General features: G+C 44.8%; 2 protein-coding genes and 1 long non-coding RNA gene across 11 annotated transcripts; 2 read left to right on the top strand and 1 right to left on the bottom strand.

The window, feature by feature from the left end:
- Positions 1 to 26641: 26641 nt before the first annotated feature.
- LOC132324116 (uncharacterized) lies at positions 26642 to 31800 on the top strand. The gene is made up of 3 exons (XR_009485520.1): positions 26642 to 26798; positions 27342 to 27466; positions 28675 to 31800. It is a non-coding gene; the product is annotated as an uncharacterized LOC132324116 (long non-coding RNA).
- A 1013-nt stretch (positions 31801 to 32813) lies between these two features.
- On the top strand, positions 32814 to 175389 carry ERG (ETS transcription factor ERG). Of its 3 annotated transcripts, XM_059840124.1 has the most exons (11): positions 32814 to 32863; positions 72726 to 72813; positions 142040 to 142257; positions 154811 to 154962; positions 157759 to 157962; positions 158862 to 158942; positions 160833 to 160904; positions 166719 to 166787; positions 167124 to 167180; positions 168760 to 168807; positions 172212 to 175389. In XM_059840124.1, exons 2-11 carry the CDS (start codon positions 72775 to 72777, stop codon positions 172730 to 172732), a joined length of 1461 nt encoding a protein of 486 aa, XP_059696107.1. In that variant the 5' UTR covers positions 32814 to 32863; positions 72726 to 72774; the 3' UTR covers positions 172733 to 175389. The 3 variants fall into 3 exon arrangements, with proteins under 3 accessions (XP_059696107.1, XP_059696109.1, XP_059696108.1); XM_059840126.1 differs by lacking the exon at positions 158862 to 158942; XM_059840125.1 differs by lacking the exons at positions 32814 to 32863; positions 72726 to 72813 and adding an exon at positions 111598 to 111755.
- A 38544-nt stretch (positions 175390 to 213933) lies between these two features.
- On the bottom strand, positions 213934 to 248364 carry KCNJ15 (potassium inwardly rectifying channel subfamily J member 15). Of its 7 annotated transcripts, none has more exons than XM_059840130.1 (2): positions 248086 to 248364; positions 213934 to 216085 (listed from the first exon to the last, which is right to left on the bottom strand). In XM_059840130.1, the coding sequence occupies exons 1-2, from the start codon at positions 248097 to 248099 to the stop codon at positions 214939 to 214941; spliced, it is 1161 nt and encodes a 386-aa protein (XP_059696113.1). In that variant the 5' UTR covers positions 248100 to 248364; the 3' UTR covers positions 213934 to 214938. The 7 variants fall into 7 exon arrangements, with proteins under 7 accessions (XP_059696113.1, XP_059696114.1, XP_059696115.1 ...); XM_059840131.1 differs by lacking the exon at positions 248086 to 248364 and adding an exon at positions 236442 to 236646; XM_059840132.1 differs by lacking the exon at positions 248086 to 248364 and adding an exon at positions 236368 to 236423.
- Positions 248365 to 288358: the final 39994 nt, after the last annotated feature.

Here is a 288358-nt window from a genome sequence, read left to right on the forward strand (position 1 = left end):
GCTGGGGTGATGGTGGGACTGGATGATCTTGCAGATCTTTTCCACCCTTGATGATTCTGTGATCCAAAATTCTTCTGTGTGTATTTAGCCACTCCAAAAATGCCCTATTTTCCCCTGTTCTTCACTGATTCAGTTGAGCAGGGCAATGAAATTACTGCAGCTGGTTTTTTAAATTTGATTTTTGACTTTCCAGTCTGATTCTGCAGGTGTAAAAACCACATTAATGATGATGATGATGGGACCAAGCCTGTAAAATAAGAAAATGGTGTTTGTGACACCTTTCAGTCAGATGGGTCTGACAGAGCAGGGAAGCTCTGTGACAGATGATTTGGGAGCAGGTAGCCCTCTTAGCAAGTGAGTGTCCAAACAGGCTGGGCTGCTGTGTAATTCCATTTATTTTTTGGACATGTTTTCCATCCTGTGGGTACCACAACCATGATACAAGGGGTAAAGCCAGGTCTGTGCCTGCATGCTGGAATCCACCTGCTGCCAGCAGGGATTTTCCAGTGCTCAGCTGGCCTGGGCTTTCAGTCTCACACTGGATTTGAGGATTTCCCTGCCTCCATTCCATCCTCACCAGATTCCTGCAGTCACCCAGAGCCCCTCCAGCAGCAGGGGGTGGTTGCTCCATAATGCTCAGGGAAGTTGTGGGGGTACAAAAGTGATTTAAACCCACCTTTGTCCTGTGGCCAAGAGGCAAAACACTGCCTGCTGCTTTCTTGGGCTCTGCCCTCACCTTTGGAGAGCCTCAAGGAGAAGACAAATGCACGAGCAGGTGCTTGCACAACCTGCAGTCCATTTCTTAACCCCCTTTTCTTTGGGAATCATTTCCTTGTAGGGTCCTGCTGGACAACTTGGCTCTCCCATGGGATGGGTTGGCAATGTTCTGCTGCTTCTCCTACAGCTGGGAAAAGCATTTAAGGGGTTGCTTGAACCTTGTGTTTTTTGCACAGAGCACAGGCCTGTGAGGTGGTCACTGGAGGACACAAAGCCAGGGATGTGACCTGAATTCCTTCATGGGTTCCTTCTCAACAGCTACGTTGTGCAGGTGCCACAAGCAATTACCCATTTTATCGGATACTTGAGTGAAACGTTTTCAGAGGGGGAGATGTGGGTAATCTCTGGGCCCTGAGGAGTTGTTCCATTTTTAATTGTGTGTTTTAGGGTCTGTGGGGCTCTGATATTTTAAGTTCAATGCAAACAGCAACACACTGCCATCATTGTGCTCCCCAGCTCGGGGCTTGTGGCTGAATTACCTCATGATAGGCGTTTTAAGTCTTTTGGCCTCCTTCTTGGCCTCATATTTCAACACAGCACGTGAAAGGGATGAAGAATGAGCTAAAACTCCCTCCTGATTGTTGCAGAGTTATGAGCTCTTTTATTTTTCATCCCATGTGTTTTGCTGTAACCTCTGGCTTTGCTGCAGCAATCCAGGCCAGGTGAAGACGGCGCAGAGGGAGAGAGCTTCCCCTCTGATGTCAGCACATTTACCTTCCCCTAAAAAGGTGGAAGTTTGCTTCTGTTTGCTGCAAACAAAGCCAAGGTCCCTTCCCCGGGGTCCCTCTCTGCTCGGCAGGATCTGTTTGCAAAGTGCGGCCCACACGTTCCCCTGGAAAGAAAATTCCTCCTGACATTTCCCTGGCTGCACAAAAGGCTTTGCACTGCTCAATGCCAGGCAGTTCTTCACCCCAGAAATGCTTTCCCCAAGCTGAAGTTCCTGGGCTGTGTCCGTGCTGGCGTCTCCTCTTCAGCCAAGAGATGCCAAGGGCTGGGAATCGCCACTCACAGCACTCAAAACCTGCCAGAGCTGGTGCCACCAAGGGTTACAGTGGATCAGCCACGGCCTTTTCAGATTTTAAGGAGATTTTGGGCTGCCTGGGATTCCCTGGTTGTGATTGTTCAGGAAAGAAAAGGGAAATGGAGCTCCGGAGCACGGCTGGGCCTGCCCCAGGCAGGGTTTACAAATGGTGGCAGAGGAGGGTGACTGGTGGGGAGTGGTGCCACATCCAACTGGAGGACAGTCACCGGGGGGATTCCCCTGGGTTCAGTACCTCTACTGATGATCTGGATGAGGAGATCAGCTACAGCCTCAGTAAAGTCTCGGATAACACTGATGTGAGGATCTGCTGGAGGGCAGGGAGGCTCTGCAGGGACATCTGGGCACTCTGGATCCGTGGGCTGAGGCCAACGCTGTGAGGATCAACAGGGCCAAGTGCCAGGTCCTGGTGTCCTGGGTGGACACCAGGAGGAATTTGCCCATGGAAAAGGTGCTCAGGCCTTGGCAGGGGCTGCCCAGGGAGCTCTGCAGTGCCCATCCCTGCAGGTGTCCCCTGGAGGTGGCACTGAGTGCTCTGGGCTGGGGACAAGGTGGCCATGGGGCACAGCTGGCACTCCCTGGGCTGGGAGGGCTTTTCCAGCCTCAGGGATCCTGGGATTCCATGATTCTGAGCAGAGCAGAAGGTGGGTGTCTCCCTGGGTTTCCCAGTGCTCCCCACAGGTAGGAGCAGTGCTGGTGCCAGCAGGGATGCAGGGGGGTGGCAGGGCAGGGCTCAGGGGAGGACAGAAGGCAGCTCCAGGCTCAGCCCCTTCCCAGCTCCCTCAGCCCCTCCTGGCAGGGACTTGTGCAGAGCCACAAGGGCCCCCTGAGCCTCCTTTGCTCCAGGCTCAGCCCCTTCCCAGCTCCCTCAGCCCCTGCTGGGGCTCCAGCCCCTTCCCAGCCCCGTTCCCTGCCCTGGACACGCTCCAGCCCCTCCAGGGCTCTGCAGGAGCAGAACTGGACCCAGCCCTGGAGGGACCCCAGCACAGAGGGACAATCCCTGCCCTGCTCCTGCTGGACACACAATTCCTCATCCAGCCCAGCTGCCAGGGGCCTCCTGCCCACCTGGGCACCCCTGGGCTCGTGTCCAGCCCCTGTCAGCAGCACCCCCAGGGCCTTTTCCAGCTCTCCAGCCCCTCTGCCCCAGTGGGAATGAACAGATGAGATCTGAGACCTCACTCCATAGTTAAGGTCTGGAAGGGCTGGGGTCTTCACAGAATCTGTGAAGAGCTAATTTAATATGGAGAAAAGAATAATTCTGTAAGAAGCTCTTGCAGCAGAAGAGATTTCTACTGGGTGGTCAGTACAAACTCTGTAGCCCATTCTGTGTAGCCCAGGTCAGTCCAAATACAAAAGAGAAGGTGGCTACATGGAGCTGAGAAATTTTGTTCCATTTGTTTCAACCACTTCCATCTGGAAGTGGTTGAAAGCAAAGTACATAAAGATGAGGAGAGGATGAGAGACTTTGCTTCTGTTGGGTAATTAAAGGGGGAAAAAGCCTCACCACCATAAAAAAGAATGAGATAAATCCTGTCACAACGAAGTTTGTTGCTGTGGTTATAAAAGTGTTCCCCTTTCACAGAAAGAAGCTCATATGTCTAGGATCAAGTATGATCAGAGCTTAACTCCACAAAGAAAATAAAAATACAAAACTTACAGCAATCATAGAGGAAGAGTGGAGGAAGAGATAAAGGAGAACAGAGGAATGAGATGTGGGTAATTTGTAACTTGGTATCGCTTTCAGAAAAAGATTTAGAGAGCCTGTGTCCTCCCAAAGGGCCTTTGGCATCTCATTAAAACCTTTAACATTGTCCTGACAACTCCTCTATTGCTTATGTGGAGCTGACTGATAAGGCAATATTCTTAACTTCAGCACTGCTGCCTTTAAAATTCCTTAAGACTCCTTAAATGTAGTTGATCTTGAGATGGATGGGGGAAAAAATTCCTGGACCTCCTGAAATGCTTATTTTTTAAACACTGGAGCTAGGAATTCTTAAAAAAAAAACATTAGAAGAGCCTGCAGCTTTTCTCCCTTTCCAAAATTTGCTGGTGGAAAGCATTTAATCAGATTTTTTTTTTTCTTTTTTTTCTTTTTTTTTTCTGCAAGACCTGCAGGGAAAAAGCTGAGTGAGAGCGAGAGAGCCTCGCTGGTGACTTGGGGTCTGGCTGTGCTGCCTTTTCAGCATGAGTAATGGTGTCACTGGGAGCCCATAAATTCTGGGCCATTTGTAAAGTGCCTGTCACAACGTTATCTAAAGAGCAGTGGCACTCTGGAGGCTGTTCTGGGCTGCTGAGGAGGGCAGGCTCCTCAGCCTGCCTTTGCAATCAGCTCTGCTCTAGCACACTGTGCTCCTTTACAGTGTCACATTATCCTCATCTCAGGAGGGATTTCTGCATGGAAAGAGTTGTTAAACATTGGAGGGAGCTGCCCAGGGAGGTTTGGAGTCACCATCCCTGGAGGTGTCCCAGGAAGGCCTGGAGGTGGCACTCAGAGCTCTGGGCTGGGGACAAGGCACAGCTGGGACTCAACAACTTTGGAGGACTTCCCCAACCTCAATGATTCTGTGACTGTTGTGCCCGTGATGTCCCTGGTTGTACAAACTCAGGAGAAAAGGCTTCATTTACCACTTCCCAGTTTCTCTTTCCCATGAGAAGATTCATGGCAGGAAAGCTCCCCCAGCCTGGTGAGCACATGTGGGGAGTTACCTGAGCAATTAAATGAAGGCACTCGGGTGAGAGGTGCACGTGGGATATTCTTTGAAGATGTTCTGTGATCAAAGCAGAGAAAGGAAATAAAAATGAGTATGTTTGCTAAATATTGAATAAATTAAATGTGAAGGTATTGCAAGGAAAAGGTAGAACATGTGTTTGTGGGGAAAGGCTCCATCCACTTCATATCCATGATTAAATATTTTCTGTTGTCAGTTCACATTCCTTCCTGTTGTTCCTGGTGGGGGAACTAGAGGATGAAGGAGGCTGAGACATAAGGAGCTTTGTGGGCAACTCTATGATTCATTGTGTGATTTATGGGCCAGTGTCAGATTTCTTTTATCTCCCCCAGGAAGAGCAGAACTCAGAGGGCTGACAGGGCAGTATTGTTCAGGGATGCAGGCACCAAGGTGGAAGTGTTCTGGGCAGGTGGCAAGAACTGAAAGGATAAACCTCTTCTCTCTGAAGTACCAGGATGGCAGTAAAAGAATCACACAATGGTTTGGGTTGTAAGGGACCTCAGAGCCCACCCAGTGCCACTCCTGCCATGGCAGGGACACCTCCCACTGTCCCAGGCTGCTCCAGCCTCAGTGTCCAACCTGGCCTTGGGCACTGCCAGGGATCCAGGGGCAGTCCAAGCTGCTCTGGGAATTCTATTCCAGGGCCTGCCCACCCTCACAGGGAACAAGTTAAAAGGGAGAAGTAAAAATCAAGATAGGTTAAGTTGGAAATTAACAGTTTAACCTTTCACTACATTAATCATCAGTTTGTAAGCCCTTATAATTTACTTAATAAGCTTTCTGTGGTTTGGAAATTAGGCTTTCATCTCTGTCCACCAGTTATAGACTTAGCAGTAGTTTAGTTCCTAATGTTCAGTCCATACATATTGTGGAGTGAAATACACTGTGGAATAAACACACACAGCCCTCAGGTCACAGTTTCCATCTGTTGTGAAGAAACTCCCTTAAGGAGGTGGGAAAAGAGTTTTCCCAGGTTATAACTGGGAATACAGCAGCACAAAACCCAGTAAACTGCAGATCAGATATTTAATGTCAGGAAAGGGAAAAAACCCAGCCTGGGTCTTTTGACTCACTCCAGTGTTCTGTCTAACTGTGATAAGGTGCTAGTCTTGTTTTAACTACTACTGGGCAGCCAGCAGCTCTTCACAGGAAGAACAATATTATTTGACATTTCTTAAAATATGCAATGGCAAGTTTAGAGAAAAATATGATACTTGACTGTACATGGATATGAAGTTGTGGTCTTGCTCAAATATGTGATTCGAAGATGTCACAGTGAATCTGAGTGTGTGTGTGTAAGAGAAATTCAGTAGTTAATTTTCCAAAGTCGTTCCTTCTGGTTTCTTTTAATTAAATCTAAATTACCTTCAGAATTAGAAGGTCATTCTGTAAAATTCTGAATTAGGCTGTCTACTAGGCCACCCTAAATAAGTACAAAAAGGCTAAACTTTTGAGTACATCTTATAATCATAACAATAACTGCCTGATTGCTGTGACTGTTACTCATGAAAGATGCAAAGGTGTGCTTCTGCTCCTCAGGAATAATAAGGTGATGAATGTGTTGATCAGATTTTCAGATGTGCAACATGCAGTGAAAGAAAAAAAACCCAACTTTGTTTCTTTTTTCATCACTACTTTCTGGATAGGAGGGGCTTCCCACTTTCTAACGTGACCCTGTTTGGTTTCGCTCCATCAGATTTCTCAGTATGTGACAGAGGCAAGGCCTCCAGAATTCTCCTGAACATGAATGTCTGTTGCCTCTTCTGACTAATCAAGGACTTTTCAGATTTACTAATAATTTCTCTTTTAGGTTGCCCCGTTGATTTCAAACAAGTTTCCCCTAAAGGCGTGTCGCAACAGAGAAAAGCAAGGCACAATTCTTCCCAAGAATATTTCTGGGATTCACATTCTCTGAACTTCAGAAAAAGGAAAAACAATTCTTATCTCATTTGCTGTGCCTGTGTTGTGCCAAAGTAGAATGCAATATGGAGATTACTTACCCAAAGTGATGGTGGTTTGTTTCCTTGGCCTGTCAGGGCCAGGTGTGTGTGTCAGGACTGTTGGGTGACAGTCACAAGATTCTGTGCAGTTGTGTTCAGAGTTGAGTGCTTGGCAGATTCAGTTTAGATGTAATGTAATATAGTGTAATATAATAGAGAATAATATAGTATAATAAAGTAATTAATTAGCCTTCTGATAAGATGGAGTCAGATGCATCATTCTCTCCCCTCATCGGGGGTCCTTGCAAATTCCATGAAAGTGTGCTTGATTTCTAGGTTGTTTCTCCTTCTCCTTCTCCTTCTCCTTCTCCTTCTCCTTCTCCTTCTCCTTCTCCTTCTCCTTCTCCTTCTCCTTGTTCTTTTTTCTTCTTCTTCTTCTTCTTCTTCTTCTTCTTCTCCTTCTTCTCCTCCTTCTCCTTCTTCTTTCTTCTTCTTCTTCTTTTTTCTTCTTCTTCTTCTTCTTCTTCTTCTTCTTCTTCTTCTTCTTCTTCTTCTTCTTCTTCTTCTTCTCCTTCTCCTTCTTCTTTCTTCTTCTTCTTCTTTCTTCTTCTTCTTCTTCTTCTTCTTCTTCTTCTCCTTCTCCTTCTTCTCCTTCTCCTTCTTCTTTTTTTTTTTTTTTTTTTTAATTCTGGACACTCAGACCTGGGATCCTAATCCATGAGAGATTGTGAGGGGTTTGAGAGAAGCACTGGCTGTCCAGCCAAGCTTTGCTTCCATCTATACCACCACAGCAGTACAGACTCAAAGCACCTCAATAAAGTTTTAAGTTATTAAGCTATAATCTTCCTAAATACAAAGTGATGTCTCCAGTGATGCCATCTAAAGCTCATTATCAAAAATGAATGTGATTTCCAACTCACCTGTTTTGTTGGTTTTTTGTTTGTTTTTTTTTTAATAACTAAATAAGCTTTGATTACTGGGGTTAAACTTCACAGCTCTGAGAAATCCATCAGCTGTTTTTTTCAGAAGCTGCTCAGGATGCCCTGAAATCTGCTCATTGTGGTCTTTCAAAACCATTGTGCTTTGTTCTGTGTTAATTTCCTCATTCATTTGCAGAATTATGTAAGAAATATGAAGGATGAGATCTTTGTCTCCCTTCATGTGCGTTCCCACAGATGGCAGAAATTGTCCTGTATTCTATTAATAAATTTTGTATTACCTGCAGGCCCTGTGATGTCTGCACAATTGCTCTTAACTCTATTCAAGAAACTTCAAAGAATGAAAGCAACACTTCCTGATAGATTACATTGAGCAGAGATTTATTAACACCTCTTAACTGTAAATCCTGTATTTCTTGGAAGAAATGGATCCCTCCACTGGCTTGTGGAGGGACAAGTTGCTCTGGAAAACAATACTTTGAATATTGTTTTGATGTGAATATTGTTTTGATTTGAATGGTTTGAATACTGTTTTGATTGACTCAAATGCCTGTGAGAACATTTATTCTTTCAATGACAGGTTAACACACAGGAAATATTTAATCATAAATACATGTTGTGTCTTTGAAGCCCAAAACCTCAGTGTAATCTCAAACATTTATTAAACAGTGGATTACAAGTTACACACCATCTTCTAATTTAAATCAATGTTATGCCTATCATACCATTTTAAAAGTTGCTCTAAATAGGGGAACAAAGCTGTTCTTTGGGCCCCTGGGATGGGTAAGGGTTTGGAGCATCTGACAGGAGAGGCTGGGAGAGCTGGAGCCTGGAGAAGGGAAAGCCCAGGGGGATCTTATCCATGTGTGCAAATTCCTGGTGGAGGATGACCCCAAAAGATGGAGTTCAGTATTCCTCAGTGGCACTCAGCAAAAGGATAAGAGGGCGAAGGGAATGATCTGAAATAAAAGGAATTCAACCTGAACATAAAAAAACTTTTACTGTTGTGGGGAAGAACTCTGGGAAGAGGTTGCCCTGAGGGATTTTGGACTTCCCCTCCTTGGAGATGCTCCAAATCTGACCAGGAACTCACTTTCCTCCAACAGCTTCACTTGGGGAGGGGAGGAGCTTTGGGTTTTGAGTTGTGTTTTCCATATTCTGTCCCTGTAAGCAGATTCCTGGCACACACCTGGCAACACTGCACTGGGGCACACTCTGCACTTTGTGTGCTTTCTTCAGACTCCAGGCATCCTTTGCTTGCTTTCTAGATGACATTCCTCTGTGCTTGATATTTTCTGGTCCAGAATTTCCAGTCCCAGAGCAGCTGCATTAAGCAGTTAATTCCCTTTCCCTTGCTACCTCCATCTATGAATAATCTCAGCCTCAAGAATGGGAACATTCAGTATTTTCCCTAATGCAACCCTCTCATTCAATCCAGATTAGAGTCCACTCCTCCACTGCTTATTTTAAGGTGTAGCAGAGGGGAAAAAAACCCCATCTAGAAAATAAGAGAGTGTTTGTTTAAGCATGTGGCATATTTTGTGCAGAGATTCTAATTCATGCAGAAGAATTCTTAAAGACCTCTTTGTTATTAAGGTAGAGCCTGAACAGTTTCCATGTCCTCAGTCTTGTTCCCTGAGCCTCTCTCCTCTCCTCAGTTACTTACTGGGAGTACAAGATCTTTTCACTGACAGAACTGGAATTTTTTCTTCCCACCCCACCTGCCAGGAGCAGCCTTAGCCCATGCCACAGGGTCTTGCTTTTTTTGATGCCATGCTTTGACTTCAGCAAAATAAACGCTCAAAAGATTTGGGGCTCTCCAGTCTGCCCTTCAGAATTTTTATTTTTTCTTTCTCTTTCTATTTGCCTGATTGTGTGAAAAAGAGCCCAAAGAGACTGTCTGAGTCACCAGGTTTTGCCTGATGGTGCAGAAAGATTGAGAGCCACCTAAAAACTCCATTTCCAGCTCAGCTTCCATCCCAGAGCTGAATAAGAACTTCACTCTGATGGTTGACAATCTCATTCCCCGGTTAAATTTACTTGTGGCTAGTTTGTGTTTGTTTTCTCTTTTGACAATTCTATTCTTTGCTTCAGGAGCTCAAATACCTCCCTAATTTCCTTTTAGAAGGCACTTTACTCCCTAGATCTAATTTTGGTGGAGTAAACAAACCAAACTCTTCCAATTTCTTGGGTGAAAATCTTTTTTTTTAGCATCTTCGTGGCCATTCTCCACATCTGCTCACATTTGGATGTTTTACAGCAACATTTACAATATCAAGATCTTAATACAAACATGGGGGCATTAATATTCACTCCATACTGGCAGGACCTTCTGTTTGGATTTGTCTGTTTCTGAGCTGTATCACAACGTAGGGTTTGGGGAATTTAATTTTCTTTCTTCCCTCTCATTTTCAGCTGGGAACTGCTCCACATTCATGCCAGTTCTGTAGATATTTCTTGGATATTTGAGAGGACTGGGAAAATGTGTGACTTCTGGTTCCCTATATTGTGATCTTTTTTGGAGCCAAGCTGAGTTTGGAGAGACCCTTATATTTAACATAAGAAAAGCCAAGTAGGATCAAGTTTGAAGCCAGTTTGTGAATCCTTAGCTCTTCATAATCCTCTGCAGACATGGATTCAGTTGGATATTTCAAAATAGCTCAGCAACTATGGGCATAATTTTTATGAACTATCTTTTAAACACAGTCATTCAAGTGACAGAGCTCAGAACTGTTATTTTAAAAGGCCTTTTAGGCATTCTTGGCCACTTTATTTGTCATGACTGTTGTTGGAATGCTTATCCTTAGCAGTCCAGAGCTTTGGCCTTTAACTAATGCTGAAATAGTCATGGTTCTGCCCCAAAAGATCTGCTCTGAGCTCAGCTCCTGTTGCTGCTGAAGGCTGAAATAAATCAGGTGGAGCCTAGATTGGGTGTGACATAGGAGTGGAGAGTGCAGGAGCAATGGTGGCAAAAGAAAATCTTACCTATCCCCAGTGGAAATTGAGAGGAAAATTTATCAGGGAGAAATGTAAGCAAAATAAATCAGCTTCAGCACAAAAGAAAAAAAAAAAAAAGAGGCAGAATAAAATGCTTATAATCTTCTTGTAAATGTGAGAGAGGAGAACTTCAGACACAGAGTCACTGCTGATGTCCTGCACTTCTGACGGGGGAATAATCCCACCGATAAGGGACTCCTCAGCAGTTTCATGCTGCAAGCACAGCAAAGAAAACAAATGAACTGAAACAAGAAACAGCATGGCATAGATGTCTAAGCCTGGAAAGGCTGGAAGTCTCCAAGCACTGCCAAGATTTCTGGTTAGCCAGGCTGGGATGTAAACTTGGTGTCACACGAGTGACCGCGTGGTGACCGCGGGACGGAGCGCACGGGGGGCAGATGCTGCACGGCAGCACAGCCAGTTTCCATGGAATTCTCCTCAATCCATGGCTGTGTCTTGCCTGCAGCAGCTCTGCAAGAATCATTCAGGGATCCCCAGGGGTCTGGAATGGCAGTTCTGGGAAGTAGGGCAGTGATGAGTTATGCAGCGTTTCTGTGACAACAACGGGGCAAAAAAATCCTTCCTGGCAGGGCACGGGGGGAAAGAGGTGCTTTCTGCAGTTTGGTTCTAGGTTTCATTCTCTCTCTGCCCTGGCTACTTGTGATCTGATCAATCTACAGAACAGGAGCTGGAGGTTTGCCCTCCTTGGTTTCTTCAGTGTGTTGAATATTTTCAGCAACAGAATACTCCCCCAGAAGCTGGGCTAAGGATGTGGCATCATTCCTGAGGGCTAGAATTGAAGAGCAAACACTGATCTCTTCATTTTGTCTCTGTGTTTTTATATAAGAGGTTGTAACAGACTGATTTTCATTTTTATGTTACTATCTATCAAATGATTTTATGGGAATACTCTGCAGTGGGATAGAGTTTTGCCATTTAAAATTCAGGAACCTAGTAAAGGCCCCATACAACTTCCCAGTGGAGTCATCAGCACAAGCAAGAGAAGATAATCCTGTATATGCTGTCTATGTAGGATTCATTTTCACTTTTGGACACATTAAAATATTTATTCACAGCTCTGCCTCATGAATCTGAACAATGTAACAAAGAAATTAGAAAACATCCTCTCTTTATGCAAATTGTGATAGGTTGGCTTTAAATTTCTATTTTTAAAGTAACCTCCCAGCAGTGTGTGTGTAAAATACTGAAAATGGAATTAGGAAATGAGAAATGAAAAGGAAATTTTCTGGTTTTGGCAGGTACATTTCACCTGAAGAGCTGTCAATTGGATAAATGTTCTGAGTATCATGAAACTGAAGCACAATGGAGTAAATGATACTCAGATGTGACAAATGATAAATTATATTCTCAACATCTTTGTAAAATGTGTTAAAGACTCAGTTAGTTAAAAGAAAAAAAGAAAAATTGTCAGTGAACAAAAGACTATAAAGAATAAGGAAGGAAAATACTTAATCCCAAACAATACTTGTCTGAGGAGGAGAAATAGAAATGAAGTGATAACCATGGAATCATAAAAAGGTTTGGGTTGGAAAGGATCTTAAAGATCATCTCATTTCACCCTCTGTCATGGGCAGGGAACCTTCCTCTAGACCAGGTTTCTCAAAGCCCTATCCAGCCTGGCCTTGAACATTCCAGGGATGGGGAGTTTCCCAGCTTGGTGGGAAATTTTCACTTTTTAAAAATATGAGCCAATTTCAAAATATTACCAAATTATAAAATGAGTTTCTGGCTCCTGGTCTGCTCACATTTTGTGGATATGCACCCTGGTAAATCTGCAGAACTTCTGATCAATAAAGAGAAAGTGGATGTGTCTGATAGGACAAGGTGGAAGTTTCAGCAGTTCTCACCATCACTGAGCCCATGAACATTTTTGTGACAGTACTGAATTTGGTCAAGACATGATGAAAAGTTCTCCCACCATCCTGTTGCAAGTCCATGGATGGTCCCTGTGTAGGGGACACAGCAGATACGTGGTGTTTGGTGTGTGAGACAGGCCAGTGCCACACCAGGGACTCAGCAAAGCCCCTGGAATGGTGCCAAAGCTGCACCTGGCCCTTTAGCAGCCCAGGGAACTAAAAAAAAGGGCAAGAATTCTTCAAGGAATCACAACTTTTAAAGGCTGAGTTCCACTTGGTTTGCCTTTAAAACTCCTACTCCAACTCTTCCCTGTCTTGAGGATGTGTGGGAAGGATCTTTCCAAGCCAACAACATTCTGCCTGTTAAAAAAACAGCCAACAAACCCCAACCTTTGCTGTGGATGAGTTCCCATCCTGTTCTGTGAGCCTCTCCTGCAGCAGAGCCCTCTGGTACCTGCTGAAATCCATCCCTGGTGACTCCAAAATGTGCTTTGAGGAGCAAGGGACCAGCCCTGCCTGCACTTTTGGGATGCTCGGGCTCCCCATCCACAAGGCCAGGGAGAGAGGACAGTGGGAGGGACAGAGGTTCCCTGCTGGAGGACTCACCTCAGCAGCCACCCTTGGTTTTGTTCCAAATCCCCACCAACACAGAGCAAAAGGAGGAGGTGGAGGCTGCCCTGGCAGGTGCTGGTTCACAGAACTCACAGAATCACCAGGTTGGAAGAGACCTTCAAGATCATCGAGTCCAACCCAGACCCAACATCTCAACTAAACCCTGGCACCCAGGGCCACCTCAAGGCTTTTTTTTTAATCCAGTCTTTTCATGGATGGAGAGGCAGCCTCCAGCCTCAGAGTCACTGCAGATCCAGGCTGGGAGATGTGTCACACTCCAGTCTGTGCAACTTGGCTCCACAGGAGCTGTGGCACCCAGCTTTTCCACCACCCCTCAGATCCCTGGCTGCCACACGAATCCCTTTTAAATCCAACCTGTGATCAACTCCTACATGTTTTTTTCCCCTCTTTTGGAGCAGCCAAGCAGCATCCTGCTCAGCTGAAAGCTATCCAGCTCCCTCCACAGTGTGAGGGAAGCTCGTGGCCTTTCTTGCTGGTGGTGGCCAAATATGTGTGTAATGTGCTCAGTCTTCTGCAGCCCACACAGAGAGAGACCCTGCTCCTCTCCTGAACTTGGGTGTAACACGTTCCCTCCACCAGGCCAGCTCCAGACTCATATTTTCTGTTCACTTCATTACCACAGGACAAGTGCTGTACCCCTGTGGAAATCTGCCACTTGAAAAACTGCCTAAAAATATATCCTGCAGTAAATGTTTCTCTGCGGGATGGAGCGTGCGCGCGGCCTGTGCTGAGCAGAGGGTTTCCCAAAAACAAATGTCTCCCCCAGCCTCTTGGCAAGGCCTCGCTGCTTTTTTAACAATTTATCAGCTTGTGTGTTATTTACTAAGGGCAGGAGATACTCCAGAGTTCCCTTTGAAACGGAAAGTTCCCAAAGGCTGCAAGGATGAGGGGCCATAAAGGTGAAAAGAGGAGGATGAGGTGAGGCAAAGAGTTTCGTTCTCGAGGGGAGTGATGTTCCAGGGGTTAGGAAATGTTGCTTGGGCTATGAAAATTGGGGTCAGCTCCTCCTTTTGCCTCAGCTTTCATGAACTCTGTGGGTTCCTCACTGCTGGAGTGTGATCACCTCTGTGCCAGGGGAGCTGGTGCACTGACCACAAGGAATGAGAGGATTTTGGAGCAAAGGCAATGTGAGACCATCCCAGGCTGTCACCACTGAGCAGAAGGTCACACTACTGCCATGAATCAGAGAATTAGGGAATTACAGAATCATAGAATGGCTTCAGTTGAAAGGGACGTTAAAGATCAGCTGATTTCACCCTCCTGCCATGGCAGGGACACCTCCCACTGTGCCAGGCTGCTCCAGCCCCAGTGTCCAACCTGGCCTTGGGCACTGCCAGGGATCCAGGGGCAGCCCCAGCTGCTCTGGGCACCTGTGCCAGGGCCTCCCCACCCTCATAGTAAAGAATTTTTTCCCAATATTTCATCTAATCCTCCTCTCTTTCCCTTTCTCTCATCCACCCTTGTCCTTTCCCTCCATCCCTTGTAAATATTGTCAGCTCCTTCAGGCCCTGCAAGGCCACCCTGAGCTCAGCCCAAAGCTTCTCCTGTGCAGGTGAGCAATGCCAGCTGTGCCAGCCTTTCCTCCCAGCAGAGCTGCTCCAGCCCTCTGCCCATCCTGGAGCCTCCTCTGGGCTCTCTGCAGCAGCTCCAGCTCCTCCCTGGGCTGGGCCAGGGCTGGGGCAGCTCTGCAGGTGGGAAATCACCTGAGGGGGCACAGAGACACAATCTCAATCCCTCTCCTGCTGCCCAGGCTGTGGGACCATCCCAGGGCAGGGTTGTTTCTGGGCTCCAGCACACTCCAGTCCTGCTTTAAAGACAAAAAGAATCTCACTCTCCAAAGCAGCGCTGAGGCCCCATTCCAGAGCAGGTCTGGGAGTGGGATCACACCTTTTGGCAGCCTCAAGCTGCTGGATTCATCTGAGCCTCGTGCTAACCTGCCCTGCAGGAACTCTGTGTGTGTGCAGCACTGCAGAGGGGGTCCCAACCCCTCTGGGGAGGGGGTCCAAACCCCACTGGGGAGGGGATCCAAACCCCACTGGGGAGGGGATCCAAACCCCACTGGGGAGGGGATCCAAACCCCACTGGGGAGGGGGTCCCACCAAAAGCACAGCTCAGCTCCCAGCAAACTCTGCCTGCTGCACTTGATGGCTTGCAGATTTCTCTGAGAGAATATTGTGTAGCTGGCAAAAGAAAACACAAGAAAGGAAGGAAGCAGCGTGGATTTCAGCCCTTTTACTGTTTGCTGTGATTTTTCCCAAACAGGCAAAGACATCTCGCCGTGCCAAAGACCCGGCGTGGCGTAAGGACGAAACACCGCTTGGATCACTTGATCACAGAGCAAATTTCAGTGTAGTCCTTTCTGTTTCCTCTTCAGACAGTCTTGTGCAGATTGAAGGGCATAAGAGCAGCTGTGTGAAAGCAAGAGCACCCCCCTGTAGAAGCAGGTTCCCATAAAAACCCTCCTGGCATGCACAGTCTCCGAGCTGGATTCCTCTGAAGACAAGAAAGGACCATTGCAATGGCATCCTCTGAGACAAATTAACACAATTCCACCCTGTGCTCGTACAAGACTCTCAGTTCTGTGATCTGCCAGGGCTGCAATGCAGTTAACCTCGGGAGCAGGCTTTTATAAAGGTGCTAACTGGTGTTTCACAGTGCCCCTGCGGTGTTTGGTTTTCATACGAGGCCCTGTTTGGAGGAATGCTGTGTGAGCTTTTACTGCAGTTCCAGGGGCTGTTTGATCAGCCAGAATGGCTCCTCTGGGCAGCATTTTGGAAAAATAATATTTAAGAATTGCACTTTATAAAAATTCCAAGGATGTGTATCCTGAATTGTTGAATGTCAGCACAATGCTGGTTTGAGAAACATTCTTGTCCTCACTTTAAATTGTGACAAAAGAACACAGAAATTAGAAGGAAACCCAACTGCACAACTTAATACAGTGACACTTTTTAACAGGGTTCCCACAGTTTTCTCTATACCATGGAACTAGGATTTTGAGGTAGGCTGTTTTTATTTTATTTAACCCAAAGACACCTTTTTTCCAGAACTAAATGTATCAGACTTTTATAAGTAGCCACTGCCAGGGAGAAATTGTGTGCTCCAGCAGGGCAAATCCATATGGAGATTTTGGAGAGGATTCATGAGGAAGACCCTGTTTGTGTTGAACCCCCAGCCTGCCTCAGAGCTCAGTGCTGTCACCTCTCATGGGGGATGCACAAATGGAACCCAGCAGGAGTTTGGGCAGTCTGGATCGTGTTCCACAGCAATTCAGAAGTCCCCACTTTCTTTTCATTGGCTGTGGAGTTGCCACAGGACAGGGGGAAAGGAGAAACTGAGTGTGTCCATGACGCCCAACTGCATTCAGTGAAGATCTTGAAGGTTTGGCTGTTTTCCCCTCAGGTTTTAAAGGTTTGGGGTTTTCCCCCTCAGGTTTTAAAGGTCTTCCTCTGGTGTCCTGGCTGTATTCCAGGTTGTGTGATCTTTCCTCCTGACATACAGCCCTTCTTCAGTTTCAGCTAAATAAGCTATTCCTCATTTTCTGTCTGTTTACCTTTGCTGCATCCTGTTAGGGACTCCATCTGTGAGGTGTGGAGCCCTCCTGGGATATCCCAAATGCAAAAAAGGCAGCAAAAGCCTTTGGTTCCAGTACACATTAACAAAAAATTTTCCTTGTTTTGGAGCTGGAAGAACAGTGGGACAAGAATTTGAGTAGGGGTGTCCTCTGCTCACTGTGAACCTGTGCTCCTCTGGGTGGGTGGGAAATTTTATCCCAAACTGCAGAGGTGGCATTAGTAAAAAGAGGATTTTCTTACAAGAAATGTTGGTGGAAACAGGCTGCAAAGAGTTAAGTGGGGTTTTCTGTCATTCCAAAATTGCCAGTGACCTCAGGCACTGACCTTTCCTTGGACTTTGCTGGTAGCAGGCAGCTTTCCCAGCCAAGGGGATTTAGGTCCTGAGCCTGCTGCTGCTCTCCCTTTGGCTGATGATCTGCTCCCTCACTCTGGTGGCTCCATGCCATGAGCAGTGTGGATCCCTCTGCTCTGGGCTGTCACCCTTTGGCCTTTGCAAGGGCCACTGTTCCTTCCTAACCCTCAGGTCTCCTGAACAAACTTTTAGGTAGAGATTAAACCAGTTTTCCTGCTGAAATGCTCACCACTTTTCCCTTCTGCCTCATGCTTGAAGCTCTGAATGGTGCTATTTCTTCTGGCATTTTTGTTTGTTTGATTGGTTTTTTATCATTTTTTGTCCTCCAGCCTGCAGTTAGGTCAGTGTCAGCACCTTGTCAGCAGAGAGGCCTCAGTTGCCCAGAACATCCTCACTGGCCAGGAGCTCCATTTAAGCTCAGCCCGGGCTTCAGATCATCTGGATTCAAGAATTTCCTTGTTCTTTGGATGGGTCTCTCCCAGCAGATGTTGGTCCTCTTACCATTAAATGCATCTCAGATTTTGGGAAAGTCTTCATACAGGAGCTACTTATTTTAAGACCTCCAGGATTTCCTTCAGGATTAATCTAGGTGCTAACCTCAGATCCAAGGTCTTGCAGTCTGCAGGCACAATTCCAAGGAATCACTGATCCCCAGTGCAGGACAGATCCCTGTTTGCTGCTGTCACAGGTTTTGGAGCAACCTTCTGGAAGAGGTGACCCTGAGGATGTGACCTGAAAGCAACAAGGATGATAATTAAGCTTAATATCCTAAAAAAACCCCAAACAACCAGCTTTGTTATCTCTTGTAGTCACTGTAAATTGCAAACATCTCTGAGAGAGGAATAACCTGTTTCACATTGAGGAACAAATCTCCTGGAATGATCTGTAGGAAAGGAAACCAATGGAAAAAACATTCTGGATAAAATACATGGTTGAATATCTAAGGTGACTTCATCCTCTGATCCCTAAAATAAAAATAAATGAGCCCTAACCAGTAAAAGGCCCACGACCTGTTATTCCCACAGGGAGGGAAATATGGGACATCTTCTACTTTAGATTTGTAACCCAGGGCTGAAAATGTTCAGGTGTCATGGTGAGATTTCTGAGGTACTTCAGAGATATAAGAGCAAGGTGTTCTAAATGTTTTCAGTATCAAGAGATTGAAGCCATTCTATTATCTAATAAAATATTTATAAATAAATACATTTATTATTACAGTGATATTTGTCTAAAATCTCACAAAATATCTGGTTGACCACATTCATTTCAGGGTTAACAGGAGGAACACATCGAGATAGATGCTGGTGGATCTCAAAGAATCCAGAACCTTTTGGTTTTGATTATATTGTACAATAATTGTATCTGATCCAGATCAGTAATAGATGTGCTTGTTAGCACTTTTTTGGAAGCCTATACAAAATGAGTAGGGCAAGTACTTAACCCACCATCATGATGAACATCATTGCTCTTATTGGTAGTGATAAGACATAACAGATGGAATAGAAAATTTCCTGCCCCTTCTCCCAAACCTTTAATGAGATTCCTCCAAGGCAAACTCACCAAAGTGTGCTTTCACAAATGGAGACAAAAATTTTGTGGGTGGGGACACCAAATTCAAAAGAAGATCCCCTTTCTTGTGCCAAGGATGTCATGGTAAAGAGCAATACCTGTGATAATGTGACCTTGAAGTTTCATTTCTGATTCAGGAAGGCTTCAGCAAGCTCTTCTGGCACCTAAACTCTGTTGAAATAATTTCAAGTCAGGCATGTAAATATTTGGAATAGTCAGAGCCCAAATTTACATCTGTTTGCAGCTTTGATGTCTTCTGCATTTATACAAAATCTCTGAGTACAAAATTCAGTCTTTGCAAGTGAGGAGTGGCTGGTAAGGAATGGTCCCATGCAGTGAGGGTGAGACACCTGAGTGAACAGACAGCTGACACTGATATTAAGATTATCTAATTATCAGCCTCACCTCTTGCCACCAGACACAGCTGCAGACAAAGCAATTTTTCACATTTCCTCCTAAGAATTTCAAATTTATTAATAATCTCTAGATGGTAACCCACTAGAGACCAGGAATCTTGAAAGTAATTTGTAAGAAGAATTTCCCTCAATCAAAATCTTGTCCCAGCTGACCCTGACCTAGGAAATGCCCAAATCTGGAGGGTCTGTTTTCAGTTTCAGCCCCTTCTGCTAAGCAGACACCCATGGGTTGGACGATATTTTTGGAAAAGACGCCGTTTAAAGCTGGCTGCAGCAAGAAATTAAACAAATAACTCTGATAATGGGAATAACCTCCCAAGACAGTGTATTTTGTGGTGACCAGAACACTTAGAATAATTTACTATTGCATGAAGTGATGCAGCTGGTAAAATATTCCTCTCTTCCACATGGAGAGAGAGGGATGGCCGCAGGAAGCAGCTCTAGAAAGCCGCTCGCGTTCCCCTGTGGCTTGTTTTGCTAAATCAGTTGCAGCAAAAGGAGCCGCTCCAAATGGTGCATTTTTCCTGTCTCGGTTTGTTTTGTACTTGTTCAATGAAAAAGATTCCAGAAAACACAGGGTTGTATAATTTTTAATAAGATTTGTTAAAAATAGCGTGGCTGTGGCGAGAGGAATGACCAGAGGAAGCGATTTGTTTCCTGCCATCATTCCTCCCCCCTTCACCAGCGAGCACAAAATATTCGCTTGATTTAAAATTCATCACAAGCAGCCAGAGGGTAGCAGGGCTACCACAACCCTCATAAATTACACCCAAGGCTGACCCTTCTGGAAGAGGAGGCCTTGCTGTGCTGAAGGACTCTCAGAGTTTGGTGCTGCTGCCTCCGACCGCAGCGGGACACAAAATACACCATGGGGAAATACCCAGAGGAGCAGGGGCCAGGCTGGGTCTGTCCATCCATCCACTCCAAACCTCTGCAGAGGCTTAACCTGGGAAGGAAGCCCTTGCCCACAGTGGTTCCTGCCTGTTCTAAAGGAGAACAGCCTTAATGTGGTCGTGGCTCCCACTTGTACCCACATCCCAGCTCCTCCATGGCAAACCTGGCTCCCTGGAGGGTCTGGCAGAGCCCCCATCCTTCCCTCCTGCAGGAGAGCTGCCCCTGGCCAGAGCAGAGTGGTTTCCAACCCAAATTCTGCCCCATCTACTTCTCATATGACTGATACTTCTCATGCAGGACTCCAGCAGGCTCAGGCTGTGCAAATAGCAAAGCACCTTTTGTTTTTTTCCCAGCCGTAAAAAGGAGAACCCGAGGAAGGTCCTGCAGAACACAGTGATGAAATAACCAGCACAAAACCCCATATTGCAACTGGGAGTAGCTGGATTAGTGCAGTTCTTCCCCCTGACCTTGGGAAGCTTAGTCCCATATCCAGAAAAGATCATTTTTTTTCTTCTGAAAGACTTTTCTGCAGGTCACTTTTGCCAGATAGCTTGGCCAGTTGCTCCGTGCTTAGTCCGTTTTAACAATAACAACAGCAACAAAACTTTACAAGATGTTCTTTCCTCTTTGTCTGGAAGGATTAACAGTTCAGCCAAGGTCTGACTGGCCGCTGGCTCCAGGAGGGAAGGACTCAAAGGCACTCTGAGGGAGTAGTCACATGGAGAGCCTGGCTACCAGAGAGGGCTTTGGGGATTGTTTTTTATTCTGTGCTCACCCAGACTGGCACTGAGGGCAGGATTGGGCGCTTCTGTTCTTGGAGGAGCTTGCTCTGATCAGCCTTCTAGGAAAAGTAAAGTCTGGGAGGCAGATGGACATATCGATGTTTCCCCCTGGAAAATCCACTTCCATGGGTCTTGTTAGCTGGATTGAAACAGCAAATCTTTGGAAACAGCTTGGAAAATTGTTTTCTCCCTTGGAACAGTCACAAAATCACAGAACCACAGAACCACAGTCACAGAGTATCTAGAGTTGAAGGGACCTCTGGAGATGATCTAGTCCAAGCCCTATTTGTATCCTGTCTTTGAGCATTTGTGTTTAAGCTAAAAAGAAGAGCAGATGCCATCCAAACACATGGAAACAAAAGCATAACTCCATCAAACTTATCTCTGGATTCTTTTAACCCATCCCTGGCAGGAGCATGGCAGGAGTGGGACACAACAGGAGCCATCAGCCCTGAACCACGAGGTCAGGAGGAGGCGATGACAGGAGAGCTCCATGCTCAAACAGCACAACAAATGAGATTATTTTTTCCCCTCTCCTTTGTCCATGGGAAAGGAGAAACTTCTCTTTTAAACATTTCCTGGGCAGGATATAAACACACAACCTCAGGGCCATAGGTGCTGGAAATATCCAGGCATCTGCTTGTCTTTGCTCCCATGGGATGCTCCCATTGGAGGTCTAAACCCCAGAGCATTTGCTCCCAGCACACAAGCAGATGAGCCTGTGGATCAACCCAAACTTCCAAGGAAAGCTGGCTGAAGTGGTTCATGAGGAGTCAGGATTAGGCCCTCATTCCTCCTGCTTACATGCTGGATTTTCACCTTTCATGCTCCTGCAGCACAACCGCCTGCTAAATTTAGAAAGCCTTTTCTAGAAGTTGTTTTATGAACACACACACACACACACACACACACACACACACACACACAATAATGACATTGTAAAAAAAACACACCAAAAAAAACCAAAACCCCAAAAACCTGCAGGCTTTAGAAATGCCATTTGTGAGGCGTTCCAAGTATGTACGACTGGCTCAGTTACTGGCTCGCAGTTGCCATCTGAACATCTATTTTTCCAAGCATTTAAGAAAAGTGATGTGTACATTTTTCATGTGTAATTAGGCAGCGTAATGTGATCTCTTTCTGCAGTCAAGCTGCCATGTGCCGTAGCCTCACTGAATAGCTTCCAGATTTCAACCCAATCTCTTCTGTCTAGACTCTACGTTGCTATTTTTTTTCCTTCTTTCTTTTTTTTTTTTTTTTTTTTCCCCTCTTGCCTAGCTTAGAGCAGGCTCCAATATAAAATGCCAAAACCAGAAGGTTTTGTCCCTCTTTCTCATAAAGACGTGGGACAGATCTGGGAGGCCCTGCTGCGAGCTGAGTCCCAGACTTTTTCATAAGACATGTGTCGTCTGAATCTGACATTAAAGATTGTGCAGGCATTTCAACAGGTCATGCACACAAGGGGGGGAAAAAATGCCCAAAAATATGGTTTTCATTAAGAAAGTGAGTATTTTTAGAGAGGTGTGGTTCAGTTCAGATGAAAAGGGAAGAAAGAAAAATGAAAGCAGCACAAGAGATCCCCAACTGCAACATTATTTATATTGCTGTTGAAATGCAGTGTGTTCTCTTTATAAAGCTGCTTTTGGGAGCGAAATAATAGAGACCGTGCCAGAACCAGGTGCATATCATGGAGTTTGTTTATAATCCAAGTTAAAGGAGAGCAGATTTATACCAGAAAGAACTCTCCAAGGGGACTTTGGAGTTTAAGTGTCCTGTCTTAATCTATACATTACCTCCTCAACAAAGCAGTTGTCTTGAAGCAAAACATAAAATACAGTTTCAATGAATTCACAGATAATTCCAGGGAATTTTATCTGGTGTGATATAGTTTCAGACTGCTTATTCTGTTCCCAGCTTTTTATTTGACTCTTAAGTTGTTTTATTTCTGCGTCAAGAGAATGAAAAAGATCAGAGAGGGCTCGTTTCCACAGAAAGATGCTTTTGTGCAATATAAGCAAAAAAAAAAAAAAAAAAAAAGCAAGGCTTTCCCAGGCTTGCAATTCCACCACCTTGTCCTGGGATTTGCTGCAGTTTGCACACACTTTTTCTACAGAAAAAGTTCTTGTTTTAGTCCAGAAACAGCTGTGCAAATTTCCCTCCATTTTTCTTTTTTCTTTCTTTCTTTTTTCTAAATCTTATCTTTTCATCTCTCCTGTTCTAACACCACACTTTATGTTTTCCTTTTGCTCTCCAGAAAATGGCTATTGTCCCATTGAGAACATGTCCTTCTGCCTGCTTTTGTGTGAATGGCAGATTGGTTGGAAAAACAGGAACACTTTCACTCCTTTCTGAAAGGAAGCATGCAGTGCTTGCTAAAAATTCCCATGCTTCTGCAGAACCAACTGTTCTTTCCATTAAAAAAAAAATCCACCTACTTGAGCAAACTTCTCAATATATTAGCCCAATTTTTCATTATGGTAAACTTTGAAATGGTTGAAATGTTTGCAACAATGGTGCAAATATTTTCTCAAATTTAGAAAAGGGAAACGGAACAAAAAGCTTCCTGATCAAAATGGGGCTCTCATTGAAATTCCAAATGATGACAGCAGACAGCGCAATAATTTGATCACAGAATCACAGAATGGTTTGGGGTGGAAGGGACCTTAAAGATCATCTTGTTCCTGCTCCCCTGCCATGGGCAGGGACACCTTCCACTGTCCCAGGTTGCTCAGAGCCCCATTCAACCTTCTCTTGGTGATTGTGAAATGCTTGTAATTACATTTTAAATAAAATTAAAAGATTTTTTTTTTAAATTTAAGTAAAATTTTAAAAAATTCTCTTGTGCTGATATCTAAACTGATCACAGGAAGTGGTTTTTCTCCTTCTGCTTCACAGAACCACACGATCAGTTAGGTTGGAAAAGACCTCTGAGATCACTGAGTCCATCCTAACAGTGAGGACTCATTTCACTAAAATAGGGATTTTCTGAGCTGTAAATCAGGTCAGAATTTGGACATGGCAGCTGAGGTGAGTGTTTGCAAACTTCACATCCCCATTAACAGCTATTTCACAGAGTGTCTATCCAAGAATGTATTGATCTCCTAAATCTTTAAGCCAGATGGGACCAATCATCATAATCTATTCTGCTGAACGGTAGCAAAGATTTCTTACAGTTGTTTTGTGTTGCTGTCTTAGCATTATCTGCTGCCCTTTTCTTGACATTCCTCTTGGTATCTTCCAGAATGTGGAAGGCCTTGCCATCATGAGTGTCACCAAAAATGTCTGAGAAAGATCACCTCCAAGTCTTTCTTCAGCCTTCCTGCAAAACCATTGTGGCCTTGGGAATTCACCATCCTTCAGGAGCCACATCCCAGCAGATCCCCATGGCCAGCCCTGCTACGTGTGTAGTTTGACAAAATAAATCAGATCTTGGGTTGTGGGGGTACCAGTTGTGGGTTTCTCTGGGTCTGGATTGAAGGCACTTGAGATGGTGTTTCATGTTTGCACTCAGGTGTTTATTATTTCTTATCAGTAAAACAGTCTCAGAGCCATGATTTCTGCAGCTTTTCATTAGAAGGCACAAAATGGCCAACAATCTCTCATTCCAAGGTCTTTTAAGACTGAACTATCCACTGAAGAACTGACACCTGGATTATTTTCCCTTTTACCCCAATAACTGATCCCAAAGAGCTGCATTGGGGACTTTCCTGCCCAATTACAAAATGCCACCCAAACCCATGGAGAAGGAGGAAGAAGAAGGTGAAGAAGGAACCCAGGACCACACCCTGTGCCCTCCATCTTGCTTCCATCCACAGCATACTAAAAACCCCAAAATCTCAATTTCTCACCCAGTGACACACCTGCACTGCTCTCTATAATCTATTGCACACTTCTGTGGATTCCAGTCTGTCTTGAAGTCTGGGAAACTTTCTCCATGGATGAGGGTCAGAGTCAGTGCTGCCCTGGGGGTCAGAGCAGAGAAATATTCCCAGAGCAGACAGAGAAATAAATATTCCCAGTGCCCTGGGTTTCCACATTGGTTTGAATAACTTATTCTCATGTTTTGAATGCCGTGGAAATGTTGGGGCAAGTCCAGAGGGGGCCATGAGGTGGATAAGGGGTTGATAAGGAGCAGCTCCCCTGTGGAGAAAGGATGGTAAAGTTGGGGCTCCTCATCTTGGAGAAGAGAAGGATGTGTGGAGACCTCAAAACAACATCCAGGGTCTGAAGGGGCCATGGGGAAGCTGGAGAGGGACAATTCATCAGGAATGGGAGTGACAGGACAAGGGGAAATGACTTCAGACTGAAAGAGGGGAATTTTGGATTAGATATTGGAAGGAATTCCTCCCTGGGAGAGTGGGGAGAGCAGCTGGGGCTGCCCCTGGATCCCTGGCAGTGCCCAAGGCCAGGTTGGACACTGGGGCTTGGAGCAGCCTGGGACAGTGGGAGGTGTCCCTGCCATGCCAGGGGTAGCACTGGATGAGCTTTAATGTCCCCTCCAACAAAAACCTTTCTGTGATTTTATTTTTGCTCTAAACCACGGTGTCAGAAGCAGATTTCAGGGTGAGATATGTTTTGGAATACTTTTTTTTTTTTTTTGCAATAAATGGTGCATGTGAGGCTGGTCCTGTTTTGACCTACAAGCATAGATACAAAATCAAGGAAACCACATTTCTTTGTGTGATAATCCAAAGTTTTCTGGGGCTTTGAATCAAAAACCAGCAGGGTTCAACACGTAATTTTTTAATCCGTGACAGAACAAACAGACTTCACTTAATCCACTCCAAAGGGCTGCCCTGAATGAAACATCTTCATTTATCATCATCTCTGAAAGAAACATGAAGCAGAGAATGATTAAGGCTAGAAAAGCCCTCCAAGATTTTGAGTGCCAGCTGTGTGTGATGCCCACCTTGTCAGCCAGCCCAGAGCACTGAGTGCCAGTGTTAAAACTGTTAAAACAATTAAAACTGTTAAAACTACCCATGGCTGAGCCTGGGGACATGCAGGACATGTGCCACCAGCCACATGGGGACATCCAGGATCAGCCACCGCACCTGTGTCCCCTCACCCCTCCACCTGCTGCCCCTCCAGAGCTGCCACCCTCTGCTCCAGGGTGTTGATTTAGCAGCTGGGAGCAGGGGTGGCTCCTCCAGAGGGTGACTCAGTGTCACAGCTCCAGCTGAGTCACCCTCTGCAGCCGCCTCTCCCTTCCTGCACAGAGCTCTCTGTGCTGAGGCACCTGCACAGCCCAGCACAGCCAGCTCTGCCCTGCCTGCAGAGACACCAAAATGGCATTTTTGGGGCATCTCTGGGACTTGTTTGCACCACTGCCACAAGGTAGGTGGGGAAACAAACGTGTGTTTGTGTGTCTGGGACTGCTTTGGTGTGTGCAGAGTGGCAGCTGTGGAAAACCAAGTTTTTCCCATTCGTGTATCATGGTGTTTTTTGGAGCTTCAGGTCCTGGGGGAGGCTGGTTTTCTGCCTCTGACTATCATTTCAGGCGTTTCTCTGAAATTATTATTATTGTTTCTCTGGTGCATGACACAGGCAATGAAGAAATGCTGTGGAAAACTTGTGAGAATTAGCCAAATAAAAGAGAAAATGGTGTGATTATATATGGGAATAGCTGAAAATTATTAATATAGAGATATATCACCTTTCCTAGAGCTGTGTGTTCATGAAGATTTGTTAACAAAGCTGGATTTACAGCACTACAGGCACTTGTGTGTGAACAACACCAATTCCATAGAGCTGAAGGCAAAATTTAAGTTTTTTTTCCAGGCACCATGACAAACAGAGAAAGCAGAGAAGCAGACTAATATAAGGAAGAGAGAGATGACAGTTCACAAGTTTCAATCCCATAAAAATGAGGCTTATCTGGATATTAATTCTCCATTGGATTACATTTTCATTGAGCTATGGCCTCCTCAGGGATCACCATGCACCAAGGAATCCAAGGGAAAAATGTAAATATACAAGAAAATAATGAGCAAGTAACTTTATGTATGTACACTTATTAATTGCTTTCTGTTGAAGTGTCAACATTTTATTTTTGGTCAGGCTTGTCTTCATCCATTATTCATCAGCTATTTTTTGTTCTGACACCAGAATTTTATTTTTTATTCCGGTTAGATTATTCACCAGTAAATATTTTTAAAATTATGACATTTTGCCATCTACCCTAACTAGCTTTCTTATTTTTCATTTTCACCATGTGGCTGGAGAATTTTGCAGTTCTGACAAAGATGCTCCACCCAGCCTTTCTGCATTGATTCACTGGGTGAGTTATTCCTTGAATCTCAGCAGTGATGCCAAGAAATGCCCCTTTGGAGAGAGGAAGGGAAATGCTTTGGTTAAAATAGGAAAAAGCACAAATTCTTCTCCCCAAGCCCAAACTGAGAATGAGTGAGGAGTTCAGTTTTGGTCACAGAAATTTGCACAGAGAGTTTATTTCACTGTTATTCCAATTTGCTTTTGGACAATTATTCAGATACTCAGCTTTGTCTCTTTTGGGATTTATTTGCCAAAATGCAGGGAAAAAAGTGAAGAGTTTCACCTTATTTTGGAAATTTAAGATATTTAGGAGCTATTCAGGCAAGTATCCCATCTCTCCAATCACTCAGATCAGACCTTTGGCATTTTAAAATTTTTTTCCATCATTTCTTGTAGCTTCACAAAACCCCTCCTGAATTCATGGGAGTTTCAAGTGTTCCCTGGACCCTTCCTGCCAACATATTGTTTTTTGAACTCAGCTATCAGTGTAAGCAGAAAAAAAAATCAACCCAAAAATGAAAATAAACAAATTATCTCACTTTCCTTTTAGCCCTTTGCTTGGGAAAGAATTATTTCAAATTGACACAGCAGTCCTGAATAATCACTGATGCTGAATATCCTGGTGATCAATATCCCCTTCACCCAACCACATTATCTAACCAGATACTTACACAGGTAAGTTCCAAATTAAATCCTTTCTCTTGCCACTTCAGAGCTTTTAAATAGAAAAGATCTTTCCTTCCATAATTAAAAGTCTTTCTCTCATAGGAGGGACACCAGAGTCTTTCCAGAGATTGGCAAAATGATATTGAGGTGCCCAGTCTGGGACTAAAACAAATCCATGAGTGCTGTAAAAAGCTGTAATTTCTGCTCCTTGAAAAAGAGTTTCCTGTTCATATCCAGGCAACAGGAGGTGTCTCTAGAACTGCCTGTCTCTCCTGAATTAAATGTCATTTTTACATAAGGGAACCTTCATTAGTGAATGTCACCCACACCTGTGAGAGGTAATATTTAGAAAGGTGTCCCCCCTTTGTTGCCTGACTTGTTCATCCTAAATGGTATTTTCATAGGTAAAATGTTAATCCTTTCTGATTCTAATGAGAAAATCAGGTGCTGGAATTGCATTTTGCCAGTGGGAAAAAAAAAAAAAAAATCTGTGCTCTACTCCTGTTGTTTCATATAAAAAGAAATTATATCTATTTATTCATATATCCCATTTCATTGATAATAACTACAATGATTAATGCTAAGAAGTTGGCATTATTATCCTTCTTTTTTGAGTTTTTTTGAATGAATTGGTTGTTTAACCTGGGGAAAAGGAGGCTCAGGGAGGACCATATTGCCCTCTACAACCACCTGAAAGGTTGTAGCCAGGTGGGGCTTGGTCTTTTCTCCCAGGTGACAAGTGACAGGACAAGAGGAAACAGCCTCAGGCTGCACCTCGGGAGGCTTAGGCTGATATTAGGGACAAATTCTTCACTGAAAGGGTGAAGCAAGCACTGGAACAGGCTGTGCAGGCCTGTGGTGGAATTGCTGTCCATGGAAATCTGCAAAAAACACCTGGATGTGGCACTTGGGGATGTGGTTCAGTGCTGAACACAGCAGCAGCCTAAAACCATAGCAAGTTTTGCATCCTTTAAGTGCTTCAGTCTCTAGTCCTGCCATTAAGACTCAAAATTATCTGAGGCTGTGCCACTTCCTAAATTTGTTTCTTCCACTGCTCTGGAAGAAATATGGAAAAACACTGGTTATGGAATTTTTTCTTGATCCAGATGTGACAATTTGTTATTTTTATCGCTTGTTTCGAAATTGCATTTTGAAAATTGTGTTTAAAGAGATGGAAAATGATGTGATCACTTTCTTTCTTTCCCAACACTCCTAAGCAAGAGGCAGCACTTGAAGACCCACCTGCTCTGAAATTTCCTCCTTCCTCCTGAGAGAAAGCTCCAGGAATGAGCCTTTGGGATGGATCTTGTCCCTGCACCGACACCAGGGTCAGCTCTGGGGACAACTGCTGTGACAGAGCTACTGAGCTGCAGGGCCATGGGAGCTGGGGCTGGTGGCAGGAAGGTGGCATAGCAAGGGATGCTCCAGCCTCACAGAATTCACAGAATGACCACGTTGGAAGAGACCTTCAAGATCATCGAGTCCAAGCCAGCCCCAAAAGTTCAACTAAACCCTGGCACCACATCCAATCTTTTTTTTTAAACACACCCAGGGATGGGGACTCCACCACTCCCTGGGCAGCCATGCCAGAACTTTCTCCCCCTTGCTGGAAAAACCTTTTCCCTGCTCTCCAACCTGTATTTCCCTTGGTGCAGCTTGAGGCTGTGTGCTCTGGTTGTGTCAGTGCTGCTGGAGACAGAGCCCAGCCCCAGCTGGCTACAACCCTTTCCTACCTCGTGTTCCCACTGCTTGCATTCTGCAGGAGCACTGGCTGAATATTCTAGTCATACAGGTAGGGCTTGAAAGGACAGAGGATTGGAGTTTTTTTGACAATGTGGAGCAGCTTTCCACGTGGAAGCCCAGCAGCTCAGCTCTGCGCTGGTCACTGGTGGGGCTGCCAGCCTGTCCCCTGCCCCTGGGAGTGCCTGAACTCTGAAGGTGATGCAGGACATGGAGCCATGGGGACTCACTGAGAGCTGGACATGACCCCACTGGCTTTGCTGCAAACACAGCATTTTGGGGGCCCTGCCATGGGTACCATTCCTGCAGCCACCTCTGGGTGCAGCACAAAGCTGTCAGCACACTCAGTGTCCCTCTCTCTGCTGTTTTATCTCATTTAACAGGAATTATGCATCACACTTCAGACAATTTGTGGCCATCGTGTTACCCAGAGCTGCTCTGTGCAGTGTGCAAAGATTTGGGGTGCAGGATTTCCCCCCCAGCCCTCCTGTTCCCATCCTGCCAGGCATTTTCTGGCTCCAGGAACATCCTTGCTGTAGTCTGTAAGGGCCACACTCCTCTGGACCAGGAGTTTCTAACCACAGCTCCACTGGGCAAGCCTGGTGCCACCAGCACCTCGTAAGGATGAAACTGCTGCTGGCTGCAGTTTGTTTTGGGGATCAACTGCTTTGGGGCTGTCTCCTGCTGGATTTATGTTCTCTGAAGAGTTAAGTACATTAGTGTGGGTAATCTCACTCCATTACCTTCTATAAAACTGAATCTATGATTTCCTCCCTGGTGAGCATTTACCATAGTGAAATAGGCTACTATTTTCATATTTAACTCATTGGTAACTCATAAAACCAGCTCAAGTTGTCTGCCCCAAGGAGCAGAAGCTGTGGGACGGGCTGGAGGGTCAGAGCTTCTACAAGACCTGCAGTGTCAGGGCAGTGCTCTCAGCATGGCCCTCACATCCCTCTCCCATCCCTCCCCCTGCCCCTTTGAAATCCACAAAAATCAGAAATTTATAAGGCTTCTTAAAAATCCGAGATGAAGCAATTAAACCTCCAGACTGGAGGATGTGAACCTTTAAAGGCCCTTTGCAGAATATCAAAAGAATGAGAGGATTATATTTAGCAGGTGTGACAGCCCACGCAGGACATTTCATTGTGAAAGGGGCTGACATGAACCAGGAACCGATACTTAAATTAATATAAAACATCTTGGGGGAAAGGTGTTTTCTTTTCTTTTTTAGGCATTGGGAAATCATAATGCTTTCTGGCTTCTTCAAAAGCGAGAGGTCCAAATATACAGGAGTCATCTGGCATGTAAAAATAAAAAAGTCTGGGGAGGGGACACACACATAAAAATACTTTGGATGAGGTTGGGAGGCAAATGTTGAGGGCCAGGGGGCCAAGAAACACCGTTGTGAATTTTCCTGCCCTGCCTCACCTGAAGATTGCAAATCCAAGGATTTTCCCTCCCAGGGCAGAGGGGCAGGACTGGGACAGGGTGCCCTGTCTGGCTCCTGGCACTGCATCAGCATCCCCTGTCCTGCCATCTCTCTTCATCCCTTCCCTGGAGACACAACCCTTCATTACAGGAGTGCTTTATTCTGAACACTCCTCTTTCTATTCCTATCACACCCTCCCAAGCCTTGGAGTGGAAAACTTGACTCGGGAGTTTTTGTGGGGAGGCGTCCACGACTTTCGTGCTTCATTCACTACTGAGTGCTCCTAATTTTAGCCCAGCTGCTCCGTTTTGATTTTTCCAAAGCTGCGGATCTAACGTCCAGCAGCTCGGGTTGTTTTCACGCCCACTCACTGAGGGCCACACGAGTGATGCTGCCCATCGAGGGGAAGGTGGGGAGGGTGACAACACTGTCCCCAACACTGTCCCCAACACTGAAAAGTGACTCCAGATCTCCATAGGTGGGTGCTGCAGTAGCAGAGGGCACTCAGCGCCACTTTTGGAGTATTTCATCTCTTCACTCTGCTCATTCAAGCACTAGGTGGTCACCTGGGATCTCTGGGTTCTTAGTCACCCAAAAAACACACTTTGGGGTGGAAAGCTTATCTTTCTGCTGGGGCTGCCCCAAGGGAGGGAGGCATGTGGTTGCCTGGATGTGTGCTATCAGGTACTCTTTGGCACCGAGAGAGTTAAAGGTCCTCAGCACCCACCAGCCCTGGTCTAGGCAGTGTCTAAAATCAGTCCTAGACCCGCTTTATTTTTTCCTTAAAAACAGGAAATGGAGCCCTGAAGGCTTTTTAACTGGAGAGGGAGAGTGAGGAGGGGGTATACTCGCTCTGCCCATACCCAGCCCTGAGCCTGACCCAGACTTGGGGGTCTCTGTGTGTGTTTTTTTTATTCCTTCTCCCTTTTTTTCTCCCCCCCTCCTCCCCTATTATTTTGGCAGACTTTTTGGAATGTCTGGGAGCTAAGGGCTTTGCTTCATGGAGCAGAATTCTGAAGCAAGAAAAAGAGAAAGTTATAGACTAAACCACAGAAATGTAAACATGTCTGCAGCTAAAATAACTCCACTTTCATTGAAAACACTCCTCGCTTACAATCAGACTTCTGTGTGCTATGCTCAATAAAACTGCATGCTAATAGCAACCAATTAATACATTATGTAGTTCTGCTTTAAAAACTGAGACGCTTTTAATTATTTTTTTAATATTTTTTTAAATTATTATTTTAAATTAAGGGACTACTGGGTTTTCTGCTGCGGACGCCGGGGCCGGGCGCTGACCGCTGGCGGAGAGCGGCGGGCGATGCCCGGCGGTGCGGCGGGGGCCAAGGCGTGCCCGGGGAAGGTCGGGGCGAGGCGGCGGCGGGGACGAGCGGAGCCCCGGTAAGGAGCCCCGGGGCCGCCAGCGGGAGGGACGGGGACAAGGGACAGAGGCAAGGGACAGGGGACAGGACGGGGCGCACCGCCCGCTTCTCCCCTGGGTTTCCTCCATGCGAGGTGAGTGCGGATGGCACCGCCGGGACGCGTCCCGTCTCCATCACCCCTGGGAGATGGGGTTGCAGTCTCTGCCGGACCAGCCTCCTTTGCTTCGCCCCCCCCGCGCCTCGCTCCCCTTTTATTCCCGAGCATCCCGTTATTCCTCCGGCTGCCCTCCTCGCCCGCGCTGCCACCTGGTTTAGGGGCCAGGCTGCGATTCACGTCGGGTCCCCGCCACAACCGCGCGCTTGTTCTCGCCCCTTCAAACGCGCTCCTGTTCCCCGCGCCGGGGGGCGAAGCGGCCCCGCCGGGCCGAGCCTGGCCGGGCTCAGCCGCGTCCTCCCCCCGCGGGTCCCGCTCACCTCCAGCTCCGCCCGGCCCCTCCCGCCCCCCCCGAGCGCGGCCGGGGGAGGACGCGGGCACCGGGGGCGGGGGTCCCGCAGCGCCCCGGGCGCGGGGCCGCCCCGACGGCGGCGGGGGAGCCGGGCAGCGCCGGGAGCGGCGGCGGCGGCCGCGCTCGGCGATTGGAGAGAGGAAGAGGCGCCCGGAGCCGGGGGCCAGCGCGATGGGCTGAGCCCGTCCCGACTGAAGTGACTCACCGCAGTCGGCAACGCCGCCGTCCCCTGCCCGCTGCCTCACTCCCTGCCGAGCTCCCGCCGCTGGCGGCCGCTGCCTTCCCCCGTCCCGTCCCGCCCCGTCCCCCCTCCCCGGGAGCCCGGAGTGACCCCGGCCCCAGCCCGGTAAGTGCTTTCCCTTCGGGGCTGCCATGGGGCGGGGGCGGCCAGCGGAGCGCCGGCCGTCGGGGCGGGAGCGGCGGGGAGATGGGCGAGGGACCGGCTGGGAGAGGGACCGGCCGGGGACGGGAACAGGGACCGGGCGGGGCTCGGTGACCCCGAGGGCGGCACAGGGACCGGCCGGGTGTCCCCTGGCTGGAGCGGGGCAGCCCCGAGGGCTCGGCAGCTGCAGCCGCGCATCCTCTGAGCGAAGCGTGCCCGAGTTGCTCTAAGTTTTGAAGGATTAATTTGCTGTTTGGCTTCGGGCTGGCCGCTGGCTTTTCGGGCAGAAATGATATCGCCTTCCCCCTCGCCATCACTTTTCCCCCCTCTGGATCGTAATAGCGGCGTTGGTGCCTTCGTAATTCTTTCAGCAATTCATCATTCAATTAACTAATAGCTCTATGGCTTTTCAAAAGCTGGGCAGCTCTTGCACGTAGGAAAACCTTCAATTACCTACGTGGCTGCGGGGAGTCGTGGTTGGGTTTGGTGCTTTTCAGAGTAAGGGATACGCGGGCTCTGTTTTGGTGTCCAGGTGACTTCGCTGAGGAGTTTGGAGTGCACGTAATTGTATTTACAAAAGCTGGAGTTGCAAGTTCTGGCTAACATAAACTTCCATTCATTGCTGCCTTTGCTGAGAGCCCACGGTGCGAGGAAATGGCTCGTTCTTTAATGAAGTTTTTTTATTTGTATTCTAAGTGTCGTTCTGTGAATTAACTCTGTTCTGAAGTAAGAGTTTGGAAATTACATTCTGCCCCGTTCTCCCCATGTAATTTTGAGTCCATTAGGAAAACCAGGATAGGTCTATGAACTGCACATGGAGAAATGTCACATTCCTTTGGTTTAACCCTTTGAGCACTTCCCTGGTTTCTCTGAAACAAGTGAAGCAGGCAAAGACAGCTTCTCACTGGGGTATGAAATGTAAACTTTTGTCAGGATACATATATCAGGTGTGTGATTACAGGCACACCTGAACTGACCGGAAAATCAAAGAAGAGAAATAGGTTATTTGATAGTTTCCCAATTAGAAATAAATAAGTAAAAGCATAAACAAACCAAGCCATACCTCATACGGGACAAATATATTTTTATGTTGATTTCCTGATCTATTTCTTAAAGGGGATTTATAAAAAACAAAGACATGGTATATTGGAATAGCAACATCAGTCCTTATTTTCTCTTTCGTATGCTTTTGTGGGCAAACAATGGCAAATTCTTTGAAAAAGTTTGCAAGAAAAGAAATCTACCAGCTCCAAAAACATTTCATGTTTGAGCTTTGAACAGCATCTGTCCCCACCTCCCACAGTTTAGTCCCAAAGTTAAACAAATCATATAGTACTGGATAGAGTTACACGTTACAGGAATTTTACAAATGATCTGTCAGGGTAAGTCCTAGGTGTGATTAGTTGGACTTTTTGCTCCTGAGGTGTTGCTCCCTTTGGATTGTCATTTCTGTAGCATTTGGTTCTTAGAGATAGATTCTAATAGACATGTTTGTAATGCATGTTCTGCTTCTGATGGTTTTTAAGTAGTGGCGCCTGTGAGGTTCTCTCTGTTCCTTTTAAATGAATTTGAGCTCTTTGTAAGGCACTTAAGAAATCTGGGTGTGAGTCCAATGAGGACTCACAATGATGGCAACCACGAGCTTAAATCCCAGATTGTTGCAGGCCTGGGAGCTGTGTCTCTCATCACAAGGATGCTGGTTTTGTTTGTCCTTTTCTGTCTGGAGCACCAGTTTGGACCCCGCTGTTGTCAGTGTTCAAAGGACAATTCTGCACAAGATCCTGCCCCGTGAAAGTGTCTCTGCTACCTGCTCTGCTGTGGGAAGTTTATTTTCTGTGCATGCACAGGGCTGTGTAAACAAACAGAAAACCCTGGGACGAGTGTGGCAGTCCCGTTGGTTTGAACAAGACCCCGTGAACAGAATACCTGGCTGCTGATGAGGCAAATCCTTCCCCACTGCTCTTTCTGCCCAGTGCTTTGCTATCACAGCGTGAGGCTCATGGCACTGCTCTCCCTCTGCAGAGGGTTGAATTTTGATGGCTTTGCTGTGATCCCTGAATACAGCAGTTCCTCCTCCCGTAAGGATCAAAAAACTTCTCAAAATGGGAGAAGCTTTTGAGGTGCTGATTGCATCTGGTAGCCCCAAAACATTACATGTTACATTTCCTTTCCTCACCTGTCCTTTACTAAATACTCCAGGAGTTACAAGCAGGTAACAACAAAATAATTTAAAATAGTTGGGTCAAAAAAACCCTTTTCCCTTGAATATCCATTGCACTGGGGTTTTGTTCCACTATCAGGAAGCTTGTCATTTTCTTTTGAGTGAATAGTTATTTATTTTTTTTCAGGAAAAGGCAGCTATAAGGGTAAAACTGTACTTCTTTGAATCATGTGAGCAGCTCTGTGGAAATCTGTGTCCCAAACTTGAGGTGGAAGTTGTTGACAGGGGGTAAGGTTGGAAAGGGCCCTTTGGGCCTGATCCATATCATCTGAGGTCAGCAGGGCAGGCTTAGCCCTGAGTGCCTAAAGCTGCCCGCTGGTTTTCTGTGCAGCTGGGAAGGGATGCCAGGGATTAGAGTATGCTTTGTGTGGCACTTTTCCTATACTGTTGATTTAAAATGCTTCTGTTAAAAAAAAAAAAAAAAAGAAAAAAGTTCACACAGGGTAAAGATATTTTCAGCCTGAATTGTAATGTTGTTTGTCTTGGGTTGGAAGAATTACCTTTTGTGCGATAACACCACACTGGTTCTCATTATACCCACAACTGGCTGCTCTCACAGCCACTGGAATATTTTTTACTTCCCAGGGTGGTTCTGGCCGTGCCCTTTTTGACACTCAAGTTTCCCAGGAAAATCAAGCATTTTGTCTTTTTTGGCTGAAGGTTTGAGTCCAAAAAAGTTGTATCGATTTGTCATTTTGGAAGATAGGAATATATTAGATTAGATACCACTTTCACAAGTAGTTAACTAGTGTAGGTAGAAAAGTGGCAGTCTAAAATTACTTTGCTAAATTTAAATGTAAGTAAAAAGCAGGCAATAGGAAAAAAATGAAAGGGTATATCTAAATATGGAGTTGCGGCCGTATCTGTTATATTTAAACTGTATTTTAACCTCTTCTATTTATATTCAGTGGTCTGTGTGTAATCTGGAGGGGTTAATTGAATTCAAAAAACAGCAATTTCACAATGAAACCCAAAGAGTTTATTCTGCTGTGGACAGAGTGCACATCCTCGTTAATCAGTGATTTATCAAAAGTAAAAAAAGTGTGCAGCGAGGTATTTTTGTGTAAAAATGAGACTTGATCTAAAGTAAGCGTGAATGGATTTGCAACACGCCTGCTTCTCCCGCACTGCTGTGGCAGGAGGATCTCCTGCTGCCCTGGGTGGCACTTTTCCTCGTGTGGAGTGTGAGATTCCACCACAGCAATTATTTTCCTCAACTCACCCTGGCTCAGAAATGTCCCTTTTTCCTTCAGAAAGCTGCCCTGGTAAGTGGATTGTCCTTGCACGCTGCTTGCATCAGCTGCAATCCCTCCTTGGCACAGCTTCATTCCAACAAGAAAAAAACCATTATTCCAGGAACAAAATACATAGTTATTTTTGTTTGATAATGCATCACATAAATATTAATCGTCTGCCCAAAGAAAAAACAATAAACACATGTTTTCATTTTAGCTGCAGATACAACCAGCTTTGAGAGGGGATGGTTGAAACCCCAGGGCCTCGAGCTGTAGCCACACAACTCTGGCTGACCGCAGTGGGTTGGGGAGTGGTTGCTGTGCACAGGTGAGGGTTTGGTTTTGCTTTGAGGCCTTCTGTGTTGATTCATTTTAATATTTAATACATGATACAACACCCAGGTGCTCATTAAAGGGTCTTGGCAGCAGCGTTGCTTCCAGCCTTCAGGAACATGCCGTGCTCCTGCTCGGGCACTCGGCAGCATTGGTGGGATGTTCCAAAGCTGGTGCCTCTTCCAGGTGCTTCCCCTGCCAACAAATATCACCTTCAGTTGTGTTTCAGGCCTCCTGAATTCGCCTTTAGCTGGGAACCCCCCACAGCTGATCAGTGCTGATTGGGGAGATCCAGGCCGGCTGTGGGCGATGATGAGCACGGCGGCCGCCGCGCCAGGCCGGGTCAGCAAAAACCAGCTCGAATCAAATGTGGTTTCAATCAGCTCCCTCAGACACCCAGGTTCCTCCAGGGGGTCCCTAATGAAACAGCCTGAAACAGCCCGGCTTGCTTTTGCTTTTCACCTCGCAAAGGCAAAGCCACGGCAGCGGGGAAAGCCCTGATGGAGCTGGCACCGCGGCGGCGGCGGCAGCGGCAGCACAGACTCTGGGCTGCGGGGCTGGATGGGGAGCACGGAGCGATGGGGCTGCAGGGGCTGGGAACTGGGAATGCTGGAGGGAACTGGGAATGCTGGAGGGAACTGGGAATGATGTAGGAGCTGGGAACTGGGAATGCTGCAGGGGCTGGGAGTTGGGAATGCTGGAGGGTCGAGGAATGAGGGATTCTGCACAGGCTGGGAGTTGGGAATGCTGCAGGGACTGGGAATTGGGAATGCTGCAGGGACTGGGAATTGGGAATGCTGCAGGGACTGGGAATTGGGAATGCTGCAGGGACTGGGAATTGGGAATGCTGCAGGGACTGGGAGTTGGGAATGCTGCAGGGACTGGGAGTTGGGAATGCTGCAGGGACTGGGAGTTGGGAATGCTGCAGGGACTGGGAGTTGGGAATGCTGCAGGGACTGGGAGTTGGGAATGCTGCAGGGACTGGGAGTTGGGAATGCTGCAGGGTCTGGGAGTTGGGAATGCTGCAGGGTCTGGGAGTTGGGAATGCTGCAGGGGCTGAGAACTGGGAATGCTGCAGGGGCTGAGAACTGGGAATGCTGCAGGGGCTGAGAACTGGGAATGCTGCAGGGGCTGAGAACTGGGAATGCTGCAGGGGCTGAGAACTGGGAATGCTGCAGGGGCTGAGAACTGGGAATGCTGCAGGGGCTGAGAACTGGGAATGCTGCAGGGGCTGAGAACTGGGAATGCTGCAGGGGCTGAGAACTGGGAATGCTGCAGGGGCTGAGAACTGGGAATGCTGCAGGGGCTGAGAACTGGGAATGCTGCAGGGGCTGAGAACTGGGAATGCTGCAGGGGCTGAGAACTGGGAATGCTGCAGGGGCTGAGAACTGGGAATGCTGCCTGTGGCCAGCACTCAGCTCCTGCCCCAAGGAGAGCAGAGCAGGTCACAGCCCTGGCCAGGCCCAGGCACCTGGCGAGGCTGTGCAGGTGTGAGTGGGTCGGGAAAGTTTCTCTCCCACCATTTCAAATGCACTGCCTGCTGAGTTAGCATCTTTTCCCCCTGCTTTTTACTGTCTGCTACAAGTGGTTGGTAAAGGTTTGTTTTCTTTTTTTTTCTTTTTTTTCTTTTTTTTCTTTTTTTTTTTTTTTTTTTTGCTACTATTGTGCTGTTAAAACATGCATTGATTTATCAGGTTTTCAGGTTGTTTCATTTTTCTGGTTCTGGGAGCATTGGTGTAGGAGGAGCAGCTTTTCTGCCCTGTGGACTTAAAACAAAAATGTTTTGTGAAATCTGATTGATTTCTTCTAATTTTTAAGGCATGTAGGCTTCCCACTTCCATAATTTTTGCATTGAGTTGATTACATTTTTTTTAGCTTCTCAAGTGTGGATATACATGGTATATTTGACCTGGTTTGACTGAAAAAAACCTTTCAACAAATCACTTGTATTTTTCATACTTGATAGTGGTAATGCATGCAGTGTGTGATTTTAATGCAATTAAATGTACATGTAAAAATCAGGGATTTAGAAAACTGCACAATGTATCTCTTTCTGTAAATTAAACAAGAAAAAATGGCAATCAAACAATTGTATGGTTTATATTTTTCTGTGTAAGTAGAAAAGGGTTTATACAGAAGGAAGTCTTGTAGTTATGCAGAAGGAAAGGCTTCTTAGCAAAATTCCGTTTTCTAAGGAGGCTTTGTCAGTTCTGAATAAACCCTGCAATAAATTTAAACCTGGTGGTTTAAAATTCTGTTTATAAAACGGACTGCTCTCTATAGAGTTCACAAATTATACACAAAGGATTAACTACTAAAGTAACAGAAAGATGTTGCATTCAGCGTGCACTGAGGCTAAGCTGAAAAATCTGCTTGGAAAAGCAGCTGATCTGCAGGACTTGCAAGGCAGACATGGGAATAGTTTTCTCCATCATTTCTCTAAAGAACTGCTGTTGCTGTTCCATTGATTGTAGTTGGCTCTTCCAACACTTATAGAAAGGGTTTTGGTTTTTTTTTTTTTACGAAAGCTTGTGCAAAAATTTGCATTAAAAACAGGTTTGGTAAAGGAAAAAAATAAAGGTTTTATTACCACATGAAGATAAGATAAAGGATTTAATATCAAATCAAGATCTAGTTTAGTCCTGGTTGATATCTTGTGCCTTTTCTTAAATTTCATTACATTTGCCCAGAATGTGAAGCTGGGAATTGGGGCTGGTGCTCTTTTGCTGCATTTATAAGTCTTCTGGTATTTTTATGTATTTGTAGCAAACAGTCTGTAGCAGCCTCTGTATCTCTTGCAAGCAAGACCAGCCAAATCATCTGTCACCAATATGTGTGTCAACATCCTGACACCACCGAGTGCACTGTCTTTTGTAGGCACCTCCAAGGCTTCATTTCAGCAGAGCAATTCATCACCCTCTTGAAATGAAGAGCTTGAAGAAACCTGAACCTGGCCTCTTCCTTCTTCCATGCAGAGAAGTCAGTTCTAAGTGATGAGACTGAAAAATGGCTTTAGGAGGGTAGGATTCACCTCAGCTTGCTGTAGCCATCCAAAAATCCAAGATCTGGCTGGCAGCAGTTGTGTAAATACAGCCTGGCCAGAGGACAGGGTAATCTTGCCAGTCTGAGACAGTGATGCTGGTTTGGGAGAGGCACTGAAGGTGCAGAAGATGGTCCAGCAGCTTGGGAAGGATGGGGTTGTAGGACTGGGTATTTTGGTTTTTACGTGGCTGGCAGGGAGTGCCCTGAATTCTGCATCCAGAGACAAATCCAGGCCTTCCAGCAGCTGATCTTAGGGAGAGTGAAGGAAAAAATGTAAGTAAAATATAGCAGAGAAACCAGACAAATAATACAGTCCAAGTGGAAATTATTATTATTGCTTATTTATAATTTTAAAGTTTAATTTGAAGTAAACAGAACATTAATTTTTACTGTCAAGCTTCCTTTTTGTTTAGAAATAGAAACATTAGAAATAGCAACAGAAAACCCTTTTATGCTTTCTGCACTTCTCTCTTAACTTCCTTGAAAAACTGAGTAACAAAACATTAGCCATCATTTCAGCTTCAGAATAAGACAGGAATGGATTAATGCTGCTGCCTTTCTCTTAGGAGTGTGTTCTGCTTGTGAAGGAAATAGTAACAACCATTTAAAGTGATTTTTTTTTTTTTAGGCCGGTCCAACTGTATAAATGACAGCCTTGGGGCTACACTTTACTTAAATCTCTCGAAGCACAACTTTGGAAGGCTCATTTTGGACAGGCCATGAGGTTTTTACCTTGTCAGGGGCAGTTTTTGATCCCCTTGCTGACAGTGGTCCCTGCAAGGAGCGCAGCTGAGCTGCAGAGCTTCAGCCGGAGCAGCTCTGCATGGAGCCACTGGGGAAGGAGGGGCGAGCTCCGTGTTTGTTATTTGCTTGTGATTCCCATGACAGTTTACAGGAGACAGAGTTGTAACCAAATGTGAGCCCAGGGAGCTCGGCCTGTGGTCTGTCTGCAGAGCAGGAATGTGGGATGGGGGGTCAGCATCAGGTTGTTGGAGGATGCAGGAGCCGAGGTGGAGGGAATTTTGGCTGTCCTCCACTCCTGTCCCTCTGGGCTAACACCTCCCTGTGTGATGTGCCATTTGTGGCACTGGGGTGGGGCACTGCCCCCTCAGCCACCCACAGGGGCACATCCAGCCCTCCCTTCTGCCCCTTGAGCTCATCATGACAGTTTTTGGTCCAAGATAGGATTTAAATAACTCCCTCTTTGCTGTGTTGGTTCCGCAGGACTAGAGAGGAGTGAGAAGTACTAAAAATCTATTTTGGTCACTAAAGTAAGCAGACATGACTCAGAATACTCACTGGGAACAGATCTGCTGGATGAAAAGGTGCCATTTTTACATAGTCACTTTTCTGAGTGTGCCCTTTAAACTCTCACAAAAATAGAATCCTTTCTCTGGCGCTTCTTTTGGAAGGCAGGACCGGCAGCGAGAGCGAGGCTGTTCGCTGTGCTCCAACCCCTGCTTCAGAACCAGACAAACCGTGCAGGTTTTGTGAGGCAAATGGAACATGTGTTCAACACCGGGAGGAGCAGAAAGAAGGCATTTGAAATTCATGGGGAGGGGATTTGGGCTTGGATAGTTTTACCACTTGCTGTGGAAAAGCGCGATCCCTGGTTCCTGCCTGTCACGCTTGGATGAATTCCGCCGCTTTCTGACATCCTCATGGCCCTGCAGGAGCAGGTTGGGATCAGTGGGCTCGTCTGGAGCACGGAGAGGCTCTGTTTGACCACTGCCTCTAATTCCTCTTGGACTGAGTGGCCTCAGCTAAAAATGAGCCTGAAACCACACTGACGTAATCGGCGTTTATGGACCTGCGAGGAAACAAATCATCGCTGGCAGCCGGAGCCCCAGTCTGGTTGTCCCTCACATGAGGGGTGACTTTCCCCCACACTGGTGAGCCCAGGGCCCCTCCAGCTCCTGGGGAGGCTGATGGAGCCCAGTCCAACCAGATCCCTCATCTGCATTCCTTGGAAAGGATTAGCAAGGCAAGTCATTTCACAAAAAGTCACTCCTGGCTAAGTAGGTGATACTGAATTTTTGAACTCTTCTCGTCTCTTTCTCGTTTTTGATGGTTTGGTAGGAAGCCGGAGCCTGGCTGGTGCAGGGAAACTCAAAACCAGTGGTGTAAGCACACTGCATGTGCTCCTGGGTGTTTGACAGTCCTGCTGTTCTCCTTTGCAGCATTGCTGTCTTGAAAAGTAAAACAACAAACCCTTTTTAACGTATTTACCACTTTCACTTGGTTTTACATGGAAAAAGAACAGCAACCCATACATTCCTCTTCCTCCTCTGTTCCAGAATAACCCATGAAAGAGTTTGAAGACTCTAAATTTCTGTTCAGTAGATGAAATCTTGTCCTTGCTGAAGTGTCTGAAGTGTCTCTGCTGGCTTTCACAGGGGCAAAGCTCTTCAGCTGAAGTGTTTCTTCCTCATGATTCTGCTGGGGCTGGAAAGCCCTGGAAGTGTTCTCACTGCTGATTTCCTAAAGCCTTAATTCCCCCAAGTCACTACAGCATTTAAAGGCACCGTCTTTTTCGCACAGGAAACAACCACTGCTTTTTCTCTTGATAAAATTTCCCTTGTATGAGCTCAGAGAATTTTCACTTTCTCTGTGTGGGCTCATCTTTCATAGAGGAGGAGACATGGGTCATATGCCTGCAGATCTCACAACTCCCTCCTGCTCCATCTCTGGCCTCCTCCCAGTCCCTTGGCAGGCAGGAGTCAGTGAAGATTTTCTGTCAAGGCCTCCTGTCTTAATTCCTCACTGGACCCAGTAGCTTCCTCTTGCTGGGGAATCCTACATTTTTCTGGTTTAAATTTGAAAGGTGTTTGGGATATGATGACATTTACAGCCAAAGCACATCACCTCTGATATTGTCTCCTTCTCTTGATGCATGTCTGGTGATCTCAACAGGCAGGAAAAGGGAGGAAAAGCCTAGCAGGCTTGTGGGACACACAGGATTGTCACCAACCCTGCACTGAACAGCCCTGGGGATGCTCCTCCCTGCTCAGCCCCACTTGTGTTGTCTGAAGTTAAATTTTCAACTCCAGTGTTTGAGTAGATCTGGTTTAGACATTTTCTGTGCTACAGAAACACAGAATCATTAAGGTTGGAAACCTCCAAAATCATCAAGTCCAAACTGACCGATGCCCACCTTGTGCCCAGCCCAGAGCACTCAGTGCCACCTCCAGGGGACACCTGCAGGGATGGGCACTGCAGAGCTCCCTGGGCAGCCCCTGCCAAGGCCTGAGCACCCTTTCCATGGGCAAATTCCTGCTGCTGGCCAAGCTGAGCCTGCCCTGGCCCAGCCTGAGGCTGTTCCCTCTGCTCCTGTCCCTGTGCCCTGGGAGCAGATCCCGACCCCCCCGGCTGTCCCCTCCTGGCAGGGACTTGTGCAGAGCCACAAGGGCCCCCTGAGCCTCCTTTGCTCCAGGCTCAGCCCCTTCCCAGCTCTGTTCCCTGCCCTGGACACGCTCCAGCCCCTCCAGGGCTCTCCTGCAGGAGCAGAACTGGTCCCAGCCCTGGAGGGACCCCAGCACAGAGGGACAATCCCTGCCCTGCTCCTGCTGGACACACAATTCCTCATCCAGGGACAGAGGGAATGAATGAGGCACTTGGTTTCTAGGTGAACTAAATGTTACTATTGTAGTGCTGTAATTACAAGGGTTTTAAATTGACAGCAGTTGAGAGCTGGTTCTCCACTGTGCTGCTGGCAAGCACTGAGATGTGTACCAGCTCCTAAGGGGAGCAGGCTGTGAGAATAACTCATTAACCAGTTACTCCACGGTGCTCTCACTCCACATATGGTGTGAGGGCTGCTGGGGGTCTGGAAGACATTAAGACGTGGTCTGAGAAAGGGCTGCACAGGAAAGGCAACAAATAACCCAGAGAGCCAGATCCCCATTCCCACACCGCTGCCAGGTACGTGCCCGTGTCACCCTGAGCCAGAGAGCTGGGCTGGGATCCAATTCCCTCTCCCTCCTGGGGTGAGCCCAGGCAGGTGAACTGTGAGTAATTGAACGTGAGGGGAACCTTTGCTTGGCTCTTGTATTTGAGGGGTTCCCAGACGAAGGAAGGAATGATGAATCTGACTCCATGTTCTTGGAAGGCTCATGTCACCCTTAGGCTGGATGTGACATACACACGTGATCAGGGTCTAAGAAGAAAAACTTTTTTTATTCTGTGTTCTCCAGCTTATAAACTCTTAACAAAGCGTGATCTTAAGTCATTATCTACATCACAATAACTTCTTATATTCATTGGTGTAAAGCAATTAACGTCAATATAATTGATAAAAGTTTTACAGAAATTTAATAAGGCAAATATACACATCTACTTAGGCACACAGTTTAGCTTACAGAAATTTTCATGTATCCTTTCTAATCTGTTTCCATGCTGACAGCCGTGTCTTCTTCCTTGCTATGGATACACTCGAAAATCATCAATTGTTATTTCTTCTATCAACTCAGCTTTGCTTGCAGGCCAGCTGTCATGCCCATTGATAGGCTAATTTATTATTTTAAGATACCATATTATATTAAAGAATACTATACTATACTAAAGAATACAGAAAGGATACAGACAGAAGGCTAAAAAGATAATAATGAAAGCTCGTGACTCTTTCCAGAGTCCCGACACAACTTGACCGTGATTGGTCGTTAAGTCAAAACAATTCACATGAAACCAATGAAACAATCACCTGCTGGATAAACAATCTCCAGACACATTCCACATGTGAGCACAACACAGGAGAAGCAAATGAGATAAGAATTGTTTTCTTTCTCTGAGGCTTCTCAGCTTCCCAGGAGAAAAATCCTGGACCAAGGGATTTTTCAGAAAATACGACTGCCACACTTGGCCACATCTACATGGATCCACTAAGTCCTTTAGTGTTCAGGAGGATGAATATTTGCCTGTTCTCCCATGTGCTTTTGCTGCATGGGATGGGCTGTGGGATGCTGTTACACATCCGTGTTTCCAGAGGTAATGAATGCTACAGGGAAGCGGACGGCGGTGAGCCCATTTCCTTCACAGTGGGAGGAAAGCAGTAATTCAGGAGACCATTAAACATTCAAAATACCTCTGCAAGGTCCCTACAAAGACACACTCCATTTAGATTAAAGTCCCGTAGGGCCAATTACCTGGGAAGAACATAAGAACTTCAACAAAAGCTGAGTTAGGTATGCTGCCCACCAATGGCTTCGAGCAAGAATGGATGCCGTGAGGAAACACTCGTGTGTGTTGTGAAAGTGAGAACACTGGGAGTAGGGCTGTGTAATAACCCACTTTTACTGTTCCCCCAGGATCAGCGTGCGCAGGAAATATCTGTGGCATGCTTGCTTTTCCTGGAGATGACAGCAACCCTTTGGCAACCACTTTTGTTTGATACTTTTCAAAACGTTGGGCTGTTGTTTTATGAATGTGCTCTGATTTTTTGGCTGCCAGAGCCTTTGTGCTTGGCTTTCTACCCTTCCTAAAGTTGCCCGTTCTCATTCCAGCCCTGGATACTTCTCCATGAGTGCCCTTAGGCAGCTGTGATGATGCCTCTGTTTTTCTCCATGTTGGGATGGGGCTTGAAAAAAAAACAGGGAAGCCAACAAAAGTCCCTTATGATCCTTGTGTGGAAATAACCTCTATCTGTGTGGGTGGCTCTGGACTCCTGGAGATGGAGGGTTAAGGCAAATAAATTTGAAATCTCACTTCGTTTCTGTGAATGTTTTCTAAGAGTTGGCTGAGTATTTTGCATAAGGTTACAAGGCAGAGTTTTATCCCAACACAGGGGTTAAAACCTGCCTTTGCTTCGGCTGCTAGACCCCGATATTGTGTGACCATTTAGCTATTTACAGTTAGACCTGAGCACCACAGTGCACTGATCCTTCAGGCAAGGGATTTTGAAACTGAGTCAGTTTTAAGACACTGGAGCAAGATGTTCCTTAAAGTGTTTACTGATGCAAATTGCTGCCTGGTCTTGAAATGGCCTCCTCCCTTTAACATCATAAAAGAACTCTCTTAAGAGAAGACACAATAAACAGTCTCAGGTCTAATAAGTGAACAAGCAAGGCTGAAAGATTTTAAAATACTGCTTGCTTAAATAAGAGTCATTAACATTGTAACTGATAATGAGAAAAATGCTCATGCCATTAGTGGTTTACCACTTTGGTTCTGAGAGGATAAAAACAGCTTCGTAAAAGAGACCGCAGACTGTCCATTTTCAGCCTCAGCGCAGGGCAAACGCTTCAGGAAAAATACAAACCCCATAATTTAAAACAATAATTCAGTATTTGTGTTTGGGAAGCGTGCTCAAAATGCCTTTTGAACGCAGGAGAGTGTGGTGATGTGTGAGCCCCAGCACTGGGTGTCCTTGCCTAGGTGCCACGGTGGGACATTGGCTCATCCACCTGCTGGGAGCAGTGCAGGAGCAGTCTCTCCCTTGCTTTGGTATCCCCCTCTGATGGGGAAAGCTGAATTTGCATTTTACATGTAGCTGCCCTGGGCTCAGTGGGTACTTGAGGCCATGCTGGGATCCTTCCTGCAGTGGCCTTGCTGTTTCCTGCTGCAGGACTAGGGAATTTTTTGGCAAATGGTGAAATTTCAGCATCCCAGCTGGGAATAAAAGGTGCTGGGTGTGGGAGGCAGTCTGTGCCTCAGGGCAGTGCTGGGACTTGGTGGCTGAGGAGCAGTGACAGTGGGACCTTGTTTACCTTGGCCACGGGACAGGTGATCTCTTCTTTAAGGATGGTTCCTTCTTCTTCTTCTGCACCTCTTCCTCCTCTGGGCCCTGTCTCCTGTCAGTGAGTGGGGCCTTGTGATGATCTCAGCCAGGACTTTGACAATCACAGAATGAATGAGTTGAGTTGGAAGGGACCTTAAAGATCATCTTGTTCCAACCCCCAAGAAAACCTGGTGTTTGGTGTGGGCAGAGCAAAGTTTGGGACTCGGCGTGCTGCACTCCTTGTCTTTAGCAAGGAACTAGAAAGGAGGCCAGGAGGAGGCTGAAATGTGTTCTCAGACTATCTCTGGTTGTAAATCCAACTGCCCTGGGTTTTACTGCTGCCTCCTGCAGCCCTCTGCATCCACCACAGGCTTTGCTCTTACGGAAGGATGGAAAGTTGCCCCAGCTCCCCCCATGGAAATGACTGCTGTGCCTTATTCAAAATGAGAACTCAATCAAGGCAGGAACACAGCTGGGTGAATGACAAGAGAAACAGAGCTGTGCCAGGGTGAATTTTTATGGAAATGCTCTCTGAATAGTATTTCCATGAAAAGGCAACTCACTTGCGGATGGAGGCTGCATTGCATGAAGGAGAGTGTGTTGTACCACACCCTGAATCTGTCAAGGTCTATAAACTTTTCACATATTTTAAGTTCAGGCAACAGAGAGGCAATATTTAAGACACAAAGGTTTTCTTCTTTATGTCAATGTAATTATGTTATCCCCAAAGGAAGAAAATGTAAGCCAGGGGAAAATAAAAAGGGAAGTTTGTAGAAGAACATTTCAAATATAAAGTAAAGGTCAAATATAATTTGAACTAGAAAGTAAATTGATCCATGAGAAAGGACACTTTTCAGGATCATGGAAAGATCCTAATTTGACATTTCAACAGCATCCTAGAGATAGCAATGATAGGTCTTTGTCAGGGGGTGTGGGGGTCCTTTTAGTGGAGGAGCACGAGTGGCTTAAAAACTGCAAAAACTTTTCCCTCTTGATGGCAATGGCACTTTTCTTATTCACATCACCAGAAAAAAAAGATGAGAGGAACTGTATGAAAAGCAAGAAGTAAAGGATGGTTGATATTCAAAAAGTGGAAGAGGGGAAAAAACCTGAGCCCAATCTTGAAACTGCCACACTTGGATTTACTTAAACACCTTCTTTTTTGAGTTGTTGTAGCCTTCTCAGTGGGTTGGTTTCCAAACTGCCTGACTGATTTCACTGCAGATTTAGTGGCTATCAGCAGAGCTTCTCCAAAAGGTGATTTTTGAAATGAGTTCATTTTCCGTTGTTTCTGGGACTTTTTCATGTCATACCAATCAAGTTTGAAATGTGCTGAGAGAGAAGTTCTTGAGGCAGCCTTGAATTTTTTTCCAGCCTTTTCCTGAGTGTAACTTTCTGAAATAAATGGGAATGCATTTTTTAATTTATGATAGCTTATAACTTGATGTCAGGGCTGCTGTAAGAATAATAATCAGGGGTTGTTATACTGACTTGATTGTTTACATTTCCTTTTGGCACTGCCAGTGATGTGCCAGAGGTAATAACACTAAACATTCTCCTCTGTCATCCTCTCAAACTTGTCACCACGGATGAGAGGATGACTGTGCATGTGCTTTAAAGCTGCAGGCATTTGTCAAATCCCATAATGGCCTCATAAAGGTCTGCAGTGGAAGTGCCATTACAAGGAAAACTTTGGAAAGGGTAGGCCTTGACTCTGGGAGTTGGGAATAGAGATGAGTGACAGCCTTTCTTAAACTGCTGGCTTTGAGAAATGGGGAAAACAAAGAAAGAAGGAATTTCAGCAGGGGATTGTGAGTTTGTGGCTGGATTTGGTGGTGGCATTGCAGAGTCAGGAGATGGGCTGTGTAAGGGGTTGCTGGGGCTGTTGCTCCAACATTCTGATGTCAGTCGTCATCCCAGTCAGATATGGAGTTGGGCATCCACAGTTTTTGAGGAATTGACAGTGAAATGACCAGGATCACCTGCCAGCAGTGCCTGGGATCACATCCCCCTAACTCAGTGACAGTGGGACGTGTCCTTGCTGCTCTCCATGAACCCCCCAAACCCATCCAATAAATGCAGCAAGCCAGGCAAAGGCATCAGTAGCAAGTGCTGATCCCCCTGGGGATGGAGCAGGGGATCCTGTTACCCCTGTCCAGCTGCACAGAAGGGATGTTAACCCTTTCAAAGCCCTCCTGGTGAGCAGAGAAGGGCAGGAAAGTGCTGCTGACCTCCCCAAGGTTTGGCTTTAAAAGGTTTGTGTCAGCACAGAGGGACCACAGGGGCTCAGCAGATCTTGGGGATGGCCAGGGGTGGTGAGGACAGGGCTGGGTTCAATCTGCCACAGGCAGAAAGTGTTGGGGCTGTGCTTTCATGCCCTTACAGCCTCGATTTCCAGCCTGCTCTTTATCTGGGGCTCTTCATCATCTCTCATGTCCTTACAGGCACATCTCGCTGCAAGAAGCAACTCAGTCCTTCTCCTAAAAAGAGGAAAAAATCAGTTTGCATCAGTGCAGGACTGCCTTCTGTCTCTGCTGAACCCCACACACCCCTCAAACGTTGTCATGCACCACTTGCTTTGCAGGAGAAAAGGGGATATTACATCTCCAGGTTGTTTCCCCAGTACTTTTATTGTTCAGCCCACTACAGGAAGGGTTCAGGGAGTATATCCAGAAAGATGTTTTTGTTCCCCCACCATGGGTTTCAGTCCCAAGACTGCCAATTAAATTATCCCATAAATCCTCCATTATAGGTAGTAAAACCTAATTTTAGATTTCCTGCCTGCTCTAGTGTCGTGCCTGATTGCTACCAGTTGGAGAGAGGCTCAACTTGTTAAGCAGACAATTGCAGTGAATTGGCTGTTTCTTTCTGTGCCACATGTGGAGAACTTTTTAATATCTGGCATTTGGTCATAATTCTCCCTGGTTATTTTCTACCTTTTAGTAGCTTGAACATTGGAGGGTTTTTTTGTTGGGTTGGTTTTTTTGCTTTTTAGGGGGATTTTTTGGGGTTAAAAAATAGACATCTGCAGTTTATTCTTTGGTCAAAATGTTTGTGAGAGAAAAGCTTGCTATGCTGTAGATAAGGAACAATGTTATTTTGACTTCACTACGAAGATATTAATAGTTTAAAATAATTTTTTATATAATTCTGTCTAAGAGCACTATGTTAATAGAGCTAACACTTCTGTGTGAGCTGGTAATGTCTCAGATTATCTGAATATTTTTTCATTCTTGTTCAAATACAAATCCATTATTTAGCTGTGATGCTGATTCTCTTGAGGGCAACTTCTGCTAATCAAATTCTTATGAAAGAGCATTCATTTTAAATACAGTCTTACTAAAAATTCCTATTTTACTCTGAGTCTTAATGACCTCTTCTCTTGGTATTTTTCTTCCTAAGATTTACTGAGGCAACTAATAGATTAATTTGTCACAAAAGGTGGATTTATCATGTGAAGAGGGTGTAGGTGCCTTGGTCTTTGGACAGAGAGGTATTTGTGTTTGAAATCCCTTTGTCACTGAGATTGGAATAGAATCTGTGAGGAAAACTGCAGCCTAAAACACTATGAGAAATGAATAATTTTTTTTGTTTTGTTTCTTTGCTAGACTTCTTGTTGTTAACTTAGCAAAATTCCTGGCCAAATCAGTTTTGGGTACTGTGGAGGCACCTGTGGATATCTTGTACCTCTGCAAAGTGCTGCCTGTATTTCCTGCTTGGATAAACTGGTGATGTTTTAACAATTCTGTCTGAATTGTTAAATTCCTGTCACACCAGGAAGGTGTGTGACAGTCAGGAAGGGACTTTTCCATCTCCAGAGTACAGTGGCAGGAAGATTAATTCAAGATACCGGGTGTGTATAATCTTAGAGGTATTTGCAAAAGGGAAAAGTACTGCTCAGAGACATCATAGAAGGAGCAAATGCTGCTTCTCACGGAATCATGGAATGGTTTGGGTTGGAAGGGACCTTAAAAATCATCCAGTTCCACCCTCTGCCATGGCAGGGACACCTCCCACTGTCCCAGGCTGCTCCAAGCCCCAGTGTCCAACCTGGACTGGGGCACTTTCAGGGATCCAGGGGCAGCCCCAGCTGCTCTGGGAACCCTGTGCCAGGGCCTGCCCACCCTCACAGGGAAAAATTTTTTCTTAATATCCCATCTAACCCTACTCTGTCAGCTTGAAGCCATTCATATCATCTCATGCTAAAGTAACACAGAGGCTGGACCAGGAATTCACTTGGGATCCAGCTTTATTGATCCATCAGCCTTAGAATCATAGGATAATTAAGGCTGGAAAAGGTTGGTTCTTTCCAACCTTAATTATCCTATGATTCTAAAGACCTCCAAGATCAAGTCCAGCTGCTAACCCAGCACCACAAAGCCAAGTGCCACCTCCACTACCTTGCTGAACACTTCCAGGGATGGTTGTTCCACCATCCTGTTCCCATGCCTGATCACCTTTGCAGTGAATAATTTTATTTCCTAATATCCAATCTAAACTTTTGCTGGTGCAACTTGAGGCCTTTTCCTCTTGCCCTCTTTAAGTCCTTGCCTTGCCCAGGTAAATTTCAGCTGAACCTTCTGGTGACAGCCCCAGCACGTGGTGGTGGTGTCACCTTGTTCTTCTAACTACTTCTAAGCCTTCTGATGTTTACATTCTTGTAATGGAGTTTCTCACACACTTTTATGTTAATAATTTTTGTTTTTACATTCCTCTCTGGAGGAGGAGAAATTTAATGGACTGTTGGTTTGTCCAGTGTCATTACAGAGGTAGCACTTTCATCCTCCAATCCACTGTCACTTTTGAAAGTCCATAAATGTTAGAGTCAAAAAATAAACTTTTCTTCTTCTTACCTTGCAGTTCCAGTGTCCTCATCATTTCACTTCGTGTCCTACTGCAACAGTGGTGATGCTCAGAGGGTGGCAGGAACTTGTCACTTAGGAAGTGCCTGTCCTTGCTGATGGCCAGGACTGTGGGCACAGAAAGGGATTTGTTCAGATGTTTTGTGATTTGTGAGCTGCAAAAGGAATCAGCCCCTTTCAGCAGTGCTGCCCTGTGTGGATTCTCTGATGTGCTGCTGCTTTTCAGCTTTCCCCTCAGAAGGGCACCAACTCTATTTCCTTACCTCACCCAGCTTTTTGCTCCCCTCAGTCTTGATGGAATATAATCTTTTAATGTCCATTAAACCCTGTTAAATTTGGGCAAAAGCAGGCAATGATTCCTAAGCTGATGGAAAAAAGGTCAAGGAACACTGCTTTGTGCACAGTGTGGTATCTCAAGTCCCATTCCTTGAAGAATGAGGCTAAAAATGGAACCCTTGTGCTTCTCCTTCTAAAGGGATCTTCTCCACCTCTCTTTGTTTACTGTGCTGTGCCTCAGTGTGGGGAGATTATCCTTTCTTGAGTGGTGCCTGAAGCACTGTATAAAAAATAAAACAGACACAAAACCAGCAAAGAAAGGAAGAAAGGAATTTAGGCCTCCCAGTCCCAGCACTGTGCCTTTAATGGTTGATGAAATATTACATGCATGTTTTCAGTTGTGTTTTTTGTCCAGTTTAGGAACCTGGAAATAAGAGGAATGATCACATCAGTGCTCAGGATGGAGACCAGTCAGAAAGTAGGAAATAATCTGTTTTCTGTACAAGTTAAGTGCAAGAGTGGCAGGCAGGGCCTTTTGGGGGGCAGAGGTCTGGGAATTGCTGCTGAGTTGGATGTATTTGATTTTAGGGATCAGCAGAATTGTGCTGAATAATCAAAATTTCAGATCCCCAAAGACAGTGCCTATAAAAGAAGCCTTGAAATGTAATGCCAGTGACTTCAATGCATGTTTGTTGTACTCTAAAATTCCAATTTAGACACAGCAAGAACTCTAGGATCATAGAATGGTTTGGGATGGAAGGAACCCATCAGACCATCTCATCCCATCCCACTTCCATGGCAGGGGCACCTCCCACTGTGCCAGGCTGCTCCAAGCCCAGTGTCCAACCTGGCCTTGGGCACTGCCAGGGATCCAGGGGCAGCCCCAGCTGCTCTGGGAATTCCATCCCAGCCCCTGCCCACCCTGCCAGGGAGGAATATCTGACCCAAATTTCCCCTCTTTCAGTTTGAAGTCATTTCCCCTTGTCCTGTCACTGCAGTTCCCGATGAATTGTCCCTCTCCAGCTTCCCTGTAGCCCCTTCAGACCCTGGAAGTTCCTAGGTCTCTGCACAACCTTCTCTCCTCCAGGCTGAGCAATCCAAACTTTCCCATCCTTTCTCCGTAGGGAAGGTGCTCCTTATCAACCCCTTATCAACCTCATGGCCCTTTTTGGGACTTGTGCCAACAGTTCCATGTCCTTTTGAAGGACACAAGAATGACCCTTCTTATGAAAGACCTGGAAAAAGCACAATTTGATACCCGTCCCTGTAAGGCTGAGAGTTCTCCGCTGATTGATTGCACTGGGCACTTTCGTACTTATCTCATTTAAAAATATTTGCTTTTTACACCGAGCTGAGAATTTTGCTGAATATCCAATATCTTGCACGGGAATGCTCTTAATTCCAGGTATCCGGCTTCAGAATTTGAACAAGGCTTGTGTCAAGCCTGTGCTGTCTTGAATATGCTTCTGTTACCAGAAAAAAGTCTCTCTGGTATGCTAAGAACAGGGGACGTGCTGGGGTTTGCAATTTTAGCATTACAGATTCTTTATTATTAATAGATTAGCGGGGATTTTTCCAAAGACTCCTATGAGTCAGAAGAGTTCCTGTTACTAAATTTCATATATTCATTTATTTATACAACTATACATGAGGTCTTATGGTCTTTTCAGCCCCGAAAGAGCCAATGTACTGTAAGTGTAAATGCAGTTTATTGAGCCCTGGAAATCATAAATATCTCCTTTAACATCTGATTTATCTTGAACTATGTGCATTGAAAGAAGTGTCTCAGCATTAGCAAAGAAGGGGCATTTGCTGCTCTTTTGGACAACCTGTGTATTCATACCCTGAGCAAAACTTTGGCAGAGAGTGGTTAGAATTAAGCTGTCACCACCAGGCCAATTTTACTTTATATTCTGTGAGGTTATATGAGTTTTATAGGTTCATTTATTTTTCTGATTAACAGTCCAGTCCTGCTCCTGACAACGTCTCCCATTTTTTTTTTTTTTTTCATTCCTGTGGCTTCCCCAAGACGAGCAGAAGAGATAAAGTCTTGGGCAGAGGAAACGTGAGGAGAGGAATTTCAAGGGAGGAAATTCGCTCTCCCAACATAAATTTGTCTGGACTTTGTGACAACGTTCTGGGTTTGTACCATGGAGAAGTTGTCCAGACAGGTCTCAGCAATCCAAGACCTCAGTGTACAAGGGAGCCAGCTCCAGACTGTGCATCGTGGAGCCTGTGCCATGCTGGTAAATCATGGAATTATGGAGAGGTTTGGGTTGGAAGAACCTTAAAGATCCTCCAGTTCCACCCCCCTGCCAAGGCCAGAGACACCTTCACTAGACCAGGCTGCTCAGAGCCTCATGCAACCAGTATTATACTGAAAAAATCAGTGTCATACTGATATTTTCTTTGCCTTTCCTTGCTGTCTCACCACTACTGAAGTAGAATTACTGGTAGATATTGTTTTCTTGGAAAGGAAAGCTGATATGAGAATGCCTCTATTTTATTTCCTTCAGCAATAATAAAATAGAGAGAATTGAGAACATTCTCAATAATTGAATGGCTGTAATTGTGTGTTCTCAACAAAATTATATTTTCCAGAAATGAGGGTGGTACATCCAGACATGCAGGTGATGGTGATAAAGTTGAGGAGAATTGTACCATAAAAGTGCAAAATGCAATGACAATATAAAAAAAAAAAAATCAGATGAAAAAATATTTTGGGTTAAAATGATCAACTAATCTGGGCCTGCCAGAAATTATTCCAAGATCAGAGAGGATTTAAAAGGTCATAGTGGTCATAATGACCTTTGGTCAACCTGGGCATCCCAGACTGTGTGGGCTGCTGTTACTTTATTCCCAAGGCTGCAGTAAACTGAAGAGTGGCACAAAGCAGGATATTAGTTACACTCCTTGATTTTCTGACAAAACATAATGTTTTATTCTGCTTCTCTTTTTTTGCCATTTTCTCTTCTTTCCTGTAGAAAGCAACATTCAGAAAAAAGCTTTGTCCTTGCCTGTGCATTCCTTCATATATGTACTTATATATTTATATAAAAATATATAATATATTATTTATATTTATATTTATAGTTTCCTTCTGTTTGCCTTTTACCTGGTGACTGTGTTAGAGGCAGCCTGTGTCCTGAGGGAATGTTAGATGAGCAGGGAATCTGAAATTACTTCCAGAATGATTTTTTTCCCCCCCAGTGATTATGGAAAATAACATCTCTGCATGCTGGTTGCACTGATTACCTGTTAATTTGTATGAGTGTGTGCAGGAAGAGCTTTTTTGGCTGGTGGGGCATCACCTGTGCTGGTTTCCAACAAGTTTATGGTAGCCCAGGTCTTGCTTTAAACCTGTAGTTCTGAATACTTTGACACTCAGTCACCACAAGTGTCCCATTTTTCCATAGCTGAGATGAGAAAAGGGAGTATTTACAAGTGTAAGGAATTCTTTGTAAAGAGTTCTTGCTCCTAAGCCCAAATTATTATTTTTAAATCCCTTTCATTCATTTCACAGCTACTTTGGGTATCAACACTTGTGCTTTAAAACACTTACAGTAGTAGGTTTTTTGGAGTTTTTTTTTTTTGTTTGGTTTGGGGTTTTTTTTTATTTTTTATTTTTGGGGGGGTTGTTTTTGTTTGTTTTGTGTGTTTGGTTTTGGGGTTTTTTTGTTTTGTTTTCTTTGTTTTTTAATAAAGACTTTAATCATAAGTTGGAAAAGTCTGTAGCTCCATGGTGGAAATACCTGGGAAACAGGATGCATCCATTCTATCTCTGCTAGGATTTTAACATCATCTACTTCCATCTTGTTCACTTTTGATGTCAGAGGATGGGAGTGTGCTTGTATTCCTTAGGTAAATATCTTTGGTTGGATTGTCCTGCCTGAAAGCCAAACTGCAGAAAGAATTCCTTGGACCCTACAGCAGTGATCCCACAGTTTGCAATGGAAGATTTGCTGTTTATCCCCATGAAAGGGGTTTTAAGCTAAGGCAATGCAAACTAAGCTGCAGAACAGTTGCAGCTCCCAAGAAACTTTTCTGTCGAGGCCAGTGCCCATTTTCAGCCCGTGTGAGGAACAGAAGGCATCAATTAAATTCATTTTACTTAGGGCTGAAAGTTCATGTGCAGACCCTTCCTCTAGTTAACAGCACAACTGGAGAGAAGAGAGTGTACTTTGTAGCTATACATTAAATATTTATCTCCTTAAATGCCACTTCATTTTTTCTTTATATTCCGTGGCAAGAATTCCACGGGGAGAGAGGTTTCTAGATTAGGGAGAGAAGCTGCCCAAATGCAGCTCTGAAGTTGCCTGATCCAAGCTGGGGATTTGGTTACTGTTTTAAAATTCTTTTTCTCCCCCATTTAGTAGCTGTGATCCTGGCAGGGCCGTGGGGTTTTGTGGCAGATGGTTGTTATACACACTGGAAGGACTCTATACTTCCAATATGCTCCATAAGCCATTAAATGCTGTAAAAGCCTGGCAGATTTTATAGTTTGCATCCTGCCATTAGAGTTCCCTCTGAAGTCTGTCAGAGGGATGTAATTCCACTCTAATCAAAGCTATTCCCCTTTTTCCAAATGTGAAGCCGGCCTAATTAATGACTAATTGTTTCACAAATATAAATGAAGCTAATTGTTCCTTAGCCCCTGACTACATGCCCTGCTTGCTCCCAGAGCTGCTGTGAAGGGTTTTATCTCCATCAAACCCCCTCTGTGGCCAGTGCAAGAGGGAAGATACTTGGAGCATGTTATTTTTCTGTGGATGGGGAGCGTGCTGTCCCTAAGGGGGGATTTTTGTGGGTGCCCTGCAGGCCTCAGAAATGGGATGAAGATTGTCAAATCCTTGTGCTTTGTGCAATTCTGGAAACACCAGCTCGTCTCCTCCTGCCTTTCTGCGAGGAGAGGGGGGAAAGGGATGTTGGGAGCAGCGAGATGGAATTAATGGAGGTTCTCTAATACCTGAGTCAGGTGCCTGCTCAAGCAGTTCTGTCAGGTGTGAGCTGCTTGAAGAGGAAGCACATGAATTATACACAACCCACTGTGGAAACACTCTTAAAAGTGAACTTCCAAGTTGCTTTGTAACAAAATTATGCCACATTGCAACTGCAATCATCAGGCAGTGAGTGGAAGTGACAGTACTGATTTGTTCTTATCATCCCTACTCTATTTCATTAGCACAAGGGTAAGTCAAAGCTTGGAGTGGTGAGGACAGTAATTTACCTTTTTATTTCTACTGGAAAAGGTAGTCAGTGCTGTTACACATTGGGGATCGACTTTTATACACACCTGGAACATTAAAAAGTGGAAGAAATTTGATCTGCATTTAAAGGAAATATTTTGCATCACTGAGTTAAAATCTTTGAACTTGGAGCTTGCTTTATTTCTTCTTTCAGGAGTACATTTGTTTAAGGGACAGCAAGACTGATGTTACAGAAAACATAAACCTTTATCTACATGCCAACATGCCTAATAAAAGGTCTTTAATACTGACATACCTGAGTTTTTCTAATAATTAATAACTTCAGGGAAGCCCAAAATGAAGTTTCAGAATTGCACCAGGGCTTTGAATCCTGATAAAAAGCTGTGATCATACATTAGCTCTGACATTTCAAGCCAGTGGTGTGAAGAATTCATGAGGCCACTGTTACCACATGCCAACTTTTTTAATGTACTGGTGGATGGCAAAAAGATATTTTAAAATGTAGTCAGTGCAAGATAGCTACAATGCCTGTTTGGCCCTCAGAAATGGAACGCAGCCTAATGACCTATTTTAATGGTTCATATGCACTTGAAATAATGCCTTCACTTGTAACACCCCCCACACATGCAGATGCACCCACAGAGAGGGACATTCAGTCTCTTTTTTAGCTGTACTCAATTGCTACACCAGTCAGGTTGTAGCACTGAGGAAAAAGGTCAAAAGCATAAATGAAAAAAAAGTTCAAAGTTTGCAGAATAGACCAAAAAAAATTACTATTATTACCATCCCTGGCTATGTAATGGGGAGGTGCAGAGAAGACAGAGGTACACTTCTCTCAGAGGAGTGCAGCTAAGTCCAAAGGTTTGCAGTTTAACTTACAACAGTGAAACTGTGACTTGGAATAAGAATAAAAACCAGATTGATCTAAGGGTGGCCACAAGTGGAACAGGTGGCCAGAGCAGTGGTGTAATTCATGGAATCATCACGGAATCATGGAGTGGTTTGGGTTGGAAGGGACCTCAAAGCCCACCCAGTGCCACCCCTGCCATGGCAGGGACACCTCCCACTGTCCCAGGCTGCTCCAAACCTCAATGTCCAACCTGGCCTTGGAATTCTATTCCAGGGTCTCCCCACCCTCCCAGGGAGGAATTTCTTCCTAATGACCCATCTAAGCCCCCTGTCTGTCAGCTTGAAGCCATTCCCCCTTTTTCTGTCACTACCATTTTGGAATGAGCACAGAAGGTGTGGGTTTGTAGGAGCTTCCATTCCAACAGGAAGGGTTTTGAAATAAAAAAATGCTGAATCATTTTTGGGTGAAACATTCCAGTTTGAGTGAATCATTCCAGTGAGACCTGGAAATTGAGACTGTTTTAGACATCAAAAGTGGGGGGAAAAAAAAAAAGTGAGCTGTTCCTAGGGAATAATGGGAACTGGGGAAATGTCCTTCCTAGGTATAGTGGGAGCTGGGGAAATAGCCAAGTGAGGGCACCAGGAAAAAAGAATGAGAATTACTTGTAGTATTAAAGCATACTGATTGATCTTGCTTACAATTGCATCTTTGGGGAAGAGGGGCTGAAACACAACCAAAAAATGCATGGAAGTACATAAAAATTTATTCTAAACTCAGACTCTGCAGTCAGGTTTAGAACCACCATAAAATCTCAACATTATTATGTGTCTATGTCTCATATATTTTTTTAGCAGGAGAATTTGAGATGGGATCTGTTGCTTTGGAGGGAGAGAACAAAGGAAGCATGTTGATTATGAAAGTACTGGAAGAATCTAAACAATTTCAGGTTGGGTCTGTTGTGACAAGGAATCTGGTATATGGCTGAACCAAAAGAAAGGGTGGATGACCAGCTTGGGGTGCAGTGTCTTACACTCCTGTGGCAAAATTCCCTCAGTGTCACAGCCCAAATACACCAGTTTCAGGGGGCAAGGCATTCTTTAGGTTTCCCTGAAGAATTGGAATTATTCCTGCCAAACTGGAATTATTCCTGCCTCTAAAACACCCTCTATTTCTGCAGGTCCTGGGAATTAGTGATTTTCTGCAGCAGAACTCCTGGCTGGAAGAACTGCTGCTTCCTTCCAGGCATGACCCCCTTCAGAAGTGGGTGAGACACATGTGTGTGCCCATGCAATGGTTGGAGTTTGAGCCTCAGTGGCTGAAATCTGTGCTAGTTTTGCTCTTTGACAGCAGTGGGATGGAGCCCTGTGCTTGTTGGGTGTTTTTGTGAGCCCTCGTGGAAAGCATTTATTGTCATAAATGGAGCAAGATCATAAACTCTGGCCCTGTTTCTGCAGCAATGGATCAGCCCATCTGTAGGCCGTATGTCAATAAAAACAACTAATTACTGAATAACTAAATATAAAAGGCCCCACTGCTTAAGAAAACCCTCCTGTATCCCATTCCTGAGCTCCCTATTACATCTATGGAAAGTCTGGATAGCATTTGTTCCATGAAACCCTGATTTTGAATGCAAGCTAAGCAAGAAGGAAACTGCAGCTTTTTCCTTGAAGTTCTATTCATTCTTGCACAGAAAAGTTGGAGAAGCTGTGGATATTCCATCCCTGGCAGTGCCCAAGGCCAGGCTGGATGCTGGGGCTTGGAGCAGCCTGGGACAGTGGAAGGTGTCCCTGCCATGGCAGGGGGTGGAATGGGATGAACTTAAAGGGTCCTTCCATCCCAAACCATTCTGGGATTCTGTGATGATTCCATGTCTTTAGACAAAACAACTATTCCCATTTTCTGGGGGGGAACTGCTTCCAAAGTGGTTGCATATTGTATTTGAGGGGTTCCCGGATGAAGGGAGGGATGATGAATCTGACTCCATGTTCTCAGAAGGCTAATTTATTATTTTATGATACTATATTATATTAAAGACTACTATACTATACTAAAGAATAGAGGAAGGATACTTACAGAAGGCTGAAAAGATAATAATGAAAACTTGTGACTCTCTCCAGAGTCCTGACACAGCTTGGCCCTGATTGGCCAAAGAGTGAAAACAATTCACATGAAACTAATGAAACAATCACCTGTGGGTGAACAATCTCCAAACACATTCCAAAGCAGCAAAACACAGGAGAAGCAAATGAGATCATTATTGTTTTCCTTTTTGTCTGAGGCTTCTCAGCTTCCCAGGAGCAAAATGCTGGGTGAAGGGATTTTTCCAGAAAATATGACTGTGACAGTTGCATCTCTATCTCTTTTCCATGCTGGGACCTTCCCAGGTTCTGCTGGAAAAGGGGGACTGAAACCTGCCTTAACCCTGGAATCACTTTTCTCCTCCAGCTGGAAATAAACCACATAGGAATTATAGTTAATAAAATAGTTAATATTTCTCTTTCACTTATCCACATGCTGTTTTTGCTGCCATTTTTTTGCTGCAGTTTTTTTGTCTGCTGTCAGTTCAGGTTGGGTGAACTCAATATATTCCTCTTCCTTCTGTTTTTAGTGTCTGAGGAGGAGCACAGGCATTTCCCTTGCCATATATATAGAAATAATGAGGTTTTTTTCCATGTGAAATTTGTTTCTTTGAATTTCTAAGTCGAACTTGCATTTTTGCTTAAAAATTTGCTTTTCTGATTCAGTAATGTATTATAAATTTAATACTACTGCTTTACACTCACTATTAGCAAATACATTTAGATTCTTAAAATATTATTTTTCTAAACACTGGACTTTACAGTTTCACAGATCACAGGCCCATGCTTCATCTAGCAAAGTACTTCAAAATCCAGATGCTGAAAAAATGAGCCTAAAATTATGCATTCAGTCAGTATAAGCTATTTATAGACATTCTTCAAATGCATTTGAAATTAAAAAAATAAGCCAACAAATCTGTGAAGGTCACAAATCAGAGCATTATTTGGGATGACTTACATCCTTCCAAGGTACTTTCTTGCTAAGGATGTGGCATATTTCTGTTTTTGTAATGCATTAACATTTTTATTGTTAAAGTGAGAATCAAGCTGCAGTGGAGCTGCCAGTCTTTCTGATCTGTGTATTTCAACAGTTTTTGCAGTGCAGGTCAACACTTAATGGAAGTCACTCATTTCTTAAATACCTTGTGTTTATACAGCTGTTCTGGTTTTTTTTCCTGCTGCTTTCCAACATCAGAACTGAAAGTGCCACAAGTAGAAAGATAAATGAAAAAGAAAATTGTGCCAAAGATGTACAAAAGGAGTAAAAAAGCATTTAGTAACAGAAAGAGGATTAGTCTGAAGAACTTCAGAGGGTGTTTAGTTTTGTTCTGTGGTTAGATGATTATTTCCACTGGAAGCTGGCTGTATTTACTAATATTCTGAAGAAGGATCACCACAAGTATTTACACTTTGTCTTAAGAATACTTTAAGGGAAAAAAATGGTGTTGCCAGTCATGTTGTTCGTGTTAATGTTCCCTGTGAAGGGTGGAGCTTCAAAACAACAGAAGAACCCTGCAGAGGGGTTGTGAAGGACCTTCCAGGCTTCTGTCTTGTTAATCCTTCCACAGAGGGCTTTTCATCCCTCCTGATACCCCACAAACCATCCCTGTCCTTCTGCCAGTGCAGGGGACACCCAGACCTGCCTGAGGAGGGAGGCAGGTGCCACAAATGTCCTTGGAAACAAAGCTGTGCTGGAGGACACCTCAGCCCAGTGGTGTTCCACCGAGTGTCCTCAGCTGTGCTGATGCCTCAGGTTTGAGCTTTTCTATTTTTCAGACTCTCTGCTGCTTTAGTCTGTGGGTCTGGGCTTCATATTATGGGATGGTGAGCTCTGTGCACAGAGCAGGGAGACAAAACAATTCCTGCTCCAGCTGGGCACCAAGGACAAATGAGCCAAATCTCAGCCCAGGAGCACAAACCCCGTGGGCTGGAGAGAGAAAAACAAGCAGGGTGGGAGTGCCTGGGCTAAAGCTGGGCTGGGACAATGAACTGCAAGGTGCAAATGGAGCAGAGCTGATCCCAGGGAGAGACCCCGTGCCCGGCCGTGCATTTTGGGGCCATTTTGGGGCATCTTGGGTGCAGCCCTGGCTGGGCTCTGGTGCTGCCCAAGGTGGGTCCATGGAGGAGATCCTTGGAATAAATCCCTGCTTTATTCTTTAACTCTGTCTAGTCTCTGCTCTAGGGCAACCTTCCTAAAGCATCAGTGCCAGGATTCTTTTTGGGAAAGTTTTCCTCATATGGTACAATTTTCACACTCCCTGGAGCACCTTAGGTCCAGATTAATTTCTTTTCTTTTAGGTCATGGCTGGGGTGTGCAGGTTGAGGCTGGGCAACTACATCAGTTTATCCTGGAACCTTGGAAAGATGTTGGTTGGAAGGGACCTTAAAGATCACCCTGTTCCAGCCCCTTGCCATGGGCAGGGACATTTTCTATAGACCAGACTTCTCCAAGCCCCTGGCCTTGAACACTTCCAGAAATTGACTTTTCTTGGGATAGATTCCAAGGTGTTCACTGGAGCTGCCTCATGGGTAACTCCCCCAGGACAGGCTCTGCTCTTTGCAGCTCCTGGACCAACAAAAGTGACTCCATAAGCACAGGGAAAAAAATTTTTTTTTTTTTTTTTTTCATTAAAACAGTGATTTTCCTCATCAGACTGAGAAGCATCCCCAGAAACTGAGGGGGAGAAAAAGGAGGATAACTTTCCAGGGCAGATTACAGAAACATTTGTTGCATCCCTAAAAGTGAGTGCTTGCATGCAACAGATTCAGTGCCAGTACATTCTGTTCCTGAACAACATATACGTTTCTAGAATATGACAACTGAAGAAATTTATTGAAAGCAGAGAAAATGTTAACTATTTTTTTTTCTTGCCCATGTATTTCTAAACTGTCATTTTTCTTTAGATTTCCCTAAAATGAATTGAAGATTCTCCAGGTTTAGATATTGTTTTTCATTGTAACAGTTCAGGACTTTTCTGGGTTTGACAGAACTGTTGGATGATCTGCAGTAAATAATAAACAGGTCTAATGTACTCAGCAATTACTGAAAGTGCATGGTGTATGTAATTTCTGATTATGCAGATTTAGTCAAGTAATTATCCTTGAAAAAGCTGTGAGGTGTTCACACAGTTATTCATGACTTTTTATAATTACTACTGTTTGTTTATAAAGTCTGTGCCATCAATTTGTACTCCATGCTTAAATGTGGTTGAAAATATGAATTGCTGTGTGTGCTGAGAAAGTTGTCCTGATTCTGTACTCCCATTTTCCATGGGATTATTAGAAACAGATCTTCTGTGAAAAAAATTAAAACTAGAGGCAGAGGTATCTGACAGCTAGAGAGCCCCTAGAGGATCCAGTCCAGTCTTCTGTACATCAGCTGTGTTTCAGGTTCACAGAGAAACCTTCTTGGTCTGGAAAATTCAGGAATCAGAAGTGAGTGCACAATGCCTGTGTTGGCCAATCCAGCAATCTTTCTTTAAAAAATGGTCCTAAAGTCCAAGGAGCACAAGCCAAGGAAGGTTGAAGGAGCTGATAACACCCAGCATAGGATGGAGATAAGAGACCTCACCTGCAGAGCTGTCCCAGCCCTGGAGGAGCTGGAGCTGCTGCAGAGAGCCCAGAGGAGGCTCCAGGATGAGCAGAGGGCTGGAGCAGCTCTGCTGGGAGGAAAGGCTGGCACAGCTGGCATTGCTCACCTGCACAGGAGAAGCTTTGGGCTGAGCTCAGGGTGGCCTTGCAGGGCCTGAAGGAGCCCCAGGAAAGCTGGAGAGAGACAATTCCCAGGGGATGCAGGGACAGCACCCAGGGAATGGCTCCCAGTGCCAGAGGGCAGGGCTGGGTGGGATCTTGGCAATGAGGAATTGTTCCCTGGCAGGGTGGGCAGGGGCTGGGATGGAATTCCCAGAGCAGTTGGGGCTGCCCTTGGATCCCTGGCAGTGCCCAAGGCCAGGTTGGACACTGGGGCTGGAGCACCTGGCACAGTGGGAGGTGTCCCTGCCATGGCAGGGGTGGGAGTTGGAACTGGATGATTTTTCAGATCCCTTCTAACCCCAACCATTCTGTGATTCCATGAGTCTATATGTAATTTGTTATTATTGAATTGGATCTTCTTGTTTCAGTTTCTAAACCACGTTTATTTGCTTTTATCTTTCAAAAGGAAGTATGAGTTTTCCTTACCTCGAGGTAATTAGTCATTCATTGTTTTGCAAACAGTTTGTGCATCTTTCCTCAGATGTGATTTTAAGTGCAGCACCATTTAAAATGTTTGAAACAGGCTTGGGCTGTAACCAGTGGAATGAATGTAAATTAGAAACTGCTCTTTGTCACTATATATTTCTCCTGATGTCATCCTGCTTCTCCACAATGCAATATTTTTCTTTGGATAGTCATATTTCTGTAGAGAACCAAGGTCCATAATTACAACCTGCAGTCAGGAATAACGTGGTAGTTACTCCATGGCCTGACTGGTGCACACCTTCAGCTAAGCTGGGACTTGAGCTGAGTCTGAATAATTAAACACTGAAATCTGCCAGGGACAGAAAGGGAAATTTGACTGGATCTCAGAACTTTGCTGGTGACCTCTGTGATTTTGCACGTGGAAGGGCACAAAGTCTTGAATTCCTGTCTTAGCTCTCCCCTCGGCATCCCATGTGTGTGTCCAAGTATCCTGCAACAGGATAAGCATCAGGGAGTAATCATTATCAAACATCCCTGCCTGGAATTAAGACACAAAGTCAAAACCTTGAGCTGTGGAAAGTGCATGGCGCAGTTAAATGTGTCAGACGTGACTCAAAAGTCTCCTTCCTTTCTGAAGATATTACTTCATTCATGTTAACCACATTTGTAAGTGGCCTGGGCTGAAGAGATAGTGTTTGGGGAATTCCAGCCTCTTTTATATGCAGTTGGGAGTTTCAGGAATGGCTTCTCTGCATTCCACATTGATATATAATCCTCATTATGGCTTTGAATAAGAACATGGTAATTCGCCAGAAAAATAAATAAAACAAGTTATTGGTCAGAGGCATACTATATAGGGAGTACTAATAAAACCAGAGATTTTTGGCTGTAGTTTAAAGTTCCTACTGTAAATGAGCTAATTTAGGGCCATATCCTCCCCTGAGATCATGGGCTGGAATGTGAGATAAGCAGTAGCTGCACAGACACTTTTGGGTGGCAGCACAGAAATGTGCCTTCTCCATCCTTCAAACGGGAGGAGAGGGAATTTCTGTAGGAGAACTGACCCTTCCAAGGAAAATGTACTCAGAAGAAAATCCATGTACAGTGTTGATGAACTCCAGGAGGGCCAGACACAGACACAGCTGGCAGAGACATGTTCTGAAATTGCTGCATCCCTTTGTCCCCACAGATTTAGGGATGTGAAGTAGTGCTGTGAGTCCAGAGCCAGCTAAACCCTGGAAAAACACCCTCTGTGCTTTTCCAGCAGGTGCTGACAGTCCCCCCTCAGTTACTGACTTGCTTTGGGTGACATTCCAGTTGTGGTGTCATGGTCACATGAACCCACAGCTGCTTTAACAGGGGCAGGTCTTACCTGCAGCTCTGAGCTGGGGCTGCTCCCCCCTGCCTTGTCCTGAGGTCTCCAGGGCCACCAGGAATCTCTGCATTCCAGCTGGAAGGGAATCCCATCAGAAAGGAGCTTTGCTGCCAGTTAGACCAGCAATGGTGACCTGAGTGACAGAAATAATATTAACTTTGTGTGAGGGAGAGAACCTGTCAGCATGGCCACGAAACCAAATCCTTGGGAGGCTTTTCAGGAGGAGGCCTGGGTGGGGGAGTTGTCCTTATTTCCAGAAAAAAATCTTTAAAAAAAAAAAAAATAGAAAAGGAAAACGAAAGAAGAAGGAGATTTAGAATCTCTCCTATGAAGGCACACTGAGGGAGTTGGGGATGTTCAGCCTGGAGAAGGGAAAACTCTTGGGCAACCCTAAGAGCACCTAAAGGTGCCTAAAGGAGCTCAAGGAGCTCCAGGAGAGCTGCAGAGGGACTTCTCACAAAGGCACTGTGGGACAGGACACAGGGAATGGCCTCCCACTGCCAGAGAGCAGGGTTAGATGGGATATCAGGAAAAAATCCTTCCCTGGCAGGGTTGGCAGGGGCTGGGATGGAATTCCCAGAGCAGCTGGGGCTGCCCCTGGATCCCTGGCAGTGCCCAAGGCCAGGTTGGACACTGGGGCTGGAGCAGCCTGGGACAGTGGGAGGTGTCCCTGCCATGGCAGGGGTGGCACTGGATGCTTTTAAGGTTCCTTCCAACTGGAAGTGTTTCTTGAAAGTGAAAAATCCGGCAATTTTTTTCTGCTGCCAGAATTGAGACCAGCCCCACTCAGCTTTTATTTCTCCCACTGTATTTTTTTAAACAAATAATGCCTTATGAAAAAAAAAATCACTCATCCAAACTATCAGGAGATGTCATTAGAAAATTGTCAATGAGTTATACTTCTGTTTAAATTGCTCTTAAAGAACTAAATACATCAGACAGTGCCCAGCACAATCAGTGGGTTCTGTCCTGTGAGGTCAGGGTGAGTACAAAAAGTTATGGAAGAATTGTGGAAAGTCAAAGAAACTTCCTGGCTTGGCACATCTTTTTGTATCTTTGTTTTCTTGTCCTTTACTGTTTTATTTGTGGCATTCACCTGCAATCAAATCTTACCCTAACAGCAAATACTGACTGCACCTGAACAACCTTGGCAGTAGCATTTCTTGAGGGTGAATTTCTTTCCTCAAGGTTTTATTGTTGAGGCTGTTGAAACGCTGAGAGGTTACAGAGAAACAAGAAATAAAAAAAAAAAACAAAACAAACCCAGAAATTGAAGTGATTATACCCAAGCACAAGTTAAACATAAAAGCTTTGAGCTCCTGTCATGCAGCTCTGCTGTATCATAGCTCCCTGCTAGTGGAAGAGTTGTGGTGTTTCACACTTACCTGCTTTACAAATGTCAATTATAAACATTTCTCTGGCTTTTCTTCACTGGACACTGCTGGAGTTTGCACTTGGAGCCATTTTCTCCAGAAATCCATGGAATCCTGCAGGCACCCAGGGGCTGGGGCTGCCTCAGCCCCTCCTGGGGCACCCCTTGGCTTCTTGGTGAGCCCCAGGTGCCAGCAGGAGCTGCAGCACCTTCTTCTAAACCTGGAAATATTAGAGAAGGGAAGGCACAAACTTACAGAACCATGCTGAGCAGGAAAGAGATTTTGTTTGCTTAGCAGTTCCCAAATTGCAGGCTTGTAAGGATTTTCTGCTCCTGAGTTTTGCCCACATCAAGAAAGGCAGGGTGGGTGAGTTTCTGGGCTGGTTCAAACAGTTTATTTCAGTAGATGAGGATTTCACCTCTTATTTCTTACTCATGTTAAAGGACTTCATTAAAAAAAATTAATAACAATGTAATAAATTTCAGTAAAGCCCCGTGGTATGAATAAAGCAGCAGCACAAGGGATAAGTGCACTCTGGTTTTCTCTCAGTGCATCCTTGGATGTGTAGGCTGCTTCTAAAGTGCACCAAGCCTAAATTTGGCTTAAATTCACAACCTGAGGGCTCCCATCACAGCTGGAATTATTTTAGGGGTCCAGAAAGGCTGAAAATCACATGTAGCATATTTGTCTGCCTAAGAAGTGCAGCTCTAACCTGCAGCAACAGGAGCTTGAGCAGGTTTATAGTGCTCTGCCTTTGGAGTATCCCAGCCTGTCCCTCTGGTACACACTGTTTGACCAGTGCTGGTGGGACCTAGGCACATAAAAAGAGATTTCCTGATAAAACAATCCAGCAAGGGACATCTCAAAAGTTTTCCAACAGCTGAAAAACATCAGTTCTTTAAAAATATGTGACCAGTCCAGTTGCATGACAGTGTGAGGGGGTCTGAAAGTCCTGCTGGCACTGACTTGGGATATTCTGCATAGCTGCTCAGGGATTCACCTCCTGTGAGTAATGGTAAACATCCTGAGTCATGCTGGTAGAAATTTGGTGTGATGCCAGGGTGGTTATTCACCCTGTGTGTGTGTGCCAGTGCTGGGTGCCTGGCACAGGAAAGGGGGCTTAGGTGTTTGATTATTCTGTCAGTGCCATTCAGAGCTGTTCTCCTGTGTGATATCCACACCTCAGGCAGCAGGGACACAGGATTCCTTGGAGAGAGCCTGCAGGCAGAGCTGTGTCTCCTGGGCAGCCTGTGCTTGGATCACCATTTCATATTGTCCTTGCTTTCAGAGCACCAGGAGTCAGGCCCAGCCACTCTGGCACCTTGCTTGCTGTTGATTAAACATCAGCCAGAATTGTTCATCAGCCAGAATTGGCCACAACTGTGGCTGTATTCTGAATATTATTTCCTGTTGTCTTGGTTTGTAAAGCCAGGTGTTTGCTAAGGAAGGCAGGAGCCTCCCATGAAATGGAAAATGGAAACCCCCTCCCTCTGAATTGTTTTAATTTTCAAATTAAGGGGCTCTCAGGCAAAGATATGGGAGTAGGAGTAACAGTTCTTTACTAGGGAAAATTGAAAATAAAAATGCAATAGTACAAACAAAAGAATCTAAAACCTTGACAGAGTCAGACTGGGCCCTAGGCCCCCTGTGGGTCAGGGTGGTGGCACAGTCCCATCCCAGGGGGGCTCAGGGTGGTGGCACAGTCCCATCCCAGGGGGCTCAGGGTGGTGGCACAGTCCCATCCCAGGGGGGTTCAGGGTGGTGGCACAGTCCCATCCCAGGGGGGCTCAGCCCTCCTGCAGTGCCAGCTGTGGTTCTGCTGGAGCAGGGATCCTGCACAAGGGGGGAGTTTTCCTCTGCAGCTCCAGGGCTGCTGGAGATGGGCCTGCTCTCCCTCTGGGAATGCAGGGCAGCAGAAAGCTGCTCCTCTGGGAATGCAGTGGGCAAAGGCTGCTGGGCTGTTCCCAGGGCAGATTGGATCCAGGTAGGAATGCTTGGCTCCTCCCCTGGGCGGAGCATCTCCCCATGGGATGGTGGAATTTGATCAGCCCTGCAGGGACACTCAGTGGCCATGGACAGCAGAGATCTCCTGCAGGGAGGATGGGCTGTGGGAGAGATAAAGAACAAACTGCCCCATGAGCAGCAGAGAACTGCCCCAGCTCTGACAGATGGGGACAGAACACACAGCCCAAGGCACATCTTGCAACCAGGACACCTGTGCATACAAGTACTTTTAGCCTGGAGAAAAAAAGGCTAAAGAGGGTAAAAAGAGGATTCTGGGAGCTTCTACAACTCCCTGCCAGGAGGGTGCAGCCAGAGCAGGGTCGGGCTCTGCTCCCAGGGCACAGGGACAGGAGCAGAGGGAATGGCCTCAGGCTGGGCCAGGGCAGGCTCAGCTTGGCCAGCAGCAGGAATTTGCCCATGGAAAGGGTGCTCAGGCCTTGGCAGGGGCTGCCCAGGGAGCTCTGCAGTGCCCATCCCTGCAGGTGTCCCCTGGAGGTGGCACTGAGTGCTCTGGGCTGGGCACAAGGTGGCCATGGGGCACAGCTGGCACTCCATGGGCTGGGAGGGCTTTTCCAGCCTCAGTGACCCTGTTAATTGGGATTTGGGCCCCATTCATTCCTGGCACAGAGCAGCACAGGCCGTGGTTCTGTTTGCTGCAGCCCCCTCTGCTCCCCGTGGGCATCGCGCTGCCGAGTCCAGCCTGGAGCCCTTTTGTGCCAGCCTCACTCACTGCAGGTCGTGCTGCTCTGCAGCCCTTTGCTCCAGGGTCTAGGACACATCAGGAGGAACCTGCTGGGTTTTTAGGTGTGCACAGCATGCCAAGTTACTGAAAATGCACCTAAGGTAAGAAAAGGTAGGAGAGAGGTTGGTGTGTTCAGCTCCTGTATAAAGGGGATGTTCAGGCTCAGTAAGTTGGCAATGTGTGTCCATTAAAAGTTTGATTTTGATACATCTATAGAAAAGAAAGAACAATGCAATCACACCTGGTGAGCTCTAGATGTGTAAATGATTCTCCACCCTTTGATGTATTTACATAACTCCCCAAATGTCTGCACAGAAAGGCAACAGGTTCCAGAGCTTATCTGTCTCCTCCTGCATGGGGTAGCACTGGCACACCCAGCTCTGGCTGGTTTTGTACAAGAACTTGTTTCTGTCTTGATATTTTAATCTGTCCTGAGCATCAGAAGGGAATTCTCATCTCCTGCCTCAAGTATTGCTGCTTCTCACTAGTGGCATCCTTCTGTGTGACACTTTGGATGTGACAGAGGATGGAAATGGGTCCCAAAAACTTGTGCTGCTAAAGCTGGATTAGTAAATGCTAGTCTTGACTCCGGATGCCAGGAAGAAAACCTGCTCCGTGGCTACAGATTTGTCCTTTTATAGAATCACAGAATGGTTTGGAAGGGATCAACTCATCAACCCTGTCATGTGCAGGGACACCTTCTACTATCCCAGGTTGCTCAGAGGGTTATCCAGGATAACCAGAATATTCTTCCAGGATGACCCTAAATCAGGAAGGCTGTTAAGCAAGTGTTTAACTTTCAGTTTGTGTTGTAATAGCCTTGTTTCAGTTTTCTGGAAAGAGATGACTTGCTAAACCAGGTTTTAGTGTCAGTTTTGGCTCTTTCCTTAGAGTGCTGATTATTCAGGGGATGCAGGGCAAACCCTATGGCCACAAGCAGAGTCTGTCACAGACTATCAAGCACAGACATGACCAGCATGAAATTTGGGGTGGGGGTGGAGGAGGGTCTGGCAATAGATACCATCTGCTTCAGCAAGTTAATACCAAATGTCTGGAAGCTTCCAATTCCAGCCTGTAAAGGTGGAGCTGAAATAATGAAAATTGTATTTCTCTTTGGAACAAGCAAGGAAAGCTGCCACAGCTTTTTTTTTTTTTTTTTTTCTCCTAGCCATGATTTCCTGAGGTGAAAAGATAAAAATTGTTTATTTTGCAGACAAGGACTTGTCCCACTTTAGAATAGCAAGACTGGAATATCCAGGTGACAAAGAAGAATACACTGCCAAAGGCTGAGTTTAAAGCAGAATTCCCACTTTTAAGTTCATAACAATACAGAGAAAAGTCAAATGTCCAGAACAATTGTATACTCATTTTTCCAACTCATATTGGACAACATTTGCTTGTCTTTGATTCCCATTCCTTGTGGTGCAGAGTTGCCAACTGGTTTGCAAATGTTCTCTGTCATCTCCTTTTCCATAAAGGATCCATCTTTTTGGGGGAAAAAATGTGAAATGAGTGGCCTGGAATAGCTCAAACACCTTCTCTTTAACCCTGAGATCTTTAAGAATGAGCTCTGAGAGGAAGATCTGGCTTGAGGGACACAGGGCATTTTTGGGGATGGAGCTCAGGATCTATTTCCTAAGCTTAGGTGCTGTTGGAAGTAGAGCAAAGGCTTTAGAGAGACCAAAATAAATCTGGGTGTGGCACAAATCCCCTTTCCTGGGTGGGCTTCTGTAACTGGGGGCGAGGTGCAGTGCTGGGAGTATGAAAACACTGAGAACATGATCTAACACTGCATTCAAAATACTTTTCTGTCCACTTTATGTGAAACTTCGCTGTTTCCAGATCCTGTGTGTGATGCTTCAAAAGCTTAAAATATGAATCCCATAAATCCAGTGAGGATGTGGCAGGCATGGATTTACTGGGGAAGGGAGGGGGGGAGGGAATTAAAAGCACATCAGTGCTGTTGGTGTTTCTGTCTGACTTCAATCTGAACGAAGCTGCCGGTGAAATTTTGCTTTTACTGAAAAAGCATCTCTTGCTTTTGAAGTTCTGTGGAAAGAAAAATCTTCTTTTAAAACCATTACATCAGTATGCCATTTGATCATCCCCAGATAGCTGGGAAAAGTGGACAAAATGGGAATTTGGCTTGTTTAGGGATTTCTTTCATAGGCCTTCAAATGAATTACTTTATTTTCATGGATTTGAAGGGGGAAAGTTGGCTGGTTTAAGTAGTAAGGGGGAGGTGTGCAAAGATCTAAATGGTGATATCTTTAATTGCTCTGTTTAGTGCAATTTATGCAAATTCAGCTTAAATAGTTCTTAGATGGTCCCCTCACTTCACTGTCTCTGGGGCAAGCTGCAGCTCAGTGTTAGCCAGGCAGTCTTTACGTAAATCAATAGGTAAAAATACAATTTGATTTTCAAGTTACTGTAAATGTGAGAGCAGATAATGAAATTTTAAAAAAAGCTGATGCTGAGGAAAATGACTGTTTCCCTGACAGTGCCTTGCTACTTTAAAAGTTGAGTTCAAGATCATGGGCAGAAGGAAACCTCTAGTGTGAAAAATGGGAATGTCCAGTTTTTTAAGGGAGAATGGAGAAAAAGACAAGATTACTTTAAATCATGTCTATGTTCCCACATTTTTCCACATTTTCTAATTTTTTGTTTTATTTATCCCAATTTATTAGCAGTTATTTGGTGTTCAAGTTACTGAGTAGTACTCCACATTATTTACATTAAAAGCTGTTGTTATTTTAAAGAGCTTTAATGGTTTTCCACCCCCTACACATGCAGACAAATGCAGCCCACCTGCCCCAGCCCCTCTGCACTCCATTACTGGACATGGATAAGGGATTCCAGAACATCCCTGCTCTGAAGTGCTCTTAATTGAGGGTCTGGACCAGATTTGCAGCTCTTGTAAATGGGCACAGCTTCAGTGAAATGGTGTTTTTTTTTTCTGTCAGCTGCAGATCTGTCCCAGTCCTGCTGTGTGCCTCTAAATTGGGAAGAGTGGCTTGTGGAAATCTCTGATATCTTGGGTGAATAATGGGGCTGGGCAGGGCAGAGCATGTCCCAAGTTCTTATTTTGGGAAAACTGTACATTGCAAATAAAGACCATTTTTTTCCATGAAAAATTTCAGGGCTGAGTGTTTTCTCCTGCATGAAATAAATCCTCAACAGACCCTATGGAGGCAGAAGTGTCTTAGAGCTTCAGCTGTGCTGAGCCTCGAGGAGGTCTGGGGAAGGAAAGATGCTTATCAGTCTATAAAAAGAGATTTCTATTGAAAATAAACATTTAAAGTATAATGATATGCCTTTTGTTTCTCTGATTTTGCAGCTGCCTTGGGATCTGAGCTCCTGGTAAACACGTTGGCCTGGTAAAGGACATGATTCAGACTGTCCCCGATCCAGCAGCTCACATCAAGGTTAGTTTCCTGTTTATTGTGAGTCCTCAGATGTTTGGAGAGCCATAAAATTAGAGAATATGTACACATACCACAGCTTTTCTTGCATGTTTATAAATTGTGCTACTGCCCAACATGGGCTCTTTTATTCCTCAATATTTACGTGCTGTTGTCTGAGTCAGCCCTGCAGTCTTTGTTGCTGACACCTGCGTGATCTGCTCTGAAGCACGTGGATATTTTAAAGATAACTTTTTCTAAAATTAACCCTCCTTGATCATCCTTTAATATTTGGTGTGTGTGATGAAATGTACCTCCTTGAAAACCACTGGATTTCTGTGTCTCTGATTCTGCTCCACGACATCCAGTGGCAAACATTGAATTCAACTGTGGAAGGAAAATGAGCATCATGCAAAAAATTCAGATCCAAGCAAGCATCTCTTCCATATTTTCATTGCAACATTTAAAACACCTTAAAACCAGCATTGGTTTGCTGTGTTTCAGAAGGAAGTGTTTGTGTTTACTGGATTGTGACTATTATTATCAATATTATTACTGTGGGTTTCTTATCCTTCTTTGTGGGACCTGGCAGATGCAGCTGTTGCAGAGAACAAGGAATTTTGGGGTATTGCACACAAATTTCACCAGGAACTGGAGTGATAGGACAAGTAGCAATTAATTCAGACTGAAAGAGAGGAAATTTAGGTTGGACACAGGGAAGAAATTCCTCCCTGTGAGGGTGGGCAGGCCCTGGCACAGGGTGCCCAGAGCAGCTGGGGCTGCCCCTGGATCCATGGCAGTGCCCAAGGCCAGGTTGGACACTGGGACAGTAGAAGGTGTCCCTGTCATTGCAGGTTGTGGCACTGGATGACTTTTAAGGACTCTTTCATTCTTTCTGACTGCTTTTCTGTCTGTTTTTTTTTTTTTTTTAATTATATTTTCTGCAACTTCTTTCATGGAGTTTCTGCTCAGCTGGCTGCCATCTACCAGTCAGCAGCTCTCTCTAGAAAAAGCTCCACTGTACAACTTATTTTTAACTGAAGCATAGAATAAAACTGAAATATTATTTTAAACAACTCCCTTTTTCTGTAAAACTCAGTGAATGAAAGAATCTCTCTCTCTATCCCTCTGAGTTGTTTTTGGGCTGTGTTTAGTTACTAGGATGAGTTGCAGTAGTGGGTGTGCTCGTTCTTTTCCCCCTCTCCAGGTTTTCCAGACCCAACACTTCCACAGCCTTCTGGTCCTCAGCTGTTTTTATGGAAAGAGCAGAAAAACAAATCCTCCTCCCTCAAAAAAGTGAATTTTTGCCTCAATATGGGTTACAACCAGTAAGGCTTGGAAACACTGAAGGGGATTTAGTACCTCTTCATGCTGTTTAAATGCTCACAGCAGCAGAAATAACATAAAGAATAACTCAGTTCCATGCTTTCTGCCAAAACTGGTGCCCAAAGAAGGTTTTTTTAACCACAGGAGTTAGTGGGAGAGGGCAAGGCTGGGTATGAAAGTATCTTATTACAGCAAGAGAGCTGCAGAAAAATCTCTGTAATGGTGTGTTCAAGGGAATGGTAGGAGCCTGTTCTCAGCAGAGCATCACCCCAAAGTTGCTGTTTTATTGAAAAAGGGTGTGAGGAAGGCAATTACTTTAATGCTGTGTTTGGGGTAGGAAAGCTGGCCAGCTCCACTTCAAATCCTTCTGATTTCTGTTTATGTCATTAGGGCCTGCTGTGATCTAAACACATTCTTTGGAAAGCAGCCATGGATGCTCGGGTCATTCTGGCTTTAAAAGTGGACATGGCTGCATTCTTTAAAATAAAAAAAGGGATTAAAGTGGTGCAGGGGATGTGGGAAAGCCTCTTTGGTGTGCTGGGCTGTGCTGCCTGCACTGGTCACAGCTCTGGTGCCCCCAGCTTGAGAAGGACATGGAGACAAGTCCAGAGAAGGTCACAGAGTTGATAAGAGAGACTGGAGCACCTATGGAGACAGGATGAGAGGGTTGGGATTTTTCAGCCTGGGGAAGAAAAGGTTTTGTGGAGCCTTCACAGCACCCTCCAGGTGTCTGAAGGGGCTACAGGAATCCAGAGAGGGACAATTCATCAGGAGCTGGCGTGACAGGACAAGGGGAACAGCTCCAAACTGGACCAGAGGAAATTTAGGTGAAGATATTAGGAAAAAATCCATCCCTGGCAGGGTGGGCAGGCCCTGGCCCAGGGTGCCCAGAGCAGCTGTGGCTGCCCCTGGATCCCTGGCAGTGCCCAAGGCCAGGTTGGACACTGGGGCTGGAGCAGCCTGGGACAGTGGGAGGTGTCCCTGCCATGGCAGGGGTGGCACTGGGTGGGCTTTGAGGTCCCTTCCAACCCAAACCATTCCATGATTTCATGATTCTGTGATCTGTCATTGCTGTTGTGATGCAGAAGAGAGAAACTGGGCTCATTACAATCATCCTTGATAAGGTTTTGTTTAATTAACTGTGTTCTGTCACATGGTGGTGTTTCTTTCTATCCTTCAACGAGCAGACACAGCCTCAACCATGCACATTTAGAGCTGGAACTTTGAAAATTCACCTTCTGGGAAGTGTCTGGATTCTTAAGATTTGGCAGATTGCAAGATTGCAGTTTTCTGTCTGAACATGTGCAGAAAAATAATGCAAAATATACAAGAATATGGCAAGATGAATACTCAGAAATTTCTTTTTTTTTTTTCCTTCAGAAATGGGGATCTCGTGTGCATTGTGTGAGTTTTGTGTGTTCTGGTTTGAAGTCAGCCTTTTCTGGTACCAGAAGGAAAATGTAACAAATCTCAATGTTCTTGTGCTCCATCCCTGAATGGGATGAGAGCTGGATTCTTACCCAGGATTCCCCATTCTGCACCCAGGCAGATCCTGTCCAATTTTGGGAATGTTTGGAAAGCCTCAAAGTGTGTGTCCTCCTTCTGTTTGGGCAGCTTCATTCCAGAGATACTAAAGATTAAGCTTTACATTTTTCAGCTTAAATGAGGCATCTGACATTGATCTGGTGACCCTGTGGCTCCCTAATGTGTAATTTCACCTGAGTCATGACCTCGTGTTTGGTCTGGGCACAAAGGAAAGAAACATTTGATGTGGACAAAAAAAAGGAATGGATGTTTTTGGATTTTCATTTCCAGTTCAGCAAAATATGGGGAATTCTGACCCTGATCTTTGAGCAGCTTCAGACATTGAGTGCCTGTAAGAGAAGTTAAATAAACAAAACCTCCTCACACTGATAAAATTGTGGCTTTGTATAGGCAAGACTGTCATTTACACACACTTTATTGGGATATTTTTATTGTTTTGTTATCATTACACTCCAGTTCTTACAACCACAGTCACAGAAAAACTCCAAAATGCTAACCAACATTTGCATATTTTGTTTTTAGGGATTTATACTTTGTAAATACTGATCTTTAAATAAAACTTGTATTTTTTAAGGGTTAAATTCTGCTTTCAAGAGGTCATACGTTTGTTTGACTTGTTAGCTTGTGCCATCACTGTGAGGGGATTTTGTGGAACCAATTCTTAAAAAAACCAAGTTACTGCTGTTCCTTTGGGCCTCGCTGGGAGAGGAGAATCCAAGGCATGGTGTGGGTAAAAAAAGAGATTGTATTTATCAGTAATGTGTATCCTGGGGAAATGGGTGTGATTTGCATTGGATCAAGGCTACTGGAAGATTTGGCCAGTTCACATTTAGCTGGTCTGACTTTTCTGTTGGCTGGTGATGATTTTGAGATGTGGGGTGAAGAGGTGGGTGAAGGGCAGCAGCTTGTGGGTGGCACACTCTGGTTTTTCATTGCAGAAGGTGAAGAGTGGGAACACTTTACACCCCAAACAGCTTAATTAAAGAAGACATTCTTGATAAAAATTACTCCAAGGGTATCAAACATTTCAAGCCAAGCTCAGCTGGTCTGTGTCTGTACAACCTCATTTGTTCTGTGGATGTAACTGAGGTTGTTGCCTCTGAATCTGTCAGTTTTGGGTTATCAGATCTGGAAGCTGTTCCTGATACTACAATGAATGAAAACCTGGTTTCTTAGAAGGAATAAAATAATTATTTTGTAGCAGTTTCTGAAAACCACTCCTGAATTTAGCACTTCTCTGCTGGGGTTGTGGTGGCAAATCCACATTTCCATGCACAGCATCCCATATTGTTGCTGGAGGTATCACAAAACCTGACCTCAGAATTCCTTTTTTGGGCAAGGAATAGTGGATTTCAGATTGTGGCAGTGTAGAGATGCTGCTGGATGTGCCTAATCTGTTGTGTTATGATTAAATCTGATTTTATTATTTGTTAGGGAGTATATTCTGGGTCTGATATAATCTTATTTTTCCTGGAATTGTAGAGTCTCTAAATAGGATCCAAGACTTTGTTATGCTGGGAGTTTTGTATGCACAATACAGTCTGCCTGAGCAGGCAGGGGGATAAGAAGGGAAGGACAACAGAATTATTATTATTATTGTTATTATTGTCATCCTCCAGGATAAGGAGGATAAAGTCTGGCTTTTACCCCCACCTCTTTTGGGGGTCTTGCCTGAGCCAGAAGCCTGGTCCTTGTGGATTCTTTACATGGCTAAAGCACTTCTTTCACTGCTGATGAAGTGATATTTGGGCAGCTCAGCTGGGAGTGAGAGCATGGAAATCCAAGCCAAGGATACAAAGAGCTTGGCCCAAAGCCCCGCAAGAGGTACTGAGACCCACTGCAGCCTGGATGGGGAGGTGATCCATGAGGAGCATGGAGTTCTGCTGGATCACAGCCTGCCACCAGGTGATGACATACTCCTATCCCTTCCAGAAAACATGGAATATCTGCTCCTGACCCATGAGCCAGCCCTCCTCCAGGTGTGAATCAGTGATGAGCCCATGGGCAGAAGTCCTGCAGTGGCCTCTCAGTGGGAGAAGGTGCCTTTAGCCCCGGGGCACAGGGGTGAACAAGGTCCTGGACATTTCCTGGGCTGCAGACTGGTGCCTGGGAGCTCAGGGATAACTGCTGCCTGCATCATGAGAGATGTGAAAAGGTTTTAGTACCCCCAGAGCTGAGCAGTTGTAGCTGCATCCCCTTTTCTTGCCTCTCACTCTGGCCTTCATTCATTATTCTGGTGAAACTTCAAAAGCTCTTCCCTTGTTTTAGTACTGACAGGGTAAAGCCACAGTTTGAGTTTCACTGTTCTTCTTTCTCCTTGTGCTGGATTAGAGCCCCTAAATCTTGCTTGAATGATCATCACAGCTTACTCTGTGTCCTCAGAAAATAAAGTTTGCCATGGATGAGTTTATAAGCAGAGTTTACTGTGGATGTGGGTGGCACTCCTCCCTCCCCTCCCGTGCTCATTCGGAGCTCCCACACTGCCAGGATTCAGGTTTGCTCTTCCATTTCCCTCCTGTGTCAGCACACATCAGTTACCTGTAATAATGCCAGAATCACTACTGGATTTGAACTCTAGAATCCCCTCCTAGGCAGAAATTGTGATTCACTTCTCAGCAGCTTAAAATTCTGGATGGTGACCAAATGATTGCTATAGAGTTCCAGTGAGTAAATTCTTCCTGCTTTTTATTTTCTTTTTTTCTTTGCTCTTGAACCTCTACCTCTTCTGTCTGCCTGTGCAAATACCTCCTTGCTAAAGGAAAAGAGAGATAATGGCTTCTGTGTGCTATAATTGATGAACTTTCAGCAATTCGGAGCAAATCCAAGATTGCTGCCAACAGCCAGATGGAAAACAGTGTTAATGACATGTTCAAAGAGGAGTGTGTTATTTTGATAGGGATGGTCTAGAGACTTTAATCTCTATTGTTATAGGGACTAATGGCATGGATAATTCCTTAAGTGGGGCCATTTTTAAACAAAAATTATCTTCTTCATAAGCAGGAAAGAGCAAACGAAAGAGTACCAAATGCATTTTCAGAGCTCTGGCTGATAGATGTGCTTTACATGAACCCTTTGTTACATGGAGTCAGACGTGTTTAAATCTCATTTCTGCAGTCTGCCAGACACTTCAAAGTCTGGACATTTCCACTGGTGGTGGGTAGAAATCATAAAATGGATGGTCTTGGAAAGCAGAGCCAGGGTGGGAAGCTGAGGGTGCAGAGAAGCTACGAGGACAAGTTGGGACAGATGGACAAGACAAACTGGAACAGGAACAAAACCAGTTCTACTTTGGGGACCCTGAGAATGAAGATCCTCCTGTTCCTGTTGCTCTGCTCTGGAGTGGGACTGAGGGCTCCCAAATCTCAGCCTGTAAAGGTTTCTCAAGCCCACTTATCCCCTCTTCCTTAGGTCCTGCCCACCCTGGCAGGTGAGGTCAGCAATTCCACAAACCCAAGTGTCCAATGCTGTTTTGTGCCTCCAAGGCTGTCATTTTTGTGTGTGGCTTCGTTAAGATCACTGAAGGGAAGGGGTGCAAGGAATTCTGGCTCTGGAGCAGCCTTGGGACTCTAAAGGACTGTGTCCTTCTTCCTTGGAAACTGCTTACAGGAACCACCTGCCCTGGACTATCCTCACACGGATCTGCAGAGCAAATGCTAAAGATGTGTGGGGATTATCTGTGAGCAAGCCAGAGATTACTTACTTACTTACAGAGATGACATACTTACTGTATGTTTCATATACATTGCATTTGTATTTTGCCTTCATCTGGCCACAAATATCCCAAGCAATGGGTCATTTTTCATCTTTTCTGAGGGATGATTCCCCGTGACTCGTTACTGGGAAGCATTTGCTCACACTCAGCTACTCTGTAGGGATTCAAACCCCTAAATTTCACACTGACTTTGCTCTTCCTCACCTTCCTAAAGAGGGGGAGCTGAGGGGAGGTTGCCAAGCACATCAGTTCTGCTCAGGGTCCGTTTTGGGTGGTGGGGGTCAGGCAGCTTCCCCCCTCACCTCTGCATCCAGCCCTTCTTTCAGCTGTCCTGCTTGTTTGGTCACAAATGGGGTCATAAATGACCACTTTGTTACACTTCTGGTAATGCCTTGTGGGGCTGAAAGGCATTTTCCAGGAGCTGCTGCTCCAGCAGCCCTGACAGGGATAAATGATTCTCTTGGACTTGGTGATGTGCTTCATCTGTTCCAAAATTAATTTCTTCTCTCTCTCACTCTCCCTGTTCCTCCTCTCTCTCTTCCCTCCCTTTTTAGAAAATCTCATATTTCAACTTGTTCTAAGCCCTATCCTCTTTAAATCTGAATTTTTACTTCATTTTTTCCTACCCTTGTTCTTACCTCCTCAAGACCCTTTTGGATTATTTCCCCAATCCTGCTGGTGTCCCAAAGTTGACTTTGGGGTGCAATATCTTTGGCTGATGTGTTGTTTTATCCTCTTCTTTAGATTGTTAATACAGACATTACCTCATAAACAGTTATGGGCATTTGATTAGATACCTTTCACCAACTTGCTCTTTTATCATTTGCCATAAGTCTTTCCCTGTTGTTCTGTAGGATATTTTCAGACTCCCAGTGTTCTTTCCCAAGACAATTCAAATTCCTGTTGTGGAAAATCTTCCTTGGCTCAAGTCAGTAGGAAATATTTGGATGTTTCCATGCATGTTTAATTAGAAAGAGAAACTGATTCTGTGCAATATGTGTTTTTCTTGTGTTATTTTGTTTATTTATCAGAAAAGTGTATCTTGTCCTCACCTAGAAGAGCAGGAGGGGTAACTGCTGTGCCCATAAATCCCATGTTTGTGTGGCCAGTGAGTTCTGTTCCCCAGAGGCTCTATAGTGCTTTCTTCACTACCACCTCCTCCTCAGAAATTCAGTTTTTTTACTGCCTAATCACCTATAAACCCCAAATGCTGCCCTCCAGATTTCCAGCAATATTTAAATTCAACTAATATGGGTGACTTTTACTGTGAGATATAAAATCCCAGAATGTTTTGGGTTGGAAAGGACCTTAAAGCCCATCCAGTGCCACCCCTGCCATGGCAGGAACACCTCCCACTGTCCCAGGCTGCTCCAGCCCCAGTGTCCAACCTGGCCTTGGGCACTGCCAGGGATCCAGGGGCAGCCCCAGCTGCTCTGGGCACCTGTGCCAGGGCCTGCCCACCCTCACAGGGAAGAATTTTTTCCTAATATCCCATCTAACCCTACTCTTCTGCATCTCTAGGCCCATGCTTCTATTGCTTCCAGTGTTTTGGGTTTTGTTTTTTTTTGGTTTTTTGTGACACGGAAGGGATCAATTTCTTCTGCTGCTGAGGCTTAAAAGAGTGTTTGGCATGTGTGTTGTATATTCCATATCATCTGTGATTGCCTTGGATCAAAGAGATAAACTTGCTGGCAGTCATTATCACCTCCTTGAACAGCAGTAAATGTTTGGTAGGACACTGTAACCTGCTATTGCAAATTCAAATTACACTGGGAAGGAGGGAGGTAAATCTGAGGTGTGCTGGGAGTCTTCCAGGGTGGGCTGACACAGGTTTCTCTCTCTTGGTCACACAGAGAAATTTTCCAAGATCCCAGAAAGCTGGCATGTCAAGAGTGTGAATGATATGGCAGAAACCCTGGCATGGGTTGGCCAGAGAAGCTGTGGCTGCTCAGTTCTTGGAAATGTTCAAGGCCAGGTTGGATGGGGCTTGGAGCACCTGGGACAGTATAAAGTGTGGTTGGAACTGGATGAGCTTCAAGGTCCCTCCTTCCCAAATAATTCAATTTCTTTAAGCAGTATCTGGGTCCCTTTTTAAAGAAAGGGGGAGACCTGTATTAGGAAGGGGTTAATTTTAAGAGGGAAGCACCTTTGTCCTTCCCCTCTTTCCATGGGGACTTGGTGTAGTTGCATTAAGCACAGGGGGACTTGTGTTGAGCTCTTTGTTAAATTGAGTGTTCAGCCTGGAGAGGAGCCCCAGCTGAGGGGAGCCTCAGCTCTGGCTGTCCCTGGCTGTCCCTGTCTGTCCCTGTGTCTGTCCCTGTGTCTGTCCCTGTGTGCAGAGGTCAGAGCAGCCCAGGCTCTGCTCCAGGCCCAGCCATGGCCCCAGAGCCACGGGCAGGGGCTGAGCCCAGCAATTCCCCTGCCCAGCAGGCACAACTTCTGCCCTGGGCAGTGCCCAGCCCTGAGCAGGGACCAGAGGGGCTCTGGGGGCTCCTCCCTGGGACATTCCAGAGCCACCTGGACCCAGCCCTGTGCCCTGTGCTCTGGGATGGCCCTGCTGGAGCAGGGAGGTGGCACCAGGGACCCTCTGTGGTCCCTTCCAGCCTGACCATCCTGTGTGACACAGCTGGCACACGTGTTCAGGTCTGGGACAGCAGAGCTTCCCTGCCCAACAGTTGAACTAAAAGCCCCTCAAAATGAACTCAGAAAGAACAAAAACATTGTTTAAAAACCCAAGTGGAGGCCAGCTGAGGATTGAGTTAAGGGGAGCCACTGACTCCTAAGTTAAAGCTTCAGAAAATTTCTCCAGTTCCCCCAGAGCTGTCCCAGAAGTGCAGGCAGCCAGCTCACAGCACCTCAGCCATGGCAGAGATGTTATTAACTGAGACAGAGGAAAATATACTTTCAGTTATTACATGCTAATAAAGCACTAACTAAACAAATTTAGGCAACAGGAGCAATTATGCCATTAAACATTTAACAGCAAGATTGATTTTTAAATGACTAATAATCTAAACCAAAGTGTGCACACACTCAAAGAGGAGGGGGGAGGGAGGGAGGGAGGGGGAGGAAGGTAATTTCACCAATTGAATCTAATCAGGGCCTCAGTTCAAATGCATGGCTATAAATGTCAAAATACGTAAGATCTGATGCAAGAGCAGAAGTGGAACCAGGATGGATGAGCTTTCCTCACTTGACCAGATTCTTCTGGCTGGGAGGAAGTTAAACACATGGGGTGGGGAAACTTGGGGAGCTGGGTTATCTCCAGAGCTCCCTTTGGATACTGGTCTGTGTTCCTTTGGAGTGGGCAGGGAGCAGAGAACTGAGGCACAAACTGTGGGCTCAGCCTCGGGTTTGCCTGAGCCCTTCCACATTCTGCTGCTGTCACCCTCAGAGGAGGATGAGCTGGATTACTCCTGAACTGGATCACTCCTGAACTGGGAGGGAATGGAAAAATTCCCATCTTCACCTGAAAAAAACTGTTTTCTGTTCCTGGGCTGCAGCAGAAGGTGGGTTTGGAGATCAGGGTGGGACACTCTCACAGCTCCAGGGTTGTATTTGTTTTCAGAGTTTATGGCAGGGCTGCTCCCTTCGAAAAAGTATAAATCTTAATCGAATAAAACTGATGTGCTGCCATATTTACCCAGTCTCACTGGTTGTCCTACATCATGTTTTAGCATATAAGTTACATGACAGAGTTATCCAGGGGTTGCCAGCTGACACAGAAACAAACCCTCATGTTAAATTGCCTGCAGATGTCCTCTTCCAACTCCTGTAAGGAACTTCTACCAGTTCTCTCTCTCTCCCCCCCCCCCTTTTTTTTTTTTTTGTGTTAAATAAAAGCAGCAGAAGAAGGGGAAAACAATCTCAGTAGAATCTCTGTGCTGGTGCCTCTGTTTGCAGGACAGGAAGCCTTTAGAAGACAATGCAATTTGTAGGCAGGCACAACAAAAATCCCTGTAAGGATTTCCATGAGCCTTAGTGGACCAAACGAGTCGTGGCTCTTTTGAAGGCTGGAGCTGAGTGAATAATGCCAAGTCTAAGGCTGCCAAGGTGGGCTTTTCAGAAGATTCAGACCTGAGGAGGTGAGAAGATCTTTATGTTCTGTTGGCTGTAATTTATCTGATACTAGAATTTATGGTTAGAATTTCAACCAGGCATGCTTTTTGTTTGGATATTAATCTAAAGAAATCAGGATTTTATCTGAGGGATTTAAATTCTTGCTCCGTTTGGCAGAAATCCCCACGTAAGGTTGTGACATTCTTGAAAACATTCACTGTTTTCATTTGCATAATTAGGAATCTTTGTTTTGTTTTCATTGTATGAATTTAGTGGAGTTGGTGAACTTTTTGCCTGGCTGTCTCCCTTAGTCGGGGAAATCACAGAATGTTGTTTCTTTTCCCTGGCTGGAGGAGTGTGGGCTATTTATGCTTAGTTTTAAAATAGACTTTTCTGTGAGTGCTTGCACTGCTCTTTGGGATATTTCTGGAGGATCAGCCTGGCCAAAAGCAATTGTGAAAGGTTAGTGGAGAGCAGGGCTCCCATTTAAACACCTACGTGGAGGAGCAGCCCTTCAAAAGCTGGGAGTGCCAAACAACTCTCACTTGGAACAATGGGAGCTGCTGAGTGCCCACAGCTTCTGAAAATATGCCTTCACGTGGCTTCAAAAGGAGATTAATTAGCAAGTCCAGCAATTTTTTAATTTTTTTCCAGGTCTTGCTTAATTCTGCATGGTGAATATTGCACTTGAAGTGTGCTCAGCAGTGGCAGGTGGTGGGAAGGTGGAGTTCCAGGTGGGTTGGGAGGCAGGCAGAGAGCTGGGCAGGTGTTTCCAGAGATTTTTCAGGAGAACTTTGGCCAGGAGTGTTGAACTCTGCTAGGCAGGTAGAAGGAAAGCCCTGCGGAGCTCCCTCTGTAACAACCCCACATGGATTGGGGTTTTTTTCCGTAGTTTTCCCGTTTGTCTTAAACTGCTTCGGAAGTGAAATAAATGAAACCAGAAAAGGCCTCTCTGGCATTACTGAAATAGGGATGTCCAGATGGGAAATTACAGTAATATCACTTGTGCATTCAGACTTCACGTCCTGTGCAGCTTCCATGTGTGGGCAAAGGAGATAAATCTGCTCTCTGGAGCTACACGTGTGCTTCTCTCTTTTGATTAAGCCTGAAACACATTTCTCTTCCCTTTCTGTGATCATGGAGTGAGGTCTGCAGGAAAAATAGGATTAGAAATTAATGTTTTGGGGGCTGTATTTCCAAACTAAGTTATCCTTGTGGCTTTCTGTAACGTCTTTTTTTTTTTTTTTTTTTTTTTAATTCTATTTATCACAAATCGCCAGCCATTTTTTTCATTAATGCAGACCAAGAGCAGTAATAGTTTGCTAAAATGAAGGAAGATTACTTCTGAAAATCAAATAAGGAGTTGTGGTTATTGTTGCTTTTCAAACATGGCAAGCAGGTTGGCGACCAATATGTTTGCAAACGACCTAAGTCTTCCCTTCCAGTGGTAATCCGTATTCTTTTGAAAAGCTAATAAAAGTGGTGTATGAAAGAAATTCCTGGGGCACTGCAGAACTCACCCTCCTAGGGAGAGAGCCAGATGTGCTGGTTAATAACCTTGCAGGCATTCAAAGCCAGGGCAGTAACTTGGTATCACCTAAGCCAGACGTTGGGTGTTGGTGCAAGGCAATATCACATCCTGGTCACAATCGCAGCAGAGAGCTGTGAGACATGTGGAGCCTTATTAAAGGAAGGGTGAAAAAAAATAAAAATGAAGAAAAGAAAAGGAGGGGACAGACAGAAGGAGAGGGAGACAATGTGTCTGTCCTGAGAAGCAGCAAAGGAGCGAACGCACTGCTCCACATGTGCATTAGTCTGTTGGCCTGGATTCTGCTCTCCAGATGTTGGGGTGGATCCTACGGCAGGACTACGGAGGAAAAAAGGATTTAAAAAGAAATCACATTTCAGGGGTGAAATTAACCTCTCCAGGTTTTGCAAAATGCAGCCTCTCTGTGTGATTTTTCAGAATGCTTTAGTGGAATAACAAATTCTAGATTTAATGGTTTTTACAGGCTTGCTTGGCAGCGCCTCCTCCAAACATAAATGTTTGTGTGCGAAACTTGTCAGTGGCTTTTAGAACCAACATGCCTCAGAGTAAAAAGCACATTAAAGTTGTTCTCAGACCAGTACTACTGAACTGAAAATTGTTTGTGGCGGGGGTCCCAAAATCTGATGGATCTTTCTCAATGCTCAATCTCTCCGTATCCAACCCTCTGAGAGCTTTGGCCATCACATCAAAACGGTGCTTGTGCATAACAAAAACATCTATATTTGCAGTGGCAATCAGAATACATCAGCGTCAAGTTAAGTTTTTTTTTTTAAAAATGCCAAATTTGCTTTCCCAGGCGCGGGAGAAAAATAAATCACTTATGGCATTTATGGTATATTTGTAATCTGAAACTGGCGGCTTCGTGTTACCGGGCACGACGTGTGCGGCAGATAAACAAACACTGCACAAAAAAAAAGACAAGTCCCAGCTTTGTCTGCCTGACACTTCACCTCTGTGACCAGCATCCCACAACCAGGGCCACATGTGCCTTTCTGCTGAGCTCATATTTAGGTTGAGCCAGGCTCAACCCTGGGCTGGTCCTTGTGGCAGGACTGGGGTGTTCCGTGGGACGCCGGGGACGAGGTTTGTGCCTGGCCAGCCCTTGCCATTGTGAAGGGAAAGGGAGAATATCTGTGGATAAATATTTATGTGACTGCGGTGAACAATGTGATTGTTCTTGTCTGAAGATCTTTCATGAGGCCCAGGAATGCAACACTGATGAGAAAAGATGGTGATACACAAATATTACCAAATGGTGATACACAAATATTACCAAATTTCACATTCATGACTGATCTGGAGTCACTGCTTTCAGCTGTTGCAGGAGTGTGCATACATGGAAACTCCAATCATGGATTTGCAATCACGTTGCAAATAGAAATGAGGCAATTTTATGTCAATATTAGGACAGAGCACTCTGGAAGCAGTCTGGATGTTTTCATACATAATCATGGCTTCAGTAAAATCGTACATTTACAGAGACAGCTGGTGTGCCTTTTCTTGAGCTGGAATAGGATCAGCTGAGTAGAGCTTGTGAGAAATCTCAGTTTGTAGTTTTGGTAAAAGCCAGAATCACAGATAGAGATTTCTTAGTGGTATTTTGCTGTTGGATACAATCTTGACTCTCCTGGAAATCCCAAAAATGAGTGGACTCTGCAGTCCTTTCTTCCATCCACCACACAAAGTGCATGGGGAGGTGCAGCACCATTTAACCAGGGCAAAAATAATATTTTCCTTCCTGATACAGCCAGGTGGCACCTCCAAGTGCACCCCACACACCTCAGACAGGGTGAGGGCTGCTGGGGCTCCGTGGGTGAGAGCTTTCCAGGCTGAGCTTTCCATCATCACACACTGGAGTTTGTCAGAGGGAGAGCCTTGGAGCCGGCCGGGTGTGATTCATCCCTCCCAGCAAGGCCTCTGAGGCAATCTGACATTATTCGGACTGATATCATTAATTAATGAGGGCTGGATGTTATTCTTAGACACTGGATTGAGTATTGGGTAGGGAAGCCTATGAAAGGGCTCTTTGATTTAGGAAAATTCCTACAGCACTGTCAAATTTGCTAACAAAATTAAATCATCTGCCAACTTTCCAAGTTGAGGGGGACATCCCTTCTGAAATCTTGACTGAGTCTATACTCAGTGCCTTCTTGGGATCAAGGGATTTTTTGGATTTATATTCATGCCAAACAAAAATGATAGATAGCCTCCAAAAACCAGTCGAAGTAAATCTACCAGGCAAGCTTTGGAGAAAGCATTTCTGTTGGTTTGCTGTAGCACAGATTTGATCCTCCCCCACCTTTGTTTTTGGCTGTGCTTGGTTTAATGTGCTCAAGGCAGAGAGGAGCCAAATCCCAGAGTTTTTGTGGAACCTGGGAGTTGGTCACTGCTTCACACCTGGACAGTGTGACCTGCAGCCTCCCCACCGTGGCATGTGCTCATACAGCTCAAACAAAACCCAAATTTAATGGGGTTTTTGTTTGGAATCAAAAAACATGCTCCAAAGCAAATGTAGGGAGCAGCTCTCCTTGCTCCCAGCGCTCCCGTCTTTGGGGCTGGTGCTGCTCTTCTTCCTGGTGCTTTTCCTGCTTCTTTTCCCAACTGGCTGCTCCCTGAATGGACCCTGCAGGTGTCCAGAATTAGCCCAGCCTTTGCAGGCCTCTGGCAGCAGATTTATAAATAAAATGCTGTCATTTCAGCCCAGCCCCGGCAGGGCTGGGAGCGCAGGAAGCGCCGTGCACATGTGGGGCGGTCACACATGGATCCCATTGCTGCCCTAATAACGCTGGGATGGGAGGAGAGGGCTGAGGGGCTGCTGCCAGGTCACCTCCCTCCCTGGTTCATCGGTCTCCAGGCTGCTTTTTGTCAACAGAGGTGTCCAAGCCTGGCCAGCTCCTCAGCTTGTTCTTACTGCCACAGTTTTGGGGCAGGGAAGTGGCAGATGTGGCCAGCAGTGCTGAGCCTGCTCGTTGGGGTTGAGTTAAGGCTGAGTGAAGGTTGAATAGGTGCTTTTGGGGTGATACCCCCTGAGTGATGGTGATTGTGTCCCCAAGAGTCTTTCTGGAACATGGTTTGGACCTGGGGGTGCTGGTGACAGGGGCTGGACACGAGCCCAGGGGTGCCCAGGTGGGCAAGAGGCCCCTGGCAGCTGGGCTGGATGAGGAATTGTGTGTCCAGCAGGAGCAGGGCAGGGATTGTCCCTCTGTGCTGGGGTCCCTCAGGGCTGGGTCCAGTTCTGCTCCTGCAGGAGAGCCCTGGAGGGGCTGGAGCGTGTCCAGGGCAGGGAACAGAGCTGGGAAGGGGCTGGAGCCCCAGCAGGGGCTGAGGGAGCTGGGAAGGGGCTGAGCCTGGAGCAAAGGAGGCTCAGGGGGCCCTTGTGGCTCTGCACAAGTCCCTGCCAGGAGGGGACAGCCGGGGGGGTCGGGCTCTGCTCCCAGGGCACAGGGACAGGAGCAGAGGGAACGGCCTCAGGCTGGGCCAGGGCAGGCTCAGCTTGGCCAGCAGCAGGAATTTGCCCATGGAAAGGGTGCTCAGGCCTTGGCAGGGGCTGCCCAGGGAGCTTTGGAGACCCAAGGAACACCTGGACATGGCACCCAGTTCTCTATTTGCCAAGCTGGGGATGGTCACAGGTTGGGCTTGATGATTTTGGAGGTGTTTCCCACCATGAATGATTCTGTGATTCCACGCTGTGGATCAGGTTTGTCTCTCAGCCTTAGCACTTTGTGCTCAGCCTCGGGGATACGTGTGCCTGCACACACACACAGCTGGGAGCAGAGCAGCAGCCACCTCAGCTGAATAAAGCATGAGAATGTTTACTACTTGGGAGAAAAAACAAATCTGTTATGAATTGTGCTAATTATAAAGAGCCTTGACGTGGTACCGTGCATTCGGCAGCAGAAAGACCCAAATTGTTTGGATCCCCCTTTTGGTTTGGTGTGGCTCACATCCATGAACCAGGCTCTAATCTCCAATTCTGGCTGCTGGAGGGAGGAGTTTTTTTAGGGATGTGTGTGTGTGACTTTCTTTAGATATCTGCTCTGGAGGCACCCTTAAAGCATTTTGCTTCTGTTGCCAGGATCAACAGACGAGGTGCTGGAACACACTGATAAATTAAATAGCAACAAGTTACCCAGACCTAATGGTATTAATTCAGGAGTTTTGAAAGGCCTGAAGAATGAAGTGCCTGAGCTGCTCACAACACAAATGTAAGGACTCAGGGGAAGTGGGGAACTTAAGAGTGACAGTCTTTGTACTTACTTCTAAAAACAAACATGAGAGCAGAGCTGGGAAGCACCTCCAAGCCTTACTGCAGGGCAAAAATAACACCTAACCAGTCTCAATAATAAACAATGGCAAAGTTATAAATACACCTCCTCCATCAACCATATGAAGTGGGATGTATTTTCTGAAGGAAAATGGGAAGTCTTTGTCGTAGCAAATTTTTTAGGTCGCACAAAAAAAAAAAAAAAAGCAGATTTGAAAGAACAGGTTTATTTAAAAAAAAAAAATCAGCTCAAAAAGCTTTCTTGTCAAAAGAAAAAGTGGCATTTGGTCAGCCATTAAAAAGGGATAGGAAAGGAACAAGAAAAATTAACAAGGAAAAATCATGAAAAAAAAAGGGTCAAAACTAATTTTTAATCAGGCTGGCACTCAGGATCAGTAGCAGGGTGCCTCAAATCACATCCTAAATCTGGTTGTTTAATCCATTTGGTAATGAGCTGGAAGACAGGAAGCGAGACCCCAGTCAGATTGGAGATGAGGAGATGATATCCATGTATTTTTTATGTTATTCAGGACAAACTGAAGGAAATTCAGAATGTTTCACCAAGCCAAGCAGAAAGCGCTGTGCTCTGACAAATCCATCTGAGAAAGTAAAAAAATCCGTGCCATTGAATAACTATCACTGCAATTAAAAATCACTGAAAAGCACTTTTGAGACACTGCATTAATCTTCTCCCATGCTGAAAACTGATCTCTGGCTCTCTGCTTATCAGGTTCTAATTTATAGTGAAATATGAACCTGCATCCTATGACAACCATTCCTCTTTGATAACCTTCTTAAAAGTTTTTCTGCACAAAGTCCTAAGCTTGTGGTACACTTGTATTCTGTCTGGGCCAGGCAGTGATCCATGTGCTGCAGTGGCTGACAAATGGCAGGGATGGTAATTAATACCATAATCAGCTTTTGGAGCTGCTCTGATGGAGAAAAAATGCTTGGGGGGTTTGATTTGTATTAGAATCACACAGAATGGGTCAAGGGATCACAGAGGGTCCCTGGTGCCACCTCCCTGCTCCAGCAGGGCCATCCCAGAGCACAGGGCACAGGGCTGGGTCCAGGTGGCTCTGGAATGTCCCAGGGAAGAGCCCCCAGAGCCCCTCTGGTCCCTGCTCAGGGCTGGGCACTGCCCAGGGCAGAAGTTGTGCCTGCTGGGCAGGGGAATTGCTGGGCTCAGCCCCTGCCCGTGGTTCTTGTCCCATTGCTTGGCACCACTAAGAAGAGCCTGGTGCATCCTCTTGACACCCTGTTGGATGCCCAGTGCTAGAGATCAAAGCTTCCTGACATCAAATCAAGTTAATAATTTTCCTTTGTGAAAGTTTCTGAAAGGAATTTCATTTTTCATGCCCCTCTTAAAATCGATGGGATGTTCAAGTCAGAGCTGTAGGGTCAGGCCTGGCATCCTTTGCCCTTCACAGCAGAGGGAAATCTCAAACTGAAGAAATGAACCAACGTGTCACAGACATATTTTCTGAATAATCCTTTCATTAGGATCTTTTCTCCTGTGAAGTTGAGAAGCTTCACCTTCTCCATGTTTTGCTGCTTTGGAATGTGATTTGGAGATATTTTGACCCAGCATGTGAAATTGTTTTTACTTGATGACCAATGACAGCCAGCTATGTCGAGGCTGTGAGCAGTCACAAGATTTTATCTTTTCCTTTCCCTTTCCTTTCCTTTCCTTTCCTTTCCTTTCCTTTCCTTTCCTTTCCTTTCCTTTCCTTTCCTTTCCTTTCCTTTCCTTTCCTTTCCTTTCCTTTCCTTTCCTTTCCTTTCCTTTCCTTTCCTTTCCTTTCCTTTCCTTTCCTTTCCTTTCCTTTCCTTTCCTTTCCTTTCCTTTCCTTTCCCTTTCCCTTTCCTTTCCTTTCCCTTTCCCTTTCCTTTCCCTTTCCCTTTCCCTTTCCCTTTCCCTTTCCCTTTCCCTTTCCCTTTCCCTTTCCCTTTCCCTTTCCCTTTCCCTTTCCCTTTCCCTTTCCCTTTCCCTTTCCCTTTCCCTTTCCCTTTCCTTTCCTGCCTTCTGATGAAATCCTTTTCTTCTATTCTTTAGTATAGTTTTAATATATAATTTTCTTTTAATATAATATAAATCATAAAATAATAAATCAGCCATCTGAAACATGGAGCCAAGGCTCTCATCTCTTCCCTTGTCCTGGGCCCCTGAGAACACCACCACACCAGCAGCTCCAAAATGATGGATTTTGCCTTTAAAGGGTGCAAATTCTCCTGATCCTATAAATACATGCCTTAAGTAGAGGCTCTCCAGGACAGGTTTAATGGGAACACTGGGATCTGGTAGTGCAGGACTTCCCACAGCGTCAGCTGGGCTTTTCTGAAAAAATATGATAAAAATGAGGGCTGTGAGAGCCTGGGTGGAGCTGTGTGAGACAGAGTGTGTGGCTGACAGCATTTTTTCCAGGAAACTGGACAGGGCCTGTGATTTCAGATGCTTTACTAGTTCCTGATGGGCAAAGCAGGCTGGGTGAGGCTCAGATAATGCCTGTCCCCACTGTTACAGACTTTCATGTGGTTTAGATATAGAGCATTTAAATTGTTTTGGATGAGAGACTTTAATGAGATGGCAGTTTTGGAGGTACTGGCTGTAATAGCAGCACTGTTAATATTACTGTTTTTGGCATGGCAGACATGAGAAAAGTATTTTTAGAGCCAGACATCTGAGAGGCTTGCCAGGGGGTAGCATCTCTTCTCTCTGTCTTGCTCTGCATGTGGCTTTAACTTGAAACCATTATTCCCTCTGAGCCAGCAAACAATTTTGGCTAAAAATTGCCTTGGATGTGGGAGACAAGGATCAGCTTCACACATGTGGGCAGAACCCACACATCTCTTTCCTCCCTCTTCCAGAGATAAGCTGTGAGGGAGTTTCCTGAAATATTTCACTTGATGGAGCAGAGGAAAGGTTTTTTTGAAGGGAGAGAGGTGCTTTAAAGAAAGGAAGGAATCTGTAATTACATAACTTTCGTTGCTGTCAGCCTGCATTTTAATGACTTTGATTTTCAGGTAGAAAATCAGTAGAAATCCATCCTCAAATAGTCTGTTGGCTGCTTTACTCCAAAGCATAAACGTATTTTCTTATCCATTCTGTATATTTATATTTGAGAGCAAAACTCTCCAAGAAGTATCTTTAAAGTTTTGGTTTTGTTTATTTCCTAATAAGCAAAAAATTATAAATCCCACAAAAAGACTGAGGATATGAAATTGCTGTTTCAAAGGTAGACATTAATGAACCCACTGTCAGGAAAGCAATGCAAGATATTAAACTTCTCTGCTTTGAAGAGTTCTGCTCTCTGAAGGGAATAAAATTGAAATAATGTAGGAGAATTACCTTGAAAGCTGGGAGTGGATGATACTGAAAGGCTCTTCCCACCCTAATGATGATGGTGATGATGATGATGATGATGGATGATTCAGCATCCATGGGTACCAGGTCTCAAAGGTGAAATTTTGCAGCACTTTCCTGATGGACAGAGCCACAGACCTTGTGAATGTGGCTTCTGATTCAGGACTTTGCAATAAAGGTTTACCAACAAGAAATGAGGAAAAAGCATAGATTTTTTAGAGCTGTGTGAGACCTCCTTTTTTCTGCATTAAACTGATATATAGACACATGAATAGAAATAACTTCATTTTCTGAGTGAAGGTTGGTAGCCCCTTTTGAAATCTGGGCTAGCCTGAACTTCACATGTGAGTATGTGGCTCCAGAAGGAACCAGTCTGACCAGCTTGGAGCTTTCAGATAACCAGCACAAGCAGAGATATTTCCCCTAAACTCAGCTTTACTCAGCTTTAGCCTGGTAGGCCAAAGTATCTCCAAACTGACAGAAGCAGTTTAGTTTCGCCACTGAGGCTGTTTTGCAATCTTCCCCTCCTCACACACACGTGCAGTTTGGCTGCTATTTATCACTTTAAATTGTCCCCTCTCAAATGTGAAAAGTGTTATGAGTAGCTGGGATGAAGTGCAGGCTCTGAGGAAGACAGTGATAGAAGTCCCCTGGCTTTAACAGAGACAGGATTTAACCCTCACTCTGGTTTTTTTAGCTCTCTGTATATATTTCTGTTGGTGATGAACTGTATCACTCCTTGCTATTTTATTTTGGCAGGCTTCAATGCAAGATAATAGAATGTATTTTTAAAAGTCAAGTTGCTAGCTTTGTAAAAGGAAATTAAATACTTACTTCTGAGCATAATTAGTCTATTAAAGAAAAAAAAAAAGAGAGATAACAGAGTCATCCAGAGGAGATGACAAGATAAACTGGTGAGTAGAGCTCTTAAGGCCAAGTGTTTGAGTATATTTTAACAAACTGTTTAACTTCTAAATACTGTTTTTTTTCTTCCATAGTTATCCATGGACATGGAGTTATTTTCTGCATATTTGTACTGATATGCACAGATATTATTTTGAAATAATTCACACATTGCATCAGTCCGTTCATAGCTTGAGCAAGCCCCAGCCTGAATTCACTAAATTGATTTAAAAACCTGTACTCAGACTGTGGGACTGGTGAGCTCCCTGCCTTTCCTGTAGAAGATTTTATTAATGGATGATTGAAATTGTCCAAGCTATGGGCCAAAAACAAACCCAGCAGGGCTCATTTTGGAATCATCCTGCACAGAACTCCCACAAATAAATACTCAGTGAAAAGTCACTTGTATCCTCAGCCTCCAAAACATCCCAGCCCTGCCATAATTTCACATCAGTCACTTCAAAATGTGCCACATCAAAAACTAAAAATATTTACAACAGTAGAATGTATGGATTGGCTGTACTTATTTTGGAAGGTTGAGGTAGCACACAGGCTGGTAATTCCTTTTCTGTGTGGAGTTATAAACACAGTCACCAATTGTGCCACATTTTAAGGGAGTTTCTAGAAAATTCTCCTGAATTTTTACTAGCAGTGTTTATTTACTCTTGTAGATAAGTGATTAAAAATGAGCTTGTGACGTGTCAGAAATGCCAAACAGTAAATATTTTTTTTCAGTATGCAAATACTTGCCTGCATTGATTACTGTATTTTGACACATAAATGTGATGGTGTTCACAGGGGTCCCAGGACAAGGGAAGAGATGAGAGCCTTGACTCCATGTTTCAGAAGGCTGATTTATTATTTTATGATATATATTATATTAAAAGAAAATGATATATTAACACTATACTAAAAGAATAGAAGAAAGGATTTCATCAGAAGGCTTGAAAGGAATAGAAAGGAAGGATAATAAAATCTTGTGACTGACCAGAGAGCCTGAGACAGCTGGACTGTGATTGGCCATTAATTAAAAACAACCAAATAACACCAATCACAGATGCACCTGTTGCATTGCACAGCAGCAGATAATTATTGGTTACATTTCATTTTTGAGGCCTCTCAGCTTCTCAGGAGAAAAATCCTGGCAGAAGGATTTTTCATCAGATATGTCCGTGACACATAATGATAAAGCATTAATGTAAGAAATACATTATACAAAACCCTGATAATCACCAAGGTCTTTATGGCCTTCCAAAATCCAGCACGTGTAAACTTTGTTAAATCAGTAGTGATGCAGTTTGACATATGGGAGGCTTGGGAGATTTGGATGAAGAGCATTAACCCTGGCACTTGAGGTTTTTTCTGTTTGTTTGTTTTTGAGGGTTTTTTGTTTGCTTTTTTGAAGAAAATGTGTACACAAATTAATAGATGTTAGGCTTTTTTTGTTAGTTTTCATTTCACCTGCCTTCAGACATCTATAATGTCTGCATTTAAACTATTTATCTGAAGTTCTTTTTGGAGAATCATAGAATCATTGGGGTGGGAAGAGCATTCCAGTGCCACCCCAGCCCCACCAGCATCACCCCAAACCCTGTCCCCAAGGCCACATCAAGACTCCTCTGGGACAATTCCAGTGACTCCAAACCTCCCTGGGCAGCTCAGCCCAAGGCCTGACCCCTCTGCCAGGGACATTTTCTTTCCCAATCTCCAACCTGTGCAATTTGAGGCCATTTCCTCTCATTTTTTCCCTGCCCCTCCTTTCAGGAGCTGTGCAGAGCAATGAGGTCCCCCCTGAGCCTCCATTTCTCCACGCTCAGCCCCTTCCCAGCTCCCTCAGCCATTCCTCATAACTCACATATTCCAGCCCCTTTCTCTGGTCATACTCCAACATCTCAATGTCCTTTTTTTTTTTTTTTTTTTTTGAAGTGAGGGATTCACTGTCCTTTATTTTGAAGTGAGGGACTTTCCTCCTCCAGCGGGAGGGAACCTGGCATTTATATGGGCAGAAATAACCTCAGCTGAAAGCAGTTGCTGCAGACAACCCAGGAAACACAATTCCTGCAGCACACCCCCTCCTGATCCCTGCACAGATGCTCTGGCCCTGCTTTTTCCCTGTTTTTTTTCCCACCTGCAGGGCTGGGAGGCTTTTGGGAGGAGGGCAAGGTTGTCCCGGGGCAGTGGCCCTGGAGAAGCGGAGCTGTCCAGCACCTCCAGCTCCTCAGGGCCGGGCTGCTGCTCCAAGAGGGGACAGGAGAAACAGGAGAAACCTTCACCATTCTCCCAGCAAACACTTCCCTGCTCCACAGCTGCTCCCAGCATCGCTTTTGAAGCCTCCCTGTTGCGGGGGCTCGGGGGGCACCGCGCGTGGCTGACATCATCCACAAATGTTCAGCACAAGTGGGGCTGGGCCGGAGGAAGCTCTGCTTTGGAAGATGCTCTTGGAAAGGCTGCAGCCTTCAAAGCTGGCTCCTGAGCCCTGCCCTGTGATGCACGGCCTTTGTTTTGCATAAATGTTTGTTTTAATGAGGTAGCGCCATGCAGATCGTCCAAATCAAAAACATGTGATGCACCCTAGGCAAGAGAAAGGCAATAACTACACAGATTTTTGAGGGGGGCTAGTCATACCACAGGCTACCATTATAACTGAAAAAACAACAAGAATTTTAATATAGCTGTCTGGCCAAATATATTAATTTAAACTGAATGGCTTTTTCTGATATTATAGCTGTGAGGCACAATGTTCTACTGGCAGGCATCTTCAAAACCTTTTTTAGAAGATTTGCTTCAAATTATTTCTGTGCACCAGATCTTGATGGTATGTGCATTTGGGAGTCTGACCAAAGGGGAAAAAAAAAGCTTTTGATTAAATCAATGACCTTTCCTGGAGGTTGAAAGAAATTGAGATTGTAATACAAAAAGCTGCCTCCTCCAACAGTGTTTTCTTCAAAACATTTACTCTGAGCTCTCCTCCATTAACCTTGCCCTAAGTTTTTCACAAATGTTTGTATCCTTGTGCCAGCACAGAAATATTCTTTCCCACCAGCAAATCCTTTAAAATAAATTTCAGCCATTTCTGTGATTATTTCCCCAAATAATTTCCTGACTACCAATTTCCATTCTTTGCCAGAGAATCCTGATGTGTTTCTCCAAAACCTGGCAAAACTGGTTTCCCTCAGCTAACTGGATGTCTTGGCAAACTAAAGACATTTTCCTGCTTGCTTGGAGATGAAAAGTGTGATCATTTCTTAATTATTTTCCAGATTGATTTCACTTGATAAAAAATAGCATTGACTTATCCTGGCAAATATCTTTGCACTTTGTAATTATTCCCTGAAGCAAAGCTCTGGCAAGCCACCAAAGCTGAGAAGAAGGTGGACCATCCTTCCCCAGAGGTTGATGTTCATGAGAGTTGAGTCTCACAAGGAGAACAACACCTTGTAGAATATTAGATTAGACAACAAAACCATCACAAATTTCACCAAAAGACAGAGGTTCGATAACATCTCCTGTGTGGAGCTGCTGGAGGATAAACTTTGTTTTTGTGCTCACCTGGGTGGCTTCATTTTCACTTGGGTTGGGACAACCCACAGACAGCTTGGAGGAGCCTCTCAGTGTTTCTTCTCACACTGTCAGGGGTGGATTTTGGTTCTCTGCAGCCCAAGTTGTCTTCGAGAGCAAAAGAAATCTGAAGTGACCCTTTTTAGGAAACACACTTCTGGTTTAGTTTTTTGGGGTTTTTTTTTTTAGGCTTGTGGATGTTTGATATACCATAAATCATAGAATCCCAGGATGGTTTGGGTTGGAAGGGACATTAAAGCCCACCCAGTGCCACCCCTGCCATGGCAGGGACACCTCCCACTGTCCCAGGCTGCTCCCAGCCCCAGTGTCCAACCTGGCCTTGGGCTCTGCCAGGGATCCAGGGGCAGCCCCAGCTGCTCTGGGCACCCTGTGCCAGGGGACAATTTCCCCCTTCCCAGGGAACAATTCCCAATATCCCATCTAGCCCTGCCCTCCTTCATCTTAAGGCTGTTCTCTAATTACTAATTCCCTAATGACCATATCCTGTTTTCATATCCAATTTTTTATGAATTTGTCTACTTACCTGAATGTTTGGCTGAATTTCCAACTTTACCATTGGAGTGTTTGAAGTTTTTCTTCTAAATACATACACTTGATTACTTGAAGTTCAGAGTTTTGGAGGACTCAGTGCTATGGCTCAACTGACAAGGTGGTGTTCAATCAAAGTTTGGACTTTATCATGGAGATTTTTCCCAGCCTTAATGATTCTTTGATTCCACGTACAAGCCTGCATTAAATTTGGGCATTTCCCAGAAAAAAAGTTCTAATTTATAAGCCTGGCTCTTAGGAAACAGAGATGGACTTTTGTTTAATCTGTGCCCCCAGCTGTAATTCTCCCAGGACTGGACCTGGGGAGGTGCTGGTCCTGCAGAACTTTGGGTGGGAGACTGCTTTTCTGCTAGTCCTGATCATCATTTTCTGGAAACTTTCTGCATAATATTTAACATTTGATTAGCTCCCCATCTGAGATTTTTGTTTCTTCCACCGATTCCTGCAGTTCCATGTATTTCTACCTGTATTTACCTACCAATCGTGGATTCAGGAAGCATCCAAAGCACATGCTTGACTTTGAGGATAAGCTTAAAATTCACCAAGTGGTTTGAAAAGCCAGGTGTCTGCTAAGGAAGGCAGGAGCCTCCCTTGGAATGGAAAATGCAAAACCCCTCCCTCTGAATTATTATAATTTTGAAATTAAGGGGCTCTCAGGCAAAGATATGGGAGTAGGAATAACAGTTCTTTATTAGGGAAAAAATAAAAATAAAAATGCAATAGTACAAAAAAAGAAAAAAGCCACTGCCAGAGTCAGAGCATGCCCTGGCCCCTGTGTGTCAGGGTGGTGGCACAGTCCCATCCCAGTGGGGCTCAAGGGTGGTGGCACAGTCCCATCCCAGGGGGGCTCAGGGTGGTGGCACAGTCCCATCCCAGGGGGGCTCAGGGTGGTGGCACAGTCCCATCCCAGGGGGGCTCAGCCCTCCTGCAGTGCCAGCTGTGGTTCTGCTGGAGCAGGGATCCTGCACAAGGGGGGAGTTTTCCTCTGCAGCTCCAGGGCTGCTGGAGATGGGCCTGCTCTCCCTCTGGGAATGCAGGGCAGCAGAAAGCTGCTCCTCTGGGAATGCAGTGGGCAAAGGCTGCTGGGCTGTTCCCAGCTCAGATTGGATCCAGGTAGGAATGCTTGGCTCCTCCCCTGGGCGGAGCATCTCCCCATGGGATGGTGGAATTTGATCAGCCCTGCAGGGACACTCAGTGGCCATGGACAGCAGAGATCTCCTGGAGGGAGGATGGGCTGTGGGAGAGATAAAGAACAAACTGCCCCATGGACAGCAGAGAGCTGCCCCAGCTCTGAGGGATGGTGACAGAACACACAGCCCCATTTCCAACCTAAGACACCAGGTATAATGGGGTTTGAGCATCTGCTTAGAGTGACATCTAAAATTAAATGTCCTTCCTGAATAAGGATGTTCTCCTGAGTCAGCCCCTGCTTGCAGTGCCTCAGCCTGGGCCCTGGCTGTCCCCTGAGTGTGTCAGACACGCCGGATGCTCTCAGAAGTGGTTAATCTGATGAAAGAATTCATCTCCGAGTCATAAAGAAACCACAAGTTTCCTTCACTTTCAGTCTGCTGCTTTGATATCCTTGGTCAGCAGTTTTCCTCAATATCCATCCCCCAGTGAAGTCCCATCCCTAATGATCTGGTTTATGCAGCCTGATTTACCCACAATATGAAGATGTTTGTCACCCTGCTGTATCCTCTGCATTCTCTTCCTTGGATATTCTGAATATTTGGGGAAGGAGGCTCTTCTCATGTCTTGCCCAGGGAATCTCCATGTGATTGAAGCCTGAAATAACACAGTGATTAGAGCATGAATTTATGTGTATCATTTCCATAAGGTACTTTAATGTGTGAGATTAATTTTAATCTGGTGTTCCAATTGAAAACCAGTTGAACAACTTTAAATAAATAAATAAATAAATAAACAGAATTTTTAAAAGTGCAGGAAAAAAGGCACCCTACTCAATAAAAAAATTAACCTGAGGGAAAAAATCCTTCACCTGTAGCAGCTGTACATTTTGTCAAGAGCTGAACACACGAAAAACACCTTTGTAATTGAAGAGTCAATTGTTTTGAGTTCTTTTGTGCAGCATTTATATTAATAACATAAATCAACACATAAGATTTTGGATATTCATGGTGCACAAAGTTCTGTGGTGATCCAATTTAAAAATGGTTGAGTGACTTAAATAAATAAATAAAATTTTTAAGTGTAGGAAAAAATGCTTCCCACTCAATGAGAAAATTACCCTGAAGGAGAAAATCCCTCCAAATGAACCTTCACCTGTAGCAGCTGAACATTTTATTAAGAGCTGAACACACGAAAATCATCTTTGTAATTGAAGAGTCAATTGTTTTGAGTTCTTTTGGACAGTATTTAGATTAATAACATAAATCACCACATATGATTTTAGATATTCATTCTGCACAAAGTTCTGTGGTATTCCAATTTAAAAATGGTTGAATCACTTAAAATAAATAAATTAATTAATTAATAAATAAAAAAATTTTAAAAAGTGTGGGGAAAAAGGCACCCTGATCAATAAGAATATCAACCTGAGGGAAAAAATCCTTCCAAATGAACCTTCACCTGCAGCAGATGAACATTTTATTAAGAGCTGAACACACGAAAATCATCTTTGTAATTGAAGAGTCAATTGTTTTGATTTCTTTTGGACAGCATTTAGATTAATAACATAAATCACCACATAAGATTTTGGATATTCATGGTCGACAAAGTTCTGTGGTTTGGTATAGGAAGCTTGAAAAAAGCAATGTTTACCAACCTTACTTGAACTAACTCATATAATCTTATTTGTTATCCCCTGCAATTCTTTTTTTTAAAGGACAATTTCTGGAATGGCAGCTGAGTAACATCAGCCTTGCTGTAACTTCTTTGCATTTTTTTGTATTCCTATTAGAAGCTCAAGCCAGAAAAAATACCCCAGTTTTTGGCAGTTGATTAGAACCACTGACTCTGATTTTTGACTCTGCAGTTATATGGTTCTGTGTCAAATAAGGCATTCCAAATCCTTTCCTGGTGGAGAGAGCTGTGGGGCTGGCAGTGTCTCCATGGGCTTGCTTGGATCCTGCCTGTGATGTTGGCAGATGCTTTGGTTCTGCACGTGCTTGGCTTGAACAAAGCCTGCACAAGCACAGCTTGCAGAGAAATGCACTCCTTGACTTGATCCCCGTGTGCTGTTGGTATTCCAGGGGCAAACAAAGCTTCCCTGACTCCCAGACTGCTGATGTGCATGACCCAGGGGAAGTTTGGGATTGAGGGTTCTGATTCAGGAAAGTGTCTGAGAAAGTGTCAAATTGTCCTTGTGGTGTTTGCAATTCCTTCTGTCCCACCTCTCACAGGAGAATTGAGGAGCAAGTGGGAGGTTGAGCTCTGGAGGGAGGTACTGAGTGGTGAATCCTCTCCTGGCACTGCTGTGTTGGGAATTCAGGGATGCTGATGATCCCAGTGCTGACCCTGAGCATGTCCTGGGCTACTGTGGGCAAAGGACTGGGGGTTATCTCCTTGAAAACTTTGAGAATCATCCTCTTTCCTTCCCTTGCTTTCACAAGTGAAAACCAAGTGTGGAAACCACTTAAAAATACCAGCTCAAGGGAATGCTTGGTGTTTTCAAAGCCTGTGTTATTTTTGTCAGACCCAGCAAGTCTGTCCTGAGCTAACAAATGTCTTCAGCTGTCCCCAAAACCACATTCTTTGGCAAATCACTGCATTGCCCATAAATAAATATGGTTTCACTGAGCTGTGATGGATGAGATGCAGAGTGGTGAGAGGTCCTGGAAAGTCTGGAACCTTGGAGGGGAAGGAGCTCTGTGTTTGAGTGTTCAGGTGTTAAACCACCTGGCCCCCCTAAATACCTGTGTTTATTTGGCAAAATAGACTGATCTGCTGAGAATCTCCTGAGGCTGCCCTGGCTCTATCAGTAGTGTCAGCAGCTCAGGGTGGAAGGATATTCCACATCAGGAAGGAAAGTCCAGGTTTTCTGAAATTTTTCTGCATTTTTTCACCTGCTGTTCCAATCACCTGAAGCTCTTATGACAATGGTGAATCCCACAGGTGACTGACTCACACTGGACATGCAAACCAGTGGCTTCAATCATTTGTGCATGTGAGGTGTGAAGGAACCTAACCAGGCTTAATAACAGCTACAATGAAACATCTCATAAAAAGGGAAAATTTAAAAAAAATAACTCCCCAAACCTGTGAAACCACATCCATAAATTTGTGCCTTACATTTTATGTAGTCTTCACTGAACTCAGTGAGAACGAAGCGTTGTGTAAAGATAAGCCAGCTGTGAGTCTTTGCAGGACTGGAGTTCATGTCTGTGGTGTTATTTTCAAACCCAAAATGAGATCATTGAGAAGAAATCCAGCAGTTCCAGTCACCAAGTGACACATCACAGGTACCAGCAGTGTCCTTTGTTGAACCTAGGAACTGAAAAGCTATGATATATTACCACTCAACTAAAACATAAATCTTAGTTACTTTAAAGTCTAAGGAAAATTTTTCTACTTTTTCTTTCCTGTTCTCTTTTTCCTTTTTTAAAATGCCAGATCATAAAAATAAAATTATGATGGCATGAATAGCATTTTTTTGGCCCTCCTACCATAACCTATTTGCCACTTACAAAGCAAAATGGGTTGGATTGGAAGGGACCTTAAAGCCCATCCAATGTGATCAGTATTTTTAATTTAATTTTGTAACTGCTATAAAACCATGTAGCCATGGCAGGGACACCTTCCACTGTGCCAGGCTGCTCCAGCCCCAGTGTCCAACCTGGCCTTGGGCACTGCCAGGGATCCAGGGACAGCCCCAGCTGCTTTGGGAAACCTCTGCCAGTTCTTCACCAAACTCACAGCCAAGAATTCCTTCCCAATATCCCATCTATCCCCACCATTCCCTGGGTGCTGTCCCTCCATCCCCTGGGAATTGTCTCTCTCCAGCTTTCCTGGAGCTCCTTCAGTCCCTGCAAGGCCACCCTGAGCTCAGCCCAAAGCTTCTCCTCTCCAGGCTGAGCAATCCAAATTCTCCCAGCTTTTCCTCGTGTCTTGGTTGTTAAAATGGAATTGTGTAGGATTCTGGTTACAATTTGATGGGGGGAAAAGAGGATCACCCCTCCATCAAGGTCCTCAAATCTTGCTGGAGGGACAGTCTGGGACAGACCTTTCTCAAGGACATCCTGTCCAGATTTCCACTGCCCCTCTTGGGGAATTGCAGTAGGAATTTAGACCCAAATGTTTTAACCAGTCTCTTCTGTAGATCAGTCACCATCCTGCAGTGTGAGAAGATCTGAGAATTCAGAAGTGGTTCAAAGTCAGATGCAAACAGGATCATTTGAAAATCCACCTTTCAGTTGGAACTAGAGATGCAGGCACAGCACGCAGGTGACTGCCATGAAAATTTGGCATTTCCTAGGGCCAGGCCCAAAACACAGATCCTGTCAAAGTAAGTGCCCCATTCCATGGAATAATGCTGCATACAGAATTTAATTCCTTTTCCACTGGATCCCAGCTAATTGAGAGTGGTTGTTGGGAAAGTCACAGGCTACCAAGGTAATTCAGCACACATGTTGTAGCAAGCTTTTCACATGTCTGGCAAGCCTCTCACAGTAGGAGAAGGCTCTAGGGATTCTTTGCCCAGCCTTAAATCGTGCATTAAATCCTATTAATTATTGGTTCCCCTCCCTGTTTGCAGTTCTGCTCATTTTTTTGTAATTGGGCAGCATTTTTTTGTGCCTTGTAACATGATTAACTTGGAGCCCTCTGAAACTCAGAATTTCCAGTTTGTAGAAAACTGTCATATTGTGTCACTTGGTTGAATTCCCAGTGGGTTGAAACTTTACTCCCATTGGAGCAAAAGAAGGTTTGCCATTCATGTTGGTGGAAGCAGGACATTGTCTTTATTTTCATTTATATGTATTTATTTCTTGATACTATATTATTTTTCTATATTTATTTCTTAAAGCACTGTGTGACTTACAAAGTGCTTTAGATATGGGTGAAAAGGTTGTGATGATCATGACAAATCCCAGGTCTGTAAAAGCTCTGAGTTAGATTTAACTTGGCAATTAACTATATTCAGTGTTCTTTTTCTAAATGCCCACAATTTTTATCCATTAAAGTAAATGAATAGTCCCCAGGAGAAAATATTTTGGTTTATCGTTGCCAAGTCCTTTGATTTCACTGTAGTACTTTAAAGATAATAATCTCATTTCCTTATATTCTGTTGGAAATGTCTTTCTCTAGATGTATTGAGGTTTGAGAACACAGAAATCAGATCAGGTAGGACTTAAAGTGGAATTTCTTGTGTGTTTGGAATAGTTGGTATTTGACACCAGGCCTTACAGATCCAATGTGATCAGTATTTTTAATTTAATTTTGTAACTGCTATAAAACTATGTAGCTAAGCAGTGTTAGTTAAAAGTGAATTTTTAACTTTTTTTTACCTCACAGGTATTAGTGGGTCTTAGCAAGAGACAGAAATATCAGATAGTTACAGAAATGTGTGAATTTTATCCTTCTTGGATCACACAGCCTGGTCTTGGGAATATTCCTAGAAGATGTAACATCACACTTCCCAAATGCTTAATTTCTAATGAGTTTATTGAATCTTATGGCAAAACAGAGAATTTCCCTTTCTTAGAGAGCAGCTGTCTAAGTGGAAAAAGGCTGATTGACACTGAAGAAAAAGATTTATGGGAAATCCTTTTTTTTTTTTTCTGTTTTTCAAATATTTAAACTACACCTGAATTCATCATTAGTATTTCACAGTCCTGAGGGTTCCTGTTTGTGCCTGCTGGAGTGGGGGTGGGCTTATCCCTGAGTGTGGGCATGGACCTCAAGGTGCTCCAAGAGTGGCAGATTTCAGTTTTTAAGAATGATCTGGATTAGCCCTGGTCTGTCGGGGTCACTGAGTTTCAAACACAGATATTCCACATCTGTTTCTTGTTCACAGCCACTAACAAAGAAGTACAATATCAAGAGAGTCCCAAACAGCAGAGTGTGAGAGACACTTTAATAGGTTCCATTCTTGATGAAAATCTTGGACTGGCCTCCCTAATACGGGGTAGAAATCCAATATTCCAGACATATTTGCTGTGTGAAGTGGCCATCAATCCAAGGATGGGAGGACTCTGAAGGACACTGACAAATAACCACTTCAAACCATTGTGTAGTTCAGTTAAAATTACCTAAAGCATTTGGAAGAAAGTGAGGAAAAATGTTGGCCTTTGCCCTAGAGGTTGCTTATTTTTTCCATGCAGAGAAGTTGCTTTTTTAAAAAGTATTTTGGTTTGGTGTTTTGTCTTGTTTAGGGGTTTTTTTTGTGTGTCCTGCATTATCATTGTCACTTAACCAGCTTTAAATTAGCATCAAATGTAAAGGTTTTCAAATAGATTTCATATTTCATAAGGGTTTACATCAAATGGAAAGGTTTTCATATCAGTGGCAACTTTGAGCTGAACATTTCAGTACACTTTAATTAATCAATTAATTAATCAATCCACACAGCACCCCTTTGGCATTTGGTGGTACAACCTGATACTTCAGAGATGGAAAATTAAGGAAGAAAGGAAGGAAAGTTTAGGTGAGATTCATCTCATATAAGCAGAGTTATCCAAAAGCTGGGAATAGCAGATGTTCCCTTTGTAGGGAAGAAAAGACAAGAGAAATACTTTAAAGGTGCAATTCATCTCATCTTTTTCAAGGAGCAGTTGTAGGTGAGCTTGAACAAAATTATGAAGGTGGTTGTGTTGGGAATTGCAGAAATCTTGGAGAACAAGGGTAGTTCTGACACCTGCACTTAAAATCCTTCAAGTCTGATGAAGTGAATCCCACTTCAGCAGAGGAGAATTCAATTCTCTATCTGCAGTGAGTGTCAGCACTTCCCTGTTATGAAGGACATTAATTGGCTGTTGAAAATAATTCCAGTGTCATCTAAACAGAGCTTCTGTTTATTTTTTATTATTTATTGACAAAATATTTCTCATTTATTAATTACTTACTTATTATTAAAATTATTTTTATTATTATTAAAAATGTTATTTAATAATTATTTATTATTTCCCAGCTCTGTGGTATTTGTTTGTTTCATGTAGCCACTAAAGCTGGTCTCCAGAAAAGGTGGGCAAACAGTGCTGCAGCCACCAAAAATATTTTGTAAAATCTTAGGTAGCTTGGGTCCCAGATAGAGTTGGTAAATGAAGTACTTTGATTTTCACTCTGAAAACTTCCAGGGTTTCTTTTCTGTAAAGTTTTTTCCATGGGAAAACAACCCGTTCTTGACTGCTGTTATTTCATGAAGTAATGTTAAATAAAAAAGGTGTCCCCAAATCAGGTTCTGGCTCATGTTTTCAGTTCTGCCAGAGAGTGAATTCATTGTGAGAGGAAGGAAGGTGGGGATGGGGGAAAAGTCATGAAGGGGTTGATGGTCCACATGGTTTGGAGCAGCTGAAGGGAAGCAAAAGTGGGAAGGAGTAAGGACAACCAGCCCTGAGTGCAGGGTGCAGAGTGATAGGGGGTGCCAGGGCAGTAGGAAAAATCCTTTTTTAAATTATTCTCTTTACTGAAAGGCATCAGTGCTGACTTGGGAAAGAGCTGTTCGTTGCCTGGAGTGGAGGAAGTTCCTTCCAGGGGCAGGGAGCACCATCTAGTGACCGCAGGGCTGCCCACAGGGCAGGGATCAGGGAAAGGCATGGGGACATTCCCTGCTCCTCCTCTGTGCTGGCAGGGAGGGAATTGAGAGGCACAAAAGCTTGGAAGCAGTGCTGGAGGAGAGGATGCAAGTTGTGTCACCCCTGTGATCAGGTAGTGATAATTATTTTAATTACGTGCCTTTATGGGCTGCTGGTGTCCATGTGGTGTTTGGATTTTGGGGAATGCAAGTGCCTGGCTCCTGGAGCTGACCTCCACATTTCCAGCCATGGGTCACTGGGTGTGAGCCCATCCCAGAGCTGTGTCACAGACATATTTTCTGAAAAATACTTTTGCTAGGATTTCTCTCCTGAGAAGCTGAGAGGCCTCAGAAATGAAATGTAAACAATAATTATCTGCTGCTGTGGAATGCAACAGGTGCATCTGTGATTGGTCTCATGTGGTTGTTTTTAATTAATGGCCAATCCCAGTCCAGCTGTCTCAGACTCTCTGGTCAGTCACAAGATTTTATTATCCTTCCTTTCCTTTTCTTTCAAGCCTCCTGATGAAATCCTTTCTTCTATTCTTTTAGTATAGTGTTAATATATCATTTTCTTTTAATATAATATATTTCATAAAATAATAAATCAGCCTTCTGAAACATGGATTTAAGGCTCTCATCTCTTCCCTCATCCTGAGACCCCTGTGAGCACCACCAGAGAGCTGGATCCCATCTTTCCCAGGATGGAGTTTGTCCTGGTCCCTCAGACCTGGTGCTGAATCAAAGCCACTTAGGCATGGAAGGAAGAGATCCCTGCAGCAGCCCCAAGGGCACAACATTCCCAGGGTCAGGGGACCAGGGGTCTGGGGAGCAGAGCCCATCACCCCATAGCTGCTGGTCCTGCAGCCCCATACTGGAATTCCTTTCTTTCCTGGGCACTTGTTTGTTTCACTGTTAAAACCCTGATTATGAGACCCTTTGTTGTGTTGAGAGGAGATTTTACCCCTCTGTGAGCAGATTCACTGATATTTTCATCAGAGCTCATGGAAAACTGGGAATTAAAGGGAGACAATCCAGCTGAAGGGCTTGGTAAGAGTGTACTTGACCCTCACACACCAAACTGGGCATGGCCAAACTGATGTTGGGAGCTGCATTTTGGCAAAAGGCTGAATTCTTTTGAGAGGATTGAGACCTTTACAAATGTGTCTTCATGTGTCATGAAGCAGCAGTAATTTTCTTGGACTTCTTAAAACCTGCTTCCAAAAACTGCAGCGCAGATTCTTTTATTGTGCTCCAGTTTTTTGATTTGTAGCCTGGTTGTGCCCAGAGGAGAGTCTCCTTTTTATCTGGAAGTGGTGAGAAGAGCAAAACTCCTTTCTTTTCTCTGCTGTCTTTTCTTTTAATACCCACATCTGCAGACACTGTATGTACTCATACCAAGCACAACAGAAGGGAGAATGGATCTCCAGTTTTCCAACGATAGACCCAGAGATTCTTGTACAGTTCAAGGGATGAAGGTCACCTTATTACCATTGCAGAGTGTGTCTCTAATCTCTTGGTCAGCCCAGAGCAGAGTTCTTGCTTTACCTCCCACACAGCAAGAAGGATTGCAGTTCTATTTACACAGGGAATATTGCAATGTATTTCCTTCATATTTCATAGAATCCTGGAATGGTTTGGATTGGAAGGGATCTTAAAGATCTTCTAATTCCAACCCCCTGCTGTGGGCAGGGACACCTCCCACTGCCCCAGGCTGCTCCAGCCCCAGTGTCCAACCTGGCCTTGGGCACTGCCAGGGATCCAGGGGCGGCCCCAGCTGATCTGGGAATTCCATCCCAGCTCCTGCCTACCCTGCCAGGGAACAATTCCTAATCCCCAATATCTAATTCCTAATACCTCAATTCCTAATTCCCAATATCCCATCAAAACCTGCTCTCAGTTTGAAGCCATTCCCCCTTGTCCTGTCACCCCATGCCCGTGTGACAAGTCACTCTCAGCTGAACCCATGTAAAATGCATTTGAGGTGTTCAGGTGAGTACACACATTCTGAGCATATTTCTAGTACATCCTAGAAAGGATACAACATGCAAAACAACTTTTCTATTTGGAACTTCATCTTTTTCATTTAGGACTCAGTCTGATAAATTTTTTTTGCATGATCAAACCAAATCTTCAGGTCTGTCCAGGGCCCTGTTGGTTTAAGCAGACTTAGATCAGCATAGGTTGGATCCTTCATCTCCAGTTTGGAAAGATCTTCTCTAAAGAGGGAACTCTTGAGTCCTAAAGGTAGAAAGCACACCAAGCACATTTTAAGGGTGTTCAGGAAAGAGTTTAAGCACAGCTGTAAGTCGAAAGCATGTGCAAGTGCCCTGCTTTGATCAAGACACTTCAGCACATGTTCAGTGTTAACACATGCTGGGGAGTTTTGCTGCTCCATAGTTCCCAGATGCAGGCTGAAGGTAGGAGAATATTCCAGCTGAAAGGAGCCAGGACAAATTGGGCTGACAAGCTTCAGAGAGAAATTAGAGGGGAGCATTAGGTGACTTGTGTGGATTGTTTTTCCTGTTTTTATTCTGTTTGTTGACCACATTTTTCAAACTCACAGACCGTTGTTTCAGACAGTAACACAGAGTTGCCTAACATAACAAAAACAATTTTTCTTTCTATTTAACCTTAAAAAAAAAAATCAGAAAAGAGAAAAATTACAGAAGTGTTTGTACTCTTTTTCTTTTGCAACTGGAAGATGGTGATTTGATAACCCAATATTTTCCTTGCCTCACAGTACCAAAGCTCTGCTTGCAATTGGATCGGCCTCAGCGTAAGCACTCAGAAATCTGCCTGTGGGTATTAGTTTGAAAGTCAAATAAACTGCACTGGATTCTTTGGCACAGAATGTGTGCCAGCTTCAAATGGCAAAATCCTTACTGGGCTGTGGGCTCTGTAAAACTTATATAATAATAATAGAGCTCAGCAGTGCTCCTTATGCTTCCAAAATCCTTGTGTAAACCTAGAGGAGGTTTGTGTATATGGAGGTAGGATGGAGAAGAATCATTACTAAAAACTGCTTGTGAATGAATTTGTTAGATCCTCTCCACTGGGGAGCTGGAACTGATCCTTACAACCTCTCGATATATTGGAAGAAAAACCAAAATATCAGGGGCTTAACTGGAGTGGAAGTCACCCAACTGAAACATTATACAATGCTTTGAAATTTCAAGAGAAAGGTTCTAATCTTTTGGCTGTCTTGCTCATTGTTTGGAGATGAAAAGGGAGGAAATCAACATCCCCATGAAATACAATTACTATAAATTGCTTTCTTTTCATACAGTTCATAATGGAAATAGGAAGGTTACCTACTCTGCAGGAGCACTGTAATTTGGTGGATGCAGGCTGCAAGAGCACATTCAGCACATGCAACACTGCATTTCTACATGAACCAACCAATGGAGAATATTAAACATTGTATAGCAGTGCTGATTCCAGATTGCTCTGAAGCCACAAAAAATAATCTTTACAGTGGAAGAATCCAGAGCTCCTTAAAGTGAACTCTAAAACCGAGCTGATCTTGTGCAGGGAGTTGATCCTGAGTCCCAAAGATGGGATTTGACCATCTTGGAGCTCTTTCCCACCTCTGTTTGTCACTGCTGCATCCAGGGATTCCCAGCTCTGAGGCCCCCATGGGACACCTGGAAATGAGAATTTCCTGGATCTGGCAGGGCCATTCCCACGAGCAGGGGAGGGTGGATGAGCCTTTGCTCTGTCCTGCTCTGGGGGAGATGGAGCAGCACCTGCAGGACAAACCAGTGAGGGACTCTGTGTGCACCTCTGGAAAAATGCATTTCGCCTTTCTTGGGTCGGGATAGGAGGGGAGAAATGAACTGGGACTTTCTTTTGTCTTTGTGTGGAAAAACTGTGTGTTGAATGCCAGCAGTCATCACCAGCTACAGAACAAACCTCCCATTTCCTTTTTTTTTTTCCTAAGGTTGGGAGAAGGCGGCATTGGGAGAGGGTGAGGTCATCTGCTTCCACTAAATAATGCTGCAATGAGCCATTCACTATTTCTTGTTCTTTTTATTGTACCAGAGTCCCTGGTCAGAGGGCAGGAACTTACTACAGCTGGAATTATCTTCCAGGCAACCTGTGCATGGTTGGGTGTTGTCATAGGGAGCAATGAGAAATTATAAACCTGTTGCAGCAGGACCAGCTTTTTAATTTTTTTTTGTTTTTTAAATAAATGAATTCTGACTTGTTCTAATTTTTCCTTCCATTTTTATGGGTTGTATTTTCAAGCTTTTCTCTTCAGGCTGAAAGTTCAGAATCTCTTGACACCAGGAATTGTATCTTTTATGAAAATACAGAAAACTGTGAGGGTCCTAAGTGTGAAAGGGTTGTGCCAGCACTGGATCCTGACTGGAATACCCTGGCTGGTACTGTGGAAGCACTTTGCCTTTCTTGCATATTTTTTTTCTTAAAGTTCAGGTCTCTTATACAAAGGCCTGGGACAGGGACAGTGTTTTGTTTGCACAGCTGGGAATTCTGGGGTGCCCCATGACTGCCAAGTGCTCTGAAAGGACAAATAAAAATATAACACTGAATAAAAAATGGCCATCACACTCCAAGCAGGAAGGGACCTGCCAGTGAAACCATCTCATTTCCATTCATGGATAGAGCTGTGAATTAAGGGAAGAACGTGGAAGATTTAAGACTGTTTATGGCATTCAGGCATCTGCTTTTGAAGTTTTATGTCATTTTGTGACTTCCTCTCCCCAGTAAGAAAGAGACATCAAAAAGAAATGATTGTCCCCAACCTATCTGCTTGTTCTCTAAGGAAAAAAATGTGCTCAATCAGATAGGCTGGAAAGTGTCAATAGCTCAGGAATGCAGGAATGAGGTTCATGGACAAATATAGACGTGGTGTAAGCAGGGCCAGACCTCATTAACATATTTGGAGTTACACCCATTTATACCCAGCCTGGCTTTGGCCCTGGATCAGCAATTCCCCAGTGACCAGCCTGCACCAAACCACTGCTGAATTTGGCCCATTTCATCTGACATCTGCATCCTGCCTCGAAGTGGCCTGTCACACTTACTGCACATCACATCACACCTGCCCAGGCAGCCACGGGCAATTGACTTTTTTGTTTAAAAAAAACAACAACAACAAAAAAAAAACAACAAAAAATTTTTTTAAAAAAATTCAAGTCACATATCATCAAGAAAAACAACATTGTTTTAGGACTCTTATCTCTTCACTCCCAAATATCCTGTTTCTTCGAGCTGCGGTGGCCAGGACCAATAGAAACCTCTTCCTGCCATTGGCTGACTTCATTTCCCAGAGTTAGCACAATCTCATCCGCTCTAAACAACCTCATCAAAACTTCTTTCTGGTCAGAGCGAAGCAATAATTATTATTAGCAATTATTAGCGATCAATAAGCTTGATCACATTATGGCAAGCACTATTAAGGTAAGGAGGGGGTACCTTTTTTTGGTTGGAATTTTTTGCTCACTGGCGTGTTCTTTGGTTTCCTTTATCAACCTAGATAAGTTAGAATTGGGCAACACCCCCACTGCCACAATAGAGGACAACAAGATTTCCTTTGTACTGCCTAGTAAATTTCCTTTTTCCTACTCCAACCATCCGCAAGGCTTAAAAACTTCAAACTCGGAAAAAAAATTGGGTTTTTTAAATTCACTGTTCAGTGGTGTGGATTGCATAGACGAAGCCCTTTTGTGAGAGCTTCTGAAATTTCTTGTAGGTATCCCTCGGACAACTTGGATGTGTTTGTGGACTGCCATGAGGGGAGAGGGTGTGCACTGGAAGGAAAAACCGGGCTCCTAAGGGCGCTAAACTTTTGGATACTTTGAAATGTTTCTCTTGCGGATGGGGACACAAATGGGAAGGAGAGGCACCAGCTCTTTTCTCTCTCTCATGCAGGTGTTAATTACGTGCTTTTCTAGAAACTCTTAACTTTAAACTCGGGACCTTTCTGAATGTTATTTTAATGGTGGTAGGAAGATCTCACGGGCGTGTTCTTTTTTATTGTTTTAATTTTTTGGACAATAAAAATCTCCTCTTGGTGCATAATTTGATCTCGGTGCTTGGTTTGTTGGCTTTGGGGTTTTTTTTATAAGAATGGCTTTGCTGAGTTTTTTTGGGCTGTGTCACTTAGAAAGTTGAATAAATCTCTCTGTCTCTCTAGTTTTTGTTTCTCGGGACAGCAGTTGCCAATAGAGCAATTGCTGTTATTAATTGCAGAATGTAACGGTAATTAATTGCAGAATGTAATGGTAATTAAGCGATTTGTGATAGTGAAACTAATTTTAAATTAGTAACTAAAAATTGTAACTAATTTTACATAAAGAGCACGGACAGGGAGGACTCTGCTGTGTTGTTTTATCAGGTTTGTGATCAAGGTATTGTCGGATTCAGGACGGAGGTATTTGTTTTCTTCGTGGCATTGTCTGTTTCTGTACTTTTCTAATTATGTCAGAGATTTAATGAGGGGTATGGAATAGCCTGGCTGTTGGATAAGTAGGGCTGCACTTGGATTTTTCAGTAAATTCTGCTCCAGTGTTTACATTTCAGAGATCATTTGATGCTTTTTGTTACGGTTTTGGGAAGCTGACAGTAGTGCCCGAGGGCAGTGTGATTAAAAAGTCGAATGAACCTTTTGTTTTTGTAATCACTGATGTTTTCATGGGGCTATCAATAGAGACATAGATCTGACTCTGCTCTGCACTGCTGGCCAGCATCTGCTAAATGCTAAGCAGCTCCTGAAACTGAATTCCCTTTGGTTTTGCCGTGCATTTCAGAGCATGCAGGACATGGCAGGCACTTAATGAAAATCCTGAATTTCAGGGAGTCAAGTTTTGGCTGAAAGAAGGGCTGTGAATTGAGGTTTTAATGATGGGTTTGCTTCTGTTAATGAGAATATTGATGCAAAATTTATTTTCAAAAATAATGGCTCCAATGAGATCGGATGCCGTTTGCATTTTAGGTAACTCCTATTATTTATTTCCTTTATGTTTCATATTGACTGAATTCTAATAGGCTAGAAGATTCAATGATACCTAATTGTTATTATTTAACCTCCACCTTACACTTAGAGAACTGTTTTATACAGCCTGGTAATGCAATGTACTCAGCAAAATGGAAAAATGTACAATTCTCTCTCCTCGTCTGGAGTGTGAATCTTGCAGGAGGTCTCAGGCAACCCAAAATGTTGAGGATTTTGCTGTCCAGGCTGCTGGGAAGGCCTTACATGCTGTAGCAAGAATTAAAATTTTATTTATGCGAGTGCAAAATGTGAAATGACTGGAAAGAAATGACAGGTGCTTTGTATTTGAGGTGTAGGAAATGTGCTCTGACATGAGGCTGAGATGGTCCAAAGATTTTCAATTCCTCTTCTATGGGGAGTGGATAAAGAAACCTTTTAACTGAAGGGTTTCTGAAATAAAGACATTCCCTTTGAAGGCCAGGCAGGTGTTTGTTTAGCTTTTGCTAAACTGCTGCACACATATATATATTTAATTCTATAAATATTGAATATAATGGCTTGTGTTGTCTGCTGGCAGCAGGTAGCCCAGCTCTCCCAGTGTGCTTGAGGAAGGTGGAGAGCCTCATCTGGGAATTCTCTGACTTCTTTGGGGAAGCTGTGGAGCCACTAAATTTCAGAATTAGGATGTGAATAGTTCTGTATTTGTTCACAGCAGGGCAGAGACTTCTCGGAACCTGCAAAGGTGACCTTCCAGTCAGGGTGTCTGATTCATCCTTTCCCTCTCACCACCCTGCAGACAGAGCCGTGGGATGCTGGGGCTCAGCAGGAACCCTGCTGGTTTCACTGGGCTCACTGGACTCCGGGCAGGCAAACCCTGCTGGGAGATTTCGGGGGCTGTGAGATTTTGGGGGCTGTGAGGTTTTGGGGGCTGGGAGGTTTTGGGGGCTGGGAGTTTTTGGGTGCTGGGTTTGACATCCTGAGTGTGGTTTTCCCAGGGGATCACTCTCTCCTCACCCCATGCCCTCCTCCTGCTGCCCCCTGTTCCTTTTTCCCTTGGAAGGGGAAAGCACTGTGGTGGGAGGTTTGTCCTGAAGAGGAGGAGGAGGAGGATGAAGCAGCAGCTTTTCCCCAAGCTCTGACAAGGATAAATAATATTAATCCTGACTTCCCCACTGGACCATCCTTGCCCAGGCTAGGGGTCTTTCCCTTGGATGGGGAGAGATCAGTGCAAGAAGCTGTGGAGAGGAAGGTGGTGTAAGAAGGTGCCTGTCCAGCCAGGATTTTGGGTTGGTATTTTATATCCCAATACCTGGAGCACACTCAGCTGAGCTCTCTGTTATGTTTTTCTGGCATTTTCAAGGATGAAATGTGGTTTTCCAAGTGGAAAAAGTCTCCTTAGAGTGAAGATTTCAGTGCTGACAGGTTTCCCTCTGGCTCAGGTGGTGTCAGACAGCTCTGCCGTGGCACAACAGTGCATAGCACTGAAGCTGAACATTATCAAATAAAGGCAATTATTTATATTTATTAGTCACACTAATTACTGTAAATACAATTTTAGATCATATCTGAATTGGGCATCAGTCTTTTGTTTGTGTTTTGCCTTTTATTAATAGAATGGAGCAAAAATTATTTAAGAGTTACCTTGGGGTGCAGTAAAAATAGTTATCCTGGAGGTCATTTTGGTGGTTTTTCCCATTAAATAGAAAAGTCAACTAGAATTCTAATTCCTTGCCATGTTCAAGCCTTGCCCTGTTTCTCTCTTCTGCTGCCAGTGCCATTGTGCTTATTCTTAGAAAAAATCTTCAGTAAGTTGACTTTGTAATAATCTGTTGGTTATACTTGTGAATATTTCTTTAACTTACACCTAAATATGTTCACTTCCACTCTTCATTATTATTTGCTGCAGTGATGTTCATATGGAATCTGTGATTTCAGGGAGAAAAAGTCTGTGTGTTTGATAAAGGACAGGAGAATCTTTGTGGTTTCTGAGGCTTGAGGGTGTGGATGCACTGATTAAAGCAGAATATAGGAGGCAAGATTAATTTTTTTTTTTTTTGAGGAATCTTATTCTGTGCTTGTCTCTATGCCATTAGTTTTCTCTCACTTTCTTTTAGAAACTCCAAGTAGTCACTCAAATGCTTCTGAAGGCTGGAGACAGTTAAGAAATAAATCTGTTCTTGGCATATGGAAATGTTTAAGGCTTTGTTTAAAGGATTGCATCTGCACTGAGCCCAGCAGAGCTGACACAGTAATTTGTAATTTTGTTCCTTGCATTACAACAATTATAAAGATTATTATCTATTTTTTTTCCTCCCTCATCTCAGTTAGGAGCTGATCCAATGGCATATTTAACTTGTTTAACTTATTTAACATATTTAATTTTGTTAACTGTATCAAAGCCTGTAAATCCTTCCACTGGCTTTGGTGATGTTGAACATTTAAACATTTAAATTTTGCTGAGCACACACCTGAGTGCTCTGGTGAACCAGAGGCAACAAAAGAGCCTTAAAGCACTTACCCTGATCCTCCACTCCTCAATCCAAACTTCCACCAATTTCATGAAGGTTTTATCCCAATAAAGGCAGCAGAATCAGAGCTATAATCATTTCCAGGTAAAGCACTATTTCTGACTCAAACACCAATGTGCAATTACAAGGCAGAAATGAACAGAAGTTATTCTGGGGGGATTTTTGTGTTGTTTTCTTTTGCTTTTAATCAGCAGTCATTTAACTCAATTTTGTTTGTTTCTTCATATGCCAAAACCAAGTGAAATGTAAGGATTTTGCTTTCTAGAATTAAGTCCCCAGGCAAGGAACAACAGCTGGAAAATGCATATGTTTGACTGTCTGAGCTTGTTGGTTTGTTTGTTTTTCCTGAACAAGAACTACATTATCCCTTAAAAAAATGTTTTTCAGCAAGTTCCCCGTGTTACAAAAGGCCTTTCAGAAATAATGTTCAAAGAAACAAGTGCTCTTGGAGAATGACTTGCTGGAAGATAAACACAGAAGCAGTTTTGCAAAATCTGAATGCCAAAAAACAGATATTTATTTTCCAAGCGAAGCTTTATAATTCAATTAAAATATATAGTGCTGTTTACTCAGGAAGAAGTAGCCTTTGTAATGCAAGTTTCTAAATCAAGCCAAGAGAATTATTTGGAAAATTGGAAAAAAAAAAAAGAAAAAAAGAAAAATTTGTTTTGTATCACTTGTATTATAAATTTTAACAAAATAAGGGTGATACAGTAGAAAATACCATAGTGCCAAACTTTGTCAGGGTAACTAATTCATTGACTACAATGTGATTTTTATCATACCTATCTTTGAAAAATTAATTTCTTTGGATAGGTACTTATAGAGCCACCCTGCTGTCCTTGACATACATACATATATATATACACATAAACACACACACACATATATATATATATATGAGATATATATTTGTGTATTACAGAAGAAAGTTTGTGCACTGAAAATATCAACAAAAATAGGAAAACTTTGAAGCACTTATGTGAAAAAGGCATCATGTGAAAAAGTCCTTTGCTTAAGGAATGGATGTGTCTTTGTGGTTGGAGGGGTTGTTTTGAATTTTGTAACCAAGCCTGCCTGAGGCTGGAGAATGCTGTGTCCCTCAATTTTTTCCTGCTCCCTTCGAAGGACTGTATAATCCTGTAAATGATTTATAACTATGAACAGAGAGATTTTAGGAAATCTGGTGAGATTTGGCTTGCAAACATTACCTTTCTCTTTGAAATGCATCTGTAGGCACCAAGTTACCAATTTTTACTATGCACAGAGAAAGACTGGACATTTCTTTCAGGAAAGGGATGTTAGTGGTTAATAAATAAAGTTCACCATGGTTTTTAATACCTGCTGTGTATGAACCAGCAATTACCTGTTCTGGTAATTATCATCATCAAACTTTCAAACTAAAATGAATGAATTGACAATTATTCGTCACAAGAATGTCATCGAACATTAAAAGTTGAAAAAGAATGATGAGTAATAGTGAATTGTTTTGTAAGGGCTGGGCTGAGGGCCTCAGAGTGGACAAGGGAAATGGTGTTTTGGGAGTAGTGAGTGGAAGGAATGCCTAGGATGTGATGTGTTCCCCTTGCAGCGCTGTTTGTTTGCGGTGTGGCTCTCCAGCCGTGGGTGGGAAGTGGTGTCACCAGGCTGGCGTGACCTTGTCACCCTGAGAGAGGAGCTGACTTGCTTAGTCAAAGGTGTGCGCTGCCAACAGATGACAGGGACTGGCTTTATGCAAATACCTGCAGGAAGGGGTGTATCCCAGTTTTCGGGAAGTGGCAGGACTCTTTAAAGCTACCTGCCTGATTTGACAGGGGTGACAGAGTGGCAGACCAAGACACGGTGCCACAAGTGGAGAAAAACCCCCCAGGAGACTGGAAACGCTTTGTTTGACAAATCCCCCATTGCAGCAAGGAGCAGCACGTTAATTCTACCTGGAAGGTTTTGCATAACTGCAGGAGGTTTTCTTAAACCTCATTCTTCAGAGCTGAAAAACATCTTTTTTTAGACTCTCTGTTTATTACCGTGATAAACAGCAAAATGCTGCCACAGCAATTACCTTGATGATAAAGGCTCTGTAGACAGATACTTCCTGCATTCATTTCCTACCCAGATAAGCTGCCAAAATCAGGGACTACCAATACAGGAAATGCTTTCAATAGGAACTTCCTATCTGTTAATATCTAATTCACTGAAAAGATCTGAGTCCTTCTTGTTTCATATAAAGGTAATGCTCTACCTGATGCTTTTTAAACACTCAAGCCCCAGTACGATGCATTTGTTGCTGTAATAAATTTCAAACCAATGCTGTTATCCTGGACTATGAAAGATCAGCATTTTTCTCTGTAGGGGTAGGAAAAGTGCCCCTGAATTTTATAATAATTGGGAATCAGGATGCTTCAAAATCCACTGTCATTCTGTCAGCTGAAAAACAATCCTCCCTCACACTCCTTGTTGCCTGAATCCTTTGCTCATTTCTGCACATCTCCAAGTAAAACACACATTTCAGTAACACTTGAGGTGGACCTCTCCAACAAATAGTTCAGAGCATGTTCTGGAGATCTTGGAGATAATTTTTTTTTGCAATCCACAGTGCTCTGCATATTCAACCAAAATGATTGAAACAGAAATTTTGCCTCACAGTGCTGTGAAGTAAGACCACGACTAACCTGTGTGTTTGAACCTCTGCTAAGGAAAAGAGAAAAGAGCAAAGGAAAAGGAAATAAAGACAGAAAACCTCCATTGCTAATCATAACTTCAGGGTAATTTGTTTCAGGCACATGAACGGCAGGATGAATGAGGATTTATGAAACCTGGAGTGAAATTGGCCAAAATGAAGTCAACAGTATGACTTGACTGGTGCCATGCTTTCACTCAAGTTATTCAGGAGTTCAGCCCAAAATTTCTGTGTTGCTTTGCCAGTGATTCTGCTGGAGTCATTCCAGGTTTCTGCCACTGTGATTGAGATGGGTATTTTGGCCTTTCCCTGCAGAATTGAGAAGTCCTTTGCTGTTGTGGCTTCATTTTTATCCCACCTTTTCATCTGGGATGAGCACTCCCACATTCAGTTATCTCCTCAGGTTGCTAAATTCGTGTTGCGCTCTGGACCTGCGATCTGAGAATCTGGTTGGGTTTATGGATACTGGGAATCTGAGCCTGGATTCACAGGCCATTCCAGACACCATGGTGAACACGTCCCTTGGAGATTTCTTGGCTGTGGGACAGGAGGGCTGCTCCTGTGGGCACCTGGCCCAAAACCCCAGATACTACAGAGGGTTCTGCAAGCTGGAGGTTAATTATGGCAAGTGGCTTTCCCAAGGCTGTGGGTGAAGAAGCTTTAGGAAGCTGCCCCTTGGCTTTGGGCTCACAGGGGTGCTGGAGAAATGCACACTTTGTCCTGAAAGCAATGTTCCTCAGATGTGGTTTAGTCAACTCTTATCTGCTCACATAAATTTTTATTATTGTTAATCTTTGGCGTACTCACAGCTTTCCTCATGCGTCAGGTATTCCCTTGGAAGTGCTCAAAACTGTTGCTTTTTACTAATCAGATCAACTCACTAAAGTGGTGGCCAGAGACATTTTTCACATTATTTCCATGCAGGCATTACCTTTTAAAATATTTCCCCGCGATTTGTCATCGAGGCATCGTTACCTCTGCTGTTTTCATGGAATTCAGAATCCGATTGTTTAGTCTACGTAAAGGGGGGAAAACGAGGGGGGTCCTGTGCCTTTAATGTTGTTTAGAACGGTTGGACAGAGCTTGTCAGGTGAAGGTTAATTGCTCTCCAGTTAAAGCAGTTCTCTGCACAGATGGGTTATCAGGGCTGAACACTCGTTACAAGATTAATCTCGTTTCCGACAAGACTTCCCTTTCCTCCAACTGATTTTTGCTCAGCCATTGGACCTGTCAGCAGCCGTTAGGAGAAGGGTGGGTTACCTCTGGGATATTAATGCCTGCGAGCAGCCAAACAATGCAGAGCGTGTGTCATATCGGCGGGGAACATCTTTAGGAGACAGCACATTTCAGAGCTCTTCTGAAGGTCGTGATTCATAAACAACAGAAACAATCAGGAGTGTTTGTGTTAACCCTCCTCATGGACACAATCTCGTAGGCTCCTTTTTTTGTGTCCCTCCTCATCCCTTTGGACTTTTTTTTTTAGGTCCAAGGGTGTATTTTTGGTGAAAATTTTAGCCAGCAAAGCATCCCTGGTGAGATGTGGAGCCCAAGATGCTTCTGTGCAGTCGCTTGATGGACAAGCCTTCAGTTTGGGCTTAAATGAGAGGCAATAAACCACTCAAAAAAACTCAAACTTTGGGAGTTCTGTCTTGGGCTCTAAGCCAAGGTTTTTGGGTTTTTTTAAATCAGGTTAAAATGAAAGGGGGAGGAAAGGGAGTACAACCTTCATTAGAATCTGTCTGTACTTAGCTATGTAACTTAGGAGCCTTGCTTTAGTCATGGTCAGTGGAGAGAAAAAGGGTGTCTGTAGGATGACTCAGGACTCCTGCGTGTCAAGGTCTTACCAATATTTTTCTGATACTCCCTGGAGGCATTTATTTTTCTCCATAGATGTAACATTGGGAAATAGAGGCTATTAATTGATGAACCTAAGTGAGGTCCATCAATTAAACCATTAAACCTGTTGAATTTTCCTCTTTTTCCAAGCTGGAGTCATTCAGAGATGGCTCCACTGGGCTGCAGGGGTATGAGATGGATGTAAAGTGTGAGGAGAACCAGGCACATCATGTTCTTAGCACAGTATTGCCTTTCTAGCCAAGGCTGCAGCAGCTCTGCCAGTCCAGGCTCATCCTGAGCCTTTGGGTGGACTGTGTTCAAGGAGGCTGCGGCACGAACGCAAGAGTCTCGCTGGAGTTTTTGGGTTTATTTCAGGAGATCTGATACAACCAAAATAACACAACTTGGCAGAAGGCTCTGGCTTGCCAGCTTTCTGCCACGCAGCTTTAGTCAGTAAATTCCGAAACACTAAACAAATATTCAAGGCAACAAACAGGGTGGCTCTGATGTTTCCGTCGAGTTTCCTGTCCTGGCTTGGGATCAGCTCCATCCTGTCGATGGTGCTGAGTCTCTTCATTGACTTCTGTGAACTTTGAGTCAGGCTGGGTTGTCCCAGCCAAGAAATCCAGCTCTGTGGAGGGTCCTGGGCTGCATAGCATTCACTGGATGATTTATTTTCAGTTTGTTTTATAAACTTGCAACAAAACTAATAAATCATATAAAAAACAAGTTTTGTTTAAAAAAATCTATCTGCAAGTTTCTGACAATTTCCTAATTTTTATTTTTTAAATTTCCTTTGGATCATCAAGTAGTTTAATAATGTTACTGCTGAATTCTTAGGGTTTCTCATACTAGCAAGATTAAAAATGCATTTTCCTATGATGTAGAAGCCACAGGGTTTAGGGAAATTTACTTGCTCCAGTTACAAAGCTGAAATGAAAGGTAGACAGGAATGTAACCTCTGGATGTCATCCTCTTCAGCACTATGCATTCAGAGCCAAAGCAATTCAAGAGAGTGAATTCCATTACTGGTTCTAATAAGATAGGAAAAGTGCATAGTAAATCTTTACAATGCCAACTAAATCACTGCTGCTTTATGCCAAAGGAGGCAAGTTTAGTAGAAAGTTTTTTAATGGGCCAGGTTGAATTATTTTTAAAAGAAGAGAGTCCCTAAGAGGTTGTTAAATCTCTACTTAGAGCCCTGAATGAGGATCTTGTTTTTCAAGATGCTGATCAAGTTGAGAGTTCCTGCTGCCTGTGCTCAGTGAGAATTCAGATGGTTTTGAAGAGGGAAGCTTACCCACAATTACTGGAATTGTTGTTATACCACTTACCTGATGTAACTCCTCCTTGTCAATACCACCTTTCTAGAAAAAGGAAACTGAAAGTGGATTTTCCAAGGAAAGGTCTTTTTTTAGCAAAATAATGAAATCTTTAATGGGATGGTAGTGAGGCCCTGGCACAGGGTGCCCAGAGCAGCTGGGGCTGCCCCTGGATCCCTGGCAGTGCCCAAGGCCAGGTTGGACACTGGGGTTTGGAGCAGCCTGGGACAGTGGGAGGTGTCCCTGCCATGGCAGGGGTGGCACTGGATGATCTTTAACGTCCCTTGCAGTCCCAACCATTCCATGATTCTGAGATGATTTGGTTATCTCACTTAGAGTGGGAAGCTTCAGTTCCCGGCATTCAAAATGAACTTGGAATTCCAAAGCTGTTTGTTGGGCAAGTGGGTTGCAGATTTGACAACTGCAACATCTTAAAAAAAAAATTCATTTAAACAGATGTTGGAAATATTTTGATGAACAAGCACAATCTGTGAAATATGCATTAAGTAAATTACTGACTTTGAACTCATTCTGTGTGAATTTTCTGTCTGCAATGATGCCCAGATCCTTTTCAATCAGCATGAATGTGAAATCTTACAGAATCACAGAATCATTGAGGTTGGACAGGACCTCCAAAACAACCAAGTCCCAGCTGTGCCCCATGGCCACCTTGTGCCCAGCCCAGAGCACTCAGTGCCACCTCCAGGGGACACCTGCAGGGATGGGCACTGCAGAGCTCCCTGGGCAGCCCCTGCCAAGGCCTGAGCACCCTTTCCATGGGCAAATTTTTCCTGCTGCTGGCCAAGCTGAGCCTGCCCTGCCCCAGCCTGAGGCCGTTCCCTCTGCTCCTGTCCCTGTTCCATGGGAGCAGAGCCCGACCCCCCCGGCTGTCCCCTCCTGACAGGGACTTGTGCAGAGCCACAAGGGCCCCCTTATTTGCTGACTTTTTTTTTTCAAATTTACTTCTTTTTCTCCACACCTTCATCACATCTTTAATGTAACCTTTTAGGACCCAGACCAGACCAAATTCTGTTTCAAATATGTTTCTCTTCTGAGCTTGGGTCTTCATAAAACTGTATTCCTCTTTTGTAGAATTTTTATTCAGCCTCCATCCATCTCATTGTTTCTTGGAAGGTGCAATTCTCACCAGCTCTCAGCATTTTTACTGGGAATCTTGTGATATTTAGCAACTAGGGGTCACTTTCTTGAATTGTATGAACATTTGGAATCATCAGTGTTCACTGATAAAAGGCTCTAGTTCTAAAAATCTTACTTAAAAGCCAAGATACAGACCCAAACCACATTGGGTTTAAGTACTTTTTTTTTCCCCAAGGCCTGATCCAAAACTCTCTGGTCATGTTTCTGGTTTGTCAGCTGAGATTCAGATGTTTTCTTGTCATCAGGTTAAATCTTATTCCTGAAGGTGTCAAGAAATAAAGCTGGCAGTTCAGCCTCTTGGAGAAATGTGTTTGCTGTGTAGTAACTGCCAAAAGCTTCAGCTTTTATTAAAAAAAAAAAAATTAAAATACTCAAATTTCACGTCACAAAATTGTGATTATATAATCACAAGTAAAGAAATGCAATTCTATTTATACATTCATAGAAATGTTCTCTCCAAATATTGCAATTTAGGGGGCTTTAAGGCTTTTAGTACACTGCAGAGGATCAATTAAAGATGCTCTAGGATGCTTGAGAAAGGTCAGCATTAAGTGGGGTGTCTGTGAGCCCCAAGGCATTGCTTTACTTTTTTTCCTCTCCTAATTCTCTGTTTCTTTCCTTAGTGAAAAAAAGAGAAATTCAAAAGGTTGAATAAGAAGCTGAGTTAAAATGTTGCAAAAAGTTTTATATGAAAATCTCAAGGTAGAGGTAGAAAGCAGTGGGATATTGAAATTAAGGTGACAAGAAAAAAAAGTTAAATTTTCTGTCACTAAAAATACTCAGAATTCACAATGACATGACCTTAAAAATAATGGAATTTGAAAATAATGGAAAAATATGTATATTGCTTGTCTTATCTGCCTTCTAATTCACAAATATTTTACTGAAAATGAAAACCAACAGTGTTTTTAGCTGATTCCAGAATTTAGGTTCAGAGGAACCTAAGGTTCAGTAAGATCATGAAAGTTGGCAGCCACCATTGTTAAAAAGGAAGCTTGATAAATCCTCAGAATTAACTCTTTTGAAATACTAGTTAAAAGGATTGGGATGATGCTGAAAATAAAATTTCTAAACTTGGCAAGGACACTAAAACTGGACTCTCAGAAGGAGGAACTTGATTTAAATTTTGTTTTAAATAATTTTCCCACTACTCCATGAACAATTGAAGCAATAATTATCAGTGCCAGTCAGTGCTGCTAAAAAAACCAAACCAAAGTGAAAGGTGGGAAAGCAAAATCTGTTGAGGAAGTTCTTTGAGTCATGAAGTGTCCTAAGGAGGACAAAGTTTTCAAATTTTTTTGAAGATGTCAGCTTTGTATTGGAGAGACACTGTCAGAAAAGAAAAACAAAGTCATTATAGTGTGAATTTTCATGGCAGTGAGTATAAATCTGTAATCCCCAGTGTTCCAGAGACCATTTACAGTCACCAGCCTTGTTTAAATGAATGAGAAGGTGGCCAAGAAAAGGAGAACAAAGGCCCAAACTTCCAAAAAAGTCTGGATTTGCAAACAGAGAAGTACTATGCAAAATATTGCCTCAGTTAGGCCTGGCTTTCCCAGATTCCCTGGCTGGCTGTTGTACTCCACACCTTCCCCCTGCTCCAGCCACCAGCAGAACCCTCTGGATCACAGACTTCAGCCTGCTTTGCATCATTCATGGTCTTTCCTTCACCAGGCTTCTTCAGTTTCACTTTGCACTACATTGTCTCTTCCTCTGTGTTCTTTTTCACTCAGATTGCAATTCCTTTGCTTTACTTAATCCTCAGTTCCCCTCAACTTCTAAAACTTTTCCGAGGGACAAAGCTGGTTTTACACTCTCTTGGAGAGGGACTTTTCACAAGGGATGGAGGGACAGGAGCCAGGGAATGGCTCCCAGTGCCAGAGGGCAGGGCTGGATAGGATCTTGGGAATGAGGAATTGTTTCTTGGCAGGGTGGGCAGGAATTCCATCCCAGGCTCTGGGATGGAATTCCCAGAGCAGCTGGGGCTGCCCCTGGATCCTGGCAGTGCCCAAGGCCAGGTTGGACACTGGGGCTTGGAGCACCTGGGACATTGGAAGTTGTCCTTCCCATGGCAGGGGGGTGGAATTAGGTGATCTTTAAGATCCCTTCCAGCATAAACCATTCCATAATTCTGTGATCTTCACACAACCATCTTACACCCCTTTCCACAGAAACACAGTTCACCCAACTCATCAAATCCAGGTCTTGTTGAAATATTCTAACAGTACTTTGCTCATGTGGGAAAATCTTTCCCTCTGAGTAGTGAAAATAAGGGAGGGAAACAGTCTCAAATGTGTCATCAGCAGCCTCTTGTTTAATCCTGTTGTTGCTGGATGGGACATTTTAGCTTTTTGAATTCCATGTGATGGGTGCTGGCTCTGGCAGAGGACTGGGAGAGAGAATTTTCAGTTACATCCACAGATCCTCACCGTGACGTGAAAAAAATCACTCTATATTTTAAGAAACAGCTGGTTTATTTTCATGTCTCCACCTGAGACATTTTAATTGTGATTTTCAGAGCTTTTCTATTTCCCACAGAATTTTCATTAATAGCCCTTAAGAGCTTTTCATCAGACTTGAAATGGGACATTATTCTGCTCAGCTGCTAAAATTGCATGGGCTGCCACCAAGCTCACTTAATGCTGAAGTTGTTCTAGTGCTCTGAGAAGTATCTATTAATTAGGTGTTAGCTCTTATTTGCAAATAGTTCTATTTATGGCTCATATAAAAGATAAATTTGGAATGCAGGTGTTTTAGCTACCAAGTTTTAAAATGAGCAGTGTAGTTTTGGTTGCAATGAATGATGATTTCACTGACACTTCAAAAATTCTGTAAGAATTAGAAAAAATTCTGAGAGATCTTCCTAGAAATACAGAATCAGGAGCTCTGGACTTTGATATAAATAAGAATTAATTTTTCAAATAACTGACTTAAAAATATTCTTTGTACATGTTACTGTAGTGATTTTTTGTTATATATTGGCACAGTCACCAATATAATATTTAATGTATATTAAATATATACATAAAACCTATCTGTACAAAAAGTGGAATATAAGAAGATGTGGCAGGAATTTCAAATGTTTCTAGAAAATGTTTTCTCCACAGTTCTGCCAGAAGCCTGAAGCTTCAGAGGGTCATAAACAGCTTTAAAACACGCGTGGTCAGTGATGAAATACTCCACATGAGGAAACAAAAAAATTTACTGAAGCTTTAGATCTGTTTTCCATATTCTTACAAAAGAGTTGGTTTCTAAAGATCTGTTTTAGATTTAAGTCTCACTGGAAGTATCTTACAAGAAAGCTTTTGTATACTTAAAAGATGTTCTGAAGAGTCAGAGTTCCCCTGATTACACCAGTGAAGTGTTTCTGGTAACTCTGATGGAGCAAAATGAATTTGCTAATTGTTTAGGTAGAACTGGTGTGTGAAATCCTCAACAATCTATGTTTGGCTGGCTGAAAAATTGAAACTTGAGAAATGGATGCTTTGAAGAGATGCTCAGTTCAGACACAGATACCAACAAGAACGATGGAGAGGGACTCTGGTAAGGCCTGGAGTGACAGGGAATGGCTTCAAACTGCCAGAGGGCAGGGATGGATGAGATTTTGGGGAGGAATTGTTCCCAGAGCAGCTGGGGCTGCCCCTGGATCCCTGGGAGTGCCCAAGGCCAGGTTGGACACTTGGGCTTGGAGCAGCCTGGGGAAGTGGAAGGTGGGTTGGAAGCTGGAAGTTCATCTCATCCCAACCCCCATGGCAGGGGGTTGGAATGAGATGAACTTCAAGGTTTTCAACCCAAACCATTCTGGGATTCTCTGATACCCAAGGCTGGACATCTCCATGTGCATCATCATTAACTCCTTGCCTTGCCAGTGTATCAATCACACCCAATTAAATCAGGCTCATTACCTGCATGTGTTCCAGGTGAGCTGAATGATGTATTAATAAAAGAATAAGTCTTTTCTTGGTCAGAGTCTAATCTTCATGCTGCCAAGCTCTCAGAGGGAAAATAAAACAGGAAAAGCCCCCCTTCCTGCTGTCATGTCAAGAGATCTCAGGGTGCCCAGAGAAGATGTGGTTGCCACATCCCTGGAAGTGTCCAAGGTTGGACAGGGCTTGGAGCAGCCTGGGATAGTGGAAGGTGTCCCAGCCCACATCAGGGGGTTGGAATTAGATGTTCTTTAAGATCCCTTCCAACCTGAAACTTTGCTTTTCCTTCCCCTTTTATCAGGCTTTTCTCTTACCTTCATTCCACATCTTGCCTGCATGTGTAGTAGCCTTTCATTATTTATTATTTTCTGGTTATTCAAATTGAAAAAATAACCTCTGGCACAGCTGTGACAGTCACACTGCCCACACTTTAACTTCTGCTTTGTATCTATTTCCCTCAGCTTGTGTCTCTTCTCTTTTAGCTGTAAGCATTTTCTGACAAGGTCTGCCTAATCCTTTGCCTTAGTTCTGTGCCCAAGACAGCAGAATCCATTTATTTCTTGCATTTAGCACTGCATAAAATTCATGGTTAGTAGATACTTTTGGGGCACTGGAAATGTCCTTTTTGCTGCAGAATTACAGCAAGTTTAAGTAAAAGTGCACAGTAGGAAGTCAGCACATTGTGACATGAGTGTTGCCCCACATCTCCCTCTCTGCAGAGTGCAACTTTCATGGTCATGCCAGGTCCCTCTGACAAATATCTGTGTTTGGGTTGTCATTGCACTGACTGCAACATCTATGGGTTTGCATCTTTTATCAGCAGAAGAAAAGAAAGGAGCCACATTTTTCTCTTTCATTACAGAAGATGAAATCTTTGGGTCTCCCTACCCAACGATTTCAAAGCTGGCCAGATTCTTGATGTCGCAGATTCATAGAATAGTTTGGGATGGAAGGAACCTTAAAGATCACCCAGTTCCAGCTCCCTGCCATGGCAGAGACACCTTCCACTGTGCCAGGCTGCTCCAAGCCCCAGTGTCCAACCTGGCCTTGGGCACTGCCAGGGATCCAGGGGCAGCCCCAGCTGCTCTGGGCACCCTGTGCCAGGGCCTGCCCACCCTCCACAGGAAACAATTCCTTCCCAATCTAACCTAACTTTACCCTCTTTCAGTTTGAAGCCATTTTCCCTTGTCCTATCACTACATATCTTCATCTTCCAGCTCTCTTGGAGCCCCTTCAGGTCCTGGAGGGGCTCTGAGCTTTCCCTGGAGCTTTCTCTTCTCCAGCTGAACACCTTCAGCTATCCCAGCCTGGCTCCAGAGCAGAGGGGCTCCAGCCCTGGGATCAACTCCATGACTTCCTCTGGGCTCTCTGCAGCAGCTCCAGCTCCTCCCTGTGCTGGGCCCAGGGCTGGGGCAGCTCTGCAGGTGGGCTCACACCTGAGCAGGGCACAGGGACAGAATTCCCCCTTTCCTGCTGCCCTGGCTGTGAGATCAGCCCACGCCACAGTCTGGGGAAGATCATTCCAATTGTGTTGATTCTACACTAGTTTTTTTCCTTACTTGAATAATTCTCACAGCCAGAAAGGCTGAAATGATTTGTTCCTTCCTTACTTTTATTCCTTCAAATACAGAAACAGGATTTTAAAATGTCATGGTAACATTTATCATTTTCTTTTATCACACGTGTCTCAATGAATGGTTTTTATTCCTGTGGGAGCTCAGCCCATAGGTTTTCCTGGTCTTCTGAACAGCAGGAGCATTGGAGATTGCTCAGGTCAGCCAGGAACTAAATGAACAAGCTCATCTGGTTTTCCCTTCTTACCGAACAACATCTATCATTTCTCTTTATTTAGTCCATGCTTTCATTTTATTAGATTGCAGAGAAGCATAAATGGTGTCTGTTTACATTCCTTACTGATTCAGCTTGAAATGCTGACCAAGGTATGGCTTGAGGAGTCTATAAAAAGATGGGGTAGTTTCTGCCTCTCAGACATGTAAAGGTGTTCCTGGAAGCTTCAGACCCAGAGTGCAAATCAGTTAAGCCTCCTCGACGATTTTGAAACCTCAAATCCTTTGAAATACTTGGCAACCTGCCTCTTGCATATTTACAGTTACACAACTCACAACTCTTCCCCTCTGTGACTTCTAAAAGTTCCTCCTTCCTTTTTTTCTCTAGGTCCCCTGGCAGCATCACAGCAGCTCCTCTGCCTCCCTCCAGCTCTTCCCCCAGCCCTCCTCCCCTTTCTCTCTCTCTCTCTCTCAGTGTGGCACATTGTTCTGGGGAAATGGCTTGTTTGGAGTTCACACTTTGTTTTCCTGCTGTTTTTCTGGGAAGCTGGACGTGGCACGAAAGATATGGGAACAGCTTGTAGGAAATGGGTTTGTTTGGGGAAACAATAAAAGAGAAACAGCCTGCATGCCTCTCTAATTCTCCTGGATTTTGGGAGGCCTGGATTACAGTATGTAAAGACATTTTTGGGGTCATTTTTCAATACAGCCCAAAGAAAAGCAAATAAAAAATTATATTTTTAATGTGTCTTAAGCTTTGCATCCACCCAGCTTCATTTTTGTAGCAATGTGTATTAAATACTTGTTAGTGAGGTGTGGGGAAAAACCACCTTAAAAAACCATCTTAAAGGCTTCTATAGCTGTGGTAAATGCAGATCTCACAGTTCTGGACAGGAGATTCTCTTCTTTTGCATTGATGTTCTCAGCTCACGTTTCCATCAATGGCAGCAGCTGATCTTTTTTGTATTTCTGGAGCTGCTGGTGGTGCTGTTGCAAAAAGCAGTCTATGTCAGAGCTGCAGGGTCTGGATTTTGGATGGTAACTTTGGTAATCACTAGTTTGGAAGAAATATTGCCACAGGAAAAAGCTGCAGGATTTTTCTTGCCACCACATCAAAGATATTGCCACATGCATTTTTCTTTTCTTCTTCACGTGTAAAATTAAAAATGGGCCACGACCTGTTTCTGCTGTATATGAGATTCACCAGAGAGCCACAAGCTCCTACAATCATAAAATTGTTTAAGTTGGAAGGTAAAGGTTAAATTTGTGAGGCAGATCCCTAAAAAAAGGGGGAAAAAGAATGAAACAGTTGAAAATTTTCTGAAGTAATTGTTTGTATTTTGTGATTTCGAAGATTTTATTTAGAAAGGCATTGCTTAATTAAAGTAGTAAGAACTTAGTTTAGAAGCAAAAGCACAGGTGTAAATGGGATTAGGTTTTTTTATACTGTCACAAAGCAATTTGTTTTGTGTGTGTGTGAGAGTTTCTTTTTGGGATGGTTCTGTTTTGCTTTATTTGGGGACAAACAAAGAATGTTCACTTTGTGTGCCATAGGTATGAAACAACATTTTCTTTCTGATCCATTGGTTTGGCTGCTTCTCTAAATGCAATATATCAAAAACAATATCAGTCTCTTGGACTGATTTTAGCTAATGTTTGAGCTAAAACAACAATATCCTTACTTTATACTGGTTCAGCAGAGTAAATTAAATATCCTTGTAGAAAAGCAGGCACTTCACTTTATTGCTGTTTCACTAAACCCTCTCCTTGCACCCAAAGAAATGACTTAATGCTGTGACATTCAACCCTGTCTTAATTTCATTGGTCATGTTTTGTGGCAGATGACTAAAATAATGTGTGCAGAAGTATGAATCAAGATATTCATTATAAACAATTATAGGAAGGTATGCTGGGCTATACACTGCAAAGGTTATCGTGACAGGAAGTCATATTTTACATACACAGTGGGCATATTTGGAAAGTTCATTCTGAATTTAAAAGGATTACCCATCTGAGCAATATTCCATATGCTCCTGAAATGGGGAATACTATGAGAGGCATGCAATAGTACATATGTAATTATCCAGTGTATACATGGGAGCTCCAGAGTAAAAGGTGTCTGAGGAAAAGGAAGGGAGAAAAACATAAACAACAGATTTTCTGCTCCAATGCTGTGCAAAAAATGGAGAGCACTGTTGACAGAGTAAATTTTTAAAAAGCAATATAAATTTTGGTTTAATTCCAGTTGTCTAATGTGGAGAAGTCAGTAAAATATACAGAATTATAGAATCATGGAATGGTTTGGGTTTGAAGGGACCTTAAAAATCATCTTTTTCCCACCCTCTGCCATGGGCAGGGACACCTTCCACTGTCCCAGGCTGCTCCAAGTCCCAGTGTCCAGCCTGGCCTGGGACTCTGCCAGGGATCCAGGGGCAGCCACAACTACTCTAGGAACCTGTACCAAGGCCTCCCCACCCTTCCAGGGAAGAATTACATCAAGACAAAACACACTTGGAAGTGAATAAAAACATCCATACAAACAAAGATGGCTTGAGCAGCATTTCCAGAAGCTTTCAAGCATGGAGATTCACAAGATTTGAACGTGGTCAGTGCTCTCTAAATAGCGAAGTGAAAGTTTTAAATACATGTGAAAGTGAACACAGGTTTAGTTGAGGTGTTGGGGCTGGGTTGGACTCTCTGATCTTGAAGGTCTCTTCTAACCAAATCATTGTGTGAATTCTGTGAACCATCTGAGATTCTCCAGCTGGTTGGACTTGCTCACCCACCCAGCAGACACCCTTTTGTTTTCCTGTGACTTCCTTGGGGTAGGGGATGTTTGAAGCTGAGACTGCCCCGTCAGTGCAGGTTTTCCAGCAGGAAGATGAGTGACCCCCTGGTGACACAGCCACACTCACCCTCGTGTGTGCACGTGCACAAACACCACGCACAGACCCTGCAGGGAAGTGATGGGTCACAAGGAGCTCAGCTCGTGGCCTCCATCCAAGTGTTATTTCCCTCATGCTCTCAGGCATTCCTAAAAAAACGAGGCTTCACTGGAAAGGAAACTGGTTTGGATGCATTTTTTTTCAGGTTTCCTCAGTGCAGTGGCTGTAAAGATCTCTTCATTCCTTCCCATACATTTTTAATCACTTTGCTGATGAACTTGTCCTTGGTACGTGCTTTGCTTTAGGGAAATGTATTTTAAGTCATTTTTACTTTAAAATTTCCTTAGAGATTGAGGGTGGGATCCTCTAAAAATGTTCATGTGTACATATACTTAAGAGTGTGTGTGTAAAAATAAACAATTAAACAAACAAACAAACAAATAAATAAATAAATATACACCTACAGATATATGTAATATATATTACGTATGTGGATATATGTATATATTGCATATATATATATGTATAAATACATATATATTTATACATATGTATACATATGTATAAATATATATACATATGTATGTAATATATATATATATATATATATATATAAAACATATTTAAAATAGAAGTGTGTAATTATGCATAAAATTTATCTATGGTGGGTCAACCCACCAAAGTGAACAAATATTAAATGTAGCAGAACAAATTATAATTGTAATGCAAAATCTCATCCTTTTCTTTAGATGGTAGGAGAAGAGTTGTAAATGTTACCATAACACTGGGCAGGTCTTTTGAATAAAAAATCATGTTAAAAATTTTTTTAGTGAAGTTTCCAAACTTTATTGAGGGTTGTTACTATGGATAAGGAAAAGCTTATTTCTTGAAGTAATTCAAGTAATTCTTGAAGAAAGCCCAGCTGAACTGCTGGGGCTGGCCAAGATGCAAAGGATTTTAAGAGGAATAAAACATGGATAAAACTGATGGTCTAGAATAGGATCAGTGCCTTGTTTTGGGCACTGGTTGGTCCCAAGACTCTATCTCAAGGTTCTTTTCCAGTATCATTTTGATCTGTTAGCTCCTAGCAGGTGTGTGCAGCCTCAGTTCCCTTCCTGTCAGGCTCTAGGCCACTTTACAAACCTGCAATCAGCTTTGCAAAACAAGTTTTTGCTGGAAAGATTGCTGGAAAAACGCTCAAGGTGTTTGTATTTTTTAGAATACAAAATAGAATATTGGCTGCTCCTTTGGATTGATATATCTTGTATCTGAAAAGCAAAGTAGCAGCAACAGGCTAACCCTGGGCTGAGATAGAAATTAAAGGTTTCTACATCAAAGTTTTCCCAGTTTTCTAGGCATTCTGCAGGCCTAGAAATTAACAGCCATGCATGAAGGAGCAAGAAACTTTCAGCTTTCAAAGTTTATAATTGACAATACTCTGAAGATGAAAAGAAAGAGAAGTCTATTGTATTGTCTGAAAAAAAAAGTCATTCAAACTTCACTGCTCGAGCTCTTTCCATGGATGGAAGTGCTAAAATAAGCATACAAAGCTCCAGTTTCTTTAAAAATGCAATATATTGTATGCAATATACAATCTGCAGGATATATTTGTATTGTTTCCAGCTCTGGTGATTTAAGGTTGACATAACCATTCAGGAATATGTATTCTGATCATTGTGCTGCTGCAACCCTCTTTGCACCCTCTTCCTTCAGCTCATGGTACAGCTGATAAAACCTGGTGCTGCCTCAGTGTTTTAAATAATTTTCCAGCACTTTGCTCATGCAGGAGGAGACTTTTGAGGTCCACTTTCACTCAGGAGCCTGCTGCATTTCTCTGGTCATTGTGAATGGGCAGAGCTGCTTCCAAGCAGCTTGAAGCCCACTCAGGTGTTGAGATGGGCTGAAATAGGTGCAGGGTGGAAGTTTTCATCTCTGTGGCATCTATAAGAGTTTTCTACTTCTATATATTAAATACTGGCTTGATGTTAAAGCTGTTTATTTGCACTTTGCTGATAGAGAAAAACTGCAGGTGAAATCATTGATTGTGAAATGGCAACTCTCTAATTCAGGTGCTTGTACCTGCTCTGGAAAGGGCTCTACTCAATGTGATAATTTTAATGTGTGAAATGCAGCACACAGCTTGGCATGAGGGAGATATGTTTTCTAACACTGATGTTTAGTATTTTTGATCAAATTTCACCATCTGCAATAAGGGAATAGAGATTTTTTTATTTTCTGAAGCCCTTGCAGACGTGGAGCTGAATGGCTCAGCCTGCAAATATTACCTTCTGGTTTGCTGACATTTGAGGAATGACAGTTTATTAGAAATTGTGATAAGGCACCAGGGTCTGCATTTGAATTTATAGTATTTCAGAGTTTGTTCATTAAGACACAAAATATTAAGCCTTTGGGCTTAGCCACGAGGCCTCTGCCCACGTTAGCGGTGGAGTCAGAGTTACGCAAAGAGGCCTGCGGGACCAGGCCTCAAACATCTGCTGCCGTTTCCCAGAAATTAATCCAGCCTGCAATTCCATAACATCACTTTGATGGATGCTTGATTATTCCTATTTTCAAGTGGGCCTGCAAACATCCTTGTATTTTTCTCAGCAAGAGGTGAGGAGAGCTGATAAGTGGCAGCACCGGGCCTGTGTTTGGATTAACGCGGAGTCTCCAAGTGCTCCCTGAAAGGAGCTGGAGGATGTTGGCTGAGCTGGCAATCAGATTCTCATGGGTGGAGGTGAGGACAACATCTGTCTTTCCTATCTTGTACTTGCCAAGGCTTTTGTTGTTCCTGAACTCTCCTCATGAATATAATATGTGGGTTTTTGTCTGATCTAATGAATCCAAGACTCGGAGATTTAGAAGGAAAACATATTCCAGATGTGCGTTGCAATTCCTGACTCAGGTGACTGCATTTTAAGCAGTAACCTTTTCCAGTACGTTCCCCACACCAGATTGAATATCCTCCTTCTGCAAACGGTCAGGAGAGGCTTGTACAAGCATCATGATTAATAAGCTACAGCAAGGCTAAAACATCAATCATTTGCCTTTTGTTTCACCCCATTGCTGCTGGATGCAATGAATCCAAGGCTCAAAGGCTTGGCTTTGGAGCAGGGCTGCAAATTTTGGCTCTTGAGGCAGTTCAACCCCAGCTTGTTTCCTCGTGCAGTGGTGCCTGTTGCAGACGTGAGCAGAGTCTCAGACTGGAAGAGTTCCCACTGCTCGGGGAGGTTCTGGTGTCCAGCCTCCCCGTGCTCTCTGCTCCAGCCTGGAAATGACATTCCTGGCCTGTTTGAAATTAGGCTTTCACTCCAGATGAGCAGCTTCCTAGAGCATTAGAAGATGCAGTCTGAGGGAGGATGGGGTAGGAGAGCAGCAAGCAAGAAGAGTGACTTGCTCAAATCTTGTGTCCTGTGTACTCTCCTCCACACTCTCACCTGTCCTTTCTTTCAGTAACAGCTGTAATTCAATTTACAAACCTTCAACATCCAATACTATCAGGTATACGAGGGATACCAAGAGCACTAAAGCATGGAAACACTTAAGGAGCTAATTGCATGGCCTTGATGAGAACAATCTTCCCTCAGAAAATGCAGGTCCTCTCCAAATGTGACTGTTTATTAGAAAGTTTCAACATCTGCAAAACACACGCTGGTGTGTTACAATTAATCCTCATAATAAACAGTTTGGTGAAAGTTTTTGTATAACAGCTTTTGGTCTAATTTAGAATGAAAATAAGTTGCAGTATGTCAGAGTTCTTTTTAGAACAGAGAGGTTTTTTTCTGCCCAACTAGACATCTGGGAAGTGATAAGAAACAGCTTGTATCTGAATGGATTGTGGCTGTGGGGAGGTCAAAGCTTGTGCTTACCTATGTGTTATCATAAAATCAGATTAGAAAAGCAAAATGTGTTTACATCGATGAGGAGAAATACTGTAAAACTGGTGTCAAAAATAGATTGTATAAATGCAATGCATGTGGCAAAGTTAATTAAAAGTTCTTTACTGCAGTGTTGTTGTAAGCCAAGGATAACAGGTCCTTTTGGGAGTCTGGGAACGCTGTCTGAAGAAGCAAAAACTGCATTTTATTTCTCTAGCATCTCAGTGTACAATGAGCAGTTTTGCTGTGTTTGTGTCATTCATCCTCCTCCTTGGGTGAAGTTCTTGCCCAACCCCATCCAACCTGGCTTGGACACTTCCAGGGATAGAGAATCCACAATTTATCTGGGCAGACTGTCCCAGGACCTCACCACCCTCACAGCCAAGGATTTCTCCCTAAAATACAGTATACACCTGCCCTCTTTCAGTTTAAAACCATTGCTCATGAAAAACAACAAAACCCCAAACAGTTCACAGTTTAAAACCATTGTCTGTTCTAACCCTTGGGATGGAGTGGCCTCCAAAGCACTTTAAAATCCTGCTGCTGCGTTTATTCCTCAATATCCCTCATCCCAAGCAAATTCTGCTGGACAACCACACACCTTATTGTCTTGTGTAGCCATTTCTTAAGTCTGATCAAACTTTAGAGGGAAAAAAAAAAGTCTTTGTCCTTAGTTCCTGACATTGCATTTAAAGGAGGGGGCAGCTTGCATGTGCTTCTCATGATGGGAACTACTTCAATCACATTTCCTGTAACTTCATGTTTCTAGGCCAAGTAATCTTGCATTTGATTAAATAAACACCTTTGTCCTAATGACTTTATGCCTACTTTGAAGGCGTTGCTGTACCTATTGTTCTACAGATTTGTCAGTCTGTTATTCTTTTTCTTTTTTTAAACTTATCAGTGAAGTGTAAGTCAAAACCAAATAGAGAAATCATTTTGTTCTTTTATCATTAGTACAGAAAGTCCAAAGGAGAAGCCAGGTTTGGCATAGTACGAGCAATTAAAATATAAAAAGAATATAATGAAGGAACATGAGTTTGTATAGGTTTTGTGGTTGTTTTTTTTTTTTTTCTGTGATGTCATGAGAGGAAATATGTGGAGAAAGGAAGATGAAATAAAGAATATTCATATTCAATATTGACCTCAGATACCAACAGCTCTGCTTCACAGATTTGCATGAAGGACCCTTCCCACCTTCTCCTTTAAGCTCCCTGTGTTCTTTTCTTCATTTCCCTTTACTCCAGACATTAATTACTAGAAATTAAAGGCTTCATTTCTGAGATGTCATGAGAATATGTTGCATCATGTGAAATTCAGGAAGATGACCCATTCACTGCTAAAATTATTGTCAAAAAGTCACAAACCTTCGCAAAACTGAAAGAAGCCTGTAATGCATCTATTTTGTAATAATTATTAATGTTTACATTTCTTAATCCCACTTATGGCTTGATGTTGCCAAACTGCTCCAGAGACAGCATTAATATGGATGAGAAAAAGAGATTAACATGTAAATGAGTAATGAAAAGCATTTACTAGGAATAGAACTGGCATCCATATGTAATAAAACCTTGCCAAACATTGTCAGCATTAATAGCTTTGTTTACATTTCTACGTGGCCAGACCATGCCGCTTTTTTTTTCATGATGGTGAATTCTGACAATTTTTATATTAGATTTGGTCCAGGAGCTTGCATTTGCAATTATAACACAAAACAGATTTTGAAGTCCCTGTATTTAGGAAAGAAACAACCCACACGTCTTTCTGTCAGCTGTTCCAGGACAGCAGCTTGCTGTTGGAGCCTTCTTTTCACAGCTCACACTTTGGGGACACCAAGTCATGCCCATGAAGAGAAATTCCTGTATGACTGAGAAATGCTTCCTATTGCTGGCTGCTATTTCTGTGCATTTCCCCAGGATGAGATTTAGGACTGGTTCTGTCAGGTTGAGTTCTGGTTGTTCAGCATCCCTGGGTCTTGAAAGGTCAGTGGATTCAGAAAAGCCTGGGCCAGAAATCCTTACTTTTTAAGTGGTTTAAGTTGATCCCAGGGCTAGAGCCCCTCTGGAGCTAGGCTGGGACAGCTGGGGGTGCTCACCTGGAGAGGAGAAGGCTCCAGGGAGAGCTCAGAGCCCCTGCCAGGGCCTGAAGGGGCTCCAGGAGAGCTCAGAGGGACTGGGGACAAGGGCTGGAGGGACAGGAGCCAGGGAATGGCTCCCAGTGCCAGAGGGCAGGGCTGGATGGGATCTTGGCAATGAGGAATTGTTCCCTGGCAGGATTGGCAGGGCTGGGATGGAATTCCATCCCTGGATCCCTGGCAGTGCCCAAGGCCAGGTTGGACGCTGGGGCTGGGAGCAGCCTGGGACAGTGGGAGGTGTCCCTGCCATGGCAGGGGTGGGATGAAGTGTTCTTCCTACCCAAACCATTCTTTGATTCTCTGATTTAAGATCACTGAGAGGAAGAAGAGGCTGAAGAGGACCTGAGGCTGATTCCAGCATGGGCCACATTCTTTAGCTGTGCTGACTCCTCAAATCTTGCACAGGCTTTGATGGCCAGGGCAGCTTTTGTCACCCAGGGAGGAGAGATCCCTGTCCAGCTGTCCTTCCAGACAAGCCACCAAGACTAGGGAGGGTGAATGTCAGAGGATGTTGTGGAGTGCACATTACTGAGCCTCCACACAGAGCCTGGCCACAGCACACAAAGCTGGCAGGAGCTCAGTGGTTCCTGCAGAGCCTTCCCAGACCTGTCAGCGAGCACTAACTGATAACCAGCAGGGTGGATACAGATGAGTGCTATTAAACCACAGCTAAACTCAGGCTCAGCTAGCTTTCCTCAGGAATTTTCCTCTGAAACAAGCTGAAGTCTGTCTCTTGGGTTCATTCATGTTTGTCTTGTTTTGTGTCCATAGTTGTAGATAGTCACACAGCCCTAATTGGGTAATTGGGTTTGTATTTCCAGCATTTACTGTGCTCATCAGGAAGTTTAAATGCTTGCATTTTCCCTCTTCAGGCAACATAGTGGACACCCATAGTACAGGCAGTGTTTGTTGTCATTAGTAATGCCAATGAATAGAAAACCTTTTTTTCCTTGTTGTTCTTTATATTTATACTTACCCTAAATATCCATAAATTAACTTACATTAGGTGGAGTAATTTTTAATAGGAACCAGAAAAATTTGCTTTGTGTCACTTCTGTGGGGGAGGATGAGAAATAAATCCACTCTATAGTGCTTGATGCCTGTTTTGAAAAGGTCCATTAGTAAATGGTTTACAGGGTTAACTAATGTTTTGCTTGCAATCTGTATCAGCTTTCTCTTTTATAATTCATATTTTAGCGTATTTACTGGAGCTAACTCTTTCAAAATTAACATTTTGTTTTGTGTTTTTCGTCTCATGGATTGGGGCAGAAAAGAGGGAACTGTGCATTCAGTAGTGTCAGGCATGGGATGCACTGTGATCATCTGGCCAGGCTGTGTTTGTGCACACATACATATTTAATTTTGGGGAGATATTTCATGAAAAAATCTCACGGACTGCTGAGAAAGAACTCTTTATTTTCCTTCCAGTGTAACATCTTTCTTTACTTCTTGCTAGGTCATCCCTGCTACTTTATTATCTAAGCACATCAAGTTCCCTGCTGTCTCTCAGTGGAGCCAGGGAAGAATCCTTGGGGAACAAGAGACCAATGGCCATCTCCCCCCACACCTCCTTGGTCTGCAGGTTTTCTCAGAAAAGGCTCTTCAGAAAAGCTTCAGACCACCAACAGCAAAGGTTTTTGGCATGAGAGGCATGACAAAAAGGGGAGGTGTTGTCCTGGCATCCTTTTTGTCTCACAGAACCAAAGAGGCAGAGGTAGCTGGTTGCAGGTTGGTGGGAGAGTGTGCAGAACACAGAATGAAGGGTGGTAACTGAGAAGTCACTGATGGCAGCATAGTGATCTTTGCACTCAGGTGACATCTGAAAATCAGCAGTAAAAAGGTGCAGATCACTGCCTGAACTCTGTGTTAGTGTCAGTAATTCAGTCATGAGTCTCAAGGCACTTGAAGGGCCTGAGATCCCACTCCCCAAGCCCTGGGATTAAGGGGTGGTCTCAGTTTTCACAGGCAGTAAGAGGCTGGAAGTGAAGTCCTCACCTTTGCAACTGCAGAGCAAACTAAGAATGTGCAGAGTGCACCCCAAGGGCTCACAAACCAGGTGGATAAAAAGAAGGAATGTAGAATCACAGAGTAGAAACTCACCAGGATGAAGTCCAGCTCTTCCCCCTGCATAGAACATCTGCAAGGGTCACACCATGGGTCTTCAAATGAACAAACACTGATTGTTAGGGCAGCATGTGACTGGAAGCCCTCTTCCAGCAGCCAGGGAGGGTGGGAGCCTGCAGACAACCACCCACCCTCCCAGATCTGGGGAACTCCCATCCCTTTTCTCTCTCCCTTCTCCTCTGCCGACAGGACCACGTTTCTGGCTGTCAGCAGCAGCTCTGGCAGGAGCACAGCCCACCCACACTGCCTCACAGAGCTCCCTGCCCCGAGTCTGGCTCAGAATTCCCCTCATTCCCTGATCCTTGGCCCCCAAACTCACAGCCATGTCCAGCTGGCCCGGCCTCCCCCTCAGTTTCCATCAGCCCCATGGCTCACACAGAGCCTCCTTGCTGGCCCAGGGCTGGGGATTGTCCCACAGTGGCAGGGAGGAGGTGCTGGGCTGCACCCCTGCTCCATTCCATGCCAGGATTGCAGGATGGAGTCACACAGTGGGCATTGTCCCCACAAGCCAGGGAGGAGGTGCTGGGCTGCACCCCTGCTCCATTCCATGCCAGGATTGCAGGATGGAGTCACACAGTGGGGATTGTCCCCACAAGCCAGGGAGGAGGTGCTGGGCTGCACCCCTGCTCCATTCTGTGCCACATGGCCAGGATGGCAGGATGGAGTCACACAGGGGGCCACTGTCCTTTCAGAGTCACCAAGGCTGGAAATGCCCTCCCAGCCCATCGAGCCCAAGCTGTGCCTGATGCCCAGTCTGTCACTGAGTGCCACATCCAGGTGCTCCTTGGACACCTTCAGGGATGGGGACTCCAGCACCTCCCTGGGCAGCCCCTTCCAGTGCTTGGATTTGCACCCTTAGGCACCTTGTCCCCCCAAAGTGAGCCCTGGAGAAGGTGGATTTCCTCAGAATTCTGCTTTTGGAGAGTGCCCCCTGGGCCTGTGCACTGCTGGAGGACAGCAGGAGTGTGGCAGCCTAGACCTGCTCTCGTGCCTGGGGAGCCTCATCTCAGGTGGGATGTGTCCCTTCAGGAATTTCAGCTCTTCCCATACTTCTTGATGGACGTGGTGGCGACAGGCACTGCCTCACTCACCAGATTCAACTCCAGATAGTTCAGGGAAGGAATTGGTGCCAGCAGGAATGCTTGGCAATGGGAATAGAGGGTCACTGTCCCTCCCTCTGGTGTCTGTCTGGCCTCCAGACAGATGTGATGGCACTGAGGGACCTGCTGGGCCCTGCTGCCCTCAGCCATAACCCCTGTGCTGCCATGAGGAGGGTGGGAAGCCCTTCCCACAGCTCCAGAGTGGGGTTTCCACCAGGAAGAGTTGCCATGAGAGAGAGGGGAGTGGCTGGTGGGCATGGTGTCTCTGGATTAGAGGTTGTGCCCAGATCTCTTGGCTCCTGGTCCTGAAAAGACTTGGCTGGGTCCCTGAGGAAGGAAAGGAGGATCCCAGGGAGTCAGCAGGGCCTGGCTTTCAGTTGCTCCTCACAGGGCCAGCAATTTTTGCTGCATTCAGCATATCTCACCCTCTGTATCTCTGCTGAGACCCCACAGATCTGGGCTGTGCTGCCCAAACTGCCCTCTCCTCTGTTCCTAAGGTTTGGTAGAGTGTGTCTGTGCTTCTGCCCAGCTGCACTGGGAGGGTCCCCCAGGGAGAGGTTCCCCTGTCCTCCTGTCATTTGCTGACAGCATCTGTCCCCATGGGTCCTCACTTCAGTGACAGCAGTGCTGTGCCTAAAAACTAATAGAACAAAACTGAATCATTAGGTTGGAAGAGACCTTCAAGACCATTGAGTCCAACCCAGCCCCAACACCCCAACTGAACCCTGGCACCCAGTGCCACATCCAGGCTTTGTTAAACACACCCAGGGATGGGGACTCCACCACCTCCCATTCCAGTACTTTATCACTCTTTCTGTGAAAAACTTTTTCCTAACACCCAACCTAATTTTTCCTTGATGCATGAGACTGTTCCCCTCCCTGTGAGATGGACAAGCCCTTTTTCCCTTGGGAGCCCTGTGATGTCTGCCCTGAGGCCACTGTTCCCACTGTTTGGTAGTGTTTGTGCTTCTGCCCAGCTGCACTGGGAGGGTCTCCCCAGGGAGAGGTTCCCCTGTCCTCCTGTCATTTGCTGACAGCATCTGTCCCCATGGGTCCTCACTTCAGTGACAACAATGCTGTTCCTAAAAACTAACAGAACAGAATCACTGGGTTGGAAAAGACCTCTAAGATCATGGAGTCCAAGCCAGCCCCAACAGCTCAACTGAACCCTGGCACCCAGTGCCACATCCAGGCTTTGCTAAGCACACCCAGGGATGGGGACTCCACCACCTCCCATTCCAGAACCTTATCGCTCTTTTTGTAAGGAACTTTTTCCTAACACCCAACCTAATTTTTCCTTGATGCATGAGACTGTTCCCCTCCCTGTGAGATGGACAAGCCCTTTTTCCCTGGGGAGCCCTGTGCTGGCTGCCCTGACCTGTCTCTGGTTTGCAGGAAGCGTTATCGGTGGTGAGCGAAGACCAGTCCCTGTTCGAGTGTGCCTACGGATCACCCCACCTCACCAAGACAGAGATGACAGCCTCCTCCTCCAGTGAATATGGGCAGACCTCCAAGATGAGCCCACGTGTCCCCCAGCAGGACTGGTTGTCACAGCCCCCAGCCAGAGTCACCATCAAGATGGAGTGTAACCCCAACCAGGTTAACGGGTCAAGGTAAGGAGGCTGGGGGTAGCTCAAGAGCAGGAATTTTTGTGTTGGTTGTGGCTCAGTTGTCTAAATCTGTGTATTTAGCACCATTTTATGTGCCTCAGGATATCCCACCTGGCCGCTGCTGCCATCCCTGGAGGCTCCAGGTTGCCCTACCTTGACCTGCCAGCCATGTTCAGGTGTTACCAGAGGGTCTAAAATGGTGCTACAGGCACAGACTTCTCATGAGCTTGTGCAATGCCTTTCCTCTGACTGCTGATAAAATTTGGATGTGAATTTGCTTTGCACACCAGGTGAAAGAGCACATATTAAAGTTAATAAAACAGGGGTTTGCTGTGGCCTGGAGCAGCATCACTGATCCATCGAAGGGTGTGGTGTGTGTGATCTAACACTCCATGGAAGCTGTCAAATCCAGCAATTTGGGCAGTTGTCTTTGCTCCAAAGACAACCAAACACTGGAAGTAAAATCTTGTAATGGCAGAGCTAGTGAACTGCTGATCTTTCCTTTTGTAGTCACTGTAAACATAATGCCAAAAAGTAGAGCTGGGTTTAGGAACTCATGCTGAAAAAACAACATAAATATGGAGGCAGGCAGGGGAATAGAAAGGAACAGAAAAATAAATAACTCAACAGGCAGTAGCCACAGAATGTCTGTGTATTGACTGTTGCCTCAGGACATTTTTGGGGGAATGTCACTATAAAGAAGACTTGTAGTGGATTTTTGGATATTGACTGGTGGCTTTCCCAAGCTTAGGATCACCCTGTGGGACCTGTGAAGAAACACAGTGAAGATTTTTTTTTTTTTAAGGAAGCTATCCAAACAAGTGCTTTCCTGTTTAAAATGCCTGACTGTCAAAACAGTTTTCCTTTGGTGTTGCTGGAGGGCAAAGGTCCAGAAGAGTCAGTTGCTGACAATTGTTGGTGATGTACCAGTGGAGCCTGTGCTTCACATCTCCCTGTCACAAACACCTGTGCTGTGTTTTAATCTCATCTCCCAGGGTCAGTTGTTCAGGAAAACCTCAGCCCTGGGCTCTGTGGTTGCTGTTCACACTTGCTGTGCTGATGTGATGAGCACCACAAGCAGGGCAAAGTGGTCTGCCAGCTTATCACACCTCTCCTGTTCTGTGGTGAGGATGGGAATTGTGCTGAAGTCAAATCAGGATTTCCAGTGAGCAGTCAAAGATTTGAGATACGTAGAAATAAATGGTGAGCTGAAGTTACCAAGAATTAGAGGAAGTTTTCTTGTAAGGCTGCTTATTCAGAAGTTCAGGTGCCTTTAAACTATTCCAGTGTCTTTTTAATTTTTTTTTTTTTTTTGTGCTAAGCAAATGCGCAGGTATAATCATAAATGGTGTATGGATTCAAAATCAGTCTTACCTGCTACCTGAAATTGCCTCTGAAGTATTTGTGCTGGCATTTCTGTAAGAGAACTGATCACAGTTTCCCTCAGTGTAAATTCCATAAAGAGCACTAGAGTAGATAATCAGAGTTAATTGTTGCTGAGAGGTTTAGGTTGGATTTTAGGGAAAGGTTCTTCCCCAGAGGGTGCTGGCACTGCCCAGGCTCCCCAGGGAATGGGCACAGCCCCGAGGCTGCCAGAGCTCCTTTGGACAGCGCTGCCAGGGATGCCCAGGGTGGGATTTTGGGGGGTCTGGACTGGGCCAGGGGTGGCACTGGATGATCTCTGTGGGTTCCTTCCAACTCAGGATATTCCATGATTCTATATTTTCTCCTTCTTTTTGCTATTTTCTATTAGCATGTGCACGGACTGAAGCACTCAGGGTGATGCCGTGGCTCCCTGCACAGGAGGTGGCTGCAGTTTCAGCTGCCAGAGTTCCCCTTTGTGGATAGAGGTGCTTGCATTTCCTTCAGAGCTGTCTGCACTATCCTCATGAAATGCTTGTGCTTGTGGGGAGGGACCCTTCATCAGGAACTGGAGGGACAGGACACAGGGAATGGCTTCAAACTGACACAGGGCAGGGCTGGATGGCATCTTGGGAATGAGGAATTGTTCCCTGGCAGGGTGGGCAGGGGCTGGGATGGAATTCCCAGAGCAGCTGGGGCTGCCCTTGAATCCCTGGCAGTGCCCAAGGCCAGGTTGGACACTGGGGCTGGGAGCAGCCTGGGACAGTGGAAGGTGTTTGTTTATTAATCTTGATTTTTTTTTCAGCCTTCCCTGTTGAAAGATCAGTGCAGAATTCCTAAATGGAGATGGCAAGGAAAGTTCATACTTCAATACATTTCCTAAGGCATGATTGCTGAAAAAGAAAAAAAAAAGAAAAAAAAAAAAAAGAAAAAGAAAAAAAATCACTGAAAAGCTACCAAAAAAAAAAAAAAGACTAGCAGAAGAGCAAAAAATATTGTTTGCTCAGACTATACACAAAAATATTTTTAAAAAAAATTAGATAAGTTTCATTTTATAGGGCCCAACTCAGGCCTGAAAAAATAGATCTTAATACTACACTTTTAATGGAGAACTAACACTGCCAATCAACAAAAATAAATATGTTGTGGCATTTCTATATCTCACATCCATGTATGTAATATGTCATATTATTACACGCTGGGAATTTAAACATGGTTTTCCTGCCAGTTTTAGGGAAAACAAAGTGTGAATCAGATTGTGCTACCCTGCCTTTCTGTAAATTACTTTGCATTTTCTTTTCTGCAGAAGCCTTCCCCACTCTCTTCTTTTGCAATCCATAAACTTATGTCCTTAAATGATAATATTAAATGATCATATTTCCTCACTTCTTAAAATGCTTTACATGTTCAATATTACCACAAACGGTACTTAGAGTGCTTGGAGCTGCATTTCATTTTTTATTAAAACTGTACCTGCTCTGTTTAGACCCATTCTAAAATCTGAGTTGTCCCAGAGGAGACTAAAATACAACCCCACATTGCAGAGCTGTGCAAGTGCTGCCCCGAGGATCTCCAGGGTATCCTCTGTCCTCCCACATGGGCACCTGGATCTGAGTAATTCAGGATGCAAAGCAGGGAATGAGATCCCACAAAGTGGGGGCCAGGGAGAAGTCAACATTGCAATTTTTTGCTCTCCCTGTGTCAGAGCTTCCTGGCCATATATTCTCTTCCTTGGAGGGGGGTATAAACTTTTGGGAGCATATTGAACCCCTCAGACATCCCCAGTTAAGCACCCACTCAGAGAAGGAATGTGCCCCCTCTGCTAGGACTTACCCCAGACATACTTTGGGTGTAATTGCCCTACATTAAATTCCAAAAGTTAACAGTCTCAGAGCTGGCATTCCTGTGAATACCAGAGAAATGCCATTAGAATGAAATTAAAGGGTTATTTTCAGTGTGCTGCACAGGGATTAGCTACCCACTTTTCTTTAACCATAACAGTATTTTTCAAGATAAACCCTGCAGCCCAGCGCCACAAAATACAGCCTGGGGGCTTACCTTAAATTAAATAAAGCAAGGAAAGTTTAAATTAAAGCTATCATTTACCTGGCTGTTGTTGCATATATAATACAGGTGGTATCAAATTGACTTCTCTAAGTACATTAATTCTGTTCCTTCCAGGTACATAAATCTAATGAGACCTTTTGAGCTACACTACAGTCAATCTTTCACCTGAATGTAACAATCCTGTTTCCTGCTATTTATTGCTCCTGGGTCAGGCCAGAAAGATTCACCCTGTAGTATAAATCTGGAGGTTGCATATGCCACACTGGTACTTTGCTGTTTATTGTTCTTTATGTGTTCCATCAAATTAGGCATGAGCAATTCTACCACAATGAGTGCAATTCATGTCATGCATTTAGGGAGAAATTCACTCTGTGGAAATGCTCTCATGAGGCTCTGGGTACTGCTTAAACAACATTTATAAATCCATGGATTTCCCAGTGGTCTTGGAATACACTCACCCACGGGGCTTTGCCGTGCCCATGGGTGGGACTACACAAAGGTAGCTTGGAATAATGACATTTGCTGTAGGTAATCCATCTTTTTCAGGCAGGCTGAAGTGGAACACAGAGTCTTATTCAGGCCACAGATAAATTTCTCTTGCCATGAGCAGCGTGATGATTTCACTAAAGAAGTATTTTGAAAGTTAACTGCAGTGAAAGCACAGCAGAAGCTTTCCAACATCAGCTTGGCTGATAGAGAAGTTGTAAAGAAATGCCAGAAATAATTAGTTGTCCTTAGGATTTAATCATGTGCAAAATGTTGATTTAAGTGCTACCAGTTGTTGCTTGAAAACCATTTGAGAATGAAATTATCACTTAATACATCTTTTGTGCTGGCTCTTTGGGGAAATACCATTTTTCTTTGCATGCAACTGCCTGAATTTTCATCAAAGAGCCTCTGTACTCTCCAGGTTCAGAATGTCTGACACACTGGAGGACTTTTCAGAGTCCAGGGTGAACTTGAGTTTCTTTGCTGGTGATTTTTTTCTTTTGCCCTTGATGTAAAGTCTCCTACGGAGTAGATTCTTTATGCTATACAAGCCAGCAAATTGGAATGGGGAGCCCTTGAGGTACTTTGTTCCATCAGGATGTGTGACAGCTGCTGTGCCCAGGCACTGGGGAGGGAGAATCCATCCATGTGGAGCTCTGTATTCCAACAGATCCAGCCTGCTCCCAGGATCCAGGCTGGCAGGCTTTAAGCTGTAGGAAGCACATCTGCATCATGGTGTGATGCTGGTGGATTTAATTAGAGCATTTAAGCAGCTCCACAGAATCACTGAATTGTGGAATTGTGGGGTTTGGAAAGCACCTCTGGAGATTATTCTTGTTGCCAAGGCAGGGTCACCTGGGTCAGGAGATTCAGGAACACATCCACGTGGGTTTGGAATGTCCCCAGAGAGGGAAACTCCTTGTTCTCCCTGTGCAGCAGTTCCAGTGCTCTGCCACCACAAAGTAAAGAAATTCTTCCCCCCATTGGGGTGGAACTTCTTGTGGTTCCATTTACGACCACTGCTCCTCATCCTCCCACTGAAAATTCTGTCCCCATCCTCTGGCCCCCACCTGGTGAGTGTCCTCTCCAGAGAGGGAGACTCCTTGTTCTCCCTGTGCAGCAGTTCCAGTGCTCTGCCACCACAAAGTAAAGAAATTCTTCCTCCTGTTGAGGTGGAACTTCTTGTGGTTCCATTTATGGCCACTGCTCCTCATCCTCTCACTGAAAATTCTGTCCCCATCCTCTGGCCCCCACCTGGTGAGCATCCAGTCTTGGAGGGACAGGGCTGGTGTGCACCCACCCCCCCTGACATCACTTGTTTGCCCAAGGCTTTTTCCAGCCCTGGAGCACAACCCCACGGTGGGGGCACAGTGCCACGTCCCCTCCACAGCTGGTGGCACACCACTGGCATCCAGCCTGGCATTCCTGGGGAACTTGAGCTCAGACCAAACAATAAGCCTGGCCCAAAGTCCCCAACAGGCCATGGGATTCTGTCTCCAGTGGTGCCATGATGATTTTTGTTACCTTTTTTTTTTTATATACACCTTTTATATATTCTCAATACCCTTAATATACATACTTGTAATTCTTTAAAGCTAGTATCTTAACAAAATCCTAATATTCTACTAAGCCAAAAAACCAAACATCCTAAAAACTTCACAATTAAAAACCAAAAAACCTTACATTGTCTTTAAAAAACAAAGCCCCCTCTAAAACATATCATATAAAGTAAAATTAAGCCTATCTTAAAAAATTCTTTCAAATAGAAAAATGTCACGCTATCCATTTAAGCCTCTAATTAAAACATCTTCATTTTAATTATTTAAAATATGCTAAATATTTAAAATAATTTAAATTTATATTTAAAATAAGCTAATTTACAAAATATATAACATTGTATATGCAATCTACGATATATATACATTTCAGCATATTCCACCTTAACGAATTATTACACATAAAAATCCTTGATAAATACCAAAATAAAAACCCTTTATCCCTTAACCATATCTAACTCTTCATACTAAAACCAAAGAAAAGGCATCACCAGCAGAGTCAGCCCTACTGCAGGCCAGGGCAGAGCTGGGAGATCTGTCCTAAGAGGATGATTCTCCTTGTTGGAGCTGCCTGTGTAAAATATCATTAATTTTGGGTAAGAAGACATGGATTATCTCAGGCTGATAATCCTTTTTCCCACTGACTGGGTGGTTGGTGGACTGGCTGCCTACCAAGCTGGAAGAATGGCAAAGTGAGGATGTGTGACTGCTTCAAGAAGCTCCTCTTTGCTCTGAAAATCCACCAGCTTAACACGAGCACTTGTGGGTGTGTGTGGGCATGGTTTGGCTCTGTTCTTGAGGCAAACACGTTGCCAAAGGGAAAAACAAACTCAGCTCACTAATACTACAACTATTTTGTTTTTTTGGAAGCTTTTTCAGGGGTGTTGGGCTGGCAGGTGCTAAATAAGAAGCTTTCCAGTCTGGGATAATGGGCTCATTCATAATTATCACTGCTACATTTGGGATTGACCACTGAATTCCCAGCAACCAAAGGTTTTCAGATGGGCAGTGAAATATAAAAATAACCTTCAAATAATGACATAGAGTTGTGATCACTGTCATTATTTAAGATTATTGTCATCCTTGCTTTTTCATTTCCTGTTTACTGTGTCCAGAGTGCTTAGAGCTGGTGGTGAGTTTTCTCCTCTGCCCTGTCATTAGTGGGTGTTTCATTTTGATCAGGGCAGAATCAGTGGGGTTGTTCACTATTTAAAGTTTAGGAATAGCTCTTTAAGACAAAACAGAAGGTAAGGAAAAGTGCTTAAAAAAAAATTTTACACCCCCACAGCCCCTTAGTGCTAATCATGAGAATCAGCAGACATTCCACAGACATGGGGGATTATGGTTTCCATACAAGATGTCACTTCTGTTTATGCCTGGCATGCTCTATTTTCCTAACTTTCTATATGATCCCTGCCCACAAAAGAAGGCACGTGTGGTTTGGGAAGGGCCCCATCTCCTGGTATTTCATATTTCACGAAACCACAAATACAACAGCCTTAAAAGCTCTTGAAATGAAATACAATTTGAGAAATGTAATCCATTACCATCATAATAGAATTTCTATAAAAATAATAAAAGAAAAACAAGAGAAAATAGGTCCTGAAAGTTATAGGCCAACTGGGAAGTCGTTGTGGCTTTGGCCTAGCTATCACCATGTCAAACCTCAGCCTTGTCCCAGGCAGCAATCTAATTGTAAATTATGTATATACAGAACATCATTTCTTAGCTTTGGCTTTTCGTGACCCCCTTCCCTGCTTTCCCTTTCTTCACTCCAACCTGACACGTAAGAAATATTGAAGTGTTTGCACTAATGGAGAAATGACAACGTGCAGTCAAACTTAAACCAGCTGTTTCCCCACACTGGGAGCACAAAGAGCAAAGCTGGGAATATTTATAGCTTGACTGGCCTCTAGTGAGCCAGACTCTGACTGCCTGCATTTGCCACCATGGCCTTGAGGCTGGAAACAGCTGTGGGTTGCAGAATGGCTGGGGAAAGCTAAGGGGAAGAAAATAAAAGAGAAAATTAAAAGATTGGATTGGCCAAAGTTGTTGTTTGATTGGAGATGAATGGTTGCTGTGTGTGCAGCTCAGTAAGAAGCACCTTCTGTTGTGTTTACAGAAAGGCAACAGCTCTGTCACAGGAGAAAGGAGCCAGAGGTGGCTCCAGGTGACATCTCTGAGTGATGCTGGGCCAGCCCCACGTAACCCTGAGCACCCACTGAGCCCAGGGCACCCCATGGAGAGGAGTTTTCCCCAGGTTTGGGTGCTCTGTTTGCAGGGGGATGCCCCATTCCATTCCCATGGCCTGCTGGGGCTGCTGGACCATGCAAAGCCCTACATGGAGCAGGGCAGTGCCATGACTGAGTGGCCATGGGAGGACTGCACTTTTCTTCTTTTTTTTGTCATCTTAGGACTGCTTTTGACACCTTATAGCAAAGATTTGCAGACTGTCAACATGCTTTCAGCACCAGTTTAAGCAGCTTTAGCCAGTGATGTGTTTCTGAGGGACCTGCCTGCCTTCCACAGACGTGGCAGCTTGTTCCCACCCCGGCCATCCCTTTTCCAGTTACTTACTCACCCATTTTTTTACTTTTTTGTGTACAGCTCCCCAGCCCAGGCCACTGAGCAGCTGGGTAAGAGCCTGTGGGAGCAGATATTTTGACCAGTGTGATTTTTCTGGCATATTCATGTTTCTGTTGTGCTGGAGTTCTCTGTGGGAAATTTTGCTCTCATGAGAAGTCTTGGAAGGGAGTCCAGAGGAGGCACCAGGATGGGCAGAGGGCTGGAGCAGCTCTGCTGGCAGGAAAGGCTGCCACAGCTGGCATTGCTCACCTGCACAGGAGAAGCTTTGGGCTGAGCTCAGGGTGGCCTTGCAGGGCCTGAAGGAGCTGAGAAGAAAGATGAAAACAGAATATTCACAAGAGCCTGGAGTGACAGGACAGGGGGGAATGGCTTCAAACTAACAGAGAGTAGGATTAGATGGGATCTTGGGAATGAGAAATTGTTCCCTGGCAGGGTGGGCAGGGCCTGGGATGGAATTCCCAGAGCAGCTGGGGCTGCCCCTGGATCCCTGGCAGTGCCCAAGGCCAGGTTGGACACTGGGGCTGGAGCAGCCTGGGACAGTGGGAAGTGTCCCTGCCATGGCAGGGGTGGCACTGGGTGATCTTTAAATTCCCTTCCAACCCATCCTGGGATTCTGTGATTCTCTGACAGGTGCTGAGGCCTCCAAAACCACCCTGGATATGCTTTTCAGAGTCTCAGCACAGGCTCCTTCTCACCTGGGAGCATTTGGCTGTCCCCACTGTGCTTCAAAGTAATAAATTTCAGGGAAGTTTTAGGTTTTTTCTTCATGGACCACTTTTTCAGTGACAAACTCCTTGGGGAGGAAGCACTGACCAAATTCACCACAACCTGAGTGGCTGCAGTGAATGAGGATGAGGCTGAGCAAGCTCTGCACTGCCCTCAGTATGAGCTAACCTTGTAGCAGCCTCTGTAATCCAAGCTGTGCTTATTAAACTTGTGAAGACATGTAGATATTTGGAGAATACTTTTTTTTCTCATTTATTTCACTCAAACTCAGAAATATTGAACAAAGGAGTTCATATTATGGGATTGACACATGTAGGGTTTTGCTGATTCCCAATCTGAATTTCTCTGACACCTTGCACTTTGGCACAGCACAGGTGTTTTATGTCACCTGGGGAAAATAGTAGCATAGTGAAAAGGAAAAAATGTGCTTCATACACTTATTTATGAACTTACATCTGCTTTCATCAGAGTCAATGACTGGCAAAACTCCAGTCAGCTTTGGTAGGAATGGGTGATAAATTTAACTATCAAATCAGCATGATTTTCAGTATCCCTGCTTTAAGGTGAGGCTTTCAGGTCTAAGGAGAAAATACTTTCTCAGCAGACATTTATCATCTCAAGACTGGACAAAGTGTACTTGGGTACCATGACTGTGTGTAGTCTTGCCTCTTTTTAATTTTTAATTTTTTTCTTTTTTGTAAATTCCAGGTGTAACACAGTATATTTACAAAGGGCAAAAATAACAGGCAGCCGTGAAGAAAAACATCTCTGGTTTCATTTCAGACCTGGAGCTGGGGATGAATCACTGCAGAGCTGCACCCTTCATTCTGGGTACACTTTCCAAAAGCTGCTTTTCCACCCTGCTCCCCTGGTGGTTCAGAAATAAAGCAGACTCACAGAAAGTCCTAAAAAACCCCTTTGTAGCCAGTCACTCTCTTGTTGTTCTGGGCACTAGAAACACCATTTTCTAGCATCTGCTTGCATTTTCAGTTTTGCTTTCTGTGCTGTAGAAGTTTGTTCCAGGCAGTTGAGTTAAGCCCTGGCTCAGTGGTTCAGGGCACACACTCAATTTGAAGTACCAGAGTAGTCCTGTTAAATCCCATGGAGTTGATTCCATGCCTGAAATTAAGCATGGCCTTAGGAGATTTGATGGATGGGGAATTTGCTTGTCCACCCAGTGAGCTAAAGGGACAAAACTCTTGACCATCTGCTTCTGGATTTTAATGAAAAGTTATGACTTATTTATGATCTTCTTCCCCACCCCTGTGTGTTTATATTCAGATCAAGAAAACCATCTCAGAAGCCCTGTCAGATTGCCAAAAGCTCTGTGCTACTGGATCTTCCACATCATTTACTGCTCAGTGTTTACAAGAGTGTTTTTCATGCACCATTGCTTGTAGAAGTGCTGTAGGCTGCTACTGATGGGATATTTCACTTTGGAGTCCCTTCATCCCAAGTTTCTTCCCCCAGAAAAAAAACCCCAAAATTAAATAACTGTGCCAGTTAAACTAAAGGATGTTGCTAGTTCTCTGTTTCCTAAAAATTCAGTGAATGGGCCAAATAGTTCTTTGTTACATAATTGCTTTTGGGAGTTGGGGTCCACATCTGCACAGGTATAAGGGCAGGTGGTGGAGGATGTTTCCAAATGTCCATAATTTAAAGTGCAGGCTCACTCATGCGTTTATGCCATTTGTATTTGTGGAAGGGAAGCAGAAAAAGACAACATTTCACTCACAAGGAATCATCACAAAAGCTCTCCTTCAGATTTTATGTCTGAAACAAAAAGCAGCTTTGTTTTGCTCTGTTTGGACAGAAATGGGCTGCATCCCAGGGTTATATTTAGTGGTGTGTGGTAGGAGAGCAAAACTAAACCTGAGAAAATATTGCCCAAGTGCTCTGGTTGTGAGAGGAAGGGCTGAATTCACCACCATGCAGTGGCAGGTGCTGACTGTGTTTTCCATCGTGGTTGTTTTTCAGTGCTGGGGCTGACAGAGCAGTTGCAGGGCTTTTACACAGGGCACATTTCATAGGGGGTGTCTTTAGAGGCATCCAGGAAAAAGTGTGTGAAGCCAACATTTTCCAGGCAACACTGGCGGCCCTCTTCCTTCTCCTAAAGATGATGTTGCCAACCATTGAATGGTCTCTATGATATATTTTATTTTTTAACTGAAAGTCAGCAGCAGTTGATTTTTTCCCTTAATATCTACCTCAACACAGAAGGGTAAAATTAGAAACATTGCATAGAAAAAATGATGCTATACTTTATATTTTCTTTCAGTATTTAAGATGTACACTAATTTTTCAGCTTTCCAAGTGCTGGTTCTTTTTTTAAAACACTCATGTGAGAATTATAACTGGATTAGTTCCTGAACCATGATAGTGCTGAGCAATCCACGCAGCTGAGTCACAGGGCTTTGAAGGGGCTCCAAGAGAGCTGGAGAGGAACTTTGGAAAGGGCCTGGAGTGACTGGACAAGGGGGAAAGGCTTCAAACTGCCAGAGGGCAGCGCTGGATGGAATATTGGGAATTAGGAATTGTTCCCTGGCAGGATGGGCAGGGGCTGGGATGGAATTCTCAGAGCAGCTGGGGTTGCCCCTGGATCCCTGGCAGTGCCCAAGGCCAGGTTGGACACTTGGGCTTGGAGCAGCCTGGCACAATGGAAGGTGTCCCTGCCATGGCAGGGGTGGAGCTGAGTGATCTTTAAATTCCCTTCCCACTCAACCCATTCTGTAATTCCATGATTGCATGAATCTGACTTGCCTCTTGTTTAGTGAGACCACAGCACAATTTCAGGAGTTAAATGGCAGGACTAAAGGAAAGCTTGTTAGTAATGAGGTATTGCTGAAGAAACCAAACCCCAGCTAACACTCTTCTTCCCTTGCCAAACAAACTCTTTGCATTTAAAGGTATTCCCCATGGCTGAGTTCTTTATTTTGATTTTTGTAACAATTTTTCTCCCTCTGATGAAACACGTTGTAGACATTAAATTAAGGGACAAATATGTCTGTGTCTGCCAGAAGGAAAACTGTGATGCAATTAAAATGCCATTAGGGAACCCCCTGTGGGATGTTAAACCTAAAGACTCTATTCAGAAAGCAAAGCCAAAATTAAAGAGGTGTCTGGTTGCAGATCCTCTGCAGATTTCCCTGTCTTGACTACAGTGCCATAGAGACTGAGCTAGTCAGGAGCTGAAAGGTTTTTCCAGTCGTGCGTGTGGTATTTTGAATCATGGCTTTGGCAAATGTTCCCCTTTTTTGTGAGCCTTACACAGAAATGTGAATACATTGCATGACATGAAGTGCAAGTGAGTGTGGAACAGTGGCAGAGGAGGTGGGCAGCTCTCCAAGCCCTGGACTGCTTGGACAATGGCAACTAAGAATAGTTTTCCCCCCAGAAAATATGCAATAATTGCATTTCTGTGTTTCTCAGTTGTCGGTGAGATGCTTGGAGAGGGAAATGCAGCTCCTTGCAGCCACCAAGCTGAACAAGGTCATGACCAAGCCTCCGTTCCATGCCTGGAATGAAATCATTATAATTTCTGGAGAGATATGAGAGCTGATCCTTTGGTAATAGAAATAAATCTATGGTCCACTAAACCTGGTTGGTGTTTTTAGAGATCTGAAGGAATCTTCAGAGTCACTGGGTGGAGGGTACTGGGTTTTCCAGGTGCTCTACTCCCAGTTTTCCATTTCATTCCAGGTGATTCTCTGCTGGTGATAATTAATAAGGACTGGAATAATAATGGAAGCACACCTTTCTTGTCTGCCTAGGAACTCTCCAGATGACTGCAGCGTGGCAAAAGGAGGGAAGATGGTCAGCAGCTCAGACAGTGTTGGGATGAACTATGGAAGCTACATGGAGGAGAAGCACGTCCCACCCCCAAACATGACGACCAACGAACGAAGAGTCATTGTGCCAGCAGGTCAGACCCTCTCCACCAAAAGTGCAAGCTAAAAAAACTGCATTTCCCTCAAGCCCACCAAGATTATTTGAGAGGGTTTGGAGAAAAGTATTGATCAGGAGGAAAAGAGCAGTAGTTTGTAGGGGTTATGGAGAGAATGAGCTGAGAAGAATCAGTGGGGACACCTCCTCAATCTGTTCTTCCCATTTCAGCAGCAGAATGGGCTGATAAGAGGCACTCAGATCTTATCTGACTCCTGTAGCTCCTTCTTGGAGGATTTCACCCTAAAGTGAGCAAAAGGAAGAAGCACCTCCATTTCTTATCCCTTGGACAAGCTGGGTGCAGGGTGGTGGGAGAGAGAGAGGAAGGATCACTGTAGCACAGGTTGTCTTTGAAAATACCAAAAAGTAGCTTCTGTGGAATCAAACAGGGCACGAAGAGCCTTTATGTGGCTTATCCCCTGAGTCTGGGCAGCCTAAAACATTTTAATAAGCAAACTGACAACTCCACTGCAATGTAAGAGCACAATTGAGAAATTCTTGGTCAGCCTTGGCAGGCTTGGCTGTGGGATTCAACAGTTGATGGGACAAGAAGTCTGCTGCCTTCTTGTCACTTCTGGCTGCCTTGAAGCCAAACAAACCTGGAATATTGTGCAGAATAATTAGCATGCCTGTTTCCAAGTCACAGCATCATGGCATCTGTGGGTGTTCCTAAACCACAGGATGTGCACAGGGTAAACTCAACACCTGCAGCCAGGAGGGAATGTTTTGCTGCTGGTTCCTCTCCAGCAGAGAGGTGCTTGTGTGAAATATTTCTGCCTCTGCCATGTTGCTTAATATTATTACAGTTTTTCAGTTGCTTAGACATGCAAGAGTACTGACTGTGGCCAATTTTGCAAGCTGTGATTATTTCAGTTATTTGTCAAGAAAGGTGTGGACAAATCTGTTGCAGTGTCCTCTGCAATGGTATTGTCAATTCTGTTCTGGAGACAGGGGAATGATGCTCTGAATAATAAATGTCCTGCCAACACTGAGACAGAGCTTTTGAATGTTCCAAAACATTTCTCTCCCTGGTGTTTGGTACTTTTTCAAAAAAGATCTTTAGTAATTCTTAGCATGGTTAGCTCAGCGAGGGATTTTTTTATTTAGTGTATTCCTGGAGATGTGTTTGAGATGGGTTTGAATGATTATCAAGGACCAAGATGGTCACAATCTTGCCATTTTGAAGTCCCTTGAAGAAATTAATGGGCAAAAATCAGTTGGTTTTGGTTATTGCATAGGCAGTGTGCAGGTCATGTGGTAAAGTTAGAAGTAAAATTCACATTTCCAGCTGTGGTAACTTTCTATTTGTCATAATTAAGGGGCATTTAAAAATTACAGACATAATGAAAATATTTGGGTAAATTTCCGGGTGTTTGGTTGTTTATTTCAGAGCAAACTGAAGTTCTCAGAGTTCTTTGCTGTAGGTGTGGGCAGTCTCATCCAGACCTAAGGTTTACCACCAGACTTCCATCTCTCTAGATTCCTGCTTATTTCATACCAGATGGAGGCATTATTTTAAGTGGTTTTTGGTGGAATTCAGGAGGTCTCCACCTCTTTCAGACCAGCCTGAACAGCAGTGAAAATAGAGGGAATGGCACTGAAGTTAAGCCATAGAAAAGCTATTTAGGCTGTCATTCATGACCCAGATTTTCATGGGATGAGCCTTGGGAGCCATCTGACCTCCACGTGCTCTATTCTCAGCCTCAAGGATATCACAAAATCGCAGAGTCATTAAGATGATAAGGAAGAAAGTCTTGAAGAATTTTCTCCCCTTGGCTTTAATATTTTCTCAGCAAAAAGTACAAATTCTTTGTGGTATGAGCTGAGGGACCATTGTGTTGGTTCCTTACTCAAGAACAAGATAAAATAGAATGGCAGGGAAATAGAAAACGAGGAGTTTAGAGGGAAAATTTAAAAACGCTTAAGTTAAAATTTGGGATGCATTAAAAAACATTTTGCTAGAAGTCTCAACTGTTTGGGGCTCTTTTTCCCCAGATGGTTTTGCCAATACTTCAGGTGCTGAGTACAAACCCACGCAGGTGTAGCTATGTACAACACAGCAGTCTGGGGAAAAAAAGGCATAATAGAATTTTAATATTCTAATATTATTAACTAGAGACCCACTCTAGTTTGTGAAATAAGTGCCCAAATCTGTGAGTGCTTATTTAGCCTGTACCCGAGAAAGATTCTTCTAGACATGAATGGAAATTTCACTTGAATAAAGATAAGGATTGAACAGAGAGTTTTGAAACTTGTTCTGCTCCAGCTAGCAGTGCTGTCAGTAGGCCAGAAGCTCTGTTAAAAAGAGCTAAAAACAATGGCTAAAAAGGCCTAAAAACAATGAGGCAGAAGAGCTGAGTGAGAGAAGGAGCTCACTCACAGAATCCCAGAATCCCAGGGTTGGAAGAGACCTTCAAGCCCATTGAGTCCAGCCCAGCCCCAACAGCCCAGCTGAGCCCTGGCACCCAGTGCCACCTCCAGGCTTTGTCAAACACACCCAGGGGTGGGGACTCCACCACCTCCCTGGGCAGCCATGCCAGAACTTTATCACCTTTCTGGAAAAAAACTTTTCCCTGATATCCAACCTCTATTTCCCTTGGTGCAGCCCAGGCTTTGCTAGCACTTGGAGCTCTCACCCCTCCACAGTTGTTCTCCCTTGCACTCAGCACACCAAATTAACTCCTCCAGCAGTCAGTGAAGGGGGAATTATTTTGCATGGATCCAGTGCCTCAGAATTGCCCTTCCCTGCCTGACTTTTTGCTGTGTGGCCCTGCAGACCCCACGCTGTGGAGCACTGACCACGTGCGCCAGTGGCTGGAGTGGGCGGTGAAGGAGTACGGGCTGCCGGACGTGGACATCCTGCTCTTCCAGAACATCGATGGCAAGGAGCTCTGCAAAATGACCAAGGATGACTTCCAGAGGCTCACCCCCAGCTACAATGCAGACATCCTCCTGTCACACCTACACTACCTCAGAGAGAGTAAGCCAGCCCTGCGTCGTGCCTGCAGTCAGTCCCAGATTTACCGCTGTGAATAATTGGGTTTTCCAAATGTCTGTTGCAAATGTTGCTGTTCCTAAGAGCATAACAGGGAGGCCAGCCCAAGTCCTGTCGAGTTTGATGGAAAGATTCCCATTAATTTCACTCATGTTTATCATAGAGAAGAATTAGGGACTTTTTCTAGGTATCCATCTCAGAGAAAAATTGAGTTGAAGCATGTTGAACAGGAAGAAAAAATCACATGGGGTTCAGTGCTGATGTTTTTTCTGGTCACATACTCATTTCTTTCCATTTTAACTAAACAAGAGTGCAAACATTGATTCATAAAGTGAATTCCAGGCATGATTCTAAGGAATGGCAGGAGTTTGCTGTACTCTGGGTAGGATTGGGAAGATTCAACTGAATTGAATAAAAAAAAAATTGTGTAAATTCATGGAAAAAAAGGAACAGTCCCTGAAGTCCAAATGCAAATTAACTGTAGTGCATGGCTAGAATTTCAGTGGGAAAAAGGGGACTAGGGATTACCTGGATTGAGGGCTTTCACCTAAGGTTGAGGAAAATTTGCCTCAGTTTAAAGAAGCTAAAATGAGCATGGTTTTTAGAGAAAAAAACCACCAAGCATTGCAACACCAGTGCGGTGCAGTCTCCTCCACACGCACACTGTCAATAACCAGCCAGAAATTTTGTGCATTCATAACAATAAATTATGATATTGGATAAATGAATGCCCTAATTTACCCTGTAGCCCACACACCTCCCTCCAAACTGCAGGCTGTTGATAGATTCACATTCAGGCAATCCTGTCAGGGGAAAATATGGTTTAAAAAGATAATTCACAATTTTTTTTACATTTTGGTGTTGCTTTTTGTTTTGTTTTGTAGCTCCTCTTCCACATTTGACTTCAGATGATGTTGATAAGGCCTTACAAAACTCTCCACGGTTAATGCATGCTAGAAACACAGGTAATGCTGGCACTGCTCCCACTGCTGTAGGTCATCTTCTAAAAGCACAGGATTCCTTTCCATGGGCTGCTTGCTAAAAAGATGGAAGTGGTAAATCAGGAGGGAGGCAAGAGAATCCCCTTCCTGCTGTCTGTGTGTTTTCTGCACAGACACACAGAGAAAAGGTGAGATCACGCAGGGCCAGGTGGTGCAAAAATGGTGCAAAAATTTCTGGTGTCCTGCAAGAGGATGGGGTCCCTGACACAGCATAAAACTGCAGGTTTGGGGCCTTTTATCTGAGGATTTTTTTGGTCCTTCTGTCCATTCTACTGTCAAATCTACTCCATGGATCCCTAGAAGCTTCTTGGAGCTCAGAAGTGCTTTGGGCTCTGGGGAGTGGGGATGTCTCCCCTCCCATGAGCTAGATGTTGTGGGAATCAATAAAATTGCTCTTTAGGCAGTTAGCTCATCTCATTTTCTAGCTGCTGTGGGACTTGAGCTGGGAATTCCACTAAGGCTGATCTGAATTTAAAATTATTTTTGTTGATATTCACCCTTCTGTTAATTTGGCCCAGAAAAGTGTTGAGTGTAGGCAGGAGAATGACACATGCCTCATCTGTCTTTCAGGATGCAACCTAAAGTATTTATGAAAATAATTCAGAATCGATTTTAACTTGCTGTAACATTTGTGCAGCAGAGGATGGCATGGAATTGTACAAATAATAATGTGGTTTATATCCCTGCAAAAGATGTTTGGATTATTGCATCATCATGCCTGAGGGTGTTAGTTACCTACAGTGACCAGAAATAACAATTCTCTATGAGAAAGGAAAAAGATAATACAAAGGATAATGCAGAAGAAAAAGAAAACAAAACTTGGATAGCAATGTTTCTCTAATATTTTATTTTGTTTTTCACTCTGAGTGAGTTTCATAGCAAAATTCACTGGATTAGTTCTCTCCCTGACTTTAGAGGTTTGCCACTGGTCATAGTGGCAAACAAAGTCCTGCTGTGGGCTCTAGGCTGCAAACCCCACCAAAGGCAACAAAAAAAAATTTCCGTTTACTTTGATGTGGTTTGGATAAAATTTAAGTTCTTTTTAAAAATAGATGGACTTGATGGTCTTTTCCATCTCTGGCTTTAGAGATTGTCATTTGCCAAGCATCTTCCATTTGTGGATATCCAAGTGTTGTTCAGCAGTTCTGTGTGTTATCTTTTTCTCTCTGTGTGCACTGACAATGATACTCTGAAATCTATTTCACCAAAATGAGATTATCTGTCATTGGGGAGTGTGAATAATGTTGTGCTGATCATCAACATATGGGAAATCAGTTGTTCAATTTTCAGTGGGCCACAAAAGAGTTGGAAAAAAAGTTCTTGAAATCAGCAGTAATTGACTTTTTTGATGTTCCTGGGGAGGGTCATGAGAAGTCCATTGGTGTAGTCAGAGCAATTTCAATGCCTGAGACAAGGGAGATTCCATTTCCTATATCAAGCTTAATATTTCTCATTTTTTCACTCTGGGGAAGATAATTGAGATATCTGAGGGTCTGAGCCAAAAGTCTCTGTTGAAAATACGGACTTTTCCGGGAATGCAGTAATGAAGGCAAAGAGGTTTTATTTCAGGGGATACAAAGCCACCTTCCCAGGTGGAGGTGGTTGTGGTAGAAGGAATTTCCTGAGCTTGACTGTCTCCTTCTTAAAATAGATTTTGCACAGACTTTTATCCAGTAATTTGAATGGATTTACGTAGATGTAAAGATTATTGGAATGAACTTTTATATCTAACAGTCCAAAGGCAGAAATTAGTTATTCAGGTTCCTCACTCACTCTACAGGAGGGGAAAATTTTGTGGATTTAGGGACTGTGGAAATGAATCTTTAGGTGTTATGTCCTCTTCTTTCTCTTCAGGAGGTGCCACTTTTATTTTCCCAAACACATCAGTTTATCCAGAAGCAACACAAAGAATTGCAACCAGGCCAGGTATGAACAATGACCACTTTTTGTGTGCTGTGATCTTACTCATTTCATCTCCTGAAATATCTCATTCTTTTTCCCTTTTCATAGATATGAGGCTCTATTTTGAACACACATATTATGTACTTACATCACATATATATGTGTCTATATAATTGTGTAGAGTGAAATAATTAGAGTGAAATAATTAAGTAGAGTTTAATAAGTCCATTTCTTCCACAAATCTCTGTCTTTGAAGCAATTGTATCAACTTTATAAAGCACCAGGGAATCAGAAACCTGAGCTCTGTTCACTGGTTCTCTTGCACTGTCCCAGCACAGTCACTTGTCAATGACCTTCAGCTCTTTGTTTGTAAAATGAGGCTAAAATTTCCTTTTATTTGAAGTCTATTGTGGAAAAATACTCTAAAAATGCAGGATATATGCTTCTCCTGCTGTCTATTTATGTTTGAGGCAAGCAGAACCCACAACAATCCGATAATGAGTTTAAGAGTCTTAAGTAAAATCAAAACATAAGGAAGTTCTTAATGCTCAACAATTTGAAACCTGTGAAAGTTTTGTGGATGTGCTGATTTGTGAAAGGCTGATGGGAATAATTAAAGAAGGTGAGGACATGGCTATGAAGCCAAAGATTTTCTTTTTATCACCCTTCACCACAAAAATGCTGGAAAAATGCCTAATCTGGACATTTGCTTTTCCAATAATGAGTGCAGAGTACTGAGGGACATGAAGAGGAGTTGCAGCAAATACTGAATTTAAAGGAAATCCATTACTGAGCCAGAGGCAAAAATCCAAGTGCTCAGAAGGGACATGCACTGGAATTGGCTGAGCTCTGGTGAAAAGAGATATTGGCACATTAAAAAAAGGGAGTTTGAACAGGAATTATTTTATTTGTGCTCTAGGGTAGAGTGCAGGAGGGTTCACACAGATATTATTTTATATAGCCTTGTATACATGTCTATATGCATGTCTGTAGATTTAGTAATTGATAATTAGAAAAGAAAAAAAGGAAACAACTACCAGGCCATTACATCAACAAATTCAACTTGTTTGGATCCTTGGAAATCAAACTCTGCTCGATTTGTTTATAGTAATGGCTAGAAAGGGAACTGTTAATCCAATGCATACATTTGGCTTTCATAAGGCATTCACCAAAACACCCCACAACTATTTGCAATAGAAATTAAATCAGTGTGTCATAAGAAACAAATGAAGAACTGGCTAATTATCCTGTCATCACTAATAGACATCTTAAGTTAAGTTGGGATTGTTCAGCCTGGGGAACAGAAGCTTTGGGGTGATGGAATTGTGGCCTGAAGGAGCCCCAGGAAACCTGGAGAGAGACAATTTCCAAGGGCTGGAGGGACAGGACACAGGGAATGTCTTCAAACTGACAGAGAGTAGGATTAGAGGACATATTGGGAATTAGGAATTGTTCCCTGGCTGGATGGAATTCCCAGAGCAGCTGGGGCTGCCCCTGGATCCCTGGAAGTGCCCAAGGCCAGGTTGGACACTGGGGCTTGGAGCAGCCTGGCACAGTGAGAGGTGTCCCTGCCATGGCAGGGATGGGATGAGATGATCTTTGGTGTCCCTTCCAACCCAAACATTCCATGATTTTATGATTTTTTTTTTACTTAAACCCAGAGATTCCTACACAGGATTCCTGTCCAGGTACCCAGGAAGTTCATTAGGGAGAAACAACTTGGCAATCAATTAACAACTGAAAACACAAGTTGATAAATGCAGCCCAAGGCACAAGTTATTTGCATATCTTACTGATTCCAAATTAGCCCCCTTCACTCATGAAGGAACAACTTAACAGAGTCATCTTTATTTATGGCACAGTGGCAGCCAAAGTGAAAGATGTGAACAAATGAAGACCCATGGTGGAGAATCCCATGGGAAATGTGGCTGTGCCACTGAACACCCCAGCAGTGTGGCCTTGCATGGAAAGCTGTGTCAATCATCCCTTATCAAAAAGGCTTTTTGCAGAGTTTGGAGGTGCTTAGAAACGCCTGGGAAAGCCATGGGAGTATGGAAAAAATCTTTGGAGCATGTTGAGAGATACAGAGGTTTGAAATTGTTCAAATCACAGTCTGGGGTTGAGGAAACTTGATATAATTATCAAAATAAAGAGAGTGACAGAGCACCTGCTTAGTGTCACTTTAAGAAGAAATGATATTCCAAATAAATAAAACATTTTCATGGAGCATTAAAGCAGACTGGGGTACCCAGGAGCTCTCAGGGACACTGGGGAATGTCAGCACAAACAGGGATGTGAAAACAAAGCAGAACTATGGAAATAATCGCCAAACATAAATGCAGAGGCCCCAAACTCTCAGTAATTCCCAGCAGAAATGAACATGTAACGTAAGACCAGAGGGACCTGGTGTCCTGCAGGAAAAGCTGTTCCAATGGAGAGGATTTCAGGCAAATGCTGGAATGAGTCTGTTTTCCACTGGACTTGAATAAAAATTGGGATTTTTTTTTTTTTTTGTTTCCTGACAAGGTCTATGATTTCCATATTTGTTTCATCCTATGTGTGATGGGAAAAAAATGTTAATTTTCTCTAGAGGAAAAGGTTCTAAACCACCTATCAGACATAGTGAGCTCCTTCATTTCATCAATTTAATCTAACTCACATTTAAAATGACACTTAACAAAATGCTTTGTGTCAGCATCTTTCTGCATTGACACAATTACTTGTGGAATTGCAGTTTAGTTTTAGGGTTCTTCTGTGCAGAACTAAACATTTTCTACAAAGAACTGTAGTCATTTTGGAAGTATTGTTTTAATTTACTTTTTACAACTGAAAGTTGATGGACATCTTCAAAGTCAGAATTTTTATTCAGAGAAAAAGGGGTTTTTGGAGAAATTCAGTTTTCTTTCAGGAAACTGTTTTGTTGGCTTATTCTGTGGTTTTCCTTTGACTTAAATGTCACATTTCAACCAGGCTGCAAAGAAGCTTTCCCATAACAAAGCACTGTTCATGTGAGAGCAAAAGCAGACCCTGGGGACAGCCACTTGCTGACATGAAAAAGGTCAAAAATGAGGAGCAGGGGGAATAAATAACATTCAGTGGGAATCAGCCAAATCCTGGGGTGCAGTTCTGGAGAGAGTAATTAAGCACTGCCATTGTTAAGGCACTACAATAGAAAATGGGAAATGAGCAGGGCTTCAGTGCAAGGGAGGATTTCTGCAGTCACCTTTACAACAGAACAGGAGGTTTCAGTGACAATGAGGCTCTCAAGAGCTCTGGGACACCTGGCTGGGGTTTGTCTCACCAAACAGGAGCATTCCCATCAGGGAGCTGTCCCAGAAAGGACATGTTGTGCTGATGTCTGATGGACAAGAACAGATCTGCTTATCTGCAATAACAGCAGTGTTTATCAAGGCTGAACCAAGCATGAAGCTGGAGCTTTGCTCTATTTCAAGAGAAGCTGATAATGTGATTTTTCTTTTCATGGAGAGGGCGTAGTCAGAAGATCATCTTGTGATGTGAGGAGTCAAAAGGCAAGACAGCTTTCTCACAGTGCTGAATTTGTACCAAGTGTGGTTCAAGTGCCACCAAGTACAAGCACACACAGCATCTGCAGTGCTCTCAGGGCACAGGTGTCTGATGGCTTGGAGATCCAAAAACAGGAGAGGGAGAGGGAGAGGGAGAGGGAGAGGGAGAGGGAGAGGGAGAGGGAGAGGGAGAGGGAGAGGGAGAGGGAGAGGGAGAGGGAGAGGGAGAGGGAGAGGGAGAGGGAGAGGGAGAGGGAGAGGGAGAGGAGAGGAGAGGAGAGGAGAGGAGAGGAGAGGAGAGGAGAGGAGAGGAGAGGAGAGGAGAGGAGAGGAGAGGAGAGGAGAGGAGAGGAGAGGAGAGGAGAGGAGAGGAGAGGAGAGGAGAGGAGAGGAGAGGAGAGGAGAGGAGAGGAGAGGAGAGGGAGAGAGGGAGAGAGGGAGAGAGGAAGAGAGGAAGAGAGGAGAAAGAAAAGGGGAGAAGGGAGAAAGGAAAAGGGAAAGAAAGAGAGAAAGAGAAAGAGAGAAAGAAAGAAAGAAAGAGAGAAAGAAAGAGAAAGATAGAGAGAAAAGAAAAAGAAAGAAAGAGAGAAAGGAAAGAAAGAAAAGAAAGGAAGAAAGGAAGAAAAGAAAGAAAGAAAAAGAAAGAGAAAGATAGAAAGAAAGAAAAGAAAAGAAAAGAAAAGAAAAGAAAAGAAAAGAAAAGAAAAGAAAAGAAAAGAAAAGAAAAGAAAAGAAAAGAAAAGAAAAGAAAAGAAAAGAAAAGAAAAGAAAAGAAAAGAAAAGAAAAGAAAAGAAAAGAAAAGAAAAGAAAAGAAAAGAAAAGAAAAGAAAAGAAAAGAAAGAAAGAATTGTGGATGAGACATCTTTCTGGGCAGGGAATAGAAAAACTGATGGGAAGAAATAGGTGCCTTGTGTCACCATGTCACCAGAATCTGGCAAAGGAATCTGCAGAGGAGGTAGAGAAGCTGCCATGGAGCAGGGAACTGGCCAGGCAAGGCACAAGATACCTGCAAGCCCCCCAGAGCTGAGCCCCCTCTGTACAGACAGACTCAGAACCCACTGCAGTTACAACCAGAGTAATTCTGGATTTTTTTTGCCAGATGGTAAAGTCTCTAATAAACAGCAGTGCTTGTCTCAGCCTGGGCAGGACATCTGCAGGTCACTCTGATTCAACTTCTGCTCAGAGATGAGCACCTGTAAAATTCACATTATTTTCTCTGAAGCTGTGGAATAGTCCTCAAGAAATCAAGGATATAAGGTTATTCATGATGAAAATGCAGTACAAAAATCAGTTGCAAATCTCAGCAAAAGCAAAGGCTTTGAAGTGTAGAATTCTGGGAGGTGGCAGAGCTAACAGACTAAATAAATTAAAGGCAATTTGGTTGTGCATTTTACATTACACTTTATTTCCATGCAGTGCTTGGAAGTGGGCAGATACATCTGCCTTATACAGAGCCAGGCTGGGGCTGTTTCTTTGCTTTCTGGTTTCATTTCCAAACATGAATTCTGAAATAAAGCACAAGTAGTGTTGAGAGTCAAGACATCTGCACCAACATAGTTCCACCAGGTGGGCACTGCTGCCTTCCTGAGGCCCTGAGAGTTACAGAAGTCTCTGATTTTGGCAGTAATTGTAGCTAATGTGTTAAAGTCAGCCGTGGAAAAGCACAGGAAACTGCCAAAGATTTCTAAGGGTAAACCAAACATTTGAATTTACTACATTTGCTTTATGAAGAAAGCTTTTATGGTTTCGTTTTTCACTTTTTTTAATATGCTAAATCACTGAAATAAAATAGAAGTAACGAGTAAGTGAAAGAAAGGGAAATGAAAATTTAGATGTGTAAATTTAAGGAGCTTGTCCCAAGAAGCAAAAAGGAATAAATCAACTAAAGCCTGTCTTTTTAAAAGGAAACACTGTTAGATGCTGAATTTGGGAGGGTTTATGCATAAAATGAGCTCTTGGGGGACTTTTCCTGCAAGATTCTAGCCCAGATTATCAATGATGCCAGTGTGTGCCATTCCTTGGTGTGCTGGGCTGAGGAATGGCACTAAAGGGAGTACCCTGAACCTTTGGAAGTGATCAACTCTGTATTGTCTCTAAAGATTCTTTGCACCACCTATTTCAGTGCAGCTCAGACTTCTGACAACAACAGGCACCTCTGTAGTGCACAAGACAATAAAGATGACAAAGGTTTTAACAAAGAATTCCCTGCCTGTTTCAGTCATTTTCCAAATCCTGACTCCCCTCAAAGGTGCCCTTTTGGACATAACCACTTTAGGCCATATCTGCATGAATAAATGCCTTTTTCTTTCACAGATTTGCCTTATGAGCAAGCCAGGAGATCAGCATGGACGAGTCACAGCCACCCCAGCCCTCAGTCAAAAGGTAAAAGCATCTGCACAGCTGGGGAAACATGGATTAGACTCCAAAGGGAATTACAGGAGCTCTGGTGGGGTTTTATCTGTGCTTTTTTGGAAAGCCAGTTGTATAGGCAATGCTGGGAGGTGTCACTGGGCAGCCACATCCTTCCTTAAACTCAAACTTCATCCAGTCCATCACCATAGAGCCTTAAAAAGCTTTTTAGGAGCTTTCAATCCTGTTGTGTCCATCCTGGAGCAGAGGGCAGCAGGAGCTCCAGGCCTGGGGACCTTTAATAGGTTTGGTGAGCAACCTCCTAACTGGAAAAATAACTACATGGGGTTTTGTTTTTTCCATTTTCAGCTACTCAGCCATCATCCTCAACAGTTCCCAAAACAGAAGACCAGCGTCCTCAGTTAGGTGGGTGTCACATGGTTTGAATTCTGCCTGGCTTTGTTGAGTGTGATGAGAAGGGCACCCAAACTGCACAATCTGGTTCAGACCACTCCAGCTGGAGACCACCAAAACCCCAGATGTGAATGGGGTTTGCTCTGCAGCTGGATTTGGGATGAGTGTAATCTTTATGGCAGTAACAACCTTCCAGAATAAAAATGCTCTTAAAAAAATCCATCCACAATTTGGGTACAAAGGTGGAAGGTGAAGATGTCAAAAGACCCCAGTGGTTGAGATGCCAGCAACTGGGAAATGTGCAAGAGCCGAAAAATAAAGGGAATGGATTGCAGCCTACAGAAACCCATCTGAATTTGGCTTCTGAAATACAACAGGAATATTAGAGAGATTCTCAGTCTGTTGGAAAACTGAGGAGAAAGCAGAAGTTTATGGGTTTGTAGAGTAGTGGTTTAGCAAAATGGGTGCCTTTTGTGGTTTTAGAGCAGCAAATCCATGGGGTGGGGCCTAATCCCTTATTGCAAATTCAGCTGTATTTTGGACAGGTAGCTGGAGAGCACTCCAAAGGTCCCGAGTCAGTCATGGCTTTTGTTAACAGCAAAAGGTTAGAAGGAGGAAATAAAAGAGATTTAGAGGATATTCTTAGCTCAGAAGACTCTGAGCCAGTTTTTATCACATGGATTTTAGATCATTATTCTGGTTTTTGTTAGAGCTAAACAAGACTGTGCATGACTAGGTCTCATTAACTCATGCACAGACTGCCTGGGAAGTATTACACTGAATTTTGCCCAAACAGTGTTTTATCTAATCTGGCCTTCCAACCACAAGAATCTTCCTAGAAATATACCAATGATTTATGTAAGTCCTGAGGACCTTTTAATGGCTGTGTGTGAGCTGCACAGATTATTTAAATGTGTAAGGAATGTAACCTGATTGTCTTCTTGGCTGTAAAAGCCACAGGGTCACTCAGTGCTTGCAGCCCCTCACTTTGGCTTTGGTCCTGCTGTCACAGCTCTCCCTTTCTCCCTGTTGGACTTCAGGCCAAACTAAGCTTTTGTTTCCAGAGAGAAATATTGAGATGCTACAGGCATGGTAAGGCTGACAGAGGCTCTTCTGAAACCACCAGTCACAGGATTAATCCATGGGATCCCTCACTGGAGTCCAGTGACAAAAGAGAATCACAGAATCACTGAGGTTGGATAAGACCTCCAAGGTCATCGAGTCCAATCTCTGACCCATCCCCACCTTGTCATCCAGCCCAGAGCTCTGAGTGCCACCTCCAGGCCTTCCTTGGACACCCCCAGGGATGGGAATTCCACCACCAGAATGCTTCATAACAAAGGTTACATTCTGAATATATGCATCTGCACGTTATTACAGTGCAAAAAGCAAATGTATGTCCTTGCACACCGAGTTTGAAAGGAAAACATGCAAGTATTGCCCTGCAGAGGGAGAAAATTGCTCAGGTGTTGGTTGGACCTGCTGTCTCATCAGGCAGTGCACACTGCCCTTTACAAGGTTCAGAAATGGTACCTAAAATATTTGTCAATGCTGTTGCATGATTTTAAATCTTTCTTTCACAATTTTGTAGATCCATATCAGATTCTGGGACCGACCAGCAGCCGACTTGCAAATCCAGGTGAGAAGGGATTTTGCTGATTTAGGAGGCCTTGCTTTCTTTCACTGCTGAGTGTCCCCCCTTCACCTGTAAGACCAGATCTGGAAGGGGATGTCCCTGATTTTCCCACTCCTCAGGGGGAGCTGATGATACCCTGTGTGTTGCAGAATTTCTCAATTACACAAGGGTGGGACTGAGGAATTTAAAATCATTAAGGTTGGAAAGGACCTCCAAAAAGTCCAACCTTTGAAGCTGGAGTTCACTTCAGTTTCCTGAACATCAGGATTTGGTTAAGGGGTGTAAGAGACTCCATCTGGTCTCCAGTCACCTCTCCAGAAGGGTACAAATCTCTTAACCACTCTTCATCAGCTGTGTCCCAGATTCTGTTAATCCACAACACAATATCATACTGGCCTTGATGAATACAAAATTTTGGGATTAAATATATAGAAAAAAGAAAAGTAGAATCTATTTGCAAATAATAAGTGGATTAAACACTTCAAAAACATTCTCTCACCTCAAGAAGGCAGTGGGGTGCATTGTGGATGGGGATGTGTAGCTTAGAACACAATCACAGACTCACAGAATCGCTCAGGTTGGAAAACACTTCAAGGATCATTGAGTGCAACCTTTGACCAGCATGTTTTTGCTAAAGACAAGGGGTCTTCTGGGTGATTTAGTAGCTCTGCTTGGGAATTGTGCAGATTTCACTGCTCCAAGTCTGCAGGACACGCTGTGGCTGTCCAGCACCATGATCAACAGCACAGCCCCCCACAATGGGCTGGCACTGTGTGTTCCACTTGTGTCCCTTGCCTGGACAGTCCCAGGGCACGACATTCCTCATTTCACACAGATCTCCTCAGCCCCCAGTGACAATGGCTCTTTTTACAACAATCTTATGTCTTTTCAAGGCCTGAAATTGCCAAAATGCTGATCAGTTTCCTTTCACTTTCTCCCGAGTGACATCCAGCACAGTTCTAGATTAGCTGACTCTCAAAACAGTTTTGTGTGGCAGAGGAAAGTAATTAAGTAAGTGTTAAGAATAGGATTTTCCAAATGGCCTGAGGTGGTGGAGGTTTCCAGGCAACACTGGTCTTGACTGGAAGGGGGGGCCTACATCTCTTTAATTTGGTCATAAATCATGGCTTGCCAAATTTTATCAAGTGTCCATTTGGTTGATTTCATTACTGTGAATGACATTAACACGATCTGGATTGGGATGCTTTTTTAACATTTGAGTATGGAATTCCTCCACGCCATCATTCCTGTGCTTTAACATGTTTTGTGTGTTTATAAATTGGTGGAATTACTCTCTCATTAAAAGGAAATTGACAGCAACCATTTATTTTCATAGGACTATATATTACATTTGGAAGGCAAGTGTTTATGTTAGAACATATGTTGGCTTGCTTATTCAAAAATTTGTGTTTTGTCCAGTGCTGAACTGTTTATTGATTTTCAAAGCCTAATCCTCTTGTTATGTTTCATGTATTAAAACTTGCATGCCTTGCTCATACCATGGATTCTTTTGTTTGTTTGTTTATTTAATGCATGTTAATGGAACAGAAGAAATTCATTAAGGCCAGTTTGGATAAATACAATTTAAATGAATATGGGTTTCAGTTGCACTGAAGTATAAACTGCTAATGGGTTTCAGATGCTGCTCTAGCTCGATATTGTAATTGCTACTATAAGCTTTCTAAAGAAAAGCTTGTTTATTATACCCACATAGCTGGTTTGGATAAGAAAAAAAGAAAGAAACCCAACCTATTCCTGGTCAGAGATGTAGTTCAGGGTTAGCACATCCAGGCTGGTTGGCAAATTCTGCTGACACCGTGCTTGTGAAACAGATTGCATCGCAAGCTGCTTCAGCTGCATTTTGCATCATTTCAGTGTTGCTTTGTTAAGAAATGCCAAGCTTCTAACATGACTATCAGTGGCAAGGCCCTTTGAAATCTGCTTTCACTTGTCTAAAATGCACAGATTTTGTTGCCCTACCTCACTTTTGCAAAGTTCACAGAAGACTGTTTTCTTTTTGCGGTGGAATTGGCAGAGAGTGAGAAAAATACAACAGCAACATTTTATGCCTTAACGTAAAATAATCATTTTAACTCATTTGAAGCAGAATGATGACAAGGATGTATCTTATGGACCTTTTCACTGTTCTTGCAGTTGTTTTGCCCTCTGGTTGTATGCAGTGTAACAGCAAGCTAATAAGTTTCCGTTGTGCATTTCCCCAAATGCTGCAAAGGGATGATATGGTTTGGCACTGGCCCAGCTTGCTCTAAACTTCTCCATTTTGTGTGGGCTCATTCCATAGCAGGGAACATTTAGTTGCAACATAATGCTGTGAGAACAAGCCGAGTGTTACGCAAGTGAAAGCTGTTTGTGCTGAACTTTGGAGATTAGTTTCCTAAATGAGCACTGTATTATTTCCCCATCAATTGTCTGCGCTGAATGACATTAGGTAACAATTAAATCTCCATGGAATGGCGTTCTGCCACTCACATGAGGGAAAACACGACACATTACAATTATCCCTGCTCTTTAGGCTTTAATGAGACAGTCTGGGAGAAGGGGGACAGTAATAGTTGTCTCCTCGAGCCAGGTCTCATGAGCTCTTGGAGGTCTATTACTCACCCAAGATAGCTCAGCTACCTTTGGAGGCATAAAATCAGCAGGATGGCTTCAGTTGCAGTGTTGGAAACAGAAAGGTTTATTAAAAGGCAAAATAACAAACAGAGAAAAACCAAGCCAGGTGCAAGACGTTCTTGCTCCTGGTAAAACACCCCACAAAAGCCATTAGTTTCTTTGTTCTCTTCTTTTTCTAGTTAATTGCCTAGGTGGGACTTTTTGGCTTCTGTCCAATTGGCTATCCTAAATTTGAGGTGAAGTCCCCAAGGTCCTGTGAGGTGCCTTTTTCACCTAATCGAGGAGAGAACTTCTGGGCTTCTTTCCTTTTTGAGGGGAAAAAGGATCATTTTGTCACTGTAGTTTTGTCACATTCCTATAGGGGACTGGCTAATAGAAAGAATTAGGAGCCAACATCACAACATTTCCTAATGGGGTCCTTGGGGATGAAGCAAAGTAGAAACCTGACCCAAGAGTTCTTTCTGATAAAAAAGAATTAGTAGCAAGTGTCACGCGGAATCAGTGGAATAAATATGTATGAACCTATTGTAAAATTGCATGCATATATATTTAAGAAAAAGATAAAAAGAGATCTAGAGTTCCCAGAGGTACACGTCATTTTAGAAGAACAATTCCCACATGAGTCCCGCGCTGTAATAAACATACCAGCTTTACAACTTTCACAAAAGTCGTAAAGTTTTGTTTGTTCCCGCAAACCAGGGAGAGCCTGCACAATCGATTCCCTGACATAATTCACGCCAGCCCTGACATTCCTGCTCTGTTCCTCCCCGCAGGCAGCGGGCAGATCCAGCTGTGGCAGTTCCTGCTGGAGCTGCTGTCGGACAGCTCCAACTCCAACTGCATCACCTGGGAGGGCACCAACGGCGAGTTCAAGATGACGGACCCCGACGAGGTGGCGCGGCGCTGGGGCGAGCGCAAGAGCAAGCCCAACATGAACTACGACAAGCTCAGCCGCGCCCTGCGCTACTACTACGACAAGAACATCATGACCAAGGTGCACGGCAAGCGCTACGCCTACAAATTCGACTTCCACGGCATCGCCCAGGCCCTGCAGCCTCACCCCCCGGAGTCGTCCATGTACAAGTACCCCTCGGAGCTGCCCTACATGAGCTCGTACCACGCGCACCCGCAGAAGATGAACTTTGTGGCTCCCCACCCCCCTGCCTTGCCCGTGACGTCCTCCAGCTTTTTTGCTGCCCCCAATCCGTACTGGAATTCGCCGACTGGAGGGATCTACCCCAACACCAGGCTGCCAGCTGCTCATATGCCTTCTCATCTTGGCACCTACTACTAAGTGGGGTGGGGGAGATAAACACCAGGCAAAGCAAAGGAGCTTCTCACTGGGGTTGGGTCCCCGAGGAGTCGCAATGAACTCTGTTGGAGTACTCGAATTAAAAGTGCCTAAAGAGACAAGTGAGGGTTTGGCTGGGGGCAAAAAAAAAAAAAAACAAACCCAAAACCACGTTAAAAATAGATGTCAAAAAGACTTTTTTTGTAGTAGGGATTTAAAGGAAATATCCAAGAAGTATTAAGATACTAAAATGTAATGTATATGGGCATCGACTCTGTGGACCAAACAACAACAGACTATTGTAGGTAGAAGCATGAAATGATAAGGAAAACCTACGGAAGCTGGTGGTCTTAAAACGTTGATAAGCTTGTGTGTAAAGTTTGATATCATGCTAGTGCAAAACTGGGACTATACTACAGCAATATAAGGATAAGTCTATAGTGACCTAACATACAGTATATGGATCATTACAAAAGAGAGGGAAAAGGGAAAAAAAAAAGGAAAAACAAAAAGCCTATCTGTATTTAAAAAACAGAAACATATCAGCAGAAGAGACTGGTTAGTGTGGAAACTGATTTGGAATAGAACAGCAGTGTTGTGGTTAAAGTCAAACGAGATCCATTCATCAGAGCGAATCAGCTACTCAAACTGTGAAGACAACCCAAACTTTCAGATTCCTTGACAGTTTTACAGGAACCCTGAGCCAAACGTGGGAAATGAGAATGTGCTGGAGGGCAAGTGTATGATTGTAGATCAGAGGCCTGCACCTGACAGGGGAAGCAGGAAGGAGAAGGAGGAGGATGAAGGTGGTGAGAAGGGGAGGAAAGAAACTTCATGACCAGTAGAGACTGAAAAGACTGAAAACTTTGTAGTGTTGGGACTATGAAGAAACACTTGTTTGGACTTGTGAAACATATTGCTCAGTATTATACCATTCCCAGTATTTCAGGAGGATCAGACTTGATTCAGTAGTAATAAAAAGTGGGAAAAGGGAAAGGGCAGAAGGAGCGAGAAATCAGAATATGCATCTCTCTCTTTTTTTTTTTTTTTTTTTTTTTTTAAGGGAAAAAACCAAAAGCAAAACTGGAATTGTGTCTGATATTTAAAAATTACCAGTTGGAACCTCATCATTACTAAGGGAGTTTGTTTTCTATTGGTTAGAGCAAGAGACAACCCCTGACTGCCAGAATCAGAAATCACCTGAGTATTTTTGTTAGGCGGGCGCCAGTTTTTCTTACCGAGTCGCGAACGCTGTGCGTTTGTCAGAATGAAGTATACAAGTTCAATGTTATTTTTTTTTTTCCTTTTTATATAATTATTATATAACTTATGCATTTATACACTACGAGTTGATCTCGGCCAACCAAAGACACACACACACACAAAAAACAAACAAACAAAAAAAGGGACAATCCAAAAAAAAACTATTGTGGCCTTGAATTTTAACTCTGTATGCTTAATGTTTACATTATGAACATATTAGTCCTTAGATTGCAGAATGTATGTAATAAAATAAGCTTGGCCTAGCATGGCAATTTCAGATTGACACTCTGGTTTGCATTTGTGCTTGCATGTTTTGTGTGTGACACCCATGCCAGATCTGCTACTCACCAGGTTAAAATAGGCCAGGCTTTTTGGGCTGTGAAAATGTAGGAGCAAGCAGCCTGAGTTTAAAGGGCACAGGTGCTGTGTATCTTCTTTTCCAGACAGTTCTGCTGAAAGACTTCCAGCCCTTCAACAATGCCTTGTCATCCCTGTGCTGAGCTTCTCTGGCCCAGAGATTGCATCCATCCCCAATTAATTCACTGACAGCTCCACGCCCAAGGCTGGAAATCAAGCCTAAGGGAGGCCTCTAAGGAAGAGTGTTCATGCTCAGAAATTATCTTTTGTTGTCATGAAGTTATGCTGCAAAATCTTAGCCTGAGATGTATCTTCCTCCTGAACCATGTGTTGAATTGCTTTGCCCCCTTGCCCTTAATACATTCTGTATCATTATTAGTAAATAAAGTAAATAATGAGTAATTTCCATTATTCCCCACTTTAGGGATGGAGTGTATGGCAGCCTCGTTCTGGCTGTTTACAAAGGGCAGGGGGTTTTATTTTTCTCTTCTAGCTTTAGAGGCTTCCCACTCTGTACCCTGGGCCCCAAAACTGCATCTGGTGCCTACTGGCATAAATCCATGCTTTCCCAACACCATCTGAAAAACGGGTCTGGAAAATCATCCCTGACATTTATGAGTGGCTCTCCACAGTATTTGCTGTAGGAATTCCAGACAGCTCAGCCCTCTGTATCCCTCCTTTTTGCTGTTCTTTTGTGTCCTTTTTCCCAGACAAAATGGGTGTGGTTTCAGGTTTTATAGATGTTCTGCATATCCATTTTTTGGGGAGCAGTGGGAGCCAACTCACCAGGCTTTGTGTTAGGAGTGTCTTGGTGGCAGTTTATAAGCACAGGACTGTGTTACCAATGTGTGAGACATAAGCAGGGAAATAAGCACTGTAAGGCTGTATTTCTAAAAAAAAAAAAAAAAAGAAAAATATGAACTACTGGAAAAGGTCAGTCACTGTTTTAGAAAGTTATGGAGTCAAGGCAGGCACACCTACGTGCAACTATAAAGATAATAATTTGCCTCTCAATGGAAATAAATCAGAGATCCTCACTATCTGCTTCGTGTGTACTTCCAACCCGAAATGGTAAGTGTGTTTTTGAACCAGCTTTTAATTAAACACTAAAAATCCAGATTTAAAGAAGGTCTTTGTTTAGATGGGCAAGGACATGCCTGGAGGCCTCCAAAACATCCCCGGTGCTCACGGGGCTGCCTGCAGGATTTCCAGACTCTGGTGCCTGGCTGCTGTCCTGTGCAATGGGAACAACATCCTGGCACTGGGATCAAGATCCTGGGACAGGGACGGAGCCAGAGCAGATGGAGCCCCCTCGTGTGAAGAGCAAAATCCTCGAGCTGGCCGTGGGAAGCTCACTGGTCACCTATTGCAGGGCACCACCTTCCTTCAGGACCTGCTCCCTGCCTTCCTGGAGCCTTGGAAAACACAGATTTTGCAAGAGGGGAGTGAAGGATGGAGAGACCCTGCTACTGCTGTCTTGAGGGTATTTGTAGGGTCTCTCTGTGGCTGTGGCAGGGGATGAGCCCAGTGCAGGCAGAGCTGAGGAACTCCATGTCCACACCATGGGAAATGTTCAGTGAAGCTCAGACAGACCCCAAAACCTTGGCTGGATCTTCACTTTGCCATTTAGCACCTGGACAGCATGGCCCTGATGTGCCCACATTTGCAGAAACTGGTAATATTAATAACTTTAGCCCTTTATTTAAATTTCTTTAAATTTATTTAAGTTTCTTTCAAAGTCAATTGTCAGCCAAGCTGCAAACCTTACCCAGATTCCAAAGAGTCTGCACTTGGTACCCCAAATTCCACAAGCCTTTTAAATTGCCCACAAATCATCAGGGATTCATACTTTCCTTCTGCAAATTTTTCTACTTCAGACTATTTCTTGTCTCAGCCAAAATATAATTTTAAAATAAATTTCTCGTTACATGTGCATTAAAGGTAGAAGAAACCATTTTACCTATGCCATATGATTAGTCATCTCATTATCTTTTTCTGTGCCATCTTCTCAAGTTTTGGTCACATTGGGAAAATAGTCTCTGATGATCTAAACTGCTGGTCAGTCAGAAGGGCACCTCATCCATCCAATTAATTCCTGAATTTTACCTCCTGATGCAACACAAATCCTTCATTCCCTCTCTGGGCAGTGGTGGGAGCACTTGGATCTCTTCACAGCAGGTCCTGCCTGCATCCTCCAAAGTGTCCTGGCTCTGCTGCTGTCCCCTGGGTGCTGTGACCTCTCCTTGGAGGCCCTGGAAGCTGCAAGGACATCAGAGCACGACCCAGCATGAGCTCGGCTTGAAGAAAGATTAATGAGAATATTTTGGGCCGATTAATGAGGATATTTGTGCCAACTGAAATGCGGAAAATTATTTCAAAATTTAATTTTATAGCACCACAGAGTGGTTTGGGTTGGAAGGGAGATAAAGGTTCCAACAGGGACACCTTCAACTATCCCAGGTTGCTCCAAGCCCCAGGTCCAACCTGGTCTTGGACACTTCCAGGGATCCATGGGCACCCTATGCCAGGGCCTCCCCACCCTCAGAAGGAAAAATTTCTTCTTAATATCCCATTTAACCCTCCTTTCTGTCAGTTTGGAGCCATTCTTCTTGTCCTGGCACTCCAGGCTCTTGTAAAAAGTCCCTCTTCATCTTTCTTGTCAGCTCCCTCCCCAGCATTTTTTTTAAAAGGGCACATATTTTCAAGAAAACTAACAAAACACCCAGGGTTCTTAGGCCAGGAATTGATGAGATGCCCTTTTAAATCACTGGATTGAGGACTTCTCAAAACCAGGCTCAGAAAATGTTGGGGTTGCATGCCAAAATATTGGTCCAAATAAATTTTGTAAAAACCTAAGGGGCAGGATAATTTTCTGTGCCCAGTCCTAGAAGCAGTGAAGAATTCTGCTTGGGAAACTAAATCCATCCATTACAACATTACAACAAAACTATTATTATGATGATGTTATTATAACAAACTCATTATAACAAAACTGTTTTCTACTGTACATTTACTGATGTTTCCTTAACCTTCTCCTTTGAAATGGTCTCAAGTCCAGGGTATTTCCACCCATTCCCATTGCACAGAGCCCAACACATCTCATTGTCAAAAGGAGGTGGGTGGTTGGTTTTTTTTGTTTTCCTGCCATTTCTGCATTTTGCAATTCCTTGTGATTGCACTCCCCATGCATCACCCTCCAGAGCTCTTTGCCTGCCTCAGTGTTTACAGCTTTCCAAATATTTGTGGTTTGTTATCATGCTCCCTTTGACTGGGTGTTTGCCAAGCTTTGACATATTCCACTTCACAAACCTATCCCTCTTCTTCTCTGACAATTGTTCATGTGCCCTTCTTCTTTTTCCTTTGTATTTTTTTTCCTTTTCCCCCCTGCCTTCCCTGCACATTGCCAGGCCTGATGACTCCTGTCTAAACCATTTCCATCTAGGAGTTTTTTGACTGCACCTCCATCCCACTGGAGTCTGTTCTTCCCATCAAGCAGCTGATGCACTTTTAGTCCCACCTGGATGAAAGGTGAGCAGCTGAAAGATGGATTTCCGTGTTCTTTCTTTGGAGTTCCCTTCTCATGGGATGAAAAGCCTCTTTTTCTCAGGTGTCTCCACCAGCAGACCACCAGGAAGCTTTTTCCAAACTCTTGGAATGAAATTCCTGCACTGGTTCCACCAGCTCATCCTGCCCCAAAAAAGTGCCTCTTCATTTCCAATTTTCTGCGTGCTGAAGGTGTCATTTTTCTCCACAGAAAACTTAAAATCTGCTTACAGAGAATCACAGGATTGCAGAATCATCAAGGTTGGAAGAAACCTTCAAGCTCATCCAGTCCCACTGACACCCAGCACCACCAGCACCACTCCAAAACCATGTCCCAAAATTCCATATCCAGATACCAAATTGGATACAGGCTTCTAAAACACGCACAAGAACTTGGACTAAGTGATTGCCATGATACTTTTAGGTTTGCAAGCAGTTCTAAGAGGATGTGAAAGGCAAGTTTTAAGTTTTAGGCACACCTTTTACTCAATTCATTCATATATTTTTGCAAAATTCACAGTTTGTGTCACAAAACAGCCTTGTAGATCCCTTGGCCACCTGACACATGAGCACAGGACTGCCAGGGATGAGAGAGGGCTTCAAAAACCACCTTTCTTCACCCCATGGAGAAGAGCTGGAGGACTTGTGAAGTCCTTCAGTATTTCTGCAACCACGCTGACACTGAAATGGTCAATTTTAGAAATAATGTCCTTTTCCCCTGTGGGCTGAGGATGGGTATGTGTGCATTAGTGTACTCAAAATACAAGGTGAAAAAAAATGGGGAAAATCAACATATCCATTGTTTTATGGTTGAAAAATGCCCTCATGCTGCTTAGTTCCCAGAAACTGGTCTGGTACATCCACAGATTTCAGTTTTCTGGGATGGGAATGATGACCCAGCCATGAGTCGGATCCCATTGTGCTGGAGAGGGTAAATACAGATCATGACTAACAGATGTTGCTTTGAAGTGCTCCTATCTTTAAATACACAAGGCTAATAAATGCTGGAAAATTCTGTATTTTCTACCAAGACTAGGCTGAACATTTTCCACTCTTTCTTCAAAGAGTTGGGGGGGGGGGGGGGGGGGGGAGGATTTCTTTTTTTTTTTTTTTTATTTCTTCCAGCATATGCTGAGGATAAATCCAGGAAATATGTGCAAGGTCCTTGGACATTGTGATGGGCTCATATCCTGGCACAGAGGCACAGCTCATAGCCTGGCTCCCCAAGGGACTGGAGTGTCTGAATGGCTGCTGGTTACAAATATGAAAAAATTCCAAGTGCCTCTGCATGGCTTTATGCAAGCTATAAACCTCCCACACCACAGGTTTCCTAGGAAAAGACAGGAAATTAGGACTACAGGAAGTGGCACACAGCCTTTGGAGGAGGGTTTGAGTCTCAAAACAGGTGTGAACATTACTTTGGCTGTTCCAGGAGTTGACAGGGGAGGGGACACACAGCCAAGGATGCAGAGAAATGAAAGAGCTTTTCATCAGCAGGGCATGGGAAGAGGAAGGAAAAATAGGAGAAAGAGGCAAAAATGGAGATGTAGAGAAGAAGAAAAATAGTTCTCAAGTGCTGTCAGAGGAGTTGCAAAATGCTGTGACACTGACACCCTTATTGACAATTTATGGAAGGGGGTGGATGTAGAGTTTAAGACGTCCTTGCAGGGGTTCCTTGGTGCTGTTGGACCTGACTTGATGGTGGTGACAGGAGGTCAGCTCGGAGCTGTCAGCAAACAGGGAAACAACCAGAGCATCAAAACATGGGCTGAGAACATGAGGGCAGCAAACAAAAGGGTTGGCTTAGCTCAAATTCCTTCACCTGTGGAAAAAGGGGAATTCCACAGCACAGGGGATGTCAGGGAGGCTCCAATGACCAGGGAAACCCAAACGGCTCATTCTAGCCATGGAAAGTGAGATGGATCTGAGGGATGTGGGGAAGGAAACAGCAACTGGATGTCAAGAGTTTTGCAGAAAGAGAGAAGAAAGCTGAAGGAACGATGACTGTGAGCCCGAGGGAATTTAGGGGTTCAGGGTGTTCCAGACTGCAAGGCAAGATGGGCAAGATGTGTTCTGTTACCATCTGTGCAGCAGTTGTCTTTTGTCAAATGGGCATTTTTCCTTATCTCTTCCACACCCACTCCTCCCTCTGGAGAGACATCTGCTGATAACAGGCCATTGAATGTCACTGCATGGCTGATAAGAACTACAGCATCCCACTGGGAGATGTGAGCCCAGGGGGAGGAGCCAAGCATTCCTATCTGGATAGAATCTGGAGATTCTGGAACACCAGCACAGCTTCTCCACTGGATTTCCCAGAGGAACAGCAGCTGCCTCTCCCACTGGATCTTCAGAGGAAGACTCCACCCTTCTCCAGGATCCCTGCTCCAGCAGAACCAGCCCTGGCACTGCAGGAGGGCTGAGCCACAATTCCAATGGGACTGCTGCCAGCATCCTGACCCACAGGTGTCAGGTGTGTTCTGACCCCCAGGTGTCAGGTGTGCTCTGACCCACAGGGTGTCAGGGTGTGTTCTGACTCTGTCAGTGTTGTTTTGGTTTACTGCATTGTTTATTTTATTCTTATTATTTTCTTCCCTAGTAAAGAACTGTTATTCCTGCTCCCATATTTTTTTTTTGCCCGAGAGACCCCTAATTTAAACTTTATAGCAATTTGGAGGGGTGGGGAAGGTTTACATTTTCCATTTCTGGGGAAGCTCCTGCCTTCCTTAGCAGGCACCTTTCCAAACCAAGACACAGGGGGAGAAAAAGGAGGCTTAAAAATAAAATAAGGTCAGGTTTAGCTCAAAAACTGAGCCCAAAGGATGGGCTGCAGAGCAGCTGTGGTGTGCAATTCAGTAGGAGGAGGCAGGTCAGCACATCTGGGCTGAAGCAGCAGCCCGAGCGAGGAGACGTTGGAGCGGGTAAATGTTGTACTTCATTTCTCTTTCTACACTCACCACTTTAATATATTTTCAGCTAACATTTCATTACAATTTCCACAAACATTTCATGTCACGACTTCATTACAATGTAGGCTGCAGAGGAACAGCTGTAAAATAGCCCTGCCAATGCTGGTAATTTGCACTGGGAATGTAACATCCAGCTCCAGTCGCTGACGAGTGCCGTGCAAAACGAGCTAACGGGCATTTTTCATTTCTTTAACCACTTACCTCAACAATTAAATGTATTACAATGCTAAATCAGAGTATATAATCAGTCACTGCAGACTGTATAAAAGCATCAGACCATACATCTCTCTTGTTTTGTCATGAGCTGTACAAAGTGCTGGCTTAGCACTCTGCAAACGGCTTTGTTCGCTCTTGTTACTTTAATTGTACACCAAAAAAAAGGAAAGTTTCATTCATGTGTGTGTGTCTCCTGCTCTGTGCCAAATCCAATATTCTCTCCTTTTCCTGCTCAGTGCAGATCACAGAGGAAGGTTTTAGCACATCAGCCTTTGAGGTGGGAAACCAGCCACTGCTTTAATATTTTTGATGTTCCACTGTCACTACTGGAACAGCTCCGAGCTGAGACAAGGTTGGTGCTCCCAGTCACTGCTGGATTTCTATTTCTCTACTTTGGACAAAAGCTGAGGTGTTTGGTTTATGACTCAGTCATATATTTCTCAAAAATACCTGGTGGGCTTTACTCAGAATAGAACCATGGAATGGTTTGGGTTGGAAGGGACCCTAAAGTTCGTCTTGTTCCACACCCCTGCCATGGGCAGGGACACCTCCCACTGTGCCAGGCTGCTCCAACCCCAATGTCCAACCTGGCCTTGGGCACTGCCAGGGATCCAGGGATGGAATTCCATCCCAGCCCCTGCCCACCCTGCCAGGGAATAATTCCTCGTTCCCAAGATCCCACCCAGCCCTGCCCTCTGGCACTGGGAGCCATTCCCTGGGTGCTGTCCTTGCATCCCTTGGGAATTGTCTCTCTCCAGCTTTCCTGGGGCTCCTTCAGGCCCTGCAAGGCCACCCTGAGCTCAGCCCAAAGCTTCTCCTGTGCAGGTGAGCAATGCCAGCTGTGCCAGCCTTTCCTCCCAGCAGAGCTGCTCCAGCCCTCTGCTCATCCTGGAGCCTCCTCTGGGCTCTCTGCAGCAGCTCCAGCTCCTCCTGGGCTGGGGCAGGGCTGGGCCAGCTCTGCAGGTGGGAAATCACCTGTGGGGCACAGGGGCAGAGTTATGCTACACAAAGTCATTGATTGTACCTTGCATTTCCCCCCCTGTTTTGGCACAATGTAAAAGGAGAGAAATTGGAAGAAGCAAAGCAGCTGTATGTAGTCAGAATACCTGGCAAAATGTGCTGAAGTGAATGTGAGCTGACTGATGATTAAGCTGCCAAAAGACCAAAAGCAATTTAGGGTCTCAAATCTGATAGGCTGATGGGATTTATGTTCCTGGGACATTCCAGAAATCCCTCCCTGGTGCTTTGTCATTTAAGAAAGTCACATTCCTTTGGAAGGCCTGGGTGCACAGCCCTGGGGTGACCCTCCCTCCAGCAAAGGCAGCCATGGGGCTGGGGGAAAATGCCACCATCAAAAGCCATAGAATTGGCTGAGTTGGAAGGGACCCACCAGGATCATCCAGTCCAGCTCCTGGCCCTGCACAGAACACCCCAGGAATCCCACCATGTGCCTGAGAGTATTGTCCAAACAACTCCTTGAACTCAGACAGGCTCCTACTGTCCAACCTAAACTTCCCCTGGTACAGCCTGAGACTCTCTGTTCTTGTTGTGTTGGTGGGATCAGTCAGCTCCTGATTCATCAATCCCTGTTTCTCACGGAGCTGTGGCTGTGCAAGGCACCAGCACAAGAACAACAACAAAAAAATCAGTTTTAAAAAGCAGAGGAGTGGTATTTTAAAGGTGGGCTGACAGCTGGCTGGATGGGAGCCAGTGTGTGTGCCTGGGTGGCCAAGGAGCCCAATGGCATCCAGGAATTGTGTGGCCATCAGGAGAGGGCAGGGATGGTCCCTCTGTGCTGGGCACTGCTGAGGCCACACCAAAACGTCCCCATCCAGTTTTGGACTCCTCACTTCCAAAAGGAGATTGAGAGGCTGCAGCATGTCCAGAGAAGGGAATGGAGCTGGGGAAGGGTCTGGAAAACCCCCACAAGTCACACACGTGTGGAGCTTCCATGCCCCCAGTGCTCCCTGGTGAAGTCTCCCCATCATCTCCTCATTCCTAGCCCAGCACTCTGCAGGGTTTCACCAAGTGGTTTTTAAGAGGTGTTTTGGGGCCATGTTTTGCTGCACAGGCCTTATTCAGTGTGGAAAACCAGGACACTGGGAATATTCCTCTGTCTGCTCTGGGGTGCCCTGAACCCCAGGGCAGCACTGACTTTGACCCTCATTCATGGAGAAAGTTTCCCAGACTTCAAGACAGACTGGAACCCCCAAAAGTGTGCAATAGATTCTAGAGAGCAGTGCAGGTGTGTCACCTGGTGAGGAATTGAGGTTTTGGGGGTTTTTAGTATGTTGTGGATGGAAGCAAGATGGAGGGCACAGGGTGTGGTCCTGAGTTTTTTCTTCACCTTCTTCTTCCTCCTTCTCCATGGGTTTGGGTGGCATTTTGTAATTGGGCAGAAAAGTCCCCATTGCAGCTCTTTGGGATCAGTTATTGGGGTAAAAGGGAAAATAATCCAGGTGTCAGTTCTTCATTGGATAGTTTGGTCTTAAAAGTCCTTGGACCAAGAGATTGTTGGCCATTTTGTGCCTTGGAATGAAAAGCTGAGAGCTCCCAGCAATGAGACTGTTTTACTGATAAGAAATAATAAACACCTGAGTCTGAACATGAAACACCATCTGGAGTGCCTTCAACCCAGAGCCAGAGACACCCACAGCTGGTACCCCAGTAACTGGGACCCCCACATTCAGCCCCTCTCCCCTCCCTGCTGTGCCATGGCTGGTGAGAGTTGGCTGTGCAGCAATTTCAGGCTGCTCCCTGCAGTCTCTGTTTGAAGGTCTGGGCTGTGCCCTGTTCCCAGCCTGGCTGTGGTGCTGAGCCTGGTCCCCCAGGGCACTGAAGGAGGGGCAGAGGTGCCTGAGAGTGGGACAGGAGGGCAGCAAGGGCTGGAAATGCCACAGTCGGTGCCCTGGGCTGGTTTTATGCTGCTGCTGTGGTCACTGCAGGTACAACTTCAGCTCCTTGTGAGGATCCTGCCCTTTTCCTGTCCCCTCAGCAGTCCCTGTGGGGAGGGTGGCAGTGTGCTCACCCCAGGCACTCCCCAGAGCCAGAGCTCCCTCTCCTAGGATGTGTCAGGTCACATTTGCTGCCCAAGGCATATTCCCATTTCTCCCAAAAGATGGCACTAGGATTCACCAAAACTGAACTCTCGGCGCCCTGGATATTTCATTTTTGTGATAAATCCCCCCAGGACCCTCCAGGCAGTGCCCATCCCTCACTCCCATAACCCTCTGGAGCATCCTTCCCTGGGCAGACCCTAACTGGCCTCAAGGTTATGGGCAGCAACAGCAGGGGGAAAATCAAATTATCACCTGCTCAGGGTGTGCAGCAGGAGGGGATGGATGTCTTTTCCTAGGATGCAAATATTCCTCCCCCCACTCCCTCCCTTTACACCCTGAGTTTTATTTCTGAGGCAATGAGAAAATCAAAAATGTAATGTTGGGATTAATCTTCTTGCACGCTGACATTATCTGCTGTAGCAAAATTGACAACATTAAAGGTTTCACTCAGAAGTTAATAATTTTTTTCATATGAGCAACATAGCCCATAAAATTATGAATAGAGAATCTGCCTGGCAATTTAGACCACGTTATAAGAGTTTTTTTAATGTGATTGTTTCTATGTAAAGACAATTATAGAAATATTTCCATGATTAAAAGGATACTACTAATGAAAGTAACTTTTGGTGAGATTATTTTTCCTTGCAATCTCTATAACCCATTGAAGAGAACTTTTTAACTGTCAGTGAAGCAATCATTTCTTTTCCTGAAAAACAACCCCCATTCCAAGATAGTGGACTTTTTGCATTCATTAACATATCTGATGGAGCAATCACCTGGAGAGGTGGAAGTTTTCTTTTCATTAAAGAAAACGACAGGATCACAGCTCTATGAATGAAAACAATTAAAGTGTGCAGATGAAGGATTTCCAAAGACAGCAGAATTCCATGGCTGAAAGTGCTGTCTCAGTGCATTTAATGATGAAGGGAGCACCATGTCCAAGTAATTCACCTGCCTGGGCAGCTCAGCAGCATCCAAGGATCACTGAATCCTAAAACTGCTCTAAAATTGTGCTCATTAGCAATAAAAACTGCAGCAGTGACACTTCTTGCTCCTTTTTTTATGCAAATGTTGGTGCCTCCTGAAAGATAGGTGCCTGATTCCCACGTGCTTCCAATGTTTGGTGGGACCAAAGTTTAGCATGCAGCCAGAAAAGTTCTTTTTTCTCCTCTGTGTGCTACCAGCACTAAAGAGTGATTAAAAACACGAGTGTGAGAGGCAGCTGAGGACTCCTCTGAGCCCTGGTGTGAAAGCCCTCGTGGCAGAGCTGGGGAAGGTGATGTTCTGCAGTGCAGGGCTTCTTCCAAGCACCTGAGCTTGGAGGGGTCTGTCCAGCCCTGTCCATTTCCCTATTTTAACACATCCCACTCATGCATTTTTTGTGCTTTGCAGCCCATTTTTGCTGCTGGTGTCTTTGGGGCTGTTCAGTGATTTACAAATTGCCACTCACCGTTGTAGCACAACTGCTAATTAAGCAGGAAAGTGGAAGCACACACTTGGAGGAGAGGAGTGCTCCAGGATGGATTCACTTGCTGCCCTTCTGGAGGGCTGGATTCACCCAGGACATTCTGGAGGGCTGGATTCACCCAGGACATTCTGGAGGGCTGGATTCACCCAGGACATTCTGGAGGGCTGGATTCACCCAGGACATTCTGGAGGGATGGATTCACTCAGGATATTCTGGAGGGTTGGATTCACCCAGGATATTCTGGAGGGATGGATTCATCCAGGACATTCTGGAGAGATGGATTCACCCAGGACATTCTGGAGGGCTGGATTAACCCAGGACATTCTGGAGAGATGGATTCACCCAGGACATTCTGGAGGGTTGGATTTACCCAGGATATTCTGGAGGGTTGGATTCACCAAGGACATTCTGGAGGGATGGATTCACCCAGGATATTCTGGAGGGAATGATTCATCCATAACCCTTCTTTAGGGCAGGATTCACCCCTTCCAGAGGGTAGATTCATCCAAATCCCTCCAGGAAGGCTGGATTCACTCTTAACCCTTCTTTAGAGAAGGAGTCATCCCTTCCAGAGGGCAGGATCCATCCAAATCCCTCCAGGAGGGTAAGGTTCACTCATAACCCTTCCTTAAGGCAGGATTCACCCCTTCTGGAGAGCAGGATTCACGCATGGCCCTTCCAGATGGCAGGATGCACCCAGATCCTTCCAGGAAGGCTGCATTCACCCATAACACTTCCTTAGAGCAGGATTCACCCCTTCTGGATGACAGGATTCACCCAAATCCCTCCAGGAAGGCTGCATTCACCCATAACCCTTCCTTAGGGCAGGATTCACCCCTTCTGGATGACAGGATTCACCCAGATCCCTCCAGGAAGGCTGCATTCACCCATAACCCTTCCTTAGGGCAGGATTCACCCCTTCCTTAGAGCAGGATTCACCCAAATCCCTCCAGGAAGGCTGCATTCACCCATAACCCTTCCTTAGAGCAGGATTCACCCCTTCTGGATGACAGGATTCACCCAAATCCCTCCAGGAAGGCTGCATTCATCCATAACCCTTCTTAGGGCAGCACTTTGCTGCCTTTTATGAACTCAGGAGGCCCCTGACAAAACAAAACCAGCCCCAAAAATCCCTCCAGCCAACAAGAACGAGGAAATGCTCTCCAAAGCAGCCCCCGGGGGTGGAAGGAGCATCATCCTGGGATGTTCTGGAGCCTCGGGCAGGGCTGCTGTGAGAGGCGCTGGCACTAGATGGAGCGATCGGTCAGCGCGATCCCTCCTCGCCGCACATCCTGCTGGAAGCACATCCCAGCCTCGTCCCGGGCTTTGGCAGGATGGAGCAGGTTTGTCAGGCTCCTCTCCAGGGGCTCCGGGCTCTGAAGGAGCCGTGTGGCCCCGGGCCAGGGCTCAGAGAGGTGCTCAGCCCGTCCCACCCCAGCTCCGCTCCTCCGCTTCCATTAACAGCATCACTGCCCAGAAACTGCAGGAAAAGCTGTGCTAATTACCAAAATTAATCATCTCCAGAGGACAGCAGCCAACCTCCAGTGCCAAAACAGGCCCTGGTTGAGTCTGGCTCTGCTTGGGGGCTGTTTTCCTGCAGCCTCCAAGTCCAGCTCGTTCTGTGTTATAGACGGATAATGAGGTGATTGGCTCTCACAATTAAGGGATAACAGTTGTGTGAATATTAAGAAAAGCTTTAGTGATGTACAGTTATGTTATTGTAGTTTAGATGCCCTCTGTTCTCCCCACAGTTCCCTTCCCCCCTGTATTGTTGCCATCAGACAGCCTGGGCTGTCTAGGACAGGTACAAAGAAGCTGCACAGGTGTCCCTTACCTGGGGCAGGTGGGAATGGAAAAGCTCAGGGGGTGCTCAGGGGGTGAGGCATGGCAACACCTGACCTCCAATCCAGTGACAAGAAAGCAGTTTGCGCTGATAAATGGCAAAGCAGAGCTGACTGACAGACTTTGGGAGGGGCCAGGGCTGGCTGATGCACCCCCAGGGGTCTCAAAGACTGAGCATCCAGCTTGAAGATGAGCTGGCCATGTGGTGTGCACGAGGGGCAGTTCCCAGCACTGCAGCTTCTTCCTTATGCAGTCCTTTGTTGTATTTTTGTCAAGGTTTAGTAAACCTCTTTAAATTCTCAAAGTGAGCAGCTGTCTCTCACATTCTGCCACCAGCCAGGGGAGCAGAATTCCACATCTGTGGAATCTTGAATTCCACATCTGTGGCCATTCCTGGAGCCACATCTGGCCAGGGCTGAGGTGCCACGGGGAGCTGTGGGCACTGCCACGCTTGCTGATGTCAGTGGCAGCAAATGGGACTCAGTGCTGGCTTGGCACCTCACTAACAGGAGCCTTTCATGTGGTTTTTGGGTGTAACTGAAAGCAGCTTTTGGCCCAGGGGGATGGATGTTTTCTGCCTTTGTGTGTGCCCTGTGTTTTGTCATCTGGAGCACGGAAATTAACAGGGGATCTATTTTAGCTTCAGAAAGTTTTAGGGAATTTTTTAGAATTAACAGGGGATCTATTTTAGCTTCAGAAAGTTTTAGGGAATTTTTTAGGATCTGTTTTAGCTGCTTCTTTGGAAATCTGTATGGGAAATAGCGTGGCCAGCCTGAGCAGGGAAGGGATTGTCTCACCTCAAGGGCTGGGGGATTTCAGTTCAAGGAAGACATTGAGGGGCTGGGGTGGGTCCAGAGAAGGACAACAGAGCTGGGGAAGGGTCTAGAGAGTAAATCATGTAGGGAGTGGCTGGGTGAGCTGGGAAAGGGGCTCAGCCTGGAGAAGAGGGGGCACAGGAAAGATATTTTCACTCTCTACAACTCTCTGGCAGGAGAATGCAGCCAGGTGGGGGTCGGGCTCTGCTCCTAGGGAACAGGGACAGGACAAGGAGCACCAAGGACAAGCTCAGCTTGGCCAGCAGCAGGAATTTCCCCATGGAAAGGGTGCTCAGGCCTTGGCAGGGGCTGCCCAGGGAGCTCTGCAGTGCCCATCCCTGCAGGTGTCCCCTGGAGGTGGCACTGAGTGCTCTGGGCTGGGGACAAGGTGGCCATGGGGCACAGCTGGCACTCCCTGGGCTGGGAGGGCTTTGCCAGCCCCAGGGATTTGGGATTCTGTGATAAGCCATGAATTGTGGTTGTTCAAAGCATGATTTTTCCCTCTTCTGAAGAGATGATTTGCTTTTCACCATGAGCCCTCAGCAGACTGGGAGGCAGAACAAGAACTCCTGGCAGGATTTCCTTCCTGCCACCACGGATTGAGGCACATGAAATCCTACCAGCCTGTACCACCCCTGACTCCAGCTTTTGGGCCACTTCAGCAGTTTTGGCCACTCTCCCACAACCCCAAGAAATATTCTGAGTGCAACTTAAACCAGTCCTGGTGTTTGATACTTATCTGCTTAGATGCTCTTCAATTATATGCATTAGTGGCCAAAACTGGGGCACCACAGGAGACCCAAATGTGCCTCAGTCGAGGCATTGCTTTATAACTCACAAGAAAAGAAAGAAAAGATGAAAAAGAAGAAGAGAAAGAAAAACTGATGCATTATAGGAACTGAATCCATCATAACTGTTGTTCATTCAGTGTCTCCTCCTGTGGTGCCCACAATGCAAACCTGAGCTTTCCTTCCCAGAAGAACAAAGTTACTTTTAGCACATGAAGGAGTTTTTAAAAGCTTGAGCTTTTAAAGCCTACAGAAAAATAAGCATAGAAAAAATACAGGATAATAATAACCTTGGGGAGGGACAGAGGGATAAGATAATGATCCCAATAAAATGGTTGTGAGTGTGATTTCACCATCAGGAACCCTGCAGTAGGAATTTGAGATTTTTTTATCATTCATCAAGAGGGACAAAGCCTAAACAATCAGGTCAGGAATATTTTTTAGGAACAAACAAGGCAAGCTGATTTTGCTGTGCCTCCTGCATTCAGCTTGGAGGTCAGCAGGGCCCAGCTGCTTACCTTGCCTGACCTCCTTCCACAACACAAACCTCCCCATTTCATCCAGTTATTCCTGCAATGAACTAAAGGGAACAGGTTCACACTTCTTCATTAATATCCTGAAAAAAACCCTACAGGAATTCTGTCACTTTCATCAGCTTTAGCCCGAGCTGTGTTCCTGCCAAAGTTCAGCCACTGCTGTGTTTGTTGCTGTTTGGCTGGTTTGTTTGCTTTCTGTCTGTCACAAACGGTGTGTTCTGCCCTGCAAAAGTGCCCACACGTCAGTCAGGGAATAAGAAACAATCCCACATCCCTGAGGTGACTCACACACCTCGTGGATACTGAATCACCATTGGGATGAGGTGAACATGTGGTGTGCAAAGCAGAGGCTGGAATGCTTTCAGCCAAAACATTCAGAAAGTGCTGCTACAAATTAGGGAACCCACAAAGAGCAGCAGCTGGTGAGTGATTATTTGTAGCCCAAAGGGCTAAGCTAACAATTCCCAAATGCTTCTGGCTGTCACCCCTTTAAGAGGCTGTTCATTTTGTGTGCCCCCAAACCCAGAGAAATATAGAAAAGTCAGCTTGGCTTTGTCTAGCTCTAGTCCTGAGACCCTCCTGAGCAGTCCATACCCCTAATCTGGGCACTACTGGGCTAGAATATTGTTTGTTTAGTCCTGTGAGCACTAACCATCAAGGATTATTCTGTAAAACCCCACAGAGCACCCAAAAATCCCTTTGTGACAGCACAACACAGCACAGGTACCCTGCAGAGCCTCTGGTGACTCCACTCATGAGCGACCTGGCCAAGGCAGTGCTGGAAGCACATGAAATTATGGGAACTGAGTCACAGAGCCCAGCACATACTGGATGCTTTTCTTTATAGGTTAAAAGTAAATAGTCCTTAAAAGACTTTTTTTCCCCCTATATGAAGGCAATTTGGGCTGATTATTTTGTCCAGGGCTGGACCCATGACGTTTTGTTGTTGCTTGAACTGAGAGGTTCATGTGTTAAAACGCTGTTCCAGGGCTGCAGCTGATTGTGTGCAGGTTAATAGAAGAGCCTTTGTCAAGGACATTGTGCAAACACATTTCCACAAGACATTATTGTCTGGACATGTGAGCAAATATTTGCCTAAAAAGTCTAATTAACCATTGTTCAAGAACTGCCACCTGCCCCTGGGTTTTCTGGCACTCTCCTGGAAGGGACTGTGTTGTGCAGCAGTGCCTTTAGCCAACATTTCCACGGGAGCCAACTCCTGACCAATAATTAAGTAAACATTCAGCTTGCTGCCTCTTATTTTAAATTTCTTTTAATAATAAAGGAAGTGTTACGAAGAAAAGGAGTAAAGGCAACCAGTCTTGCTTTGGCAGGGCTACAGGGAAGGGACATACATGGCCATGGGGTGACAGAATCCCCAAATCCCAGAATCGCTGAGGCTGGAAAAGTCCTCCAAGGTCATCAAGTCCAACCTGTGACCCATCCCCACCTTGTCCCTAGCCCAGAGCTCTGAGTGCCCCATCCAGGCCTTCCCTGGACACCTCCAGGGCTGGGGACACAAGGGACATGCTGGGGTAGCCGTGGGTGAGGCCATCAGCAGCACGAAGGACGAGCCCATCTGTGTTGTGAAGTTCCTTTTGTCAGCTGAAGCCACGAGAAGTGATGACAGTCACGATGCCAGGGGATGGATGGACAAAAGAGGATTGTGCAGCTGTCCTGGAAAATGTGGTGTGTGACATGCCAGGAGGTTGGAGCAGGAGCCCTTTTGAGCAATGTCCTTTTGCATCTCCAGTAAAGCTGCCCCAAACTGCAAATAAATGACTTCAGAGACAAACACTCGCCCACCTGCCTTAATCTTAAAGATATATTTTTACAAAGATTTATTTTGGAAAGCTACCCTCACATTCAAAGTGGAAAACCAAATATTTTTGTTTGAGAATCTTGAAGTTAAATATTTTGTTGGTTAACATTTTTTCTTCTCAGCCCTTTCTGGTTCAAGTAGTTCAATGAATTTGATAGGAATTCAACAAAATATTTGGTCAATTAAAATAAGTATTTTTCTTAGTTATACCCTTTTGTTAGAAATTGTTTCAGGCTCTTCCACTCATGGAAACTATGACTGTCCAGAGCGATTGTTTTTTTTCATATTTATATCATCTTTATTTCAAATTCCTTCTCCTAAAAATAAATGATGTTACTGCCTGGCTGAGCTGTGCCATGGGTTTTGTGGAGGCTGTTACTGGCTAGAAACATGTGATTGTACTAGATGTACAATCTTGGTTTGCTCATAAAACATTTTGTTGCCAGTTAATAGAAATTATCATTACTTTTCACATCTCTCAGATTTCCCAGCTGACCAGCTCCCCCAACTCTGGCTGCTGCAATCCTGTTGCCCTCAGAGCCCAGAGGTTTTTTGCCCACTCATTTGTATCTTCCTCTCATACTCCCACTACCAACTGAAATGCTCATGTTTTTTCAGGACTTCAGCAAAATCATCCCAGTCCTGACCTGTATGTTCCAACTTGTCCTTGTCTCATTGCAGAAAATAAGGCCAGTGAAATCTCTTCTCTGTTAAGAGCTGACTGAAGCACAGAAATAGAATTATAGAAAGTTTTGGAAGGGAATGGAAGGGATCTTAGAGATCATCCAGTCCCAACCTCCCCTGCCATGGGCAAGGACACCTCCCACTGGACCAGGTTGCTCAAGGTCTTGTCCAGCCTGCTCTGGGACACTTCCAGGGTCGTATAAGTGGCTGGAATTCACCCCACACTCTTCTGCATTGTCACTGTGAGCCCCCCCCAAGCACTCACAGCTCTTCAGAGACATAATCCATGCGTGGCATTCTGTACCTGAGGGTTTGTGGCACCTCTGTGCTCATCATCTCCACCCTTGCTCAGCAAGTACGATGGCCAGGTGAGGGAGAACCCGACCTACTGAATGACGGGAGCTGAGTGGGGATAGCTGTGCTTGCCTGGGACACACACACTGACCCGAGGCCCTTCACTGCTGTCACCTTCCCCCTTTGATCTGCCACTGCACTTGTGTTATGGCAACCACCAGCCCTGTTGACAAGAGGAGTAAAATAATGTCACCAAAACCACCCCAAAATAGCCTCCTCGCCACCACTTGGGACAGCGCCAGCTGTCAACTGCCCGCGGCAGGAAATGCTTCCTCCGGTGTGATTTCCTCCTGAGGGACTGCGAGCTCCCAAACAGGCCATTGTGCAGAGCAGGGATTCAATACACAAAAGGCTAAAAACTGCACAGCATCCTGTCCTTGCTGTTCCTGAAGCAGAGCCCTTCTCTCGCTCCGCGAGGTGCGGAGGGGACGGGCGCAGGTGCCTGGGCCGGCCAGCAGAGTCACATCCCTAAGGATGAGTCCTGCACCAGAGAGGAGCACCTGGAAAACAGAGCAGCTCACAGGGCTGGAATGTCCCTCCCTGCCCAGAAAAAGAGGGAGATGGGATGTTGAATGATCTCCTTGCACAAGGGCTGCACGGCCCGCTGAGCTGAAGGGAAGAGAGATGCTGGTGATTTATGGTGATTCCTCCCAGCCTAGCCAACCTTCAAATAACACAGTCACCCTGTCCCTCACTGCGCAGGCTTTACTGGCATCCTGCTCTGGGTTTGGTGTGGCAAAGGCCTTGGAAATGACCCTGTGTCCAGCCCTTTTGGAGAAGGGGGCAGAGGTGGTGGGCTGCAACAAATTGCTGCGGAGTCATCGGGAGCGCGAATGGCGTAAATGCCAGGAAATATCTCCTGCTGCTTATATTTAGTTCCTGATAAGGCTGCTCCGACCCAGAGCATGCTGTGCCCTCTCCTGTGCCTTTCCTGCCTGCTGAGGAGCCAGGGGATGCTTGTGCAAAGGTTTCACTGATGAAAGAGGAAATAATTTCTTGCTGCATGCCAAGGTTATAATCGGGGAGGGGGGATTTGCGCAACTGGGAAGAACCAGGACTTTCCTTCATCTCTCCTGAGGAAATTGAGAAGCTCCATTGCCAAATGTCTGTTGGGAGAATCAAGAGGAAGCAGAGGTGTTTATCCTCTGGAGGAAGTGGGAGGGCTCAGGGGCTGCAGCAGTGACATTATCTCAGTGAGGGCCATGCCTGGGGCCGTGCTGGGACTCTCATCCTGTTGCCTTGGAGGAGCAGGAAGCTTCCATCCCTGAGTCCTCTCTCCTGCTGGTGCCCATGGAGCACTGAGCCTCTGGGAGGTCAAAAACCCCGTGGGATCTTTTATTTTAACCTCTGCTTCAAAGCCCATGTGTTTTACTGTGAGTCTGTGTGTGTGACTAGCTTCTCAGCCATGCCCTCCACAGACCCCTCGTTCAGCTTTTCCTGTTGACCAAAGGTTTGATTTCTGTCTGGATAAAAAAAAAAAAAACAACCCAACCAAACAAAAACACCAACCCAGAAATACCTCCCTGGGTATCTCACCCATTCCTACTTCAGGTCAATGGAAATGACTCTCTGAATTTAGTCAGCAGTTCTGTTCAGGCTGTTCTATTATCCATAGTTTGGGGATTGTCTTATTATCCTGCTTTTATCTGCTCAGTGGCTCCAGAATATACTCCAGAAGTGTATTATATCACATAATTAGCATATGGGGCATGTGCTTTGGCATTCCTTTCCCAGAGGAAAAATGACCTGTGCAATGTTGTGTGTTGATTTAGTGCTTTCAGGGTTTTCAGGATTCACTTTGGGGTTTTTTTTTAATATCCTCATTCCTCTTGGTGTGTATAGTAGAGGGTGACAAGGGCTCACAGCTCCTTGGCCAGATGATTTCATGATGCAGGACCAGCTCACAAAGTTCCATTTTCTCCTGAATGGAGGAATATTAAATTTATGGGGGAAGTTATTGGCAACAGTGAGGTCATTCTCCACCTCAAAACTTGGGGCAGAATTCAGAAATGCTGGGCTAAGACCTGTGGCAAGTCTGTGGTCCCCAATACTGCAAAGCAGAGCTGCCACAGCTTTCTCTTGCAGCTGGTGTTCCCATGGGCTTGCTGGTTTTCACAGGATCCCAGAATGGTTTGGGCTGGAAGGGACCTTAAAGCCCACCCAGTGCCACCCCTGCCATGGCAGGGACACCTCCCACTGTGCCAGGCTGCTCCAGCCCCAGTGTCCAACCTGGCCTTGGGCACTGCCAGGGATCCAGGGGCAGCCCCAGCTGCCTTGGGCGCCCTGTGCCAGGCTCTCACTGCCACCATAAGGAAGAACTCTCACCTTAGATCTGATCTAACCTTGCCCTTGGTCAGTTTGAAGCCATTCCCCTTGTCCTGCCACTCCATCCTCTTGTGAATTCCTGGAGCTTTGTCTGAAGTGCCCACAAAGCCCACAGACTGCACCTGGAGGGGTTCAGCCCCACTTGGGGTCTGGAACAACCTGGTCTAAGGGAAGGTGACCCTGCCATGGCAAGGGGTGGAATGGGATGATCTGTAAGGCCCCTTCCAACCCAAACCATTCTGGGATTCTGGAAATGGATCAGAAATGTGTGCACACAAGGTGCTTTGCCCTCTGTCAGCTCTGCCAGCTCCTACAGAGCCTTTCTAGGAAAACTGGACAGGCTTTTAAAGCATCTGCCCATTTACACATAAAACCAAATTACATAATTGTAGTTCCTCTCAGAGTCCAGGGAACACATCCACAGAGCAGCACGGTCTGGCCTTTAAACAGGAGCACTTTCACTGAATTGAATGATGCTGGAGTGGCAAAATCTGTTGTAAATAATTTATTTCACTTGTGTAACCACGAGAGAGGAGAGCAGGAAGGAAAGGGCACCTGCATTTGCAGCCAGCCAGATTGACATCAGCCCTGGAAATGAGCAGGGATCAGAATAAAACTGACAAAGGTTGTCCTTTGTGTATGCAAAATAACAGAAAAGGGGTGTAAACACCATCCAAAATAAACAACAAATCTCATTTTCTTTCAGAGGCAGCTCCTGGTGAGGAGAGGGGCACTGGGGAAGCTGTGGGGCTGCCACAGCTGGGAGCAGCACAGCCCCAGAGTGCCTTGTTGGGTCACAGGGTGACAGGGACAATGCTTTGGCCCCTGAGAAGCACCCAGAGGAGGAGTATTTTCCAGAAGAGTGGCAAATTAACAACCACTCTGGCCCAGGGAGATATAAAACCTGTCTGGACACCTCTTTTATTCTGGTCCCCATCACTCCCTGTGCTGGAAGGAGGCATTTCACAGGTCCCCCAGGTCCCTCCAGGTCCCCCCAATTCCCCCCAGGTCCCCCAGATCCCTCCAGGTCCCCCCAGGTCCCCCCAGCTCACCCCAGGTCCCCCCGATCCCCCCAGCTCCCCCCAGCTCCCCCCAGCTCCCTCCAGGTCCCCCCAGGTCCCTCCAGGTCCCTCAGGTCCCTCCAGGTCCCCCCAGGTTCCCCCCAGGTCTCCCCAGCTCCCCCCAGATCCCCCCAGCTCCCCCCAGGTACCCCAGGTCCCCCAGCTCCCTCCAGGTCCCCCAGGTCCCCCAGGTCCCCCCAGGACCCCCAGGTCCCCCAGGTCCCCCCAGGTCCCTCAGGTCCCCCAGGTCCCACCAGGTCCCTCCAGATCCCCCCAGGTCCCCCCAGGTCCCCCCAGGTCCCACCAGGTCCCCCCAGGACCCCCAGGTCCCCCAGGTCCCCCCAGGTCCCTCAGGTCCCCCAGGTCCCCCCAGGTCCCCCCAGGACCCCCAGGTCCCCCAGGTCCCCCCAGGTCCCTCAGGTCCCCCAGGTCCCCCCAGGTCTCCCCAATTCCCCCCAGGTTCCACCAGGTTCCCCAGGTCCCCCCAGGTCCCCCAGGTCCCCCAGGTCCCCCCAGGTCCCCCCAGGACCCCCAGGTCCCCCAGCTCCCCCCAGCTCCCCCAGGTTCCCCAGGTCCCCCAGGTTCCCCAAGGTTCCCCCAGGTCCCCCAGGTCCCCCCAGGTCCCCCAGGTCCCCCAGGACCCCCAGGACCCCCAGGTCCCCCCAGGTCCCCCAGGACCCCCAGGACCCCCAGGACCCCCAGGTCCCCCCAGGACCCCCAGGACCCCCAGGTCCCCAGGCACTGCCAGCTGCAGCCCCAGGCAGGTTCTGCATGGCCCCCATCCCTGGGCCCAGCTGGACTCTGATTTCAGTCCCAGCTCATCACCAGCAGGCTGAGTCTTCAGAGACAACAACTTTCCTTAACTCAAGTCCCTTTCCAAGGAGGGAAAGAGCAGAAACCCCAGTTCTGGTTCTTTCCTAAGGTCTGACCCTTCCCTGCTTCTGGGGAGCCCCATCCCATCCTCTTGGCAAAAGCAAACCCATCTCTTCCTTGGACTTGCCCATCCTCACCTCCCACATGAAAGGAGTTTTGGTTCCATAATTTTTTTTGTTCCCCAGCTCCACTGATGTCTAATTTTCAAGGCATTGGAGGCAAGGCCTCTGAAGCCAAGAGCACTGCTCATGAAACAGCCTTCAATCACCTTATCCAGAAAACTGGAAGGTTACTTCCCTCTTTTTGTTTTCCCCAGAATAATTTAAATTAAAACATGCAATACCTGTCCCAGGACCCAGATACAGTTTATACAATTACTCCAAATAACATTCAAACAGTCATTATGTTCATTGCCTAATGATATATAGTGGGAGTCATAAAGATTATTTACACTAGATAGTTTCCAGGTATGGGGAAAGCAGCTCAGTGCTGATAATCAAACCAACACTTTAAAATTCAGGAAGTTGATCAGCACACCAATTTTTATTTTATTAAATGAAGTGATATTCCTGCCAGGTCTGGGATCTTTCTCTGTACTTTGCTGACTTCCAAGAGCAGTGTACTTTGTTCCTTTGTTCCCTTCATGCTACAGTAAGCAAAGCCCTTCGTGTTTCCTTTCCTCTTGGGCCAAAAGGAGCCACCTGAGACTGGCCATGGTCTCAGAGGGAGCCCTTGGGAGGTTGGGGGTGACTGAGCTCACCAGCACTGGTTGTGCTGTCCCATGGGGCTTAGCACAAGTCCTGAAGTCACCCTCAGGTCTCAGGTGTCATGGCAGGGGCTGTGCTGCCCTTCAGCACCCAGGGACACCCAAAAGGGACCCTGACCATGACCCAGCAGGGATCCTGAGCACCCCTGCATGGGCTGGGCTGATGCCCAGGGCGGAGGCTGGGCAGAGCTCAAGAATAAAGCAGGGATTTATTCCAAGGATCTCCTCCATGGACCCACCTTGGGCAGCACCAGAGCCCAGCCAGGGCTGCACCCAAGATGACCCAAAATGGCCCCAAAATGCACGGCCGGGCACGGGGTCTCTCCCTGGGATCAGCTCTGCTCCATTTGCACCTTGCAGTTCATTGTCCCAGCCCAGCTTTAGCCCAGGCACTCCCACCCTGCTTGTTTTTCTCTCTCCAGCCCACGGGGTTTGTGCTCCTGGGCTGAGATTTGGCTCATTTGTCCTTGGTGCCCAGCTGGAGCAGGAATTGTTTTGTCTCCCTGCTCTGTGCACAGAGCTCACCATCCCATAATATGAACCCAGACCCACACACTAAAGCAGCACAGAGTGTGAAACATAGAAAAGCTCAAACCTGAGGCATCAGGGGAGCAGGGCATGGCCTGGCAGGGCTCACGTGGTGTTGGGTCACCTCAGGTTGCTGATCTCGTTTCTTGGGCTTGGGTTGATAGGAAGGATTTGCAAATAAGGCAAACCTGCCTGGAAATAGGCACCAATAGTTCTGAGCTCTGCCACAGACTTCCTGAGACAGCGTGGGAAAGCCACTCCATCTCCTCGTGCTGGGATGGGGAGGGAGAGGGAATCTCTCATTTCTTCCTCCCTTTGTTCATCTCATCCTTTAAGGCTTCATGGTTGCCTCTCAGTGTAGGAGTATCCTGAGTTTGGCCACAGCCCGAAGGTTTTACTTTAAAATAGACAAAGAATAGTAGTGGAAGTAGCCATGAAATTGCTATCACCAGATAGGACTCAAAAAGAAATGAAATAAATGGCATGCAGCTGAATTTTGTTAGTTCTCTAGGTTTAGTGGAGCTCTTATGGTAGGTAAGTGTGGCAGTTCTTGTAATGGCACTAAAAGTCTCACTAATATTTGGGTTTTCTTGGAAAACTTCATGTCCCAGAGTCAGGTGGTTATAGCTGAGTCTCACTTCCCACTGAAAACCAAGTTTTTCTGCTTTTAATGGTCCAGAGAAAAGCTTTAGAATATCATTCCTGGAGGAAGGGAGAGAGGTGGAGAATGAGGGAAAGAGGAGAAAGGCAGAGCAAGAGAGAGGAAAAGAGGAAGAAAGAAAGAAAGAGAGAGAGAGGAAGAGAGAGAGGAAGAGAGAGAGAGAAGAAGAGAAAAAGAGAGAGAAGGAAAGAAAAAGAAGAGAAAGAAAGAAAGAAAGCAAGAAAGAAAGAAAGAAAGAAAGAAAAAGAAAGAAAGGAAGGAAATTGTTTTTGTTTTGCTTAAGGTCTCATGATGTTTATGCCAGCCCTAGGAACTTCAGTGGGCTGATTTGTGGTTTCTGAATGGATATTTTTGGCAGCACAGGAATCTTACTTAAGACTCTAAACAATTATGTTCTGAGTCTCCAAATAAAATGGTTGTGCTTTAACAACAGTGGAAAAGTGAAAGGTTTGGCTTCTCTTCCTTTTGGATTAACAATGGCATGAATGGAAAACTGGTGCTGTGTGCTGCACTGATAAAAAGAGCAAACAGATTTGTTTCTTGCAGTGCTGGAGAACATCAGCCAGGAGGACCTGAGGCAGATTTCATCTCACCCTGCTGGCCTGGGGACAGGTTGTGCTGTTCTTGCCAAAAAGTGTTTCTTTTCTAAGCTAAGAGATGCCACCCTCATTAGTTCTGAAGACCTCCTCTTCTTTTAGAGTGTGTAGCAGTGGAAGATCTCTGACCCCCAGCTAGGCTGGGACAAATCCCAGCCCAGGGCATAGTTTAGGGACAAATCCCAGCCCAGGGCATAGTTTAGGGACAAAACCCAGCCCAGGGCATAGTTCAGGTATCTCAAAGAGGCAAAAAGTCACAATAAGTGTTAAATATCCAGGGCTTTGCTCCCCACAAGCAAACCACTCAGTGGATCCTGTTCAACTTAAGAAACAGAAAATCAGAAGCCTCACACAGACTGTTTTCAGGGCTCAACGCAAACTCTTCTGGTCATCCCATGGGAACTGATGGATGTTGAGGGGATACTCCATGTCCTGCCCTGCTTCCTATGTGCCCCAAATCTGATGAGGGCAGCTCTTTCACTAAGATCCCCTATCAGGCAAATCCCTGAGTTTTCCACTCCTCAATTACGACCATGAACTCCAGTCCCAGGTCAGCTTTGAGCCACAAACCAAATCTAAACTCAATCTGGATGCAGACCCAGCCCCTTCCCCTGCTCGGAACACGCAGGAATTCTACAGGCAAATTTTGGAATTTTCCATGGTCTGTGAGAGTCTCTGTGGAGCAGCAGTGTGGGCAGAGCAGGCACAGAACGGGGGCTCTGGAGGCCCAGAGGAGTGGAAGCAATGGTTTTGCTTTGTGGGTAATACCTTGGAAGTCCACGAGGCTGCTCTCCAGGGAAAAGATGGGAAATCAGTGGTGGAATCTGTGTCTGTAACATTCACCAAGGGCAGGGTTCAGCAAATGAGGCAGAGCTGGAAGGGAGCACCAGAGGGGCTGGGCTGAGACCCCCTGAAGGTTCTGTCTTCTTCAGGTTTGAAACCTTTAGGGAGGAAAAAGAAAAGGGAAAGTCAGCAATTTCTGCCTGATGTTTCCATCCTTTAGATTGTCTGCCTCCTGGGGGAGTCTGCCCTGTGGACATTTTAAGTGGAGCAAAGTATCCCCAGTGTGTGAAAACTCAGCCCTGCTCAGAGCTCACACTAAAGGCTTCCCCCAGCTACTGGAGCTCAGCAAATCCCTGTGGCTGAGCCCTTCCAGGTGGGCTGAGTGACCAGAAATGCCTCTTTTACCATGAATTCTCAGCTTTTTAATTTTTTTTTTTTTATTTGTAACCTAAATGCCCCTTGGAGAGTGGTTTTTTTTTTTTTTTTTGTGAACATATTTTGCAAAACTGTCAGACTTCAGATGTGCAAGCACATACAAAGCCCAGTGGTGGGGTTGGTTTGGGAAGCCCTGGGTGACTTTGCCCAGACATATATTCCAATTAAACAGCACAAATGTTCAAATTCCTTGGCTGCTTTCTGGAGTCCCAGGTCTTTACCTGCCCTCAGATCTGGATCAGACCAGAACTGCTTGGGAGTGATTTTCCTTTATCAGCTCCTTTACAGGTAATTTACCAGCAGTCCAAGCTGCATGTTTACTCTGAAGAGCTCCATCTTTCAGATAAGATTACTCTCCTCCAAGTAAATATTGGGCAGAACACAAGGAAGGGATGAAAACTGCAGACAAAATGGAAAGGAAATGGCTGATCAGGCTGTTAGAGAGTTAGTTCAGGTTGAAGTACCTTTGGAATGGGTCAGAAAGGAGATGAGAGGGGAAAGCACTTCATGGCTTTGCAGGACCAAGGGCAATGCTCTGCACGGGCCTGTGATCCTTTCAAAGTGCTCATCTGCCAAGACTGGTAGATTCAGACACTGAAAGTTAATTTGGAAAGAGCCTGGAGAGCTAAATGTCCCTGCTCACTGTGGCATCCAAAGTCACCCCAACTCCTGAACTGATAAATCAAAGCTTTAAACCCCTTTACTCTGTGGAGGGGATGCTGCTCTGCAGGGAGGCAGAGACCAGGCTTGCCCACTGTTCCCACAGAGGAACTTTTGGAGGGGCAAACCTTTGTACCAAGCTCTTTGTTGTTAGAAGAGTGCAGAATCTGGGAGAGACACAAAAGGATGACGAGCTGCATCAGCTGCAAACCTGGGTGCTGCTTTTCCATGTGGTGCTCGGCTCCCCTGGTGACAGACACGTTATAAATACCTCAAGACAGACCCATTTCAGAGGGGTGTCTGCAGCTGTGGGGAAGCTGCAGATTGGAAATTCCAACTGACTTGTCATAGGCATGAAAAATATTTCCCAAAGCCACTCTGCACTCGGGGGGCTTTTCTTGAGCAGAGGTTTCATTGGTCTCATCACTCTGCTGTTAGAAATGCTTCTGAGGGCTGCATTCAGCCCAAAAACTGATTCGTGCTGGAGTCAAAGCCAGGGTGATGTGAGGCTTGCCCTTGGAGCAAAACAATCAGGCTGGTGGGGAATTGATCATGGTTAAAGAGGTGTTTGGTGCTGTCTTGGGGTTGTGAAATGGGGGGTCAGTAGCAAGAGCCCTCATTGAATTACAGAATGTCCTGAGCTGGAAGGGATCCACAGGGATCACCCAGTGCCACCCCTGCCCTGCCCAGACCCCACCAAGCCCAGCCTGGGCATCCCTGGCAGCGCTGGCCAAAGGCTCCTGGAGCTCTGGCAGCCTCGGGGCCGTGCCCATTCCCTGGGCAGCCTGGGCAGTGCCAGCACCCTCTGGGGAAGAACCTTGCCCTAAAATCCAACCTAAATCTCCCCAGACGCAGCTCCAGCTGCTCCCTCAGGTCCTGCTCACACAGAGATCAGTGCCTGTCCCTCCTCCTTCCCTCTTGAGGACATTGTGGAATGATGAGGTGCTATTGATACAGGGCATCCCCAGCCAGGGAACAATGTGCTCCATGATTCAGGAGGCTGAACAATGGCTTTAATCAGCTACCCTATACTACACTAATACTGTACTAAGAGCCACTAAAGAAAAACCAGGGACTGTCTCCAACAGTCACCACACAGCTTTGACCCAACTGGCCAATCAACCCAAACAACCATCAGCAGAGTCCAATTAACAAATCACTCATGGTAAACAATCTCCACAACACATTCCACGTGTGCCAAACAACAGGAGCAGCGAGTAGAGATAAGAATTGTTTTCCCCTCTTCTCTGAAGTTTCTCTTTGCCTTTCCCAGGAAAAGTCCTTGGGAAAGTTGTGCCTGCTGCTCTCTGTGGAGAGAGCTGTGGCCACAAGGCACCTGAGCACTTCACCAAATGTGCTTGTAGGGCTTGAATCACCCATGGGACACCAGCCAGCAGAAGAGTGCAGGCAGGCAGACACTCCTGAAAGTGTCCAAGGCCAGACTGGATGTTTCTCTGAGCAACCTGGTCTGTTGGAAGCTGTACCTACGTGTTTCAGGGAGTAGGAATTGTGTTGGCATGGTTATTTCAGTCAGGGAATGCTGGGGTCTCTTCTTTGAGCTTTATTTGTGGCATTAGCTTCATTACATGGTTGAGATAATAGGAAGATGGTAAAGCTCACATATAGCTAGTAGCAGCTAAAGATTTTTTTTGTTACTGAGTACTTTAAAAACTTTCTGGCTAACAGTGTGCTGTTAAAGCTTGCAGATGATTGTTTTAGCTAATTACTAAAAGCACATGTACACTTGTTTGAGACAATGCTTGCTCGTCTTTCTTCTATTAACAATACACAATAATTCATTATTAAGCTTAAAACCTTCTACTAAGTATTTTCTTGCAGTCTTAAAGTCTATCTTAGCTAAGCTTAAGACTCAGGTTATTGTTTAATGTCTTTGTTTACTATACCATTATAACTTTTTTTACTTTCAAACTTTACAGCTACAACTAGTTCTAAGTTTTCTGTTCTTTCTGTTCCTGAGGCCTATCTTCTCAGCTTTCAGAAAATCTTACTTTTACTATTTCCCACAGGAACTAGGTTGTCTTCAAGGCTCCTTCCAGCCTCAAGCATTCTGGGTTATGAAGATTGTCAATACTCCTGTCCCAGCCTAAAATCAGGGAGAATTCCACCTTCAGCAGCATGATTTAAATCACAGCCAGTACCATGTCTGAACCATCCCCACACATTTTTTTTCCCATGCTTTGTGCTCCTGAAGGAGTGACCATCCCACCAAACCTCTCTGTGGCTGTCCATGTAGGTCCCTACATTGTGCATGACAGAAATGTGACTTTATCCTGAACTGTGAATCTCCCCAGTCTAAAACCTTTCTGGGAAACACTGGCATTCCCACAAAGGCAATTGTGAAGGCTCTTAACAGCCTGAGAGCATTCTCATTTTGGAGAGAGAAGGATTTATCACCCTGGAGTTCCAGCAAGCTCCATTCCAGGCAGTGCAATACCCAGGACACCTTCAGATTGTGCAAACAATGGGAAGAGAGGAAACGATGCTGGAGTTTGTGCCTTCCCCTCCATGAAGCCATGAATGAGAAATTTCAAGGCTGAATCATTTATTTCTGATAAGCCACTCTGTATTAATTAAACCTAATCACTCTAGCTTGGCTCCTGACACAGCTGGTAAATTGTTATCAGCTTGCTGGTGATGATGCTTATGAAAGAGAAATCAGGACACATTTTTATTGGGGTTGTCAGAGATTTCCACCCATCACTACCTTGTTCCTTCCTCCACCACAGATCCCTCACGTGCCAAGTGCCACGTTAACTATTTATGGGGTGGCTGTTGCCTGAAGGGGAAGAAATCTCAAAAAAAATCTGTATTGCCTGGTATCCAACCTTAACACAAAATTAGAAGGGCTCTATTTTAAAAATTCTGTTAGAACTTCTGGGGAAGATATCTTTATTTACAGAATTTTAAAAGAACTTGTTTACAGAAGAAAAGACGTTCAAAAAGTATTTTTAACAGGTTTTTTCCTCCTAGCTGGGCACTGGTGGTGTTTATACAAAACAAGAATGAAATGGTGCAATATTCCTTTGCATCCATTTTTCTGCACTACCACAGAATTCCTCCTGCCCAGACTCACATTACCATAAGGTTTGCAAGTGCTCTTGGGGCCCTGATTACATTCACTGTCTGCTCTTGCCAAAATGTAAAGTAAATTATTTTCATATATATTTTATGTGTTCATATAAAAAGCTATACTCTACTTGACATCTGTTATCTGGATTAAGGCTTTTTGTTCAGCTGGCCAAAAAAGAGATGGAAGTCCGTGGAGCATTTGATCCACCACAGTCCACAGATGATGGTCATTTGTTGGGATGCTAATATCAGAAAAAAAAATCCAATAAAACAAGTAATCAGCCTTTGGACTTAAATAAAACAACAGAAAGGGGAAGAAATGCCAGGCCTTCCTCCATAATGCTCTCCCATTTATTATTTTTGCCTGTGTGGTCTTATGATCATAAATGTTGCCATTACAGTCTCCACAACTTTCTTGCATCTATCACCAAGACCTTCTGGAAAAGGGAAAGCAAAATGCAGTTCTTTGGAGGTCCCCTCTGAATTCGGATGCCTGAACTGAAAATGAGCATTGAGCCAGCTCAGAATTGCTGCTACATTTACTAGAACCAGTAATGTCCAGAGTTATTTCCACCCTGCTCTTTTACAAGTCACGTGGTCCCATTTCTCCTCCACCAACACTCTGGATAAATGAAAACCAGACTCATAACCATACATTCAATTTTATTACCTTGCCACTGTGTGAACAGGAAGGCCTCAGAGATTAAATGGCATTTTAGATAAGGAGAGGGAGCAAACCATAATGGCTTCAACAACAACAGCAAGAAGAGCTGGGTTTTTTTAAAGCATTTAAATAAGTGATTGTGGGCAAGATCTATTTCATACAGTCAGAACATAATTGGGCCCATAACATGGCTGATACACTGATGGCCATGAAAATTTAATTACTTATGAGCCACTGAATGAATTATGCAGTCTCTGATCGCTGCAGAATAAAGTTTATAGCCCAGATTCACTGCTGGCACAAGCAAATGGAGCTCCTTTGGCTTCCATGGAGCTGCCACCGTTTCTTCCAGCAGTGAGCTTGGCTCACCATCACTCCAGCACGGATCCAGAGTCCCTTGAAGTCGATGGAAAGAGGCCTTGACTTCAAGGGACTCTGGATCCTGTCTGGGGTACTTTGTGTTTTGCCAGCAGCTGAATTAGTCACAGATCCCCACGTACACACACATGCATTGTGGTGACACGTAGTGACCCAGGGGTGGGACTGGAAATGCATCCCTAGCAGCAAACACTCTATTTCTGTCACCCAAGCCCACATTTGGAGCTGCTCTCCTCACATTTAGAACATTTCCACTCAGTGCCAGCCCCCCTGTTTGTTTGCAGTTTAACTCCTTGGAGAATGCTGTTCCATCACCCCCTCAAACCTCTCAGTAGCTGCCTGAAAATTGAAACTATTTTGGATGAAGCTTCATCAGAAAAGATATGGTTATAAATGAGCATCTTCTTGCCCTGCACCAGCTGTCTGTTCCCTAGGCCTAACTGTGAGCACAATATTCCCAAGAAAGCTCTCTGGCACAAGTTAGGATGATGAAGGACAAGATCACACAATGTTATGGCTGGCTGGTAGAAGGAAGTTATTGAGCTTGCTCTTCTCAAACTGAACATCAAACTTTATCCTCAAATGTTGTCCAGCCTCAGAGAGGACCCACCTGAGCAATGCAGTGACTCCAGTCACCACTTCAATAAAATAATTAAAAGGAAGTTCAATAAATTGATAGTGAGGCCCTGGAATAGAATTCCCAGAGCAGCTGAGGCTGCCCCTGGATCCCTGGCAGGTGCCCAAGGCCAGGTTGGATATTGGGGCTTGGAGCAGCCTGGGACAGTGGGAGGTGTCCCAGGGAGTTGGGAATTAAATGATCTGTAAGGCCCCTGGAAGAGATAAAAAGATCTCACACTCACCACCTCTCAGGTAACATCAAATGTAGTAAGAATGCCTGATTTGACCTAACTGTGATCTCACCAAACTAAAACTCAGCTTTGGCCCCTGGTGTGGACACCCCCAGCTTTGATCTGCTGGGTCACCCTCGATGTTCTGCTCCTCTGTGCCACAGCTTCCCAGCTATGAATGGGAATGGCAGTAAATCACCTGGGCTGCCTTAAAGAAGCACTAAAAACCTCCTGTGCAAAGGGCAGCAAAAGCAAAACCAGGCAGAGCTGCTGTTATTTAGCAGCTGTGTTCAGGTATGAGATGACTCTTTGGTAATGGGATGGTGGTGTCACAATGCAGGTTTAAAAATAGACACTCTCAGAATATGAAAGTCCACAGACAAACTTGTGAAATACTGATTCAGTCACTGGCCATGGATTAGCAGTGAAGTCTAAGTTCAAATTCCAGCTAAAAAGTCAAATTTAGGGCTGTAAAATATAATGTTTAAACAAACCTGGATCTGACACCAACTGAACATCACCAAACAGAATTAGAGCTGGCTGAAATTCTTCTGGGTTAGCATGAAACTACTGGAAGTTTAAAGCTTTTACAGTTTTTTGTTGGTTTGGGGTTTTTTGGTCTTGTTTTTTGGGTTGGTTTTTTTTCTGTCACAGTCTTGATAATGGGCTTATTATGGGAGTTGTAAAATTTCATTGCAGCTCATTCGTCTCTTGAACAAAATGAAGCTCATTTTTCCAGTGGAAACAGCCTGGTCCTGATGATCCTTCCCTCTGTGCCAGAGAAAAGGTTCAGCTGGCTTTTTGGATCAGTTCTGCAGCCTCTCTGCAAAGCCAGGATGCTGCAGAGAAGGGGAACAGTGGAGCCAAGAATTTGGCCTCTGGATTTCAGTGACATTAACACCCAGAAAGAATTCCTGGGAAGGACCACTTCCATGAGGGAAGCTGGAGCTGTTCCTCACAGTCTGGGGCTTGTCTGCACATGCAAATAAACACATCTGGAATAAGAGGAGCCGTAAATTCAGCGTGTGAGAGCGCTAAAATGGAGAGAGCCATGTGGCAATAGGATTATTTCTTTTTTATTTCTGCTGGGGTTGCTCAGTGAAGCTGAGGCAAGGAAAGACACCCACATTCCAGTCCCCCAACATCCAGAGGCACTGCCAGTGTGGACTGACTTACTGGGAGCTGTTAAATGATTGTGCTGGAATAACTCCATGTGAATACAAGCTCTCATTTTGCTGTAGAATTGGGGAATGGAAGAAGTCTATCAGGGAATAAACTCAGCTTTGGTTATTTCCTCTCACAGTGAAAGATTTGCCCAGGTTTTGTGAGGTCTGTACAAATAAAATTGCCTGGGTAAAGCAATCAGTGTTTCATTAAAGGGCATTTCACAGCTGACTAAACTTTTTTTCCAATGTATCAGAAGGCTCAACCATTTCTGGGTTTCAGACCATTGTTTTGGAGTGGCTGTTCTGGCTTTCAAACACTCTGGTTGCAGGAGGAAGGATCAGCTGTCATATTCACCCAGGAATAAGTAAAAAAAAATGGATTTAGGACAACTTTCCAGAAATAAAGCACAATTTTCCTTATAATTAGGTGCAGTTTATTTGGAGTGGAATGCAAGCCTCAGTTCTGAAGTGCTCCACGCTGAGGGAAGATATTTATTTCTCTTCCTTGTGTGCCTTTTGGAAAGCATTTTCCTTGTTTTTTCAGCCATAAACTGTCATGTTTTACACTCAGATCTGCAGTTTTAGAGATGCTTCATGTTCATGCAGAGCTCACAGGGCTCTCATTTGCTGTTCCCTGCTTTTTCAGGGCACTTGGGGTGCAGAACAGCTCTGAATCCATGGAAAAGAGCAGAGGGAGAGAAGAAGAAATTGGGACTCTCATTAGGAATTACACAACCTCCATGCACTCTGCCCTTCTCCAGACACCTGACGGTGCTGCACTGGAACCAGAGAGGTTCTGTCACACAAATATCAGCTGGACACACTTTGGGAAGCCAGTATTTCCTAAAAGCTGTGCTCCTCTCAGGAAAGCAGCTGTTTGTCTGCAGCTTTCCACTGGAAAACTATCCAGACTCACAGCAAGCACCTTTCAGAGGCACTTATGGTGCACAGTGTTCTTCCTGAACTTTTTCTGCCATCAGGGTAGCATTTAGGATTTTTTTTTTCCTGAAAAAAAATCTGTTGGTTTTTTTTTTTTTTTTTCTTCAATTACTGGCCAGATCGGTCATTTAGCATGAATCACCTAATTCATCCCAGATTTTGGACTTTGATATTTATTTTGAGATGTTTCTTATTTTGGAGCACAGCAAAGGGTACATTTCTCAGACCCTTTTACCCATTTCATCCCGTAAAGAATGAATAAGAATTACCTAACTTGAAGATTGTTGCTTAACCACAGTTGTTAAGTGAAATCATACTCTGCTCATGGTTCAAGCATACATCTTTGCAGCAAAGGAAAGATAAATAAATTATGATCCTAACCAACATTGGATAATTAGATGCTTAATATGGGCAGGAGAAGGGAAAAAACATTGAAATTGGTCTATAGGAGTGGACAGTTTGTACTGCAAAACCCAGTAATGAGTCCTGGAGCCATCTGACCTCTGTTAGGTCCTTTTTAATGTATAAAAACTCAACATTTTAGTCTGAGGTTGGTGTGTTTCCAAAAGAGTAGATATCCAGGGAGAGTGGCCAATGAAAGGTTCATATTGCTGCACCCAATGGACAATTTTTTCTGCATGAAAATGATCAGAGCATCTCCACAGTGCCGGATCTCAGCACCAACAAAGCTCCACGAGCTGGTCTGGGTTCCCCCAGAGCCTGTCAGACACTTGGATTTCAGCTGGAGCTTTGGGAGTGCCAGGAATTGCTCCATTGTGCTGCTGCTCCTGAGGATGCTGATTTGGGCAGAGCAGAGCAGACAGGTAGAGCAGGGATGGGTTTTGTCCACAGGGAATAATTGATGGCAAGACATCTTTTGTACTCATATTTCCCTAAACACTTTCCTCCTCCCAGTGCCATTAGTGCCAGCCATCACCTCATGCTTTGTGTGGATAAATGTTTTCAGGGAATGGTAGAGAAGGAATGAAATCAGCAATTCTGTGATCTGCTGAGGGGCACAGCCAGCACTGAGGAATTTAAAATTTCAAGGGTCTAAAGAAAGCAGTGGTATCCCATTTCCCTCTGTGTGGCATTCACATTCTCTGAAAGATCCCTTCACCCAGGTTTTTCATCTGGGAAGCTGAAAGGCCTCAGAGAAAAGGAAAACAATTCTGATCTCATTTGCTTCTCCTGTGTTGTGCTCATGTGGAATGTGTTTGGAGATTGTTCACCCACAGGTGATTGTTCCATTGCATTCTGCTGGGAGTTGTTTTCACTCTTTGGTCAACCAGGGCCAGGCTGTGTCAGGGCTCTGGAGAGAGTCACCAGTTTTCATTATTGTCTTTTTAGCATTCAGTAAGCATCTCTTCTGTGTTCTTTAGTATAGTATTCTTTAATGTAATATAGTATAATAAAGTAATAAATTAGCCTTCTTATTGGATTCTGGTGGGAGTTGTTTTGACTCTTTGGCCAATCAGGGCCAGGCTGTGTCAGGACTCTGGAGAGAGTCACCAGTTTTCATTATTATCTTTATAGCATCAGTATCTTTTCTGTATTCTTTAGTATAGTATTCTTTAATATAATATAGTATAATAAAGTAATAAATCAGCCTTCTGAGAACATGGAGTCAGATTCATCATTCCTGCCTTCGTTGGGGCACCCTGATTTTACAATACCTGTGTGCACAAGAGCATGAATGTGTCTAAAAAAGCAAAATGTTGGGAGGAGATGCAAAAAGCCCCTGCAAGCTGTGCTGCTGGTGGAATTCCCTTCCCTCTGTGCCATGTGTGACACAGGACAAAGCAGCCTTGAATGGGAATGTGTGACATCCTGGAAATGCTCCTGTCAGGCCACAGAGGTACAGGATGTCCAGGCAGCACCTTTGGCACTGAAAGGGCTCTGTTCTGGTAATCTCATATTTGCACAGAGCTTCTGCTGGAGGCTGAGCAGCCAAGGCAGGGGAAGATTCCTTTATTCACATAAACCCAGCACCAGGATTATTCACATTATTCACAAAATCCCAGCACCAGGATTATTCACATTATTCACAAAATCCCAGCACCAGGATTATTCACATAATCCCAGCACCAGGATTATTCACATTATTCACATAATCCCAGCACCAGGATTATTCACATAATCCCAGCACCAGGAGGGCGAGCAGGACACAGCCAAGCAGGACAGAAACAATGGATAAGCAAGAGCTGGAGCACACACTGAGCTTTTTTTAATTCCTCCCCCTCACAGATTTGTCAGAGTCATCACAGAGTCTTACCTGTTCCCTCAGGAGCTCAGGCTGCCATCAGGCTGACACTGAGCAAACACACTCTGAAGGCATCAGGAACATTTGCTCAAATTCATCTTACATTCACTTTTCCCAGGGCTTTGAGTCATCTCAGCAAACCTGGGAGTGGATTTTGGTTTTTTTTTTTAACCTGGCATCCTTTGGAGGTAGCAGATTTTCAGTCACATGGATGTGTTGAAGTGTGTTTGGGGTTTTTTTTCTCTGTTTTCCCACCCCTTCCCCAGTATATTTTACACCTAATGGCTGTTTTCCCTCCTAATTCCAGTCGGAAAGTTAAAGAACCATGTTTTACTGGAGACCTCTCTGTTCCCCTCTCAATCCTTGGCTTCCCACAGGCATTGTCATCCCTTTGGAAGATGAAGTGAAACATTAGTGAGGTGTGGTGGATTTGACTCTGGCACACTCATCTTCTGCAAGGAAGCAACAGAAGTGAAACTATGCTCATTCAATCACCTACCTACAGAGAAAAAAATAAATAAATTTAAAAAAATAAAAAGGGAACAATGAATTATTGAAGCCAAAGCCAAAGCAAATAATTCAGAGACAGTCCATGAGGTCAAATAAGTTCTCATTCATTTGTGGGCTGTAAAGTCCAAACAATAAAGCTACTCTGAAAGAGTTCTGCTCACTGATAGCTCATGAATAAAAGAAATGTAAGTATGTCATATTCCTCAATAAATTTTTAAAAAGCAAACGACTGGATTTTTTAAAAGTCTGACTTTTAAATAGTGTCTGGAATGGAAAATTTACTTTTTACACACATTCATGCTCTTGTTCACACAGGGCAGTGGGATTCCACTGCTTTCTTTAGAGCCTGAAATTTGAAATTCAGATTCAACAGTCCTTGCTTGTGGGTGAGGCAGCTTTGGTATGCTCACCAAAGTTTTGCTTTTTGGCTCCACATCCTGTTCCTTCTCAGGCAAGGGAAATCCCCAGAGCTGAGGCTGCCACAGCCAGTGAGAGGTGGTGATTTGCTGCTGGTTCCTGTCAGATCCACGTGTCCTGACATTTTCCCACTGCTGCTGATCATCCTGCTCCACTGCTGCCCTTCTGGGCTGGAAAAGGGCAGTGGAAGTTACACCTGCACAAGAGCAGGAGGGAAAACTTCAGCTCACTCCAGAGCAAGGCTGCTTTCCCAAGCTGAAATCAATTAATATTATTTTTATGTGTGTATATAACTCTAGTGTGCAGTCTCTCACTGGCTAATGAAGATTTGTCTTGATTTTGTAAAAGATTTCCAGTGTTTTCACAGAATTATCTACATTGGAAGAGATCTTAAAATCATCCACTCCCACCAACATCATCCCAAACCCTGTCCCCAAGGCCACATCCAGACTGCTCTGGGACAATTCCAGGGACTCCAAACCTCCCTGGGCAGCTCAGCCCAAGGCCTGACCACTCTGCCAGGGACATTTTCTGTCCCAATCTCCAACCTGAGCCTCCCCTGGTGCCATTTGAGGCCATTTCCTCTCCTCCTTTCCCTTGGGACATGGCAGCAGAACCCGACCCCCCTCACTGCCCCTCCTGTCAGGGAATTGTAGTGAAACAACTTTATTCTTTCTTTTTGTAAAGAAACAGCTCTTTCTTCTCCCTTCCCTTCCCTTCCCTTCCCTTCCCTTCCCTTCCCTTCCCTTCCCTTCCCTTCCCTTCCCTTCCCTTCCCTTCCCTTCCCTTCCCTTCCCTTCCCTTCCCTTCCCTTCCCTTCCCTTCCCTTCCCTTCCCTTCCCTTCCCTTCCCTTCCCTTCCCTTCCCTTCCCTTCCCTTCCCTTCCCTTCCCTTCCCTTCCCTTCCCTTCCCTTCCCTTCCCTTCCCTTCCCTTCCCTTCCCTTCCCTTCCCTTCCCTTCCCTTCCCTTCCCTTCCCTTTTCCTTGTAGACCCCAAAGCCCAGAGAAAACAATTTTGTGGTTCTTTTTCTTCTTTCTTTTCAAAGCTTTTGCTTTAAGATGCTTTAAGGTCCTTTTTCCTTCCAGGATAATCTGATGACTGGAGCACAGTGACTGACCTTTGGGATTGGTGTACAAAGGGATCAGGTCACCATCAGATGTTTCTGGAGAAGAACCAGCTCATTTGCTGTTGGTGAAGCTGTTTTATAGTCCATACACAGCTGTGACAATTATTTTAGGAATTATCTGAGTCCTTATCTGGATTAAAAAAATAATAGGGGTGCTTGTTTGATTATCAAAACATGGGTATGAGGGCTTGTCAGAGGAAGAGTTAAGACACCTGTGCACTTTCATCCCAAAGCATCTTTGAGCTGCAGGACACAACCCTCAGATCAATGAAGTGACTGCAAAGTTCTTGGAGCACACACAATTCATGTGTGTGATGAAACAAGAAATCAGGAAAAGTGATGGAAAACGTGAAATTAACAATCCATCATTTAAACACTTATATCCTCTATATGGGGCTGCAAATCTGTGCTACCACCCAGCATAAAACAACCTGGGCATTCTTTCCACAAATGCCAGGCAGACCCTGCCTACAGTGGTTTGAGAGAATTTGTTCACTCTGTAGTGGGTAGAGAAACTCTGTGGATTAAGTGAAGTTTATCTTTTCAAACAAGTGCCTGGATGTTACCCAGGCTGCCCAGAGAAGCTCTGGCTGTCCCTGGATCCCTGGAAGAGTCCAAGGCCAGCTTGGATGGGGCTTGGAGCAGCCTGGGACAGTGGAAGATGATCACTTCCAACCCAAACCATTCCATGGTTCTGTGTATGCTTTCCCCCACAGGAGAGCTAAAAATTCACTTAAATGAGCAGTTGAAGTGCCTCATGCCCCTCCTCAGCACCACCATCCTGCCCCACTCACAGACACCCCACAGGCCCCTGCAGTGTGTTCTCCTCTCTTCCCGACATCCATGCCTGGTGCCACCTCTGTGCTCAGCTTGCTGATTTATTTGCATTATAGGACATTGTGTGGCAGGCTGCAGCACTTCATTCCACCAGGCCACACGGTGCCAGGAAGCTCAGCACAGTACTGGTAAAAAAACTGAGTGCAATGATGCCAAAAGTCACAGAAACACAGAAGGCTTGGGCTTGAGAAGGACCTCAAAGATCATCTGGTTCCAACCCCCCATCCTCTCATCATCATCAGCCTTGGTGGCTCTCAGGCCAGACCCATTTAAAGCAGCTTTTCCTTGCCAAAGCTTTAGAGGAGCAGAATCTCTAGAACTCAGAGAGCTGCCAAAGTGATATGAGTGAGAAATAATTTCAAATTCCCACTAAAAAAGCCTCTATAACAGAGATGCTACGTGGACACCACTGGTTTGTCACCTGTCCTCTGGCCACTGCAGTGACCTGCAGAATTCCCAGGGCTCTGTGCCAGAGCCAGATGTCTCCTTCAAGCACTCAGCTCTTTCAACATCTCTGGGGTACCTCACCCTCTCCCTGTGCCACAAAGAGATCAGGAGCTGCTCAAATTAAATTCATTTATTAATGGAATGGTTTTAGTAGACCAAAATTGATTTGGATGAAAGGAATGCTTGTCCTTTATGGCTGCCAGAAAAAGTAAATATTGTCTACAGACATTACACAGCTTTCTTTTAACCAGAATTAAATACGGTCCAGAGCAAAGCAAGCAATCTGTAGAATTGTATTGTTATGCTGCTGTTACAAACTATTTACATTGGATAAAAAACCAGGTGTCTCAAAGCCAGCTACAACCCCAGCTGATTACTGCTGTGATCCTGTGTGTGTCTTGCCCTCATCTCCCCTTTTTGCTATCAGATATAAATCAGGCTTTAGCGAGGTTAAAAAAAGTGAGTGATCCTAAAACAATCACAGAACGAGCTCTGAGCAGCAGAGACAGAGAGCGAGTGTTCCTCCCCACCACCCAGCACAGCTCTGTCACATTCCTTCCAGATTTAAGAAGGAGTTTAACCCCTCCCTGCAGCTCTTCCCACATCCAACCATCTGTCTCTTCAATCAACTTACTTTCAGTGCCAGGAATCCCCAGGCAGGTGATCCCTGGTAGGAGAATATACATTTTAAAGGTACATATTTCAAAGGAGCACGTTTTCCTCTAGCAGTGCTGTGTGCTGCCCCTGCATGTTCACAGTAAAACCACGTCAAATAAATATTTGAGGGAATCAGCACAGTGAGTCCAGTTTCACTTTCCAAACGGAAAGTGGCGTGTCTGCTTTCAGTGGTGGCATCAGGCAGAGGTTTAACACAAACCCAATTTTGCTAAGTCACGATCAGGAACAAAGAAATCCTGCCTAATTACAAAATACTTGATTAACAACTCAGCCAAAGGGATCGATTTACTGTACACCAAAGCTATTTGCTGAAATAGGACTGAAAAGGAAATAATCCTGAAAAGGGCTTCACTTCTGGTTTCACAGCAGACATACAGCACAGAAAGTATGTTCTTTTTCAGTTTGCAGAAAAAGGATTATTCGGAATACTTTGTCCATCCAATCAAACATTACTCTGCTGTAACAACATTGTTCTCAGTTCCCTCTCTCTTTGGTCCTCCTGCCTGTATTTCTCCTCCAGCTTTTGCTTTTCAGAGTCCATACTGTAAAAAGTAGAATCTGTGCTTCTCCTGATCTTCTCAAACTGACTGAAATCCGCCACGTACTTTCCATTTGGGGAGAGGGAAACCACAGGCACGAACTCGTAGCCCCAGTGGATCTCCTCGGGGACGTAGGAAGTCCTGCTCTGGCAGACAGCACTGGTGGACTCCACCGTGGCATTCAGGAGCACCACGAGCTCAAAGTCCTTCTCCTTGAGGTTTTGAGGTGTGAGGTCTCTCAGAGGGCTGCTTTCATCCAAAATGTGGTAGAAGGTTAAAGGCAGAATGAGAAATGGACTTTCTGAAGAGGAGTCAACGTTGAATTTGACGCTGGCTTGGTTCAGCAGAATCCTCTCCCCTTCTTTGGTTTCGTAGGTCTGAAGAAGCTTCCCAGAGAGCTGGCACTGTATCAGGAGGCTCTTCCTCATGTTTGCCACTCTGATCACCAGGCAAAGCTCCCCGTTGTGTTTGGTGATGACAGCACAGTGGCTGAATTTAATGGTCTCTGCCCTTTTCTTTGGCCTGGCGATCTTGGCCAGGAAGGTACCTGTGATGAAGATCTCAATCAGGGTGGTGATGACCAGCTGGGCCACAAGCAAGAAAATGGCATGGGGACACTCCTCGGTGATGAAACGAAATCCATAGCCAATGGTTGTCTGGGACTCCAGGGAGAAGAGGAATGCTCCAGTCAGGGAATCCACGTTCTTCACGCACGGCTCCCGCTTCGGGGAGAACTTGTTCATCTCCAGGTCGCCGTGAAGGAAGGCGATGGCGTAGTAGATCACCCCAAAGAGGAACCAGGTCATGACAAAAGTAGCAGCAAACAGGGTGAGTTTGTACCTCCACTTCATGTCTATGACCGTGGTCCACAGGTCCTGCAGGTAGAGCAGGTAGATGCCGTCGACTTTGTCGATCCTGACGTTGCTGTGGCCGCTCTTGGACATGACGCGCGGTTTGTGCGCCCTGAGCATGGCGCCGTCGATGCCGCCGTTGACCAGGGCCACGCGGGACATGTTGATCTTGGTGGGCTCCATCCTCACTGCTTCAGTCCTGGAGAGAAAAGAAAACAAAGAAACTGCTGCTTAATGAAGCCAGAGCCAACCCCGAGGAGTATTTGAAAATGCTGATGGAGAGAAGCACAAGCATCATCTAAACACAGCAGCAGGGAATAAAAACAGCTGGAATATAAAGTTACCACTGTACAGTATCTGACATCACAAATAATTTGATATTCTTTTTTTTTTTTTTTTTCTCCAGGAAAAAAAAAAATCATTCTTTGATTCTTTGATTCTGGTGCCTGCCAAGTACGGAGAAGTAGGTTTCTTTTATGATAGCCTGCAAAAGAAATTTGTCAAAGCTGAAATTTTATAACAGTACTTTATTTCTGTAAAAGGCATTAAATATATTTCTTTTTTCCTTACGTTTCTCTAGAGAAGAGGCTCTTTTTGATTAGAGAGCAGGTTTTCTTTAATGCCCTGAAGAGAGACATCTGATCAGAATTAGAGTCGCTGGGCTCAGAACGCAGATCCAGCTCACCACCTCTGTCCCTTCCTGCGACAGAGGCAGAATGAGCCAGACCAGCTTTCACTGGGAACAATTAACTTCCACAAGTGATTTACTCAGTCGGATCTGGCTCTTTGTGACGGACCTACAACCAACCTAGAGGGAAACAAAGCCGACCTGAGCACATCAAAGGCGAGGTCTGCAATATTTACACCTGGGTGCCACACTCTGAAGCTGTCTGCACTGGACAGCACTCCCACATTTTAAGCTGAGGGGAAAAAAAAAAAAAAAGAAAGAAAGAAAGAAAGCAATTCGCAAAGTCAGCATTCTAAACGTGGGCCCTGACCTGCACAACCCCAGCAATCATTGGAGCTCCCGACTCCTGGGTTTGTTTACTGGGCACCAGGCTGGATGGAGAGGGAGAGTGCAGGCACCAGGGCTGGGCAGAGCCCCCAGGGTGAGGCAGAGCCCTGCCCGTGCCAGCTGGAGGAGGCAGGAGCAGGATCCTGCTCACAGGACCAGACAGAGATTACGTAGAGCGAGGACACTGCATGTTATAGTCGTTCCCAACAACAAAACTTCCTGCTGACAAAAGCAACAAAGAAAAAAAACATCCCATGCATCCTTTGTGCTTTGGCAGGTCTCACAAAAAGGCATTGTTTGGTCCCATTGTTTTCCTCAAAAAGAGCCTCCAAGTCAGTGATTAGTTTTAGCCAACTGCTGGAGAAAAAAAAAAGAAAAGAAAAAAAAACCTAATGTCTTCCTTATAGCTACTTAAAAGAATTTTGCAGGAAGTACAAGATATATTTGTGGGACACACATGTGCCAGCCCAGGACATCAGCATAATTGCTCACTGAAGTACTTTTCCTGTTATGTCAATTAAGGAGAATTTTTTTTTTTTTGTGACTGTACTCATCACACTTTTGCAGGTTTTCTGGGAAAGGGTAATTAAACTTAGCCCTCATTAACAACTGTAGCTCATTCCAGTTTTGGTTTAATCACCAACATTTCTCTTCCACAGCCCTGAACCACTGCCACAGATCCATATTTATGTAAGAAAGGAGTGCATCCATGATCCCAGTAGGAGATTCCTTATGTGACAGTCAAATCAACACACAGAGCGCAGCATGTCCGGATAATAAACAGGAAAAAACCTTCAAGTGATCTGAAAAAGAACAACGGGAGGAAATGTGGGGGCTGGGAGGGGTAGGGCTGGGAAGGACTGTCCATGCAACTGCTCCTCAGGCCAGCCCAAAGCCAGCACTGCTTCCAGGGGGAGGCAAATATGTGCAGGCTCTAAAGGGAAACAAGTGCATGTTCCTTAGGGAAGAGGCTCCATTCCCCCACACCAAGCCTCTCCCTGGAGAGGACCAGGATTTAAAACCTGCCCAAAAGTCTGTCCTGAAATCAGTACAGCTCTCTCTCTCTAGCACACTTCCCCGTAGACTTCACCTGCATGCTGTCAGAACAAGTTTCCTTGCTGTGCCTGAGGGATTTGGGATCTCTGCTCCAGCGTTGGAGGCACATCCCTATCCCACCCTCAGCTCAGCCCACTTGGACAGCTGCTCCTGGGAGCAATCCCCAGGGCTGACAGCTCCTCCTGCCCTGGAGGTCACAGGGATGGGGACAGCCAGGGCTCCACCATTCCTCCTTGGAGCTCCAGCCCGGTGGGTTTGGGCTGGAGGGGCAGGGCCAGGGCTTGCAGGGTGTCTGAAGGTCAGAGTTCCCTGTCTAAGGTCAGGGATGGCCCAAGGGCACTCAGCTCTCCACACTCACCATGGCTCTGCCATGCCCAGGAGACCCAGATCCTGCACCAGGGATTGGTGTATGTGTGGGATGCAGTGGGAATAACAACAGTTACAGAATCATGGAATGGTTTGGGTTGGAATGGAACTTAAAACCACCCAGTGCCACCCCTGCCATGGCAGGGACACCTCCCACTGTGCCAGGCTGCTCCAAGCCCCAGTGTCCAACCTGGCCTTGGGCACTGCCAGGGATCCAGGGGACAGCTTCCCTGGAAAACCTGTGCCAGGGCCTGCCCACCCTCCCAGGGAAGGAAAAGATCCCTTGCTCTCTCTGCCCTGGAATAGGCTGTTCCCTGTCCAAGAGCCCCAGATGGAAAGAATCCTGAAACTGCAGCAGCCTCCCACATTTCCAGACCTGCTGAAGGACAGCAGCACAGACACAACACCAAAATGCCACGGCAGAAGAGTTCCCCCCAGAAGATGGGAGGAAGGAAGGAATTTTGAAGGCACAGTCTCTTCCCTGGGCTGCACCAACAGAGCTGTAAAATTTGCTGTTTCAGGCTTTAAGCTGAGAAGTGAAGTTTTGGTGCAGCCCTGGACAAGTCTGGCACACTGCAGGCTGCTCCAGCTCCCAGCCAAGGCTGCTCCTCACTGTCCATCTCCCTGTCCCATGTGTAATATTGATCCCACAAGTGGCAGAGAGGGAAATTCTGGAGCCTGCCATAGGTGAAAGAGGCTTTTTCAGAGCTCCCTCATCACCTTTTGCTTCCTCCCCTGATTTGTGACAAAGTTACTCAGCTTTACAGCCACTTCCTGAAATGGATCCCAGCCAAATCCTGGTGCTGTTTTTGGTGGCAGGGTATTTTTTGTGTTGATTTGCTTCCTATTTTCTTTCTTTTTTTTTTTTTTTCTCTCACATCACTCTTTCCTGCGTGATCCTGAATTCCTCTAGTGCTCTTTTCCTCCCCAGGGAAATTCCTCTTGGTTTCCTTTCCCTGCAGAAATACTTCCCTTCTCTGCCACAGTGACATGGGAAGAGAGGATCTGTCATGCTGCCTCCCTTATCACTGGCAGCAGCCAGCAGCAATCACTTGGGGGAAGAAACTCTGATGAAACCATCAGGAGATAAAAGAAAAAAAAAGGGCTTCAGATGAGGATTCTCTCCTGCCCCCACTTCCCCACTGCTTCCTGAGTGAAGTGACCACTATAATATCCCAAAATAAATTATTTATGGGTGTCTGTATGTGTAAAACACCACATTATAGCACCTGCATTGCTATTTCCCATCTTATACAGGCACCTCACACTCTCTGCCCTGACAACCAACCCCAGCCAAAATTCTTTGGTTTGTTTGGTTTATGCTCACTCTAAATCACAAAGCACATCTACCACAGTAGGTTAACATGAGCAAACAAGCTTAAATAATAAGAGTAATATACATTTTTACATTAAAAGAACAACTTCTGTCTGTTCCCTCACTGATTTTACACCGATAAATTACTTTTTATTGCTGTAAATCAAAGTGGAGCTGCAAATAAAACTGAGCTGAAGAAGAGTTAAGGTAACACACTTCAAGAGGGAAGAAAATGAAATTGTCTCAGGCTTGTCTAGCATTCTAAATTTGAATTATCTCCTCTCCTCACCAGCCCTTTTGGAGCAGCCAGAGGAGCCTCCAAGTTCAACGCAGACAAAGTCAATAAAACACAGAGCTACATACCAAGCCACCAAGCATGAATACCTTGACCTTAAGGTAATTCCAGCAGCCAGGGGTCTAAGCAGCACACTGCCACTGCTTCCAGGGAGCACATTATCAGGGAGCCAGCCTGCACACACGCAAAAATGTTCCTCTTGCATGGAGCCAGCTTTGCTTGTGCAAGATCTCTCTTGGCAGACACAAGTGATTAAAAGCCTACAGGAGCATGACTTGTTCCAAGGGCCTCAGCTGTTTTTCCTTTTTTTTTTTTCCCCCCTCAATCAGATGTGGCTTTGCCACTGGAGCAAATCCTCACGCATGCTTCGCTGCCACTCCGATACGGGGGCAGAACTTGAGCTGTTTTTTCAAGCAGCACAAAAAAACCATTAGCAGGCTTGGCAAGGAGAAAATGAAAAGCCAGGAGTGAGGAAAGAAAACATTGAGGAGGGCTGCATAATCTTCAGATCTTTCCTAGGTCTGATGTGGTTCAGTAGGTTACAAAAGTGCCTCCTGAATTCTCAGTGCTCTGCGTAGCATGAACATCTTCCTCCCTCTGGGCTGTGCACCAGGTTATGCTGTACAACAAAATGCCAGCAAAATCCTCCTCCGTGGCTCAGCTGTGGAATTCACAGGAGTGGAGGGAGGGAAGGAGAGGCTGGAAAAGGGTGCTTTGCCTCTGGCACAGCCACACAGCTGGACACTGCTACCCCGGGCTCCAAAAGGAGCCCTTCAGCGCTAGGACCCACCAGGGAGTGGTGACAGACAAGCTTGAAAAGCTAAACTTACACATTTCTGGGTTTTATCACAAAAAGACTGAGGCAAGACAACCATAAATAAACCCTAGAGTCAAAATCAGATCTCAAAGTTTGCCTTCAGCTGCCACCTTGGAGACACCCACCAGCACAGGGCAGCCCTGGGAGTGGTCACTCTTCCCAGTTTGGGTACCAGGAGCAGGTGAAAGCAAGGACACGTCCTGGGCCAGCACAGGGAGGGCTGAGGGGTGCACTGCTAAAGCCAGAGATGGGTTTTACATCACCCACAGCAGGGCCAGGGCAACAGCCATTCACAGAGCAGTGGTAAGGAAGCAAAACCCCAAATCCATCTGTCTCTACCTGCTGGGCATGGAAGATGGATTAAAGCTGGAGAAGTCTCGTGTGTTGTTTCTGAGGGAGATATGTCCAGGAATGTTGCTGTTCCCCAGGACAGGGTGCAAGGCTTTGCAGTAGTTATGGATTTACACAGAGGAGCCTTTGGAGCTACACTGATGCAAAGAAACAGAAAAACAACCAAGAAGGCAGAATGGAGGCAAAAGATGACTCAAAGCTTATTAAATTAATGGAGAAGCTCCCAGTGATTCCCAAGGCCTCCAAGGGGAGAAAAAGCACATCCTGCAAGGGTGTGAGCAGTTAACACACTGCAAGTGATCATCCACCCTCCCAAAATCCTGCCCTGCAGCCTCTGCCCTGGGCTCCGGGCATGAGCAGGGGCTTGGCATTGCACATCCTTCAAGTACAAAAAAGTGTTCTTTCAGGAAGAAATTAATAAATTCCCCACATCACAAGACTCTCCTTTGTGTGCTCAGCTGGAAGAAAAAAAATAAGAGACAGAAAGGTTCCCCAGAAACCTGTCCTGTTTTTAAAATTATTATAAATGGCTTTTCTTCAGCAGGGCAGTACAAAATACTTCAGAATGCCTCCCTGGCTGGCACATTGTTGCTCCAAAGTCTTCTCAAACATTGGGAGAGTGCAGTTTAGCATTCAGAACCTGCCTGTGCTGTGATGCTCTTCCCACCCACAAACCCTTTCCTCATTCTTGCTGTGCAAACCATCCCGGGCTCTTTCTGCACAGACAAGTCTGAACAGACTCCTGGGATCTTGCCCTCTCTGTTTCTGGGAAGTTGGGTGCCAGAGCTGCTCTGCAGGGCTGAAAGGGACATTTATTGTTGCATTTTTGCTTATCGAGTTCATACCCTGCACTTTCACTTCCAGTTACATCTGGGGCTGCTGTGGGCACATCAAACATCTCAGCAGAGGGAAGGAGCTAAGCTGGGACAGAACAGGAGTGATGTCCTAACCCAGTTGAGCTTAGCAGCCACTACAAAGCCAGGACTAAACTCCCAGAGAGCTTAATACCAACTGTTGTCCTGCTTTGCAGTCACTGCCACTATTTCTCCACTCTCTCCTTTCAGGATGACCTTGGGGAACAGCTAAATCCAGTCATTCTTCCTCCCTGGAGGTATTTCTCTTTACCCCAAGGGTATCACTCACTGTCCTGCTTTCCCTCACTTTGTTTTGTATACCATTCCTCTCCCCTTCCCATTCTCTGAATCAAAAGCTCCAAACCAAGAGTGCTTGCCCCACCCCCAGAGAAGTGTGTAGCTGACTGCATAATGCTTTATTTTCAGCAAAAGTCTCCCTGTAGGTTCACACCACCTATTCCTGACCTCTCCACCACATCAGAGAATCACAGAATCACAGAAGGGCTTGGGTTGGAAGGGACCTTAAAGTTCATCTCATTCCAACCCCGTGGCACGGGCAGCAACAACTCTGTTTTCAGAGGTTTGAAACTTTGCAAAGCTTCATTTAGTGCAAGGTCTCCCCTCCCCATCTTCCCAGCTCCTTATCAGTCAGAAATGTGGGAACAAAGCCTCAGACTCAAGGAGGAGTCTCAGCTTCACCTCCAAGGATCAGATTTGGGAACACAAGTGGCAGCAGCCACGGGGTTTGAGGAGCAGGAGGGAGGAGGAGAAGGAGAGCAGGGGATGTGTTGGGAGAAGATTGAAGACAAGCCAAGGAATGCCTCATTTTTTGGCTCTTCCTGCTTAGACACAAGATCAATTAATCCATGAGGTGTTTTGTGGCATGCCTGAACACAGAGCTCCTGGGCATCCAGCAGGGTGAGGGTCAGGGATGAAGACACCTGGACACATTCCAGCACCAAAGAGGAGCTGGGCAGGGATTTTCTGCAGAATAGCTTTTCACTTAGTCAACTCAGGCCTACCTAAGTCCTTCCTAAGTACTTAATTCCTTTATTTGGAACAGGCCCTTGGCCAGCTAGCTGCTCTGGCTGCTGGGAGAGTGTTTTCACACAGCTCCTGCTGCCTTCCCCATCCCAGAGTGGGGACAGGCCACCTCTCTGGAGCACAGCTCCCAAGGAAAAGGCACCCAGGGAGGCTGGTGCTGCCTTTTGTTGGCTGATTCCAGGCCTGGGCTCAAGGTGGGTGAGGTTTTTGCCCCAAAGGTGTTGTTTTCCCTTGATTTCTGCCTCATTGGACACTGCCTGGTATAAATTACCTGTCACAGTCATATTTTCTGGAAAAATCCCTTTGCCCAGGATTCTTCTCCTGGGAAGCTGAGAAACTTCAGAGGAAAAGCAAAACACTATTATCTCTTTTGCTTCTCCTGTGTTTTGCTGCTTTGGAATGTGGTTGGAAATTGTTTATCCAACAATAAATTGGTGGATAAACAATAAATAAATTGGTGGTTGTTTCATTGGTTTCATGTGAATTGTTTTGACTTGATGACCAATCAGGGCCAAGCTGTGTCAGGACTCTGGAAGGAGTCACGAGTTTTCATTATTATCTTTTAGCCTTCTGTCTGTGTCCTTTCTGTATTCTTTAGTATAGTTTAGTACAGTATTCTTTAATATAAAATAATAAATTAGCCTTCTAGGAACATGGAGTCAGATTAATCATTCCTGCCTTCATCTGGGAACCCCACAAATACAAGAATTACCCAGCTGAAATCTGCCTGCATGAGCTCATGGGCCAAGAGTTTCATGGTTTTGTACCCAAATCAGGGGTGTCTGTGTTTCCTTTCAGTATTCTGGTCACAGGGTGGCAGCTTCATTAGGCAACAAGATAGAAAATAATTAGTCTGAAGCCATGTACTGCTGAGGTTACGTTGGAAAAAGTTCAAGAGGAAGGGAATTCCTTCCCAGGTCAGCAGGAGAACAAAGGGATTGGACTGGACTGCTGCAAGGGAAACCCTATAGGTTCCTAAAGGGGGCTGGAGAGGGACTTTTCACAAGGACAGGACAAGGGAGAATGGGTTTAAGCTGTTAGATGTGATTTAAGAATTGTTCCCTGGGAGGGAGGGGAGTTCCCAGAGCAGCTGGGGCTGCCCCTGGATCCCTGGCAGTGCCCAAGGCCAGGTTGGACACTGGGGCTGGAGCAGCCTGGCACGGTGGGAGGTGTCCCTGCCATGGCAGGGGGTGGGATGGGATGGTTTTAAGGTCCCTTCCAACCCAAACCATTCCATGATTCCATGAACAGCTTGCTGGGACTGTCATTCCCTGCTCACCACAGGTTGGCTGTGTCCTTGCTTTCCTTTTTCCACAGCAGATAAAGGACAGCACCTTGTTTTTAACCTCCCCAGTACTCACCCATCACTTCATCACTTTGAACAATAGCAATAATAAAGTCAAACTCAGAGCAACTGGTTTGCCAGTCTGCAGCTGGTTTGAAATTTGCTGCATCTGTTTCAGAGCTGAAGAGGGGTTAGTGGAACAGAAAACTGCTCTGCTTTCTTTTCTTGTTTGCTTGCCTTTTCCCTCCAAATTCATTTCTTGGCCTAATAAAAATCTGGTTTTGTTTAAAAACAAGCAAGCAAACAAACCCAAAAACAGACACTTCCTCTGGATTTTTAATTTCAATTGTCAGCAGGTGGTTGAAAATGAAGAGGAGCGTGCCAAGTCATGGCAGGGAGAAAAGTTGGCGCTTTGCTGGTCGTTCAAAAATTTGGATAAAACAGCTGCAGGCTGCCTTCCCCAGGGCTGCTGCTTCTCCCAGACTCTCAGCTGAGACAGGAAATACATTTATCAGGCAGCAGTGGGGCTTTTCAGACCAGTTAGAGCAGACCATTTACAGTGCTTTGTGCCCCTCTTTATTTTTTTCACGACAGATCCCCTGGAGCCCCAAACCCAACATCAGACACCAGGTTCCAGCACCCCAAGAGCATCATCTCCTACCTGAATCCCACCCCCACCAGGACAGGAACACATCCTGGGGCTCAGCAGCTCTCTTTTTAATTAATAATTTGTGGTTAGTTGGTTGCTCATTGTCCCAGTCAAGTTGGGGTTTGTTTTTAATTAGTCACTGCACACCAGGGCTCTCCCAGAGCTGGGTGGAGGTGTGGCCATGGGGGTGAGGCTCCCTGCAGGGTGCTGGGGCAGAGTTTTTGCTCTGCTTTCTCCCCATCAATCACATTTCCAGTAAATCACAGCTCTCCTTTAGCCCACACCACGAGCTCATCAAGAATTGCTGTAATACCCCATGAGCACCCCACAAATATTATGTACACACTGCCATGAGCACCCCACAAATATTATGTACACACACTCTACAGAGATAAACCTGCTCCGTTGTTCAAAATTTTCCTGAAATTTTCCATCTCTGTGTAGCCACTAAATCTCAACACTGAAATGTCAGGCTATGAGAAGGGTTTTCCACCAAAAAATATTAAAATTCCTGTGCCTTTGAAATATCTAAAAACCTCGGTAGTATTGAAAGCAATGGTAGGGTGCAAAAGGCCATGAAGGTGGTTAGGGGGGAAAAAGAATTATTTAAAGTTTACTGGTAACCTTTTTTTCATTTATTCCTAATGTGGACAAAATCAAATCTAACTGGGGAAACAGCACACCTTGACCCAGCAGGAAGGTGGATGTTGTTACTGGAGTAAAGTTTTTCCTATAAAATGATTCCTGGATCCTTTTAACCTGTTTGTTGCAGCTGATTTGTGCTGCCTTATGAAGGCAGAGCAATGATAAATAGAGAGTAACCCGCTAAATAATCCAAATTTTTGTCATCTCTGCATGGCCAGGACACAGCAGTGAATTTGGAGGGATGTTTGCCATCATACAAAGATCACTGCCAAGAAAGAAGGATGGGTTTGTCAGGGTTTCATCTTAAAACTTGTTGCAAGCTGATTTTCTCAGGAAGTTATTTGGTTATGAAGAATTGCCCTGCCTGTGTGAACAAGTTCACGCTCTGGAAAATGTTTTCAAAAAGAGACTCTTCTCTCATGCTGACAAAATGCAGCCTGTGAGACAAAGTACCCACTTCCCTCACCCAAACCTAAATTATTTTTATATTGGATGCTCTCTCTCCTGGGCAAAGCACAGATGATGTTACTGGCACATATAACTGGCTTATTTTTTGATAATTAATTATTTTACAGAGAATTACAGCAATTGGGGGCAATATTCTCTTTGAGGGGCACAACATCTTCAAAAATGTTCATTCCTACCCCATTTTCTCTGCACTACAAGGATTTCAAATTGCATAAAGCACCCACTTCCCTTGATTGTCAGGGTCTGAAAAAACGGAGAGCAAGCTCTGCTTCATCTCAAATAAATGTTTGGAAGCTACTTCACTTAAACAAAACTTACAAATTTTTAAATGCTGGAAAGAAATTTCAGTTGTGTCCAATAGATTCAGGATGTGATATTTCACGGGCAAACATTTATGTGCATTTACATAGAAGTTGGAGATTTATTAAAATACTTTAATAAAATATTTTATTAAAATTTAAAAGTATTTATTAAAAATTAGTATTTTTTATTTAAAAGTATTTATTAAAGTACTTTTTTATTAAAATATCATTCCATGGTGCATGAGCTCAGCTGGTTGGAGTCTGGTAAAAACACCAGGGTTTGGGATTCAATCTCTGGATGGGTCATGCCCTTAAAAATTGGGTTTGTTGGTCCTTGTGGGACCCTTCCAACCCAGAAGATTCTGTGATTCTGTGATTCCCAGTTCTGTAAAGCACAAGCAAACCTAAAAGATTGATGTGGGAGATTTTGCTCTATCTGAAGTCAGTTGTGGATGCATCTTCTTTCACACACGTCCCCCTTTGGGCCATTATTACCCTGAATAAAGTCTCTAGATCTTGAAATAAAATAATTTCCTCAAATGCCCAGTCTTGGACACATCCACAAGGCCCAGGAGCCACCACCTGGGGCTGTGCTCTCAGAACAAAGGCTTTTGCTAAAACCCCTCCCAAAGGTGTCTGGGGTCACCCTGGGGCTCACACACCCTGTCCCCATCCCTGTCCCCACTCCTGTCCCAACCCTGCTGCCCCTCAGAGGGGACAGAAGTGGTCGTGGGGGTCCTATAAACCACCAAAATTCTTGGCTGGTTTACAAACCAGGGCCTTTCACCTCCTTCCCTGAGGTGGCCAGGCAAGAATTAAAGATATCAGTGACACTTCCCCATTGGTGTAGGGTTACTTATCCTCAGTGCTGCCCAAAAGTTTTGTTTCAGGGCAGCTTTCTCTTTTTTTTTTTTTTTTAATTTAATTTTGTTCCTGACCAATCCATGGATGTGGTTAATTTAAGGTTTAAAAGGCTTTTGCTCACACATACACACACACCCATATATGTTTTCCACTGAAGTCTGTGCTTTTTCCTAGACCCACCCAAATTCCAGTACATAGCTCACTCGTGTGCCAAGCTTCCCTACTCTCCTTGCAATGAGTGGAAAAATGCCCTTTTTTCCACTCCTGCACATTTTAGGGGGGGAACCATGCAGAGGAGAAGGAAGAATTTAGCTATACCTGTGTTTTCAGAGCAGAAATAGGAAAGAACCTCAGTGTTGTCCATGGGAATGCTTTTTCCCTAAGGTTTTTGAGGTTCTGAGCCCCATTGCTTGTTTGGGACTCTGAGCTGGAATCGTGGAGTGCCAAGGAGATTTAAAAATTAATAAGTGTGAAGCAAAAGCAAAACTCCATTCTGTTCATATGAAGTACTTCACACTCCTGAATGTTTGGGTATTTTAGGTGAGAGCTGAGAGAAAATCAAAGATTAATGGTGAGAAAAACTGGGGAGTTTCAAGTGGAAATGGCCTCAGCCATGTCCTTTAATGGGATATTTTGGGCTACCAGCAAATTCATGGAATCCCACAATGGTTTGGGTGAGAAGGGACCTTAAAGATCATCCATGCCATGGGCAGGGATACCTTCCACTACCCCAGGTAGCTCCAAACCCTGTCCAGCCTGGGTTTGAATTTGGGGAAAGCTGGTGGACCAAGGGCTGTAACAACACACGAGCTCCATCCAAAGCCTTTTCCATTTTTCTGGCCTCCATGGGGATTCTCATGGGGTTAAGGCTGGTCCCCCTTGATTTCCTCTTCTCAGGAAAGGCACCAATAAATCCTCTCTGACTTACAGAGCTCCCTGTTTTCCTGGAGCTTGTTGGAACATAATTTCTGAAGCCTCTGTTCACCTGCCAAGCCAAGCTGAAATTAGCCCATGGATTTAAAGACGTGGGCTGGTTTGTCTCCCTTCACTCTTAGGTGATGGAAATTAAAATAGGCCAGGCTAATTATTTATCCTTTCCATCAGCAACATGCTAACATTGTACAGGAGCTTATTGTCACTCATAGATCTGCAAAAATTGGAATAAAATTGATATTTTTTTAAGAAGAAGCTGTTTCCTGAGTTTCTTGACTGGAAGGTTGTACAGCCCTGCTCTGTTGTGTCTTCCAGATAAACTCCCAAGGAATCAGAGGGAAAAGAATCTTTGTTTTCCTCATTGCTCTCCCAAATTGCTTGATCCCTGCCAATTTCCATGACACAGACCCCTCAGTCTGCTGCAGAGACTGTGGCTTCTGAAAGGGAGGAAATAGCATGAAAGTACTGGTGCACATCAATGTTTTTGGATTTTCTCCGCCAAACCAGAAATATCAAAACAAAATTGAAAAAAAAGGAAAAAGAAAAAAAAGTTTCAACTTTTCTGGCAAAATAAAAAAATAACCAACAAAACAATAAAACAGAAAAAAGTCATTCTGGCTGTTTGTTCAAACCAAAACTGAGCCTTTCCTTTTGAGGTTTGCACTGATGTGTGTGTGTGCCTCATTTAAATCAGGTGAGGAACAAAACATTTCTTGGAGTGACAGATTGTGACATCTTGCTTCCACAAAGTCAAAATACAATTTTTCTACTGTTCAAAATCATGTTTGTTTTTTGGTTTTTGGTTTTTTTTTTTTATCTCTTTAATCTCTAAACCTGCATTTTCAGCCCATAAGGCTTCTGGTTGAAAAGTCTCAGCCAACTGTAAGGACCACGTGGGTTGGTGTGGTGACAAGTGACACTTGGAGGGGCACAGCCTGTCCTGGTTTTTGGGATCTGGGAACACAACTACAATTCCCTCCTCCTTTTTCTTTTCCTCACAGTTTCTTAGGAACCTCCATAAAAGCAGTGATAATGTGCCCAAACAAGAGAAAAAAATCTCACGCTGCTTTTCAAAGCCCCTGCGTTTCCTTACCCTCAAAGGAGCCTGATTTCCTGATTTATTTACACATCCCTTATCTTTATGGCTGCTCCTTTATGATCCCATGTCATCTCCAAAGCTCCTGCAATCTTTTACAGTTGGGAAGGTCCAGCTTTGATCACTGGAGCCATCAGCCTGAATAGAACATTGTTCCTGCTCCGCCGAGAATTTTTTCCGACTGCGCTCAGGACACCGCAAACTTATTTTTACAACGCTCAGCAGCTCCTCTACCTTGTTTTTCTGTGAGTTTTACAGATGCTGTGGGTTTCAGGAGGCACTTTGATGTTTTCCAAGCTGCCTGATTTATGAGAACAAAAAATACCACCGTTCCCCAATTATTTTCTGTCGCCTTGTAATAAGGCTCGATGCATCAATGGAAATTTAGCTTAGGCTCAAAGAATAACTGGGGAATGAGGAAATCAACTGCATCTCCCACAAGAGATCATTCTTCCAGTGGAAAAATCAACCTTTTTGATCTCTAACCCTCTGTACTTTTCCTGTAATATTTAATAAAGCCTCCATTTTCACTGGAAAACATGCTTGATGGGAAATGTGTAACTGGTAGACCTTTCTGTGTTATTTTAGTGCTGTTTATATTCTATTTTAGTGCTGGTTGAACAGAATTCATATTTTGTAGGTAAGTGCTGAAGATAAGTGGTTGCAAAAAGCAGCTGAGCAGGGCTGTGAATATCTCCAGTTGCAGCAGATTTCATAAGGGGTTAAGATCATGTCATTGCTGAAAGTCCAGGGACTGTCACTCCACCAGCCAGGTGGCAGCTCAGTGTCAGAGCAGAAAACTCCTCCATTCCCTGTTCTGGTGACACCCTGTCAAAACCAGCCTTTCCCAAAAGTAAAAACTCTTTCTGAAAAGCTGTTCCCTTGCTCCATTTGCTGCACAGCTCAGCCTTCTGGTCTGCAGGCAGTTTGGTGCCACAGCATCTCCAAAATCCACCTTTTCTTCCAGTCCTGAGGTTCAGTTCATTAATTAACATTTCCCAATGCTCCTCCTGCTCACAGTCCTTCTCATCTGACCCACTCAAAAATTCTGGGATAAAAAAATCTTATTTCTTTTCTGCTGTTTTGGCCATTTTAATTTCTTCTTCATTAATTCAAACAAATCTTTCACTTCTTTATACCCCTAAAGGTCACAGTCTAACCTTTCCACAGCTGCTGCCCTGGCCCCCATAGCTCTGCTCTCTTCTGCTCTTTGTTGGCATCTCATTCCTCTTTGTCCTCAACTCAATCCCTGGGGCTTTTTTTGCTCCTTTCCTGGTTTAGACTTCTCCCATTCCACAATAGCTTCCCATGTGACATAAATAAAATTCCCACGTCCTGAAAATCCACCTGTGTGAGATACAACTTCCACAAGCTTCTCCCCATCATTGTGTTCACCTACAAAGTTCCTCCTGTGTGTCCTTCACTGTTAGAGCTGAAATAATTTACAGCAGATCCAAAGTTTTCCTCTTTGTTCATCTGACTGCAAAGTGTGTTGAGGACCTGCTGTGCTGTGAGAAATAATTTGTTCTGACTGTAGGCTATGTTCAGTGATTATAATAAGTGATTTATTTCTTTGGAAGCATGCATTTTTCCAGGATGGGGAAACCTGGAATACCTTGAGGGATGGATGTGCCCATCTCCCTGCAGTGCTGATGACCTGAGACCAGATCTAGAACTTTTAGACAGCTGAAATTGTCTTTTCCTTGCACCTCTATAGCAAGGCCAGGGCTTTTGAAAGCTGCCAAGTTTGTTTATTCCATGAAAATCAACTGTTGCAGTACATGTGAAGGTGCCCCTCTCCTCCTGGAAGGATGAGAATTACACATGGTAATTACCTGGTACAGGTGTGAATTTGAGGTTGGAATATCCTAAATAAATACAGGTCAGTCTGAGTTGTACTGCTGAAGCCTTTCAGGTGAAATCCCATGGGAAGTGCTGAGCTGTGTGGGATCCCAGGTGAGATCACACAGCATGATGTGCCCTGTCCATCACACACAGTTTAACTGTTGTAAAAGATGCAAATTATGAACTGAAGATTATGAGCAAGTTTCTAAAATAAAAACAACTCATCTAGGAATCTAAAATAGGGTGTAGGATATGTCTGCTCTGTTTTAAAGGTTCTTGCCTGTGACATTCCCTGTCGCAGGTCAGCTTGGTTATCACTGACAACACAGAAACTGTCACAACCACCCTCACCAAAATAAGGATTCATCAAGCCTGAAGGTTTAAAAGGCTCCCTCATCTGTGATCACAGAATCTCAGAATCATCAAGGTGGGAAGAGCCCTTCAGGATCACCCAGTGCCACCCCAGCCCCACCAGCAACACCCCAAACCCTGTCCCCAAGGCCACATCCAGACTGCTCTGGGACAATTCCAGGGACTCCAAACCTCCCTGGGCAGCTCAGCCCAAGGCCTGACCACTCTGCCAGGGACATTTTCTTTCCCAGTCTCCAACCTGAGCCTCCCCTGGTGCCATTTGAGGCCATTTCCTCTCCTCCCTTCCCTTGGGACAGGGCAGCAGAGCCCGACCCCCCCGGCTGTCCCCTCCTGGCAGGGACTTGTGCAGAGCCACAAGTGCCCCCCTGAGCCTCCTTTGCTCCAGGCTCAGCCCCTTCCCAGCTCCCTCAGGAATTCTCCAGCCCCTTCCCAGCTCCCTTCCCTGCCCTGGACACGCTCCAGCCCCTCCAGGGCTCTCCTGCAGGAGCAGAACTGGACCCAGCCCTCGAGGGACCCCAGCACAGAGGGACAATCCCTGCCCTGCTCCTGCTGGACACACAATTCCTCATCCAGCCCAGCTGCCAGGGGCCTCTTGCCCACCTGGGCACCCCTGGGCTCATGTCCAGCCCCTGTCACCAGCACCCCCAATGTTTTTATCTGTGCAATTCCAAAATCCTAAGGTGGGGCTGGGCTCTGTCTCCAGCAGCACTGACACAACCAGAGCACACAGCCTCAGGCTGCACCAAGGGAAATACAGGTTGGAGAGCAGGGAAAAGGTTTTTCCAGCAAGGGGGAGAAAGTTCTGGCCTGGCTGCCCGGGGAGGTGGTGGAGTCCCCATCCCTGGGTGTGTTTGACAAAGCCTGGAGGTGGCACTGGGTGCCAGGGCTCAGCTGGGCTGTTGGGGCTGGGCTGGACTCCATGGGCTTGGAGGTCTCTTCCAACCCAGGGATTCTGGGAATTCTGTGGAAATATGAACAACCCACATCCTACATCTCTGTAACTGCTCCTTCTTTCAAAGGTTCCCCTTTTCATGGTGGGATTTCAAATCCTCCTCTCCTTTTCACCATAGTTCACCTGCCATTTATTTAGCAAGGTGAGAGCCAGTGATCAGTTGATAAAGAGCAAAAAGCTAAACCAGAATTATTTGGTGGCAAAACTTTGGGGAAATTTCACAGACAAGGTCAGAAAAATCACAAAAACATTTGTCTGGTTGCCATTCCTTGGGAAATTAAAAACTAAATTAAAATCATTTAACCAGGAAAATTTATTTATTCACTGGTTAAAATGTAAACCTCTATTTTATCCTATTTATTCTGGTTATTATTTTATTTTATTTTATCTGTATCTATTTTATTATATGTTTTTGTCAGGCTGTGTAATTCTAGAGAGGAAAAGGGGAAATTTTGAAATTTCTCTTCATCAGTTCATGCTCTGAATATATCCTTTAAAGTCATCTAAGTAGGTGCATTACTTTATATATTCCTTCCCTACAGATTTATGGTAATATATTGAGCAGATAAACATTTTTATCATATATTCTCAGTGCAAAAGTGCTAATTTTACATAACTTCATGATGTGAAACCAGATTGACCCAACAGTGAAACCCCTCAGTTAAAACAATGGAGATTAAATTAATCTGATCAGGTTGTACTATTGTCCCAGTCAAAATTTATTTTATTTTATGATTTTTCATGTCATGCCAAAGACAAGGTGGCTCTCTGAGCACAGACCAATCCAGCTGAGGATCTCCATGAGAAAAACCAACCAGAAAGGAGCCAAATATGATTTTAGATGGGACCAACCCTTGTCCCAGCACACTTTCACCAGAGGCAGCAGAAGGTTTGCAGAAGGCTCTGCTGGAAGATGAAATTTGCCAAACCCCTTTCTCCCCAGTGGGTGTAAAGAACTGCAGAGGTCCCAAAACTCTGCAGATTTATCCCAGAACTGCAGGATTATCCCAAAAGTCCTCATCGGGTCCGAGCAATATTTGTCCAGTGAAGGGTGACAACACCTAAAGCTTCACTGCTGTCACATCTCGTTCCCTTTCTGCCTGGCCATGACCTCTGCCTTGCTGTGAACCCCAGGGTGTGCTGGCCTCACAAACACAATTCCCAACCCTGGGCATACAGGACAACTTCCTGCTCTTGGGAGGAGGCAGAGAGGCTCTGGTTTGTGATGGATCCACGTGCATTTCACAGCACAGACAGGCAGAGTGAGCAGGAGTTGCAGTTCATGCACAGCCAGTCCTAGGGGGCTGCTTCTCCCCTGCTGACTCCAGGAACATGCACACGATTTTTGCCAAATCCCTTTCCACATTAACACCAAGCCCTTTACTCTATTACCACCAAGTTCTTTTCCATATTAACACCAAGCTCTTTGCCATATTAGCACCAAACTCTTCAAGCCCTTTACCACATTAACATCGAGTTATTTGCCATATTAACACCAAGTTCTTCGCCACATTAACACCAAGCTTTTTACCATATTACCACCAAGATCTTTTCCACATTAACATCAAGTTCTTTACCATATTAACACCAAGTTCCTTGCCATATTAACACCAATCTCTTTGCCATATTAACACTAAGCTTTTTACCATATTATCACAAAGTTCTTTGCCATATTACCACCAAGTTCTTTGCCATTTTAACATCAAGTTCTTTACCACATTATCATCAATTTCTTTACCATATTAACACCAAGTTCTTTACCATATTAACACCAAGTTCTTTGTCATATTAACACCAAACTCTTTACCATATTACCACCAAGCCCTTTATCATATTAACACCAAATTCTTTGCCACTTCATACCATATTAACATCAAGTTCTTTGCTTTATTAACACCAAACTCTTTACCGTATTAACACCAAACTCTTTACCATATTAACATCAAGTTCTTTGCCATATTAACTTCAAGTTCTTCTCCACCAAACTCTTTACCACATTAACACCAAGCCCTTTACCATATTAACACTAAGTTCTTTAACACCAAACTCTTTACCATATTAATACCAAGTTCTTTAACACCAAGCTCTTTACCATATTAACCCCAAACTCTTTGCCATATTAACTCCAAGCCTTCTGCCATACTAACTAACACATCCAGACACACTGAATGCTGAAATGATGCTCAAGCCTGTTATAACACACTCAAGTCATTCAGGACTTCTCTCACCCCCAAGGGGTTAAGGACAGCTCAGCTTTCAGATATTTAGCATTTAGTAAATTCCTTCCTGGTAAATTGACAAAGTTGATTTTAACTGTTTCATGCAATAATCAATGATTTTTATAATTTTCATACACATATAAGGTCCCTCTAAAGGTAAAGACTTTTCCCTCTGTCAAGCAAACAAACCAAAAAGGCATCACCCCAAAACCTGCCTTGTTTTTCCTTGAGGAAAAGTGAATAAAAATTTATTTCAAAATGCTCTGAGGTTCAGCATGTAAAACAGTAACATTTCTGTTTTTCTTGGAACTTCCCAGCCTTGATCTCCACCTGTTCCCAAAGAACACAACCTGTCTCTGTGGACTGTGTGTCTGAGGAGAGGGAAATGGGACAGGAGGCAGAAATTAATATTCCAGACAGCTTAAATGAAATCTGGATAAATCAATAAAAAATTCAGCGGCAATTAGCAGCATTAGCTGTGGGCTAATGGCTTGTTTGCTTCATGGCATGAGGAGCCAGGATAAAAAAGAACTATTTGCTTTCATTTGAAATTCTATAAAAAGTAACAGACTGAATTATTGTATGTACATTGGAAGACTGAAGCCCAAGTCATCTGCTGCTGTTTTTGTCTCTAGGCCATGCCTCATTTACTGGGATGAAATTCCTGGGGAAGTTTTTGGTCTGGTCTACAACTCTGCTTTATAAAAGTGATGCCAGTTTGTTCTGTACAAGCAGCACTGTGTTACACTCCAGGTTTGCTTCCTCCCTCCTGTTAGCTGGTTATTAGGGAGTGCAGAGAGCATTGTGACATTTTACAAACAGGGAAATAAAGAAGACATTTCTTTAGCAGCAAATCTTCTCCTTCCCCCTCAATTAAAAAGAAAACACACATTTGGTAGGTAAATACACAGCCACTGTGATCAGAAAGACCCTGGAAATGCCTCTAAATACAATATAGGGAACAAGGAGGGAACAAGGTGAGTTAAAAAGTGCTGTGGATACTCCTGGGTCACAAAGGAAAGCCAGCTTTGCTCCTCTTCACAACCAGCACCTCATGGAGAAAAGAAGATTTTATCTGTAACTCTCACTGCAGCACGATCCCAGTGTGAAAATAAAGAGGGGAGCAGTAGAAAAAGAGAGGGGAATTTGCACCACGGGCTTTGATTGTGATCATGAGGAGAAGCCAGAGCTGTGGTAAACAAGTTGTGTGAAGACACAGGCAAAAGTTGGAAGACAATGCCTGAAGTTCTCCAACTCAGACATGTTTACATTCTCTACACCTTCCACAGAAAACTGACATTCTCTTTTCTTATACACAAAGGTAACAGGGACAGGAGAAAGTTCCAGGCAGGTTTTCTCACCATGCCAATGAAAATTGATTTCTGCGCTGGAAAAAAGAGCAAGAGCTGGCTGAAAGTTCTGATTCCAACAATCTAAACAGCACTCTGGATTTCTACAGGGAAAAAATCCTGGCAGGCAAACAGTGACAAAAACAGGTTCAGCATCTGTCCCCCACCCCAACATACAAAAATCTCAGCCCCAAGCATTACAAACCCCACATTCAGTGCTTTACATCAGTGGAAAGACCAAACCATGACAGCTTTTGCTTAATTGCTGAGCTGCCTCTGTGTCAAAATCCAGAAAAAGGCACAATATTATAAAAGCATTTTTTCTCTTACACACAGTTTCTAAATCCTTAAACTACCAAAATATAGCAAAAAATAGGAAAAGCACCTACTCCTTAGCTTCCAGCTCCACACAGCTCCCAAAGCACTGCTAAGCATGTATGGATTTTTGACAAATACCTCTTACCTGTAAAAGAGCAATGTTCAGATTCCTTACTAGATGTTATCGTCATGACAAGTCAAACAATCTTTTTTATAGAAGGTTGGGCTGCTTTTCAATAAAGCATGTGTGCATTTAAAGAAAAAAAAACAAAAATCCAGCACAAAACAAACCCCTCAGAGAGTCTCCCTTCCCTCGCTGTCAGTCAAAAACAAGTTGAAATAAGCCTGAGTTGGAATTACCTGAATAAAGAAACTGGAGAGAGGGAGGGAGGAGAGGGAGGGAGGGAGAAAGAGAGGAAAAAAAAAAAAAAAAAAAAGAAAAAGAGTCCGAGAGGAGACTCAGTGATGTCAGCAGTGTGTGTTAAGGAAATCTACAGCTGAGCCCAGCAAACTTTATAACTGCACAGCTCTCAACACCCAGCTACGTGGTAAGCAAATACCTGCTTCAGAGGAAACTGACTTGCTTCTAAAGAAGTCAGTTAATCTTTGAAGAAACTTCAGCCAGGCTGATCAAAGTCCCTGAAAGGCCTTATTTCTTAAATAAATAAGGTTATGAGTGGTTGTATAATGCTCAGAAAAGAGGAAGAAGGATAAAAAGTCAACGTTATCAATTACCCCTTTCCTGCTGGCAAAAGGGAGATTGAAACTCATCTGAAATCGATTCTGGTTGTGGTTGTCACACACTGAGCTGCAGCAGCTGAAATGCCTGACCACCAAATTTTCCAATGTGGTTATCCAAACACTCCTTTCCTTTGATGGCTTTTTCTGGGTTTGCCTGGGTGCTTTTGTCTCCCAGTTGCAGAGAGCACAGGCAGGGATGATTTGAGCAGGATGGAGTCAGGTACTGGAATTTGATGGGATTCCCTGGGAATGCAAACAGCAGCAGGGAAAGGGAAGATGCTGCAGCACTAGAAAGGTTCATGTGATGCCCCTGGATCTGCAATTCTGATGCCCTTATGCTGTAATTCCTGGGAATTCCAAATCCCAGCAAGCTGCTCCAGGACAGGAGAGCTCAGCATCACCTGCAGGCACATCCCCCAGTGCCTGGATAACTTCCTGCCCTTCCCCTTGGGAGAAGGAGCACATCAAACATTGGGGTGAGTCCTTCACCAACCAAACCCATCCCACCCCAAATTCCCAGGGAGCACATCAGCCAGAGCCAAATCCCTGCTAAAGAGGGATCTAAATGCCATTAACAGATATTAATAATGCCATGATATGTGACCAGAGGAAAGCAGGAGCTGGAATTCTGCTGTCAAGTGCAGCATGCAGGCAGTACCAGTAGGCAGCAGCTGTTTTGCATTTAAAAGGGCAACACTTAGAGGTGTTTTTTTTTTTTTTTTTCCACTTTGCCAGAGACTAAAGAATTTCACACGACTTGAGTTGTTCCCTGAATCCATGAACCTGTTGCACTGGTGTCTCTCTATATTTACCACGAAGGAGATGGCAACAGCTATAAATATATTTATATTTATATATAAAAATGCCTGTGAAGGTCTTTTTCTCCTTTCAGATGAGCTGTTCTGTTTGCAAAGCTTCATCATGAAGCACCTACACCAGGATTTCTCTTTCACTACCCAGTTAAATTATGTTTAGCTGGGATTATACATTATTAAAAATTCCCAATTAAGCCTTTCCCCTTCTTTCTTCTGGGTAAAGTTTGACAAACTGCCCTAATCATAAATGAATAATGTGCTATTCCCACACATCCCCCAAATCAGGATTTTTGGAACATGGTGACCATGAAATCCACTGTAGCGTGAGGAGCCTTTGGAAGATCATAATATGTGGGTATGTTCTGAAAGATGCACAGCTGTTCAGTTTTTAAGCTTTGTGTGTATGATTTAAAAATGTAAATACCTTTCTTTGCAGTTTTTCATCTTAAACAAGTGTCACTTATCCCCACAAGCTCTGGGGCTGTTCCCACACAGCTGCTGAGGTGGGCCAGAAGGAGAAGTTAAATTTATCTGTTCATACCCTCCAAAATGCATAAGTTCCCTTTTTTTTGATTCAGATTTAGCTTCAGATTTACCAGAGCTTATAAATCTCTTTGCTTGCAGCAACCAAAGGTGAGTTCAAAAGTGTGGGCTAGAGAAGTTGAAATACTGATCCAAACTTCATCATTCAATAAAGCTGAGCAGGAAACCCCATGGTGATAAGAGGCTTGCTCAGGGCATTTTCAGATTTTATGTTGGCTCTGGATGAAGTTAAGTAAGGAAAAGAAACAATAAAACTGGATCCCTGGCAGAAAAGTTAGCCCTACTCATCAAATCTGCACCTGCAACTTGATCTAAAAATCAGTTATTTTACTGAAAAAGTGCTTTGGGCTTCTCATGTGGAACATGATCCAGCTCAGAAGGATGTGTGCAGTGTGAATGGGGAAAAGGCACAGCCACTCTTCAAGCCTTATCTCTCTTTTTTTTTCTGCTTCTAGGAATCCCCAAATTATGAGTTAAAAATCAGATCCAGGATGTAAAGAAACTGGCATTGTTATAAAAACCAGGGAAATGGTTTTTGCCCAAAACAAGTTCAGGATGTCCTGAGCAGGCAGAGGTGTCACCTGAGAACTGCTAAACACCTTTTTGTGCTTTTACACAACTAAATCCATGTGTAAAGCTGAGCCTTGTCTTGGGAAACACAGATGTTTGTGCTTTGTGTACTCTGTGTTTTCTTCAATAATTTGAAGGCAGTCCTCTAGTTTCTGTATTTTTCCCATGTGCTTTAGAGTATTCATCTCTTCATCAAACCACTCACCTTGATTCTTACTGATGAACTTCTTGATAAAAACAGAATTGAAAGGGTTAAAATTCATTATGGAGAGTCCCATGAAATAAACGTAAAACATTGGACCTGAAGGTGCTGGGGGAAATGCAATTCAGGGAATTGTAGAATGGTTTGGGTTAAGGATCATCCAGTGCCACCCCTGCCATGGCAGGGACACCTCCCACTGTGCCAGGCTGCTCCAGCCCCAGTGTCCAACCTGGCCTTGGGCACTGCCAGGGATCCAGGGATGGAATTCCATCCCAGCCCTGCCCACCCTGCCAGGGAACAATTCCTCATCCCCAAGATCCCACCCAGCCCTGCCCTCTGGCACTGGGAGCCATTCCCTGGGTGCTGTCCCTGCATCCCCTGGGAATTGTCTCTCTCCAGCTTCCCTGGGGCTCCTCCAGGCCCTGCAAGGCCACCCTGAGCTCAGCCCAAAGCTTCTCCTGTGCAGGTGAGCAATGCCAGCTGTGCCAGCCTTTCCTCCCAGCAGAGCTGCTCCAGCCCTCTGCCCATCCTGGAGCCTCCTCTGGGCTCTCTGCAGCAGCTCCAGCTCCTCCAGGGCTGGGCCTGTGGACACTAATGGGGACAGGAATCTTCACACTCCAAAAAACCAGACACCACACTCTCCCCACTTACATGTGCTCTCAGCATGCTCAACACACATTTTTCCACCTTTTTTCTTTTGTCACATCTTTGTTGACATTGCAGCAGTGGCCACCCTGAGGAATTCCCAGCCCATTTTCCCAGTCTGCTCCGGGTTAATGCCGTGGTTGGAGTACAATATGCTCTTTGCATTATCAGAGGTTGTGGCTGACACTGCTGCTCCTGGGGGAGATTTGTGCACATGGAAAGCATAATTGGAACAGGATTTTATTCTGCTTGATGAGCTTCACACAGAAGGATCTGGCTGAGGAGAGCCCAGCTCTGTTCTCAATGAAGTGAGCGGTGACCTCTGTGGAAGCATTGTCAGCACAGCTTTCCAAAACTTCATCCCAACGAGTTTGGATATGAGAAGGCTGCAGTTGCTGAGATGTGTCTTATCTGCTCACATTAGGTGGTGGTGGTTGTTTTCCATCCAGCTGGCTCAGGGTTTCAGACCCCCAGCTCCACTGCTGTCCTGTGAGGGATGGAAGGGCTTTGACAGCTTCCAAATTTAAGTTTCTGCCCAGAATTTTTGCTTCTTGATGACAGAAATACTGACATGTTGCCACCCAAGATAGCAAAAGGATCTCCAGGTAGCAGAAAGCTCTGGAGGAAAAACAGCCTCCTGAGAAAAGTCACTCATTCCCAGCCACATTTGGCTGCCTTCTCCCTGGCTGTGGAAATGGACAACTTCTGGGTTTGGTTCTTGCCCAGAGATGGGGAAGATTCACAAGCAGGAATTCAAATCCAAGCTGGCTTTCCACACCAGAGTGAAAATGACAACGGGCTTTAGATCCAAGAGGGATTTTAATTTCCCCTCCCCTGCCAATCTGGTCAAAATATCCAAAGCAGCAAAACTTCACCTCAGATTCCTGGAACTGGTCCTCCTATCTTTGCTTTGTGACACTCTGTGGTGGGTGCATGCTCGGTTTGCCACATCATGAGCCAGCAGGATGCATGAACATCCCCACGGGGAAGTTCTGCTCACATCACTGGGAGCTTCCCAGCAGGCAAAGCTGCTTCCTGCAGCACTTCCAAGAGCAGACAAGTCTCCAGGTCTCTCAGGTCATAGCTGTAACATGAGGTTGGATTTGTTGCTGTAGGACTGGATCCACACTCACGGAAAACTACGCTCTGCACGACATAACCCTCAGTATTGTTCTCAGCTGCAAGCAGGGTGTCTGGCCCAAGCAATGACCCAGGGTTATGGTCTAGAAGAGCTGCTCCAGGGGATGATGGAGAGGCAGGGCTGGAAGAATCCAGCTGTGAGAGCCACTGGCCACAAGAAACAGAGGCAGCTTTGCCTGGTCTGTCATTTTCCTCCCCGTGACCCACGGTGGTCTCTCTCTTGGGTGTTCTGTGGTTTCTCCTCAAGTGTGAATTTCCCTAGTTAATAGCTGCCCTAGATGACCAGGAATCCTTCTGGGAACTGCTGGAAAACCCCAGCTCCTCAACCACTGGATCCCTCCTGTTGATGTGACACAATGAGCATTCCTCAGCCAAAGAGAAACTTTCATCTTCAATTTCATGTATCTTCAGTAGCACCCTTTGGAGGACAGCAGTGGGAAGGGAGATCTCTCCTGATCAGATTTCAGTTTGTTTGGATCACTAAATCTGCAAAGTCCACTCTGCATCCTCCAACCATGGGGTCACAATCTCTAATTCTCTAATTCTCTAATTCAAGCCCAATTCTCAGCAGTGTCCAGCAAGCAGATCAGGTTTTTTCCTTACCTTTAAAACTTCAGGGATATTTTAATGGAGCTTTGCTTTGGAATAATTTGAGAAATAATGGTTTATTTTACTTGGAAACTTCTTTTCATGAGCACCAATAAGAGCCTTGCAAAAATACCTTTTTGGAACTTTCTTCACTGAATTTCTTTGAGCTGTGGCTATTTGGGACTAATATGTGGCATTGCTGCTACTGGTTTCAGATAGCCAGACTAGATGGCCTCTCAGGAAACAGCAGTAAAAAGGCAGAGCAAATTAAATGAGTACCTTTGTGCATTTTTAAACATGTCTTCCTGGAAAAATAACTTCTGGCTTGAATGAAAGGAACTGCAGTGTGTACTTTTGCCAAACTTTATCCAAGAGGATTAAGAAGTGAGCCTACAGACAACTCCTGAGGTTGACAGAGCATAGAACACTACAGAAAGTGCACAAAAAGAGGGTGATAAAGGGAAGGGCACAGAGTTTTCAGTACAGGGTGTTTGTACAAAGACTGTCCTGAAGTTTGCTATCACCAACAGAGATCATGGCACAAGAGATATGGAAAGTGATCTTCCAAACACCAAGGGCAAACATTTGTCCAGACAGGGCTGAAAAGGCTCAACTTCAAGATCAGATTTTTGTAGAAAGCAGAGTTGTCATCGTTGATCTGCAGAACTCAGCTTTGAGAGGAAATAAAATCCAACCCATGATATGAGAGGGGAAGCAAGTGATGGCTCCATGACAGGAAGGTGGACAGGGGTGCTGGCTGCACCCATTGTCACCAGAATTGCACCACAGTTTCCATCACAACCTCCTATTTTCATGTGCCATGAGCATTGCAAAATGCTGACCTTTGGGGCTGCATTTTTCCATGCTTGCTCTCTGCCCCAAAGGTGAATTCTTTCAGAAATTCTAAGCAGAATCTTTTCAGGGACCATGGCTATTATTTTTGGCTGTTGCCAGGGCAGCTTGCCTGGGGCAGATCAAATAACAACTGGTTTGTTCCTCTGAGCTACAATAAATCCCACCATCCATCATGTGAGGGAGAAAATTAAAGGCATGAAAAACACATCAGAGCTCTCCCAATTTTAATGTTTGCAAGAACTGTTTAGGCTTGCAAATGGCAGCAGGTGAAGAAAAGAGAGATTTAACTGGGAGATACTGCCCTGAAGAAGAGTCTCCTTTAATGACAATTAACTCCACAGCGTTTATATCAGGAATTGGTTTCAGGGACAACTACTGAAAAGTGGTGTTAAATGCAATCTTCAAGATACCAGGAGAGGAGGCTAGGTCTGTTTTGTCCCTCTGAGTGTTTCTAACATGGGACATTTGCTTTTCTCAAGCAGTTAATTAAGAAATGAAGGGTTGCACATTCCCATCTATTGCCACAGGCTGGGTTAGTCAGTGTCAAGGGCACTAAATATTCTCCATTTCTCAAAAGCAGAGCCTTAAAACATGGATCTAGATGCTGACCTACAGGTACTTATGGTTGAAAATGCTCTCTAGGGGCTTTACAGACCACAGCTAATGCATTAGGATTGAGATGCTGAGCAGCACTCAAAGCCACAAACAACCCCAGAACAAAACCCCACGTCTGCTGTTAGGAAATCACACCCAGGTGGCCTCATATACCCCCACACATTCTCCTGATTTTATCATCCACAGAAAATATGTCTGAAAGTTACCGTACAGACAGGAAAAGCCAGTCTCCCTACAGGCCCCAATAAAGACTAGAGCTGTCCAAAGGTCTCTGGGAGTACAAATGGATTTGTTCCAGAAGGTCTGGCCTGTGAGGCTGCTCCAGACTACAGCTTCACCTGGGGACACGTGCTCCAGCAGGGCCATCCCAGGGCACAGGGCACAGGGCTGGGTCCAGGTGGCTCTGGAATATTCCAGGGAGGAGCCCCCAGAGCCCCTCTGGTCCCTGCTCAGGGCTGGGCACTGCCCAGGGCAGAAGTTGTGCCTCCTGGGCAGGGGAATTGCTGGGCTCAGCCCCTGCCCGTGGCTCTGGGGCCATGGCTGGGCCTGGAGCAGAGCCTGGGCCTGCTCTGACCTCTGCACACAGGGACAGACACAGGGACAGACACAGGGACAGACACAGGGACAGCCAGGGACAGACACAGGGGCAGACACAGGGACAGACACAGGGACAGACACAGGGACAGACACAGGGACAGAAAGGGACAGACATAGGGACAGACACAGGGACAGACACAGGGACAGACACAGGGACAGACAGGGACAGACACAGGGACAGACACAGGGACAGACACAGGGACAGACACAGGGACAGACACAGGGACAGACAGGGACAGCCAGGGACAGACACAGGGACAGACACAGGGACAGACACAGGGCCAGGCAGGGCTGAGGCCCCTCTCCCTGGGCTCCTCTCCAGGCTGAGCAGCCCCAGCTCCCTCAGCCTTTCCTGGGCACGGAGCTGCTCCAGGCCCTTGCTCAGCTCCAGGAGCTCCTGGCCCTGCTGTGCTGAGGAGCCAGAGCTGGACACAGCAGCCAGAGGTGCCCCAGGGCTGGGCACAGGGGCAGGGTCAGCCCTGACCTGCTGGCAGTGCCCATCCCAATGCACCCCAGGATCCCATTGACCTTCCTGCCCCCAGGACACTCTGCTGGCCCAGGGACAGCTCATTGTCCCTCAGGACCCCAGATCCTTCTCCTCAGAGTTCCTTTCCAGCATTTTTCTTTCCAAATGATTGTATTTTACAGCCAGTACTGTTCCAACTTCAGCATTTAAGTGTCTGATTATCTTACTTGTATTGACTATGTCGTTCAGTCCACCAAAACACACTGTTCATGCTCTGTCCTGATACATTCATATTTGACATGAAATATAACACTTTAATGCCACACTTTTAACCTCAAGCACCACAAAATGCCTGGATAAGACAAAGCTTACAGGGTTCACATAACAATCTGCTTGTTTTATAACTTCCTTTTTCTAGCTGCAGCTAATGCATCCCCCTGCCAATTATTGCTAAATAATTCCTCCAGGTTTGTTTGCAACATAAGAATGTCTGGCAGATCTGCAATTGCACCTGCATGTGAACCTTAACATCAGACTTGCAGTGACTTTGCTCTGTAACACATCCAGCTTTTATAGAAACCAAAAGGATGATGGTGAAATCAGACTGGTTTGCCATTCACTAAATTTAGGAATTTTTGAATATGTGAAGCAATTGCTTCACCCCATGAACCCTCACAGCTCTGTGGAGTTAGAGTTCAAGCAGAGCTTTCCTCAGTGCATTAAACAGCTTCAAACTGAAAGACAGTAGGTTTAGATACTGGGAATGAGGAATTGTTCCCTGGCAGGGTGGGCAGGGGCTGGGATGGAATTCCCAGAGCAGCTGGGACTGCCCCTGGATCCCTGGCAGTGCCCAAGGCCAGGTTGGACACTGGGGCTGGAGCAGCCTGGGACAGTGGGAGGTGTCCCTGCAGTGGCAGGCGTGGCACTGGGTGATTTTTAAGGTCCTTTCCAACCCCAACCATTCTACAATTCCATGCTTTTCCCTGTGTTTCTTCTGCTTCCCACAGCATATTTCAGCTGAATCACTGACAATGGACTCACGGGGAGTGCCTGCACTCTCCACACTTTTCCATGCATTCCCTGGCTTCTGAAACCTCGGCCACTGCAACATTCCCTGGTTTGAACCACTCTGTCTCTTCCCCCTGTTCTGGGTCTTGAGTGCAGCCTGTTGACAATTGATTTCATCAAGACAATGAATTATACCTCTGGATTGCTTGGAATGACAGGAACTCTTTTCCTCAGGGTTCATTCCACTGTTTTCTTTACTCAGCTACCTCCAACCTCCACTTGCTCCAGTACACCTTTTCAGATGTTTTTGTCCCTCAAAGGCCAGCTGTGCTATTTATCCCTTCTTGGAGGACCTCTCCTTTTAACTCCTTCTTGGAGCAGAGTTTTCTGCTGGAGGAACTGAGCCCTTTCAAACCTGTCCACAGTGTTTGCATTGCAGGGAGGAACTGCAGTCTCCTAAAGCTGGCTAAGGCAGGCTTCAAAATACTTCTTCCATATTTACTTCACCTTTGGGCTATGTGTTCACCACTTTTTTTTTTTTTTTTCCCCTGATTGTTGGTATTATTGGCCCAACTGCATTTCCAGAGGAGTTAACCTCAGGACACTGCTCTGCATTTTGCTTTTCTGATCTTCCCTCAGATCTCTCCCTGCTTGTCCAGTCTCAGAGTGATTTTCTCAGTGCTCTGCAAGATACTTTTACTTCTTTTGTTTCCCTTCAGCCCAGGCTTGTTTACGTTTTCCTCATATTGCCGTGTTTTATTGCTCATCTAGACCATCATTAACTATGTGTACTTTTCAATAACTTCCTTCACTCGGTTTTTTATCACTTCCTTGAATATATCCCAGCAGATCTGCAGGGAGATTTCTTCATCCTTGCCAACCAGTGGACTGAAAGTCACCCAAAGCCACCTTAGAGGACTGGCAGGAGCTATCCCTTAGCACAGCCCTGCTTGGGCACAGGAGGTTTGAGGTGCTTTCACAGGTGAAGCAAAGCAGGAAAATCCTCTACTGTGACCAAAGCCAAAAGATTTCCAGGGAATATCATGGATAAGATTCTACTGAGCCAGCTGAGCGGGGGATGACAACTCAGAGAACCACACAGGTGAGTGTGTCTCAAAACCACCCAAAATTCCCCCCTGGCTGGTGGAGATAAGCTGGTTTTGGACATCAAGAGGGCAACACCTGGTCCTGGCCACACCATGGGCCCTGATGTGACTTTTCCTCCCTGCTGCCCAGAAAGGCACCCCCAGTTCAGAAGAACTCACTGAGCCACACTGACTTTTTTCTCTGGAGCTTGGCCATCGGGCCCAGGCCATGGAAAGGGCTCTGAATTTCCAATAAGTTGAACCTCCAGGAATCTGGAGCTATCAAAACTGTGTGAGACAATTTCATTCCAGCTTTGGCAAGGCAGAGTTTGGACACAGCACATTACAAGATGTCCTGCCAGTTCTGGTCTGGGAGCAGACTCCAAAGCAGGTGAATCCTTCCTTAACTAGAGTTCTACAGCAAGGAAAATGTTTCACAGAACTCAAGCAAAGATGAAACCAGCTGGCTGATGGAGAGGGCTAAGAGAAGTGGTCCTCTCTGAAAAGCTGCCAGCAGTTTCTGAAATGAAGGTCAATTAAATTAAAGTAATTGCAGTTTATATCTGCATGAGATTGGGCACCTGTGTGTAAACACAACCTGAATTTGTAGCCCCACACTGGTACTCGGTGGCAAATATGTGCACACAGAACAGAGGCACTTTCTAGAAGGCAGGTTTCACACATTCCTTGGCAGACTGGATCACTTTCACCTCCTGTGATCCCAGACATCCCAGTGGTGTTGGAGAAGGAAAATGTCCTTTGCTTCTCTTGGGTTTCTGGAACAGCCTCACACAGATTCCCATTTCTGTATCTCTGTTCCTGACACATTTGCCAATCAAAGTACCTCTCTATCTCCCTCACTCTTCTTATCTCAAGAGCTTTGTTACAAAGTAAAGGAAGCTGGGTTGGATGGTGTTGCCAAGCTTTGAAAAGCTTCTGTAAAACTCTACATTTTCCTATAGTGCTGCAAAGCCCATATTTACCTAATAGACTGTCCAGAGTCCAAAGGAGCTTCTACAAAATTTCTGGTAAAGAGTATTTGTTTTAAGAATTGATATGCATGCCAAAAACAATGTACTGCATTTATCAGCCTGGAACTGTTACAATCTTTTCAGCAAATAATATCTCAGTTTCTGAAAAAGCCTAAAATGTGTAGCTAATCCAATTGTGTCACCTCTCATTTCCTTCAAAGAGGGGGGGAAAAGGCAAAGCTAAGCCTGAAATTCTGGTTTGAATTAACTGCCACTTTATCTCTAAGTGACCTCTTTGTGCAAAACTATTACTGCAAACACAGTCTCTGAATCATTCAGTCCTCTCCAAGCCTCAAACACAGAGCTACAAGGTAGTTAATGCTATCAGCACTATCATCTTGCATTTGTGCAGGGCTTCTCATCCAAAATATTCCAGTTCCTGGCAGGCTGATCCTTTCCCTGGGTGGGCTTCTCATGTGGGTGCTGCATTCAGCATTGTAAAGGGGAAGAGGGCAGGAGGGGGATTTTACACTTTAATTCCAGTGCCACTGTTAAAGAAAATAACTTTCCATAAGGTGCAAACCAGCAACCAGAGCTCTGCAGTGCCACACAGCCATGGAGAGAAGGAAATGAAGAATATCCCAGGCATTATTCTCACATCCTCTCAGCTATCTCTGGCAGCATGGAGGGACATAAGTGTTAGAAAGGTTCAGAGCCTCTGAGAGAAAGCAGGTATTTAAGCAGAGAGCATTGGTTATTCAAGTTATGATGGAGCCCTGCTTCTAACCAGGACAATCTAGTGTGGTAAAAGCTTTAATTGGGATGATTAAAAACCCACTTAATTTTCACTGGAATAAAGGCACTTCAAACTCATTCCACTATTCCTTGTGGCCAGCCATGCCAGCTCATCACTGTCTGCCCACTCTGCCATGCACCCACACAAAATACCTTTTTTTTTCCATTTATTCCTGGTCCTTCCTCAGCAGCCAGGGGCTCTTCTTCCCGATGGCACCTCCTGAGGTTTTGGCAGGCAGCTGCTGAGGGTTGGGAAGCTCATCTCACCCCTGTCCTGCCCTGCTGCTTCCTGGGGCTCTGTCCTTCCTTCCAGCCCTGCCTGCTCCTGCAGCTCCCTCACTCCCAGCTGCTGGAGCAGGTTGAGGTGGTGAGCCCAAGGGCTGAAGAGCAAAAGAAGAAAGAAGAGAATTTTATACTTTGGTATTTTGGAAGCTGGAATCCAGGAAGAAGCTTAAGAACGTGACTTGAGGCCAAAATGTTTGGCTCTCCAATTACAGAGCAGAGAGGGGCAGGTTTATTCCTATTGCAACACTGTGGCCCGTGTCCTGCAGGAATTTTCCAACATCATGGATGTGTGATGGGCTCAGAGCAACCTCTCCTTCCCTCCTCTGCTTCCTGCAGCTCTGTGGGAGGAAGGTGATAACAGAGGAATCAGCAGCACTGCAAGAAAACTGTCTGAGGAATGGAGCTGTGGATGGAGGACCTGGGAATTATTCCTGGGACATCCTGAGTTTACAATTTCTCCTGCCACTGTCCTCCTCAACTGTCCTTCCATGCCCTCATTCCAGCAGAATCATCCTCTCCAACTGTTAATTTGGCTGCTATTTCATTTATTCCAGCTGCTGAGTTCGAGAAAGGAAATTTTTAAAAAGCAGCATCTCACTGAAAACAGATGCTGTCTCTGTACTAAGCAGAAAAATTAAATGCATAAAGCATGGCTTTACAGTGCTGATTCTTTGTAAAGTTTTGCTGGTTTTATCCTTGATATTAAAATTCCAAGTATATGATATCCCTTTATTTTTGATGCATCTGGATTAAGGAAATAGCCCATTGGCATTTTTCAGGAATATTGTAAATGAAATGGACTAACAATTTACCACAGAAATGACAGCACACAGAAAAAAAAACTAAGCTCAGTTTTACTCCTATAGAACAGACACAACTTTTCTGGCCTCCATTCCTCCACACTCACTTACAATTCTGTGTAATTTTTCTCTCTATCCAACATGCACAAATTAGATATACTGGAGTAAATCACAGACTTACAGCACAGATCTGTGTGTGCACAGCTACAAGGAGAGATCACAGAGATACAACTGCAAGGAGAGATCACAGAATCCCAGAATCACTGAGGTGGGAAGAGCCCTCCAGGACCATCCAGCCCCACCCCAGCCCCACCAGCATCACCCCAAACCCTGTCCCCAAGGCCACATCCAGACTGTTCCTGAGCACTCCAACAGACAGTGACTCCAAACCTCCCTGGGCCGTGCATTTCAATGCCTGGCTACTCTTGTTGAGAATTTTTTTTCTCATATCTAATCTGAACCTCCACTGGTGCAACTTGAGGCCATTTCCTCTCATTCTTTCACTTGACACAGGCAGAAGAGCCCGACCCCCCCTGGCTGTCCCCTCCTGGCAGGGACTTGTGCAGAGCCACAAGGGCCCCCTGAGCCTCCTTTGCTCCAGGCTCAGCCCCTTCCCAGCTCCCTCAGGAATTCTCCAGCCCCTTCCCAGCTCCCTTCCCTGCCCTGGACACGCTCCAGCCCCTCCAGGACTCTCCTGCAGGAGCAGAACTGGACCCAGCCCTCGAGGGACCCCAGCACAGAGGGACAATCCCTGCCCTGCTCCTGCTGGACACACAATTCCTCATCCAGCCCAGCTGCCAGTGCCTCCTTGGCCACATGGACTAGAGCTGAGCCAGCTCTCTCTCTGTATCAGAGCTCACTGGCTCCCAGTGATGTTTTTGCTCTTTACTTGGAAGAATTCAGACAAAAACATTTGTTTTAGTACAGTGCAACAGGCAAACTTGAGCCCACATCCTCTGAGGTGAAAACTGATCTTTTGTTGAAATCACCTTATCAGTGTTTATGGTTCAAGGAGAATACAACAATGCACATAGTCCAACGACCTTGAAAACTCAAATGAGAAGTGCCTGTGATTTTCAGGTGTCAAAGTTAACCAAGGGATGGTCTTTTCAACTTCCTTGATCTATTGAAGCAGTCTTCTCTTAGGAAAGACAGGCAGAGAGTTTGTGGTCTGCCAGAGCCAGCAGGATTTAGAATTTCTTAGAGTTTCAGGATTTTGTGCCTCAAATTATATTAAACAAAAATTGTACATGGAAAAGTATCAATGTCTGTGTTGATGCATGCTGATTTTCAGCTCAGGAATATAAAAAAAAATTACAGCAAAAATGGTTTGGCAGCAAATCCATCTTCAAACATCGTTAGGGAGATGTGATGAGGAAACAGCTATGGTCAAAGTCAGAGCATGACAAGTGCGGAATTTCATGTTCTGTGTGTTTATATAGATTTTCATCTCCTTCTCCAGATACCCTGGCTATCACTCCATCTGGGGTCACTCCAGTTTGGGCTGGTGCTGGGCTTTGGGGATGGGGTGGTAGCAGATGCTCACAGCACAGCCTAGCCCCAGCACTGCTCCTCGTGGTCTGTTTTGTTTTTCTGCACAGCACTGAGATGGCTCAATCATTTTGCCTGATTTCTCTGCAAACTGAGATGTGAAAAGCAGAGTCTCTCACTTTTCTCACCCCACAAGATAGGGCAAGATTTACCTTTGCAGCGTTCTCCTTGGAAAGTGTTCCCCAAGCAGGACATTTGGCAGGTTTCAATTTCAATGTGGGCACCTGGTTTCCAGTGTGCTGCACAACTCTGAGATCATGCTTTCTACTGATGTTAAAGAATTCAGAAAGGCCCCCAGAAGAACATTCTTGCATGCTCTCTGGTAATCCAGGGGGAAAGAAACAGGGGAAAGTAGGAAGCCCTGATTTTTTGGGTTCCTCTGAGAAAAATCACCAAAAATCTGGAAGTAGATCTTTTACTGCAGCTTCACAAATTGCTGTGGCCTGACTGGAGATGTCAGGGCTTCCTACTTGGTCCTCTTCCTTCACCCCTGGTTTATGGACAACTTGCAAGGATGTGCTTGTGGGGGCATCCAAAATTTAACCCCTGGGAGCACAGGAACTCAGGCGAATCCTTCAGCAGATTCCTTTCACCCCTTCCTTTGTTTATGGGAACTAGGCCAGGCTTTTGCAGTGGTACCCATGGTTTATATCAGCTCTCAGCTAATTTATATTCTCCCCCAGAAAATGGGATCCTGAATGGTTCTCTGAGGCACAGAAGGATCTCCCTAGGAGTGATCCCAGACCAGGCAGAAGCAGAGCTGTGAGACTGAGCTGTTCCAAACTGACTGGATTTACAAGCCCAGCTGAGATAATGGATCACCAAACCAGTGTTTGCTTCACTTAAAAAAATTACTTCTCTGCTTGATTCACACTGAGGAAGGGAAATGAATTGCCACAAAAATGATTTCCTGAAGTTTCCTTTCAATGGTCTGACTTGTGAGTGTTTAATGAGGCTTGGCTGATCAATACGGATTTTCCTTGTGGAGAAATTAATTCTTTCCAATTTGTATTGGAACAACTGGCATTGCATTTCCCATAGATCACTTGGATATAAAATCAATTATTTAGTCCACTCCTGTAGGAAATAAAATTTTTTATTTGCTTGTGTTCTCTTTGTCACTGTATCAGAGCAATTGTTTTACGCTAAAAGTGCACTTAATGAGGCTGTAGTGTAAAGACTCTGACAGATCCATTAACTGCAGGGGTTGTTTTAAAGTCCCTTTTTCTGCTTCTTGTGAAAGCCAAAACTCAGTCCCAGTGTGGCATCCCAGCAGGCAAACTCAAGAAGCCAAAGAAGACTTCAGTAAAACCATGAAATCTTGTATTTTTACTGATCAAACCACACCATGCGTTCCAAAGCGAAAAAACACTACTCTGATTTTCTATAAAACCTCGTGCCAGTGGTAAACCTTGTGACTGAAAGCACATGACAAAGCACTGCTGATATCACAAGGGTCAGGATTCAGCACTTATTTGTCAGCAAACCTTCGATCTTCACGCACAAATTTGTCTGTGATGTGAAGGGAACCACTTTGGTATAAAATCCTTGGTTCAAGTACCTCATCTTCCACAATGTTTAACGCCTCATTACGACTCTGATTATGTATGAACTGTGTTCTGGCTACTTTTTAACCATTCCTGGTGAGAAAAAAATCTTAAAAATGTACACAGGGTCTGTTGTTTTGTAATCACAGGGCAAATTCCTACCCCTGAGTAAAAGCCCTCAGAGTTCCTGCATCCTCCTGCAGCATCTGGAGGTCCCGAGGTTAACTGAGGGTCCAAGCAGCTCCTTAGAGGTGCAAGGGGACAATTCCTGCCTGGTGGCCCTGGCCATGGTACTGCTGGGCACAAGGTGCTGCTTCAGGACATTGTCTCAGGATAAGCAAGCACCAGGCAAGGGAGCTGAGGAATTCCATCACCAGTTGTCTTGGTTTGAAAAGCCAGCTGTCTGCTAAGGAAGGCAGGAGCCTCCCATGAAATGGAAAATGGAAACCCCCTCTCTGCAAATTGTTCTAATTTTGAAATTAAGAGGCTCTCAGGTAAAGATATGGGAGTAGGAGTAACAGTTCTTTACTGGGAAAATTAAAAATACAAATGCAATAGTTCAAACAAACAAAAAAATAACCCAATGCCAGAGTCAGAGCAGGCCCTGGCCCCCTGTGTGTCAGGGTGGTGGCACAGTCCCATCCCAGGGGGGCTCAGGCTGGTGGCACAGTCCCATCCCAGGGGGGCTCAGGGTGGGGGCACAGTCCCATCCCAGGGGGGCTCAGGGTGGGGGCACAGTCCCATCCCAGGGGGCTCAGGGTGGTGGCACAGTCCCATCCCAGGGGGGCTCAGGGTGGTGGCACAGTCCCATCCCAGGGGGACTCAGGGTGGTGGCACAGTCCCATCTCAGGGGGGCTCAGGGTGGTGGCACAGTCCCATCCCAGGGGGGCTCAGCCCTCCTGCAGTGCCAGCTGTGGTTCTGCTGGAGCAGGGATCCTGCACAAGGGGGGAGTTTTCCTCTGCAGCTCCAGGGCTGCTGGAGATGGGCCTGCTCTCCCTCTGGGAATGCAGGGCAGCAGAAAGCTGCTCCTCTGGGAATGCAGTGGGCAAAGGCTGCTGGGCTGTTCCCAGCTCAGATTGGATCCAGGTAGGAATGCTTGGCTCCTCCCCTGGGCGGAGCATCTCCCCATGGGATGGTGGAATTTGATCAGCCCTGCGGGGACACTCAGTGGCCATGGACAGCAGAGATCTCCTGGAGGGAGGATGGGCTGTGGGAGAGATAAAGAACAAACTGCCCCATGGACAGCAGAGAACTGCCCCAGCTCTGAGGGATGGAAATGGAACACACACCCCTATTTCCAACCAGTTTAAAATCATGGAATCATGGAATACTTTGGGTTGGAAAGGACCTTAAAGCCCATCCAGTGCCACCCCTGCCATGGCAAGGACACCTCCCACTGTCCCAGGCTGCTCCCAGCCCCAATGTCCAACCTGGCCTTGGGCACTGCCAGGGATCCAGGGGCAGCCCCAGCTGCTCTGGGCACCCTGTGCCAGGGCCTGCCCACCCTGCCAGGGAACAATTCCTAATTCCCAAGATCCCATCTAAACCCACTCTCTTGCCATTTTAAACCATTCTTCCATGTTCCATCACTCCATCCCTTGTCCCCAGTCCCTCCCCAGCTTTCTTGGAGCCCCTTCAGGCAGTGGAAGGGGCTCTGAGATCTCCCTGGAGACTTCTCTAGGCTGAACAGTCCCAGCTCTCCCAGCCTGGCTCCAGCACAGAGGTGTTCCAGCCCTCTGATCCTATTAGTGGCCCTCCTGTAACTGCAGTGATTATTTAATTTGACAGTTTTCAAACTGTACATCCTGTAACCTCTAGCAAAAAACCCCAAGACCTGTCTGTCATGCTGAGGTCCTGGAAATGTCTCTCAAATAACATCAGAAATAATTGTAAAGTGCAGAATTATAGTTTGCACAAAGAAAAAAAAATAAATTAGGGTATAGTGATCAGATTTTCTCAGTGTCAACATGAACATCAAGGTCAGAAAACTGAGCCAAACATCCTCAGCTATCTTTTAATACAAGGGCTTTTTTTTTTTTTTTTTTTGTAGTGCTGCCACAGCAAAACAGATGCTAGAAATTCTCACTCCAAAACTCTTTGCTTTTCATCCAGTTTTAAAGCTGTGGTGAGGTTCCAAGTTAAACTCACAGAGGAGAAAGAAATATGCTGGTGTTTGCATTGTAATATGAATTTTCCATTGAAGATGTGGTTGAATTAGCAGTTCATTTTTTAACTATTGCTTTAATTTGCTCCTTGTGGTCCAACTCTTTTTTTTTTTTCCTCTCTATAAAAGTCATGCCTCAGTCCTGTGTGCCTTTTGAGACAACTAAGTGTAAAATTTTTAAAGGGAAGGGAATTGTCTAATTAAACATCTGTAAAGTGGCTGTTGAGCTCCATTTGTGTGGAGTAAAACAAATAGGAGAAAATGTGAAGGAATGTGCTGCTGATTGAAAGTGGACATACCCACCTTGTTCTCACCCACGGGCAGGAATATTAAGGTGTTAAAAGGGAATCCAAGTCTAGACATCCATTATAGGTTTTGTATTTTCAGCCCCTCTTTTAACTCGTGCCTGGAGTGACTGCTGTGTGTTCACACACTGGGACATTTAAAGCAAAGCAGAAGGAAACATTTTTTCCTCCCTTTTTTCCTCTTTAGCACATGGAAAATAAAGAGAATTGTGTGTTTTTTCATCATAAACTTGCCTGTTTTAGTGACCTCCCAGGGGCTGTGTTTTAGGGCTTCTGCTCTGGACTTCCAAATCCTGGGAAGCACAAACCCAGTTGGACATTTTGAATTGTGGATCTTTTTCCAGGAGGTAATTCATAAGAAACTCAAGGCTGGTGAGTCTTCTTTAGCTGGACAATCACTGCTGAATTTTAATCTTAATGCCAACGCTGGCCACTTGGAATTTGTGAGAGGGATAAATGCAACCCATGATTCCTTTTGTTAGTGGAAAACAAGAGAGGTTTAAGCATCCTGGAAAGAGGGAAAGCTGGCAGGAGGAAACAGAGGAGGCAGCAAGCTGACACTCTTGAAGCTGAGCAGAAAAGATGGAGTTAAGCTCCAGAGCAAGGCTGTGGATTTGGAAAAACTGGGAGCAAAGCTGGCTTTTCCCTCTGCTTGCAATAGTACTTGCCTGCCTCTACAGAACAGGAGACAAACTTCCAACCTGCCCTATCCCAGGAAAAGCTGCCACGGACATCCTGAGTGCCAGGAAATCTGCAGAAGCCTCAGGTGCTCTGTGCAGATCCTGGGGAAATGAAATTTCAGCTGCATTTAGTGAGGATGAGGCTCTTTAGAAACAGCAGCAGGTGCTGGAGACTCAGTGAAAGCTCCAGCAAACCTTAAAAAAAATCCCCAAACATCCAGAGGATGCTTTCCCTGGCTGTGGGAATGGTGCTAGACAGGAACTCACCCAACAAGACTCTTGAGTGATGCCTGGATAAAGTTGCCTGGGGGTTCTGTTTTCCTTGCCTCAGGCAGCACCAGAGGGAGCCCAGATGAAGTTGTCTGGGTGGTTTGACTGGGTGTTTTCACAGGTTTGGGCTCTTTTCAGCTCCACTTACAGTCTGCATTTCACAGATGTTTAAAAGTTTCCTGCAATCTGCAATGCTGCTTCTTCTGGGAGCTTTCTTTCCAAAGAAATAGCTGTGCACACTCAGGAAGCTTTCCTTAACTCCACTGCACTGGAGATTGTAAAGGATTCTTGAATTCAGAATTTGCTTTTCCCCCATTCTCAGTGTGCAATTGCCAAAGAGGAGTGTGAAGGAAGAGCCAGACTGCCCTTATACCATGAGCACAGAAGTTAACACACTTTTAACACTCTTTAATATCTTTTTAAGTGTTTTAAACAACACTTTTCCAGCCACTCCTGCCACAACATTTAACCTGGGAAGAAGCAAGACAATCCTTAAAAAATGTATGAAAACAGAACACAGTGCAGCAACTTGTGAGGTGAAAAATATCATTGCCAAGTTAAAAGTATATGTTTCTAAAGAAACATCTGCTGCCTTTTCTATCATCTGTTCTAAGGGATGAAAGTTTCTGCATTTATAACTGTATAAACAGGTGTTCATAGCCCTATAAAACACAACTTATTTTGCTTTCAAAACTTAATCCATGTTTCTGATACATGTAAATACTATCTAAATCCATTGCATCTTAATTTAAATCGGTTCAATTATTCTTGCCTAACCAAAATAAAATTTGGTAACAAAAATGTCACATAACCTTGGCCACTCAGAACCACCTCAGAAGCCTCTGATTCTGCATCCCCCTTTTAAGTGTCTCAAGAGTTAGAAAGGAGATTTTCAAGAGCTTTTTCTGATGGATATCCCTGATTTCTGGGACTGGAGAAGTGTTGAAGGCTGGCCACTCTCCTGGAAGTGCCTCTTCAGCTGCACTTCCTACCCAGGAATCCTCCTCTGGCCCTTGCAGTCCATAGGTTCAGCTCCCAGCCCTCCCTTTTTTTTTTTTTTTTTTAATATTTTATTTTATTTTTTCCCCCTTAAAAAGCTGAACTCGATTATGCTTTGTTCTAGTGCAACTCTGGACACGAATGATCACAAACTGTTTTCACCAGGAGCAAACTGTGCCCTCATGCCTGGTGGTTTTGACATTTTTGGACTGCAAATGAGCAGAGCTGCTCTCAGGGACTCCAGCCAAAGTGGAGAGAAAAGCTCAAGGCAGAGCTGTAGATTTTCAACCAATTAGGCTCCTGATTCAGCATCCAACTGAGCAGGTATTTCATGTGCACTTCTGCATCTCCTTGTTGAAAAAGAGGAAAAGCTTGTCACCCTTTCCACTGGGGGTCCACCAAAAATCACACAGATATCAATTTGAATTCAAGCACTATTTTTTCCTGTAACTATTAGATCTGGACTAGTCATGATGATGTTCTTTAGATTTTAGTGAATTCATGGCTTTATTGCTACATGAGGTGCACTTTCCCTTTGCCATAAACAGGATTTTAAGAGCAACTTTGCAGATCTGAGTCTTTTACAGCCAGCATTTAAATCAAGAGAAATGAGAGCTGTGAATTTAAATGCGTATTTCAAGTTTAATGGAAACCAAATGGACATAAATATATATAAATATATAAAAACACATGTCTGGGGTAAATATTTCCCTAGAAATGTCAGGTTAGAGATCAATGGTGCATGAGGTGGGACAGGGTACATCTCCTGAATGGTTCTCTGTGCACTGAACCCACTCACAGGGACTTGTTTTGATCAGATTTTTCTCCCCACATCTTTTATATAATTGAAAACTTGCTCTATCTAAATTCAGTCTTCTTTTCCATAACACTAACACCTAATTCACACCAATTCTCTCTTATTTTTATCTCCCTGATATTTTTAAGAACTCTTTGACTGGTCCTAACCTTCCTGAAGGTGCAGTAGCCCAAGTAGAAAGGAATAGGTTGGTTATTCCTGGTGGTCTTAGAGGAATTTCCTAGGTAATGACCAAAAAAGGGCGCTGGATTTTGATTTTATATATATATATATATATATATATATATATATAGGTAGAATTAGGATTAGGGGAAGAGGTTTTTTTTCCTGTCAAAATCAGCAATTAAAAAAAATAACATGTGACCTATTAATTAAATAAATAAATTAAATATCCCAATTATGAATGAGAAAAGAAAGACATGAAGTCTCTGGCAATGCAGTCAGTGAGTTTTGTTCCAAACCATCCCAGGGTAGTTGCTTTGCTGTTCCAGTTGAAAAGGCTGAAGTTTGGTGATTCCTCCTCTGTTTAGAAATGGAGAGTCAGCAGTTTGATTTATAACAATAAATTACTTCAGAGGGTGAGCAGCATTCCACTTGCTGTGGAGTATGTGTAGCATTCTGGCAAGCAGTAAACACAAAATTCTTACGTTTTGCCAAAGTTTAAAACACATCAAGAGGGAAGCGATTGGAAAGATGTTTGTGTTTTAAACCTCTGTGTCAAGTTACTGTTTTAATTTACAGGCAGGTTAAAATTCAGAGCCTATGTATGAGGAGAAATCAGCATTAAAATTTTTGTATGGGCTGCTCACTGGTTAAATCTGACAAGAAATGGGAAATTTAAAGCACGAGCCAAAAGAAGAGAAAATGGGAAATTTAAAGCATGAGCCAAAAGAAGAGACTTATGAGACAAGGGACCTCTCCAAGTGTCACTTCAGACAGACCAGCTGAGTCTCCACAAGGGCAGAAAGCCAAAATGAGGAGTTTGGTAATGTTAATAAAACAATCAGCCTGATTTGTGATTAACTAACTGAGGGCTGAGGACTCTGAGTTCAGCAAGGAGAGATGTGCTTATGAAACAGTTATCTTTTGGCTCGGCTATTTTTGATTTCACAAGGCTGGTGGAGAGGTGGGATAGTTACTTGCCTCACAAAGTGCTGGCCAGGCTTCTGCAAGTTCACCCTGACAGCTCCAAGAGCCAGCATGGAACAGGCAATTACTGCCTGGAAAACTGAACCTCGTTAGTGCCACAGAGAGACCTCAGAGGGACGTGGGACTGGGACCAGGAGCTCTCAGCTCCCTGCCTGTGCCGGGGGAACTGGAACAGATTCCCCAGAGCAGCTGTGGCTACCCCTGGATCCCTGGCAGTGCCCATGGCCAGGCTGGAAACCAGGGCCTGGAGCAGCCTGGGACAGTGGGAGGTGTCCCTGCCCCTGGAACTGGATGATTTTTTTATGTCCCTTTGTCAAATACAAGATGTGGCTGGGGCTGTGGGTGTGTGTTCCATTTCCATCCCTCAGAGCTGGGGCAGTTCTCTGCTGTCCATGGGGCAGTTTGTTCTTTATCTCTCCCACAGCCCATCCTCCCTCCAGGAGATCTCTGCTGTCCATGGCCACTGAGTGTCCCTGCAGGGCTGATCAAATTCCACCATCCCATGGGGAGATGCTCCGCCCAGGGGAGGAGCCAAGCATTCCTACCTGGATCCAATCTGAGCTGGGAACAGCCCAGCAGCCTTTGCCCACTGCATTCCCAGAGGAGCAGCTTTCTGCTGCCCTGCATTCCCAGAGGGAGAGCAGGCCCATCTCCAGCAGCCCTGGAGCTGCAGAGGAAAACTCCCCCCTTGTGCAGGATCCCTGCTCCAGCAGAACCACAGCTGGCACTGCAGGAGGGCTGAGCCCCCCTGGGATGGGACTGTGCCACCAGCCTGAGCCCCCCTGGGATGGGACTGTGCCACCACCCTGAGCCCCCCTGGGATGGGACTGTGTCACCACCCTGAGCCCCCCTGGGATGGGACTGTGCCACCACCCTGACACACAGGGGGACAGGGCCTGGTCTCACTCTGGCAGAGGTTCTTTTTTTTTTTTTTTTTTTTTTTTTTTTTTTTTTTTTGTACTATTGCATTTATATTTTTTAATTTTCCTAGTAAAAAACTTTTATTCCTACTCCCGTATCTTTACCTGAGAGCCCCTTAATTTCAAAATTATAATAATTTGGAAGGAGGGGGTTTAAATTTTCAAATTTTCCATTTCAAGGAGGCTCCTGCCTTCCTTAGCAGACACCTGGCTTTTCAAACCAAGACACCCTTCCAGCCCAAACTGTTCCATGATTCCATGAGGGAGAGCTGCTCCACTCCCAGTCAAACTCTGAACACCAAAGTGAGCTCACAGAACTTGCTCTAAGCCAGAAGGTGCCAGGGAATGTTGTAGATAAGCCTGAGATGTTTATAAGGCCAGCTACATTTACATGGAACAAACTGTGTGGTTTTTCTGGAACACAGCCATTCATTAAGTTTCATCTCATAATTATATCTTTAAACAAACTAATTGCCATTTCTTTTTCTGCTAGCTCCAAGATAATAGATAGAAGATTCTTTTATACATAAGAATTCTGGACAAAGCAAGAATTTCAGTGTAATCTCAGAATTAGAAGGATTTTTCCATAACTCACAGTTAAATATCTCCAGCACTGCCAATACCTGTCAGACAAAGTTTAAATTTATTTCCTCTTCCATGAAACAAACATGACATTTTTGTCTCCTTAATACAAAAACAGGTTTTACAGCCCTAATTATTACCAATTCTTTATCCTCACAATCTCACAATCTAGAACATGTTCAGTAACAAAACAAATAGATCCCATACTGAAAATTTACATATTCAAGGTGGATCAGGACAGTTGGATTTTTGGCAGGGGAGTCTGGTATCCTACCCCAAAAATGGAACTGTGCTTTGTGGAAGACACTCCTATTGTCATTCTTTAAGATGATGTGGAAGCCACCAAGCAGGAAATCATATTTTAGAGCTATAGGTTTGCTATTAAAATAGGAGAAGACACTGCTTCCTTCTTTTTTTCTTAATTCTTCTTTCTTTTTTTCTTAATTATTCAGAAATTGTGGTTTTCACCTTAAACTAGACTGGCTCCTCTTCCACCAAACAGTATATTTAGTTATTTACCATAGAAAGTGCCAGAGATCAGTCAAAGATTGGGGTCTTTAACACTTTGTACCAGGAGAGCTGGTTGGAAATTGTCTGCTGTCATCATATTTTATGGGGAAAGCTAATTTGCCCAGTGTTTTCTGATTTCCCAAATAAAATATTTCATTGTGGTTGAACTTGAGCTATTGGCTACAATAATTTTTAAAACAGTGTTTGAATTATTATATTTGTGTTACTAACATAATATTATGTTAACATACATTTGTTATATTATATATAGATTTAGGTTTTCTATTATTTATATCATTTAAATTATTATATTTATATTATTTCATTATTAAAATAGTATTTTAATTATTTTTTGTAATAACAGAGACTACAAACACTAAAACCATACTTGTACCCCCTCTTTGCAATCCAAGGCAAATAATAGCATACTTATTAATATCAATTTAATAATACCTATTCTTTACACCTAATAAAAACACTAATATAATAATCCACATTTATACCATCTCAATAACATCCAAACAAACAGCTTTCCCTTTCCAAGCCCATCAGGAGCTATTGACAGGCCTTTCCCACCGTGTTTTCCTTAGAGATATCCTAAATTTTGTTTCTGCCTTTCCACTCCTGCAGCCTCTCCCAGCCTCCCCATTGTCCCTCGTTTTTTGTAGGTTCCAGCCTCTCCAAGAGGCTCCATCCCCTCTGTGTCCCTGCCTGCAGCTCTGCAAGTCCAGCTCCTCACACTTTTCCTCAAAAATGTGTTACTCCATCCTTTTTGTCCATGTGTTGACATTTCCTGGAGTAGCCCACGGAAAATTTGTGACTTTTCTTTCCTTTCCTTTCCTTTTTCTTTTCCCCCCTTTCCCCACACCAGCCTTGCTGCATCTATGCCATCTTCTGGATGTTCCGTGAATCTTTCTTATCCCCGAGCACGTTGTGAGTAATGTGCAAATCTCTTTAGCAAAGGCTCCCATTTCCTGACTGCTGATACCGAGAGAGGGACAAGGTTTTGGGGCCAGGGTCACAGCTTCAGATGCGTTTCCTTTGTTTACTGCCTGCACACCAGGAAAAGGGTTTGCTCTCTTGCTCTGTGAACTGTCCCTTCTCTGCTAAGAATAGTTATGAAATGTGGCAAAAAATTCCCCTTCAGCAGGGAAGGGACTTTCACTCAGTTAAGAATTTATTAAATACACTTATTTTTATGCACTGTTTACAATTCCCCCCCCCCCACTTTTTTTTTCTTTTTGCAAAACATAGAAGTGATCATTTCCTTTCCAATATTTTCTCACTTTTTTTGCCTGGGTTTCATGCCACTGTTTCATCAAGATCTACAAATAGCTTTCTTTCAGCTGTTGCACAACAATTGTCCCTGAATGATGCACAGTTTATGATTTCTCTGGGTGATGAATAAACATCCTCATTTTTAGCCATTTTTTTCTACTATTATTTACACATAAATTCAAATTAAAATAATATAATAGGATTTTTGAGGAAAGTAGAGCTCTTCAACAGTCCCTCTTGTATGGAGCCCAAAATTAGTGAGGACTTCCATCACAAAACTAATGCTTTCTTGCATATTTAAATGTTAGCAACATGCTTAAATGACTTGTGAAATCACAGCCTGGGTAGCAACGACTCAGGGAGATAATCTCAGCTTTAATCACAGAGACAATGGAGAATACTCATTACTTAAGGTTTCCAGCTAATCTCCTCATTTGTCTCAAGAAGTGCAAGTAATTCATTGGAAAAACAGAGAAACAGTAGAATGATTTATTATTTTAAATGCTGCTTTAACCAGGCAGCACTTAACTCTGGACTAATCAGTGAGGCTGGGCTGCTGGGTAATAATTGCTTGATTTTAAAGGCAAACACTAATCAGTTTGTTCTTAGAAATCAGTATCACAGTTAAAACAAGGCAAGATTTCTTATGAAAGTCAGAGATCTCAGATATTCAAGAATAAACATATTAAGAATTCAAGCTCTCTTTGCCTGAAAGCAATTACAGTAATTTACTGTTCAGTGCTACTTCCATAGACTGACAATTCTTACAGTCAGTTGAAAAATAATCATTTTTACTGCAACATTGATTCAGATTATGGCCAGGAATGAAAAGGCTGAAATTCCTTACTGAGAGTTGTACTTCCCCACACTGAAAGTGGGAAGCACAGAAATATTAATTTCCATCCCTCTTTTGGAGGTGAAGGATTTCAACCCTCAGAGAGCACAAACTTCTGAACAGCCAGAACAAACTTTCCCTGCAAGGAGCAGTGACCTCTCACACATTGTGCTAATTCCTTGTAATGAAGACCTTGGCCAGGCTGAGAGAAATCAGGAGGGGAGAAATTCAGATGTTCTGGCTGCTCTTCCCAACGTGCACGGCTCCAACCACGCCAGATCCCTCCCTGAGCAGCTCCTGCTTGCATCTCATGGTATTAGGAGCAGAAAAATGGGTTTTGTTACATCACCTGTAAACAGGAGAGATTGCTAAGTCTGTTCCAAGGCCTGAGCACCCTTTCCATGGGCAAATTCCTGCTGCTGGCCAAGCTGAGCCTGCCCTGGCCCAGCCTGAGGCCGTTCCCTCTGCTCCTGTCCCTGTGCCCTGGCAGCAGAGCCCGACCCCCCCGGCTGTCCCCTCCTGGCAGGGACTTGTGCAGAGCCACAAGGGCCCCCCGAGCCTCCTTTGCTCCAGGCTCAGCCCCTTCCCAGCTCCCTCAGGAATTCTCCAGCCCCTTCCCAGCTCTGTTCCCTGCCCTGGACACACTCCAGCCCCTCCAGGGCTCTCCTGCAGGAGCAGAACTGGACCCAGCCCTGGAGGGACCCCAGCACAGAGGGACAATCCCTGCCCTGCTCCTGCTGGACACACAATTCCTCATCCAGGCCAGATCCAAAGAGATGGGAGAATGAAGATGAAAGTTTCTGGCTGTAGCAGAAACGTTCAGGATTTCAAAGTCCCTGAAAATCCCCAATTTAACTGTCTGGAAACTGCAGATGGAGAGAACAGACAGGGGTTAAGGCCAACATTTCTGAAGCTTCTCCTTCTTTTTTCGTTCTCATTATTTTTCAAGCTTGTGTTTGGGGTCACATGCAAGGGATATAGAGAGAAAAGCAGAATTCAGTCATTTTGAAAAGGGCTGAACCTCCAGCCTTCATTTACAGATCCCTGTTTCTGGAGATCAGACAGCTCCATGGCTATTTTGGAAAGGTGAAGCATGAGCCATCCTAGCAAAGTGCAAGGAAGGTGAGCTGGCAATTTCCCCTCACAGGCCATACCTGGCTGGGATTTATCTTACCTAAAATATCTAATTAACTGCATAAATGAATGACCTTTGCCTTCTGCAGAGGCAATGTGGACAGGGAACTGCAAGGGCAATTAACTGCACCTAATTAAGATGCGTGCTCCAGTGGGAGCTCACCAGCCTGGTCTAAAATCTTATTTGGTGTTTGGTAAAAATAGGGTGGAATGGGGCCTACCTTGTGCAAATTTCTAGAGGTTTTCTGAGAAAATTCCCAGGGATTTTAATGGTTTGAAAGATTAAATTGAGAAAAGAAAAAGAAAAATGTTAGTGCAGGAAATTTCTTGCACATACAGGGAAATCTGGAGATCTGAAAGAGAGTGAACTCCTCCCTTCTTCCCTGTGAGAGAGAAATGGGAAAGGGGACAGAAGATTCATAAAAACAAGCTTAGTGTGATTCTTAAAAAATGCTAATCCCTCTGCTTTTATAAACATAATTGTGTATTATCTTTACCCAAACAGTCCCAATTAGCAATCCACTGTTAAGGTTTATGCTCTAAGAGTAAGAACAATCCATCTCATTCAAAAACAACTCGTAAACTTCCCCTTCAATATCCACCCCTCTGCACTGCTCTGTAAAGAACCATCTCTAATCTAGTGATCTGGACCAGATATTTATGGTGCTGCTCCCAAATCCACTTTGTGTTGCTAACAGATTATTTCTGTCTAAGTAATGGAGCTGGCTCTTGTTTGCTGCTCACTCATTGTTCTCCAGTAATTCATGTTAAACCCACAGGCTTCTGAGTGATAGATTTGCAGACAAGTGTTACAATGCCCTGATTCCCCTATTTTCAGTCTCCATTAAAAAGCTGTGCAACTTATCTGGAGCATGACCCATGGTTTTAAGATCCATGCAGCAGGAATCAGTTTGATCACAGCTGATTAAACACAGAAATTCAGGTGTCTTGCCCAGGTTCCCACAGTGAGGGCTGGATCCTGTGAGGATTTAGGCAGGTCCTCACAGGCACTGCAGTCACATAAAGCAGCAGCTGTGCTGAGGTAAAGGCTCAACCCAAGTTTCTCTTTGGCTAAAATGCCCAGAGCACTGGCAGAGTCTGGCAGAGAGGAGAAGTGAAATACGTGTGAGTGAGGAGCAAAGACTCCCCTCATAGGAAGGTCTGGATTTGTCTCTGCTCAACCAAAGAGATCAAAGGTAAGCAGATGCTGTTCTGTAAAAAAGATGCACAAAGAGGTTTCTTGACTCAGTGGCAAAATTTGGGCATTGTGCAGGAACACAGCTCCTGACTCGGGTTCCTGATTGCTCTGCTCCTCAGAGAACCATTTCTATCGAAGTATTCACCTTGTTTTATGTCAAAATGGACTGGATTACACAAATTCCCCAGCCAGAGAAGCTGACACAATGTTAAATTCAAAGCACTTTTGTGGTGGTGCTCACAGGGGTCCCAGGACGAGGGAAGAGATGAGAGCCTTGACTCCATGTTTCAGAAGGCTGATTTATTATTTTATGATTTATATTATATTAAAAGAATAATGATATACTAAAGCTATACTAAAAGCAAGGATTTCATCAGAAGGCTAGCAAAGAAAGGAAGGAATGATAATAAAAGCTTGTGACTGACCAGAGTCCCAAGACAGCTGGACCTGTGATTGGTCATCAAGTAGAAACAACTCACATGAGACCAATCACAGATGCACCTGTTGCATTCCACAGCAGCAGATAATTATTGATTTTCTTTTCCTCTGAGGCTTCTCAGCTCCTCAGGAGGAAAAATCCTAAGGAAAGTATTTTTCAGAAAATATGTCCGTGACACACTTTGATAACAAACCAATTCTCATCTTCACAAGTGGCAAGAGCAGCTCTACACAGAGCAAGTTTGGTCAAAAATTGCCAATTTCTGGGAGCAAAGATGGGATTTAAAGTTCACATTCATTCTGCCCTTTTCCCAGGAGGTGAACATATGTGTCTGTAAAACACTTGGTACATCAGTGCTGATAAATTTCAAGTGCCCAGGACTCTTTTTTGTCAGAGACCAGTCACATTCATCCTAAGGAACTCTCAAGTTCTCAATAAATATATCATTTATCAGGAACAAAGAGATTTTGGAGAGTCCTATCTGTCTGAGACTGAAACCATATTAAGGACTGCTCTAAAAGTTGTACTTAACAAGAAAAGAAATTTATGGCAGCTGAGAATGTTCCCTGACACCCTTTACTTTACTGGTAGAGATGTGGCCTCTCTAGAGAGACGTGGTCAGTAATCTAAATAAAATACACTCCATAAATTTAATGTCATGGAAGGATTTGCAAGAAGAGATAAATATATAGAAGGAGTAACAAACTGTGTTCAGAGAGATTGTTTTCTGCCTCTTTTTTAGGGTGTAATTTCCTCCCAGGGATGTTTCCTTCCCATGGAAGATGGGATGCTGGCTGGATTGCACATGCTGCAGCACACTGAAACTCCTTGACTCTTCAGCACTGATAAAAAAACAGGAATTCACCTCATCTTAGCATTTTCCAGGTATTTTCCACCAAGATTTGCAAGCCTGGCCAGACATTATGGAACAACTAGATTGTGTTTTAAAGGGCTGTCCCTCCTCATTACCCAGCGTGGACAGAGTAATTCATTACCCAGGACTGCTGAGCTCCAGGGGAACTGTTCCCAGCTTGAAGTTCCACTGGTTTACTGGGATTTGGAACAAAAAACCAGGATTCTGCTGCTTCCCACACCAGGGGCAGACTTCAATCACAGCAAAACTCTGGCTTGTTTTATAGTGGAAAACTTAAAATACAGGAGGAAAGAAGACATACAGGTGAGGTTTTAGTAGGACCTTCAAGCACTGGGTAAGATCCAGAGAAATTCTTATTTAGCAGCTACAGGGCTAAGGCTACTGAGGACTTTTTGGCAAGGAATGGCTCTTAAAACACTGTTATTCCATTTTTTATGGGATGAACAGAGCCATAGATTCCAGAGTCTATGCAGAACAAGATAAAAAAAGCAGCACCTGCACCTCCCAGTGTCCTCCTGCTTAATTCTGTTGGCTTAGCAGAGCTTGGAGCAAGTCAGGTGAATGAATTATTCCTATTATTTTTATTCTGAAAGCCTCCTCCTGATTCATCTCTCCACAGCAAGCGTGAATGTCTGTGTAATCTTGTGGAGAGCAGAAAGAGTATTTTAGTAAAAGTGGGGGGGTTTTTTCCTCATTTTTTTTAGACCAATCATCTGGAGGCTGAAGAACCTGTTATTCCATGAACTCCTCCTCCTGCATTGACTTGTAGCTGGAGGATAAGATTATTTCCTACATGCATTCTTAAAAATTGATGGGAAAATCACATGGGCATAATATCCACCTTTTCTACACAAATACACCCTGCAGTGCTGGGAAAGGGCTCAAAAGCACCAAAAGGAAAATTTGCAAGGCTCAGAGCACTTATTTTTCACTGCAGCTTGGCCGAGGTCAGGACATGATCCTGCAGGGACCCCTACATGAGTCATGAAAAGTTGTTGTGCCCTGAATGAGGGACTCCTGTGGTAATCACAGATCCTCTGAGCAGAGGAGACATGGCTCTGCCAGGATTTTCCTGGGAAGCTGTGAGAAAGCTCAGAGAAAGAATTAAACCAATTATCATCCCAATCTCTGCACCAGGCAGGCAATCTCTGTTTGTCAAAGATGTTTACAAGGAGGAGCTGTCCCTTCTTGACCAATAGGTGAGAGAAGATTCCTAAAGGCAATCAGGTCTTAGGTCCACCATTGTTTCTATAAGAACTGTGGATTTCTAATAATTAAGTGTTTTTCATGCCTTCTAATGATGGAGTCTCTGTAACACCTTTGTCTGTCCCCATACCCCTTTGGTGACAGACTCCCACTGTTTCTTTCCACCTGGAATTCCACCTGTGCAGCTCAGCAAGGGCTCACCAGGAGCAGATATTCAAAAGTCAGCAGACTCCATCACCAACACATCCATAACCAGGCAACAGAGCCCAGTTTAAAAGGTTATTTTATTTCTCAGTTGTAGCAAACAGCACATGGTTTTGAAGGCAGTGGCATTTGGTGACAGCCCTCTGAGAGTGCTGATAACAAACCTGAAGCAGGCAAAGCAAAATTCTCACTTGTTCTCAATAAAAAAGCTCCACATTCCTCTCACCCTCCATCCCTCACTCTTTATACATTTTTCTACCTGACAAACAGAATCAATTTACCATGTTTTCTCCCCAGCTTATCTGTGTCCATGGAGCAGCTGAGGGGGAAAACATGAAGCACAGCAGGCAGCTGCTGGTTTGTTTGCTGCTCCAGGGCTGGCAGGATGGGAATTGCTCTGGTAATCACAGGCACAGCTCTCATCAGAGAGGAAAGGTTCCCTCTATCAAAGCCAAATCCATAAGGATGACTGCTGGAGTTCTGGATGCTGAGAAATTTAAACTTTCTGTACTAACAGACTCTGATTCCCAGGTGAACACTACATTTAACTTGGAGCTGTAGAGAAATTCCAAAATTAATTGATAACACTGAGATTATGAGTGTGTAGTTTAATTAGAAGTGTGTAATATCACTAAGTAGAAAACTTAGAACTCAAAGTTTTAGAATAATATATATAGAATTAAAAGTTTTAGAACAGTAACTAGTCCTTCCTCTTCACCTCCTTCTTCATGAGTTTAAGTAGCATTTTATAATTAAACAGAAAAATCCACATTATTAATTTTGAGTAATTACTTATTAAGTTATAAATAAAAGTAATTGCTGTGTCATGTCTTAATTAAATAGTTTACCCTCAAAAATCCTGATATAAAAAATAGCTAACCATTTTATAACTTATTCATAAAATACTATAGAACTCACAACTTATAATATAAATAAGAAATAACAGACATCTAAACCTAAACACAAAATACCACTGCTGCAGTATTTTTGCAGCAATATAACAACAACAACAATGATGTAAACTACTCCCTCATATTTATGCCCAAAAGTTTTCAGAGAAAAAAAAAATTACATTTTTGCCTCATTATTTTTCTCACTGCACAAAGGGCTAATGATCAATTCTTAAATAAAGAAAAATATCTTGGCCAGTTTATGACCAGGCCAAGCATTGATCTGCCTTCAGCAGGGAAGGAGGAAGAAAGACCAGAAGAAATAACCACAGAAGGAACAAGGCAGAGCTGTATTATTGCAAAAGCAAATAAAGGAGGCTGAGGGAAGCAGTCCCTGCTGTCCAGGCAAAGAGTGAAGGATAAATAACACCTCTGCCACAGAAGGAGCCTCCTGCAGAGTGAACTGCAGCAGCAAAACAAAACTCTTAACTGAAAACTGGAAAAACAACACCCAGGTCTGTCTGCTCTTGGCAAACAAGCTGCCACAGACAGGGATATCAGCACCAGAAACTCCTCCTTTCCCACACTTTGAGCATTTCCCAAGCATTTTCTTTTCAGCTGCTGTTGACAGAGACTTGGTTGCTGATGGAAAGAGAAGGGAATTGTTTTCACCTCTCTTGCAGGAAACTCTCCAAGCAGAACAGCACTTAAAGCCTTTCATGTTCTTCAGTCTCTCATAAGAACAGTCCAGCATTCCTCTGGGGAGCCAGGGGATGAATCCACACCAGGGAATGAGTTCTGCACTCCAAGGAGTTAGCTGGCTCCTGCATCATCAAAATACACCCAGCTGTAGATAATTAGGGGATCAATCAACTTAAGAACACAGTGGCCAACTTCCACAAGGAACTTCAGCCTCATGAAGACACAAAAATTGTTCCATTTCTATTCCCACAGGTGGGATCTCTAACCCTGGGTTTGGGATTGATGCCTCAGGTGTGAGCTTTTCTATTTTTCAGATTCTGTGCTTCTTGAGTGTGTACTTCTGAGCTTCATATTATGGGATGGAGAGCTCTGTGCACAGAGCAGGGAGACAAAACAATTCCTGCTCCAGCTGGGCACCAAGGACAAATGAGCCAAATCTCAGCCCAGGAGCACAAACCCCGTGGGCTGGAGAGAGAAAAACAAGCAGGGTGGGAGTGCCTGGGCTAAAGCTGGGCTGGGACAATGAACTGCAAGGTGCAAATGGAGCAGAGCTGATCCCAGGGAGAGACCCCGTGCCCGGCCGTGCATTTTGGGGCCATTTTGGGTCATCTTGGGTGCAGCCCTGGCTGGGCTCTGCTGCTGCCCCAGGTGGGTCCATGCAGGAGATCCTTGGAATCAATCCCTGCTTTATTCTTTAGCTCTGCCCAGCCTCTGCTCTGGATCAGCCTGCACAAGGCATCAGGATTGAGGGAAGCAGAGTCCTGCTGGGCTGGGCAGCTCCCTCAGAAATGGCCTCACAGAAGAAACCACACAGGACCCCCCAGTCCCAGCACAGGGTGTCTGGAGTTCTCTCCTGAGTAAAAAGGCAGAGCCAGGCCATTTCCCCCACATCCAGGTCTTTCTGCAGCTCAAGTCAGCACATTTAAGCTCTTGGCAGACCAAATGATCAGGCTTTGCTGATAATAAGAAGAGCTGCTCCAGCACTGCTTTGGGACCAGGCACTATTTATAGATGAAGAGAAGAGCAGCAACGGGGAAAAGGAAGCAAAAAAGAGAACTGGCTGAATGTGTGAGCAAAATTTTTCATTTTTGAGTTATACATCTGCAAAGTGATCTCAGGAGCTGCAGACTCACATTCTGTTCTCTGAGCATCAAGAGGTTTTAGGGACATTATAATCCCTTCATTCACAAATGTGGATTGAGATAAAGGCTCGATGTGTGGAAAATGCTCTGGATTTTCAAAGCCCTCAGTGAGTGCTGCTGCAGTGACCCTTGCTGAAGTCTTTTGATGCTGGAAATGTTGGTCCTGTTTAATGTTCAGGAATCCCATGGGAAGGGTACAGCCCACAAGACTCTCTCACCTTGGGTCTCCAGGAACTGTCAGGGTAAGAATTCAGAGCAAAGCCTCTGCTGCTCTAAACTGAAGATGGAGCAGAGACTGATCTGGAGAGAGCAATGGTGAGAGAACAGATGAACTCTGTTGTGCTTTGTCCCAGCTCTGGAGCCATCCTGCTGTCCCTCACCCCTCCCACATCCCTGCTGCCCACTGGGGCCCTGTGGCAAATTCCCCCCTGAGCACAAGAAGGAGCTGCATGCCCAGCACTTGTCTTATAAATAGGTGAGAAAGCTGGGGGCATTCAGCCTGGAGAAGAGCCCCCACAGGCTGCAATACCTGAAAGGGCAACAGGGGAACAGGAGAGGGACAATTCATCAGGAACTGGAGTGACAGGACAAGGGGGAATGGGCTCAAACTGAAAGAGGGGAAATTTAGGTTAGATATAAGAAGAAGTTGTTCCCTGGGAGGGTGGGCAGGACCTGGATCCCTGGCAGTGCCCAAGGCCAGGTTGGACACTGGGGCTGGGAGCAGCCTGGGACAGTGGGAGGTGTCCCTGCCCAGCTTTGCCAAAAATCAAAGATGAAAAGTGCTATTCTGAGATACTGCTGTAAGGCTGAAATCAGCCTCTCTTACTCCTCCACTTTAGGTTCACAAGGTGGCTCCTTCCCAGCCAGCTGGAGGATCTCCACACTTCAGTCCATTTCATGAAATACACATTCACTGCCCATCACCCTGGCTGAGAAAATGGGATGGCTGAGCTGGACACACCTGAGGAACCTGTTTCACTTGTCACCAGCCCAGAGGGACAAAGCAGGAGAGGGAGGGGGGGAACAAGTGGTGAAGGGTCTGGAGGGGAGGCTACAGGAGGAGCAGCAGAGGTCACTTGGTCTGTCCAGCTGGAGCAGAGGACACTGAGAGCAGAACTCAGGGATTTGCAGCTCCTCCCAAGGGACAGCTCCGAGCTCTGCTCTGGGACAGGGGCAGAATCCTGTCTGGAGATGGCCCAGGAGGGATTTAGGTTGGATTTTAGGAAAAGGTTCTTCCCCAGAGGGTGCTGGCACTGCCCAGGCTGCCCAGGGAATGGGCACAGCCCCGAGGCTGCCAGAGCTCCAGGAGCCTTTGGCCAGCGCTGCCAGGGATGCCCAGGGTGGGCTTGGTGGGGGTCCGGGCAGGGCAGGGGTGGCACTGGGGGATCCCTGGGGGTTCATTCCCACTCAGGATATTTCACGATTCCTTGATGCTGTGTCTCCCTGTCTATTGCTGAATTTGTGCAAGACTTTCCACTCGGGATTCCCGTCTCAGCCCCTTGTTTCAAGCACTCTGCCTGAGACTGATTTCCAGCACAACTTTCAGCTCAAAAATCAAGGAAAACACAAACCTCTTTTTTTTTTTTTTTGTCTATTATTTATTTTTCATCTCCACGTTGTTGAAGGCTTTGTCACTTGCGAACCCAGTGCCACCTCACGTCCCCATGCCAGGGCTGTGTGTGGCACTGGGGTTCAGCTGTGCGGGGGGAAGGGGAGGGGTGCCAGGACCCTCCTCTCCTGCTCTGTCCCCAGCTGCTGTTCCCACTAGATGGCATCTCCGGCCCGCAAACATCCCCCAGCTCCCGCGGTGTTACCTAACCCTCCCGGAGCCGCACGGCTCATGGAGCAGCGGGGTAAGAATTAAAGATGAGCAAAGGTTTCATTGTTACACATCCATTTCTGCTCCAGGGTACCACAGCCAAGTGCCACAGATCAGCATCTTCCTCTCAAACACCCCTCAGCAAAGGCTGTTACTGCTGTAAATGCTGTCCCAGGGACAGAGTTTGTTCTCTGTCAGGATTTGAGGGGCTCTCAGAGCCAGCACAGAGGGACAATCCCTGCCCTGCTCCTGCTGGACACACAATTCCTCATCCAGCCCAGCTGCGAGTGCCCTCTTGCCCACCTGGGCACCCCTGGGCTCGTGTCCAGCCCCTGTCAGCAGCACCCCCAGGGCCTTTCCAGTCACTTTTCAGCCACATTTCTGCACAGAAGAAGGAGTTTTTTTTTTTCAAGAAATGTTCTTGTCAATGATACACTGTCACAGAGTGTGGATTTGCCAGGATTTCATCCTCAGAGAGCCCCTTAAGGTTACAAACTGAATGGATGCATTTTTCTCTTCGTGCCTGATCCACTGGATCCCTGCTGGAGGCAGCAGAAGTGCTGAAAGATTTTAGCACCGAGGTGGCAGAATAGTCTTCCTCCTTCCCAGGGCTGTGAGGCTGTGGGAAGGAACAGCAACATTTTCCATCTGTGTTGTGGCCTGGGGATTCCATCAGAAAAGGACTTGTTGCAGGGTGAGCTTTGTGAAAATGTGGGTGCCTCATGTGTGGGGAAGTTTCAGGGGGACATTCTCACTTGTGTGAGAGGTCCCCATCAGGTCACAGTCAAATTGAGGGGTGTGCTGGATATCCCAGATGCTCAGGGAAACCACAGCACAGAGGTGCACAAAGAGATGCCTGAGGGGACAGGATCTGCCAGAGGCATGTGGCAAACTTACAAAAAAGCCCTGAGGCTTCCAGCTCCATGTTTCAGCAACTCACCTGTGGTGTTTCATCAGGCTGTCACCTCCCAGCTGAGGTTTAGAGAGATTCGTCCCTTCCCACAGGATTTTTGTTGTCACTCTCATAACCACTTGCAACAAGGAGGATGGAGGCAGCAGGGTTTTTGCACAGGACACAATCACAGAATATTCTGTGTTGGGAGGAACCCACAGGGATCATCCAAGTCCTTAAATCAATGGAAATACAACAACATCAAATGTCAGTATCCAGTATTTCAGGTCAATAATTTATAGCCATCAGCACAGTGATTTTTGTGTCTATATTGCCCTTCTCACTCATGAGGAAAGTTACAGCTGAAGCTCTTGTTTGATTAACAGCATTATGGCATCTGTGTTATCCCTGGCATTCATTTTATTGGGGGGAATTGGTCTGTCTGAGTCCAAATTACTCAAATCCTGTGAATCTCCACGGGGATGACATATTAGCTTGTTATCACCCCATCCACCTTGGTGTCTTCCTCTGGAAACCAACCTAATCTAATTTCTGACACATTTTCCCAATTACAGCAGCTGCACATCCTCCAGAGAAGCGCTGCAGAAGCAGATGAATTCCCTAGGCACAAATCTGCCTTCCTTTCACCAGCTGTTGGGATGATGCCTGGTGTTTCTTCTGGTGCATCTGCCTCAAATAAAGTTCACAAAATCTTCACACTTGGGTGTTAGGGATACAGAAATACAGGATTGACTGAAGAGGGGTTTAAAAGACGTTTTATTGCAAAATCAGTCTCGAGGAAGGGTGAGACTGGGAGGTTGTTCCCTCCAAAACCATCCCGTCAGAAGCTGTTCCAATTCTAGTTACAATGTCTTTTATACATTTCTTATCCAATCAGCTACTTCCACAAAGCTCATTAGCCTCTTCACAACCAATTGCTTCATTTTACACAATTTGCTGCAATGTGTCTTCTTCTATCCAATCATGTAACTCTACAGGAACTTCTTGCTGTATCTTCTACTTTTTATCAGCTCTGTAACAGGCTCTATTGTTAAACTCTAAAATCTTCCACTATCTGGCCTAACATATTTATTTACTTATATGAGGCACATTTCTACTTGCTTGAAACATATTTCTGCTTAAACTACAAATCTTTATTCTTATTTTTTGTCTGTTTCACCATTCTGTTCTAAAGTTTCAAGCCTTCTCCAAGGCCTTAGGTCAAACCCTGTATCCATCTCTATCTCTGAGCTTTTGTGCTCGAGGCCTTGGGAGCTCTCTGGGCTGGCATTTCCCACACTTGGGAAGTGTCTAGGGAGGGAAATGGGGTGAGTAATTTAGGGCCTGCACCCAGAGCCACAGGATGGGGTGGGATTTGTGTCTGAATCTATTTTAATTTAACATCAGAACCCTTTGACTCTCCCAGGAAGGATGGTTATGGAAAGGTCAGTGCTGGGGAAGATTATTATTATTATTATTATTATTATTATTATTATTATTATCATCATCATCATCATCATCATCATCATCATCACTATCATTACTATTATTACTACTACAATAAGTGTTACATTATTTTTTTATTATAATCTTATTCATAATATGGATATTATGAAATCTTCCTTCACAGAAAGGGTTGTCAAGCATTGGAACGGGCTGCCCTGGGTGGTGGAGGAGTCACCAACTCTGGAGATGTTTAAACGAGGTGCAGATGTGGCTTTCGGGGACACGGTTTGGTGCTGGGCACGGCAGTGATAATTTAAGGGTTGGACTGAATGGTCTTCAAGGTCTTTTCCAACCCAAAGGACCCTATGATTCCCTAATCTGTTGTGATGGTAATACTGCTTTGATCCAGTTAAAAGCACAAGCACTCCTGCCTTCATATGCAAATTTCTCCTAAATAAACAAAAAGTCGGGAGATTTCAGGTACTATGTTGTGAGGGAAGAAAACCCTTGCCCCCAGCCTACTGTAATTGGTTTGACTTTTTTACTTGGTTAGCCAATTCCTTAGGAAAATTAGGAGTATAATGAAGGGAAATGTCACCATCTGTCTGAAAGTGGTGCACAGAGGAAAAGGCTTTAAAAATCTCATATTATTCCCAAAAGTAATTCATCACTTTGACCCTAAGATAAAGAACTACTGTGAAACCAGTATTGTGCTGCTCACAAGATCTGAGTGCTCAGAGGCTTTGAACCTCTTTGGGCTCTTCTAGACCCTTGCCAGCTCCTGTTGATGTCAGAGCCAGCGGGAAAGCGCTGCAGGTGGAGCAAGAAACAGATAAATCAGGGATGGCAAAACAGAACATGGGGAGCCTGGAGCTTCTAACCCATGGCACAACCCTGACACTGTCCCTGGAACACAGGCAGGGTTTGCATGACCCTGCTGAGGGCAGATTTGTGGGGCCTGTGCAGCCCAAACAGGCTGCAAACCTGAGGAGGGGATTTTGCAATGATTGGAGTCAGGAAACAAAAGTTCTGATCAAATATAACAAGTCAGAGCACTTAATAATCCCAGCCCAGGAGGAGCTGGAGCTGCTGCAGAGAGCCCAGAGGAGGCTCCAGGATGAGCAGAGGGCTGGAGCAGCTCTGCTGGGAGGAAAGGCTGGCACAGCTGGCATTGCTCACCTGCACAGGAGAAGCTTTGGGCTGAGCTCAGGGTGGCCTTGCAGGGCCTGAAGGAGCCCCAGGAAACCTGGAGAGAGACAATTCCCAGGGGATGCAGGGACAGCACCCAGGGAATGGCTCCCAGTGCCAGAGGGCAGGGCTGGGTGGGATCTTGGGAATGAGGAATTGTTCCCTGGCAGGGTGGGCAGGGCTGGGATGGAATTGCCAGAGCAGCTGGGGCTGCCCCTGGATCCCTGGCAGTGCCCAAGGCCAGGCTGGACATTGGGGCTGGAGCAGCCTGGCACAGTGGAAGGTGTCCCTGCACTGGCAGGGGTGGGATGGGAGGATTTTTAAGATTCCCTCCTCAATCCATTCTATGATTCTACAACTCTCCTGCCTTGGCTTCTCTTTTTAAAGTTTTGTGTTTTCCCTTTTTCTTCCTTCTCCTTTTGATTACCTCCCAGTGAACCAATAAACCTTTGTGAGGGAAAGCCTTGGTAACATTTTCATTTTGTTCCCTCATGGCACAACACATTGCCAAAGTTATAAAGCACTATGAGGGCACTTTTGGATTCTGCAAAGTCCATGATCCTCTTCGTGATGATTTTTAGGATCATGCTTCATTTCTGCAATATGTCAGCACTCCACATCTCCCATTTCTGATGCCATTTCTGAGGACAATGCCCTAGAAAACTGTTTCATATCAAGATGTGGCTTCAGACTTGGAGCTGAATAAGCATATTGAAAAGAAGAAAAAAAAAAGAAGAAAAATCAAAGAGAGATTAATATTTTCTCACTCAAATTCCTGCCCACCCACAAATCCCACATTGAACTAAAGACAGCACTGGCATTCTCAAGAGTTGTGACACTCATATCTGGCCTTTGATATTCACCTAATCTCACTCAGCTTTACAAAGTCAGAAAATTTGATCCTCAGTGTCTTTTACATGAAGTACAGATGAGAAATAACTTCCCCAGGAACACAGAGCAGGGAAACAGCAGGGCCTGGACTAGGACACACACTCCCTGTGGCATTTCCCACTGTCTTGGGTTACAGGATGTGGCTGTGGGTGTGTGTTCAATCTTCATCTGTCAGAGCTGGGGCAGTTCTCTGCTGTTCCTGGGGCAGTTTGTTCTTTATCTCTCCCACAGCCCATCCTCCCTCCAGGAGATCTCTGCTGTCCATGGCCACTGAGTGTCCCTGCAGGGCTGATCAAATTCCACCATCCCATGGGGAGATGCTCCGCCCAGGGGAGGAGCCAAGCATTCCTACCTGGATCCAATCTGAGCTGGGAACAGCCCAGCAGCCTTTGCCCACTGCATTCCCAGAGGAGCAGCTTTCTGCTGCCCTGCATTCCCAGAGGGAGAGCAGGCCCATCTCCAGCAGCCCTGGAGCTGCAGAGGAAAACTCCCCCCTTGTGCAGGATCCCTGCTCCAGCAGAACCACAGCTGGCACTGCAGGAGGGCTGAGCCCCCCTGGGATGGGACTGTGCCACCACCCTGAGCCCCCTGGGATGAGACTGTGCTCCCACCCTGAGCCCCCCTGGGATGGGACTGTGCCACCACCCTGAGCCCCCTGGGATGGGACTGTGCCACCACCCTGAGCCCCCCTGGGATGGGACTGTGCCACCACCCTGACACACAGGGGGCAGGGCATGGTCTGACTCTGGCAGTGGTTTTTTGGTTTTTGTTGGATTTTTTTTGTACTATTGCATTTTTATTTTTAATTTTCCCAGTAAAGAACTGTTATTCCTATTCCCATATCTTTGCCTGAGAGCCCCTTAATTTCATAATTATACCAATTCACATGAGGTTTGCAATTTCCATTTCATGGGAGGCTTCTGCCTTCCTTAGGAGACATCTGGCTTTTCAAACCAAGACAGCCACCAACTCAGTTGTCCTGGCATTGTATTGTTCTTCCACAGGAATCCCACTGAGCTCCAGCCACTTTCAGAGCCCAAAGATGATTCAGGGTGGTTGTTATAGGTAATCACTGCATGAGCACTTTCATTCTCACAGCAAGTCTTCCATCACTCATTTTTTCTTCATCCTTCATTCTCAATCCTTCCCAGCTCTATTTCTGATTCCTGTCACAGGGATCAACGTTTGTAGTGATGAACACCTGTCATCCTTCAGGAATTTTGCCATGGATTATGTATTTCACCACTCAAAAATCTGTGGTTTGTTCCTAGGAGCAAGGAAGGTGAGAAGGATGGTTTGGCATTCAAGGTCTCTGCAATCCCCCCCAGCCTGCCCTGACAACATCCCAGCAGATGGGCTGAGCACCCCAAGGTGTCACTGGGGCCTGGTGGTCTGGCCCATGTGGCAGAGAGGGAACAATGCCAATTAAGAGATGATCATCAGCATTTTTGATGTAGTGACCTGTCTCAATCTGCACAAAGCACATCTTTATTAAGTCCTGACACAAGACAGAGCCTTTATGATCAACTGCTTCCCTTGCACTCCTGCATTGCTGCTCTGCAGCCAAGATGGTGAATTGTTAATCAGATGTGTAACAGAGACCAGGATGTCCTCCCAGAGCACTCTGGCCTTGTCCTGCCCTCAAGAATCACCTGCAATCACAGCAGTCAGGAACTGTAGAAGAACTGAGAGTACATGGCTTTTTCCTGGAGTTTGATAAGGGAATAAGGGAGCAGGAATGGAGGAGAGAGCAGGGTGCACAGGAAGGAAGCAGCACCAGCTTTCACCAAGGAATGTGTGAAGAAAGTTGGGTCAGGCAGACCATTGCAATCCTTCACCACACACACCATTCTCTCCCTCAGTTGTGCCTCTGCTCTCAAAATCACAGAAGGAAAGCAAATGAAATGTTGAAAAATAAGGTCATTTTTATGATGTTTAAAATCTCTCTCTTCTGTCTGTTTTTGTCATCACTTCTTTTAGAAACTCCTCTTCTCTACCACAGTTTTAGTATTACTTGGGACAGGTCAATGGATCTTGCAGGCAAGGCTGGTGTTTCCCAATGTTGGAGCCCTGGCTGCTGAGAATTCCAGACTTTCTGTGCTGCCAGGCACTGACCCCCAAGAGAACACTGCAGTGACCTGAGGGCCTGGAGAAGCTTCCAGAATGGAATGACAGAGCTGGGATTGTGGGGGTGGGGTTTGGATAGAAGTGGGTGATATCACAGGGTGGGAAACTCAGAGTTGAAGGGTTTAGAATGCAGTCAGAGACAGAAAGCAAGGTGGAGGTGTCAGGGTGGAGGCTGCTCCTCCTTCTTCTCCTCCTTCTCCATGGGTTTGGGTGGTTTTGTGTCATTGGATAAAAAAGTCCCCATTGTGGCACGGGTGGTTGGGTATTGGGTTAAAAGTGAAAATAATTGAGGTGTAATTTCTTAATTGGACAGTTTATCCTTCAAAGGCCTTGGAGAGAGAGAGATGGGGCTCCATTTTTAGTGTGTTAAAGTGCTGCAGAACTCAGGGTTTGTGAGACTGTAACAGAAATAAGAACTAATAAACATCTGAGTCCCAACAAGAAACACCATCTCACACATTTAATCCTTACCCTGCCAAAAAGGCAGATAAAACTAAACATCTCTGCACTTTCAAATTTGTTCTAGAATCAGAGATGCTCTGGAAGGTGACCCTGAGCTGGACTGGGAGCAATGCTGAACAGCTGTGCATCTGGGTGGGAACATGGGATTCACCATCACTGCCCTGCAAAGATTTTTCCCAGCTCAGGCCTCCTGCCTTAAAATCTCCCCTCAGCAAATAGTAACCAAAAATTATAAAATTAATTATTATTTTTGTCTTTGAGGTTGACTCCTGAGATGGTGGGGTTATTTCTACATTATTTTACTTCAAAAAAAAAAAAAAAAAAAAAGGACTGATAGCAGTTAAGTATGAAAACCCCCAAACAACCCAAGAGCAATTTACAGAAGGGAATCCTTTTGTCTCCAACACATGATTTTGTTATGAGCACAAAGGATTTCCTCTGTTAAAAATCAGATTTGATCCCCAGATTAATGCAAGAAAAAAACATCCTTGCATGCACCACTTCAGAGGGATGTAACAGAACACAGACTCTGAGAATGGGAACTGTAGGTCATTAGGTTTCCTCCTTTTTGGCAGAGATTGGTTTGGCAAGAGGACTCTCACAGACCTTGTACAATTTCTGGGGATGAAAGAGGAAATCAGAACAAATGGGAGACAGGACGAGTTCAAAGCCAGCAGTTACAAGAATCTTGGAAGTGCAAGTCCCACCAGGACAATCACCTGCTGTGGTGGTGGCCTCTCCTGGCTGCCAGCCACCCACCCAGCTGCTCGGGCCCTGCCCCTCTTCCTGCTCTGCCCTGGGGCTGCTGGATTGCTCCTCACACCTTAGAAAAGGTCTCTAGTATTGGCTGTGATGGATCTACCTCTCTTCTACGTGTGGACAAGGGGGAAGGGCTCCAAACTGGCAGAGTTAGGGTTAGATTGGGGATTAGGAGGAAATCCTTCCCTGGCAGGGTGGGCAGGTCCTGGCACAGGGTGCCCAGAGCAGCTGGGGCTGCCCCTGGATCCCTGGCAGTGCCCAAGGCCAGGTTGGATATTGGGGCTTGGAGCAGCCTGGGACAGGGGAAGGTGTCCCTGCTTATGGCAGGAGATGAAACAAAATGATCTTTAAGGTCCCTTCCAACCCAAACCATTCTATAATTCTGAATTTTGCTCCTAAAGTCCCCTTTCTCTCTGGCTGCTCTGCCAACTGATGAATATTTGGATTTCTGGGCTTTTCAGAGCTCTTTTTTTTGTGCTTGTGCACATCCATGCTGCCTTTGAGAGATCCTGGAGCTCCCAGAGGGGAGGCAGTGCCTACAGCTGGGAGTTTCTCTGTGCTCTGGAACAGAACAGATTGCTGGGGATGGCAGCAGCTCCCCAGGTCCAGCCATGGGAGAGAGGCTGCAGTGAAATTCTGCTCACATTGCTGATTTCCAAGCTGGTCCCACATTCCACTAAATCTAATCCAGGGTTCAGTTCAAGGCCAAAGAGCCTCATCCAGCAAGAAATGTACAATAAAGCAAAAAGAAGAAAGGCAATCAAAGCTAATTTCCCCCTCATGTTCAGCAATCTTTTCCCAATCTCCTGAAATGTTTTGACCCAACTTCTACATGAGCATGGGCAAATCTCAGGGGAAAAGTTCCTCTCCACATCCTGCTATAGGAGGGTCATTGATCAGACAATCAAAGGTGATTAAACGGATTTCTTATGAGCACCTCACTCTCAGCTCAGATGTCCAAATCAAAACCATGAAACATGAAAAAAAAAAAAAGGCTGCACTCATGTCTGTGTTTGGCAAAAGTACTGTCAGAAGGACGTGCTTGGATGAGGGAAGCTGTGAAGCATGTGGGATTTTGGGCTCTCCCTGGTGTTTAAAAGCCTTTCCCAGTGCAGCAGAGTTCAGGAACTGAATGGGAAAGTGGGACTGGAAGGTTGGGAGGAGAAAGATGTGGATTGTCCAAAGGCCAGCCAGCTTCTTGGTCAAACCTGCAGCCTCTGGCAGTGCTTCTGTCCCTCCAGTCCCTGCCATGCTCACTCCTGTGCTCAGAGAGGGGAAAGGTGGAGAGGTTAAATTATTATTGAGCTCCCATCTCACTCAAGTGTGACTTTCTGTTGACATCATATAAATTACCAGGATCTCAGCCAGAGAGCACTGAAATAACTCCTGAACTAAACCCTCACTCTGGATCAGAAGGCTTGGATATAATGCAAAGGATTTCAGGAGGAAATGAGGTGATTCCCCAGACAACAGATGTGGATTAGAACATTTTAAGGAAGTTTAGGGTAACAATGGTTTTCTTACTGTTTTTTTTTTTTTTTTCCTTACAAGTTCCAAGAAAGTGAAGAGACTGATTTGGGGTGGAGGAAGAACTTTGCAGAACTATTTAAAGAAATATGCATAATCATCTGCAAATTAACACAGTTTAATTGTATTGCAGTCTTCTGTGGCTGTTATCTTTCACTGGCCCCAATTCAAAATTTTCCAGTTTTCCCAGAGGAGAGTTGGGTTTTATTCCTCTCATTCTTTAGATGAAAAAAAAAAAAAAACAAAACCAAAAAACCCCAACTAAAACTAAGCCAACAAATCCAAACAATGTGTGAGAAAAAGAAAATTCCAAAATCAAGCTAGGAATGTTCTGCCCTTCCAAAACCCCAGATTAAAACTTCTGCAATTGTTGTTGTGAGAAATAAAAGAGGTTTCTCCAATACAGTTTGTTTTCTAGAAAAAACTGGGCACACTGTCTGCTGTTAACCTGGAAAATCTGTTATTCCTGTTAAACCAAATATATGGCCAAAAATGTCTGTCAGCATTTTAAAACAGGATTTCAAGCAGCAGCTGAGCAAGGAGGTGTTACAATAAACATTGTCCAAAAACTCAGTGTGTCTTCTACCCCCGACCCATACAGAGAGAAAGCCCAAATCTACTTGGAATGAAAACAGAGTCCTCCCAATCTGTGTCTGGCAGAGCTCCCAGGATAATGCCCCAGTGCTCACAGCTTGGACCCAGCTCTGGGATGATCTCTGAGGGGGACAAAGAGGACCAGAGCTCTTGGGTCAGTGAAAAATAGTCCTCAAAAAAGCTCCAGTATCACCTCCAGATCCAAGGCTTGGAAATACACCTGTAAAAATGACAGCAGAGCACAAACATGTCTCAAAAAATGAGCTGTCCTATCCATATATCCTATAATATCCTACCTAGCTGTGTGCAAAATCATCTGAATTCCTTCTCTGCTCATTAGAAAGCTAAAAACACCTTTACAGTGTGATTTATTTAATGTTTTTTTGGTTTTTTGTTGTTTTTTTTTTTTCATTTAAAGATGGGAGGAAATCCCCCTGGAAGTGCCAGTTTCTCTCTCAAGGAAGAAGCTCTGATAATTGCCTTACATGAGACATCAGCCTGGCAGCCAGGCAAGACAAATCCCATCAACAATTATGATCTTAAGAAGGCTCACAGAAAATCTCCTTCCCTCTTGTGGGATTCTCAGGTGTAAATAAAACCATTCCCAGTGGCTGTGGGAAGCAACTCTTTATCCTGAATAGAAAAGGAACTCAAGAGAGGCAGTTTATTGGTGCTTGTAAACCACTCACATGGTTCAATCAGCCAAATCCACAAGGCCTTGTACTGACAACACAGATTTTTATTAGGGATATATTTAAATATATTCTTCATGATGGTTCTACTCCTGCTGATTTACAGAACTGTGGGATTTTTCCACCAGTGGCAGAGTTACCCACCAACCTCCAAGGCCCTTTGGTGAAGGAAATTCTCAGCCATGTGGTTGTTTTGTGTTATCAAAGTGGTGTAAAGTGTCAAGTTTTATCTGCTTTTTTTTTTCCCAGGGTTGGGATGAAATGTGTGAGAGGGTATTTCTTGTTGGGAGTCAGGTGTTTATTAGTTCTTATTTCTGTTACAGTCTCACAAACCCTGAGTTCTGCAGCACTTTAACACACTAAAAATGGAGCCCCATCTCTCTCTCCAAGGCCTTTGAAGGATAAACTGTCCAATTAAGAAATGACACCTCAATTATTTTCACTTTTAACCCAACACCCAACCACCCGTGCCCACAATGGGAACTTTTTTATCCAATGACACAAAACCACCCAAACCCATGGAGAAGAAGGTGAAGAAGGAGCAGCCTCCACCCTGACACCTCCACCTTGCTTTCTATCTCTGACTGCATTCTAAACCCTTCAACTCTGAGTTTCCCACCCTGGGATATCACACACTTCTATCCAAACCCCACCCCCACAATCCCAGTTCTGTCATTCCATTCTGGAAGCTTCTCCAGGCCCTCAGGTCACTGCAGTGTTCTCTGGGGGTCAGTGCCTGGCAGCACAGAAAGTCTGGAATTCTCAGTAACCAGGGTTCTAACAGGAAAGGAGCAAGAGAAAATCAAAATCCTGGCTCAAAACTTCCATGGAAGGTGCATGCAGAGGGTTTGGACTCCCTTAAATCCACAGTCTTCTGAAAACTGCAGAAAAAACATGGCACAGGCTCAGATTTATCCAGGACACAGGAAAATTTGTAGATTTGCACAGCCAATCACTACAAGCACACCTACACCTGCTTCACACCATGCTTGCTTGTATACTCTCTATTAACAATACACATTAATTTATTATTAAGCTTAAAACCTTCTGCTGTCTTGTGAAGCATATTATTCTGCAGTCTTAAAAATCAATCTTAGCTAAGCCTAAAATTCAAGCTATTGTTTCATGTCCTTACTTACTGTACTACTGTAACTTTTTCTACTTTCAGGCTTTGCAGCTACAGCTAATTCTAAGTTTTCTGTTCTTTCTGTTTCTAAAGCCTGCTTTTACAGCTTTCTAGAAATCTTTTTGCCTTTACTATTTCCCACAGATTTGCACAAGACATTCTGGGATGGACAGGCTTTAAAGCTGCATGCTACAAACCCAGGAAATCTTTATTTTGTCTTGAGCAGACAGCTCAAATACCAATTTATTTCTTTCACTTCCTAAGCTGAAAGGCTATGGTAGGACTGAGTAATTTGCTTAAAATCAGCCTGGATCACCCAGAGAAACATGGAATTGTGGAAAATCAGCACAGCAAGAAGAAAGCCTGCAGAGACACGGCTTTTATTGAAAAAACCAAAGTCCCTGCAGGCAGCCACAATGCCAGGAGGAGGGAGAGGGTGTTCTCTGCCATGGCTCAGAAGGAAAGCTGTGCACAGAGGGCTGATTTTTTCCATTCAAGGCTGAGAACCTGAAGGAACAGCCTCCCAAAATCCTGCAGTGGGTGGAGTGGGATCAGCCTCAGGGATGTGCACTGGTGCCACAAAAAAATCTGATTTATTTCCCCCCAAAATAAAGTTGTTATGGCAGGCAGAAGGCCTGGGGGAGAGGGGATGTGAAATTCAGTGAATGGGGCAGATTTTGTGGGAGCTCTCTTTAGTCCACTGGAAGTTCTGCTGCCTCTTCTTAGCCCAGGAAAGCTGGACATAGCTTGATTTCATAAATCAGATAGATAGATAAGATTTTGGATAAAGATAGGCATTGAATGAGGAATATGAGGCAAAAATTTGCACTTTTTGCCTGCTTGATTTAATCCTGGTCCAGAAACACCCTAGAGGGAGGAAACATCACCCTCTCCTGCAGCAGAGCTGAGCAGAACCAAGCTCTAAGAGCTGTTTCACACTGAGAGCAAGAGGAAAACTGAAGATGTTTTCTCTGAAGCACCTGCATTGCCAGGACTGGAAAATGCTCAGGGTTTCTAAAAGTTGCTGTTGAGGGTGGTTTGGCCAAAGGTGGAACTTGAAAGACAAACCACAGAGCTGTCCTGAACTTGCAGACTGGTTTATCCCAGGGGGACTGATGGATAAGCTGAACATCAGAGCAAAACTAATAAAGAAAAGGTGGAGTCTTAGAACAAGGATTAGGCCAAGCTTAAGAAATCCATGAACTTGATGCTGTGTGTCTGCAGAACTATAAATTCCACCCTAAGAGGACTGACAGTCACAGAGGAGACAGTGTCCCATGAGGGAAGATCCAAGTGCTGCAGAATTCAGCATTCCATAAACACTGACAAATGGTTTTGTCTATCTGCTAACTCTGCTTAAACCAATCAAACAGCACAAGTGTTATCAAGCTGATAACTAAAGTGATCTGATTTTCTCTGACCTGGTGTTCTGATTTTGTGTCAAATTAGGGATTCATCAGTGGATATAAAAGATGCTTAAATCTGTAGGGGAGGAGATCTGTGTGTCTGACTGCTGCAGGCAGCTGCAGCTGCACAAGAGCATTCACTTCTCCAGAGCTGCACCATTCTCACTGCATTTTTACAACATATTTATCCATATGTAGCAAAACCCATTAATTATTAATAAAGAACTATCATTAGGGTGTGCCTAAATTTAGCTGACTAAACCACATATCCAAGGACAACGTGTAAATTCAGGAGTGTAAAGACTACACAACAGTTTCATTTCTACAGCATTCCAATTATCTTTTCTTCCTGCCATCTTCAGGACTGAGTCTGTCTTTTCCATTCTCCAATTTTTGTACAACCTCTTGTGTCATCTGAGCAATTCCTGGTCTACCCTGAAATTGCTTTTAGAGCTCCTTTTGTCTTCCTTATGTCCAGGTACTCCAGAAAATCACGCAAAATGCTTCTATTCATGGAGAGGTATGGGAAGGTCTAAACCCAGCAATTAAACCAAATCCAAACCTACAATTTCACAACAGGTAGGAAGCAAAGACAGAAAAACAGAGCCTAGAGAGCAGAGAGACCCCAGTCTTACAGTGGCACCATTTCAGCTGTGTTGTTGCCTGTGGCAATCAGTCAAACCCTCAATTAAGACATCTAATTATGTACCTTGATGTGCAGCACTCACACAGTTGAATTACCAACCCTAAGTTTTAAATGTTAATAACACCTTCCTGGAGATTATTCCAGCTGCTTTTGCTGAGTTTTTGAAATCTGTTCTGTCCTAAATACCAGAGTGTTTGTTTTGCAGTGCAGTCCTTATTTTTTATGGTTTTCAAACTCCTTTCTGCCTTTCTTTACAGTACTCTTTATTTTGGAGGAGTGTTTTGCTTTGCTGCACTCCTGTATTATTTTGTGGTGTGCTACTCAATCTTTATTTCAAGGCAAACAGAAAAGGATATTGATGCTATTATTTTTCTACCAAGGAGACATTTAGTAAGAGCCAAAACCACAAGCAAGATCAGCTGAAAACCATGATATATCACACAGACAACTTCCTCAGGGACAATCTGTGTTTGATGTGGTGCCAGGTGAGGCCTCCTTAGAAAATATACACAAATCCTAAGTGAATACCCAAATCCATGAATTTCAGTCATCCTCATGGCCTTTCACTGCAAAGCCTGAAAGTTTGGTGTTCAGCAGGCCTGGCAGACGAGCCCTTAATAAAGGTGTGATTTTAAACACCTTAAGTCAGAAATTTCTGGAATTAAACCCAAACTCGCCCAATCCCAGTGTTGGAAATTATATAACTGTTCCATTAAAAAATAGCTTTAATTAAGTTCTAATTAATTATTTTAAAATAATCATAACCAGTGTATTAATTATTAGAAGTGTTTTAGCCTTACAAAACTTTTAGTCAGCATTTAGCCAAGATGTCTTGAGCTCCTTTTGTAGGAACACACCTTGGGAAAATTACTGGAACTTGAAAGTTTTGATAAATTAATTCTCATGTCCTTCAATGAACAAATCCTGGGAGAGAAAGGTGTGTTATTAAGGTTGGACACCTGGAATGCAGAATTTATGGGCCATAAGGACATTTTGCAGAAAAAGAAGATAAAGAAAAGACTAAGGATAACTCAATGTATGCTTTGGAAAGTCTGAAAAACATAGCAAAACTATGGACTAATTAGCATGAGAAGTGAGAAATCTATAACCAACAGAGGATAGAACACTAATTAATGGAACAGAATTATGTCATTGTTGTGATTTGACACTGGCCTAGTGCCAGGCACCCACAAAAGCCATTTGCTCACTCTCCTCTGCCACAGCTGGGCAGAGGAGAGAAAAAATTAACAAAGGCTTCACGAGTTGACATGAGTTCTGGGAGAAAACACTCCAAGGGCAAAACAAGCTCAGCTTAGAGATACAAAGTGAATTTATTACTAACAGAGGTAGAGAAGGATAATGAGAAATAAAATAAGCCCTTAAAAAACACATTTCTTCTCCCAACACCTCTCTCCTTCCCACCAACAACACAGGGACACAGGGCATGGAGGTTTTGGTCAGTTCATCACTGAGACTTCCTTCCACTGCTGCACCATGGGGTCCCTCCCACAGGAGACAGTTCTCCATGAACTTCTCCAGCTTGGCTCCAGGAGCAGCAGTCCTGACAAAACTGCTGGAATGTGAATTCCCCCACAGGCATAGTCCTCCCAAAACTGCTGTGCTGTGGGTCTCCCTTTCCATGGGGTGCAGTCCTCCAATGACAGGCTGCTCCACCCTGGAAGCAAAGGCCCTCTCTCTCTCCACTGTGTCCCCCACTGGAGCACAGCCTCCTCCAGGCATCCACCCACTCTGGCATGAGCACCTCCCCCAGGGGATATGGGTGGATCTCTGCATCCCCTGTGGATCCCCACAGGCTGTTCATGGATCTCTGCATCCCCTGTGGATCCCCATGGGCTGTTCATGGATCTCTGCATCCCCTGTGGATCCCCATGGGCTGTTCATGGATCTCTGCATCCCCCATGCATCCCCCCATGCTCTGTAGGGGCTCAGCTGCTTCACCATGGTGGTCACCATGGCCTATAGGAATCTCAGCTCCAGCACCTGGAGCTCCTCCTGCCCCTCCTTCTCCACTGACCCTGGTGTCTCCATGTGGTTTCCCTCACATGTTCTCACCTCCTCCTCTTCTCTGGCTAGGAAAAAGCTGTGTGTGCCCCACTTTGTTGTGATTGTCTTCTTCAATACTTTATAACACAGGAGTTCCCACCACTCTCATTGGCCCAGCCTTGGCCAGCAGCTTATCCATCTCCAGAGCCACCAGGGATTGGCTCTGCTGGACATGGTAGGAGCTTCCAGCAGCTTCTGACAGCAGCCTCCTCTGTGGGGCCCCCACTATCAAAAACCAGGCCTTGCAACACCAAAACCATCCCCAAGGCCAGGCCTGCTCTGGGCCCATTCCTGGCTCTCCCCGC

This window comes from Haemorhous mexicanus, chromosome 2 (genome assembly GCF_027477595.1).
Source record: "Haemorhous mexicanus isolate bHaeMex1 chromosome 2, bHaeMex1.pri, whole genome shotgun sequence".
Classification (NCBI taxonomy): domain Eukaryota; kingdom Metazoa; phylum Chordata; class Aves; order Passeriformes; family Fringillidae; genus Haemorhous; species Haemorhous mexicanus.

What these genes read in the sequence shown, in the direction of transcription:
- ERG (XM_059840124.1), top strand. Translation starts at nt 72,775, where the DNA reads ATGATTCAGACTGTCCCCGATCCAGCAGCTCACATCAAG. An exon ending in AAGAATTGCAACCAGGCCAG is followed by an intron (nt 160,905 to 166,718) that starts GTATGAACAATG and finishes TTTCTTTCACAG; the next exon opens with ATTTGCCTTATGAGCAAGCC. An exon ending in AGACCAGCGTCCTCAGTTAG is followed by an intron (nt 167,181 to 168,759) that starts GTGGGTGTCACA and finishes ACAATTTTGTAG; the next exon opens with ATCCATATCAGATTCTGGGA.
- KCNJ15 (XM_059840127.1), bottom strand. Translation starts at nt 220,138, where the DNA reads ATGCAAGAGGAACATTTTTGCGTGTGTGCAGGCTGGCTCCCTGATAAT. An exon ending in TATTCATGCTTGGTGGCTTG is followed by an intron (nt 216,086 to 220,001) that starts GTATGTAGCTCT and finishes TTTTCTCTCCAG; the next exon opens with GACTGAAGCAGTGAGGATGG.